The sequence below is a fragment of the Mytilus edulis genome, chromosome 4 (genome assembly GCF_963676685.1).
Source record: "Mytilus edulis chromosome 4, xbMytEdul2.2, whole genome shotgun sequence".
NCBI classification, from domain to species: domain Eukaryota; kingdom Metazoa; phylum Mollusca; class Bivalvia; order Mytilida; family Mytilidae; genus Mytilus; species Mytilus edulis.
Window position 1 is genome coordinate 19,791,729 of NC_092347.1, and position 288,358 is coordinate 20,080,086.

At 32.0% G+C, this 288,358-nt stretch overlaps 6 protein-coding genes and 1 long non-coding RNA gene across 28 annotated transcripts; 3 read left to right on the forward strand and 4 right to left on the reverse strand.

Annotated features, from left to right (window-relative positions):
- Nucleotides 1-5,129: 5,129 nt before the first annotated feature.
- Nucleotides 5,130-12,366, reverse strand: LOC139519168 (toll-like receptor 4). The gene is made up of 2 exons (XM_071311025.1): nt 12,242-12,366; nt 5,130-8,575 (listed from the first exon to the last, which is right to left on the reverse strand). Coding segments are annotated over exons 1-2 (2,592 nt in total). The 5' UTR covers nt 12,244-12,366; the 3' UTR covers nt 5,130-5,985.
- Nucleotides 12,367-15,217: 2,851 nt separating this feature from the next.
- On the reverse strand, nt 15,218-18,995 carry LOC139519157 (uncharacterized). Its single transcript, XM_071310993.1, has 2 exons — nt 15,504-18,995; nt 15,218-15,285 (listed from the first exon to the last, which is right to left on the reverse strand). Exon 1 carries the CDS (start codon nt 18,993-18,995, stop codon nt 15,837-15,839), a length of 3,159 nt encoding a protein of 1,052 aa, XP_071167094.1. The 3' UTR covers nt 15,218-15,285; nt 15,504-15,836.
- A 788-nt stretch (nt 18,996-19,783) lies between these two features.
- LOC139519158 (uncharacterized) lies at nt 19,784-22,527 on the reverse strand. The gene is made up of 2 exons (XM_071310994.1): nt 22,341-22,527; nt 19,784-22,122 (listed from the first exon to the last, which is right to left on the reverse strand). Exon 2 carries the CDS (start codon nt 21,809-21,811, stop codon nt 19,784-19,786), a length of 2,028 nt encoding a protein of 675 aa, XP_071167095.1. The 5' UTR covers nt 21,812-22,122; nt 22,341-22,527.
- A 7,577-nt stretch (nt 22,528-30,104) lies between these two features.
- On the reverse strand, nt 30,105-63,817 carry LOC139519167 (uncharacterized). The gene is made up of 2 exons (XM_071311024.1): nt 63,729-63,817; nt 30,105-34,459 (listed from the first exon to the last, which is right to left on the reverse strand). Exon 2 carries the CDS (start codon nt 34,188-34,190, stop codon nt 31,416-31,418), a length of 2,775 nt encoding a protein of 924 aa, XP_071167125.1. The 5' UTR covers nt 34,191-34,459; nt 63,729-63,817; the 3' UTR covers nt 30,105-31,415.
- Nucleotides 54,607-59,428, forward strand: LOC139519174 (uncharacterized). The gene is made up of 3 exons (XR_011663531.1): nt 54,607-54,691; nt 58,572-58,659; nt 59,292-59,428. It is a non-coding gene; the product is annotated as an uncharacterized lncRNA (long non-coding RNA).
- A 12,126-nt stretch (nt 63,818-75,943) lies between the features above and the next one.
- LOC139519165 (uncharacterized) lies at nt 75,944-189,149 on the forward strand. 20 transcript variants are annotated; one of them, XM_071311008.1, is made up of 19 exons: nt 75,944-76,041; nt 77,814-77,920; nt 82,924-83,036; nt 83,416-83,473; nt 88,089-88,191; nt 104,200-104,298; nt 110,778-110,980; nt 120,464-120,506; nt 129,408-129,618; nt 133,916-134,025; nt 134,519-134,643; nt 139,289-139,429; nt 172,481-172,642; nt 178,356-178,520; nt 179,859-179,956; nt 181,146-181,284; nt 182,073-182,887; nt 186,078-186,110; nt 187,605-189,149. In XM_071311008.1, the coding sequence occupies exons 7-19, from the start codon at nt 110,788-110,790 to the stop codon at nt 188,217-188,219; spliced, it is 2,850 nt and encodes a 949-aa protein (XP_071167109.1). In that variant the 5' UTR covers nt 75,944-76,041; nt 77,814-77,920; nt 82,924-83,036; nt 83,416-83,473; nt 88,089-88,191; nt 104,200-104,298; nt 110,778-110,787; the 3' UTR covers nt 188,220-189,149. The 20 variants fall into 20 exon arrangements, with proteins under 20 accessions (XP_071167109.1, XP_071167111.1, XP_071167122.1 ...); XM_071311010.1 differs by having other exon boundaries at nt 88,089-88,180; XM_071311021.1 differs by lacking the exon at nt 186,078-186,110.
- Nucleotides 189,150-208,955: 19,806 nt separating this feature from the next.
- LOC139519172 (nuclear receptor subfamily 2 group F member 1-A-like) lies at nt 208,956-238,199 on the forward strand. Of its 3 annotated transcripts, none has more exons than XM_071311034.1 (4): nt 208,956-209,147; nt 227,266-227,793; nt 228,542-228,592; nt 236,295-238,199. In XM_071311034.1, the coding sequence occupies exons 1-4, from the start codon at nt 209,021-209,023 to the stop codon at nt 236,567-236,569; spliced, it is 981 nt and encodes a 326-aa protein (XP_071167135.1). In that variant the 5' UTR covers nt 208,956-209,020; the 3' UTR covers nt 236,570-238,199. The 3 variants fall into 3 exon arrangements, with proteins under 3 accessions (XP_071167135.1, XP_071167134.1, XP_071167133.1); XM_071311033.1 differs by lacking the exon at nt 208,956-209,147 and adding an exon at nt 224,758-225,822; XM_071311032.1 differs by lacking the exon at nt 208,956-209,147 and adding an exon at nt 224,830-225,903.
- Nucleotides 238,200-288,358: the final 50,159 nt, after the last annotated feature.

A 288,358-nucleotide genomic window follows, 5' to 3' on the forward strand; every position in this document is an offset into this window, starting at 1 on the left:
AATAAATGGGATTTTTGTGAGTTTTTGCAATGTTTACATCAGGCTATGTTATCTGCCAAATACATGCTATGACGCAATGATATAAGGGATAAAAATCAAATAATTTCATTAAATCTTGATGACAAGAACTTCTTTTGGTGGTAAAATAACCATGTTTTAATGTTAATACCACAGAAACATCTTGCTGTGCATTTATAACAATTTGGGACATTTTTTTATGTGAAAGCATATTGTCAGGGTGGGAAAAGCTAAAAGTAGCACAAATTCAGGTCTAAGGCTCTAAATTTGCAATATGTGACTTTTTGCCCCCAAAAAGATTGAAATGTGACTACTATCACTTCATATGATCAGTTAAGTACAACAAATCAATTGTTTTCTGAATTTGGGGTTTCACCGCATTTCCCTTAAAGGTGTCAGACCACCAATTAAAAATCCCTATCTGTTCAACCAAATTTTGCAATTTTCACAGCTTTCTAAATATTTTACCTTAAGTTTAACTTCAAGGAAACCAGGTATATCCTGAATTGTACATGTATCACCTTCCTACATGCCAATTTTCAACCAATGTTTAAAGTCTTGTAACAAATTTCTGATTTTGAAAAGACAGGTACTACCAAAATAACTCCCGGTTTTCTGGAAATCTTAAATTAGTGTACTATGTAGCGCATTAATTCTGAATTTTTAATGCAAACTCATAGACAAGTGAATTTTGGCTCAAAATGGTCTAAATATATTTCCCTTTCACCAAAAGTTTCATTTCTGCAAATTTGTTTGTTAGTTTAAGTAAACAATGACATCAAAAGCACTATTTTGTGTCAAAGTAGGACTACTTTTACATACGTTCTAAATTGGAGGGAGTAATTGGTGGTCTGACACCTTAAGACATTTGACACAATCCGATGAAAATAAAAAATATAACATCAAAACTAAATACATAAATCTCAGTGTATATAAAGTGCGAATCCAGCTAGTTCATTTTCACTGTCATATGCGGTATGTCAAATTTTAGTAACTTATATTAGACATTTGTTCACACATACATGCATATGAGAACTTGAATTGAGCAAATATGATTAGTTATATCTATGAGTTATACAATCAGTTAACTTTATCTATGAGCACCCATGAGATCTTAAATTGAGCAAATATGATCAGTTATATGTTGAGTAAAATTTGAGCTAGATCTACTCAATTGAGTTAGATATATATCAATATTGAGACTAATCTAAATGGTTATTTGAGCACACATGAGCCTATTTATACTATTGAGAGCAATATTGGGATACTGCATGAGCAAACTTAGCAAATCTTTATTGAGACAAACCTATGAGCGCTGTATTTTAAAAAAATTTCTTGACAATTTGTTTTTGTTTATTTTTAAAAAAAAATATAGGGACAACAGAGTTGGTGTATGTGGGTTCGATTCCCACCCTAGGCATTCATTTATATTGGCTGGTGCAAAGCGGGCAGTTTAGCTTAGTGGCCCCACACTGACTCTGTTGTTCATATGTTACTTAAAAAAATTAGGCGGCATCGTTCAGGTCTTGCCATCTTTATTTTTCTATTCGAAAATCAGACACAACAAAACCATTGAATAATTGTGAAAATTATACCACAGATAACTATGGTAAAACTTTAATTGTTTTTGGCATAATTAAACTTGGCTGCCATCCAAGATCTAAAAAGTTTTTATATTGATGAATTATATATATCAGATTGGGATTCTTCTGGTTACAAAACATTTTGGATGGTACATGTAGGTAGGGGCCAAATCTTTATTCCTGAGGCTTAAAGCTTTCAGGTCTGAAAATTGCCCAAAATCATCACATTTTGACAAATTTGGAACGTAAAATGTACTTTTATGAAAAGAACTGATTTATTGAGTGTTAATGCTTTTGAAATAGACCCAAATTACGAACCAAATTGAGAACCTTTTGGAGTTTTATAGTTTAGGCTATTTTGGGCAATAAGTGAAACTTGTCCTTTAAATCAGTGGTTTCACAATAACCATTATATACTAAGTATCTGTTAGAAGATAGCTCTTTCACAGTATATTGTTAAACTTAAAGATAAATATATACCGACAATGACCAATATTAATGATGGAATGAGATTATACATGTATATATACTGTTATATTGTTACATGTACATACATAAATGAAAATTAAAACCAAACTGTTGTCATTATTCATAAAAAAAGAAAAGGGAGGTATGATTGGTATAAATCAGACACCAGCTCTAGACAAAATGATGAAAAAGAAATAAAGCTTATAACCATACAACATTTTTACAATCAGAAAAAAACTATACATAAATCAGTTAGAAATAGCCATGAAATGTCAAATGTTAAACAATATATACAAGAAAACTAATGGCCACATCAATGTACAATCGGGAAATCAAGATATACACCAAAAAATTACAAGGCCTGTTTTACAGGTTTCTTACAAAGGACCGACACATTCATATGGTAGTTGTGTTCTATATGTATAGTGCAAAATGTTCTCATTGCTATACCAGTGGTATCCAAAGTATTAAATCCAGAACAAAGTAAAAAAAACCTAACAGTTGAACAACTATCCAAATGTGATATTCAATTAACAAAAATACCATCATTAGCAAAGGGCTATCTACATATAATACATTGTAATATTTACAATGAACCATTTAATAATTAGAAAACAGAACCTACAATGTACATGTATAGCTGCTGATTTAAAAAAAAATATAATGGATAAATGATTGACTGTGTTACAATAAAACCAAGATACAAATGTAACTCAGTGAAGCTATTTATGAACATTTAAAGAGTTTGTGTTGACTGCAACAAAAATCTAGAATAAGGGATAGTAATCTTGCTGTGTTAACATCCATTTAATTAGCAATTGATCCAAAAGCTAAATGTTTCAGAAAAAAGACCTGGATACTACATGTACAAACATTGTTAATAAATGCCATTTGTAGAGCAGGATCTGCTTACCCATCCGGAGCACCTGAGATCACCTGTTTTGGTGGGGTTCATGTTGCTCAGTCTTTAGTTTTCTATGTTGTTTCTAGTGTACTTTTATTTGTATGCATGTCTTTTTCAGTTTTAGTCATGGAATTGTAAGTTTATTTTCCATTTATGAAAGTGCTGTTCATCTGGTATCTTTAGCCCCAGGGTTTCCCCTGGGTCAATTATTTTTTTCGCCACCTCTTTCGCCAAAACAATATATTTTTCCCCCCTTTATTTTTCAATTTGCCACAATATTACAATTTATCTGTTTTGATATGATTGTCTTGAACCTCTTTTTCATAGTTCAGTGAGTGACTATATAGCTACTCGAAGAATTGTTTGCTATGTTGATTCTCTATTATAAGTTATATGTTAGCGATTTTTGTATGTGTGCAACTATATGGTCATAATGCCAATCTAACAGTTCTCATTTGACCAAGTAATCATTGATAATTCACAAAGTTAAGTTTCCTAGTTCAAGTCAGTATCTCAGATATGATAGCAAATTATATTTAATATTTGTACTATATTGTATGGTGAACATATCTGTCTGATAGGTATAATATAAACACCTGTCATTTATCAATAATTCAACACAACTTGAGGTCCTCTGATGTTCAGTACTTCAGTACTTTGATTATACATTTTAGACACATGGTTTCATTTTAAACAGAGACATGTGACACCTTTGAGTTGCACAAAACTTTCATTCTTCTACATTTACACCTACCAGACTTACCACTGCCTTTCTTGGACTGACAATGCACCAAACTTTGCTCTCCACTTATTGATATCTTACGCACCATCTCTCTCACACTCATATCACTCATTGGGACTTCAGACACATTTTGAAGTTGCATTTGCAAGAAATTAGAACCTGGTTTCTACTCATGTATCCCTTTATTTGTCCAACTAAGTCTTTAGTTCCAATTTTATAGCCGCCATTTTCATTCATATTCATCAACTCGCCTGTTATGTTTTTTTCTCATCGACAGGGCCTATAGCAATGGACGGAATATGATTGATAACGTTATCACCTTGGGAGAAAACAGTTAATCTAGTTTTTAAGTTTTTTGTCAAGGCCTACGATTGTGTCGCTGGCCAGAAAGCGCCCTCTTTCGTACACGCTATATATAAGTATTTGAAATTTTAGACAAGGCCTCAATGGTATTGACAGCAGTAATAACATCACCAGAACGCACACTCTTACGAGGAAGTATACCTGATACTTAATCACCAACCGTGTTAGCATCACTTCTTTAAATTATCATTGTTCTGTCTCTAACTCAATTGTTTGTGCATTGTTGTCTGCTGAATCATGACCATTCAATTCACCTTCAGTTTCAGTGTTTGTGTATGTCTCTGACATTGTTTTGTCAGTTTCAATTTCAGTGTCGGTTATCTGTCTCGGTAAAAGGGTCTTGACTACCAGTTGTATTGGATACAGAACTTGCTTCAAATATTGCTTCTAAGTCTTCTTCTGTTTGAATGCCAGGTAAGAATACCGAAAAATGTTTATCGATTACATGTGTATTTTCAATGTAAGTAAATTTAAAAACTATTAAACTGGTCATTAACTGTATCAAAAAGGTATCACACTAACATGAATGGACAACAAAGGTATCACACTAACATGAATGGACAACAAAGGTATCACACTAACATGAATGGACAACAAAGGTACCACACTAACATGAATGGACAACAAAGGTACCACACTAACATGAATGGACAACAAAGGTACCACACTAACATGAATGGACAACAAAGGTACCACACTAACATGAATGGACAACAAAGGTACCACACTAACATGAATGGACAACAAAGGTATCACACTAACATGAATGGACAACAAAAGGTATCACACTAACATGAATGGACAACAAAGGTACCACACTAACATGAATGGACAACAAAGGTATCACACTAACATGAATGGACAACAAAGGTACCACACTAACATGAATGGACAACAAAGGTATCCCACTATGGACAACAAAGGTATCACACTAACATGAATGGACAACAAAGGTATCACACTAACATGAATGGATAACAAAGGTATCACACTAACATGAATGGGCAACAACAATAAATGATGAAAATATTATTGAGGTTAATGACATGTGTTTTTATAATAGAAACATATTTTTATTTTCAACTTTTGTACAAGTTAAAACCATTTTTTAGCAAAATTTTGTACATTTTAAGTCTACAAGGTTAAAATTGTTAGCACGAACAAATTGTCTACCCATAAATCAAGTTTTGTATAGAATGAATATTTCCAAGACTACCATTTGTCAAATGTGTTCATGCAAATCTGAGGAGTCCGTGGAACATTTCGTTCTCGGATGTTCTGAATATTTTCCTATACGAAGTAAGTATTTTGCCGATTTAAATGAGTACCTAAGTACTAACTTCTCCGACTTTTGCTTCACAGAGTTACCGTCCTACGAAAAAATAAACATACTGCTAGGTGAATGTTTTTATAAGGTTGATCCAAATGTTTGTAAACATGTTGACACTTTTAGTAGAAAGATGCTGAGTGAAATGTACACTTACAGATCTTCAATTTTAGAAGATTAAGCTAACTGTGATTTACGTGTGCAACTTAATTGATGTGATCTCTAAATGTTGAGATTTTATATTAATATATAATGTTGTTATGTTTTACATGAATGTTGACTTGTTTTAAAAGAGAATTAATTTTTAACTTTGATATTGTCCTATGTGTATTTTATTTATTTGTACATTATTCATTGTATATGCTCTTAGACGCATTTGTGGGTACCCTGCCTGCAAGTGCCCCCGTTGTAAAGGGGTAGTTTCTTAATAAATATATATATATATATACGACCTTCTATCCTATTTTTTTAACCACAGACTAGTAAACTGGAACTGCAAGTTCAATATTTATAATGTTCACTTTCAAATAGTCCATTTTTGATCAATTATAACTATTTTTCATAAACATTCATACTGACGTCACGACAAAACTTCTGTTAATTTGTTCCAGAAAACCTCGTTACCGTATTCATCATGCGGATACTCTATATATGACTGTGACTGTACTTGTTCTAACACCATAAGCGGTAAATCTTTAGACGACAACTCCTCAAGGAAAACAAGAAACAATATGTTTTCTTTATTTCTCGAGTAAATGCTTTCTATTCTGGCCATGTTATATTCAAACATACACCAATAAGACTTTAAAAAGTGTTGTGACATTATGATAACAACTTTACGACTGTCGTGAATCGCGGTCGTAATGTTTGCAGCTATATCGTTTCCAGGGAGGAAATCTCTTTTATGCAAACACAGGTTTAATCCAGATTCGTCTTCAAGCTTCTTTAGAAACTGCTCATGGACAAAGAATCTATCATTATCAGCATATGATATGAAGGCATCGTACGCATATATTCTTTCGTTTTCCGCAGATGTGTTTGAATGTTGACCATGATACTTGTTTTTCACCATGTAATACATATACCTCAATTTCCAGCGATATCTATAAATTATTCCCGATGAAATTATTGCAAGAAGCAACAACATGGCGACTGTTGTTCCAATAATTAAGGAAGTGAAAGATGAACATTCTTTTTTTAGTTTTTCATACATTCGGGAAGGGTTTTGAATGAAAATCTTTTCTCCGTTTGACAGTTTACATTGATATTTTCTTTGGTTATGTAACTTAATGGCTGTCTGGAACATCCATTTTACAAATCCTATAGTTTCACACGTGCATTTGAGAGGATTACCCGTTAAGTCCAATACTAATTTTATATTAGGATGAACCATCTTGTCAAGATGGTCCCGAATGTCTTTTGATAAAGACGATAGTCTGTTGTACGATAAATCCAGATGCCGTAGATGTATCATATGGCTAATTTTGAATGAAATCTCATCTAACATGTTTCCGGAAAGGGATATTTTTTTCAACAAGACTTGTGATTTGAAAAATGTGTACGGTAAGCTAGGTATTCTATTATATGCCAAGTTTATTTCCTCTAGCTTATTGAGATATTGTAATATTTCTCCATTATCGTCCTCAGGTAGGACGAAACCAAGTAAATTATTGGCTACATGCAGTATTTGTAGATTTGGTGTACTCATGAAGAATACTTTCGATACGTATGAACACAAGTTGTTTGATAAATTAAGAAATCGCAAATGATTCAAATGTAACACAGGTCCTTTCCAGGAATAGAAAATATTAGAACTACCGTCTATATATTCAACAGTGTTGTCTGAAAATAGTAAATTCGGTATTTCGTATCGAAGCAGACACTGGCGATAAATCAATGTTTTTAAGAGCCTAGGAATAGGAAAAAAATTCGTATGGTCAAGTGATTTGAAATCATGTTTTTGGAGTTTACCGTCATTGTTCAACTTACTAACCGTATAATTTGTTTGTTGTTTTTCCGAACGATGGAATGATGGAATGTCGAATGTAGATATTTCGTCCTCTTGTTGACGTTGATTGACTGCTGGTTCTTCATTTTGTTGTTCACATGTCTCCTCTTTATCAGGCATATGAGAATTAAATAGTAGTGAAAAGTTAGCAAAATAAGTTGGCATTAAGAAAATCTCTGATAAGTAATCCCCATACGAAAATACATTATCTGACATATACAATCTTCGGAGTGTATAAGGAAGCATTGGTATCAAGCCTTTTTCTACTTGTTGAATCCTGTTACTATCTACATGCAGCTCTGTTATATGTGTATGTCGTAAATAACGAACGTGAGATTTCTTTAGTTTTGTGTTCATTTCAAACGTTTTATGAATCTTATTTATCTTCAGAATTTTAATAGATGTATGTGGCAAATCGTACGTCACATTTACAAATCCACTGAACTTGAGGCACGTGTTAAACGATAGATCTAAAGCAAATAAGTTTCTCATATGGCTAAAAGTACCTTTGTAAACCAGGTTGATTTTACATGCAGATAATTTAAGATCATTTAATCCGGGTAAATATTTAAACGTGTCTGGAGTCAGCATTCTGATTTCACACTTCCCCGATTCCCCAGAAATGTCTAGAGATTTTAAACTGCCGAGTTCAGCTGGAAGTTGAATCGCATTAAAGAAGTCAATTCTGAGTGATGATAGATTAGACAAATAAGTAAAATTTAAATTCGTAAAGTTCAATGTGTTATTTTTCAGGTCGAGGTATCGAAGTTTTGGTAGGAATCGGAATGTTTCGGCTGATACCATGGAAATGTTGTTATTGTCTACTTTTATAATGTTAAGTTCAGAAGGACCTGAAAAGGTATGGCTTTCCAAACGGTTTAAGTGGTTGTGAGATAATGAAATGTTACGTAGAATTTTATTCATAGCGAAATGAAAGTCTGGAATTGTGGTAATCATATTGAAACTTAAATCTATACTCGTTACGTTTTTGGGAAAGACAGGAATATTACTGATTTCACGGTTAGAACAATCGACTTTATACAGTGATGATCCAGGAGGTAAAATGCAATAACATCTTGTATCAAATACACATCGACGAGATTCGCATACACGTGTTGAGATGAATACCAATATTACAGAGGCAAAGATGAGCATGATATACCTAGAAGAAAAGACAAAAGACAATTCAGTACGACAAAATCAGACTACATGACATAACAATTAAAATAACAAATATTTCGTGGTAAATTCATAAACCTTTAGTAAAGGCTTCTTTTAACAAAATTGAGTCCATTCAGTAGAACCCGATTAGAATAGAATGAAATACTTTTTTTAGTTATTTAGTTTAACTACAAGTTATAAACATACACCTAAAAGCAAATCAATATGCTTCAAAATTTCGTAATGATTTATTTTATATTACGAATAGCTTGCTTTCAAACTTTTTACATCTGAGCATAGTTTTGTGTGGACGTAGCGCGCGTCTGGCGTATAATTTTTTTTTGTTAATCTGTTACCTTTTGATGGCTATTATTCGTTTAACTGTTTCTCTCTCCTATATTTTCTCCCATTTATCTGTTTACTTATTGTAACCCTGTCGTGTAATGTTGTCATTTTAATGTTATAATTAACACTGCCATTAAAGCGGGAGGTTTGGTATGCCACAAAACCAGGTTCAACCAACCATTTTTTCATAAAATGCCCTGTACCAAGTCAGAAAAATGGCCATTGTTACATTATAGTTCGTTTCTGTGTGTTACATTTCGGTGTTGTGTCGTAGTTCTCTTATATTTGATACGTTTCCCTCAGTTCTAGTTCGTAACCCGGGTTTGTTTTTTCTCTATCGATTTATGAATTTTGAACAGCGTTATACTACTGTTGCATTTATTTACATTGAGATAGGTTTGATTATTATCTCTCTTTTTTATAGATATATTTGAAAAAAGATATGCAACGGAATTCAACATAAGATTTGAAATTTCAACCCGGTCTAAAGCTTACCAAACATCTAAACAGACATATTCAGTAGGGATATAAACATTCTCGTTTAGGAGAAAGAAAAAAAAACAACATGGCGGAGTGAGTAGGTCGGTATGCAAGAGCTCTCGCAATATTTCGACTGAATTTGTGGAGAAACATGAATTTCAAACGAATTTTGTTTTCGAAAGTGATATATACTGAACATTTAATATGCATCTTGATCTAAATGGGCCAAAAGAGAACAAGGAGCACTGGTGGCCAAACAGGTTTTACACCTCCAAACAAAACAAAATCAAAATCAAAATTAAATATGGCGTCGCCCTTTCAACAACAACAACAAAGTTTTTCTCAAGTACTGAACCAAGCTCATGACACTTTGCATACTAGCACACCTCATAATTTATCTAACAGAAGTGTGCCCATTCCACCACAATATCAGCATAATCCTATGAACCAGACGTATGTCTCCTGCATATCACAATTCACAACCTCCGTTTGCATCTCAACCATTTCCTGTCTCAACTGATAGTGCACGTACCCATGCAACCATGGAAATGCTATTTTCGTCAATTAATGTCATGAACCAAAGATTTGAAAGGTTTGATTTTGAATTTACTAACCGCTTCTCTCAACTTGACAAAAAATTAGATGAACGTTTCGGAGCAATAGATCAAAATTTAACAGGAATGAGACAAGAGATAAATGAAATTAAGGAGACACAGAAAATGCATGATGATATTTTAAAAACTGAAGAAAAACATCATCACGAAATTTCTGAAAGAATGCGACTGGTAGAAAACTATACACAAGACATAGAAACTGATTCAAACAATATCAGGGAAGATTTATTAAAACTTCAGAGTCACTCTATGAAGTATAACCTTATTTTTGGCGGAATTCCACAGACTCTTGATGATGATCACGAAGACACAGAAGCTGTGATTAAAAACTTTATTGAAAAAGAACTGGAAATCCCTAATGCAGATCTTATTCAATTTCAAAATGTACACAGACTAAGAAAACGTCGTGATGGAAAGCCACGCAATATTATCGCTAGATTTACTAATTACCGTGATCACGAACGTGTACGTAAATCTGTGCCTAATAAACTTAAATCAAAACCACAATTCTCAGTGAACCAACAGTATCCAACCGAAATTAGCAATCGCCGTAAAGCGTTGATCCCTAAACTTAAAGAACTCCAGCGCCGAGGTACCGTGATTTCAAGCTTCCTTAATTTACGACCAAATAATGGTAGACGGACAACCTTACGATCCATCCCGTGATGAGCCTCCTAACCCAATACACAACGGTAGAGGAAATTACAGTTAGGACTACACATCAGACAATCATGGACCTTTAAATTGGACACTTGACAACTTAAAATTTACCTATCTTAACGTTTGTGGTATTAATTCTAAATTGCTGAATCCAGATTTTGCTACATTAATAAAGAGTTATGACATTCTTATATTTACTGAAACTAAAACTGATGATCTAGATGACTTGAAATTACCACACGATTATACTTTTTATGCAAAACATAGAAAAAAATGTAAAAAGAAATCAGGTGGTATTGTTGTTATTTATAGAAAACACCTGTCGAAATTTTTAAATTTCATAAATTCTGAATCTGAATTTGTTCAGTGGGTAGAAATTTCAAAGAATATATCAAACCTGCGAGAAAACATTTTACTAGGTTGTATTTATATACCCCCCGAAAATACACGATATACTTCTGAAGAGTCGTTTTTGGAAATTGAAGATGAATTAATTAAATACTCAACTGATACAAAAAATATTGCAATAATTGGTGATTTTAACGCCAGAACTTCTACTGTTTCAGATTACATTATTCCTGACGAAAACTTATTAGAAATTTTAGATGTCAATGATTTTTATGATAATGATGATAATATTTTTTCATACCTTCATCTTAAGGTTCATGTGGACCCTATGGCTAAAATGGCCGCATTTTCACCTCAACATTTATTCTGTGTACAGACAAACATGTTTTAAGGCATAGCATGCCCTAGATAAATAGAATTCAAATGCATTGTATGATTTAGAAAATTCATTATTTAACTGGCTTTTGCTGTTCACTTTTTTTCGTCCCTGCAGAAGATGATAAAATTAACCAACAGTTGAGTTTACCTTGATATGGTCCACTCAGGTACACAGTTTAAATCACCAATTATTGTCAGGTATCTATTGTCCATCTAATATCCATGTCAATTAAAAACGCTCACTTCAATTATTACCTGTGGGGATGTTCTCAAACTTGTTTCCCAACTTAGTTATTTTGGCACCTTCTGGAGAAATGAAAAAAAGTGCACTGCTAAATCCTGATAAGTTTTTATTTTTCTTAAACATAAAACATGTTTGAAATTTATATATCTAGGGCATGCCATGCCTGAAATTTTTTACAGATGCGCAGGTTTGTCTGTACTCGGAGAAAATTTTGAGGTGAAAATACGGCCATTTTAGCCAAAGGGTCCACATGAACCTTAAAGATAAAAATATCCCTCTTGAGAGGTATAGTCAAGATCGTGGTAGAGTAAACAAATATGGTAATATGTTAATAGAACTTTGTAAAAGAAGTGGTATTTATATTTGTAATGGCAGATTATTTGCTGATAAAAACATTGGTTGTACAACTTGTAAAGATGCAAGTTTAGTAGATTATTTAATTATGTCTCCATGTATGTTTGATATAACATCAGATTTCGGTATTGTTGATTTCAATCCTATGTTTTCTGATGTTCACAATAGATTATATTTCTCATTTTCGTTTCCCTCGAGCAATTCATTAAACAATTCACATAATACAATAAACAGTAATACTTACATCAGGTGGGACAGTACAAAAACAGACGATTTCACTCAGGTGTTGACAAACGATACAGGTAGCTCATTACAACAGTTAAATGATATTTTGAATAGTATTGAAATTGACACAGCCACCAGTGAAAGTGTTAACGGTCTAGTAAATGACCTAGGTCGGTGTGTTCTCATTTCGCCTTAGCTGTGAATTCCAGGTAAAAAAGGTAAAAAATATACTAAGGCCAGATGGGAATTAAACTAAGGCGAAATGTGAATTAACCTCATTGGTTGATATCTTTGGCGGAAGTACATGTGATACATCCTCATTCTTTCAATATCCAAGCTGCGGGAAGGTCGTGCTCCACGTGTTGTCGGCAAAGTAACTATATTCTTTAACTTTTACTTTTACATTTGCCTTGGTTGCAATATAGCCTTGGTGGCTTTAAGATCTTGGTGGTCATTTATATATGCCTTGGTGGCAAAAGACCTAGGTGGTCATTTATATATGCCTTGGTGGCAATAGACCTAGGTGGTCATTTTTATATGCCTTGGTGGCAATAGACCTAGGTGGTCATTTTTATGATTTTTTACATTTGCTTTGATGGCAACAATGAATTAAAAATACTAGCCTTGGGGGCGTCAAGACCTTGGTGGTCATTTATATTTGCCTTGACGGCTTCTTGATAGAACTAGATGGTAATGTTTGACCTTGGTGGCAAAATGTTTTGGGATTTAGACCTTAGGTAGTTATTATCAACCCAGGTGGTCAGATATTTGTTATGCCGTGCGCCGGTTAAACGCAGGGCAAAGTGCTATCGCTATATAAAATATATGTGGAAGTGGGGGCTCTGGCCAGTTTGGAAAATTGTAGTTGAAAGGAGAATAATAAATTGTTTATAGGGTAAATAGTTTCTTTTGTTACTTTTGACTGTGATGTGAACTTTTCATTTATTTTTACATCGTACATACTGATAGAAATGCTATTTAACGACTTTGTTAGAAAAGAATAGAATTATTGAGAAAGTGGAATAATTTAGCATGTTTAGTGTGACATGTCACTTGATATTCATGTTTTTTATCGGAGTGATGTGTATTGAATTATAAGGTGTCTTCGTCGAGGTCCGCGTTCAGCGGTCTATTTGATTGTACATTGACTTGAATAGAATGTTTTTGTTTTCAGATGGTGTTACCTACAGCTTTGACAGGGTGACGAATGAAGGAGAAGTAATATGACATTGCACGATGATTCGTGTCAATGAGTTCGAACAACCTTTTTGAAAGGAAAGGATTTTTTCTAATCAGAATATGGTGAGAACAAATTGCAATTGAAGTAATGTTTTGATTTCTGAAAATAGGAAAATAATGAATGGGGAAAATATTGATACTACACTAAATTATGTATGTCTGTGTTGAGAAAGGCAGAAGATGCCAATATGGCACGGAACTAAAAAAAAAAAAAAAATCTGTGATGGAAGCAGCTTTATGTTCAAATGAACCTATTTAAAAGTAATGCTAATAATTTTTCCGTAATTTCATGATGCTTTCTATTGGATGTGTATTTAATTTCATTGATGTGTTGAAATATGTCACAAAAATCTTTTTGTCATGGGAGATTAAATAATGGCTGCAATATTTTTGTTTTGTTTTGTTTTATCTAAATTAATAAATAAATATAATGTTGAATGATTTTGTATACTAGTATAAATGTATACTTAAATTTTATGTATGGTTAAATTTTTTAATTTAAATTTCTTTGTCTACAGTTCGAGGGACACTGATTCCCTAGTGGTTTTCCACGTGGATTGTAGGCAAAGGGATTTTTCCTTTTCAAAGTGTGACTAATGCTGTCTTTAGTACAAATAAACAATTTGTTATTGGTTAATATATTTTCAGCAGACATGTGAAGAATCGAGTGGAAATACAATTGTCAATGTTCCTGATTATGAAGTAAAGAGTGTGTTTGATTCAACAACAGTAAAGAAAGAGACAAGCCAGCATAGTTTACACTTGGAGGTTAAGTCCCTTTGCTTACAAGCTTTCTATATGCTGAAGATGTTATTAGAATAATGACAATGTTCATTTTGATATGAGTTCATTGCCTTAACTCAACTTTTAAAAGTCCGTATGTGGTCAAATTTATGAGAATTTATTGAATTATGAACGATTTATAAAGAACTGTTTACATGCATCTTTAAATGTTTAGAAGTGTTTTAAAGTAATTTCAAAAGGAATAATATTTAATAAAAGTGTTGAATTTGTTTTGAGTATTGGGAATACTATTCCTTAAGGGAAAGCCTTGCTAGTGGTGTATTTTGAGATTGGCCTGCAAATATGCTGTATGGACTATAGAGTTTTCTGTGCCCATAACTTAACATGAACTGGATGCAAGATTATATCAATCACTGAGGATATGTGTATAACCTCATTGGTTGATATCTTTGGCGGAAGTACATGTGATACATCCTCATTCTTTCAATATCCAAGTGGTGGTTGGTTTAAGGGCTATGTTTGGTCAGGCAATACATATTGCCTGTTTGGGTTGGTGAGGTTCTTGATAAGTTCCCCCCTCTCCCACCCATAAGTACCAAAATGTGGATATGTTTTTTATATTTATATTTCAATATTGGTATTACATGTATGCATTTTGGGTTGATGAGCACGAGACAACATTAGAAAAACATCAGCATTACCATGGGATCATGTTGACAAAACAAACCTTCGCTTTATCGATTTTCAAGGGAAAGGTCAATTATGGCAAGTGTATTGGCATGTTTGTGTTTGCTTTTTCATTAGAATGGTAAAAATAGATTATATATCTCGGATGACAATAATGTTGATTATAATGCTTCATTTTATGAGCTCCAGAGTAGTTTTATAACTGAAAAACAACTGTGCACTATATCCAGTGAGATCTTCTGTATGCTGAGCCTGACTCAGCTAGTATAACCAAGGGACTGTATCGCAATATCGGCAAATTATAAAGAATGACAACTTGTGGGTGAAGATTGTAGATTATAATTCCACCAGAAATGATACAGGAGTTTTACAGAGCGTGTATTGTTTGGTAAACTGAAAGAAATAAAAATACAATATTTTACAATATGCACGAAAGAAATATATGAATGTTCAAAGCAACGTGAATATCAAGTCAAAAACGAAAGTAGAATTTGCAGTTCAATTCATAGAAATAACAATTACAGTTCGTATTTGTTGAATAAACGTGGAATTCAAGTTAACGGAATTAACGGTATATATATTTAACAGTTTATAATTGATTTGAAACGTACTTGACGGTGATTTGTCACAATATCCACAGGTGCAGTTTTGTCGTGGCATCCATTTGTAATAGACAGGTGAGGAAGAGATAGTAAGCAGTAGTGAAAATACGGACAAGTCTAGATTATTTCCGGAAAATACGGATGTCTAAAAATTCAATCCAAGAGACTATACAGTTAATATAATTGCGAATGTGATCCAGAATACTCCCCGTCTGAAATCTACCTGATATCACTATTCCATAAGATATAACACATATGAATGTCACTATATAAATCCAAAATATACCATAAGATATAACACATATGAATGTCACTATATAAATCCAAAAGATATACATATAGTTACACAGGGTTGTTCTCTATGAGAAGAATCATGTCCACGATAGGGCGTGTGTAGATTGCGGCTTTTCCATTAACGATTACTCGCACTTCTGCTTTTCGGACATGTTCGTCTGAACTTTTAAATGAGTTCACTATAATTCCAACGGGCCATTGGGTACGGCAAATGTTTTTGTCCTTTAGAAGAATGACGTCTCCTTCGATGAGATCACGGCGATCTTCGGTCCATTTTCGTCGTTGTTGTAGTAACGGCAGGTATTCCTTCCTCCAACGGGACCAGAAAACACTGGCAAGAGCCTGTACTCGTCTCCATTCGGCAAGACATAGATCTCGTTTATCGAATTCTCCAAGATGATCTGAGGTGAATATGTAGTCGGTTTTCTGTGTCAATAACATAGCCGGAGTTAATATCAACGGATTCTCTGGATCTGTTGATACCGGTACCAGAGGTCTAGAGTTCACTATTGCTGAAACTTCTGCCATTAGTGTGTTGAGCACGTCATGTGTTAGGCTTCTCCCGGCTGCGTTAAGAAGCATAGAATCAAGAATTCTCCTGGTGATACCAATCATTCTTTCACAGGCTCCACCCATGTGGGACGAATGCGGCGGATTGAAGATCCAAGTTGTACCAGAATTGTATAGAAAGTTCTTGAAGGGTTCATCTTCAACGTTGATTGAGTCAATCTTTAAATCGTCGATTGCGCCGATAAAGTTCGTTCCACGGTCAGATCGGAAAATCTTAACTTGGCCTCTTATAGCGGCGAATCTCCTGACAGCGTTTATGAAGGCTGAAGAACTCATTTCCTCGATTAATTCGATATGAATAGCTCTTGTCACTAAGCATGTGAATAAAATTGCCCAACGTTTTGAGTTGGCGTATCCACCACGTGTTTTACGTGAAACAATTGTCCAGGGTCCAAAGGTGTCTATTCCAACGTTAGTAAACGGAGGTGAAGGTTCAAGACGGTCCTCTGGCAAATCAGACATGATTTGATATTCGGTTTTTCCTCTGAGTTTGCGGCATGTCACACATTTGTGAATAATAGATGAGATCAAGCGTTTTGCTCCTACGATCCAATATCCTGCGGATCGAATCGCTCCATCTGTGAAATGGCGACCTTGATGTTTTATCTTGTTGTGGTAGTGTCGAACTAATAATGTCGCTATATGATGGCGTCCAGGGACGATCAATGGTTTCTTTTCACGGAGGTCTAAGTCAGATTTGGCAATACGGCCTCCTACTCGTAATAGTCCTTGTTCGTCCAAAAACGGATTGAGGTTAGCTATCGGGCTCCGCTTATTAATTTGTTCCTGACGTTTAATGCAATCTATTTCATCTCCATAAACTTCATATTGAGCGGATATTAAGATGAAATTTTCGGCGTTCAAAAAGCCTTCCGGAGAAGTCACTGGTGCTGCCTGTTTTGACCCGTGTAAACGGGAGAAACGTTCTAAAAAGGCTATCGCTCGCACAAGTGATGTCCAGTTGGAGAATCTGTTGAATCTATCAGTTCCTATACCTTTACGCTCAGGTGTGGCAAAGGTTTTTGCAACATTAACAATTGCACGTATTTCTCCATCTTCTTCTGGGTCTATTAGCTGATATATGTTCTCAGAATTCTTCTGTTCTGAGAAAAGAAGTTGTCTTGGTCCTAATAACCATTCACTGCTATGCATTTCGTGAGCAGGTACGGACCTAGTTCCCGAATCTGCGGGATTACGGCTAGTTGGTACATAATTCCATTGATTTGGAGAGCTAAATTTTCTTATTTTCTCTACTCGATTGGCGACATAGATGAAGAACCTTTTTGTCTCGTTACTGATGTAGCCTAGGACTACTTTACTGTCTGTGTAGAATTTTACGGTGTCTACGTGTAAATCTAAATTATCCATGATGGTCTGTGTTATCACGACTGCTAAAACTGCATCAGATAGTTCAAGGCGTGGGATAGTATGACCACTTGTTGGTGCCACTTTAGCTTTCCCAAGAATGAATCCTATATTTGGTTCACCACTACTGTCAGTCGTGCGTAGATATGCAACAGCTGCTATGGCTTTTTCTGATGCATCAGAGAAGACATGTAACTCCTTCGTGGCGGTTTTGCTGAGATATGGCACGTAGGTACGTGGAATGCGCAATGTTTCGATAGCAATTAGAGTATCTCTCCAAGATTTCCACTCATCTGCTGTCTCATCAGTGAGAGGTTGGTCCCAATCGACGGTTTCTGATACTATTTTCCTTAATAGGAGTTTCCCTTGTAAAATCACCGGAGCCAAAAATCCCAGAGGATCGTAGAGACTGTTTATCGTTGATAAAATTCCTCTCCGAGTGATCGGTTTGTTTTCTGATGATAACTGAAATAAGAAGTTATCAGTGTTTACGTCCCAGCTGAGACCAAGACTACGTTGTAGAGGTTTGGTGTCGCATTCTAAGTCTAGATCTTTAAGATTTGAAGCCAAATCACTGGCATGAAATGCAGACATAACTTCCGCACAATTAGAGGCAAACTTGTGAAGACGTAAGTTTCCATATTTTGCTAATGCTTGCTGTGTGTCCTTCATGAGCTTAACAGCTTCCTCTTTAGTAGGGCATGATGTAAGACCGTTGTCGACAAAGAAGTCTCTTGTGACAAAGCTAGTCACGTGACTGCCAAACTCTTGTTCTGATGCTTGAGCTGCTTTTCTGAGTCCAAGTGTAGCAACGGCAGGTGACGGACTATTTCCAAAAACATGAACTCTCATGCGGTATTCGACAAGGTTCTCTTGTAGGTCGTTGTCTATATGCCACAAAAATCTCAGATAATTTCGGTGGTCTTTCCTTACTACAAAGCAGTGAAACATGTGTTGAACGTCTGCAGTTACAGCTACCATTTCTTTCCTGAAACGCAGCAGTACTCCCAAGAGATCATTGGTCAAGTCTGGACCTGTAAGCAGGACGCTGTTAAGTGAAACTCCGTTACATTTGGCTGAAGAATCAAACACACCTCTTATCTGATCAGGTTTCTTCGGATGATAAACACCAAACAATGGCAAATACCAGCACTCCTCAAGTTCGTGCAATGGTGGAGCAAGCTCTGCATGATTGTTGTCTAGGATCTTACTCATAAATGTAAGAAAATGTTCCCGCTTAACTGGGTTTCTATTCAGACTGGTGTCTAACATATTCGCACGATGTAGAGCTTGTTGTCTGTTGCTTGGCAACGGCTGTCTTGGAACGGTAACGGTGCTACCCAACTTCCTTCAGAGTCTCTCACAAATTCGTTGTCCATCTGCTTCATGAACATTTTGTCTTCATATGACATTCCAGGCTTATCATCGTCCTTTGTTTTTTCAAAGAGTGGCGATTGTAAATCTTTCTTAACGGGGTCTGTGTAGTTTTCCCGAATGTCAAATTTGCTTGTACATGGTTGAAACGTTGAAGGTTGTCCTGTAGGTAAAATGTTGGTTATTTTGACATTTAACTCGAGAGGCACATGCTGCTGTTAATGCAGGTTTCTCCTATCACTACCCAACCAAGTTTCAATTGTTGTGCATATGGAGTTCTGGGTGGTCCTATGCGCTGATCGAGGACATGGTGTGCCTCTATAAGGTCTCTGCCAATTAAGAGAAGAATTTGGCAATTTTCATCTATTGGTGGAATGCTACCCCTAAGTTCTTTTAAATGAGGGTGATGCATTGTTACTTCAGGAGTAGGTATTTCGTCCCTATTATTGGGAATATGATCACATTCAATCAGTACAGGAAGATCAAACTTGTCATCACCATTGATTGATACCATGACGAAACCTCTTCCTCTTTTGCCGGAAGTGACTACTTTGCCGGAGCATGTTGATAAAGTATAGTTCTCCGGTTTATCTTTGACGTCGAAAAGATTAAAGAATTCGGGCGATGCTAGCGACCGGTTGCTTTGGTCATCAATGATGGCGTACATGCGAATAACTTTGTATTGGTTATCTTTGTGATAAACATTCACAGGCTTTTGACCCAAAGATGAACCCAGGATCGTTCTTTGTTTTGCTTATTTCCCTGATGTAGGCAGAGAATTCTGTGAAAGGTGGAAAGGCAACGTCATATTTGGCCTTGTATCTTGTAGCCCTTGTGGTCCACTTTTCTTGGAGTCCGTACGGTAATTTTTCAACAATAGGATTTATCCCGGACGAGGAGTCAAAATATGCTAGCAAACATCCCAGCTTGGGATTTTCCTTGTGATATTCTATTTCTGATAGAATGTCAGACAGTTCGTAGAGACGTGCGTTGTCCTTATTTGTTAAGGTAGGGAATTTTGCAAGTTTAATCTTGAGAGAGGCTTCCAACATTTCTGGAGCACCATACCGCTCGTCAAGCCTCTTCCATAATCTTTGTATACCTATGGTAGGATTATTAGCGTTCGACGCTCTTATGCTAATGGCGTGTTTAGCAGACTCTGGACCGAGCCACTTGATCAGTAAATCGATCTGTTCTGAGTCAGAGACTTGTAACTCATCAGTCACGTTCTTGAAGCTTGCTTTCCAAGTATGAAAGGACTCTGCCCGATCGTTAAAGCTTGTTAATCGGGAGAAAAGCAAGTCCTTGCGTAAAAGGAATCTAGTTATCTCTGATGTAAGGTTGATTTGTTGCTGGTGTGAAACAGGGATCTCTTCTATAAAGTCTTGTTTTGTGCGTAAGACAGGGATCACTTCTTTAACACCCTGTTTTTGATGTTCAGTAGGGCTCTCATCTGAAAGGCCTAGTTTTTGTATGCCGGTTACTAATCCCAGATCTGGGATAAAGGTAACTTCCGGTGACTTATTATTGGAAGGCAAGACAGCAGATATCTGTGACAGCATGTTGGGTGCCACGGATGGCACGAACGCTGGTGCGTCGTGACTCAGTTCGATCTTAACAGGAATTTGTCTTTTCCTTTGAGGTTCTGTTACTTCCTTTACAACAGTTGATTCAGGAAGTTTATTGACGAAATCTTGCACGCGCTGGAGCGGGTCTTCCGTTTCGTCAGGGAGATCGCTAACTGCTTGGCTGCCGTCGTCTTCCAGGATACGAGCCTCGGCTTCTGCGGCTGCAGCTTCTCTTTTTGCTTCGAGAATGTTCATAGCGGCCTTAAGTTCGGCTTTTTCTCGGACCGCACGTGCGGCTTCCTGTTCCATTTGAGTTTTCATGCGAACGGCCTCCTGTTCTTTTTTAGCTTTGATGTGCTCTTCCTCCTGTTCAATTCGAGCTTTTCTATGTGCGGCCTCTTGTTCCGCTTCGGCTTTTCTATAAGCGGCCTCTTGTTTTGCACGGATAGCTTCTTGTTCCATTTCGGCCTTGATTTCTGTTTGTCTATATAGGGTCTCTTCCTGTAAAACGGCCTCCTGCTTAAGGAGGGCAGCTTCTTGCTCGGCGAAGGCTATCTTTGATCTAGCGGACTCTGCCTTGGCACGCTTTCTCCTAGCTAGGCTCGACATGTCGGAGGCGTGTGAGCTCCCACTGTGCGAGCTTTTCTTGCCCTTAGATGTCCTCGTTTTTGTTGATTTAGCCTTTGTCAAGGTAAGGCGATGTTCGTGCAAAGCTTCAATTGCCAGGTCAACTTTAGACATTCGGATATCCGTTGATAATTTGCAGGTATCAATGTCTTGAAGGCTGTCTAATGTTTTTGTACTTTTGAGAAATTGCAAGTACTCGTCTGTGAGCCTGCGATAATTAGTACAGGCTTGTACAATTTTATCTTGTGCTGTTAACAATTGCTGGAGGTCGTTAGGAGCCTTGGTTGTTTCTAATAATCTAGATTCTAGGTTTGACCATAGGGCCTCTAAGTCGTTATAGAACTTGTCACGTTTTTCTATAAAGGCTCCCTGTCCCCTTTCGGTAAGTTCACGTACTCGCCTAGTCTCGGCGCTTTCACCTAAGTTTGTTGTTTCAGACGGATTTTCTTCTGGTTCTTCAGTGACATCTCCCTCGGGGGGCTGAACTTCTTCTTGTTGTTCCTTGTGACTGAGATCCATGATGTAAATCAACTATTTGTAGGCAGTGTTAGTTCAACGTTGTTGGTTTGCTGCCTAGGACGCACAAGCTATGTTGCGTAGTGTCAAGGTAACAGCTACGAACGATGCTCCGTTGTATTTCCTGTTCAGGAGATGTGTAGACAAGTTGTCGTCAATTTACTATGCTGAGCCTGACTCAGCTAGTATAACCAAGGGACTGTATCGCAATCTCGGCAAATTATAAAGAATGACAACTTGTGGGTGAAGATTGTAGATTATAATTCCACCAGAAATGATACAGGAGTTTTACAGAGCGTGTATTGTTTGGTAAACTGAAAGAAATAAAAATACAATATTTTACAATATGCACGAAAGAAATATATGAATGTTCAAAGCAACGTGAATATCAAGTCAAAAACGAAAGTAGAATTTGCAGTTCAATTCATAGAAATAACAATTACAGTTCGTATTTGTTGAATAAACGTGGAATTCAAGTTAACGGAATTAACGGTATATATATTAAACAGTTTATAATTGATTTGAAACGTACTTGACGGTGATTTGTCACAATATCCACAGGTGCAGTTTTGTCGTGGCATCCATTTGTAATAGACAGGTGAGGAAGAGATAGTAAGCAGTAGTGAAAATACGGACAAGTCTAGATTATTTCCGGAAAATACGGATGTCTAAAAATTCAATCCAAGAGACTATACAGTTAATATAATTGCGAATGTGATCCAGAATATTCTGCATTGCATTGTGCATGGTAGTCCACATTTTGGTTTCTGAAACGTTAAGATATTATCTTGTATTCGGTTCTTTCCTCTAGAGTGTTCTGTGCCCATAACTTAACATGAACTGGATGCAAGATTATATCAATCACTGAGGATATGTGTATTAGATAAAAATATTAAATAAACAAATTAAACCTCTGTGTTTTTATAGCAATTTTAACAACATTGAATTAGGGATTTTTTTCTCTTTAATTATTATTTTTAATAAAAGTGACAATTTTGTGACAATTTATATGATTTTAACAGGGAAAAATAATCCACAATAAAACATGAGTCCGTAGGAAAGTTGCTTCTTTTATGCTTAATTTAATATAAGTTTTAATTGTATAAATTTTATACAACCAGAAAGTTCTTAATAATCAGTCAATTATCCTTTACATTTTGCAACACAAAGAGTTTAAAAAAAAGAAAGAACAAAAGGTATTCCCACAAACTTGTTTACATATATTACAGAAACTTAAATAAAATAAATAAAATAATATATTTTTTTTAAATTGTGTTTAAACTTTTAACATTCAAATGTGTACATCAGTGCCTTGTTTTTACGGTGGCAGAATGCAGCCATGAAAGAAAAAAAAATTATGTTGTTCCCTCAAGATACTATGTCGTTCCCTCAAGATAGTTATCTCGTTCCCTCAACATAGCAATACAATTATATTGATTTATTCTTTATTTTCAACTTCGAAACGGTGGAGTAAAGACGTGGAGTTACTTCCAATTCACTTTTTAATCAAATGCGGAACAATGCAAGAACGAGAAATTAAGACCACCGACACGAAACACGGAAAATAAATAAGGGAAAATACTAAGCACGCACATCGAACCAAACACGAGAAAACGAGAAATAAAACACCAAATCACGAAAACACGTAAAATGAAAAGGCCGAAAACGTTGCACGAAAATAACCCTTTACCACCCTCTTAGAAAATAAAATTAGAAATGAGCCACAAAATGTTTTATCATCTCCTATTTCTGGATTGCTAATACATTAACCTAACTGTTTGTGTTGTACATGTGCATATGTATGTAATCAGTATCTTCCTTAGATTTAATTTTCAAATGTTAAAAGGGTGAAAAATAATTCCTTTTCTGTGTATCCATGGCAACATTCTGCATTTATTTACCAAAAAAAATTGCAAAAAGGGGGTAAACATGCATGTCACATATCCCCCCAAAATTTGGATCAAACTAGAATTTCAATGCTTTTGAGTGATACCTTTTTAGAAACTGTTTTCATAAATCTTCCTAATGATCAAATAAAAAATGGGTGTCTTTCGCCTAATTTTTTTTACTTTATATAGATTCGGGATTTCGGGATTTCGTGTTTTTAAGCACGGGATTTCTGGATCAGGACCCCTCCTATCCCCTCTCAGTTATTCTCTTTAAATACAGAATTATTATATCATTATTATTATGCAAATATTCTACTTTTGGGATGTGGCCACGTATACAGTTCCGTTTCGAAGGGGGAAATGAATCATATATCAATACAATTTTAAAATCTTGAGGGAACGAGATAAATATCTTGAGGGAACAACATAGTATCTTGAGGGAACGACATAGCATCTTGAGGGAACAACATAACATCTTGAGGGAACGACATAGTATCTTGAGGGAACGAGATAACTATCTTGATGGAACGACATAGTATCTTGAGGGAACGAGATAACTATATTGAGGGAACAACATAAAATCTTGAGGGAACGACATAGTATCTTGAGGGAACGACATAGCATCTTGAGGGAACGAGATAACTATCTTGAGGGAACGACATAGTATCTTGAGGGAACGAGATAACTATCTTGTGGGAACGACATAGCATCTTGAGGGAACGACATAGTATCTTGAGGGAACAACATAATTTTTTTTTCTTTCATGGCCGCATTCTGCCACCGTATGTTTTTCACAATATGAACTATACGGAAATAATTCTTATGTTATATGTATTAGACCAAGTGTTTTTTTCTCATGCTATTATTAAAAATATAACATGTACATTTTCTTTATAAGTATGCAAATTTAAAATTGGGTTTCTGAATTCAGTGCTGATTTAGATATGAAATACAAATGTATTTGTTATGATAGCATGCTATTTGTCTTCTCTTTATTCATTGAAATATGAAATATCCATATACAATGTGTCATATCTAATTAGACTTTATTTACAAAATATAACACATGAGTAAAGAAAAATCAGAAAAAGAAGAGCAGCTATAAAAAAGAATTATTTAAAAAGTGGGACACCAAACATAAATAAATTTTCATGGTAGAATTTAACATCAAAATAACAAATAATAACTAATTGCAATACAAACAAAACATAATATAATTACAATGTTTACAGAAGCTCCCATTTCGCCTTAGTTAATTCTTATGTACCTGAAAATGTGTACTAAGGCAAACTGGGAATCATTTTATATAATTATTTTGACAGCTAAGGCGAAATGAGAATAAGCCCCTAGGTCGTGTACTTTTAGACACGACTGAGACTGTATTTGGTAAATCAAAAAAGAAACTACACAACCCCGACCATGAAAACAAACCATGGTTCAACAAAGAATGTCGAAGCAAACGAGATGCATTTCATAAAAGCAAGAGTACATATAATAAAGTAAAATCAGATGCAAACAAAACCGTATTAAATCACACAGCTCGAGAATATAAAAAAATTCTACAAGTTAATTATCACAAATATAAAGACAAATGTTCAAATGAGCTGAGAACATTGTCAAAGCATGACACAAAAGGATTTTGGAAAACACAAAAAAAAATGTCTTACACTAAAAAAGAATCTCCTCCTATAGATATAAATACATTTTACGATTATTTTAAGGATTTAAACGCGGGTGAAGAAGAAGATATACATGCACCCGATCTTGACATTAATCAGATATCTAGTAACCCCATTTATGATGAAATATTGAATGGAAGTATTACTGAGCTGGAAGTCTTGGAAGCGATGAAAAATTTTAAAAATAACAAGGCTCCTGGTTCTGATAAAATACTTAATGAATTTTTGAAAAATTCACCACCTGTTTTTATGTCATTGTATTGTAAATTATTTAATATTGTATTAGATACTGGAATTATCCCAGACTCTTGGACAAATGGCATTATTAAACCTGTGTTCAAAAATAAAGGCAATCCTACAGATCCTGATAATTTTAGAGCTATTACACTTATCAGCTGTTTGGGAAAATTATTTACTTCCATTATTAATACTAGACTAACTTTTTTTGCAAATGAAATTTCGCTTATATCAGAAAATCAAGCTGGTTTTAGGAAAGGATATGCAACAACAGATAATATGTTTGTGTTACATGCACTTGTAGAATTATATTTTTCATTTGGAAAACAACTTTTTTGTACATTTATTGACTTTAGAAAAGCTTTTGACACTGTTTTAAGAACTGGATTATGGCAAAAACTACATCTTAGTGAAATCAAGGGGAAATGTTTCAAAGTTATCTTTAATATGTATCAAGGTATTAAATCTTGTGTTCAATATAATGGTGAACAATCAGAATTTTTTCCGTGCCTGATTGGTGTTAGGCAAGGGGAAAACTTGTCTCCTTTTTTATTTTCCATTTTCTTGATCGATTTGAAACAATATTTTAGAAATTTAGATGGTATTCCTTTAGAATTTTTAAAGGAAAAATTTGAAAACGAACTTCATATATTTTTTGAATTGTTCGTAATTCTGTATGCTGATGATACAGTAATCTTTTCAGAAACTAAAGAAGGCTTGCAAACTTCCTTAGATATTTTCCAGTTGTACTGTGAACATTAGAAACTGAAGGTGAATGTTAAGAAAACTAAAGTTATGGTATTTAGCAAGAGGAAAACTAAACAAAATCTGAAATTTTCACTGCAGAACGATTTACTTGAAATTGTTGATACATATTCGTATTTGGGTGTCATTTTCAAATACAATGGTACATTTTTTGATACCAAGAAGAAACTTGTAGATCAAGCCCAAAAGGCACTGTTTTATATTTACAAAATTATACGGAATGAATCTTTACCTATTGATCTACAATTTAAACTCTTTGATTCTATGATAGAACCTATCTTACTGTATGGTTCTGAAGTTTGGGGCTTTGAAAACCTGAAAATTATCGAAAAAACTCACTTGAAATTCTGCAAAAGGGCGCTGAAAGTTAGAAACACTACGCCTAATTTTATGGTGTACGGAGAATTAGGTAGATTTCCTCTTGAAATAAAGGTGAAAATTAGAATGATTATATAACACATGGAAAAAAGTATTGCAACACCTTGATTTTTTAAAACTTGAAAAATCAGCCTCTTTTTTTGGATGAAATATAATAAAATATGTGTATAATATTATTGAAACATAGTTTATGATAACATTGGCATTGAAACGAACAAAAAATGTTTGAAAAAAAAAATGATTTATATAACCACAATTTTAATACCAAAATGGAATGTTTTTTGTGCAAAAAAATGCATTTTACAACTTTTACTGTAGTCGAACTTTACAATGTCAGACATTTCAAAATTAATCCTTAGATGACTGTTCATATCATGGTTGATCGTTATACACCGAAGAATTAGTACTTTGTGCGCAGCCACCATTCAAACGGATAACCGCATCTATTCTAAACGTCTTCTGATTCCTGCCATAAATCGACTAACTTGTTGCTAAGGTAGCAGCAACCATTTCTGATGACGGGCATTGTTTATTTCATGATGTGTTTGGACTGGGGTGTCCTTTTGCGCACTTTCCGCCCAATAGTGTCCAAAATATGCTCGATATGGTTGAAATCCGGGCTACGATCGTGCCAAGGAAGATGAACCGAATTCCATTTGAACATTGGATCTTCCTCCACGATGCTAATTTCCAACTTTGGCGAGCTCTGCACTACATTGGATACGGAAAACTGTGTGTCTGTTCGTTAGCAAAGGTCTCCGAAATGGTCTTATCGCACGATAACCAGTAGCGATGAGTCGATCTCGAACAGTTCTTGTTAAAAGGCTCCTGTATGGCCACCACTCTCTTTTTAGGATTGTCTTGTATGCAATGGGTTTCCTTCTGACCAACCTTCATTATGCTTGATTTTCCTTAGCAAATGGTATAGGGGGTCTTCATTATCTCGGAATGTCTTTAACAGCATTTATTGCCTGATTTATTCTCAAAACGACCTATAGAGAAATGGTGATGACCAAAAATACGTGCAGTTTTTACAGCGACATCCCTGCTTCCCTTATGCTGATAATCTGCCATCTTGCTGCAGTTAAGAGTTGTCCAGGACCCATTATAAGATGTCAATCACATAACTTTAAAAATTTGGTTATTTAAAGGGTTGAAAACAATGAGGATAAAAACAACTGTTTTGCTGTTTACGGGTACAGTAGCTGCATGTGCAGATAAAAAATTATCGAGTCGATATTTTTTTATTAAACTCAGGTGATACTTAAATAATGTTTAACTAGTTCTATTTTACCAAATTATATCCCAAAAAAATGAAAAGTGTTTTTTTAATTTCAATTTCAATTTGGTGTTGCAATACTTTTTTCCATGTGTATATATTGGTGTAAAATTGTAAATAATGAATCAAAACTATGCAGTTTATTGTATAGACTGATGCTTGGTTTAAGGCCTAAATCTAAATACACCTTTAAATGGGTAAATTGTATAGAAGCAATATTAAACGATACTGGCATTGGATATATTTTTGCCAACCAAACAGGCTACTGTGATAAAATGTACTTAAAACAAATACTTTGTGATCAATTTGTACAACAGTGGTTTAGTAATATTGAAAATTCATCACGAGGACAATTTTACTCAATATTTAAAAAAGATTTTACTTTAGAAACATACCTGCTAAAACTTCCTGAATATTGCAGGCTTTGGATCACACACTTACGTGTTCAAATCTGCGTCTGCCTATAGAAACAGGCAGATGGCAAAATACCCCGAGGCACGATAGAATATGTACTTTGTGTAAGAGTAATATTGGTGATGAATTTCATTTGTTATTTAAGTGTACTTATTGTTGTATTAAGGGAAAAGTTTCTGCCAAGCTATTACACAGTGAACCCTAATTATAAAAAAATGGAAGGTCTTCTTTCAATATGTAATGTACAACTGTATAAACGTCTTTCTGTATTTATCAAAAACATTGCCAATATGTTCTGAAAATGTTAAAAAAAACCAACATGTTGTATGTTATTGTTATATCTTTATACTATGTCATTGATACCACATAATTACTTCGTCATGTTTATATAATGCTATTATGTATAACCTCATGTTACACATGTATCTGTGTCTGAGTGTTCAAATAAAATCTTAATCTTAAATCTTTAGGAAAAGGAAAAGAACTACGTAGATTCTAGTTTTCATTTAGAATGCTATACATTTGAGCACTAGGTACAGATGATAAATAAATTTTTAAATATGCTTAGATAAGCAGGTGTCTCGGCAGATGCAGAATTTCAAAAAAAATCATGAATATGATAGGATGAGAAAAGGGTGAGAGAGTATTTTTTTTCAAATCCAGTTAACATAAAATGTCGTTATAATAATTAATAAAACCAACAAAGTAATAAAATATAGGGATAGCGGTTTGCCCACTTTTAATGGGAGAGATCCGTTTGCGCCAAAAATGCGTCCTTTTGCGCCACAACTTTTTTTCTCTAATGCTACGTTTGCGCCACCTGTTTAAAAATTACATGGTATCATTTGCGCCAAAAATAAAATATACGATTGCGCCAATTTAAAGAAAAACATTTTTCTATTACAGTTTCCTGATTTGGAAGGCAATAGGCAATCTAAAAGTGGAAAATAAATTAAATGTAACAATGCCACTTTCAATATCATTTACTAAAACAAACTCTTCTTCTTTATTTGTGATCACTCGAACTCACATAAAATTTCTTGAAATTCTACTGAACTTTTTGATTGGGCAGGGTACAGTTATCTTCTCTCTCTGTACATACACTGTCTTATGGACTTCAAGTAATTTTTCTGTAGATGTTCCTCTTCATGATGGAATAGCTCCGAACATATGATCTTAGCTGGTCTTTCGGATATATTTTCTGTACCTTTTCTTTTGCATGCTGTTCGAAGTATTTGACGCTCTAACTTTTGTGGGTCTGTCTCATGTATATGTGCAAGATTTCCACTCAGACAAAAATGATACTAAATATGTATTAATCTTTAATATGTACGATCAATATATGTTCAGGTAAATTGGCGCAAATGAGTTCCGAAAACTGGCGCAATTGATACATTTGAAGAAAAAAAATTAGGCGCAAATGATACCCCTGAAAAACAGTAATTGGCGCAAAAGGAGTGTTGCCCTTTTAATTCTACCAATTATCTATTAATAAAGAAAACAAAAAAGACAAAAGGCTTAATGATCTTACAATTGTATAGTCTGTTCCAATTTAGGTATTTAGTTTGTTACTGTTTTCTATATATTAAGGTATCTTTTTGCGTGAACCCCTCAATGTTCATCTGTGTAGAAAAATAATAAATAAATCAAATATGTTTTCTCAATAATTTAGTATCAATTCTATCAATTCACATGTACAATGACAAAACAATGACATTCAGTTATAAAAGTGTCTTTATAATTCATTAATTTCTGAATGAAATAACTTTAAAAGCTTCCATTTGTTGTGTTACCCTATAAGTGCTCACTGGATAGTCAATGAATAGTGAAGATAACATTAAAACAAGAAAAGATTAATACAAAATTTATTTTAAGATTTTCAAGTGGGTTTTTTCTCCCGAATCACCCCTAAAACCCCATAAATCCGCTAATGATACATGTATTACTTGTTTAAAAATCTGGGAATGAAGTTCCACGTTTTGAAAAATTACTGGTTAGTTCGCTTTCTTTTTTTTTAAAGTTTTTTTTCCCGGTTCGTTTTAAAAAAAACCAAATATTGTATAGAAAACTTACTTAATAGATGACTTGAATATTGATGTGTTCATACTGCAATATATACAACTTACCCTGTTCGTCCTGCTTAATGAAATTTTTTGAAAGGGTACAAGGTGGGGAAAACCATTAACCTTATTATTTGTTATCTACTCACCATGTCGTATCTTGTTACCTAGCGACATAGATGTTTTTATCTTTTATTGAGATTATTAAATGTGATTCATCAAAATATTATAATTACATACACTTAAAGTCATATGAAACAAGTGACTTGTTACAAATAATGTTAATCCAATTCTTGGACCAATACATGAATATATCATAAACTTAGTCTTCTGTGCATGATTTTAACTTGAGGTTTCATATGACACAGATTTCGTTTTTGAACAAATTAACCTTGAATCTCATCCAAATTTTGAAAATGGTCCCTTTATGTGTTCATACATGACCTATTGCAATTAAGCCCCTTACACAAAATACTCTTCTATCCCCAGTGGTGCAAGTAAGACTGTCATTCTAGGTGATCACCTTTAAGATACATGTACAAATTAACTGATTTATCGTTTATACAATAATGTAATTGATTTTGTCTTAATATCCATGAAATACTTGTCACTGGACGTTAAACAAATTGACGATATAATCCAAAATCAATCCAAAAATAGTTTCCTGGCAACGATGTTTATCATTCTTAAACATGGGGTCGTACATTAATAAATAAACAGAAATACATCACAGAATTGATTTCTTTCGAGCTATTTAAAAAATCTTGAAATTATAATGAAAAAAATTCTTGTACCAGTATTGCTAGATATTAAAATTAAATTAAGTTATGTTGTCTATTTACGTTTTCTTTTGATAAAATAAACCAACATTTAACAATTGCAGTTAAGGATTCACAAAGAAACATTTCAGACTGCATTTAGTTTTCTGATGAAATCGGCAAACATTTTGATTTTTTCGCATGTTGTGACATCTTTGTCGCATGAAATGACTTCACATTCTTCATCAGGAACATTTTTGTTTTTAGTTTGTTCCAAGTCCTTTTCAAATATATTCAAACGTGGCAATAAAAATACCGGAAGATTACCCGCTAGAGCTGATTCTTCAAGCAGGTCATACAATTTCAATGCTAGTACAATTGAGTTGTAGAGAACTGACCTATGTGGATGTGGAAGCTGGTGCAGGATTCTTGGTTCGGAATCTACCGTGTGGAATAAACAATTTTTCAACATGTAACTAGATATTTCTTCACTGGCGATGAATGTGTCATACCGACTCGGATTATTTCCTTCAAACATATCAAACATTTCAATCGTCTGCTTTCTTTCATATTTCATTTTCGGACACACAAAGTTACTTTTCATAATTTTTGCTAAGGCATAACTTTGGCGTATCCACTTCGGAAAAGATCGCATAAGCTGAAGTTCCAACGGAGCACAAGATATTCTGAAGAAAATATCAGTATCGACCTCTTCAAACGCTTCGTCGTCGGCCTCTGGGTGCTGACATAACATCAAGAAATCTTCTTGTAAAACTCTTTCAGAAACAATGTTATTTACGGTTAAATTCGCCCCTATCGGACGCCAGTTCTGAACTCGGATTGCGGGTACAATATCTATACTGGCATGTATTCCTTTGTAATTTTCGCCGATGATGAAAAGTTTAAAATTGATGGTAGGAGTGTTTAACTTATTATGTATTGAAAACCCATCCACGAAAACTTCGTCATAAATCCATGTTGATGGATTTGTTAAAACAAGTTTGACTAAACCAAAGAAATCATCTCGCAATATTTTACAATTAAGAAACTTCTTATGATCAAAGTAATATTGAAAATCTTCATTTATTACATCGTTTTTATGTCTGACATTGTGAAATCCTTTGTTTAAATGTAAAATATTTGCTTGGTGAGACTGATCTGCTGTACAAATCTGAGAGAATTTATCGAGAATGAGAAGAAAATCAAATTCATCGGGGTCGTCAATCTTTGTTCCTTCGTATGTGCTGCCAGAACGGAAAAGTGAACATTTGAATCTTTTGTCAAGATTACCAACTTGGTTTGCAATTTGGCGAGTAAATGAAAGAATTAGTGATTCTATCCATTGTGCTTCATCCACAGATTGGGGTAAACCAACTCCTGGAATGTCTAGTACATGACTGTAGTACTCCTCTAGATCTTTCGGGAGATCAAAATGTTCTCTCAGATTTGTAATACATTGGTATTCGGTATAACCAATAGACCAGTTGAGATTTATCCAGGGAGACTTATAACCAAGTGCATTAGTTGAATATGGTCGTTCAAATGATCCTTTAGCCATGGATGTTTCCAGTAATGCTGATGTATCCCAACATCTCCAGAAAAGGGCGATGTCGTGTGGTGTTCGACCAGACCGATCGCGCTTATACACATCGGCTCCATTTCTTAACAGAACGTCCACCTCTCGAATTCTGTTTTCCCAGGCAGCGTAGTGCAGTGAAGTGCTTCCAAATTTATCGTTTTTGTTAACCCGGCATCCTTTATTTATAAGATACTGACATATCCTTGGATCACAGGCAGGAAAAGTTGCTACGATCGGGGTACGTCTGCACTGGTCAATCAAATTTATGTCTGCGCCACTTTCAACCAAAAGCTTCACTACGTGAAGTTTCCGCGCAAAGAAAAGGGCTGTTCTTCCAAAAATATCTCGAATGTTTACATCCGCTCCACGTTTGATCAAATATTTGAGAATTGGAATCTTTTCATTCTGCTGTAAAACTGACTGTGAGGTTAAATGGAGGAGTGTGTGTCCAAATTTCTCTTTTATATTGATGTTGTCAATAAACGTGATGAAATGTTTGACAAGTTTAACGTTAACAAGTCCTCGAATGATGTAGAAAGACACTGGTAAATGGCCATCATTGTTTTGTTGGTTCATGATCGTGGCCAATTGCTCTTTGGGGATAATAGGTAACTGCTCATCTAATAAATAGAACATAAATCGTTCGGATGTATCTATACCTGCTCGATAACGTAGAAAACAATGTATAAAATTCTCTTTATATTTGTTTTGTATTGTAACATTTATTCCTTTGATTTTAAGCAGCTCTGGTATAAACAGTTCACTATAGATCCCTCGACTGGCAACGTGCAAAATAGTTTCCCCTTCTTTTGTTTTTGTATTTATATCAAAGCCTTTCTTTACAGCAAGTTTTATAGTTTTAACTACGTGGTTGACAGCGTCGCCTTCAAACTCGGATGAAGCGTCAACTAGAAAGTGTAGTGGGGTGGCCCCTTCCTCGTCAGGTTCATTTACTGGTGGATTTAAACATTTCAACATTGCTACAACTTTGTCAATATTTGCTTCCAAGCAAGCGTAATGCAAAGGTGTTTTTTCATTAATGTCTTTGCAGTACATATTTGCCCCGGCCTTAAGGACCTCTTTGAAAACTGCGAAGGATGTTTCACTACATGCGGCAAGATGCAAAGCCGTGTCTCCGTCAGAATCTGGTAAGTTTGCATTTGCCTTGTATTGAATCAATGTCTTAACGCTATGAATGTCGTCATTGCTAATAGCAATTTGCAAAGGAGAGATAAAATCACTACATGGTCCTTCAATAGATACGGGATTAAATTGTAGAAGTTTTAGAACCGTTTTGGCCGATTTATACTGTACTGCAGCTAATAGAGGGTCTTTCCAAGGCATTACTTTGGTAAATAATTGGATTGTTCTGTCCAGCTAGTAATTAGATGAAGAGATGTTCCCACAATTATATAAAATACTTCTGAACATGGTAGTTAATATGTGTAATATACGATATGGTTTGTTCACAATCGATTTGCTTCTGAACATTGTCGTTAATGTGTAATTTACGATATGGTTTGTTCACAATCGATTTGCTTCTGAACATGGTAGTTAATACGTGTAATATACGATATGGTTGGTTCACAGTCGATACATATGCCGTATCTCATCTGAAAATATAAACATGATCACAAATATAATGTTATAATGTTATGTTCGTCTGTGATACCTATATCCTACATTTAGTTGTTTTCATCTACCTTTTGTTTGAACTTTAAATTTTGTCCTATTTCATATCGAAATAGAATAATGCAGAGTACAGTAATAAACTACCCCCATCCCTAAAAAAAGGGACAAAGGGATGGCAAAAAGCAAAAAGAACAGCATGAATGGTCCCAAAATGACTGGTGTAAAACAAATCAAACAAGAAAAAAAAGACTATCTACTATTTTACCCAGCAACATTCTGATATTTTCTATTTGAAGCCAGAGTTTGAAATAGAGTGGTTGTCAGTGTCTGCCGACTGTAATACCATAATGGTTACTGATGTTTTTTAGTTAAATCTAGCCGTTTGTTATCCATTTTGAATTGCTCTACGTTTTGTTCTTTAAAGCCCTTTTCACTTAATCATGCAGACGTATATATTTTGCACATTATTACCCGTCATTGTTAACATTCTTGTTCTTATTTTGCTCAACATTTGTTTGATAGTACTACAAATGTAATCATGTAATTTGACCCAAAATGTAGCAAAATCCATTGTATATGGCCCATATAAATTATAAATTTCAACAACAAAAGAAATTAAAAAAAAAGGTTCAATGACCAAAGTGCATTTGATTTCAGCAATTTACTTATTGTTTAATAATTCATTTATATATCATAATTTCTTGAAGTAATTTTCCAAAGTCGACATGTTTCTTTTCGTTTAGACAAATCCGATAATGATTTGTTTTACTATAATTCTTACTTGTAAGTAATATTCACTCTATTAAATCAATCATGTAAAAATGACTACCAAATATTCATATGGTCCGGAACATGTTCATTGTACACGGATGCCCCCCTCGCACTACAATTTTCTATATTCAGTGGACCGTGAAAATGGGGTAAAAACTTGGCATTAGAAAGAGAAAGATCATATCATGGTGAATATGTTTACTAAGGTTCAACTTTAGCAAAAATTACTTTTACAAAAAGCGGGACAGACGGACGAACAGACGTATATACATGTACATAAGAACGCATGCGCGACAAACGTGTTTACTTAAATGACAAGGTACGATAAGGCCCGTTTTTGGCCCCCTTATTTTCTCTATTTTCAAGTTCAGTTTTTGAAAGCTACTTTTTATGTTAAAATATTCCCTGATGCTTGAAGTTTGTTTGGATGAACTTCAAAACCACTAATTGGGTGAGGTGAGTGGGGTAAACTTATTGTTATTATTCAAATATTGCAATTATCATTCACTTTTCAGGTGTTTAGTACAACGAATTTTTAGTTTTTAAGTGACTGCGTCAACGTGACCCAGGACTTTTTTTTATTCCAATGTCATTAGCACTGTTTTTGCTGTCTAAATCACTGTAATTTTTTCTGGGTCACGTAGGTGCACCATATTAAATTCTAAGAAACAATGAACAAAAATATTATTTTAAATGGTGCACACGATGTTACTAATTCATTTATTATGACTATTATGTGTTGCATTCCAAAATTGACACATTTGACCTAGATACGACAACCGTTCATACTGGCTGTTCAAACTCATCCCTCTTAAAAAATCACAGTGCCAGTCGTTAGATTCTTTACAAACAAAAAGGGAAGAGCCTACACAAACGCTTTTACACTTATACTTATCGGACATAGAAATTACCTTAATTTTCCTATTCAGAATAGAAATAATTGATGCGGTCGGCGTTATGCATTTGTGCCGATATGCATTTCATTTGCGCCGATTTTTTCTTTCATTTGCGCCGAAAAAAATTTCATTTGCGCCGAATTTTTTATAGGTAAGTTACAGGTAAAAACGTATAAAAAGATGTGGTATAAGTGCCAATTAGACAACTCTCTATTCCAGTCATGTTATTTTTCATTCATCATTTACCAGGGGGAGGTGGAAGTAGGGTTTCGAGCAGGATAAATCAATATAAAAACTATATATTTTTATACTTTAAAATCAAGAACAAAAAAACAATAATAAAAGCACTCTGTTAATGCTTAAATAAAGAATTATGAATCTATTTACAACGTTCAAATCATAAATCTGTTCTTGTCGAATGTTTATAGGCAACACATCTAATATATATTCCTTTCTTGTTATTTTAGCCCTCACTATCGCTCGGGCAAAAATAATCACGAATATAATGCCTACCCATGTTAAAACTACAATAAAGTATAGCTTGCATCAATTATTTCTTATTTATCATAATTTATGTTTAGTAGTAAATACAGTAGTTTTGCATATGTGATAAATAGCCTGCTGTTTAATCTATATCGCGAAACTTTAAATTAAGATTTTTTTCCCCTCAAAATAGGTCCAGCTATAGAACGGTCATTCGGCAGTGACGTAATTTATTGAATGACGTCATTGTGTGGTATGTGACGTCAAGAACTTCAAGTTTTCATATTTTTTGGCACACAAAATGCAACTATAAAACATACAAAACACAAAAAAATACGGTTTCAAAAATACAATGCTAAACAAAATATTTTTAAAACAACAGCACGCAAATTGTAAGGTAACCCAGGTGCTTCGGATAAGTAATTGAAAAGTTCTTTTTAGAGGCTTTTGAAGCAAGACAAAAGTAGAACTGAAGGTAACCCAGTTCTATGGATCAGAAAACAGTTCATATAATATAATACTCTCCTGTTGAAATATATGATAAAGCGTATAAAACATGGCAAAATCCGTATCACATGCCGTATCACCCTCGACCAATCTCACCCTTCGGGCCTAAAGGCCCTTGGGCTGATATTGGTGTCTCGGGATGATACGACATATACGGATTTTGCTATGTATTATTCTCTATTTATACGGTAAGATTATTGATTGTTGATGTAGATTGCAATTGTTTACACCGCTGACATTTACTCTTGTTGGATAACATATGGATTGACATTTCCTAATTTATATACACAAATATATGTTGCTAATAAGCCGCTACCTTACGGATCCTTTTTTCTTCAAACTTCGCATGGGTTTGACGATATGAATTATTGTCGAGCCTGCAACGTTTGTTGCAGAAAGCTTGACATAGGGATAGTGATCCGGCGGCAGCGGCGACTACGGCGGAGTTAGCTAACTTCTTAAAAGCTTTATATTTTAGAAAGTGGAAGACCTGGATGCTTCATACTTTGTATATAGTTGCCTCATGTTACTAGTTTTTTTCCGTCATTCACATGTTCAATGTCCTTGACCTCATTTTCATGGTTTAGTGACTTCGTGAAAAAAAAAGTTAAGATTTTTTGTAATATTAAATTCTCTCTTATTATAAGTAATAGGATAACTACCTTTGGTATGTGCGTACCTTGCAAGGTCCTCATGCCAGTCAGACAGTTTTCACTTGACCTCAACCTCATTTCATAGATCAGTGAACAAGGTTAAGTTTTGGTGGTCAAGTCCATCAAAACTCAAAAACTTACCTTTGATCCTGGACCATGAAAATAGGGTCAAGGTCAGATGACACCTGCCAGCTAGACATGTACACCGTCCTATCATTCAATACACCAAATATAGTAGACCTATTGCATACAGAATAAGAAAAACAGACCAAAACACAAAAATTTAACTATAACCACTGAACAATGAAAATGAGGTAAAGGTCAGATGACACCTGCCAGTTGAACATGTACACCTTCCATACACCAAATATACTAGACCTATTGCCAATAGTATCTGAGATATGGTGTATGGAAATATTTAATGATGTATATGTCAGTCGCGCAAGTTTTATTTGACCTTGACCTCATTTTCACGGTTCATAGCTGAGTGTTAAATTAATTTTGTTTAGGTCTTTTTTTTCTTAAACTATAAGCAATAGGTCAACTATATGTGTTGTATGGAAGAATTGTTAGCTTTAAACACTGTGCGGGACAAATTTGCCATTCCGGTATCGGCAAATCTGACTTTGTCGGTTTACAAGATATAAAAAAAAATTTGCCCAGTGATAGATTATTGAAAAATTAAAAAAATGCCATATGTCCCAACTTGTCACTGTTGTCACTCTTGTCACTGCAGCTGATTAAAAGTACATTTCCCATGGGAAATTTGATAATTCCCATGGGAATATTAGAAATTCCCATGGGAACATTGGAAGTTCCCATGGGAAAAATTACTTTTCCCATGGGAAGTTTAGAGTTCCCATAGGAACTTTAAAGTTCCCATGGGAACATAAGTAAATTGTTTGTTCCCATGGGAAGTTCTAAATTTCCCAAGGGAAACTTTAAATTTCCCAAGGGAACTTTTCTTCCCAAGGGAACTCCTTTTCTTCCCATGGGAAAATACTTTTCCCATGGGAACAATATTTTTTCCCATGGGAACAATAATTTTTCCCATGGGAACAATAATTTTTCCCATGGGAACAATAATTTTTCCCTTGGGAACAATATGTTTTCCCATGGGAACAATAATTGTTCACATGGGAAGTGATATTACTAAAAAGAAAACATAAAAAAATCCTCTAATTGCATGAGTGAAGCAATTTCACAAAACGGACTAAGTTATTATGGGTACAAGTATTTCTTTGAATCTTAATTGTAGAAATATATAATTGTGTGTTCTACGATTTTTGTCTTGGCATGCTTAATTGAAAGTGAATCACTATGTGTCAAAAATTTAACTACTATAAATTCAGAAATTACTGCTGTTTTTATTATTGTGAAAATAGTGACAGGGTTATAATCACAATAATATACACTTGCATATTGAAATTTTTTATGAACTAAACAGGATTATTCTAAATTTTGCACACAAAAAAATGATGAAATTGAGAAAAATCGCACTTACAATTGCTAGCAATAATTTTTGAATTTTCAGTATATAGTTTTGCATATATAGCTTTCACACCATTGCACACAGTGTCTTATGTTTATCCATTTGAATCTTTTTGTGTTTTTTTCATGGAGACATTTAAATGTTGATAGGTCTTGCTCATTGTTGACGGCTGTTCAGTCACTGGCTGAAAATACCTTTATCTCTGGTTTTTAGTTGTCTCATTGGCAATCACATACCATATCCTTACTTAATTTCAACACTTCTTAATTTAAGTTATGTACATTTGAGAATATCATTTTCAAAAAGACAAAACATTACAATTGGTATAACAAATAAGGCACTTGTGTTTTAATATTTCATCTTTCACTGAGATAACACCATCAAGTAAAATGTGTGAAACAAAAACAGAAAATTAAACAAACAGCAATAAAATAACTTAAGCAAGTGTCAATAAACCTGCACAAATAACATGAATAATAATGGTATCTAAGGTCATAAGCAAGTGACAATAAACATACAGCAATAATATATCTAAGGTCATAAGCATAAACATGCAGCAATATTATACATTGTATATCTAAGGTCATAAGCAAAAGACAATCAACATACAGCAATAGTATATCTAACATGTCTAAGGTCATAAGCAAAAGACAATCAACATACAGCAATAGTATATCTAAGGTCATAAGCATAAACATGCAGCAATAATATATCTAAGGTCATAAGCAAGTGACAATCAACATACAGCAATAATGTATCTAAGGTCATAAGCATTTAAAAAAAAACATGCAGCAATAATATATCTAAGGTCATAAGCAAGTGACAATCAACATACAGCAATAATGTATCTAAGGTCAAAAGTATAAACATGCAGCAATAATATATCTAATTTCATAAGCATAAACATACAGCAATAATATATCTAAGGTCATAAGCATAAACATACAGCATTAATAATATATCTAAGGTCATAAGCAAGAGAAAATAAACAGGTCTTGTATAAGAATATTAACAGTATCCGGGACAAGTTTGCAATTCTGCTGAGTGCAAAAGTTGTCACCTTAATTTTTGGAGTTAAGTCAAAATGAAGTTGATAACTTGATTGGTATTGGTTCTCTGATATTTGTCCTAAAAATGTTTGGCTCTAGCACCACTGTTGAAAAAGTAATGCCCCTTTTTTCAACAATTTCCTCAGAGGAAAAAGAGTTTTCCTCAAGGGAAAAAGATTTCTTTTTCCCTTAGGGAATTTGCTGCCTAATTATTTCCTTTGAGGAAATTCTTTTTCTCTTGAGGAAATTTGCCGCTTCAAATTTTCCATTGAGGAAATTTCCTCTTAGGAAATCATTGTTCTTCAAATTTCCTCTAAGGAAATTTCTGAACATCAAATTTCCCTTCAGGAAATGTTTTTCCTCTATAAAAATTTCATAACAGTACAAACATTGACAAACAGTATAAATATATTTTCTCCTAGACTGAATTATTGATCATGTTGATACAAAAGATTATATAAATTAAACACTTTTCATGTCAAATTAACTTGTCTTCTGTTTCAGCTGCTGTGTATAATTATTCTACCCCCTACATAACAGTTCAGTGCATAAATAATTCCATTCACAAGACATCTTCCTTCAATTGGTTGAATAAATTTTGGCAACTTGTTCTTCAAACATCTTCTCTGTATATTTGATATGATGGAGAGCCATGTACATAATATTATGTACATGAATGGATAACGCATGTGTTTATTTCGACAACAAACATGACAAAGATACTATTTTTTATCTTAATTTCTCCATAATCCATCAGTGAATATGTAGGTTGTTACATTTTACACCATTGTGTCCTTGTGCATCTTTGATAGTACTCCATTTTGTTTATAGCAATTTTGTAGAATTTTTTCTATTTCTTTTTCCAGAAAACACACAATTGAGTTCATTTCACATTAATTAATCCAATTAGCACATTATGTAGAAAAGTATTAACAAATAAGTTTCCTCTTCAGTATAGACTTGCAGGACCTGACGATGATCATAAAAACCAAGATATCTGACCTATAAATACACAAAATAAAAATAAAAAGTTATAAACAATATAAATGGAGAAAAAAACAGCAATATTAATAGGCTTATTTTATCATGTTTTAATTAAAGTCATAAGAAACCTCAAATTAAAAAAAAATATGTATAATAATTATGTTTTTTATAACTAAATGGATAGTTTTCATTATGCAACTTAAGTACATATACTTTTTTCTGGCGAAAATTCTTTAATTTGTCCACATTTAGAAGAAGTTTACTTATTTTTAATTGATTGCTTCCAGGAAGCAATTCGCCGATACATATTTTCCATATACATAGTGACCCGAGCGTAACCCTCCTCGTAAAAATCTGGTGACCACAATATGCAAGGATCTGTCATTGAAATAAACAAATAGCTGATTATACATGTTAAACACGTGCTCAATACCCATGCTTTTTGTGATTTGTTTACTATAAGGTGGCAATCGGAAAAACTCAGCTTCAAAACACGGCATTTAATGAGCAGCATTATTTGTTAAATCATAACAAATAGAGAGAAAAAAAATTGACGATTTATATGATATACTTGTGAAAATAATGATAAAATCGTGCACAGAGGACTAAGTTTATGATGTATACATGCATTGGTTCAAAAGTTGGACAAACTTTATTTTTCATCACTCACTCGTTTCATATGACTTTAACATTTGAGAAACTTTCATTTGATATTCTTACTTGTCATGCTTTATATGAGTTCTCTTATTTCAGTGCTTTGTGTCCAACATTTAATATTCGTTGTTTAGTGCCTTGCAGTGATATTTAAAGTTTAGCCACTTGCAAAAGTTGTTATAGAATGTTCATATGCTGTGTTATTTGAACCACTGTCCTATATTATGGTCAGGTAAGAGGTTGAGTGCTCACAGACATGATATTTTTTTTATTAATTGTTATCATGGTTATTGTTTTTGAACATGTTGAACTAAATTGGATTGTTTAAATCTTTTCATGTTGGGATCTTTATTGGCTGACCTATAAAGGAAGTGTTGTCTCATTATTGAAGGCCAGCCCATCATTGGCCTTTAATTTCTTGCATCCACTTCTTTGAACTCTGGTGGATAAGTCACTCATTTACCATACCACATCTTCTTATTTTTATAAGAGTCATCATTCAAAGGCAATTACTTTTATCATGTTTATTACTGTAATTCAGAAATTATCCAGAGGTTTTTAGTAATGCGATTAATGTGACTGGGTGAGCATTGCAAAAATAAGAAATCATATTTTGATAACAGAAACATATATACATGATATATATCATGTATATATAATTGATGCAGATTTTTTTTGTAATCACAATAAGTTGTCCATTCCCTGAAAAATCACAATAATAAATGCAAGCAATAATTTCTGAATTTACAGTATATAGAAGTGGTCTTACCATTTAGGCCTTGTTGTATTCTGTTTATCTTCATGTTTTGTCGCTCATTTCTATTGAAACTGTTTATATTTTTCATTATTTTTCTATATTTCTTGTCCTATAAAACATAAAAAGGGTAAAAACTATTATTAAACATCAGTATTTTCTTTATATACAATAATATTTAATAACAAGAGGCTCTCAAAAGCCTGAATCGCTAACCTTAATTCTTTTGGTTAAATCTCTCATCAATGATTATTTTGGCTTTTCAATTTATTTAAATGTTTTTTGGATCGTCTTCAAAAGCCAAAAAAAATAATCATTTTCTCCTATGTTCTATTTTAGCCATAGGAGCTATGTTTCTTGACATACAAGGAAATAAAATATAAAATTTATACTAGATACTCTGAAACTCATTTAGCCTAAGTTTGCCTGAAATTGATACAGCAGTTTCAAAGGAGAAGATTTTTTAAAGTAAGTCAACATGATGAACAAATTGTGAAAAAAGTCTTTAAAGGGCAATAACTTCTTAAGGGGTCAATTGACAATTTTGGTCAAATTGACTTAATTGAAGATCTTACTTTGCTGAACATTATTGCTGTTTACAGTTTATTTCTATCTATAATTATATTCAAGATAATAAACAAAAACAGCAAAATTTCCTTAAAATTATCAATTCAGGGGCAGCAACCCAACAACAGGTTGTCTGATTCATCTGAAAATTTCAGGGCAGATAGATCTTGACCTGATAAACAATATTACCCACGTCAGATTTGCTCTAAATGCTTTGGTTTTTGAGTTATAAGCCAAAAACTGCATTTGACCCCTATGTTCTATTTTTAGCAATGGCGACCATGTTTGTTGATAGATCATAACTTCGGATACAATTTACAAACTAGATACCCTAAGGAACATTCAGTTAAAGTTTGGAAGTATTTGGCCAGGTAGTTTCAGAGGAGAAGATTTTTGTAAAAGATTACTAAGATTTACGAAAAATGGTTAAAAATTAACTATAAAGGGCAATAACTCTTAAAGGGGTCAACTGACCATTTCCGTCATGTTGACTTATTTGTAAATCTTACTTTGCTGAACATTATTGCTGTTTACAGTTTATCTCTATCTATAATAATATTCAAGATAATAACCAAAAACAGAAAAATTTCTTTAAAATTACCAATTCAGGGGCAGTAACCCAACAACAGGTTGTCTGATTCATCTGAAAATTTCAGGGCAGATAGATCTTGACCTGATAAACAATATTATCCCATGTCAGATTTGCTCTAAATGCTTTGGTTTTTGAGTTATAAGCCAAAAACTGCATTTGACCCCTATGTTCTATTTTTAGCAATGGCGACCATGTTTGTTGATAGATCACAACTTCGGGTACAATTTACAAACTAGATACCCTAAGGAACATTCAGTTAAAGTTTGGAAGTATTTGGCCAGGTAGTTTCAGAGGAGAAGATTTTTGTAAAAGATTACTAAGATTTACGAAAAATGGTTAAAAATTGACTATAAAGGGCAATAACTCCTAAAGGGGTCAACTGACCATTTCCGTCATGTTGACTTATTTGTAAATCTTACTTTGCTGAACATTATTCCTGTTTACAGTTCATCTCTATCTATAATAATATTCAAGATAATAACCAAAACAGCAAAATTTCCTTAAAATTACCAATTCAGGGGCAGCAACCCAACAACGGGTTGTCTGATTCATCTGAAAATTTCAGGGCAGATAGATCTTGACCTGATAAACAATATTATCCCATGTCAGATTTGCTCTAAATGCTTTGGTTTTTGAGTTATAAGCCAAAAACTGCATTTGACCCCTATGTTCTATTTTTAGCAATGGCGACCATGTTTGTTGATAGATCAAAACTTCGGATACAATTTATAAATTAGATACCCTAAGGAACATTCAGTTAAAGTTTGAAAGTATTTGGCCCAGTAGTTTCAGAGGAGAAGATTCTTGAAATAGTTTACGACGACAGACGACGGACGACGACGGACGCCAAGTGATGGCATAAGCTCACTTGTCCCTTCGGGACAGGTGAGCTAAAAATGGAATATTTGTGCTATTTCATTTCACAAACTTTTTGTCAGTCATGACTTTCAAAGACTTTCACCCTGGTCAATAGTTTAAAAAACAAACATTCCCATACTTCTTCTTGGTGTTCGTACTAATTTTTCATTGGACAACAAAAACATGATTCAACTATTCTTCTATGATTTGTTTTGCTTGACTACGTTAAACTCTGGAATATTGTTTACAGTATAATCTGTATGTGTCTCACTCGTCAAAATTTCAAATTAATATATAAATAACCAATAAGAATGCTATGCATGGCTCAGCTTGATACAAACGTATACTTTAAACCCTGAACAGTTGGAGTAAGTATGGACACAACATTCATATCAAACTTTTCTACATTGGTTAGAGGTATAGGGGGAGGTTGAGATCTCACAAACATGTTTAACCCCGCCGCATTTTGCGCCTGTCCCAAGTCAGGAGCCTCTGGCCTTTGTAAGTCTTGTTTTATTTTAATTTTAGTTTCTTGTGTACACTTTGGAAATGAGTATGGCGTTCATTATCACTGAACTAGTATATATTTGTTTAGGGGCCAGCTGAAGGACGCTTCCTGGTGCGGGAATTTCTCGCTACATTGAAGACCTGTTGGTGACCTTCTGCTGTTGTTTTTTATTTGGTCGGGTTGTTGTCTCTTTGACAAATTCCCCATTTCCATTCTCAATTTTATGGATACAACTCTGAATTGTAAATTTGGATTGTGATTCAATAGTTGATGCAGCATAGGTTTCTGACATTGAATGAATGTGGTCCAAGTACTTAAAAATTTTAAATTGACAATTAACCTCTAAAATGGTCCAATATTCAAAATCTTAATACATGGTTAGATGCAGCATATCAACATGATAAAAAAACCCAAATAATTCATTATTTGACGAAATCAAATAAAGTTCAATTTTGGACCCTTTAGATCTCAATGTGGACCCAGGGGCGGATGCAGGAATTTTCGAAAGGGGGGGTGCTAACCCAGGGCAAACAGGGCAAAGGGGGGGTGCAAAACATATGTCCCGATACAAATGCATTGATCGGCAAAAATAAAGGGGGGGTGCGCACCCCCCGGAACCCCCCCCCTGGATCCGCCACTGGGACCAATTTGTTAACGGGCCAAAATATCAAAAATCTAAATGAACATGATGAATGGTTAGATTCGGCATATCAAAGAACCCCATATATTCAATTTTTTTGAAATCAAACAAAGTAAAATATTGGACCCCAATTTGGACCAACTTGAAATTTGGGCCCATACTAAAAATCTAAGTAAATATTCAGATTCAGCATATTAACATGATGAAAGAACACCAAGAATTTAAATATTATTAAAATCAAAATAAGTTTAATTTTGGACCCTTTGAACCTTAAGATAGACCAATTTAAACAGGACCAAAAAACTAGGAATCTAAATACACAGTTAGATTTGGAATATATATATTCGTCGCTGTTATGCAAAAACCTCGTATCTCAATTTTTTGTGGAAATCTTTTTATTGATTATTTAGAATTAAATATGTATGTTCCACTGTATGCGAAAATATCTGATCTTCTAACCAATCATTAACCTGAATTCTGACATGTGACGAAAAAGTGTAGTCGGATTGGTGAGACATTTTGTTGTTCGAAAATATCGTATCTCAAAAGAAAAACACACGGCACGGCAGCTGGCATCATAACAGCTACAGTTTACTGAATCAATTTTAGATTCTCAAAGCTAATAAAGCTTAGAAATAATATGAAAAGCTTTTAAAATACAATATAGGTGCAGACATTTTTGCTCGTCTTGGTAATTTATTGGTTAGAAGATCAGATATTTTCGCATACAGTGGAACATACACATTTAATTCTAAATAATCGATAAAAAGATTTCAGTTTTTACTGCCTGGTGTAAAATAATCAAAACCTTAGATACGAGGTTTTTGTATAACAGCGACGAATTATGTTCCAGACCATATGAGTATTTGGACCGTACGCGTACTGTCCGGACCGTATACGTATACTCATATGGTCCGACCATACGCGTACGGTCGGACCGTATAAGTATACGCGTACGGTCCAGTACGATCTGACAATACATGTTATTTGATCATATGGGTTAAATTGAAACAATCTTTATTTTTAGTTTTACAAATTGTTATTGATAATTTGTTACAATTAGATAGATAAAATGAACAAACGAACAATTGAAATTAGGTATTTGTTTAATTGTATATATGAATCCTATTTTGGTACTCTCGCCCAAGGTGACACAATTCAAGTAACGTAATATTTTTAGCAATTTCATGTATGCAGTTCATGCATGTTCTTTTGCATTTTTTTTTGTGGTAAAGTTGCTAAATATTTTAAAACAATTGAACTCCCACTTTATGTTTACTTCCGATATCTTCAATTTCAGCGTTCATAATACAATTAATGTACTACTGATCGACATGCTTAATACAAGAGATTAGCATATTTAATTAACGTGAATTAAAAACAAGTTAGAATATAAAGTTTTAGTTTCAATTACAATTGAACTTTTTTAAATTAATTTGATAGTTAAGTTATGTTGATCTGCTATATGCATTTGTATCTAATAAACTTGACCAACTTTTTAATAATAGTCAGACCGTACCTTACGCGTACGGTCCGACCGTATGAGTATTTTGAAAAAGTACGCATACGGTCCAGACCGTACGCGTACGGTCCAAATACTCATACGGTCTGGAACATATATATCAAAGAACCCCAATAATTCAATTTTCTATAAAATCAAACAAAGTTTAATATTGGCCCCTTTTGGCCCCTAATTCATGTAATTTCTAAACTCTGGACAAAAACTCTGGTCACAAACCCTGTGTTTGAGTTTCATAGATTTCTGTTAACTTATACTAAAAGTAATTATGCGAAAACCAAGTGTCTTCGGACTACGATGACTACATGATAAAATTGAGAATGGGAATGGGGAATGTGTCAAAGACCCCCCTTTTTTGGACTATCAATGCATTTGAATGGGGACATGTAATTACCCCCCCCCCTTTTTGTCCTGGGTTAGGAAACCCCTTTTTAAAATGACTGGATCCGCCCCTGAAGGGTCTGTCATTAAGTTTGACAACTTCAGACATACTACTTTACCAAAAAAATTGACACATTTCATCCAATTTAATTTCATTCTTTACTTGCCATTTCATCCATAATATTTTAAAGAAAGAAATTTGGAAGGAGTATGATTTTAATTTGCAAGTTATACACTATCCAAACTAGAGACCTAATAGAGTAGATATATACTTGACTAAGGGAGCTACCATTTGATTTTTATGGGGGGGGGGGGGGGGGCTAGGATGAAAAATTTTATCCTGCATTTTTTTTTAGCTGTAATCTCTGTCCTGCCTTTTTATTTTTCACTCTGTTCGTTCCTGCCTTTCTTTTTTTAGTTTATCCTGACTTTTTTTACCTAAATTGTCGTCCTGACTTTTTTTTTTTGCTAGTGTCTCATCCTGCCTTTTTTTTCTCTCAAAACTCCTGTTCTGCCTATTTTTTTCAAATTTCATCCTAGCCCCCCATAAAAATCAAATGGTAGCTCCCTAATTTAAATCAAACTTGGGGTGACTGGGGACAAAGATTTAAGGGAATAGATGACAGTTTACCTACAATGATCTAGCTTCATGGCAATGGCATACATTACAGACTACATCATGTACATCATGGTCATTCTTAATTGTGTTTAAACTTTGGGAGTTCATTTTTTTAATGTTTAAAGCTAACAATTTCAACTACATACATTTATCAAGATTTGATTCTACATTTATATATAATTGTGTATGTCACATGTATGTACATGATGTATTTTAATGTAAAGCATCTAAAAACTCATTAGCCGTTTCATATTTATTTCAGTTCTTCAAAAGGCAAATTTATATGAGCCTATGCCTGAAAACAGAGATTTCTTATTAAGGAGAAAGCCCCGCCCCCCCCCCCTTTTTGGTGTGAAATATTTTGTTGATTATATAGGGAATCACTGAAGCATGACTGGAGCAAGCATCCCCCTCTGCCCCCCCCCCCCCCCAAAAAAAAAATTAAAAAAATGGAAATTTCTGGATCTGCCCATGTCAACCTTTCACTCAGGTCATTTTTGAAGAGTTGTCACACAAAATAAATTATATCAAATGTTCATATGTATATGTTTTAGCTCGTGTAGGTGTAAGGAGGCAACCATTTGATTTGTAGGGCGAAAAGGGTGAATAATCTTGCCTTGTAAAACTTGTGCTATAAATAAAAATTAATACATTTCCATTTAAAAATCCGTCAGCCCAATATCATCCAGTGAAATAGATTATTATCTGTTTTCGAAATTATATGGAAGTACTTAGTAGTTCAGACGCATTGCAAGGCATTTTTTCTAAGGAGACGTTTAGACTCATTTAATTGGGGGAATGGAACCAATAAATTGATAGGATCCGATATGATCTTCCCAGTACGGAGCACCTATTTTTTTTAGGTAATTATTATTAGTGTCGGTGATCTCACAAGTAAATCAGAGAAAATATTGCATGCAAATTGATAAGCAGAGAAGAGACAATTATCAACTTGTGTATTATTCATTTTCTCGCAGTTATTTACGGTAAATTAACTATATGTATATATATCCCAAAACAGGTGTTCGGTTCTAGTACTATACAATTTAGTAAAACTGCTATATTTTGGGGCCGAAAAGGGGTCTTACTGAACCTACTCCTTTATAAATCTTAAGTAGGAATGCGTGGGTTCCATTTCATGAGACCTACACGGATTTTTTTATAAAATAAATTTAAAAATTATAAATACAGTTTTCAATTCTTTCCCGGCATAGATAAAAAAAAAATATGAAAATAAATAATCTTTTGAAAATAATACGATATGGTTTAATTATTTCACTTCATTATAATGATAAATCCTTTAGATCTGAAATGTTTAATTAAAACGAATTTATCATTTTGATCTACCGATAAACTTTAAATTGAAGTGAAATGGTCAGTTAAGTAACCTGATTAGTTGCATGGCTGATTACCATCTTACAGGTGACCCAGTAATTTTCCATATGACACGTCTAGCGTGTACCCTCGGGGTGTGTATAACTTATTTTTTGGGGAACATCCTGTCCACGTGTAATACTTAGCATATATTGCAACATTTGACATTAAACAAATTTTCTTTGTAGCATCGGAGGCAATTTCATGTTCAACCACACAGAGAATTTCACAAAAAAAATATGATAAAATCATAAGAAAAAGAATAAGAAATACCTGAGACTACTATAAAATAGTAGTCTCAGGAAATACTAACAAATAAATTTGGAATTAATAAAACGGGGATTTGTGTATTCAAGAGCTTATTTTCAGTGGACAACAACAAATGGAAGTTTTTAACGACCTTGACTGGCTATAATATATATATTATCGTTCCAGTGGACATATTTCATACCAGATTACTTATTCTTTTTATATATATGACAATTATTGTTCAATCTGATATACGTACCTATAATGTACAGTATTTTGAACAGCTTCAAATATATGGGGTCCGTAGTAATACCGCAAAGGACCTCCTTAGTGCACTAAGGACCTGATGGAATGATACAACTGTTACAAAGGACATGGCATATAAAAATAGACTTGTAAAAATTCATAATTTTAAATTTTACAATTATACCTTTTTTAATTAGAAAGTTATCTAATGTGTATTCGACACGTGCCTCAAAAAATTGATTGTCACCTTTTTAGTGTAATAGGTAGAAATTCACGTTCGCTCAACCTTGACCCGTTCATAATCTGCTAGTATACTGTTTAAACATGTATATATGGTATTTCAAATTGTTCTCTATTTTTTTCCCATTTGTTTGTTTCTGGCGTATTTATTCTGTCTGTTATAATTTTTACTTCTAAAGTAATAAAGTATTTTCAACTCTTTTCAGTTTGGGAATTTTTAATCCTTTTAATTTTAAAAAGACAAATAATTGTGAACACTTCACGGAAAAGTGAGGATTTATATTTGGTTGCTTAACGTCCAGTTGCCAATACTTCATTCATTTTTCTGATGTCAGGGACCATGCCTCACAGCAAGGTTTTATAAGGATAGAACATAGGCAAATGCAAATAGATTCTATTGACTATATCTTTGCTGCTTTGGTCTCTGCATGTATAATGATTCATTATGTTTTATGGGATACTTAACTTCTGTTCTACAAATTTTATATTAAAATATATTCTGATTTTTCATTTTTAATGAGATTTTAGTTTCTGTTGGTTAGAGGCAGTACAAAAAAAATGTTTTAATCATAATTAAGGTGAACCCAGCCCCCCCCCCCCCCCCCCCCCCCCCCTGTCAACGTGACACCCAACCACACCGCTTGAAAATCTTAAAATATTTTTTAATGTTATCTTTACTATATATTGAATAGGGTGACACGTTGTCGCTACATAACCAGATAAAATGGATCTTGTTTATACAAAAAATATTTCAAGATTGTGGTTTCTCAAACATATGGGAGTCACAAAATTTTCTTAATAAAGAATGGTTAAAAACTGTCATAAAGCAGAGATTGCTAGATCAATATATTCAGAACTGGAATTCCCTCATTCAAAATTCGTCAAAAGGTATAAACTACAAAATTTTTAAGAAAAACTTGAAATTGAAGAATATTTTAATATTTTGGACTTCAAAGACGCTATTGTTTTTTGTCGATTTCAATCGACTAATACTAAGTTGCCGATTGAAACAGGAAGATGGCAAAACGTAATCAGAGAAAACCGCTTTTGCAGTCTATGTAACAATCGACAAATAGGTGACGAATATCATTTTATATTTGAATGCAAATTTTTCAATCAAAAACGAAGAGTTTTTAACTGCATATTTTACAAAACGGCAAAATACAGTTAAATTCTCTGAAGTTATGTCAAGTACAAGAAAACCAGTTCTGAAGAAGCTTTTTTTTTTTTTTTATAGAAAATATAAATGTAATGCATTTGCTTTATGAGAATAAAGATATATATAGTAACTTCTTTAAATATACACAAGTCATAATTACATTGGCTACTTGATAAGTAGAGGATCAAAGGATTTAATTAAGACAATCCAAGACTGCTACCTCTATCATTTTATTATACATATCTTTATTAGCCTCATTTAGGGTAATACAGCAATTGCAAAACGGGTAGATACGATCTGTAATCAAATAATTAAACTAATCAAAAGTTTATTTAGAGTAACCATATGCCGGATGAACAAAAGTTTGCCATTTATTGAAAAACATATGGTTTTATATAACAAGAAAACTTCTCTAGTATTCTAAACATTTATCACGTACCCCCTCCCCCAAACCTCCGCTTCAAGCTCTAGATTCGCGCCTGCACATTGTGAATTATATTTCTTACATCACGATGCTTATTACATTATAAAATAAAATGGTATTCATCTTCAATTGTTGAAATAAAGATGAATTGTTAAAAAAAAGCATTGACATCAGTTTTAGAGTTATTGTTCATAGGAGACAGTTATGATTTATAGTCTCTTTTTAAAACGTAATATAATTTTACCTCTTGGAGTTTTTCTATATTACTTCTGTTATCGGATTTTGAAGAACCCCACGGACACCACATACTCTCATGCATATGTCACTCATTCAAGGTATAATGATAATATATGTAAACTCTTGTGTTGTTAACAAGGAAACGAAATCTCAAAAGCATTTTTGTCTCAATTTGTATCTCAAAATAGGGTTCTTTAATTTAAAAAAAAAAGCTTGCATAGCAATTTCCTTAAAAACAAAATATAACAAAGGCAAAGTTTAAAAACACAAAATTATTTTATTTTTATTTTTCTTTCATAAACTTGAAATTTTACCACGCTAAACCGTTAGGTTTATTCAACAACAACCATTAATTAATCAATAAGTAACGATAAAAAGACAATTGTGTATTGGATTAGGTTGATTGAACATGATGATTAGTGAATTAAATTTTTTTGCAATCAAATCAAATAGACAGTTAAATAAACCTTAATAAATTTTGGTTATTATATATGGGTGCATACAGATCAAAATTAAAGATAAATTTTTATCTTTTTATTGTCAAATTATATATTAAATGTACATAACGGTGGCATTACAGAAAAGTCACTTTTTACCGATATTTTACTGTGTATTCGTAATTGGATTTGACATTCATTGTGTATTATAACATTGTGTGGTGGAGGATTACATATTCAACTCCTTTGGAGGTGTGCCTACATTGGCAGAATTTATATTGATACAGATACACGGATACAGTTGATTGAACATGATGATTATTGAATTTGCAATAAGCCGTTGGTCACGTGCCGAGTGGCACGCGTTGATTAAAAAGTCATTTAACTTCAAAATTACAATATCTATTGATACCTAACTTTACAGATATGAGGTATTTAATCATATCCTCCTATATATCCATATTCTCTGTGATCTGAAAACATCGTTTTAGTGTCCTTAATGCAAAAACTTTCTTCTTAGTCAGCGCCATTAAGAATTCCTTTGCGGTATTTCTACACACCGAAATATATGGCCTTATTGGTAAAGTACCGTGAAAATACCACAGTACTTAGTGTCACTAATAGTCAAATTATTGTGCCGTGAAAACTGGAAATGAAGTTTAGCGGGACATAGGAAATTACAAAAATATTAGAATTGTTTACCTACATAGTGTAAGCGGGATGCGGGAATCTAAAAAAAATAAATAGCCTCACCGGACACAATTACGAACGATTTTTGAACTGTGATTAATATTTTTTTTAAGTAGACTACTTTTCTTGAATTTTTTATACCATAGAATTTAAGATGTATGAAGGCTTTCCATTTTGCATCATATCCCACATAAATTTTTATGCACGTTGGGATACTTTAGTAAGATTTGCGTGACCTCGTTTTACGGGTCAAGAGAGCCACATATGGACGCAATTCCGAACAGCACTATATTGATATATCTTGCAGAAGAAATCAATGACAACAGTCTATATTGATAAAGCATACATTAATCTTTATCTCAAACACATTTTCATAGGAAAATAAAAAGCACAAGTTTGTTTTTTACTTCAATTACTTCAGCAGTGGTTGCAGACGAAATGTCGGTCATGTGTAAAGGAAAGATTTCTGATTTTTTTTTGTTTTTGTGTAAGTTCCTCCTTTAAAGGAGCACTAAATTCAAGTTTATCCATTTCGGTGGTGTACTTATCATTCATCTATGATTTTTTTTTATATTGGTCAACATTTCTTTCGGAGTTCTCTGGACTTTTCAATAAAATTAACATATTTTTTTTGGGCCATAAATAGGTTCACAAGAGTCTAAAAAACGTCAAGTATGGGGTTATTTGGGCATGATAAAAGGCATCACGCATATGAACAGAATCAGGAGATATTTTTCTTTCTATATATTAACAAAAGAAGGCAATATGCACTTACCTTTATGTTTTTTTTTATATAACTTCCAGGTCAGATTGCCGTTCTTATAATATTTTCAGAATGATTTTGTCATTGTCATCAACATTCACCAAGTGCACATAAATTGTATTAGCATGAAAACAAGGGATTTTTAATAGGGTTTTTATTTATAAAAACATTTATTGATAAATATAAACAAATATGATCTCAGAGGGCAAACATTGGAAATCGTTCGTAATTGTGTCCAGTCGTAATTGCGTCCTGTGGGGCTAGTAACTATAGAGCGAGATCCGTGAACAGAACCCCCAATGAGACCCCATTAGTTGTGGCTTATTTTTGGTCTTTTTAGCTAGTTTCCTTCCCCTACATTACTTGTAAGTTGATCGTTTTTGTAAAGCAGCACTCGAGGTCTAACAGTGTATTACCAAGAAATGCACAAAATATTGAAAAAGAAGGTTTAGAAAATTTAAATAATGGTATGCACACACACTCCCCTGTCAGCACAGACAATTATATTTTTGTAAACGCGCCAAACTCATTTCTTCCACAGTGAGACAAGCTTTACAATGTTGATGGTGGTGAAAATCTAGTCCAAATAATTATGACGTCTTGCAAGGCTATTTTATTTCTGGAACGCTTTCCTCTGACGAAGCCGAAATGTGAAACCAAATCAACAAGAAGTCTAACATTTATAATAGAACTTAATATAAAATCGAAATGTAAATGGGGAATGTGTAAGACATAATAGTGTCCTATGAAAAAGTGTCCACATGGACACTTTTTCATTGCAATTTGGTATTTAATAATGTCCATTGCCATGGAATGGTGTCCCTCAAAAGGACAAATTTTTACTGCTAACAATATGAAATAGTGTCCACTCACAGGACAAATTTTCATAGTAGTTGCTATTAAATTGTGTCCTCTAAGGGAAGTAATACAAAGGTCATTACAAAGTTTTATTATACTTAAATTTTAATTAAAATATTAAGGATTGATGAGAAATTGATCAATATACAAATGTAATTTGTATATTGATCAATATACAATTTAACTATTGTCAGTTTATTGTCTTAATTTTGTATGCCATAACCATTTAATGTAAATGTGTTTGTGCGAATAAAATATTGTCTATTGTCTATTGTCTATTGTAAACAAATAAATAATGGATGGAAGGAAGGAAGTGAATATAGAGAAATTTAAGTTCTAAGAAATTCCAAACAAATGGTTATGACAATGAAAGAATAACAATAAGAAGGGAGTGTAAAATCAAATATGAAGAATTTTGTAATATTTATTATGTCAGATAAGAAGGCAATAGAAAATAAATAATGTCCATTGCCATGAAATATTGTCTCCTAAGTGGACAGCATTTTACAGCAACAGTTATGAAATATGGTCCATCTGCTGAACAAATTTTCGTAGTGAATGTTATTTAATTGTGTCTTCAAAGGAAAATAAAATAGAACAGCATCTAACATGTATATATAATTATATTAAAAAATATAGATATGAAGATTAGGATGGTATGAGTGCCAATGAGACAATTTTTATGTCAAAGTAACAATTAATTCAAGTTCGTAATTAAAGTTACAATGCGTCCAGTAATAACAAGGCAATGGAATCATTTAATACTTTAATCGTATCAAAAAGTGCCCTGGCGGACACAATGTCCTGTGAAAAAAATGTCCACCTGGACAATATTATGGTAGTGAATAATGTCCATGTGCATGGACACTTTTTCATACCTAAGGACATATTTTCATAGGAAATTGTGTCCAGGACACATTTAAATAAGTAAATATTGTCAAAATGTGTCCGGTGGACATTTTTTCATGGAGGACATTATTAAATCCTACAAATGTATCAAAAAACCAAAGAGCAGATAGCAGCCAAAGGGCACCAATGGGTCTTCAATGCAACGAGAAAATCCCACAACCCGAGGAGGGTTTCCTAACCAAAGACAAATGGGGGGGGGGGGGGGGGGTCCAACTACATGTCCCCATTCAATACAATACAATACAATATGCTTTATTTGAAAAACACTCCGTCACATTGACATGTGAAACAAGAGGTAAATTACAAAATACAATCACATACAATTAAAAAAAAAAAAAAACAACTTAGAAATAAAATATATGGAAAATTACTTTATATTATAATATTTTAACATTAGGCAGCAACCATTTGATTTTCTGGGGGGGGCTATGGTTTTTTTTGGAAAAAAAAGTTTGTTTCCAGTTTTTGGAGAAAAAAATAATTTGTTTTTGATTCTGAGAAAAAAAAATTGTTTGTTTCACCCTCAGCTGCCACTATATGTAATGCTAAAATTGAAAGAAAAAAATTGTTTTCGACTTGTCGTGAAAAAAAATGATTGTTTTTCGCCACAGGCGAAAAAAAAAGTTTGCACAGAAAAAAAAACCATAGCCCCCCCAGAAAATCAAATGGTTGCTGCCTTATAATATTTTAGTTAACTTTGAAATGAATATAGACACATTTTTAAATCATAAGTTAATATTTGTCAATGACAGTTAGTCCTTTCATTTTTGCTTAATTCTGATATTTCACATAGTACTCTGGGATATGCTGATTTCTGATATTTTTTAACTAATAAAGAATTGCATTCAAATAAATAACGGGAATTCATTGCCAATTGCAGTTAAACACAGATTGCATGTCCTTTCTTCTTTTGGAATGACTTATACCATCTTCCCAGCTCTACTGGGATTTTACATAGCAGCATCTTAATTTTGAAATATATTTACGTTCGAATGGTGTTAATTTTAAAATTCAAATGCATTGATCGTCCAATAAAGAACAATGTAGAAAGGGGGGTTCCAACATGTCAAACCCTCAGACCCTCCTGGATCCCTGCCTGTGAGGCATGCTTTAGCTTGCCATTAAACAAAAATGTATACTAGTTGAGTGATAATCAATCTAATTAAAAACCGATCTCTCATCGCTCCTGTTTCTGATATGTCGCGTGGGAGATCTAACGAAACCCGCTTTGAGGTCACATGTGAGTGACCTCGTAGGTGTGTCTTTTTCGACCAATGAAATTGAGTCTTCCACGATCTTGGAAGTTTAACGTAAGGCAAAGGGATGTAACTCATTTTATTTACGACGAAATCGTCAGTCAAAATAATTCATAAACTTTTTTGATTGGCTTATTAATAGGTCGTCAACTCAATTGCATATCTTTATAAATTCATGACTTTCAGTTCACTCACATGTGACCCCAAAGCCGGTTTCGTTAGATCTCCCACGCGACATATCAGAAACAGGAGCGATGAGAGATCGGTTTTTAATTAGATTGAGTGATAATGGACGTCATATTAAACTCTTTGATATTAAAAAAGAAACTAAAATAAAAATCATAAAAAGGTCACAAAGGCCATAACTTCTGGCTCCTGACGTGGGAAAAGTGCAAAATGCAGTGGGGATGAAAGCCTTTACTGTAAATTCCTGAAATTACAATTATATAAATCATCTCACATCTTTGCGCATTTCTTGAAATTGGTCATATTAATAAATGCATGCAATACTTTCAGAAAATTTCAATAGGCTTTTTTTTAAAAGTCAATCTTGTGCATGATTTATCAATGATTATACTTGCACAATTAACACATGTTGTTCTCAAAACTAAGAGGTGTCTATGCTATTTATGACAATTTTCATGGTTCAGTGGTTATAGTTAAGTTTTTGTGTTTTGGTCTGTTTTTCTAATATTCTATATGCAATAGGTCTACTATATTTGTTGTATGAAATGATTGTAAGGTGTACATGTCTAGTGGGATGATGTCATCTGACCTTGACCTCATTTTCATGGTTCAGTGGTCAAAATTAAGTTTTTGAGTTTTGTCTTTATCTATTAAATACTATAAGCCATAGGTCAACTGTATTTGGTGTATAGAAATATTTTATGATCTATATGTCAGTGGCACAGGTTTTATTTGACCTTGATCTCATTTTCACGGTTCATTGATCAGTTTTTTTGTGATTTGGTCTATTTTTCTTAAACTATAAGTAATAGGTCAACTATAATTGTTGCATTGAAGCCTTGTTAGCTGTATATGTCTGCCTGGCATGGTTCATCTGACATTGACCTCATTCTCATGGTTCATTAGTCTTTATTTATTCATCTTGGTTAATGTTAAGTTTATGTGACAGTTGTGATAAAGCTTTATACTTAGGACTATCAACATATTATCAATGATTAGTAAAAGAAGGCGAGACATTTCAGCGTGTGCACTCTTCTTATTAAACACACATTAATATACATCATGTACATTAAACAGCAAAAAAAAGATATTGATGCAAGATGCCATTCAATAATAACTTTTACTCTTTTATGTATAGGACAAGAACTATAGAAGATACAGAGAAATTATAAACAGCAGAAATGATAGGCAATTTAAAATTTGCAGAAGCAAACTGAACCTAAATGGTAAGGCCACTTTTATTTATTTTTTAAAGTTGTTGAACTTGAAAGATGATAATCCTGATTACTATAAAAATTAAAAGATGTGGTATATTAAATATGAAAACTATCATGGCTTTAAGAAAGCAATTGTAGGCCTGTGACGACCTTCAATAATGAGAAAATCCATACCCTATAGTCGAAGTAGGCAGCTATAAAAGACCCAAAGATGAAAAATTGAAACAATCCAACATGTCCAAACTGTAAAACTAATTGCCTAGTTTATTACAAAATAAATTACAAAAAATAAATATAATCGGTATGAAACAACAACAACAACAACCACTAAATTTTAGTGTCAGACTAAACTTACAAAAACTACAGGCTCTGAACTTTGGACAGGCACAATAGGAATATAATAGCAACCTATGATGTAAATTTTCTGCAAACACAGACTGGACTAATGTAAATCAACTAATTTTTCGCGACTACTTTATTTTGCGTTTTATACTTTCTAGTCTACATCACAGCTAATTATTTTTCGCAAGGTTCAAGTTTACTTAATGAATTTTAATAAAGAAAGATACATATGAAAAACATTTAATGCTGTTTCTCTCTCCATTTATAACATTTTATTTGTTTATTTTGTGTATTTATAGGTGATCAGACATCTTGGTTTTCATGATCAATAGGTCATTACTGAAGAGGAAACTTAAAGTTGAAATTTATTTACAAAGTGCATAATTGGATTAATTTGAACTGGAATGTGTGCTTTCCTGCAAAAAAGAAACAGGAAATTTCATCATTATCACATGATAATGCCAATAAACAAAATGGAGTTCTATCATAGATACACAAAAACGCCATTGCATAAAAGCAACAACATATTATATATATTATTCGAAAGAAAGGAGAATGCAGAACAAATACTATTTTGTTGTTGAAAAAAGGAACACCAGTTTTATCCACTCATTTACATCGCTCCCTCATATCAAATATACGGAAGAAGATCATTGAAGAACAATTTGCAAAAATGTTTTCTCTTAGAATTGAAGGAAAATGTTAAGTGAATGGAATAATGTATTCACTGAATTCTTACGTAGTGGATTGAAAACTGTACACAAGCTGAAACAGAAGAAAATTTTAATTTAAAATAACACGAAAAGTGTATATTTTATTATTTAATCTGCAAATATATAAACAAATTCTTTAGAACACCACAAATGGTATGACATTCAAATTGGTTGCTTATTAATGTATTGCATTGAAACAATTACAAAGAAAACAGAATCATTTGCTACAATTTTTTTTATAAATCATAGTTAAATTTTATAAAAAGTATGAACAATACCTATATCTAAACAGTCAGACTTTATCAATTTTCAATGTCATTAAAATGTTGAGTCAAACATTTATGAAAGTTTTGAATATCATTTGCATCAACTATACAGTCTTGTAATAATTATATTCATACTGTTTGTATACATGGTATAGCGAAGAAATGTATAACAAGAACAAATAAGGGAAATTTGATGTTCAGAAATTTCTTTAGAGGAAATTTGAAGAACAATGATTTCATTAGAGGAAATTTGTTGTCTTGAAGGAAATCTTTTTCCCTTGAAAAAACAATTTCCCTTTGAGGAAAAAACAATTTCCCTTTAGGGAAATTTGATTTCCCTTGAGGAAAACAACTATTCCTCTAAGGAAATTGTTGAAAAAAAGGGGCATAACTTTTTCAACAGTGGTGCTAGAGCCAAACAATTTTAGGACAAATATCAGGGAACCAATACCAACCAAGTTATCAACTTCATTTTGACTTAACTCCAAAAATTAAGGTGAACAACTTTTGCACTCAGCGGAATTGCAAACTTGTCCCGGAGACAAATCTGCTTTTCTGAGATGTTTTACAAGGTTCCAAAAATGTGTTATGCCCTACAGCTTTCCATCCAGCTAAGGCAGAAGTATATTCTCTTTTATTCTCATATATCCAGTATTTGCAACAAATTGTAATTTTTCTGAAGAAAAAAATTCAAATGGAAAATAATGTTTGTATTGTAATATAGTATGTTCCCATGGGAAGAAAAATTGTTCCTATGTGAAAAAAAATTGTTCCCATGGGAAGAAGATTTGTTCCCATGGGAAGAAATATTGTTCCCATGGGAAGAAAAATTGTTCCCATGGGAAGAAAATTTGTTCCCATGGGAAGAATTAATTCCCATGGGAACTTTTTGTATTCATCTTTTCCCATGGGAACTTTAAAGTTCCTATGGGAACTCTAAACTTCCCATGGGAAAAGTAATTTTTCCCATGGGAACTTCCAATGTTCCCATGGGAAATTCTAATATTCCCATGGGAATTATCAAATTTCCCATGGGAAATGTACTTTTAATCAGCTGCAGTGACAAGAGTGACAACAGTGACAAGTTGGGACATATGGCATTTTTTTAATTTTTCAATAATCTATCACTGGGCAAATTTTTTTTTTGATATCTTGTAAACCGACAAAGTCAGATTTGCCGATACCGGAATGGCAAATTTGTCCCGCACAGTGTTTTTACATGTCTGCCTGGCATGGTTCATCTGACCTTGATCTCATTTTCATGGTTCACTGGTCAATGTTTAGTTTTCTTAGTTAATGTTATATATAATAAGTGTATGTGACAGTTGTAATAAAGCTCTATATTTAGGACTATCAACAAAATATTAATGATTAGTCAAGAAGGCGAGACATTTCAGCGCGCGCGTGTGCACTCTTGTTATACATAATTTAATGTATAATATATTATACAAGACAAATGATAATATAACACTGTTTAAAAAACATGCGCGACAAACATGTTACGATAAGGCTCGTGTTTGACCCCCTTATTTTCTCATTTTTTAAATTCTGTTTTTGACGTTCTGGCGTACTAAATTATAATCCTGGTACCTTTGATAACTATTTGAAAGCTACTTTTATATTAAAATATTCCCTGATGCTTGAAGTTTGTTTGGATGAACTTCAAAACCACTAATTTTAGCAACTGGGTGAGGTGAGAAGCCGGTAAACTTTCTGCTATTATTCAAATATTGTAATTATTATTCACTTTTCAGGTGTTTAGTACAACGAATTTTAGTTTTTAAGTGACTGCGCCAAAGTGACCCAGGACTTTTTTTTTTATTCCAATGTCATTAGCACTGTTTTTGCTGTCTAAATCAATGTATTTTTTTCTGGGTCACGTAAGTACACCCTATTAAATTTTATGAAACAATCGTATTTTTCCTTCTTTTGGCGTTTTTGATGCCCCTTTACCCACTCACCTCATCCATTTTCTGAAATTAATGGTTTTGAAGTTCATCCAAACAAACTTTAGACCTAAGGGAATATTTTACGTGATAAGTAGCTTTTGATTCTGTTGAACTTACTTAAAATAAAGCTAATACTTACAATGACCACTGCCCTTTCATCCATCTTGATATCTATATCATTAACGGGAAGCTTAATACAAACATTTATGATAAAAGAGATGATTTTTCATTTCCTATCGTTAATTATCCATTTTTAGATGGTGACGTTCCCTTGTCACCATCTTATGCTGTTTATATATCTCAACTTGTACGATTCGCTCGTGTATGTAACAACGTCTAGATTTTATGTATTACTGAAAAATCATTACACCAGGGTTTTCGATATCACAAACTAGTCAAAACATTTACTAAATTTTTTTATCAGTATAAGGAAATAATTCGTAAATATAATTCAACATGCAGACATCCTATACGTTCAGGTATTTCACATCCAATCTTTTATGGTAATATTCTTTACAAAGCACAAAAATGTCAGTATTCACCTCAAAAGCTTACAAAACCTTTAAACAGACTTATTAAGAAGGCATGACACGGGTTATGTTCTTCTCATATATTTTATGATAGTATGCTACTAAACCCCTAATGGGAGGGATTGTGCCTGATATTCATATGATGAAGACACAATATTTCAATCAGTTTAATTAAGTTCTGGAGCTGGCATGTCAGTTAACTGCTATAGTCTGTTGTTATTTATGTATTATTGTCATTTTTTTGTTTGTTACATCTTCTGACATCGGCCTCGGACTTCTCTTGAACTGAATTTTAATATGCGTATTGTTATGCATTTACTTTTCTACATTGGCTAGAGGTATAGGGGGAGGGTTGAGATCTCATAAACATGTTTAACCCCGCCGCAATTTTGCGCCTGTCCCAAGTCAGGAGCCTCTGGCCTTTGTGCGTCTTGTATGATTTTTAATTTTAGTTTCTTGTGTATAAATCGGAGTTTAGTATGACGTCCATTATCACTGTACTAGTATACATATTTTTTCAGGGCCAGCTGAAGGACGCCTACGGGTGCGGGAGTTTCTCGCTACATTGAAGACCCATTGGTGGCCTTCGGCTGTTGTCTGCTCTATGGTCGGGTTGTTGTCGCTTTGACACATTACCCATTTCCTTTCTCAATTTTATTCCAAGACAGAGTTTCAAAAATGGGAAAATAGGGGGGCCAAAAACGGGCCTTATCGTACCTTGTCATTTTTAATAGTAAATGTTCCTTTTCAAGTTAGCATTGTGACTGACTAAAGTTCCTTGCGTCTCGTGCATTTGCGTCATGTTCACATTAAACTTGTAGTTGATTAGTTGTTTGTGAGTTTTAGAATAAAGTGAGCCGGCCTGGATCCAAACTTATAATTTGGGATGTTATGTCTTAAACAATTATGATCCCCATTGGCAGTGAGGATATGCATTTTATAATGGTTTGACTTTAATTATTTTTTCAATGAGTCCCGCCCTCCTTATTTTTTGTTCTACCCATGACAATAAAACGACTTCTGCCAAAGCTCTTGTATAGTAGTTTATATTTAGCCTTATCATTCTTTCTTTTAAAAAATATGCATGTCGATTCGTAATTAAATAAGAAGAAAATTAAAAAAAAAAAATACTTTATTGTCGTTTTCCTAACATGGAAGCCAAACCGTAATTGATGATGTTCTGTTTATACGTATTCTCTATGTGAATATGTCTTACATGTAAATATTTTAAAAATAAAGGATTGAAATACCACTAAAATTAATGTAAATTGCACTCACCAAAATCTGTAACATTGATAAGATTAAGGCGTTTGATGGTGGGAATTTCCAATACGGAAGTTTATTATTCATTATAGTCATGTTATATTGAATTTGAATGAACTTTAATCTTAAAGTATGTGATCTATTTTAAGACTATTGAGATATGCAACATAAAAATAACACACGATAAATGTGGTGGGTTCGAAGTGTTTTCTTGTTTTTACCTTGAGCAGCCCAACATACTTGATTGATTGATTGATCGATTTTTAGTTGCTTAAAGTCCATGCAGTGGCAAATATTTCATGCATATTCAGGACGAGAACAAATTAACAATAAACACAATAGGTAGGTTCTGTAATAGAGGCGTCCGGATTAAGGTCGAAGAAATTTAGACTGCCATAGGAAATGAGAGTAAATTGGATAGGGACAGAAATTTAGCCTGGCTACACACAGGCACTTGTTTCTATCCATAGGAAGGTCGACTATCCATATAAATAGAAGAACACAGGCCCTTGTTTCTATCCATAGGAAGGTCGACTATCCATATAAATAGTAGACCTTCCTATGGATAGAAACAGGTGCCTATGTTGCTACAGCCTCACCTACGGACCCATCAGAGAGTTGTTGCAATTGTTCTCAACGTGCAAATGGTGTGGCACTCTCTTGACACGAGGCATAGGACTAAACGTCCCAATTCCGCACAGCAAAAAGGGCACCCCGCTTTGGTCAGGGTTTTATCGCGGTCGGAGGAAGACCAATGTTGCCTATACTCAGGGGCGGATGCAGGAATTTTCGAAAGGGGGGGGGGGTGCTAACCCAGGGCAAAGGGGGGGTGCAAAACATATGTCCCGATACAAATGCATTGATCGGCAAAAATAAAGGGGGGTGCGCACCCCCGGAACCCCCCCCCCCCCCCCCCCCCCTGGATCCGCCACTGATACTTCTATTCCCCAGTCACCAAACTTGAAAGTCAAAAGATATACTAAAACCAGAAGTTCATTTCTAGAATTATAATGGCTTTCTGATAAAACTAAGCCTTGAACACAGGTTTCTAGCTACTCATATACGAGAATCTATAGGTACACGAATAGAGAGCTAGTAGCCTACTTTCAAATCAACATTCCTTAAGTTTGAAAGTGTAAAAGTAGAATAAAGTAAATAAAAAATAAGGAAGTTCATAGATCTTACGATTCAAACGTTATCAAGATACTGAATGCCGTGAGTGCATTTTGATCTGTATTGCATGATATTTATCTGTAAGGGAAATACTAGACGAAACACTTTGTATCTAATAAATTATAATTTATTTGAACAGAAGTACTAGTACTTTAATCATCAAAGTTTTGCGCCAAAAACACCAACATATCGTGTATAAATACATATTAAGATAAAAAAAAAAACTGCATCAAAATATTATGCCGAATATTTAATAAATATATTTTTATCGTTTCGCAGAATTGAATATAATGTGACGGTGATTTTGGATTCCTTATTATGTCAGTCACAAATATATCTGATTGGTCCATTTATAATTTTAAATATTAATACATGAAGACAGTTTTGAGAAAATATGCTAAATAATGATCTTTATTTTTGTGAAATTTATAAAAAAAAAAGGTGGATGTATGTAGTAAGTGGAGTGACTGGGATGATACAAGGAAAATTTGACTGCCACTGGATAATGAGAGGGGCGTTGGCTAGAGACTTTTAATTCCTTGATAAGTAATTGAAAAACATTTTTAAAAGACTTGGTAAATGGTTTCATGCAATGCGTAAAGAACTACCGGTATAGTCGTTCCCTTAAAACAATATTGAAAAACTGCGTGTCCTTCGTCTTTTCGCCAAGCTTAATGTTTTGTACATTTTCAAGCATTCTTCGTGGGCTAGTGAACTAAGAAAAAAATGTCATGCAGACTAGATTGACACCGCCACATTCTGTATGTATACGGCCGCTAATATGGCCGCTGGACTAGCAAGACGTGTTAAAATTGGAGGTGAGCTTTCGCCAAATGTTATACGTTAAAACAATACTATGGACAATTGTCGACGATAAGAACTTTGAAATGAAACGTGCAGTCTACTAGTACTGGAAGAAAGTAAATATATCTTTGTTGTTGACTATTATCATAATCAAACATTTGTGTGCATAAATCAAATGAAATCAAATCAGCCCATACGTCATACATAAACATAAACAAACTCACCTGTATTTACTTACCATTGTGAACTAGCCGTAATTAACTGTCTACCTACTCTAAAGGACAAAACTGAGGATCTATACGGAAACTCTAGAATGAACCATGAAAAAGAAAAATAAAGCAGCAAAGAAGGCAGCCAAACGTAAATTAGAAGAGGTCGAGTCCACAATAACTTCAGACGAATCACAATCCGCAACTAAAGCAGTAAAACCACCCAAACCCAAAACGTCCACACCTGCTAATAAAAAAACTATGTATTCCATGCATCATCCACCTCCACCCGTACAACAACTGCCACAGCAAATGTCACAGCAAATGTTTCAGCAAATGCCACAGCAAATGCCACAAGGTGGTGGTAATAACAGCTATATTCCATGTTCACCACAAGGGGGCTTCCCCCCTCCTTCTTGTACAAGTACACCCGGAGCAGCATATACACAACCTATTGCAATGAATAGTAATATTGAATTTCTTCTTCAAGATATGTGTAACCGTTTGGACCGAATGGAATTGAAAATGAACAAATTAGAAACCATTGAAAAGTCAGTTTTAACTCTTGAAACAAAAATGTCAAATATGGAGGGTAACATGCTCGGTATGAAAACTTTTATGGATACGGTTAAACAAGAGGTTCAACAAGTCTCGGAAGATGTAGATGGTATAAAATTCGTTGTATCTGAAGTTGAGGATAGCTGCAAATTAATAAGGCAGGAAAATCATAAGCTTAAAAATGACATCGTTGACATACAGGCCAGATCCATGAGGGATAATTTGGTATTTGTGGGTATAAATGAATTTCAAAATGAGACTACAGACAAAACGGAAGCGACTCTTCGAGAATTTTTTGTGAATGATTTAAAGATGTCTCAAGAGGATGCGGATGTAATCAAATTTGACCGTGTTCACCGCACAGGCTCATTAAACAAAAAACCGCGACCTATAATTGCCAAATTTTCCGAGTATAAACAAAGAGAGAAAGTGAGGTTTATGGCTCCAAATTTAAAGGGTACACATTTCTATATAAATGTACAATACCCACCGGAAATTATTGCTGAAAGGAAAAAACTGTATCCTATTTTCAAGAAAAATAAAGAGGAGGGACACACTGTTAGAATGGTTTATAATAAACTCTATATAAACAATGTTTTGTACAAACCAAAAGGGATTGTTGAATCATAGGATTCAAAGGAGGTTAGGCATAAGCTTAATATTGTCTCATGGAATGTAAATAGATCATTAAAAAATAAGCTTGAAAATGCAGATTTTGTTCAAAATTTTGTAAAGAATGATATTGTTTTCTTATCTGAATGTTGGATTGATGAAAATACTGATATAAATAATGAAATTTTTGGTAATAAATCTTTAATCAATTGTTATCCAAGAAAAAAAGGTAAAGGTGGTGGAATGGTCCTCTTGTACAACAAATCATTGCAAAAGCATATAGAAATATTGAAAGTTTCTCATGATACTGTTATATGGGTAAAGGTGGACAAAACTTTATTTTTTGATAAAAGCAATGATGTTTATATATGTTTTGTATATGTACCCCATGAAAATAACATTTTTTATGACAAATATGATGTTGATATTTATGACTGTCTTACTGAAGACATCGCAAGTTACAGCAGTTTAGGCCCTGTTGCTGCTATTGGTGATTGGAACAGTCGAATAGGTATTAAACCAGATTTTATACAAAACGATGAACTTAACATCACGGTTAAAAATACCATTGATAATTTTATCAGCTATGATAGTGATGACGAAGAACAGGTTCGATTTTCTGAGGATAAAACAGTAAACAATTTCGGAAGGAAACTATTACGTCTTTGCCAATCTACTGGACTCCGGGTATGTAATGGTCGATCAATTAGTGACAAAATAGGAAAATTAACGTTTTATAACCATTTGGGATCTAGTGTTATTGATTATGCATTGATACATAAAAACTATTTATATCTTGTAAATGAATTTGCTGTTATGGACTTTAATATGTGGTCTGATCATGCACCGGTTCGTTTAACGCTTGAAATAGCCGATACTGGTATACAAACATTCAATTCAAGTGATGATAATATTTTTCACAGCACATACAGATGGGATCCGGACAAAATTACGGAAATGAAAACTAGTTTGATTAGTCATATGGACACAATGAGCAGTAACGTTGAGCAAATGGTGTGTACAGAACAAAGTATTGAGAATACTGTTATAAAACTTACTGAAACATTGAATACTGTCTTCAAACCATTTTGTGAAAAACGTTATTGTATTAAAAGGAATGCTACGAACATTAAAAGCAATAAAAACTCACTGCCAAATAAACCATGGTTCGACGATAGATGCAAAGAACTGTATTATATATATCATTGTAATATTAGGCGTTTCAATAGGAACAGAAATAATTTGAATCGCAAAATTCTGATCGAGTCAAAAAAGAACTACAAATCGTATGAAAATCGCGTTAAACGAAACTACTTGAGATATGAAGGAAACCAAATTGACTATTGGCGAAAACATAATCCGAAACAGTTTTTTGATGTATTCAAAAATGGAAAGAAGAACACTAATTGTAATTTAAAGTCGTCAGATTTTTATAATCATTTCAAAAACCTAACTGCTGAAACCAGTTCTAATATAACCGATGATGTTGAAGCTGATAACCAAGAATGTGTGTATAACGAACTTGATGCGTCTATTACTCAAGAAGAAGTATGTAAAATTTTGTTGAAGTTAAAATGTAACAAATCGCCAGGTGCTGACAATTTGTTAAATGAGTATTTTATACATTTTAAAGACATTCTCGTACCTTTAATTGTGCAATTGTTTAATGTAATTTTTGAAACTGGATATATGCCGAAACAGTGGTGTAAAGGAATACTTATTCCTGTGCATAAAAAAAATAATGTAAATGTTACTGATAATTATAGAGGTATAACACTAAGCAGTTGTTTCTGCAAACTTTTTACTACTATTATTAATGAAAGGCTTACATTGTGGGCTAACGAAAATGACATTTTAACTGATGCTCAGTTTGGGTTTCGACCCGGTCATGGCACAACTGATGCTATTTTTGCCTTACAATCAATTATTACTAAATATTTGGGATTGAAGAAAAAACTTTATTGTTGTTTTATAGACTATAAAAGTGCTTTTGACAACTTGAATAGAAATTTTTTATATTATAAGCTTGCAAAATGTGGTATAAGTGGTAAACTTTTTTCAATTATTAAATCTTTATATGATAATTCTATGAGCTGTGTAAAATTTAAAGGTGGATTTTCTGACATATTTTCTGTAGAAAAAGGAGTATTGCAAGGGGAACCATTATCACCTATACTATTTTCAATGTTTTTAAATGATTTTGAAAATGAGTTTATTAATAGCTTATGTCTACCAGTAGACATAAAAGAACTTTCATTGTTTTTATTGATGTATGCAGATGACACTGTTATATTTTCCGAAACTATTGATGGGTTGCAAAATATGTTGAATTCACTACATAATTATTGTAAAAAGTGGAAACTTATTGTAAACACAAGCAAAACTAAGGTGGTTGTTTTCAGAAACGGTGGTAAATTACGAAGCGATGAAAAATGGTTTTATAATGGCGAAATTATTGAAGTTGCTGATCATTATTTGTATCTGGGTGTTATGTTATATTACAATGCAAAGTTTAATCAAACTCAGTTAAATATTGCTGCCAAAGGCAGAAAATGTTTATCAATGTTGTATGGTAAAATAAAACATATGTGTTTAAATGTACAAACAAAATTGTATTTATTTGATGTCTATGTATCACCTGTTTTATTATATGGAAGTGAAATATGGGGTTTTCATAATGCATCTGATATAGAAAAACTTCATATAGAATTTTGTAAAAATATTTTGACTGTTAAAAAATCCACTGCTACCGCAATGGTTTATTCTGAGTTGGGAAGATTTCCTTTATTGATATCTCGGAAAGTAAAAATATTAAAATATTGGATTCGTCTATTACGGACGAGAAATTGTATTCTTAATGCTATATATAATGATATGTATGATGAGTGTGAATCAGGAAATAAGTCATCATGGGTTAATAATGTTAAATGTATGTTACTTAGCCTAGGTTTTGGACATGTGTGGTATGCACAGAATGTTGTATGCGAAGAAGCATTGATTATTTTATTCAAACAAAGGCTTATTGACCATTTTCTTCAAGAAAGAAATATGTTTTTCGATTCATCATCAAAATGTACTATCTATAAACACCTTGTGGATAATGTTCAATTGCAGTTTTATTTGACAAAAAATTTAAGTCCACAATGTATTAGATTTTTAACTAAGTATAGACTGTGTTCTCACAAATTGAATATTGAATATGGTAGATTCATTAAAAAAGCAAAAAATGAAAGATTATGTATCTTATGTAACCAGGGTGACATCGAGGATGAGTTTCATTTTATTTTAAAATGTCCAAAATATGAAAATATTAGAAAAATGTATATAAAAAGGTATTATTATACAAATGCATCTGTTTTTAAATTAGTTCAATTATTGTCAACAAAGAATGTTTCGGAATTATCTAATTTAGGAAAATATCTGAAATACGCCACAGATATAAAATTTTCATGACAATCTTCTGAATGATTTATACTATGTAGTCTTGCCTCCTATTGTATTTAAAATGTTCTGTTATGCTATACATGTACATATTTATGATATACCTATAAGCTGTATTGCTTTTGGTTTGAAATAAACTATACAACAGAATATGTATACCACACTCCACAGTAGACCAAATGACACAGAAATTAACAACTATAGGCCCCCGTACGTCCTCAAACAATGAACAAAGCTCATACTGCGTAGTCAGCTATAAAAAAAACAGGAAATTACAAATGTAATACAATTCAAACGAGAAAACTATCGGCCTTATTAATGTATAACAAAAAGATGAACTTAAAACAAACATGTCATACAGCAACTAACGACAACCACTGCATTACAGGCTCCTGATTTAGGACAGTCAATTACATACAGAATGTGACAGCGTTTAACATATTAACGGGATCCCAACCCTCCCCTAACCTGGGACAGTGGTATAACAGTACAACATAAGAACGAAAAAAATCAGTCGAAAAAGGCTTAACTCATCAGATGGATACAAAAAAAATACATCTAACAAAAAAAAAAACACAGAAGGGACGTGGCCGGGTACTTGTTCATCCCAACATAAAAAAGAGACTAAGTAGTAAGTACAGATCTGAGACTACTCGCAGTTGCTGACAGCTAGTTCAAAACCGGTACAACTGAAGAAAAAAATGCATCTAAGACTTAATTATCAATCAGTACACATCCAACAAGTTGCTGTATATCATATTTGTTTTTCGTTAATCGTTTTCAACATAATTCAGGTTTTTAGTTTTTTTCTCGTTTCAACTGTTTTACATTTGTCAGTTCGTGGTCTTTCATAGCTGACTATGCGGTATGGGTTTAACTCATTGTTGAATGCCGTACGGTGATATGTAGCTGTCATATTTTATGTCATTTAGTCTTTGTTAGAGAGTTTTCTCTTTGGCAATTATACCTCATCTTCTTATTTCATAGTATCTTTGTAAACATATTTACGTTGGACAGATTAATATTAAAACTTCTTCAATCATAGTTGACTTTGGAATGGATTTGACTATTTCGATTTCGTTTTGGTTATATAGGTCCTAACGTTACCTTTTATTTATATAGCCCTGGTTTTTAAATATTTTTGTTTGAGATTTCCAGTTGAAATTTGATCCAGAAAATCGCTTTGGATGCACGAAATTTACAAAGTGTTATTCCTATCACAGAGACGATACACATGCAATTGCTTATAGAATATTGGTCCCTGAGGACCTAGAACATATTTTCTTAAAAACCCCGTTAAAGAAAAAAATAATTATTAGGAAATGTAGGTTTTATATACCTATAAGGCACAGTTGATCTTAATAGAATTTTACTAGTTTTCTTAGGTCCCATTTGGTCCTATAGCTCTTAACGTTTCTGCATATTTATACATCCATGGCTATTATATGTTACATCAACGTGTATGTGTGCATAATAAAAGAGATGTGTGGAAGGATTACCAAAGTTATTCTGCAAAAAAACCCACCAAAACCCCTAAAAAAACAAACGAAAGCGACATGTATCTTTATTTAAAATCAAACAATTAAGACGGAGGCACACATTGATCTTCCATCCCAATACAGACTGGGTGTATAGCGTATACATATGCATCACCCATAATTTGGTCATTTACCCCATCAAGTATTTGTTATAATTATATATGTCTTAATGCAATTTCAGGTTAGCAGGGCAAAAATGTCACTTAATTATTATTAGGATGAAACGCTTCCGAGATATAATTCATTGAATTTTAATGTGAGTGAACTAATCAGTACATTTACTTGCACTATTTGAGAAAGAAATTTAGGGAGAGGTAATTAGGGCCCACTAAAATGTTGGTTATGCCCTATAGTAATCACTTTAACTGGCTGTCTGTCCTTCAGCACAGGTTTTGTATGATTATGATATTAAGTCAACAATTCAACTACTTTTTGTACAGTTGTTATATATCTGAAAAGGTCGGGTTTCCCTCAATTTTTTTTTTAAATCAAAATGGTAGTTACAACATATATCTTTAGTCCTTCTTCATCCTTACTTTATACGATTCTTGGGTTTTTAAGTGAGATTTCTTGAATACTGACACAGCTTATACTGGTGAATCGTAATGTTGCTGGTACATTATGACATGGTTTTGGACTGGACTTCAGATTTATTTGGACTGACCGATTCCACCATCATTCAAATGTCACATTGAAACGACCTGTATGACACATAAGAGAGCTTTAAACAATAAAAAAAATGTTATCATGGATGTATGTACTTCATGTTAAATAATTGAAATTTTGCAAGAATGTTTTTTAACATCTTCTCTAGCCAAGGGTTACGATCCACTTCCCTCCTCTCCACGTGGAGCGGATGGAAATGGGTCGTAACCCTTGGCTAGCGAAGATGGTTCTTTAATGGATCATTCCATATTATGTTTCTTTATCATGTGTTCAAAAATACTATTAAAACTCAGTTGATTTTTTTCTGCTAAAATCCATTGGTAAATTATTCATAACTATCCAGTATATGGGCAATTTAGATAAGTTTTAGTGTGTGATACAATATGAAGGACATGAAGTTTGGAGAGCCACTTGAAAATACTGTAAATAATGCTATAAGGCTTATTGCATGCATGAATATTGATGAAAACTGTTCCGAGGAGCTTTAGATTTTGCACTAGGTTGCGATTCATTATATATTTTACATGGGATAATAATCACTAATTTCCATATTATGGACCTTTTATTGAATAGCAATTATTTAAACACCCACTGCTTCTCTGATCCACCAACTTCAACCTTTAACTGCACTTATTCGGCACTTCTTGAATTTGATGTGTTTTAAATTTCATATATTTAGAAAAAAATGCCAACAAATCTCACAGTATGATAATAACAGTGATTTCTGGAAATATCAAAATTTGCACCGGAGGTAATAATAAAGAAAACAATTACTGCTTCCTTGTATTGCGAATTGTCTGTTCATCGCTTAGTAAAGTTTCGTGAAATAAACTTTTTTGTGTATGTATAACCTTTATTTGATAGTGTCATAGTCAGTGAAAGATTAAACTTTGTAACAATGTTGTGATGTTACACTACTATTTCAGGTAAGAGTCGAATCCAGCCTTTTTAAAAGGGGTTCTAACCCCAGGATAAAAGGGGGAGTTCCAACTTTATGTTCCAATTCAAATGCATTGATTTCCCAAAAAGGATCCGCAACTGAGGTTGGCGCTAAAAAACCGTTTAAATCCGCTGCATTTGTTTACACCTGTTTTAAGTCGAGAACATGTTGTTCAGTGGTTGTCGTTGTTGATGTGGGTCATGAGTGTTTCTCGTTTTTAAATAGATAAAACTGTTGGTTTTCTTGTTTGAATGTTTTTTCACTATAGAAGCATTCAAATCAATCAAATCAAACGCATTCAGTCCACTAAAAGCCAACAGACCAAAGTGAAACACTTCTTCGCCAAAAAGTAGTAAGAACAAAAACAGAACCACCAGCAGTAATGTATTCAACTTACCAACAAATGGGAACTTAAGAATACTAACATTTAATTGTAGAAGCATCAAAGACAAAACTTCTGAATTTGCAGCAACGGTAAATTATACTCAAACCGGATATCATCTGCGACACAGAATCTTGGCTGTAGGGTGTAAAACCAGGAAAAAAAACTTATTAAGGAACAAAAAACATACAAAACACAATTAACTATTATTTCAGCAAAATGTTTTGTTGAGCCTGAGGTCAAAGCGCAAAGCGAACATCGTGGCACTCTTCAAGAAAGGAGAGAAACACCAACCCTCAAATTACAGGCCTGTCTCATTGACATCTATATCATGTAAACTGTTAGAGCATATTATTCACAGCACAGTAATGGTTCACCTTGATCGACACCACATTCTATGCGACGAACAACATGGCTTCAGAAGTCGGCGATCCTGTAAGACCCAGTTAGTCGTAACGCTAAACCAGATTGCAAAAAACCTGGACCAGGGGCACCAAACAGACATCATTCTACTGGACTTCTCAAAAGCCTTTGACAAGGTACCACACCTACGCTTGCTATTGAAAATGTCACATTATGGGGTAAAAGGGACAAAGTTGAGCTGGATACAGGACTTCCTGAGCAGCAGAACCAAGTCTAGAAGGACATACATCTACTCCTTTGGGTGTTCTATCCGGGCTTTCACAAGGGACAGTCTTAGGTCCTCTCCTGTTCCTGACATATATCAACGACATGCCAGATTGTACATCCTCAGATGTAAGATTGTTCGCAGATGATAGCCTGGTCTACAGGAAAATTAGAAATCCTGATGATGCAGCAACTCTCCAGAGAGACCCCACTGCCCTGGGGGAATGGGAACACAAGTGGCAGATGTGTTTTCATCCAGAAAATAGCACCGTCATGAGGATCTCTAACAAGCGTCACACCCTACAAACAAATTACACCCTGCATGGACACCCACTAGAAGTTGTTGATAGTGGAAAATACCTTGAAGTTACCATTAGTCAAGATCTACAGTGGAATAAACACATAAATAACACCACCGGAAAAGCAACCAGGACCCTCCGTTTTCTACGCAGGAACCTTGCCCGTTGTAAGCCATCTGTCAATAACACAGCCTATTGTGCACTGATCAGACAATCGATCGAGTACGCTGCCACAGTATGACACCCCCATCAAACCACACTGATCATAGACCTCGAGCAGGTAGTACAGCGCAAAGCAGCACGTTTTGTATTTAACCAGTACACTGACACTTCTCCCAGGCTGTGTCACTGGACTTTTAGACCAACTCCAGTGGGATAGTCTACAACGAAGACGAATGAACCAGCGACTCGTCCTTTGTTACAAAATCCAGAACCAACTAGTGGAGATACAACCATCTATCTACTACATACCGGGGAACAGCAGAACGAGGGGTGGCCATAGACTTAGACAATGTCAAATCAGGGCAACAAAGGAACAACTCCTTTTTCCCACGCTCTATAAGAGACTGGAACTTACTGCCAGACACGGTAGCAGCTGCAGCAACATTTGAAGAGTTCAGGGCCAGATTACCCAGTGTGCCCTGGACCTAGATGCAGCCTAACTAGACACCAGCTTGCCAAATTGTACAGTGTAAATAGTTTTAAATATTTGGAATTTTTTTAATTTTATTCATTGGAGAAGCCTCCTGTTTTACCGAGCGGAGTTATTAAAACACTCAAATATGAAGTCAACTGCTAACGGAAGAAGAAGAAAGACAGTAAATTGTGATATTAATTCGTTCAAGGATTTGCATAGAAATCACTCTCAGGTTTTATATAAATATGATAAGAAAAAGTTGGTTAATTATTTAAAGTTTATTATTATAAGAGCTTTTAAAAAGAGAAAAGTGAACCGAGTACACCTATATCTGCATGGAGGACGTTAAAACGATGATGAAAATGTTGCACTCCCCTTTCCTTTCGAGCTCTCTACCACAAAGATCCATGTGGTTATGGCACAACTTTTCATCTAACAAAGAGTAAACGTTATCAATTGGAAAATAACTTTAAAGTTCACTACAGAATTTGAATAATTATTTTCCCCGTTATTTGCACTGAATATTATTTTTTTTATACATTGGATGCTATGGCGTTATAAAAACCAATGAAAAATAGCTAAACCCTTTCCTCCATTGAATTGGTTTTTTTTTTGCATACTTGATTCGCATAGGATTTTTCAATAAAATGCTGATAATATGCTTTAAAGTATTAATGCATTGCGAAAAAAAAAATTTCATCATAGAAATTTTAGTTGGATATTCCTATGATATTCCTGCAACGGCTGTTTTGCCTGGCAAAGGTAGCAATACACAGAAGTTTAGTTTTGCATTATGGCCATGGTAAATTTTTTAAAAATGAAAGTTTTTGTACAATAAAATTGATTTTTAGATAATTGAAGAATAATAAAAATTATGAGTGTCAATTTTAAGTTTTTTTCCTATTAAACTGTGTATTGCTACCAAAACAGTCGTTGGATGTCAGTTGGATGTCAAAGTCATCTCGGACTACATATATTTAAGTATTTAGTATTTAACATATAAATTACAAAAAAAATGACTGTTGTGAAAAATTATATAAATATAGATTGCATCACAATTAGTATCATCGTGTCATATGTTTTCTTATGTCATATGTTTTTTTTTGTATTATCCATATTTCATCAGTTTCCATTACACACGCGTATATTGTGACATGTTTAAATTTTTCGGTTTCTATATTTGGAACAACAACCACACTACAACTTGACAATTTTCAAACATTCAAAATTGCTTTACATGTTTAAAAGACGTTAGAACAAATTTAATAAAACTGACCTGTTTCAGCCATTTTTATTTAATGTCAAAAATATGCATCACTAGAATAGTTGTTGAGAAAAAGTCTGAAGGGTTACATGAAGTACAGCTATGCCATTTGTCTGTCAGACACAGGATCTTCAAGACATGCGACTGTAACATGATTTTTTGGTTGTTTTTATTACAAACCAGCAAGTTAAAATTAACTCAGGGTTCTTATATAGTTCAAACTCCATTCATTCAACATTCTATTGACAATTCTTTTTATACAACCTTCATACTTAAAGATGAAAATAGTCTTAGCTTTTTGCATTTTATCACAAATTTTGAAAACTGCATTTTAAATTAAAATAAAATAGGATCTTTTGTAGAAACCCTTTGCCAATCTGAAAAAAAAATCCAAATGTTAGAAATTCAGCACATGAAACATCAACCAATAACTATTTACTAGTTTGTTTAAGTACATACTGAAAAGGTTTAAATAATTTTTTGTTTGATTCAAGCAATTACCAGAACCTAGACTTTAAAAAATACTCATTTCCGCATTTAATAATCATTTCCTGTCAGTGTACAGATTAAGTTTTTACTTCATGCTGAAACATATGAAGCCGTTTCTTGACATATGGAAATTGCAAAATAATCGGAAATAGTAAAATATCGTAGTTAGCCTTGCCAAAAAAAACCTAGATACCTAATAACATTCGACAGAACATTCTTTTAAAATTTGATTACACACATGAATAAAAACTCAACAGTGGAAACCTTAATAAGTGAAAATTGTTATTAGTACGAAAACACATCACACGATAATACATTTTCTAAATTTACCAGTACCAAAATTAAATATCTGGACTTCACATATTGTCTTCAATGATTAAAAAGTCAACATACCATGTTATGAATTAAGCTTTTGATATGTAAGAATACATGTAGATTTTTTTTATCAAATATATTTGTAGGTGCAACTGAATTTCTGCCATCAGCACTAACATGACTAAGTTCCCTATTGATGTAAATCCTGCATTAATACTTGGTTAGAACCTACTGAGTTGGAAGCCAAACACAGGTAAACATTTAGCAAGCTTAGAGAGTCTCTATTAAAGTGTAATAAACAACTTTCCTAACTCTGGCCAATCTAACCCAAATATTCCAGTTGTTTTCTAACTAATGATGGATTTAAAAGGCAATCAGCCATTCAATTATGAAAAACTTTGGAGTTAGGTCATATCATCTTGTAGAGTCACTTGTCTATTGTAATTAATATAGGACGGAATATGGAACTTCTAATGTCGTTTAACTGTTTACACTACTGCTGCTCTTCCTGTGACCTTATTTCTATATTATTTTTTTATGTGAATAAGATTCAAGAGTTCAGTATTCATATAAATACTTTGGAGTTATCTCTCCTAAACTGGTTTTTGAAAAAATAATGTCATATGACAGCAAAAATGTTCATTAAAAAAAATATTAGGAATTTGCTGTAAATGTAAAGTTTTCAATCCAATGTTGGCTATATTAAAAATATGTACTGTCAGAATTACATCTACCAACTGATAATATTCTAAAATAACTGTTTAAAAATAAAAATATGTTTAATTTTAAATTTTATTGTAAATCATATGCAACCTACATTAACTTTTATTTTTTAGGGGTCTTTCATTTCTTTCTATAGTACTTTGGAACAATTGATTTTCTTACTTTATTGATCACTGAGTTTCATATGATCTACTCACAAAAGTTGCAAATTAGTTAATTACCATTTTTGCAAAACAAATTTTACCAGGCAAGAACACTTTTTCACTGAGGCCATTTGTTTAGGTTTATGTTAACTACTTACATATGATAACCCATAATCATTGTTTTTCTCTGTTATACAATGATGCACTATTAGCTTGGTTATATTTTGAGTGGAGTTGAGTTTTCGTTTGCAATTATACATTTGTTTTGTTTTACTGGAAATTTTCTTACACTGAAGCTCTTAATTTAGGCTCAGAATATATTTCACAATGCAGTCTGGTCTTACAATAGATACAGTAAAAAAAATATTAACCATTTTGATGTTTTTATATAATTGACCATCATCATTCTCTTTTCTCAGGAAGGCTTCAATCAAAGATTTGGTTTGTTTTATTTTTTAAGATATTTGTATGTTCAAGCAGGTTAAAAATGAAAACAATTAAATGAGCAGATTTAAAATTATTAAAAAGATGAACGAAGGTTTAGTTGTGAACTTATACAAATATACAGGACATAGTAACATAGCTATCTTATAACATGTATAATAACTTTATGTGTCTGACACATAACATGAAATTAATAAAGTAGTCTTTTTAAATATTTATTTAAATTTTCAATGTATTTACTTGAGACTAGTTAAAATTAAGATAAAATTGCAATACTTAGAATAATACCTAAGTGAATGTAAATACGCTGAGAAATTTCAATTACATCTTATATAGAATTACTAATAGGTTTTCCATAGAGATATTGCAGTTACTTTTGAAGTTATGTTAAACCAGCATACTTTTTTATGAACTTATATTACATATGCATGAAATAATATATGTTGTTTTTAAATATTGAGTTATCTGTGATCAGATCATTAATTTAACAATAGTAGCATATTTAAGAGAACTTATATCTCTCTGTACATTAATGTTCAGTAAATAACACATGCATTGATAATGTAGGAATTGGCTTAGACATATGTAGCCTTACATGTACTTTTATTAAATATAAGATATCATTTGTTATGGCTTTAAATAGAAATGGATGACAAATCTTCACCTATATATTTTGAAAATAATTCAATCAGTAATATTTCAGATGATAAAAGTGATAAATGCATTATTTATTGCTTAACTGTTATAGATCTACAAGTCCTGGGCTGTCAGTGAGGTAGTTGCAATTGTGTACAAATAATTACCAAAATCTGTGCAAGTCCATTTATTATAACTTTACATTAAACTTCATAATTTAATACTGAATACAATTTGAGTTTTGATTTTGATTTTTATATCTGAAAAGCATTCAACCTCCAATTTGGAGACTTCCACTTGCATATTAACAAGTAGAACAGAGTTTTAAGATATTAAAGTCTGTTACCTGAATTTATTATGCAGTGAAATGAAATGATATCTTGTAGCTAATATAAGGTACTTTAAGGATTAATATGAAGCAATGTTTTACTATAAGAAGATATTGTATTTGAGTTTCATATCTTGTGACAGTTATTGAACTCATAAAAATTCTACACATTTTGCATCCAAAAAAGAGGGACGACAGATACCAGAGGGACATTCAAACTCATGGATAAAAAATAACTGACAATGCCATGGCCAAAAAAAGAAATAAAAACCAGAAGGAAAAAAAAGTACACAAGACACAACATAGAAAACTAAAGAATAAGCAACACAAACCCCACCAAAAACTGGGGGTGATCTCAAGTGCACTGGAAGGGTAGGCAGATCCTGCTCCAAGGAAACATCTATTGTAAATATACATGGTACTCCATGAAATTCAACTAAAGACAGGTATGAATAAGTTTTTTTGTTTTGGGGTATATGTTAATATGACAGCAACCGAACAACATAAAAAATCAAAAGACTTCTAGAGTTGAACATACAGTCATTTGTTTGCACCTGTCGTAAGATGGGAATCAGGATATGTCGTTTGTTGATGTGATTTTTAAAAAGTGTTTCTTATTCTGGTTTTTGATATAGATTAGACCTTTGGTTTTCCCTTTGAATGGTTTTACACATGTCATTTTTGGGGGCCTGTTTATCCGTATTTTACTTTTAAATGGACTTATTTTTTTTTCCATTTTGCAGTTTTTGGTTATTATCTTGAATATTACAATAGATAGGATCAGACCTACAGCCTGGATATTTGGTAGAACACCACCCTAGGCAATGGTGACACCAGACAGTTTGTTCAACTATTCATCATTTCTGTCAGAGATGGCAGGGAATAATTCTGCTCTTCTTGTTGTCATGGGCAGCGTTTCCTGCCAACTCCAATACTTCAGCTGCTAAGTATTTATAAACAGCTGACCAAAATTGTCAATTGACCTCATTAAAAGTAATGGCCATTTATAAGTAAATTCTTTACAATTTTTTGTAAATATTTACTAAAATCTTTCCTCTGAAACACTGGGCCATTTTCATTATAGATAATTGTAAACAGCAAGAATGTTTAGTAAAAAAAAGATCTTCAAACAAGTCAAAATCACCGAAACAGAGAATTTTGTTATAAATCCTGTTCTTGTTTTTAATGTGTGTCCGTTGTTTAATATGCACATAGACCAAGGTGAGTCTCTAGTTTTGTTTTTGCCTTATATCTTAAAAATTATAATAACTTAAAGAAGCAAAAAGGATTTGCAAAACAATATCTTTAATTAAGACAAGATGGAGGAAATCATCCAGCGACTCCTGATTGGAATTATTGCCCTTTGATGACGATATTTACATGTTTTTTGCATTTTGCCATATCTGTTTAAAGTTGTAATAGTCCATTTGCCAATTACCGATTTGATTCTGGTATAACACATTTTTTAAACAAATTTCTGCCCCTTGTTAATCGTAGACTGGTTCTATACTGGACAAAATTGGCTATTGCCTATGCAAAGCATGATGAATAGAAAGTGATTTATCAGCGGTTTAACTAATTTTTTTATGAAAAATAATTTCTGATGTCAAAGGTATTTAGCTTAACAACAAATAAATGTATATTTGAAAACCTTAGGTTAAAGGTTACTCACATTATGCACAAGTAAATTTACTCTTTCTGCTAGCTCTCCATTGTAAATAAAAATTAATGTCCCTCATAAGGGAGACAACTACAAAAGGGATCTCTAATTATACAGGGTCAATTACGGGAAATGGCAAATGGGACACACTTAAATCCCCAAAATGATCATCATATCAAGTTCTTACAAGTCAAACTTTGCCGATTTAGTTAGTAGACTGTTACTCTTGTAGGAGTGATTGCCCTTTAATTAAGATTTGTTTAACCCTCTTTTGTGTTTTGAACAAAAACTAAAGAAGAAAAAGGGACGCTTTGAAGACCAAATGATCTGCAATACAAGATCAACTAAACAGAGATTTTTGTCATTAATTCATTAAATCTAAATTGTTGGAAAGTGTCCTTTGTTGAATATGCACACATAGACTAAAGTGAGTGACATGTAGGCTCTTTTGAGTCTCTAATTTAGACAAGGAAACCTTTTTGATTTTCAAATTCATCACAAAAAAGTGGCCTCAATATATCTTCTTCTTTGGCTCTATAAAATAGACTTTCAGATAAAATGAGATGAAAACCACTATTAAGGATCTCAATAATTCAAGTTCTGATAAACTAGACATTTTGTACATCAACTGCTTTTTAAGACAATGTTGGAGAGCCTTTAAAGTGTATAAAACTTAAAAATAGAATTTAGCTACATTGTATATTTCATATTTAAATGCATTTTTAAGATATATATTTCTTCCAAGGAACTTTGGTCATTCCATTCAATGAAAAAATATTCTAAAAAGATGTATATGGATGTGTTTTTACATCCTATGATGATAGCTATCAAACAAATATTTTGATCCAGGCATATAGCCTATGTCTTCTGAAGCAGCACAAAGTTTTGCCAAAAATTAGTTAAAGTTATGATGTTATAATGACATCATTACTGTTGCAATGCACCAGAACTTTGTGATTTTGTTATATGATTATAGTTTTTGTCCATCAAATGTTTTTGATTATTTTTAAATGTGAGATTTCAAAAAATTTAAGAGCCAATATTGACATTTTGTGAACCTACTCAGAGGCTCTTTTCTTGTAATGGAATTTATTATTTAAAACATGCAGAATAAGAGTTTTGTTCTATACCTTAAAGTATATAGTTTATTCATACAAATTGTACAAATTTCAAGTACAGTATATTTAACTGTATTTAAAATTAAAATAGTATAGAATGGTATTAATGTAATAAAGAAATATATATTGTTTACCCAATTATATATGTTTTGTTGCGTTACAAAGCTTATTTTTAATATGCTTATTTTTATTTTTTGGTTTAAGGTTACCCCTGAATAGTTGAAAGACAGCATTAACAGTGAAGTTTCGACAATAGAGAAGGGTTAATTTTAGATATAGACATTTTGATTGAATTACCAGATAGAATGAAAGAAAAGGTAAAATTATACACCTGAACGCTTGATATTGATCATAAGTCTTATAATAAATAGTCAACATAAATATCAGTTTTTAATCAAGTAGAGATTTTCTCCTTGGTCGTAAATGACCATTTTTAAATGGATACTGTAATCCTACGATCAGTAAAGTGGATAACATGATTTCTTGTAGGTGGTTATTGATAATATTACACCAATATTTATATCATATAGATTTCTGCTGAAGTCTATAATAAGGATAATAATATAAAGATTTAGTGAGATAGTTTATTATAGTGATAACATTAAGACTTGCTGGGTAGCTGAACTGATAATAATTGTATAGTTACAAATTAGTGAGACCAGGAATTATAGTTGATGTGTTTGTAATTGGTTACAGGTAAACTCTCACCTGCATGGATGTTGATTTCTATTAATCAGCTGTTTCTTCTCAACAGGTAAGGTAATTTGTTGGTATTAGAAAAGGGTTTAACTTTGTAATATTTAAATATGTCAATTTACTAAGTGTAAAAAAAAAAATGATAATAGAAAAATTGATGATAACACTTGTGTAAACCTCTTCAGTTGAGCATTAAGATATAAATGTTCAAGTTCTAATATTCCATTTTTCATCTGTATAGTGGATTTGGTTCAGTAGTATTGGTGAATAACTTTATTTCAATGTTGTTGACCTTTATGACTTTTTTAGTGTTTTATAAAATGAGGGACTAGTAGAATAAATCAATTGGTTTCAGATACAATATTGAAATTTATAAGTTTTATGATCTGCCAATGGTGTAAGCTGTTCTATAAATGTAAGTGTGCTGAGTTATAGTTTTGTTAAATCCATGGAAGAGAATCAATAGACCGTGTATAATAAATGCAAGTCTGGATTTGGAATATTTATTATGCCTATGCCCTCATGCTTTGTACTTTTCTGATATATCTAGCTAGCTAGCTAGCTGAATGATCTCTTAGGTAAAAAAAAACACTTTTCTAGTTTTTGTCTAAGCCTCGGTAAACCAAATCCTGGATCTACGCTTGAAATAAGCATTATATGTTACTCTTCGGTGTTTATGTGTTACCTGCAATGAAAAATGCAGAATGCAAGATAAATATAGAGGTTAGAATCCATCGTGGCAGCCATCAGACAGTGTAACTACTTATACAAAGCTTTATATTTCAGAGAAGAACTGGATGCCTCATACCTTGTATACATATACCTTATGTTATGAATTTTTTGTCTGTCATATGTCCATAGTCCCTGACCTTATTTTCATAGTTCAGTTTTTTTCTCAAGTGAAACACTCACTTATTATTGATTAATATGATAACTATATTTAGTATATGAGTTTCTTTCAAGGTCTACATGTCTGTCAGGTAGGGTTCACTTGACCCCAACCTCATTTCATGGATCAGTGATTAAGGTTAAAGTCAAGAGGGAAAGTCTGTATCTCAGATTACAACAAGCATAATGTTAACTATATTTGGTGTTTGGAACGATTGCAAAGTCACAGTACATATCCAACTGGCTGGTTATATCTGACCTTGACCTCCTTTCCATAGAACATTGTTAAGTATGTGATACATGTAGTATTTAACCTTCATACTACATTCTTTCAACATAAATTCAGTGATGAGCAAAACAGGCAAGCAGTTTCAGTGTTGATTCTTGTTATTAAAAAATAAATTACAAGAAATCTTTCAGATTGTTCTTGTAAATTAGAATTGTAAACCTATTTTCATTAAAGTACATTTCAGATCCAATACTTACACTATATATCAGCTGATTGAATTTTGTATTATGTAGGTTTCAAGTGACAGTCAGATAGGAATTTCTTCTATATTATTTTTTTGAAAATGTATTTTTGTAAAATTTATAGGAAAAAAATAAAAAAGGATGAATTCATAATTTTTGTTGTCATGCTGAGAGACACACTAAATAAATAAATGTCCAAAGATTACCAAACATTTAAGTATGAAAATAAGCCATTATCTGCCTCCTTAACCTTCTAAATTGGTAAAATTCTTTTAATCTCTCAAAATTACGATATTTTAAGACTAAAATAGCAATGTAGTTGACTGTTGTGTGTTAGTTTAAGATTGACATGTTTGTATGACCATTTTTACATTTGGTCAAATATGTCAAAATTTGATTCCAGTCAAATCCTTTTCTAAAATGATATTGAAACCCAACAAGTCTAATAAAATTTATCTTAAGGGCTCATTATATAAAAGCAGAATTCTCCCAGAATAAATTAGTGAATGACATTTACCATATTATTTCAAATAAATCAGTTCTAGAATAACACCTAATATGCAATCATATCTGATATGATGTTTTCCTTTTTTAGCTCACCTGGCCCAAAGGGCCAAGTGAGCTTTTCTCATCACTTTGCATCCGTCGTCGTCGTTGTCGTCTGTTAACTTTTACAAAAATCTTCTCCTCTGAAACTACTGGGTCAAATTTAACCAAAGTTGGCCACAATCTTCTAGTTTCAAAAATGTGTCCGGTGACCCGGCCAACCAACCAAGATGGCCGCCATGGCTAAAAAATAGAACAATAGGGGTAAAATGTAGATTTTGGCTTATATCTCGGAAACCAAAGCATTTAGAGCAAATCTGACAAGAGATTAAATTGTTTATCAAGTCAATATCTATCTGCCGTGAAATTTTCAGATGAATTTGAAAACTGGTTGTTGGGTTGCTGCCCCCCAATTTTTTTGGTAATTTTTAAAGAAATTTTGCAGTGTTTGGTTATTATCTTGAATATTATTATAGATAGAGATAAACTGTAAACAGCAATAATGTTCAGCAAAGTAAGATTCAATAATAAGTCAACGTGACCACAATGGTCAGTTGACCCCTTAAGGAGTTATTGCCCTTTATAGTCAATTTAACGTTTTTCATTAATTTGTGAAATTTTTGTGAATTTTTACATAACATTTTCCTCTGTATCTAAAGGGCCAAGTCTATATAGATAGACAAATTGTAAGAAGCAAGAATGTTCATCAAAGTAAGATCTACAAACTCATCACCACCATCATCAAAACACAATTTTGTCATGAATCCATCTGTATCCTTTGTTTAATATGCACATAGACCAAGGTGAGCGACACAGGCTCTAAAGAGCCTGTAGTTGATCATTGAATATCCTTTGCAAATTACTATTTGTCCACTAATGCAGAGAAACTTCTGTCGGAGGGACTCTTTCACTTTCGATGTTTGAAAATTTTACACCTATATATCATCTTTGTACCTAGCTGTGGAGCAGTAACTCTTAGGTCTTTATATTTTGAAGAGCTACAGTTCCACAGCTACTTTGTATCAGACATCTTGTAGTAAAATATCTTTCTGGGTATTAATTAAGCTGTGGCTTTATATCTAATTATAAATGACAAGATTTCAAAATGAGGCTCTTTAGACAGATTTTGTTCTCAGCCAACCTTCATTGACAATTTCTGTATGTTAGTCAAGATATGAGGCATCCTTAATTGTATCTGTTGCATCCTTTATCTCAACTTCAAACTTCATGGCAGCATTCATCACAGTCACCAATCTTTGAATTATTTAGGTATCATCCATATAGAGGAATATAAAGTGAAAAGAATATTTAGCTTAGCTTCTTTTCATTCTTTCTTAAAAGCTCCTGAAAGAAGACAGCCTCATATGTATATGAGCTAGTCAGTCTCATTAACAAAGGATCAAGACAGCCTGTTGAGGTTTCAAGTGAATTGTCCATACCTATAAACTCCTTTATCAAACATTTGATGTGATTTACACACAAAAACTATGTTGTTTAGGGCTTCACAATTGACCATATTTTAATGTCTAGAAAATACCTGAAGGATGTTATTTGATAGATATATATTAATTTGAATGGACCATGGAATTCTAACCACACATAAATAAAAAAAAAATTGAGGTACAAGTTTGTCAATTTATGAATAATACTTAAAATCAATCAGTTGAGGAATCATAACCTATTAAAAAGGTCATAGTACATTTGTATGCTGCAAATATGCATTGAGATTACTTTTATAATCATTTAAACGTAAGGATATATGTAACCCTACTAGGCCTTTGCTTAATCAGCTTTGAATTAGTACTTTAAAATGACTTAGTCCACAATTTCAATGAAAGTTAGAATTCATAAAATGTTAAAAGATTTATTGCTTTCAAAATACAGGATCTTTGAATTGATCTGATGGTTATATATCTTTTTTTTTTATCTAATTGAAATATATGAGATCCATGAAGGAGTATATATATACTAATGGATCAGTATTTTAAATGATATATGGTTTACTGCATTATAATTTTGACTAAAATCAAATGTTTGAAAAACGCTCATGAAAAGACAAGATTAAACCTATTGAAATTATATAGTTTTCACATAAAGACTGACTAAATGTTTTGATAGATCTATTTGTCCCTCAATACTTATGCATGTAGACAACATAGGGTAGGATCAAGTATTTTAGATATAGTCAATTGATTCACCATGTTATATCTTGTGAACTTGTTTTTAAAAATTGAGAATTTATATGAAGTAGTAAATAGATAATGCTAAAATCATTAATTATGTCATACATACTTGTGGATTAGTGTGTTTCCTTGGCTAGTTAGAAATGATGTCTAAATGTCTTGTCTAAGAAACACTACATAAAGATAAACTTTTGACCACTCTGTTGTTTTCTGCAGGGTAAATGTATTCTGTGGAGGGAATTCAAGTCAATTCAGTACAATTTGTAGCAGACACACATGTAGGGGGTCGAAAAAGGCTATGGTTGGCAGGGCAGTAGATTCTGACTATTGATGTTTTTTTTTTAAATATAACACCAAAAAAAAAAAAAACGTAAGCAAACATATATCATGTATATTATGTTAGCAAATACATGTCCTATTGATAAAAATGGTACAGAAATAAAGTTGATGAATAGTGAAGTTATGGAGCCTCTTGTAATACAAAAAATATTAATGGGGAACAACTCACAATTTAGTTCTGCCATATTTATATTTTTCTGATTTACTAATTACAAATTACAAGCACACTGTATTTTATTGTTTCAGGTTTGCTATGAAGAAGTAGAAGTTATTGGTGGAGTCCACTACAAGACCTATATATAAAGAACAATCTATTGAAGAGTCTCAGCTCAAGATCTGTAAGCTGAAGGTTTGCTGTTATATATCAATGTTTATTATGTCTCCCATTTTTATACAAACTTGCATGGGCTTTGCATTAGTAAACATTATTGGTGACATAAGCAAAAGTTTAACTCATTACAAAATTGCAAATAGTTTATATCTAATTTCTGCTCGAAGAATATTGTATTTATGACTGGCATGACCACAAATTCAAATTCACACTTGAAGAGACATATTTAAATTCTGAATATGTCCTAAGAAGCCTTTATTTGTATAAATACATGTATTGAATTGTTTTATACTAGTAATTTTTGGGGCCCTTTATAGCTTGTTGTTCGGTGTGAGCCAAGGCTCTGTGTTCAAGGCCATACATTGACCTATGATGGTTTACTTTTATATATTGTTATTTGGATGGAGAGTTGTCTCATTGGCACTCACACCACATCTTCCTATATCTATCTAACGTTCAGTAGTTGTTGTTTGTTGATGTGGTTAAGTGTTTCTCGGTTCTTGTTTTTTTTATATAGATTAGCCCTTTGGTTTTTTCGTTTGAAATTGGTTTTACACAAGTCATTTTTGGGGCCCTTTATAGCTTGCTGTTCAAAGTTAGCCAAGGCTCCATATTAAAGACCTTACTTTGACCTATAATGGTTTACTTTTACAAATGTGACCTGGATGGAGAATTGTCTCATTGGCACTCATACCCCAACTTCTTATATACTTGAAGACATTCACCTGGGGTTGAAATCATAAAACTTTGCTCAGTGCTCGAAGCACAAAAATTATGCTCGAAACACAAAATCCAGTATTTTGATTGGTTGATTCTTGAGTCTGAGTACAAAAATCATGCTCGAAAGTTTTATGACCGCAAGGCCAGGTCTACTGTATATTACGGTAGTTAGTCAAATCATTCTTGATCACTCAAAGTTTGGTCTGTTGGGTTGTCACACAAGTATTTGCATGATAGTTACATCAGTAATGTTGATATCTATTTCTTTATTTTTGTTGAAAGATTTACAAATATAATACTCCAGATTTATGTGATTTTGATCTTTAACAATTGAATCATTACAAGCAATTACTTGTATATCTTTATTTAGCTTTTAATGATCTCAATGCTAAATTTGTATTCAATGTTGGTTCCATGATTTCTATTATAAAAACTCTTGCTTTCTCTTTGGGGTTATTGGACAAACTAAACAGTAGGATGCCAGGGCAGATAAAAATGTTTTCCAAATCTAAACACACGTTTTCATAATGATTTTTTGGGAAAAGAATTTGGTCCAGTTTTCGTATTCCTTATATGTACTATCGGCTTGAAGTTTCTAAATTTGGAAGTTACAGTGTCCACCCTTGTCAAAGTATATTTGTTCCGAGTAATAGAAGTTCCACTAAACACTTTGTTATAAACTAAGCCATAATATCATTAAATATTCCTCACCATTTATTCTGTGAGAAACATTAATACTGTAATATTGGTTCCAGGGGAAATTATATTACAGAATATTTCTTCCACTTGGAACTTATGTTATAAAGAACTTCTATTTCATGACACCCGAGAACTTTTTTTGTGCTTTACAACTTAATCTTTTTCAAGCAAGTTCCTCTATTTCTGAGCACCCATGTCAATTTTTGAAGTGTCATTTTGACACTGATCTTCAAATTAAGCACTCAAGGTTAACTGTTCTGCTTTTGTTTAACTTAAGTGTGCATTATATTAAACTTTAAATTATGCACTGTTTTTTTTACTCTAAAATTTAAATACAGATCTAAATGTAATATATATTCAATAAGGGATTTCTGCAAACTCACACTTTAGTATTTTGTGATTTAAACATATCTTTTTAATTTTCAGTTAATGACAAACAAATTTGTTTTTATTTATGTAATTTTGGCTTATTTCAACCCTTGTAAAGTGTTTTAGAATCAGTTAGTTTTTAAAAACTTAACTGTAAAGAGGATTTGTATAAAAAATTATATCAAACCTCTCAAAGTCAAACTGTAATATATGGAAAATTGTGTCATGAATGTTTTTTCATCTGTTGAATGTTTCAAGAGTGCAGATCAAAATTGACTCTCTGGCAAAATTTCAAGGAAATATGGACCCCTTAAGTTAGTAAAAATCTGACAACTTTTAGTTTTTCTAATGATTAATCAATTTTCTTTCATTAATGTTTTCATTATATAAATGAATTGAATCCAAGTTTTATTTAATTTGATTGATTTTCCTAAATGCCACTTATGATTTCTAGGCCAATTTTCAAATAAAAAACTGCACATTTATTTGCTTGGTACAAATTTAAAGTTTTAATTCTGAATAAAAACTCTTTGACATGGTACAAGAGAATTTCTACATGATGTTAAACAAGGTATTCTTGCCACAATGGAATAAATAAATTTTATACCCATCCATTTCACTTGTCTAAGAAAACTGTACTTTTATGTGTCAAAAATAAGATTGATATTTGAATCAATGCTCTTAAAAATCACTTTAATACAAGCCTACCAAATTAGATTTTAGCTTTCTGTATATAATTATGGACATGTTATGATTGAACATGCCTCATACAGTGTGACAAGTTTTTAACAAGTTTAAAAGGCTGCAAAAAGTACATCGTTAATGTAGCCATTTATAGCAAGCACATTGAAAGCAGAAAGTTAAATTTGGCTACGAAAAATGGTCTTAACACTTTATAAGGATCTTGATCGTTTAAAGTAAACTTTATACAGCCTAACATTAAACAGTTTTAAATTTTAATTCCTCTTTAATGACATACTAAAATTAATTCTTTTTTCAATACAATATGGTCTGCATACCTAAGTCTGAAGGTGTTTTTTGAGGTCATTGGAGTTCAAGCAATGAATGATTTATGGTATTTTAATCAGTTCAGTGTTAAAATTAATGGTTGGTGTTTACATTTTGACAAATATAATACAACCTAGTGGTAATTAAAATTTTCAATGAATGAATGAAATATGAGTTAAATTTGACTTGTGAATTGTATAGAAATAAAGTCAGATTTCTGATTTATATAATTGGACTTAAAGTTATGGTTCATTTTAGTGAGTACAGTTGATTATATAAAAAATAAGCTGGAAATTGATAATATTCTTACCAAGTATTTATTAATATACGAATAGGGAGATTTGTTATGCTAGCCAATGAGACAACTATCCATCAGAGTTTAAAATCAAGTAGATGTAAGCAATAAAATGCTTTATTTAAAGTTAGTCCAACAGGATAAATTTCTTTAGTATACATACTGAGGTCGTCATTATTTAGTGCCAATATATCATCCAAATATCTACCCCTAAATTGGTAATTTTAAGGAAATTTTGCCATTTTGTTTATTATCTTGAATATTATTATAGATAGAAATAAACTGTGAACAGCAATAATGTTGAGCAAAGTAAGATCAACAAATAAGTCAACATGACCAAAATGGTCAGTTGACCCCTAATGGAGTAATTGCCCCTTATACTTATTATAACAAATAAACAAACAACAACCATATTTTGTAAATTTTTGTTATCTTTTAAAAAAATCTTCTCCTCTGAAACTACTAAGCCAAATTTATCCAAACTTGTCCACAATCATTATTAGGTTATCTAGTTTAGAAATGTGTCCGATGACCACGCCCGCAAACCAAGATGGTGGACATGGCTTAAAATAGTACATAGGGTAAAATGCAGTTTATGGCTCATATCTCTGAAAACAAAGCATTTAGAGCAAATCTGCTGTGGATAAAATTGTTTATAGGTTAAGATCTATCTGCCCTAAAATTTTCAGATCAATCCGGCAACTTGTTGTTGGGTTGCTGCCCCTGAATTGGTAATTCTAAGAAAATTTTGCAGATTTTAGTTATTATCTTGAATTTTAAAAATAGATATTGTAAACAGCAATAATGTACAGCAAAGTACGAGCTACAAATAAGTCAACTAGACAAAAGTGGTCAATTGACCCCTTAAGGAGTTATTGCCCTTTATAGTCATTTTTTTGCAATTTTCATAAATTTTGTAAATTTTTGTAAATTTTTACAAAATATTTTCCACTATCACATTCTGGGCCAATTTCATTCATAGATAGAGATAATTGTAAGCAGCAAGATTGTTTATTAAAGCAAGGTCTACAAACACATCACCAACACCAAAACACAATTTTTTTCATAAATCCATTTGTGTCCTTTGTTTAATATGCACATAAACAAAGGTGAGCGACACCAGCTCTTTAGAGCCTCTAGTTCCTTGCTCTAAATATCATTAAACTATGATTTTTTTTCTATGATCATTATGGGTCTCTCAAGTAACCTCCACGTATATGGTTTTTTTTGGAATTTTTTTCATTGTGGTGAACTTTAAAAGAGTTCTGTTTTAATATATTTGAGATTTTTTTCTTCAGAAGTCAGGTCAAGTTCCCAATTTTATAATAATCAACATTCTTAAATATTCAAGTCCTCCCAATACATACCTGTCATATCCTATGCACTAATTTTATCACCTACTTTAGTGATAACAAATCATTTGATTATTTAAAAGGAATCGGTAACAACTAACAAAATGTAAATACACAGGTTATTATTGGCTTTAAGTCAATACTTATGTTTACAAATTAAACACTTAATGCAACTTTAATCAATATAGGAAATGGGGCAATTATTTTCAAAAGTTCCGAACAGGTCAACATGGTCAAGGTAAGGGGGAATGGTTCCCATTAGACAAGCATCATATTTTTCATGTTGGTATGGGTTTTCCTCATGGTTGAAGGCTGTTTGGTTGCCAATAATTGCTCACATCCAGTTCATTTGAACTTTGATTGATAGTTGTCTCACTGGCAATCGTACCACATCTCCATATTTTGATAATGAAAACTGATGAGTTAAAATGACACTTTTTTTGTGGGGGTCGGGTTTTGGGGATAATAGCTTTGTTTAGGTATGTTTTAGAGGCTCTTTTCGTGGTATTGGTTTAAAACTCTGACATTTGAAGACTTATTGTTGAACTGAAGTTGTTGTATTTATCAGATAGTTTTGCTTTCCATGGCAGATCATGTTTTTTATTTTCAATTTAATATGGGCCTCGTAGGCAGAGTGGTCCAAGTAGTTACTTTTGTAATCACTAGCCAATCAACACTGATGTTGTGAATTCAAACTCTACTCGTGGTGGTGCAATCGCCTCCTATCTTAATTGACTAGGTTTGTCAGTTTTCCAATCGAAGATTGTTAGTTTTCTCAGGGGACCAGGCTTTCTCCACCATTAAATAGCACTAGAGCGATGCTTAAAAGTGGCGTTAAACTACACAAAAAACCCAAATTCAATCAAATCAAATTTAATGTGCATGAACTTTTGTTTGTTCTTTTAAGAAAGAATATGTAAATGGAAGATGACAAAAAGATGGACAATAAAGGATATTGTCTGGTATCTTCAATCCTTTCAAAAAATTATGACGAAATGTCGAGGGGCTTATTAATATACCAGTCTGTCTGTTCGTCCCACCAACTCTCCAGATAAGACTATATTGTTTGTCAAGCTTTCTCCTTTTACAGTTTTGAAGTACAGCTTTAATATTTTAAAGGATGTTCAATCACATTATGGAAGTGGCATACCCGTAGCCAGGGGGGTTCGGGGGGTTCGGACGAACTCCCCCTTGAAATCAAATAAGCACTGTTAAAGTCAACAGTTTGTTCAAATTGTGACTATTAAAGTCGAGTTCATGAGTCCAACGAACCCCTAGCTACGGGCCTGAGTGTGCAAGGTCACAGGATTTTGATTATTTTTTCTTCAAATATTTAAAAAATTACATGTATTTGGACTCGTTAAATTTTTTGGTACTACATGTACCTGCATAAAAAAATCATGATTTGTCCAGCTATTTCCTCCAACAGTTTTGGAACTTCAGCTTTAATGTAGGATGTTCATACACATAATTGAGGTTGCATAGCCAAAGAATTTTGAGTTTAGGTCTTTTTCTGCTCCACTGAGATGTGACAAAATTGCAAGCTACAAATGGACTTTTTTTTTTTTAAATTTGTGAAAATAAATGAGCTTTACAGACTTTCATTCTCAAATTTTCACTTCTTGAAGAGGATTCAAGTTTTTTTTTTGGCAAATGGGCCATTTTTGTTGAAAAGACACATAGTTTTTTCTTTTAAGGTCACTATTGTTTTTTTTTAATTTTTTATAGCAAGAGAGTGTCTAACCAATTGAATGTATGTCTATAATATTTGGCAAATTCAAAGTCTAATTGATACTTGAAGGATTTCTGCCTCTTTGATTTAAGTTATCCTTCGTTTTATCCAGGTTGATTAATAAGAAAGAACGATATTTGATTTGTCAAGGTATTGACTGAATGATATAATAAAGTTTTTGTCAGTAGATAAATTTATGGGTAGACTTGCTTTGGAAGCTAATGTATGACATTTGAATACACTTTATATAATAAAATCTTCAATTCAAGTGGGCATTAAAAGTTAATTCCATACCAAAGAAGAAGCATTTATTATTATGCAAGAGTTAATTGATATTCAGAGTTGTCCTTTTTGAAATTTAAGGGTAGACCTATGTCATTTACATGAAAAGATATTGTGGACCAACCTAAACAATCTATATTCTAATTTACATGTTTAACATAAGCACCAAGTCGCTTGTAAATATTGATTAAATATGTTTGTTAATATATTACAAACTTTTGAATGATTGAACAATGTTTCAAAGATATGCAAAGAATCATTTAAATTTTCTGATAAATTTTAATTTGAAAAGTAAATAAAAAAGGTCTTTCTTTACCTTTACATGTTGAGATGTGTGATGAGTAAACATAGGAGGACGTAGAATCAGGAAAGACCAATTTTAGAGACTTAAAATCAGATTAACTCATATTACTACTGTGAGTATAGAATTTTTCTATTGAATTTATGAGAATTAATATGAAAATTTATATTTATTTAACACTTCGTTTAAGTGTTTCCAAAATTAGTAAAATTCTTTTCCTATTTTGACTGCTGCCAAGGTCTGCCTGCCTTGGAGATTAACACATATATTGAGTCATTATTGATACTTGTTTATGTCAATAAATGTATACCTAACTCTTTTTTAGCTCACCTGGCCCAAAGGGCCAAGTGAGCTTTTCTCATCACTTTGCGTCCGTCGTCCCTCGTCCTTCGTCTGTAAACTTAAATCTTCTTCTCTGAAACTACTGGGCCAAATTTAACCAAACTTGGCCACAATCATCATTAGGGTATCTAGTTTAAAAATTGTGTCCGATGACCCGCCAAAATAATCAAGATGGCCGCCATGGCTAAAAATAGAACATAGGGGTAAAATGTATATTTTGGCTTATAACTCTGAAACCAAAGCATTTAGAGCAAATCTGACATGGGATAAAATTGTTTATTAGGTCAAAATTATTCTTCCCTGAAATTTTCAGATGAATCAGACAATGGGTTGTTGGGTTGCTGCCCCTGAATTGGTAATTTTAAGGAAATTTTGTCCGTTTTCAGTTATTATCTAAAAAATTATTATAGATAGAGATCAATTGTAAGCAGCAATTATGTTCAGCAAAGTAAGATCTACAAATAAGTCAACATGATCAAAATGGTCAGTTGACCCCTTAAGGTCAGTTCTTAACAGTCATTTTTTACCAATTTTTCATAAATATTTGTTATCTTTTACAAAAATCTACTCCTCTGAAACTACTGGACCAAATTTAACGAAACTTAGCCAAAATCATATTTAGGGTATCTAGTTTAAAAATTGTGTGCGGTGACTCGACCAACCAACCAAGATGGCCGCCATGGCTAAAAATAGAACATAGGGATAAAATGTAGATTTTGGCTTATAACTCTGAAACCAAAGCATTTAGGGCAAATCTGTCTGGGGTTAAATTGTTTATTAGGTCAAGATCTATCTGCCCTGACATTTTCAGATGAATCAGACAATGGGTTGTTGGGTTGGTGCCCCCCAATTGGTAATTTTTAAAGAAAGGAGTAGGGCCGGTAAGGACCGATTTTGGCCTCAAATTTCAGGTTCATCTGACGAAAGATTTTGACCACTTTTTAAACACTTAAGTGTCTATTTTATTTGAATTAATTAGTTTATGTTAAAGATTTTAACAGATTTAGTCATTAAAAACTATCCGATTCAAGCTCAAATATGAAAAATCTACTTAATATGCCGAAAAATGTCACTTTTCAGATGGTTTTTGGTAAAAATGAAAGTGGCCGCATCCGTGTTCATCCTCAACCTTTATATATGTTATGTATTATCATAAAATACTACTTACATTTCAATATTAAGGATGAACACGAATGCGACCACTTTCGTTTTACACGAAAACCGTCTTAAATTTAACTAAAATGCTAGAATTATGAGGATTTCAGTAATTTAGCATGACTTAATGGTGCAAGTACCGGATATATGTGCATTGTATTGTCAAAAACAGCCCATATTTATGTAGCAGAAGCATTCTACTGTCCAATGAATAACTAAAGGTTTACATTTTAACAATTTTGTAAAACTGCTACATTTTGGGGCCAAAAAGGGGTCTTACTGAACCTACTCCTTAAGCCGTTTTTGGTTATTATCTTGAATACTATTATAGATAGTGATAAATTGTAAACAGCAATAATGTTCAGCAAATTAAGATCTACAAATAAGTCAACATGACCAAAATGGTCAGTTGACCCCTTAAGGAGTTATTGCCCTTTATAGTCATTTTTTAACATTTTTCATTAATTTGGTAAATTTTGGTAAGTTTTTACAAAGTTTTTTCCTCTGTTACTAAAGGGCCAGGTTCATTTCAGATGGAGAAAATTGTAAGTAACAAAAATGATCAGTAAAGTATGATCTACAAACACATCACCATCACCAAAACACAATTTTCTGATGAATCCATCTGTTTCCTTTGTTTAATATGCACATTAACCAAGGTGAGTGACACAGGCTCTTAAGACCCTCATGGAAAATTGGTGGCTGAATATTGTCTGAATTATTTCTGAATTCTATCTGAATAATCGTCTGAATAGGTCTGAATGTTGTATTTGTGTCTATTTCTGAATATTGACTGGATTTCAGACTATTCAGCCAGTATTCAGAAACAGAAATATTCAGAAACTAAGAAATATTCAGAAAATTTATGGTTTAAATGATGCTGTATTAAGAAATATTCAGCCATTTTTTAAGACATATTCAGCAATATTCAGAAATCTTCAGCCAACATTCTTCCAATCTTCAGCCATACTAAGAAATATTCAGACATATTAAGAAATATTCAGACATATATTAAGAAATATTCAGACATTAAGAAATATTCATATATATATTCAGAAATATTCAACCATATTAAGAACTATTCAGACAAATTCATCCAATCTTCAGCCTTGTTAAGACATATTCAGCCATAATAAGATAGCATGAAATGGAATCAAAACCCCATTGTAACTGATTTGATCTTCCAATTAAGCCCAAGGTTTATCACTTTTTCTAAGAAACACAAAATATAGTGAGTGCTTTGATCATAGATTGATCTGAATATATTCAAATATTTAAATAAATAACATTCTTAACATCCTATCCATGAAAAAAATGGCCTGCATGGTTTGCATAAGAATAAAAACAGTAACTATGGTCAGCTTAAACCTCACTCACAAACTGATTAACTAATATAAAAATTATGTGTCAGATATAAACTTCTCTTCCTTTCTGTAATTTAAAACTTGCTGTCTCTGTACTTCAAACTTGAATTGCTGAATAAAGGTATTAAAATGGAGTCTGCATAAAATCTGTTTCATATCATTGCTGGCAGCTCATATTTAATCCCCTAAAAGTACAAAAATATCCACAAAGAATCAATTGTTCTTGAGGTTATGAAGCAATAAATTCAATAGAAACATTATTGCATTATGCATTTGTACTGTATCTTACATTGGAAGCCTAAACTCAAATTAAGACCCCCCCCTTTTTTATCCCTTGAAGATAAAATTGGTGACTTATAGTTTTCACTAAGTTTGTTCACCCAATTTAATTTCTACATTTAATGTAGAAAGTGGTAGTGCATTTTTTAAGTTATTGACTGCAGATTAACCTAGTTACTATTTGTTTTATGAATGTGACAACAAATTTTGAACAATATATATTCATTACATTAATTGTCTGCCAAAATTTTCTGATGTTTTCTCAGATTTAAATCCTAAATGTTTTATAATAGTGCCTCAACAAATTGCATTTTATAATAATTACAATTATCATATGTTCAATCAAAATACTTATCTGAAAACATTTGCGTTTGGATTCTCCATTTTGTTTATCCAGCGTAATCTTTGATGACGTATGCCAGTGCGTTTCAGTCAAGGTGTCAATCTCGCCCCATATCATATCGGCCCGAAATTGATTCGTCCCCGTAACGGTGTTTCAGTGAAACTTCTCAAAACATGCCGCCGGTCAGGTCACAAATTACGGCCGATTTGCAGGCTTTGCTGGTTAGTTGAAATTTAAAATTTCGAAGAGTAACTTCCCCTTAATACGGGTGTTTGAGAAATATTTAAAAATGTATTTGATCTTATTCAAATATACGTTTTCCTTTGTGAATTTTAGTTTTGTGAATAATTTCTATTGTAAAATACTGCTACAACTTGTATTTCATCTTATTTATTTTTTTTATTTTGCAGGAATAAAAAATAAAAAACACCATACACTAACGATTTTTCCCTAATAATTATGTGAAATTTGTAAACAATGTAACACTGGAAATTGCCGATAATCACTATTTGTAAAACATTGGGATAATGAAAATAAATTGACAAGCCGAACAGTACTCACAGTTTACTGTCTTTATGATACATAACAATGTTATTACTAATCAGTGATATTAAGATGACAAGGCCCGTTTTATGAGGTTGAATTATTATGATTTTAATTATTCAAATACAAAAATGACACTTGCGTAGTATCCGATTGAAAGGAATCATATGGCCAGTTTTGTAAGGTTAAATGACCATTTAATGTACGGGTCTCCTTGCTTAAGCCGGTATGGTGGGAGAACTGTATTTAGAGAAGTTTTAATGTATAAGAAACATGAATTCCTGGTGTTGCATTAAAAACATTTCCCCACTGAATGGTTATTTTATTGTCGGCTTTGCACCTTGCTGCAAAAGGTGTCAAAGCTAAAATTAAATAGCCTTTCAAAACGTCATAATTATTTGGACTAGGTACAAATAAATTGTACTGATAATAACTGTTAGAATTTAATATAAGTACCTTTTCTACCAAAATTAATGCCCATGCCCCAGTATATCCAATATCTTAATGATAATAAAGCAATACTGCTTTAATTTTCAAAAACACAATATTTTAAAGTGAACAAGTGTTTGTTCAGTTTTTCATCACTAAATGATCAAACTACTCATGAGTTTTTTATTATGTACACTTGGTTCTCCAAAGTATTTCATAGTTATATATCAATGGGTTTAAACTGATGACTGTAACTGCATTCACGGTCATCCCAAAATGTTAGATGAAAAATAGGGGGGATTATTATTACCCCGGGATCGGGTGTTTTTAAGCTCAGGATTTCGGGATTCACTCTTTCGGGATTAGGGAATTCTTTTTTGGGGATTTCGGGACGTCGTGATTATGGGATTTCGTTTTTTAAGTCCGGGATTTCGGGATTAGGACCCCTCCTATCCCACCTCAAAAATAAGGTCAGTAGCTATATTGCCTTGGGAAAACACTGTAAGATTCTTGCACTTTTATGTTGATGAGCCAGATGAAGGATTTCAAAATTTTTGTAATCAGGGAAATTAATTCTTGCTGTTATTTGTACATTTTCAAAATATTTTATTTTATGTAGTTTTGTTGGTGAAACTTATTCACATAACATTCAGACTTTTGAAGAATTATTTTTTATGTTTCCATTTATGTGTTAAAACTAAATAACTCAGTGTAATTCAGATCTATGACTTATTTCTAGTTTTCTGAATTTTGTCTAACTTCTGAATGATTTAGAAAACTTCAGACAATATTCATTTCTATGAGATTATAATTTACTTATTTCCAGTTTTCTGACTTTTGTCTGACATAACTTCTGAATGATTTTAAAAAATTCAGACAATATTCAGATCTATATATTAGAATTTACCTATTTCCAATTTTCTGAATTTTGTCTGACATAATATCTGAATGATTAAGAATAATTCAGACAATATTCAGATATTTAGGGGTGTATTTAATTAATTTTTGGTTTCTGAATTGATCTTACTGCTGTTTCTTAATAATTCAGACAAATAAGACAGTATTCAGAAGTTCTGAATATGTCTGAAACTTTTTCTGACTAAATAAGAAGTATTCAGACAAAATTCAGAACTATAAGACAATATTCAGACACCATCAATAAACAGGTCAGACAGGATTCAGACACCTGATTTGTTCTAAGACACATTTCAGCCAAAATTCAGAAAATTTCAGCCACATTCAGCTAATATTCAGAAATTATGGTTCATGAGGGGAGCCTCTAGTTTAAAGTTTTTGATGGACAATATTCCTCTCCCCAAGCGTAACTTTTGTACTTACATCCATGACTTTGGTAATGATCACAGTTTATTACATAACAGGGGCATATAATTAAGGAACACACAATTCTTTCAGTAGAAATATTAAAAGGAAAAATAACTCTTGTCATTGGCTGGCTATCGACCTTGGACCAAAACAAGTGACACTGATGTTGTTAGCAGTTGTAAGGAAAGTTGCATAACTCTGCATTGCTGTTTTTTAATAGGATTTGAAAAGGCCTTTGACAATTTGTACAGATTTCCATATTCAAAAACTCTACAGATGAAAAGGATTTAAAAAAAACCTACTTAGCAATATTTTGTCTGTCTTCATCTGCAATTCTCTCTTTCCATCAATTTTACTACTTGGCCTGAGGGATATAACGATTTTAATTGTGGGTTACTGGAATCGAATGTTACTGGGAACTAAAAGAATGAGAAAATATTTAGGGCATGGATTGTTTAACATTGACAAAAGTGAGAGATCAATTATTGTTCTTCCATGCATGAATAGCTGCTGACAAAAAATTCTGTAAAAGTTAACCCAAACTTTTCTATTGCAATTTTTACAATTATTAAAATCACACAAATTTCTGACCTTCAATTCCATATATGTTTAAATACAGTAGTTCTTTGCATAGTTTAGTATATTGAAATAAATATTGCCAGAGTTATACTCCTTTGTGATTTCGACTGATAAAGGATATTTGATTATCTTTATTAATTCTGGATTAAATTTGATTGAAAGAAATAAACCTTGACCATGTAAACACATCCCAAATTGACAATATCTTACTGTATATATACATGTTATTATAGAGGGAAAAAATTGATAAATAACATTATCCATTTATCAAGTTTCTGTCCTTCCCCAATGCATATTTATCAATTAAATGATGTTGAGAATCACTTCACTTTTGATTTAAAAGGATTATCTGACCTTGCATCACACTACTCGTCTGGTATTGGACTTGCTCCATAGATTGAAGTTGTTGGTTTAATCCTGGATTCATATCTAACCCATGACTATAAATTGGTAATTGCTGTTTCTATGAACAAGAGCAATATCTGACAGGTTCTTGGTTAGTAAAATGTTATGAGTAGTATGAGATGTTTTTCTGCAAACCGTTACCTTGTGGGCTAGCACATCCAAAATCTGATTGTTTGTCTATTTAGTACATACTGCAAGGTATATTTCTATCCTATTGACATGAAATGTTAAAATTTCAAATTTGGCAAGAACATGAGGATAATATTTTGGAAGATGACAAATTAGCGATATCAGAATAGATTTGTGGTAAAATTGAAATATGAAATGTTTCCTATCCTTAAATGCCTTGTATACTAAGCTCTCAGGAAGCATTAATTAGTAATTAAAAAAGAACAAATTATTATCAGGTAGTACATAAGTGTGTGACATTTAAAACACTTTTGGTGGTTATTTTCTAGGATTATTTTTTTGTTGTATTTTGATCCGTCAATAACATATACCCTTTATAAATTATCCTCTAGCTCTAGATCTGTTCTAATTTATTGCATATTATTATTGTCAGATTTTAATAAATTTAAACCATGCACCTCATACATAATTTACAATGACTTAAAAGATTAGATTGCTTTTTTCAAGTGGTATATTCAAGAAATATTTGATAGGCATAGTATTATATTGATCTCAAGTAAAATTACATATTGCAATGTAGGGGAAGTAACTCTAATCTAAAACATGTTCTTGTTTATACCAGACAGAGCATATTTAGTATACTTTTCAATATAGGATAAAAGAGAGGGTACAATTCAATCTTGCTTATCACATTTAAGTTTATTTAGATATGTAATCATTTTTACAAGTATTTACACAAGCCATAGATTTGTTCTCACATGGCTAGTATGTTAATTTTTGTTGTTGCTTTCTTTTACTTCTAATATACTCCAATTCATAACATTACATAAGAGGTCTTCTTTTCATATTCAATGAATATATATGTTAGTAAATTATTTATTATAGTGACATGTGTTTTTCACAAAATATTATATAATACAGTGAGATATAAAAACATTAATTAGAACACCCTACCCTTTGATCTTTATATTTATCAAGAGACACCTATAGCAGTCTTTTACAGGATAGATTAGTACCATTTCAACCATATACCAGTGTGTAACCATCAAAAACCTTGAAAAATATGAGAGATTGCCATTGATACCAAATTCTTCAGTAGACAGATGAACACTGAAGTATAATTTGAAAGAAAACTATTTTCCTTTATAATTTAGACATTGCCAATTTGCCATGGCATACAAAAGTTATATTTGATTGTAATAATTGATTCCCCATTTAAGTTTGATTGACAGAAATATAAACCTTGACAGTTTAAACTGGCCATAATAAGTCTGCTTTTCCATTTATACAAGTTGTTATAAAGAGATGTGTAATAGCCATGCTAGTTGCCTATCCAAGATTTTAGGCCAAGAGGAGCCCACAAAAAAATAGGAAGGAGGCAGATACAAAAATGGTACCAAACATTTGTCCATTAGGGGGCCTTGTACCCCTCACACCCTCCACAACCCTTAAAGAAAAGAACCCAAACTTTTCCATCTTTGCATTGATTTTAGAAAAATAGAGATTGTTGAACATAACCATTAGAAGGAACTTTTATTTAAATTTTTACTTTATATTTGTACTTGAACTTGTTTTTCTGGTGCCTACTGCTAGTTGTGCTTGACCTTTGAAACAGTGTTTTTTAATGTTGAAAACCACTAGTTGATCTTGATCGATCTTTTTTGGTTTCTCCTAATGAGTTCTTTTTGTGTTATTGATTTTTATCATGTAAAATATTGAACCTGTTTTTACAGTCAGCAGAAAAAGAAATGCCTCCTCACAGTGTTAACTATATTATATAAGCTTAGAAATTTTTCAATATCTGACCATTTCAGGCATATTTATCGAATTTAAAAATCAACCCACATTCTTTTAGAATTAAAAAATGCTTGACAACTTGATCTGGGATAGTTCTTCGATAGTTTATATGTTTACGTAATTAAATACTTGTACTGAAAATCAATCCCATTTTTTAAATGTTATAAAAAAGAAAGTTTTGTATGTTTTTGTTAGCTTATACAATGAACAAAAAATGTTAAATGGGTACAGTTGATAATGTAAACATTGTTGATATAATATTGATACTGATCTTAACATACAGTCAGTATGTCAAAAATGTATTATACCTATATGTTAAAAAATATACCTGGGAAATCTTTGCAATAGTAGATTTCACAAAAAAAAAACTTTTCTTTTATTGGTCTTTCTTAATTGGAATCATCTTTATACCTCAGTTGGTCACAGACTAAGAAAACTCAGCTCTGAGGTTTTAGAAACAGTGCAGGTGTAGTCCCCTTGAAGTTACAACAGCTAGACTTTGAATCACACTAACAGGGGGAGGGGGAATTTGCAATGGAAAAAATAGAATTTGTAATAAAATTGTAAGGTTTAATTGTAGACGAAAAAGATGAATATTAGTAGATGATATATTGAAAGTCCTCTATGGCCCATGGCTGTCCACTTGAGAAAATAGATAAGAGTTGTTACAAGAAGAGAGGTATGAATATATTGAAAGACTTCTTATTCTGTAACATATATACATATACCATTTCTGGGTTGTGTAACAATATGGTCCCAAAGAAATCAGCTGGATGTATTGATTGTAACAGTTGAAAAGAAGAAAACAGAATAAACAGAAATGTGTAAAATTATGTCAATGGTTTTTTGCTCTATAAGTTGTCAATATCATGACTTCAGTGTTTATTTTTTGGAATGTTGGATTCAAATATTTGTTTATTGCACAAACTTATTTCATGTCACTTTGATAAATTGATTTAACTATGTGTTTTAGTCTTATTTAAATACATTTGTTGACATAACATGGATTGTACAAAAAGATTTTAAGTCTGTGTTTCTCATAACTTTTCCTGGTTTAATCCCCAGACATTCTAAGTACTACTTGAGTTCTTTCGTCATGCAGTTATATTTATTCCTAAGTATTAAACATCTTATCAATTATTTATAAAAAACTCGATTTTTTCGACTATACTGTCAAATAATGGTAAAGGTTTTTTTTTTTCTCTTTTTAATTTTTGTTATTTTCTCATTCCAATTATCATTACTTTGTCCAGGTACATTGTCTAACTTGACCATGGAAATATTACTGTTTGCCTAAAACTACAGTACAGATTCATAATACTTTATATTATTTAATCTTTTCTAATAGCGCCATGGTCCAATCATTTGCTATAATACCCTGATGAGAACTCACACCCTGGTCCTTTGGTGATATATGTCCAAAGAGAACCCTGCTTCTGTGTTAATTATATCGTATTGTCCTTAATCAGTAATCAATCCATAATCTCCATTGGGGATTTTAAGCACAAGAGCATCTCATACATGTTTTATACATGTTTAAAGTATATACTTTGATTTGTAATGTGTATGTACTTTAATGCCATTTAATTCATTTTGAAGATCTTTTTTGAGTTATTTTAAAAAGTTCATAAAAAAGAGGATTTAGATTGTCAGGATAATCCTCCTCTTCTTCTTCTTTAGGTTTCTAACCTAAAAAAGAGGATTTAGATTGTCAGGATAATCCTCCTCATGGGAGATATCCCCCATAGATTTGTATATTTAACAGGTCTGTGAATCTTAAAGCAGAAAAACTTGTATCCAAAAGGTTGGCCAGCCAGTGTAAGATATCACATTGATTATCCCTTAACTGAAACCTGTTTGCAAATACTCTTTTTACATTATTGTGTTACCAATGTTCTATTTAGCACAGAATTCTGTAGGTCTTGGAAATATTCATACATTAAAACAATTCTTTAATGATCAAGATATGACACAGAGTGTTCTATTGTGGGTACATTTTTAGTGCTGGTCTAGAAAGTGTTTATGTTGAAGACCAAGGTTTGTTAGATATGAGAAGTGGGAAGTGTTATTATAACTTTCATTAATATTGGCCATTATATTGACATAAATACACACATTCTCTCCCTCACTTGAAATTTTTGTTTTAGCTGATTTGATAAATTAGGCATGAATACTCAATAAATATTGGGCACTTGATGTTAAAACTTTACTAAGTAGGTAATATAAGCCTGATAAACAGTTTGTATTTTGGAGCCAATCAAATCAAATATTTTCATTTCTTCTAATGGACAGTATATATGATTGTTGACGGAAATTTATTTAACTCGGCATTAGCAAAAAAATCTGAATAATATTTGATAAATTATAAAAAGAACTAATGGTAGAAGAGATTTGACTTCAATTGGATTAGTGCGGGTGGCTAAATACTACACGCAATTGTGGACAATTTTATTTAAACACCTGGATCTTTTAGATTTAACTTTAAATCTGATGGATAAATTGTTTATTAAAGTCATTTAATGAATGAAATGAAAGTTTGGATACTGAGAAAGTTTACTAAGGATGATGTATTCCGAATTTAACATTCCTAATGCTTCAATTGGAATTGCATTGTTAAAAGAAGAATCTATTTATTATGTGAAATAACCTTTAAAATCGAAGAGAACTTTCAGATTATGTGGTTTACAAGGGTTTTCTTTGTGTAGAAATTGTTGTGGATATCATTAGTGATTGTTTTAGATGTAATGTTTACGGAATATAAGTTTAATAGTTTTATTTCAAGTTGATTAGAATAATTTTTAATAAAAAACATTGAAAAATGTTGGAATTAAATTCAACTGTTGGGAAAGTAAAGATGGATGATTATAGCTATGATTATAAGATGAACTTAGATGGACAATGGAATACATTTCATACTAAAACACGCTCATTGTGGATGAATCCTCACATAATTTTACCACCAATGTAAGATTTTTATCTAGATTCATGATATTCAGAATTCAAATTATTTGTATTCCGTCGTGGAAAATATTAACAAAAAAAGTTTTGCAAAGGTCTTCGATGTGAATTTTAATTATCATCTTAAAATTTGATCACTACAAAAAAGAACATTTCTACTTAGAAGACATACATTGCTTTTAATTGTCATTTAATGTGTCGAAAGTCTTTTGCACATTTCTAAAAATGCCAATAATTTAACATATATGATATATACTAATACAAACAAGTCTAAATTGAAAACAATGTTCAAACCTATGATTGCGTTGGATAAAAACCGCAATGTTTATATGTGTGCATGCAAAACAAATGTCTTGGTAGAGGGGTCTAAACATTTTAAAATAGCTGTTAGCTTTTCCAAAAGAATAATATGTATACCAAAACAAGCTTGCTCAACTCCTGTGACTGCTGCTGTCAGTGTTACAAGTGTGATGTCGACAACAAGTCCATTTATCAGTAAAATACAGAGTAGAAACGAAATAAAAATTTAGATTGGGCTGATATCTCTTGATAAGGAAGAATCTTCTGTCCAAGTTTTGTAAAGTTCCATAAAGATTTGACAAAGTTATTAAAGGACTTTACCTAAATGTTTACTGCAAAACAATATTTAATTTCATTTATCAGTAAAACATGTAAAAATAACGAAATGAAACTAATGTTCCAAAATGTTGCTACTATTAATAGCTCCACAAGAAGAAGAAGCTTCTGTCCATGTTTTGTAAAAATCTCTAAATGTTTGACAAAATTTTTGATCTGTAAATAGAACAAGTTTAACTCACCCTGTGTGCCCAAACTGTGGACAGGGTACAGCATAAAATCGTAGACTCAACCATAGGTATTAGACCATGAGTTCCAAGTAGTGAAGTTAAAATCATCACTTGCCCTGAATGTGGACAGAGAATAGCACAAAATCAAAGACTCAACCAATTCATAATTGTTACTGTAATACTTGTGTAATTTTGATATCAGTTCTTTTCTTCATACTATGGGTAATCCAAACCAAAGCTGCAAGCATTAACTGCAAGCATACATAGTGTGTTGCATATATTTATAACAGTAGATATTCTCAGTTGCCATTATAAGACATTTCCAATGCACCATTTGTTTTGTTCTCTTGGATTATCGACCACCCTTTCAGTCTGAAATTATATTGAAAATGAGGTGTCAGATCCCCAATGCTAAACAGTAAATATTTGTTTTAAGTCTTGACAATACCTTTCCAGTATTAGATTGTGTATAGTGCCTTCCTTTACCGGTGAGACTTGTATATAGTTGAAGATGAGACATAGGTTTTAGTCTACCAAGACAGTTATTATGAAATTCCCAAATAGAGGCTTAGGGTTGCTGCTCACAAGGAAGCTATTAAATTTAGAGTACCAAGTGGTGAAGTTGAAATTGTCACTTCTTAAATTTTATTAACACCATCATAAGTTGATTGACCATAATGGAATATCTCTTTCACAGATGATAACAAAAATGTTCCAATATTTGTACCCACATCTCGTCCTCTTTACCCCATATGAAACCAGCCAAATCAGACTTACCAACAGGTTTTAACAACATGAGCAACAAAATGGGTGCCTCATGCGTAACCCTTACTGACCACCTGAGATCACACCAGGTTTTTTGTTGGGGTTTATGTTGCCCATTCTTTTGTTTTATATTTTGTGATTGTATGTGCGCTGTTCATTGTCTCTTGGTCTTTTTTTTTATTTTGCCATGGGTTTGTAAGTTTATTTTGCCATGGGTTTGTAAGTTTAATTTGCCATGGGTTTGTAAGTTTATTTTGCCATGGGTATGTAACTTTATTTTGCCATGGGTTTGTAAGTTTAATTTGCCATGGGTTTGTAAGTTTAATTTGCCATGGGTTTGTAAGTTTATTTTGCAATGGGTTTGTAAGTTTATTTTGCCATGGGTTTGTAAGTTTAATTTGCCATGGGTTTGTAAGTTTATTTTGCCATGGGTTTGTAAGTTTATTTCGCCATGGGTTTGTAAGTTTATTTTGCCATGGGTTTGTAACTTTATTTTGCCATGGGTTTGTAAGTTTATTTTGCCATGGGTTTGTAAGTTTAATTTGCCATGGGTTTGTAAGTTTATTTTGCCATGGGTTTGTAAGTTTATTTCGCCATGGGTTTGTAAGTTTATTTTGCCATGGGTTTGTAAGTTTAATTTGCCATGGGTTTGTAAGTTTATTTTGCCATGGGTTTGTAAGTTTATTTTGAACTTATGAATTTGAATTTGCCTTGGTATCTTTTGCTGCTCTATTTTCTACCTATTAATTTCATGAACAATGAAACAAATTATAATATGTAAGATTGTAGATCAGGATAGTGTCCTTTATTAAAATATTTGAAATGCTGAATGGTGTTTTTTAAACCAGGACGACTGACTTAAGTTTCTATCCACATATAAAAGTTGGACATACAAAACAGATAATTTAATATTTGTGATTCGATTTGAATAGAATGTGTACTAACATCCAATAATGGATTACTTTATTTGGCCTTTTCAACTTTTTTGGATTCCAGCGTCACTGATGAGTCTTTTGTAGACGAAACGCGCGTCTGTGTATATACAAATTTTAGTCCTGGTATCTATGATGAGTTTATTTACAACTCCCCACCCTGCATCAGATGGGAGTAGATTTTTAATGAGACTATCTCCTTACTAATTGGGTTGATTTCATTACTACTAGCTTTGTCATGAACTGACTGCAAATATTTGGGGTGGCAAACATTAATAGATATCAAAACGTTGTGTTATTTACAAAGACCTACAAATATTAAGCATGATGTGGTATTTTAATTAAATTTTGAGACTTAAGTACTGTGTGACACTTTTCTATAGCATGTTGCTAGTGTCAGAGAATTGAGTTGAAAGAATGTTTTGTCTTAAATTGAATTAAATTTGAAAGTCAAATTTCATAATGGCTTTATTGTTTTATTTAACTTGCTTTGTAAATATTTATTTAACTGTAAATTAACTTTACTCATGATTGCTTTAGTGTTGTAGGGGAAGTAACTCTAGACAGATATGGAGCAAATACAAAACCTAGACTGATTCCTATTATCTCCCTTATGTCATCTTTCTGTATTACAGATGGAAACCAGGCATTGAAAAAAAAAATATTAAGACAACCAATTCAAAGTATAGTTCATTTGTGGTTTGTTTTTTTGGGTTGCTGTCTGACACATGTAACATTACACATTTTTTTCTTTATTTGAAACGATCATGCTCACTGAAACAAAACAATATATGGCTTTATTTTTAGCCTGATAGAATTGAATGGCCATCAATTTATTCTAGCTTAACAATGACTAGATAGGGGAAAAAATGTCTGTTTGGTAGCTTACTTATCATTATTCTCTATGACATCACAATCAGCATAAATTTTTCTCAAAATTCCATGATTCAGTAAAGTATTAAAGAGTTTTTTTGGATACACAGAGTGCATGTGTCAACAATTCAAGTTTTTTTTCATATCGAGTTATTTGCACGGTATATGACTTGAATATTTAGTTTGTTGTTAGATTTTGTCAACTTAATGCTCTATTTTCAACCTTTCTGGGATGTAATTTGAAAAGCTTTGTTAATACAACTAGACAAAAATCATCCCTGTTTTCCATCTTGCACATACTCATCAACTTGAAACACTCTTCATCTTGAAATTATGGACTTCATGTTTGGGGCAGTAAAGGGTTTTCACCAAACCTACTACTATAATTTTGTTAGGATAATTTTCAAATGGCAAATAATCTTTATCTGCCAGTTTACTACCTGCTTTAGAGTCCCTCTCAGCTATTAGATATAGGAAGATGTGGTATGAGTGCCAGTGAGACAACTCTCCATCCAAATAACAATTTATAAAAGTAAACCATTATAGGTCAAGGTACGCCTTCAACACAGAGCGATTGACTGGACACTTATATTAATATAAGGCACTCACTGGTTCTTTTAGGACAATGAATAACAAGAAATTGTAACAAAAAATTAATAGTCAGTGATTTACCTCCTCAAACAAATTAGAACACAAACTTTCCTAGCATGGATACGGGGCCTATTCTTAATTATATTAGCACTGGTAGTCTAGCTTCTATGCACTAAACTATAAATTGAGATGTTTTCTATAATAAAGGTGTATGACTATTTTGTGTATTTCAGTCGTGAAGAAATGAATGATGTAATGGACGACAGTGACGATGAGGACAGTAATCTGATTAGCTGGGGTTGTGGTGAGTTTGGTCAGCATGGACATGGTATTCAGGAAGATATTCCTATTGATGATGGTCTCATAGACAACTTCATTAACAACAGTCAAGTCAAGATGGTAGCGTGTGGTGCAAGTCATGTGATTGTAGTAACTAGTAAGTATCACATGATCAAAATATCAAGTGATATATTAATGATGTGATGTGATTTTTAATAAGTGTAAAATATATGAAGGGACATTAAAATTATTGCAACAGTATGCTACATATTAAAAAAATAACGAGGAATTTGCCATACTTACACAGCAAAGTCTGACTCCCCATGCACATCATGAGAAAAGTTTTTTTTTTCATACATCTTAACATGAAAACAATTATTATCCAAAACTCGGGACTTGCTGATCAGCATCTGACTTATTATGTGAAAAAGTCAAATCTTTGAATAAAAAAAACTGCAAACCTCAAAACTGGAGCAATACAATACAGTTCAAAGAAAGGTAACAAGAAGTCTTGGAATATGAAAGGCTTTGATAATAACTGCATGGTTCTCTAATAAGACACTAATGTTTCCTAACAAGAATGTTTGTTTCAAAGAATCTGTTTCTGAGCTAAACATTCCATATGTGTAATGAGAAAAAGCCTTGCAAATGTATATGTACAAAGCCAAATTTTAATCACATAAATTTCCAGTAATGGTTAATGAGACTATATAATTTCATAAATTTAGTGTACTGAACCATATTATTTATAACTTCAAAATTTTTATAGGGGCTGCTTATTTTGTATGCTGTTTGTTAAAAAACAATTGAAATCTGCAATTTTTGAGCAAACATCATCTGTAGTTGTTTAGTCCTATTCTTATTGGAATTCTATGTTGATAGCAAATAGACAACTACCCTAGAAACTTTTCACATTTTTTAGATTCAGATGATTTATTGTATAACATGAATAATATATTTTTACCTCTATATTTGTTTTATATTTCTTTGTTGTTTAGTTGCTGTCTGAATGACATATAATTAATATATCTTACCATTTATTTTTTAATATTTTATCATTCTGTCAAGAAAAACTTGTCTATCAGTAAAAATTCTTGAGTTATCTCCCTTTTGCTGTATATTTTAAACAAACATTTGACCAGAACAAAATAGTTGGCAATGGCATATACTCCAATTGGGTTCTAGTTACTAATTAAGGTTAATGTTTCACCTATCACACAATTAAAAGTTTCAAAAATCACATTGAATTTTTTGTGAGCAAATTAAAGTTTTATTTTAGGAAATTCAAAACCTCCCATTTGATAAAGCCTAGTAAGTTTAAAATATAATTTTTACATAATTTATGTACCAAATTATTGTTGATCCAGTTAAAATTTAGACTTTTCTATATTGTAAAGGCATAAAAGAGCTATAGCTGTTTTATTATTTTCTGTGCTGTTTCCTATAATTTTGACTTTTTAATTTGTTTTACTCCTTTAAGAGATTTTCAGAATTTTGTAGACCATTCTTTAGATACTGTATTCTATCTTTCTGAAACACTCTGCTAAATTGCACTAAATTATGCCTGATTTGTTCTTACGATTGTACCTGAATGTTTGTGATTGATATTTGTGACAACTGACCAACATGGCTACTGTTAGGGGCGACATCAAAAGTTCAATGTAGGATGAAAAACTTAATTCATTTAGTTTTTTCACTGACCCCCCTAGCCCCCTCTTAACTTAATTTGGGAAAAATTGATTGATAAAGAAGGACATATATAAAATCAATGTCAATTAAACAAAACTTGCAGCAATTTTGACCCCCACCCCCAAACTATTTGAATTAAGTTTTTTAGCCTTTATTGATTTTTTTATGTCGTCCCTTACTATATATGCATTCCCGAAATTTACTCAAGAAAATTTATGAAAAAAAAGGATTTTCAACAATTATCAGTCCTTTTTGAAGATTTTGTTATACTGATATGTAAAAATTATGATTTTCAAAATATTAATTTAAAATCTCGTATGCATTTGGTAGGGGTTTAATTTTTTGAATAATGATCATCTTAGGAAAAATTTCATTCACTGTAAAGCTTTCTGTGCAGATATTATGCTGATATTTGATATATAATATTAAGCAACTTATTCTCATAGATAATTCAGGTTGTGTTTTTACTTTTTTTTTTGCTGATTTTGTGGCAGTTAATTATTTTGGGATTTTCTTACTTTCTTCAGGTATTAGAAAAAAATCATAGTTTGACATATCTACCTCTACTTGTATACTGTTAGTTCTTTACTGGTAATAGTAATGAAAATAAATTATTGGGAAGATGATATAAAAATAAGGATGTGTGGGATGATAGTATAACAGTCTCTGATATAAGATGGTTTACTGAAACTTTACAAGTAAAAGTTGAGGAACTTGTGTGAATTTTGTTCCGAATCTTTTAAATTATTTTTATGAAATAATGGTCCTCATAGTTCCAACACTTTATTCCAATTCATTAAGAATTCTTTCTTGTAAAAATACCAAACAAAAAGCATTCATTTGACTTAATAATACTGTGTATGATTATTAGCTGGATTGAGATATGTTGTTTTTCAAACTCCAAGAGAACCAAATTCAAGTTACTAAGCCAGATTATAATTAAAACTTTTGACACCCCTTCTATACTGCCATTACCACCATAAGACTTAAAATTCTTAAGGCGTTAAATATTGTCTTTTGTATCAGTATTTGTGCCACATTATCAATCTATTTCTTTAAATTCCTTTCACTTTAATAATGCTGCATGGTACAAATAATCATAAAATTGTCATGTAAGTGCTGGGGATCTTTTTTTTGGATTATTTCATCTTAATTTTGTAGCATTAGTGTCTTATTAGAAAGCTATTAAAATCTTTGTTATAAAAATTTGATGTCCTTCATGAATATTATTCCATGCTTGTGGGTAATACTATTTAGAAAGGTTTGTCGTCTTTTATTTGTTATCCCACAAAAACCACAGCAATCATTTTACAAGCTGATGGAATTAATTCTTTTGTAAAATCAGCCTGAATATGTACATTGTGTCTTTTGTCAGCAGTTGATTATTCATTTAACAATAACTTTCTTCCCCGAGGGTGATGTTGTGTATTGGAAGGAAATTAGATTACACGTTTCCTCTCGACAAAAGAGTTGTAACGGTGGTTGACAGATGGACAAAACAATGGATTCACTACTTTTTATGATTACTTGTATGGCGAAGCCTTTGACATTTCTATTCAATCGCGTTGATTTAAGGTCGTCATATTTTTTTCACAAAACGCTAAAATCATCGGAAAAATTACAATTGAGTTTGCTCTTCTCATAGCCTATAATGATTAAGGCCATGCAAGTACAAAGAATTCTTATCGGGAATGAAAATTAAAGGTCGACCGCTGCGATCAAAGCCATCAGAAAATATGTAATTTTTACATGACCCTTTTATGAAAACGGCAAGAATTATCTGTCATGTTTTTTTTGAAGATTAATTGCCAATATTGAAAAGTACTGCCATCCTTCGAGGATGTTGACGAGGGAAGCTGTAGAATTGGTATCACATAACACTTGAATGAACGAAAGTAGATTTATAGTCTTGCAGCCAATATCTAATGTCATATAGAAATTTTATATTATACGATTCTTCGCAATAATGTGCCATACTTGGTGATGAATTCTCGTTTGGTCCGTAATATAATGTGTGATGCAGTAGATAGCTATGATTAATTTTGTCTGATTATTGGCAGTTTTATGCCCTATGATCTATGGTCTTAGCATGGTGCCAGGGTTCATAACTGGCCATTTTCACAACTTAACAAATATTGGAATTGTTTGTCTCCATTTGGAAAATTTATCAACAATATTTTCTGTTCACGGCTGGATATACATTTATTCCCATTAAAGACGGCTCTGACATAACATATCAATTTTAAGGTCTTGGATCAGAAACATTTAACATACAATGTTACAAATTGTAACATTATTTTTCCTAATCACCAGGAAAAGACGAAGTATTTCCTTTTCTTGATGAAGAAAATCTCCTCTTAACAGATTCTTTTCCTGTTTGTGTTATATTATAGAAGTAGTTGACCTTTTATTTAATTTTCAAGTGTAAAAGTATTATTACTATAACTGAAAACCCTCTTAAAAATATGTTAGTAGCTTATGTTTTTTACGGATAATTTCAGTTACAAATGTTATAGAAAAATTATATGTGACAAATTTCTTTGATGTGGCTGTAATTATTTCTACCTTAGAGTTTTAACAGGGATATCTTTCCTCTAAAATCATTGTAATTCCTGGAAAATATTTTTTCTTAGAAGAAGGTGGTAAAGGGTTATTTTCGTGCAACATGTTTTGCCATTTTTATTTCATGTGCAGCCGTGAAAAAGGTTCGTTATTGACCGTGTTTCTTGAAGTTGGTAAAAAGATCAATGTGCAAGACATTTTTAATTGTTCGTTCGTCTTGAAATGGCAATTTTATTTCTCGTCCTTCCGTGCAGATACCCCCCCCCCCCCCTATGCCCCTCATAAAAAAGTGAATTCAGGTTTATTTTGAATAAAAGTAGGATATATCAGTTAAACCTTTAATATATGAAATCATTGCTTAGACAATAAACATACATACACTCTATTTTTTTATTTCAAAGAAATTGTTTGCCTGGGTTCTTAAGCTTGTTTCTTACTTATACCTATGTAAGCCTTTATATCACAGTTATCTTACAAAAAACTCAATTTAAGCATCCTAAAATAAAATTCTGCTTGATTTGATTATGGAACACTTAACTGGGTTCAGATACTGCATAATAGAATGTAAATTGAAGCCAAGTTTTTGGTAAGGTCCATATATTGTTCAATCTTTAGTTTTTTGTGTAGTGTTTTTGTTAAATTGTTTGGTAATCAGGTAATAAGTTATGCCCCCAATTCTCAAATGTTTTTTAACTCTTTTGGTATCCTTTATTTTGGCAATGATTGGTTTTCTTAACATCTTGTAGATATTTGACACTTTTGGATCTTTGGTTTTGTGTTTGGCATACAAGAAATAAACTTTTGAGATGTGCCATCAATCATGTTGAATAATCTTTTTTTTTTCTCAAGTTTGAAGGTGGTTTTTTTTTCATGCGGGTTTCTTTTGATTAGAGTTAGCAATGCAATACATTTTGTTACATCAGCACCTTTTTAGCTCACCTGGCTGAGCTTTTCCCATCACTTGGCGTCCGTCGTCGTCGTCGTCCTTTGTCGTTAACTTTTACAAAAATCTTCTCCTCTGAAACTACTGGGCCAAATTAAACCAAACTTGGCCACAATCATCATTGGGGTATCTAGTTTAAAAAATGTGTGGCGTGACCCGGCCAACCAACCAAGATGGCCACCATGGCTAAAAATAGAACATAGGGGTAAAATGCAGTTTTTTGGCTTATAACTCAAAAACAAAAAGCATTTAGAGCAAATCTGACAGGATTTGATTGTTTATCAGGTCAAGATCTATCTGCCCTGAAATTTTCAGATGAATCGGACAACCTGTTGTTGGGTTGCTGCCCCTGAAATAGTAATTTTGATGAAATTTTGCAGTTTTTGGTTATTATCTTGAATACTATTATAGATAAAGATAAACTGTAAATAGCAATAATGTTCAGCAAAGTTAGATCTACAAATAAGTCCAGATGACCAAAATTGTCAGAGAACTCCTTAAGGAGTTATTGTCTTTTATAGTCAATATTGAACAACTTTTCGCCATTTTTGTAACTTATACAAAAATCTTCTTTTCTAAAACTATGGGCCAAATTTAACCAAACTTGGCCACAATCATTACTAGGGTATCTATTTTTAAAAAGTGTCTAATGACCCTGCCTGCCAACCAAGATGGCCAACATCAGTAAATACAGTAACAGGTGAGCGACACAGGCTCTTGAGAGCCTCTAGTTTATCAAACCAAAGCATTTAGAGCAAATCTGACGGGGTAAAATTGTTTATCAGGTCAAGATCTATCTGCCCTGAAATTTTCAGATGAATCGGACAACCTGTTATTGGGTTGCTGCCGCTGAATTGGTAATTTTAAGGAAACTTTGCTGTTTTTGTTATTATCTTGAACATTATTATAGATAGAGATAAACTGTAAACAACAATAATGTTCAGCAAAGTAAGATTTACAAATAAGTCAACATGACCGAAATGGTCAGTTGACACCTTTAGGAGTTATCGCCCTTTATAGTCAATTTTTAACCATTTTTCGTAAATCTTAGTAATCTTTTACAAAAATCTTCCCCTCTGAAAACTACAGGGCCAAATTAATCCAAACTTGGCCACAATCATCTTTGGGGTATCTAGTTTACAAAATATGTCCGGTGACTCGGCCTACCGACCAAGATGGCCACAACGGCTAAAAATAGAACATAGGGTTAAAATGCAGTTTTTGGGTTATAACTCAAAAACCAAAGCATTTAGAGCAAATCTGACATGGTGTAAAATTGTTAATCAGGTCAAGATCTATTTGCCCTGAAATTTACAGACCAATCAGACAACCCTTTGTTGGGTTGCTGCCCCTGAATTGGTAATTTTAAGGACATTTTGCTATTTTTGGTTATTATCTTGAATATTATTATAAATAGAGATAAACTGTAAACAGCAATAATGTACAGTAAAGTTAGATCTACAAATAAGTCCAGATGACCAAAATGGTAAATTGACCCCCTAAGGAGTTATTGCCCTTTATATAGTCATTTTTTAACAATTTTCACAAAATTTGTAAAATTTTACTAACATTTTCCACTGTAACTACTTGGCCAAGTTCATTATAGATAGAGATAATTGTAAGCAGCAAGAATTTCAGTAAAGTAAGATCTACAAACACATCACCATCACCAAACCACAATTTTGTCTTGAATCCATCTGTGTCCTTTGTTTAATATTCACATAGACCAAGGTGAGTGACACAGGCTCTTTAGAGCCTCTAAGTTTATTATCTGTATACATTTATCAACCTGACAATGTTACTGAAGCTAACTCATAGAGATCCATAAGATCTACTGGTACATAGATTCTGAATTGGTATCTGATTTGAAGGACTTTTCTTTTAAGTTTCAATCTTAAGAAAGCCCAAGTTTTCAGCACATTTTCTGTGTCTCACTTTCACATCCTTTATCATGCTGTATCAGACTCTGGTATTACTCTATTGTTTCATACTAGGTGTAAACTGGTGCCCAGGTGGTGGGTACCAGTACCATTCTTGTTTTATCTGTAGGTCGTTCATCTTTCAAGACAGAACAATTTTGTTTTTAATAAAGTTAAAACTGTTGTCATCAAACTTATCGACAGTACGATCATTATTAATGAGACCACGGTTGTAAAAAGTAACAAAATGGACACACGAAAAGAGTGGTTTGAAGAGCACAGACGTCATTAAACTGTAGCAGAGGGATTAGGCGATTATATGATTAATTATGGTTAAAATGGATGAATATTGGTTTTAGTAAAAAAATAGTCAAAAAATATTTCAGATGAATGGGCACAATTTGTCGCAAGCTAATGTTGGTCATGTTTGATTCAGTGATAAGATTTTCTTTATGACATCTTATTTTTTGCACTCAGATATAAAAAATGATCTTACGACTAATGAGATACGATATGAAAGAAGCATGTCGCATTTTAATTTAAATTTTCTATTCCAGTCTGACAGAATATTTGCCATATCGGTGTATGATTTAATTTAAGATAGAACTAAGGGACTGCAGACTGACATCGGCTATTGAATAAGTTGATGTTTTATTAGGTGTGGATGAGGGGCTTCATTACAGTAGAGCAAAATGATTGTTGACGGGTTCGACCCAGAATTGAAAATAAATTGCTAGATATGATGCTAATAAAAAGCCGAATGAAATGATATTTTGAGAAGGGATTTGAATATTGACAAGCTTTTTGATGAGAAATGACAGTTTTCTAATATGGGTGAATCCTCAAGAGCATTCAAGCAAAATTGTTCATATTTTTCAAAATTGATGGAATTTTCGAATGCCAGGAAAATCCTTTCTTGTGTAAATATTATAAATTTCATGCCATACTCATTTCTCATCTAATTTTAACAATACATATCAAAATATTTGAACACTTTATTAAGTGGCAGACATTCGAATCTTGTGGAAGAATTGTAGTGGAAAATGAAAGGAAATGTTGAAAAGTGTGCCCTATGGTGATAATATGGTTTATAGACTGTTATATTCTCAAGTAGAAGGAGAAATGTAGTTCAAATAAGCTCTTAAAAGCCATTGAAAAATTCAAATCAAAATTTTGTTTACTAATTTAAAACTTAACATATATTCAATCTTAAAATTATTTTATTCAGATAACATTAATGTCTTAGAGTATTTCTTAATATGAAATTACAAATTTTTTTATAAAAAATCTGATTTGGAAAAAAATCAGATTGATTAAAATGCTTGCCTTTTCATTAAATATTTAAATCTGAAGTTTGCTCAGATTTGACATGATACAGAATTGTTAATGTTACCAGAAATATCTGTGTGCATATATGATATATCCCTTTCTGATGACCAGAGAACAGTCATAACTTATTAACACAATTAATAAATGGGATAAACAAAAGTGAACTGATTTTAAAGGTCGGAGGTTATTCTGCTGAGGTCAAGGATAGAATGATCCGAGACAGTCAAGATTGAAGTTCCCAGATTTAGGTCAAAATCTTGATTACAGAGAATTTACAGTGTACTTTTTTTTCATCAAACATTGTGTATATTAACACAATAACTAGAGGACACAGTTATATCACTTGTGTTTTAAATCAGAGGACTCAGGGGTCAAGGTTAAAACAAATGTGTAAGAATGTGATCCTGAAGACACGCTGAATCTCTTTATTTTTGAGTCGGGTAACTGTTTCAATGTTGCACTTTGTAAATACAGCTGTTTCACAAGCTACACATCTTTTGGAAAGATATATATTAATATTCAACATATTTTGTTTTGTTAACCTACTGGTTCCCAGATATGATCTCTTACGTTTCATCTTAATTCATAGAGAAATAACTTGGGAATGTTACTAGTATAAAAACAAATGGAAGTCAGGTGAATATTGAATTCAGAGGTTAAGGCCCAAAGTGAAAGTAGGGGTAGTAGTGACCGTAGTACAGAGTTTTAGTAAAAGTTTAACTTCTTAGAAGTTTGGGGCACACAGCCTAATGTTTGGACCTTTGAATAAAATATTAGTGCAAATGAACTTTCAGTTCTTGATATATTTTTTTAAAAAACTTCATGGTACATGTACAAGTTGCCCAGTTTTAGCCATAAAGGGAAATTGCATCATCTATATTTACAGAAGTGCACCTATGTGTATACCCAAGTCAACCCTTGAGTTGGAATAATTCGATATTGAAAAGGAAAATGATTTTAAATTTTAGTTTCTTGTGTATAATTCGGAGTTTAGTATGACGTCCATTATCACTGTACTATTATGCATATTTTAGGGGCCAGCTGAAGGACACCTACGGGTGCGGGAATTCTCGCTACATTGAAGACCCATTGGTTGCCTTCGGCTGTTGTTTGCTCTATGGTCGGGTGGTTGTCGCTTTGACATATTCACCATTTCCTTTCTCAATTTTATTTATAACTTTGTTGTTTCTTTTTTCAGATGATAACCAGATTCTTGGCTGGGGTAATGGAAACAGTGGACAGTAAGTTTGTAACTTAATGTAATAAATATGTAGGATTCAGATTTCAGTGAGAAGGACACATGGTTGTAAGGGGTACCCTCAAACTTACAGTTTGGGAAGCTCAATACATATATACATAGATATAAGAAGAAGTGGTATGAGTAAAAAAAATGGCCTGACCTTAAAACAAAATTAATTAAGGTTAACTTTGTCTTAGGATGGTGTCACCTTAGTTAAAAAGGTTTATAAATGAAGACATCATCTCTTTTTAACTAAGCTTTGAATATTGGTATTCAGGTTTATAAGAAAAAAGATGATAGAGGGATTTATACATTAATTTTCAATTCATGTTTGAAATAACTAAACCAAATGTTAAAAGGATTCCTATGCAATTCTGTGACACTTTTAAAAATCTCTATCAAAGTTTCAAATGTACAATTGCAGATTGAAAAATAAAAGAAAGGTCTAATTTTCATGATTTTTGCTTCAAAATAATTTAAAGTTCCATTGAACAATTTCTTTATGGACATGATGGCATATAACTCTTTTATTAAAACATATAATATGAGTTGTTTAAAAGAGTTATGACCCTTTTGAGTAGTTGTTTTTTAATGCATTCTATGTAAATTGTGTGTAATGAATTAATAAATGAATGAAATTTGAAGAAATAGGAATAGAGGTAGAATAAAAAATATTTTATTTTGACCACAAAAAGTTTGTTCACTTACATAGATTATTTTTAATGGTACTTATGTACTAGAAAGTCATCCTGTCCTTATGTTTATATGCAATCAATCAATCAAATCATGTGTTATTTTATAATATTTCACTTTATTTTGTTGAGCAATTATTTCACTTCATTTTCTTTATAAAACAACAGATAAGGAAAAACATGGCAAACAACAAAAAATGTAAAGTTTTAATAACTGATCTTGAGAATTTAATGTCATCAGGTTATTAATCAATGGAAAAAGTCATTTAATAAATGAAGAAAACAGCTTCCTTGCTGGTACTTTGACAGAAAAAACTCCATAAATTCTCAAGCAAGGCCTCTAACAGGATTAAACTCATTGCCATACGCAATATCAACATTTATCATAGGATGCCGGTGGGTGAATCAAAGGGAAGCATTATATTAATTTTTCACGCTGCTTTTTCATTATGAAATATGTACATTATCTAGATAGAGGTTTCCTGTTGTGTGATCATGTCCAAGTTAATATGGTGATGTGCTGTCACTAATTGATCATAGAGATGGGACAACAACTTGCTTATAACGAGTGATTGTTCATCTCGTGCCAAATAGGGCATTCTCGTATAATATTGGTAAAACATTAACAGAGATGAATTATTATATTTTATCGGCATATGAATTCCGTGGTGTTTCCCTGACTACCCTTTGTGATGGCTTTTCACCCTAGGTTCCACAGAAGTTAATCCTTTACTAACAATATTTGTACGGAACAATGACTTTGGCCTGACACCTGAAAATTGGATGAATGAGAAAAGATGAAAAAGTTGACAAGGTTTATATGTTAGTAATATCAGAAAATTGGAAAAATGATTGTTCTCAGAGGTTAGATCACTCCTGTGTTTAAGCCATCTTAATTTATCATTGATAGGTTTTTGTAAAACTTTTTCAAAAGAGAATGGAAATTGTTTTAACACAAAGCTCACAATATTTTCAAAATGATTTTTTATTTTTGGTAAATTATTTAGAAGACATCAAATTATTGTTTTATAAATATAGATAATTCTAAAGACAGAAAATTCTGGTTTCTCTCAAAATATTTCTAAAGTCAAGGTGTTTAGTGATAGTATTGTTACTTAGTTTTTTAAAACTTCACATATATATATATTCACTTTTCTTTTTTTTTTTTTATAGATAAGACTTGGTTTTCCCATTTGATTGGTTTTACACTAGGTCCTTTAATTTAGCTTGTTCAGTGTGAGCCAAGGCTCCATGTTGAAGACTGTACAGTACTTTTTTTAAATGGTTTACTTTTAGAAATTAACTCTTGGATGTAGAGATGTCTCATTTTCACTCATACCACATCTTATTATATCTAACTACTATAACATGTTATATAATATTTAAGGCTTGTATTATCTATGTATGTTTAAAACAATACCTTAAGTCTGAATTACAAGCATTCTATCATCAAAATAATTTTATTTTTTGTAATAAAAGGAAATCACTTAAAACTACTTCATTATAATAAGCACAAATTAGTTTTAACAGATATTTATCAAGATATAATCACTAGTCTGCAACTAAGTGTTCAGTTTCATTGTAAACATATCAAGTTTTTTGCAGAGGTATAACGCCTTAATTCATTTGCAGAGGTACATGCCTCTCATTTTTTTTATACATGGTTTTTATTTACAAATTGTGACTTTGATGGAAAGTTGTCTCATTGGAACTCATACCACATCTTCTTGTGTCTTTATACTTTACTTTTTGAAATAATTATTGTTTCTAGGAATCGTCCTAATGATCGAAGTAAAATATATCTTTTCCAGAAAAATCTTTCCCCCAGTTTCAAATTGATTTGGACCCTCTTGGGCAAATTCACTAGATATTAGTCCATGATATTAAAACCTCACTTATAATGTACTGAAACAACTTTAATTTTCATTCTATAAAATATGTTTTGATTTGATTTTCCCTGAAAACAACATCTGGTTAGATTGTTTGAAAGTTAAGCTTTGGTTTGACATTGGAAGATGGTATGATGTATGATATTTCATATCCATGATGTCATACTATAGCATGAGATGTCTGACAAGGTTAGGCCTGAGGGCGGTGTGTTGCATCAGTCCACGGTTCCATCTTTTGCCCATTAATCTCTCTCCTAAGATCTAATTTCCCGTATTTGACTTGCGTCTCAGCTGGGATCAAGTGTTATCGATATACAATTCTGTATCATCTGTACGTTTTGACCTCGCTATGGATTAATATTCTGTGGATATTGTCATAGTTTGAACCTTTAAGGAATATTTGTATTATGTTTTAAGATACAAAATATTGCAGTGAAAAACTAAACTGATAGCCTGTGGTAATAGACTTTCTTTAGATAGTCTGACATTTTGGTTTAATAATTACATTTGGTTTTATTGTCGTAATTACCTACATGAGTAAGCAAAATAAACTGATTCTGGATGTTGTCTTTATTTCTTCAAAAGTAATTTTTACTTGTAATAATCCAGTCTTTAATATTCTTACTTTGAAAGCCTTTTATTTAACAAAATATTGCTTTTATGATAATATGAAAGTCCTTTTGTTTCTAGTTAACTAATAGACAAAAGTAAAATATGTAACTATTTTGCTATATTTTGACAGCAATGTTTTGAAACATTTGGTGAAACAATTCAAAGTTCCAATCATTCTTAGAATAAAATTGACCTTTTTCAAGAACTCAAAAAACCCAGTATTTTATTCTTTTTGAAACGTTTCTTTTTTTACAAACTTTTATAGACTCTAAAATGGTATTGATTAATAATAATGAGATTTTTTTTAACTGAGAAGTGCAATTGTTTTGTCAGATGTTATATCCATACAGTTATGAGAAATAATCTTTCTTGACCTATAGGTTAATAGTATAAAATCGTCTTGTCAAAAACGAGATTGGATTTTTATGGGCGAGGTAATTACTAGGATAACAAGAAATTTATTTTTGCATAATACAGGGTAGTCTCCTACTAATAAGATTTGCCCCCAAAATTGTAATCAATAAAATTTGATTCATGTAGTAAAAATTGTTTTTATCTCTTTCTGATGAATTTTAACAATGGAATTATTTACTTGTCTTTACTTGTTTTATCATTCCGTAAATAGATATGATAATATGGGAATAATTATAAAAGAAGGTGACAGACAGCAACCTGGTAATACAGTAAAACAAATATCATCCTAAAACGCAGCCTTCAATATTTTACTCATTTTACTATTGTACATTACACTCTTATTGAAGTGTCTATCATCTTAAATGCTATACCAATACATAAAGTTTAGACCTAAACATTTGTGGATTGGTACTATGTTGACAGAATGTGTAACAGTCTGCTTATAGACTGTGCACTTATTTATGTAGAACATATATACTTAGAAAACTTCAAGTGTATATATATGGTCTCTGCTATCTTGGGATGATTGTTACATAAGTAACTTGGTTTAATGCAAGTGAATATGTTAGTGAATGTCAAATCGTATCATATGTTTATTCATTCTAAATTCTTTAAAATTCTTGTATTAGATCATTCACTCTTTAATTTCATGCTTATAAAATATCTATACTTTACTTGAAATTTGATCACAGTACATTGTTTTAGGTACTTTTTTTTTGTTTCCATATTATTGCAAAATGAACACATGATTTTTTATGTGAGACATTTTTGTGTGTCCACTTTTTTTATATATATTTTGGTGAAGTGAAAAATGCTGTATTATGCAGATTATTGTAAAATCTCAAAGTATTTAATGTGTTCCGTAGAATATTATATCAATATCATACTAAGTAATCTGATTAGAATGTGCTAATAGAGATGACTTTCTTATTTTAAGGTCTTGTAACTTTCAAAGAACAACTTATTTTTATATTAGTTCATAATCTTAATATGTGTTTGAATATAAACATTTCTGAATAAATGTCATAAGATATAAAGAAATAAGTTTTCACTTGACATATAATCCTACAATGTACATGGTACTACCCTATTAATGTCTACTCTATAGGCATCAGATGGTGCCATTTTACATGTAAGGGGAAAGATCAAGATCTCATCAATTGTACATATTTAAAGTAAATACAAAATATTAGCTATAAACATTTGTAACTGATATTTTAATGTCCTAGGTTATGTCCAGTGTTAGTATATTTTTTTGAAATTTTTTTTGAAAATTTGTTACTTTTAAAATAGCTGTTTGTCTTTTTGGTTTTTTTTTATGGCCCCGCAACAAAGTTGTCAGTGCCATATAGTTTTACCCTTGTACGTAATTCCGTAATTCCTTAATTCCATAATTCCATAATTCCGTAATTCCATCATTCCGTCACAAACCATTATACAGAGTATTTTTCTAAACACCTTCAGATATTGGGCTGATTTTTGAGTATGTGAGTTAACTATGATGAGTTACAGATCAAGTTTAAGTTTCGATTCCGCTCCGCTAATTTTTGTCAAAATTACGGACTTTGATAAATTGTTGAAAATCACAGTAATAATAATACGGATTTTTTGGGCTGATTTTTGGTATGTGAGTTACAGATAAAGTTTCAGTTTTGTTATGCTCCACTTATTTTTGCTGTAATTTCAGGCTTTGGACTTTGATCATTTTTTGAAAATCACAGTTATACAGACCTTTTTTCTAAATGCTTTCAGATATAGGGCTGATTTTTGGTATGTGAGCTAACCATGATGAGTTACAGATCAAGTTTAAGTTTCTTCTGCTCCGCTAATTTTTGTCAAAATTAAGGGTTTACAACTTTGAAAATTGTTGAAAATCATCACAGTTATATGGACATTTTTCTACACACCTCCAGATTTAGAGCTGATTTTTGATATGTGAGATAACCATCATGTTTTTGTCCACATGTGTTATTGAAATTGCTAATTTTTTAATTTTTGAGACGGGGCCATTCGTGTGGCTTTGACACATCTAGTTTTACTTTGTTATAAAACTTTCTTATTGTGTTTAATAAAAGCCTTATTTATTATTTCCTCACAGTTATATGGACATTTTTCTACACGCCTCCAGATTTAGAGCTGATTTTTGATATGTGAGACAACCATCTTGTTTGTGTTCACATGTGTTATTGAAATTGCTAATTTTTTTAATTTTTAAGACATGGCCATTTGTGTGGCTTTGACACATCTAGTTTTACTTTGTTATAAAACTTTCTTATTGTGTTTAATAAAAGCCTTATTTATTATTTCCTAATAATTTAGTTTGGGATTTAATGCGTCTTCTTATTGGCTGACGTTGTTTTGTTTATCAGCTCATAGACATAATTTTGTCATGTAACCATGACGTCGTCAACGTTTTGTTTTCATTTACTCCGGTTTAAAATGGAATTAAGAATTAAATCATAAGAAATGACTGTAATATTTTTACTGCCTATTCGAAATAACATAAAAATGTGGTGCACACTTTAAAATTTAAAACTTTATTCAGTGTGAACCACATTTTTTATGTTATTTCTTCATAGACAGAAAAAATATTACATTCATTCCTTAATTAAGTTTTTAAAATTCTAGGCTAAAAGTTCTGAAATATTGATATTTCACTTTAAAAATATTTAAGTAATTTCCTTTTGCTGCGATTATACTGCCATAAGGTCCAATGTGACAGCAAATATTTCATGTCCCAGACCTGTTCTGTATAGCAGACATTTTTTGTCAAAGTTCCAGCCATTTTGATCATATATTAATTGAACCCAAATCACTTCTGACACAAAGGGCTGAGGTGGAAACTACAATCCAATAAGAATTTGACTTATGACGGAGTTTCCTAATGTCCCACAGTGCAATTTTCTTCGGTTCTGCTACAAATCTGATCTATAAGGTTCCTAGAGACTTGCTTTAGATCATATTAATTGACTTAAGTTGAATTGAGTATTGTGTGAAGGTCTTTAGGTTGCCTCTTGGGCGTTTTGTAAGAATGCGGTAATTTTGATAATGGCCAATGTTCAATTCACAGTGGTGAAAATTACCGAGATTGAATTACTTCTACTCCTGTTTTGTCGCATTTCTCAATAATTAATACACTTTTCAATCTTCTGTAATGAACTTACTTGGATTTCATTTTAACATCCTCGGCGACATTTTCTCTCGAACCTGTTATCTAATTCCTTTAGAGTGAAATTTAACAAAGTTAAAGCACATTTTATTCAATTCATCTGGTAGCCTGAGAAATTTAAAGCTTATAAATTTAGACACTTTCACCCCAATGAACCTGCACAGATTAGATGGAATTAAATTAACACTTCTTAAGTTTTTTGTTTCTTTTTATGTTATTTTTCTTTTCTATATGTGCTTTTTATTTTCCTAATACAATGCACCAGTAAAATAGACTTTATTTTGCTCAGCATATTTAAAACTTACAGACAGTTTTTTGTTATAAAACCAGTCTCTCAGACCTATGCATCTATACTGTTTCAAGTTTGTATCAAGTAGCAAAGTAACATCAAGGAATTATAGTGCTCTCATACAAAAATTGGCTGAAAATAATAATTTTCATAACATTGCAAAATATGAAATAGATAAATCATTGAATGTATTGTTTATTTATAACACAGTGTATCATTTATTCCCAATGGTGAAAAGTTCAGACACTTTTTTGTCGGAGGTTATGTCCAATATATCAACTCCATTGACATAGGTTCAATACAGATACAGTTCTATCTAATTATTAAATTAATTCATTAACTTTGTTATAACCTTACCTCCTTAGGGATCTGTGATGGAGCGAAAATGAGGATAATTTTGATATTGTGATCCTCATGGAGATTTAATTCAAATGAACATATTCTGTCATATTGTGTTCAATCAAAATTATAACTCATAGAAAATATACCATTGTTATACAGAATCAATCGTAGTATATTCTGAATGTGCATCTTTATTATTTTTATGTACTAAGATGGTAAGGGGGACATTACAAATATATGTTTTCCCATCTGCCCAACCGTTCTATATCAAATGATGTTTCCATTTAATGTATGTTTTCCCATCTGCCCAACCGTTCCATATCAAATAAAAGTTTCCGTTTAATGTATGTTTTCCCATCTGCCCAACCATTCCATATCAAATGAAAGTTTCCTTTTAATGTATGTTTTCCCATCTGCCCAACCGTTCCATATCAAATGACGTTTCTGTTAAACGTAGGTACTGTTTTGGATTATTGGTAAGGTGGTTAACCAAGAAAATGTGGTTACATCAAATTAAGTCCACATGTTCATTATGATGTGAAGTCTTAAAGATATATTCCAAAGCAGAACCTGGTGTAATAAGGACACTTATCCCCGGCTTAGTATATATCTAGGATTTTGATTGGTTAACGCACGTCGTTACAAAACCCATAGCCCCTGGGTGTTGCTAACCCATATCCCCGGACGTTGCTAACCATTATCCCGGGGAACTTCACGCAAGTTTTCCTTAGTTCCATGATTGCTCCTAGTGAAATATTGAAATCTGTAGATATCCATGATGTTTGTAATTAAATATTTAATTCATTAACGATTTTGTCCTATTATGCCGATCATTTACACTCATTTCATTAAATGCATCACTTGACTGCCACATTTTCAAGGAATGGGACTACTGACCTAGCTATGCAAATTACCAACGTTGACGTCACACCATCTATGGAAAACAATATAAGGTTGACCTAATAGAAAAGTCCTAATTCTTTATGGTAAATCATCAGGTGTACATCAATGAATATGTCATAGGGTAAGGTAATGGACCATTTCCATCATGTTTTTTTCCTCCAGATTTCAATGTGGAAAGGGTGTATCTTGAGAAATAAAGCAGCGTCCATTTAAAATTAGATTTCTCTGACTTATATCTCATGTGTTCTTGACTTCAAATCAAGTTTTACACCTAGATTAGATATCATATACCAAGTCACAGTCTTAAACAATTTCTCTTGGTGTAAGATGCTTCTTTGAGCTAGAGTAAGGCAGCATCCCAGAAAAATTAAGTCACTCTAACCTAAGCCTTATGCTTCAGTGACTTAGATTAAGTTTGACATCATTATTCTTTTCTAAGATTTTCACAATTGGGTCCTTCTTTCAATGAAGTGTAACTAATATAATAACTGTTATTTTGTAGTGTTTATCAACCCAATCATTGGGATGACACATACATTGGAATCACATTTTACCATGTCCTACTCCCATTGTTAATGCTTTACTTTTTCAGACTTGGTAATGGCACAACAGAAACTAATTGGCATCCCAAACCTATCTATCTACTTGATAACCAGAAACCTAATCCACCAATAGCAGGAGTGGCATGCGGTGGCAGACATACCATGGTTTGGTTGACCAATGGCAATGTGTTCAGCTTCGGCAATAATTTCTATGCTCAACTTGGATATGACTTCAAAGAACAAAATTACAAAGAAAATCAGGTAATTTTTCTCAAGTGAAATTTGTAAGTTATAAAAGCTTTGACAGTATATATATTTATTTAAATTTGACAATCATGCATATGAAGAAAAAATATAGATTGAAATTTGTTGAGCAATTTTGTTTGTTTCGTATGAAAACATTTACAGTTTTAAGAAATAGTACTGAAAATGTAAAGGACAAAAGCATTGCTTTTTATGGTTAATTTGTGTAACCAACACAAAATTACATACCCTTATTTGTTTTCAAGTTGAAGCTACCACCATTAGGTAGAAAATATTCTGATGGCAGCTGTTTATATGAGAAAAAATCACATCGTCCTGACCAGGTGACAATCAGACATACTTAGTACCAACAAATGTGTGATTTGCACCTCTCTTAACTCACAGACTAGATTGCTTGCAGTTTTACATAGTAATATCACTCACAAAGTGGTTTTAAACCCTCTAATGTAAACCCAGAAATAAAACTGAAATTTTTAAACCATGTTTTTAGACCACATGCTTATATGTTTGTGTGATGCTTAATACATACTTGTGTGCAGAATTAGTGATATATGAGTTCTGATATGACTTCTACATCTTTAATAATTGATGCAAAGCATTATATTTTCAAATGGTAGAAGACCTGAATGCTTTATACCATGTAAACAGATGCCTGGTGTTATGAAGTTTCCATTTCTAATATGTCCATTGTACTTGACCTAATTAAGCCGAGGCTTATGACAGGTTAAATACTTTGTAAATTTATGTTATGAGTAAAGGATGACTTTATTTGGTTTATATGGGATCCATTGAAGGTCTACATGTTCATTAGATACTATATTATTCAGCAAAAGGTCAACTAAATTTGGTGAATGAAGTGATCGTAAGTTATACATATCACTATAATAGATGTCAGATTTACATATGACCTTGATTTCATATTCATGGTTCAATGGTCAATATTAAATTTTCATGGTTTGGTCTTTTTTCACTGACACTGCAAGCAATAAAAGTTTTTGGGATTTGGAATGATTATAAGGTATAAGGTATATATTGTCTCTCTTGGAGATTTCATGTGACTTTTGCTAGTTTTTCAAGGATCAATAGTTAATAATCAGTTTAGTGGTTGTGTCACAGACACTTTTTAAAAGTAAATTAGGTTTACTATATTTGGTGTATTGAATAATTTTAAGGTCTACTTGTTAGTCTGGCATTGTTGAAGGGAGAATCAGGTGACCTATAGTGGCTAATTTCGGTGTCATTTAGTCTCTTTGTGAAGAGTTGTCTCATGGCAATCTTACCACATCATATTTTTATATGATCTTGTTTGGCAGGTTTTATCTTACTTTGACCATATTTTCATGGTTCATTGGTCATTCTGATATTTTGGAAGTACAAAAATTATCAAATTTTCTGTTATGTTTTATATTTATGTAATACCACATTTCCACTAGGCCACGATCGCACTACGATTTGTGAAAAAAACACAAATTTTGATGATCGTAGTACGATTGTCAAGATGGTAGTCGTATCAGGGTCATGGTGAGGTCTTCAAGATCGTGATGAGTGTGGCCAACTTTTAACATTATCAAAACAATCGTCTTGGGGTCCTGGCGAAATCAGGTTGTAGTAGAAGCGTAGTGAGAGGGCACTAAGGTCGTAGTAAGATCGCAAAGGTTGCTGTACCATTGAAGTAAGATCCCAAAGGTTGCTGTACCATCGTAGTAAGTTTGCAAAGGTTGCTGTACCATCAAAGTAAGAATGCAAAGGTCGCTTTACCATTGTAGCGAGAGCGTAGCAATAGCGATATTCTATTCGGATAGACTGAGCTACGATCTCAAAATGACGTTATTACGACCTCACTACGACCATCATGTTTTCACCGTGACATAACTACGCTTCCACTACCACTATACCATGCTGTTAACGACCAAAGTAAGACTCTAGCACGCCCTTGTCGTCCTCATCACGCTCTTTTTAGGACCTGACTACGTTCATACATTGACCATCATTCTAAATTAACTGTTAACAAAAATTTTAATTTTTAAAATACTAAAGCTTCTCTCCCTGAGGAATAGATTACCTTAGCTGTATTTGGCAAAACTTTTAGGATTTTTTGGTCCTCAATGCTCTTTAACATCATACTTTATTTGGCCTTTTAACAGCTTTTGATTCAAGCGTCACTTATGAGTCTTTTGTAGACCAAACGCGCGTCTGGCGTAAATATGAAATTGCAATCCTGGCATCTATATATAAATAGTTTATTTTCATTGTCAATTTCACATAAAATATATTAAATCTCTCCAATTTTTGTTTGTCTGTATGTAATTAGGACTTCTTGTCTATTTTCTCTAACGGCCCAACCATGCTTTCTCGTTTTTATATAGATTAGACCGCATTGGTTTTCCAGTTAAAATGGTTTTACACTTGAAATTTTTGGGGCCCTATAAAGCTTGCTGTTCGGTGTGAGCAAAGGCTCCTTGTTGAAGGCTGTACCTTGGACTGTAATGGTTTACTTTTATAAATTGTTACTTGGATTGAGAGTTGTCTCATTGGTATTCATACCACATCTTCCTAAATCTATTGACACATCTGTGTCATCTCTGCTATTGTTCTCTAGAATATCGTCATTTGAGCTTTATGGACTAGCAATAGGTTGTAATAGGTTGGATTGGTTGGTCTGACATCTCTGCTTGATCAGGATTCGTTATACTATCCGAGCTCACTCTGCCTATACATCAACCCCTACCACCACGCCCACGTGTTCTAGTAGATTTTGGTGGCATGACTGTATTGTTTCAGAGAAATCTATGTATTAATCAGGAATAGAAGGAATGGAACTGTATTGATATGGAACACGATGTTGAAGTTATTGCTGAGAATGTAGTAAGAAAGCAGTATGAACGTGGTATAATCGTAAAGAACATGCTATAATCGCATTAGAAGTGTGGTAAGATGGTGTTGCAATCGGATAACTCGTGGTATGGTCGTAGTTAGAACGTGATGAGTGTAGAAAGATCTTGATAAGCGTAGTAAGTCACAGAATGAGCTCGGTGAGAACGTGGTATAACCATAGCAGGATCAGTGTAGAAGCGTAACGAGGACGTAGTAGCATCGTGAAAGCAACGACAATTTACATTTTCATGCCGCTCATACTGCAACCTCACCACGATCTGAATTAATTTAGATCGCGGTGAGCATGGTGCGATCGTGGTCTAGTGGGACTGGGGCTTAAAGGACTGTTTAAAAGTAACAGATAGAATCATTGTAGTTATTTATCAACTGTTTGTAAAGTAGCCTTAGGACCTCATCTAGTAGATTTGGAAAGACATCTTTTTAGATCCACCTAGGTTGATGGAATTACCATAGTCAAATATGAAGAGGTGTTCAAAAGGATAAGTCTTGTCATATATTTAATATTCCTGGAATCTGTATTTCATTATTTCAAAATCTGCCATAAAATCTGGAATTTTTAATTATGAGATTCACATAATGATACTAAAAAGCATCAGACCCATTATAGCTATAGAAAGATGTGGTATGAGTGCCAATGAGACAACTCTCAATCCAAGTCACAACTTATCAATAAAAGTAAACCATTATAGGTCAAGGTCCTTAACACAGAACCTTGACTCACACCGAACAGCAATTTCTCTAAAGGGCCCAAAAATTTACCAGTGTAAAACTATTCAAACAGGAAAACCAACAGTCTAATCTATATAAAAAACGAAAAACACTTATGAACCACATCAACAAACGACAACTACTGAACGTCAGATTCCTGGCTTAGGACAGGTGCAAATAATTGCAGCGGGATTAAACGTTTTATTGGTACCAAACCTTCTCCCTTATCTGAAATCACAACATAGAAAGACATACAAAAAGAGCTTTAATATTTTAAGTTTATAGTACATGTTGCTACCTTGGAAGTATTAAAGAATCACTTTACACTCAGATGATTAGAGGCCATGATCACAAAATATAGTTCATAGGAAAATTAAGCTAAAAATGCATGGCCTGGTTTTTTTGGTAGCATTATTATTATTGAGAGTTATTCATTATAATGTAGAGCATGTTTTAGTGATGATAAATTACTAACTCTTTAATTAGGATGCCAGTCATTCAAGTTGGTATAATGTTTCAATGGTGATTTATGAGATTGTGTTTAACTGAAAATTGTAGAAAGTTGTAAAAAATATGTGTAAAACGTGCATATTCAGTAACAGTGTTTAACAATTTTTCCTAGAGAAGTGCCACATGTGTGGATCTCTCTTACAATTATAACTATTTTTGTATGACATTTCACTATTTTCAGACTACTCCACATTTACTTAAGTTCCTGGTATATAGACCAGTTGTGCAGGTTTCCTGTGGGGAGAAACATTCTGTGTTCAGGTTTCAAGGCGGGTCAATAGCCTGCATTGGGTGAGTAATAGAAAAATGAACCAATAGTTCTGGTGAATGAGTGTTTGAGACGTTTTAAATCAAAATTGGAAAATGTAGGAAATGACAGCTGGAAACAGCATTCTTTACATTTTGTCTAGATGCTGATTTTACCAGAATCTTTGAAAGATCCTGAATCCATCAAAACATCAAATTTTACTACTATAATAGTCTATGCAGCTAGGTAGTGCTATTGGTAGATAACAAAATATGTTGTAGAACCTGGAAAAGTGTGGAAGATGGAAATCTGGATACTGTATGTATTGGGCAAGTCTGAATCCACAATCCTTAACATTTAAAGGTGCTATATTTCAATTAAATTTCTGTAATAAATGACCAATGACTTTAATCAAAAATATGGTATAAAATAAACAGAGAAATGTCCTGTCCTAAACAAAAAATATTTTTACATTTTCTACATGTTTTTTTTTATTCCGAGTTGATTTCATTTTTACCAAACGTTTTGTTTGATTAGGTGCAATACTCATGGTCAGATAGGTTCAGATAACAGAGAAGAAGCAGTGGTTCCAAGGTTCCTGGATATTAATCAACCAATCAGATTCATAGCTTCTGGTGCTAATCATAACTTGGCTGTAACAGGTAAGTCAATCGACCAATCAGATTCATAGCTTCTGATGCTAACCATAACTTAGCTAAAACAGGTATGTCAATCAACCAATCAGATTCATAGCTTCTGGTGCTAACCATAACTTAGCTATAACAGGTATGTCAATCAACCAATCACATCCATAGATTCTGGTGCTAACCATAACTTAATAGCTAAAACAGGTATGTCAATCAACCAATCAGATTCCTAGCTTTTGATGCTAATCATAACTTAGCCATAACAGATGTATCAATCAACCAATCACATCCATAGCTTCTGTTGCTTATTGTAACTAATTACTATATCAGGTATGCCATCCTTACCTTCTATTAGCTGGTTGGTTAATTGGTTGACAACAGTATTATATTTGAAGATTTGCAGACATCAATTGATGATTTATTCCTGGCAAATTGTGGTAAACTGGCAAAGCAATAGTAGAGATTGTATACTGAGTATTTGCAATCATTTATGAAGATGAATCTTTTATTTCTAAATATTTGCAAAAAAAAAACTTAATTAAAGTAAAAAAATGCAGTAGAATTTATATTAATTAATGGAAACCATTGACTGATATATTAAGGATCTTTCTGCAGCTCAGATTAATAGAAAAAAATTAAGATTTGAGAAGATATATGGACCCTAAGAGTTCAAATGAAAGATTAATTTGCACTTATAGTTCAAATAAAAGACAACTTTACCTCAGAGAACTTTACACTTTAAGTTCAAATAAAATATGTCCTGTGATTTATACATACTAAGTTAGACTTTTAAGTAGAGTTATAGTTCTTAGTATTATGTGACAACGTTTTCCCCTACAGTCATTCTAGATATAAGACATGACATTTTATTATTTTATACACACGATTACCATACTTAAAAAGTAAATCAAATAAAGGACTTTATAAACGCTTTTGGCATGTACTTTTTACATCATAAAAAATTAAAATGTGCAAGTGTGACAGAAAATGCACATTAAAATTAAGATGAAAAATCTCTCAGCCAAAGGTATTTTAGACTGGTTGTTTTTTCATGAACAAGTAATAAAATACATTTTTCTCAGTTGCTTTGCTATTTGTCAACAAAAATGTTACTTTTTTATGAGAAAAATGATAAACTTATTTAGAAGAATAAAGGTCAAAAGTTAGTAGTTTTTAATCCAAGGGTTACAGTTTTAAAGAGACATTACCTCCCCTGATAATGGCCTTACATGATAAAATGACAAGAAGTTGTGGAATTTACGAGTAACCTCTGAACCATTACACCTTATCTTTGTCCAGTTACCTAACAGGTGTCATTGAAGATGACAAAATAGGTGTCACCAAACATTATACACCTGTTTGACTTTTATTTGTCATTTGTCAAGCAAACATGGGTATACCATTTAGTCAACTTTTGTTTTATTACTAAAAATTAACAGCAGATTTACCTTAGTGAACATTTAGGTTTCACGCCTTCATTAATAATAAAATATATGTTTTAATTCTAATTTATAATAAAGGTACTGCGCTTGAATATACAATGTATCATCACATTTTGGCCTCGTAATAAATTAGGTGAACACTTTACGCAGATACGTTAACACTAGCAAGTCTTTCAAGTTATATGAAAAATGATGCTTTGAAGAGAACAAACATCTAAGGGTAGATGACCAAAAATTTGCATTTTAATACTTTGGTCATATTTTCTATATAGACTACGGGTTGTTTTTACCACATTTCTTTTTCAGTCAAAGGCTGTTACATTTGTAATACAATAGTCTAGGACTCTAGGGCTTCCATTTCCAACTATGATTCCCTTAATAGAAGGTTGGTTGCTACTTAAAAGGAAATTATAGTAACAAGGGTTCTACAGTATGGACTTTTCTCATTGTTGAAGGCTGTATGTTTGCCTATCATTGTTTATATACACTTGAACTTTGTTGGATATTTGTCTCATTGGCAATCATACCACATCTCCTAATTTCTTATAAGTAGAAGTTGCTTCTAATGGACGCAATTATTATTTGGTTGACCATTAATTTATGGCATATCTTTAAAAGACATGACAATAAACATATTCAACTTGATGTAGCCACAATACTGTCATCATTTCCTCAGTTATGACATCACTGAATGTAACTTATCACCAGAATATATATTGTCATGAGCAGTACTACTATTTGTTGTTGAGTATATACTTCTACTAACATACAATACCCCATGTTTGGAGGACAATATTGAATCTGCAATTCACCAGTCTCAAATGTCAGGAAGTTAAGCATACATCAGTTAGACGGGGAAAAATATATGATGAATCTGCAGGAAGAAATATATCGTAGAAACTCATAGATCACTTCAGAAGAATGTGAGAAAAACATATAAACATAACTGAACCACACATTTTCAGAAATCATATGATATTATGAAATAGGATAAAAATGCAGAGGAGTATTATTGTTTGTTATCGTGACCCGCATCGTGCCTCAGTTTTACAAAATCGTACGATGATGATATGCACATAGAAAATGTTTTGTAATAAATATTTAGCTGATTAAGGATGGCATAAATGCATCTTGTTGACACATTTGAAGAGTAAAATAAATCACATATTACGTAATCCCCTAGCAATAAAATAAATAATCTTATCTTATTTACACCCACTGCCCTCAATATTCACAGGTTGTACACAGCTGTACATATTTCTGCATGTTGAAGGTCAAAATTGGTGCTATATGTCATTCGGATAAGTTTAGCTGTCAGCGTTATGTAATCCATGTCAGAATTGTGTCGTGTTCATGTTAATTGGCACTTTATATATAAGTGAAAATCGGGTTTAGAATTATAAGGTTCAGAATAGAAATGCATAAAAAACTAAATCAGCACCTTTTAAGATGGGTATATAACCTTTGACGAGGGGCTGAATTACTAATCCTGATATAGTATTACCTCCCTTGGTAGGGGTAAGATAATAGTGGGGGACTATTTTATCTACTGAATTGGAGACCAAAGTATATGTTGGTAAATGATAAGGCTTGGAATTTGAAAAAAAAAACTACCATTGAGTTTAATATAAGTATAATAGTACTTAACTATAATGTTTGGTTTTCTATAGAAGGATTTTAGCCTAGTCTAGACATAATATATAAGGTTTACATGATTAATCTATTGGCAAATATTTGTCCAAACATTTCCTTTAAAATTGAAAATAAAATCCTGCTATCTTGGACATCATTGGTTGTAAAATCATAAAAAAATCTCCCAGTTAGGAAAACTTTGTAATTCTGTTTCTTGTTCTGTATCCTTACTGTTAATAAATAAATGTCTTTTTCAAATAATCAACAATTGATAACTATATCCTGGAGAAGAGTACTTATGTTTCTCAATTCTTCTTGTAATGTCTGTGACATATGATTAGCCTTATGAAATTGTCTATTATGTCCTGTTTGTAATACTTGTATATAAATAAAACTTATTCTTACATGATTCAAATTAACATGTATCTCTGAGTTATATGAGTAATCATCTTCTGGTAGACCACAAATTGACCTCAGTTTGTAGAATTTATTTTAAGTAATGTTTTAATCATGACAAGATTTTTTTAAGTTTTGACCACAGGACCAATATATTAACTCTTGGTTTGGTTTGCCACATTCTAGAAGTTTACACAATTTTTAAAGTTCTTTAACATTGTCATTTGTCATATGACTGTCTGTCCTATAATAAACTGATTTCCAAAGGATTATAATCAATGTATTATATTTCAGGAAGAAGTGGCTGATATACTTATAAGGGTGTCTTCCTCCTATTCCCACTTTTTAAAAATACTATTCCTTCTATTCCCACTTGCAAATAACAATGGATGTTTTGATAAATAATTTGTTTTTATAACAATCAGGGTTAATTAGAATTTCACCTAAGATTTACATTTTTTTTTTAAAGCATAACATATTTGGTACACTGTTTATGTATAACACCTTATTTATTTGTAAAAAAAAAAATCATCAAAGAAATACTTAAAATTTAAAAAAAAATATATGATAAATAGATTGGGGTCAGATTTATTTTTAATTTTTTTAATTTTTAACCTAAAAATAAAGAAAAAATATGATAAATAGATTGGGGTTAGATTTATTTTTAATTTTTTGAATTTGTAACCTAAAAATAAAGAAAAAATATGATAAATAGATGGTGGTTACTAGATTTATTTTTAATTTTTTAAATTTGTACTTAAAAATAAAGAAAAAATATGATAAATAGATTGGGGTTAGATTTATTTTTAATCTTAAGACATGGAATAAAAGTATACTCTAAAAATATAAATACTTGGAGCAATAATTAAAGATTTAGAATAATGGCATGGGTGAAAACTGTAAACTTTTCTTCAAAGCATGAGCAATCAGTAATTCTGCAAAAATATTTCCTCCTCACTATGATCACCTCCACCTTTAGCATTACCATTGTTACTACTCTCTACATCCTTGTCACAATTGTCATATCCTGTAAATAATGAACTTTTAAATCTTAACCCTGTTGCAAGAGGTCATTCCTGCTTCAGCCACCAAGACAAAATGTCTGCCATAAAATAACTTACAATGTTGAAATCAATCAATCATATTGTACTCAAACTAATATATTATATTAGTAATACATTTTATTGTAGGTGAAGGTCAAGTTTATCAGTGGGGATATGGAAAGTCATGTGGAGACAAGAACAAGCATCTCCTGTCCCCAACACTTGTGGAAAAACTAACAAATGTGGTCAGAGTGGCTGCTGGGGCTAGTCACAGTATGGCATTGACAGGTAAGTGTCCAATCTCTACCATGGGGCCTTCTGTAAAATGTGGTCAGAGTGGCTGCTGGAGCTAGTCATAGTATGGCATTAACAGGTAAGTGTCCAATCTCTACCAAGGGGAAACTTCAACATTAGGCAATATAACCTTACCATTACACTTCAACATTCACAGGTAGGCAATATAACCTTACCATTACACAACAGCATTTCAATTAGGCAAAACATCCTTACCATTTCACTTCAGCATTTACAGGTAAGCAATATAACCTTACCATTACACTTCAACATTCACAGGTAAACAATATGTCCTTACCATTACACAACAGTATTTACAGGTAGGCAATATAACCTTACCATTACACTTCAGCATTTACAGTTAGGCAAAACATCCTTACCATTTCACTTCAGCATTTACAGGTAAGCAATATAACCTTACCATTGCACTTCAACATTCACAGGTAAGCAATAGTTCTTACCATTACACAACAGCATTTACAGGTAGGCAATATAACCTTACCATTACACTTCAGCATTTACAGTTAGGCAAAACATCCTTACCATTTCACTTCAGCATTTACAGGTAAGCAATATAACCTTACCATTACACTTCAACATTCACAGGTAGGCAATATAACCTTACCATTACACAACAGCATTTACAGTTAGGCAATATGTCCTTACCATTACACTTCAACATTTACAGGTAGGCAATATATCCTTACCATTACACTTCAACATTCACAGGTAGGCAATATAACCTTACCATTACACAACAGCATTTACAGTTAGGCAATATGTCCTTACCATTACACTTCAACATTTACAGGTAGGCAATATATCCTTACCATTACACTTCAACATTCACAGGTAGGCAATATAACCTTACCATTACACTTCAACATTCACAGGTAGGCAATATAACCTTACCATTACACTTCAACATTCACAGGTAGGCAATATAACCTTACCATTACACTTCAACATTCACAGGTAGGCAATATAACCTTACCATTACACTTCAACATTCACAGGTATGCAATATAACCTTACCATTACACAACAGCATTTACAGTTAAGCAATATGTCCGTACCATTACACAACAGCATTTACAGTTAGGCAATATGTCCTTACCATTACACTTCAACATTTACAGGTCGGCAAGATATCCTTACCATTACACTTCAACATTCACAGGTAGGCAATATAACCTTACCATTACAGTTCAACATTCACAGGTAGGCAATATAACCTTACCATTACACTTCAACATTCACAGGTAGGCAATATAACCTTACCATTACACTTCAACATTCACAGGTAGGCAATATAACCTTACCATTACACTTCAACATTCACAGGTAGGCAGGCAATATAACCTTACCATTACACTTCAACATTCACAGGTAGGCAATATAACCTTACCATTACACTTCAACATTCACAGGTAGGCAGGCAATATAACCTTACCATTACACTTCAACATTCACAGGTAGGCAATATAACCTTACCATTACACAACAGCATTTACAGTTAGGCAAAACATCCTTACCATTACACTTCAGCATTTACAGGTAAGCAATATAACCTTACCATTACACTTCAACATTCACAGTTAGGCAATATAACCTTACCATTACACAACAGCATTTACAGTTAGGCAATATGTCCTTACCATTACACTTCAGCATTTACAGTTAGGCAATATGTCCTTACCATTACACTTCAGCATTTAAAGTTAAGCAATATAACCTTACCATTACACTTCAGCATTCACAGGTAGGCAATATAACCTTACCATTACACTTCAACATTCACAGGTAGGCAATATAACCTTACCATTACACTTCAGCATTCACAGGTAGTCAATATTACCTTACCATTACACAACAGCATTTACAGTTAGGCAAAATATCCTAACAATTACACTTCAGCATTAACAGATTGGCAAAACGTCCTTACCATTACACTTCAACATTAACAGGTAGGCAAACTATCATTAACATTACACTTCAACATTAACAGGTAGGCAAAATATCCTCATCATTTCACTTCAGATATCCTTGTTATTACACTTCAGCATTTACATGTAAGTGAAATATATGTACCACCAATCACTGAGGGTACCATTCAACCAGTATAATAACTTTGTCTATAAATTGTCAGTTCATAAAACTTTGGGTGGAGGAGATGATTAGTATTAATTTGATTGAATTTGAATATGGCTAAAGGTTTACAGTATAAGAGTAAGAGGTAAGTGATGCACTACTACTCTATGTGACATGGTCCCCATAGCTGCAATGTAGGGCCTATTATAGTAGCTCCTTTTGAGGTAAGTAGTATAACCCTACCTTGGGTCAAAAGTGGAGAAAATGGCTGATGGGGCTAATAACAGTATGTCATAAACAGCATTGTATTGCCATGAAAGGTTAGTTATACATCCTTATTAATTTTAGTTTCGCTATATTACTGAGTTTAGTATGACGTCCATTATCACTTAACAGTAGTATTCATTTTTGTTTAGGGGCCAGCTAAAGCACGCCTCCGAGTGATGGATTTTCTTGCTGCTTTGAAGACCCATTGATGGCTTTCGGCTGTTATCTGCTCTTTGGTTGGGTTGTTGTCTCTTTGACACATTCCCCATTTCCATTCTCAATTTTATCCTGATAATTTTTTTAAATGTGAACAGAACAAATATATTGACTGTTCAATTGTTAATGTATTATACAGTAGAATGGAATGAGTTGTTAGTATGAAGTCTAGATCTGTACTCTAATTTAACTATTACCCAAAATTAAGTAATTTGATGATTTTAAAATGAAAAAGATATTTCTTGATGTATTGGCCCATAAGTTGGTTTTATTTCACAGTTGATTGCTAAATTATAATGTGTTTTAGTTAATATTCCAATTCCCAACAAGGGAACATACTTCATGTTAATGCAATCTTAAAATAATCAGCGCCGTTATCATTTACTGATAGTCAATGTATAAAAAAATTATTTAAACATCTACAATCTCTAATTTCTGTTATAGGTAACCACTGTATATATGTTCTTAAAAAAATTTACATCATATCTTAATGCTCACACTTCAGAATTGTGGACTTTTCTTAGAATATGATTGTATATAGTAGATGTCAGACTGATATGATAATTGAATAAGGCATATAATAATTAGAGTTCCTCTGTGTCTTATTTTTATCCTAATTTATATGACAGCTCCATGTTTGACAGATGAAAGCCTTAATCATGTAATGATTGTTATGGTCAGTTATCCTCCAGCCATTTATCACTGACCAGCATGTTTATACACAATGACCATTAACGGTCATTATTCTATTTAATGACTGAGCATGTTGCTATTGACCAGTGGTCAATCAGAGAACAAATTCTGTTAAACATTGTAATTGTTGCATTCAGTGTTTTGTAAACATGTTGCATTTTTGTGAAGTGGGCTTTCTGAGAGGGGGTGTCATTATGGGAATTAGTTTTCATTTAGAGATAAAATACCCATACATTATACCCAACAAGCTCCTAGACTGTCGTTGACATGATTAGATTTAAATTGAAAGGCAGGGTTCTGAATGGGGAACATATAACCGTGAGAAAGGAGAAGGCTTGGAGAAGAATGGCAAAAATTATAAGTACTGAATTTTTACATATGACACAATCTGTGAGCAGGAGTATGGAGAAAAGGATTTGAATATAATAGTATACTATGGATACCCTAAAACAAAATGAAAGGGCTTCAAATTTCTGTAGGGATACATATAACATTTTGCTTAATTAACACAATGCAACTAACAAAGACTAACAGGAGAAAAAACTTTTGAAATTGTTTAAAAGTAGCTACAGTTTCCATAATTATTTTTTAAATAAATAAGGTGAAGAAAAAAGAAGTAGAATCCATACTTTTTAAAAGAAGGGACATGTTCACAAATCAAATTATCAGAATAAATGTGATTGTCATATAGATTTAGGTTCTCGTATGTAATATAGCTAGATTAATAACAAATCAGTAATCAGTTATATTGTATCTTTAACCCCATTATGTTTTATTTTTCTGTGTAAAACAATAAAAAAAAGATATTGCCATAAACTTTTTGATCAAACTTTTATATGGTTATATAATATGATAACCTTTCTCAATCTGGATTTCTGTCATCTGTATGTAGTAAATTCACAATGATAAAGAATGTTACTGCCTTGAACTCTCAACAGTACTTTAAAAGTTAACTGTCCGTCTTTTGTCTCTTTGATGGAGGTTGAACATTGCTGTAATTATGAAGCAATAAAGCACACCTGATAGTGTCACCACAGGTGTAACAACTTCTTGTTAGCAGGGTCACACGATCCGTAAAACTTCTTATTAAAAATATCATAAAAATACGCTTAATTAGGACCCTTCACTTCCTAAGCTGCTTAAAACCATCATAGCAAATTATTGGACAGTAAAATAAACACATTATTAGACATTTGACCTTAAAAGGTTGTTTAACAAATTGTTATTTATGAAAGAAATTGTGATCTTTTGTGTAAGTTTATGAGCAAGGGTCATCTTAAGTTACCCTCCAGCTTTTTTACCTGGTTGATCTCTCATTGTTGGATGTTATATTTGATATCTGCATTTCTGGCGTAACAAATAAAACATATGTTTTTCTATCGATGGTTATCGGCTAAAGTACATGACTAGTATCATTGTGTACAAGGCTTTTTCATGTTAATTGAATACATTATATTAATATTTGTTTTGTTGCTCCTTTGAACACGTGTCTCGGCCAGAGATTTATCCATAGATTTTGCATTTTTAACGGGATCAGAATCTTTTGTCAATAATTAAAGTGGAGATCTAACTGATTATGATTTATTTAATATTTTAGTATGAATTATTCCCCTTTAACTGTTGCTTTTAAAAGATCATATATAAATTCTTTGACTTGTTGTGCAGTTTTTGTATAACCATAAGTTTTACTCCTTTTATGTAATTTTTCAAGTTATTTTTGTTTTAAATATAGTGTTCAAAATTTTGCTTATGACAAACATGCATCAGCCGTTTTATCCATTCTCACCATATACAAGTTAAAGATATTCAAGTTCAACAATAATGTTCTCCAACTCCCCATATACTATATATAGCTAGTTTATACTGATTTCTGAACTTTAGTAATTCTGTTTAACTACCTCACCTTTTTCATTTAACAGACTTCTGAGCCCATCTTTGATTTTGCCAACTTACTACATACATGTTTACAACTTTAAATCCAATTTGTCATCTTCTTAAACACACTTCATACAACTGACCGATTTCTGAGCCCAACAGTGATCTTGCTGGACTCACCACTTTTAAGTTACATACTTCTGAACCCACCAGTTATTTCGCCCAAATCAACAGACTGCTTCCCATCAGTGATCTTGTCTAACCTACTATTTACATGTTACAGACTTGTAAGCCCACCAAGTCATCTTGCCCAAAAAAACACTTCACATGTAATAGACTTTTGATATATAATATAAAAAAGAAGATGTGATATGATTGCCAATGAGACAGCTATCCACAAAAGACCAAAATGACACAGACATTATCAACTATAGGTCACCGTTCGGCCTTCAACAATGAGCAAAGCCCATATCGCATAGTTAGCTATAAAGGCCCTGATAAGACAATTTTAAGCCTATCAGTGATCTTGCCTAAATTACTACAAAAATGTTGCAGACTTCAGCCTCCATCTAAAGATTAATTATGTATTTTAACTTAAGTTTCTAAATATTTCATGGATATATACTTTAAATATATTGTAAATTAATCAGAGTAGTAGTATTTTAGATAGAGAAGGTGACAAACTGCAGGAGGAGAACACATTTGATATCTGCAGAAGTGTGCTTCTAGTCATTTCCCCATTAGTGTAGTATAATGCTTAGTCTACACATTAGATTGTAGAACTTAGTATGCCCCTAGTGGCCCTCATATCATTTGATAAGATACTTGTTTTTTAAAGGCTTAATCGTAATAGCCTAAATTTTAATATTTTCAATTTTAAAAACTCTCATGTTCCATGTTATTTACTTTTTTATACTTTTATATTACATGTTAGACTATATCAGTTTTCAAATTAAGTCAACTTTCACAACAGTAGAACATGTATAGTATAATATTTGATTAATTATCTATGCGTCCAGACTGACTTATCTAAGCTGAAATCAACACTTCAGAGAGGGTTATGTAAAATGTGTTTTAAATGTCTTCTGAACTTGTTGCATAATGAAGTTGACATAAAACTCGTTTATTTTTCCCCACATTGAATAGTTCACAATGGGTTTCCCGAATGGCATACAATATCTCCACCCGCTCGTTAATCTTTGGGTTACACAAGTTACCTGTAATCAACACCTGACAGGTATTGAGCGTGAAGCATATGGTATTTTGATGCAGAATTAAGCTAGGTCACAATCTCTGATCTTTTTAAATGCATATAAAACTGCAGATAATGGAGGGAGTTATTGATAAACCTTACCCTTTTAACTTCCTATCCATATTGTAAACCTTTTGATGTACCAAAAGCTTTTAGCTCAAAATTTGATGAAATGTAATAAATAAAGGGAATCCCATTAAGGGTTGTGAATCTATCTTTTTATCTAGACTTTTTATGAAAGTTAATTAAATAAACAAGTTTATTAAAATTGACCTGTATTGAAAATAACATAAGAGGACAGTAACTTTATGGTCATGTTTTAACTGCTGTCTTCATTCTTAAGATATCATTGGGTCGTCATTCCATTATACTGAAAACCATTAAAGTACAGACAAATTAGGAGAAAAACTGATATAGATTTTATAAAGAAGGCTATAAATAAGTTACAAGTACAGATTTTTTTATAAAGTTCCATAGGTTATGCATTTTAATTTTAAAGATTCAAACATTAAGAATATAACTCCTGTAAATTAAGTTTTTAAAATTTTTAACATAAAATTGTAAAATTGTATTCCAGGGTAGTGAAAGATATTTTACTTTGGGCTGTCATTAGGGAAAATATTAACAGCACATAAATGATTACTTGACTAACAAGAAATTTAAAAAAATTAAATGTCTGCACAAATCTTACTGATTTCAGAAGTCAGAATACAAAAACTTTTACTCATAAGACGACCTACAAGATAGTATACATATTTACTACAATTCTAATATTATAAGTAGGGTTGTAATCAAAATGAGGACATCAATGGTTTAACGGGAAAGGGGTCTCAAAACTTACATAAATATGGTCTAATGTTTCCTTGTTAGAATTATTTTTATAGAACATATGTCATTTAGGGTCCTATCAGATGCTATGTGGTAATTGTTTTTGGCTCATTGTTAAAGGCTATATCAATAAGTAACTCATAGTTGCTTATTTCTTCATCATTTGGTCTCTGGTGGAGATTTATAACAATGGCAATACAATGTATATCATACCACATCTTATATTTACAATGTACAATGATATTGTTGTATTATTGTGGTTGTAAAGTGGACATATCCTATCGACAGGAGTCACTTGACATTATCCTCTTTTCACAGTTCTGTATTCATTGACAAATTCTTTGCAGCAATATGCAGATCGACTTGAAGACATTATTTAATCTTCAGCACAAAAAAATGATTTTTTTGGAGAAATAAAGTTACTTTATATGTTTTGGAGTTTAGTGACCTCCATTATCACTGAAAAAGTACACTTTTTTGTTAAGGATCCAGCTGAAGCTCACTTTTGGGTGCAGGATTTTTACACTGTTGGAGATCTATTGGTGGCCTTTGGTTGTTTTTAATCTTTGGTTGGGTTGTTGTCTCTTTGACACACTCCAATTTCCATTCTCTATTTTACCTAATATTAAGTTGATATTTTTTGAAGTGATGGTAAGGGTATCCAGATTTAACAGTGTATTATTTACTTAGAAATGTGTGTGCCTGGATAAAATAGAATCCTGAATATTAAAAACAGTATACCTAATACATGTCTCAAGGTCAGGTCATGTAGTCTGATACTGTGTCAATATTTAATGTGAGATATATAAAATTGTAACTTTTTTTTTTATATTTTGTCTATTTAATATTAAGTCTGAGTTTTTACCATATATCATTTTTTTACTGCAGTATAAAGTTTAAAGAGAGATTTATATACTTCACAAAAGCACATTCTTCATTTACGATTGCAGTCGAGATTAGAATTTTGTAATTTTTATTATTTAAAAAAAAGAGATTTATATGCAGTTTAGTGTTGAGACATGTAATTTTTCCAGCTCGTTTTACAACAAAAGAAAGATATTGTTCCCTTGGTTTGCAATTAAAAAGATTTACATCGGGGTAAATATTTAATTATATCAATTTTATCGTTAATTATAGAACGATTGTGCAGCCGATTTACACAACAATCAGTAACCTATATCATATGCAGGTAATTATAAGTGATCAAGGTCAATATGAAAAAACATGATCTGTTGCATAAAGTGATTGTTCTGCAGCCTAAATGATAACCTGGGATCCAAAAAAATGAATTTAGTTTGATTACCCTTTCCTAATTATGCAGAAAAAACAAGCTGCATTTAGCACTTAAACCATATCAAGTTACTATTGGGTACAAATAAAACTGCAGTTAACTTGTAATAATCTTCCACCATGCTGCACTGTAATGACATTTAAAATGCTGTGAGTGTAATCTGGGATGCACAAAGACTTGACCCTTACGACCTGCTGCACAATGCATGTTAGTGTTAAGTAAAGTCCATACGTAAGATCAATGAAGTTACGCAGCTCATCACTATTTATTATAATGTCAAGCTATTTTTTAAAAACCTTTTTACCTATTACAGGGAAGATAAAAGAGTATATGATTATCTATCTTGCCACCCTGTTGTGTTTTATGACACCGAGACACATTAATTGTCATAGTCCTCTATGCACCTGTATTACATAATGTCCAGGTCAGACACAAGGGGAAACTTCTCAATTTTTTTCTGTTTTTAGGTCAAGTATTTTTTTCTCTGTTGGTTTAAAGAGTATCTATGTTCTTGGGTTATAGTTTTTAAATACAAAATAGGATTTGAAGTATAAATTTTGATTGGGTTTTATAGTTGTGATATATTTGTAAAATGTTCTTTGCTTTATTTCTATAGTTCATATCAAAATGGACTTTGTGTCTAAATTTTCATGGAAAATCAAAGAGAGAGAGAGATCCTCTGCATAGTATACCCTCAAGTTAAGGAAGTACATGTAGAAAGTAGTATTAACTTGTATGAAATTTCTTATAGTAACTAACATCATGGCTATGTTTAATTTGCCAATTAGGTGCAAAGGAAATCTTCACTTTGTACTGAAGTTTATATTTTAGTGGTTTATATTTGGAAGCTAGAATGAGTATAATGTTCTTGTAAACAAATTCTAAAATACTATAAATCCAGAAATTTTGGAAGAATGAAATGAAGAGATACAAACTCAAAAACACATACAGACCAAGACATGTAATTGTGTGATGGGTAAAATCAGTGACAGATCCAGGGGGTTTCCGGGTGTTGGAATCCCTAACACCTTTTTTTTGAATGATCAATGCGTTTAAATTGGGAGTTTTAGTTGGAACCTCCCTTTTAGAAATGACTGGATCTGCCCTGATAAATGAACATGAAACTAGAACTGACAACTTAAATCTCAATAGCATCTATTGTATGTTGTCCAAGTTTCTGTCATTGATTAATCTTACATTGCAGCTCAACAATCACTGTATCAAATCCATGAACTAGTTTACTATTTTTCTGTACTATTTTGTACTTGTATTTTAATGCTAACAATTATTCACTCTATCTTGAAGCAAAAACCTGAAAGTACTTGTGGTTTCTTAAAGTTACAATTTGGTTTTCAAGTTGTATAAAAGTTATACTGACCCCAAACATTATATTGGGTCCTTGTACACCTGTATTTGTGCAGGTATTATGTCCTTTGACCTACTTACCATGGCAAAATACCAAACACATAATGCAGTATTATTATGTAAGGTCACAATCTGCTATCCAAATACTTGTTCAGGGTGAAATATGATTTTTTACACCTGAATGTGTAAACATCAGTGTCAAATTTGTTATAAATTATCCTGATTTTTGTCCACTTGAATGGTTGGCTTCTACAACAACTTGTATTGACTTAGTAATAGACTTACTTGATAAGATGTCATGACCTTGTCCTGAGATGGCCTTTTAGTTAAGGTATAAGTACAAGTATTAATTTGTAAACAGGGAAAATTACTTGTAGTGTAAGAATGTTTTAGGGATATGAATGATTGAATCTCCCCCTCTTGGTATATTGTTGTCTTGCTTGTTTTTATTTTAAAAATGTAAGATGTTTTAAAAATAAATTATTTTCTGTGATAATTTTCAGTGCTATGGCCACAGGATCAGAGTTTTATTATACTTGACAACTGAAGTAAAAAGGGGGTCTTGTATTTCTTGGTGTGATTTAAAAACTGCAGGAAGTTTCTTTTTAATCAGAGGTCAAATGTATTTAAATATAATTTGATAAACCAGATTCTTTATTTTTCTTTCATTTTTTTTCTTTCTAAGTTCCATTCTCTTCTGACACTTTTTCAATCTATCTATAAATTTCATTTTGATAATAGAATAAAGTTAAATAAAAACATCTGTTTTCAACATTAGATAACTGATACTTTATATTCAAAACACAAATCACCTTCCCCTAGTTTTCTTTGTAGTACTATAATCCAGACACAAATAATTTGATATGTTGGTGAATAAGATAAAAGTAAACTTTTCATTGACCCTTATATAAGTGAGGGCAGCACTCTATGTACAAGAGGTCATTAAACGGGGTTAGAATGGCATGTTAAGGGGCACCTGGCATAAAGTAGTTACTGACATATCAATTTGTACAGTAATCTGAACGGATATACTTTACCTACAGAAGCCAAACTTTCACTGATCCCTAACCACTTTTCACTGACCCTTGGACCGCTGGTAGAACCATAACAACTCTTCCATGACCCCTTCAATAATTATCCAGTTGAACCTTTCCAACCTTGGAACACTTTCAAGCACTAGGGCTAAGACCAGGATGACCCCTGGGTAATAACGTATTCCAATAAAGGGCGATATGAGTGACAAGCGATAGATCAGTGTTGTCATATTTCATAGATCTACTTGGCTTGTCATAATTGAGTTTCATCTGCACACTAGCAATCCTTAATTAGATTGTAGTGGCCAGGGAATCAGCCTTTCCAAGTATGGTTTTTGTCAGTGTCACTGCTGTGAAAACAATATCAATGGCGATTATTATCCTATGATCAGTTGTAGATTTCATATAATCTAATATCTTTCAAAATAAAAAGTACCTAACATAGAAAAATGTATCTAAAAGAATTATCAGTGATATATATTACTTTTAGTTTTATGTCCTGAAATACAGGCCTTCTTTCCATCAGCCCAAATTAGCAGAGTGTTATAATATAATTATATATGATTATTATAATATTTCTGACTATATTTGGTATTTTGTATTATTCATAATGATTAGCATAAACAGTAGTTGTTGTCAGACTTGAAATGAATTACACAAATTCTCCTTTTCACAATATTTCAAGGTTTAAAACTAGGATATAGAAATTTTGAACCCCTGTATCTTAATTTAAACATCTGGTGAAGACTTTAATACCATTACATATTCTGATACCACAAGACATCATCCAAGATACATCTGTGTTATCAATCATATTTTTATGGTACATGTATCTTATGTTATACCTGTAACATTTTATGTGAGGACAATGTATTCAGGTTGATTAAGGACAATTGACAGTGGAACCAACAGTTATAAGATTTTATGTATTGAATTGAAACTTGAGTTATCTCCCTTTGAGCACCTGTTTGCTAATAGTAAGTTATCATATGGACTTATGTATTGCTTACTTGTAAAAATGTTATAGTAGGCTGAGAGTGAAGATGATACATTGACATGAACATGCACCTTATGATATCAACTGAGGTTTACTAAAATATCTTGGATTTGATGTAGAAAGGGGGGTCTGAAAATTAGGAATTAAAGCACCCTTCCTCGTTAGCCAAATAAACTTCTCACGCTACGCGTTCGAAAGTTTATTTGTCTAACTCGGAATACTATGCTATAAATATAACTTATTTTGACACAGAATGGGCTTTAATTTTATCATTTTAAAGGGCAAGTGCTAGGTGCAGCACTGTCTGAATCCACATTTAAAATTTATATAATCCTTATACATGATATCCATATATGTACCAATTTAATTGGCACCATGTATATTAAAGTACATTGTGTACCACATTACAAATATATGCTATCCATATAGATTAGTGAGGCCCCTCATGGGGGGGTCCTAGTAATCACATAATCACCATTTTTTTGCCAATATAATCACATAATCATTAAATATTTGCTTATCTTTAGTAATCAAATAATCATAAACTAAAAATACAGTCCTAGGTAATCAAATAATCATGAAATATTTGGCTTAATAATCAAATAATCATTAAAAAAACGGCCAAGTAATCACATAATCAAAAACCCCATGAGGGCCCTCATTAGTATATGTTAATTCTTGTATCTGCACTGTTGAGATTGCTTGTCACTTGGTTATTTTCCAGCAACAAATATAACTGAGAACTAGCCCCAAGTCTGATAGCATTTCGAGTTCTGATTTGGGTCTTCGTTTGATATGAGGACTTATTGAATTGTTGTAATTGGATTTATACTTATTTCAAAAAATATTTCAAATATGTGAGATAATGTGTTTCCAAACATTCATCTTCCTAATTCAGTGCACTGGTTGTCTGTGTTTTCCAAAATCTAACATATTTAAGCAAAATTAAATTAACTTTCATTTATTTATTTAACTGGACGTAATCTTATTCTGTGGGTCATTTATGGTGTATCTCTTGGTCTATATTGAAAGTACTACTGATTGATCGGTATTAAATTGCATTTAGAGATTGTCTGCATCAGTCTACATCTAAAAATTAAAAACTTTTAATTTGTAGTTATTTTTTAACTTTCTATAAGTTTTGATATACATGTATATATAATTTGTCTGAATATCAGCCCAACAATGTTAGATCTGTAAATTTGAAGAAGCAAATTTTTTTGTTTTTCTCTGGCTAGGAATCAAACTCATGCTTCTGAGATATTGTGGCACCAAATCGCATTGCACTATGCCTAACACGCTAGACCACTCAACCTCCTATGCTTGAGGCTTCCACAGATTTACAGACTTAACATTGTTGGGCTGATATTTAGAGAGTTATATATACAGAAAGTATTTTCAGCCTTGTATCACCATCACAGGTTATCCAGTGTATAAAATCTGTCGTAGATTTGTCACTGGTTCAGATGTTCTTAATTATCTACATGTGTATTATATACATACGAATCCCGGCGAGGGAAGAACAAAAAATTTGCGAAAGCAAATTTACAGATCTAACATTGTTGGGTTGATGTTTAGACGAGTTATATATATGGTGATATATAGAACTCGTCTAAACATCAACCCTACATTTCATGAAACAAAGGAGAATTATATCTCTTAGGATATTTTTTTAACAATTTTACTTTTTATCCCATATGACATTAAAGTCTGATCTTTTTAAATTTAATGTATGTAATCTAAAGCCGACATGACAACATATCACAATAGGAGGAGAACCTGTTAAATCTCTTTCGCCCAGAATTATTTTCTATATCATTTTTTTGAAGATAAAACCATTTTATATAAAATGATGCTTTTACTCCTAATTGGCCTCCCTGGATAGCTTTTGTGTTTTATTGCTTATAATTTATCTAGCCCAGGGGTCATCTGGAGAGCATTACTAATTTAAACAATAGCAGATATTATTTTTTTAATATTTGACAAATTGACTATATGACCCACTTTCACAGGTGCATCTCTCAAACAAGTAATTGTTTAAAATGTGCATAGCTTTTTGTTTTTTCTGTGATAATAAATCCTTTTTTTTTAATTTTAAAATTTTAGGATAATTATTTCATAGTTAATCTAGTGTTCTGTCTGATTCAGTTATTTCTGTTATTTATTTTTTATGTTTTTTTTATACTGAAATAAGACATATTGCAGAAAATATTCATGCATATATATAAAAAAAAAAAAATATCTATATATATATATATGTCAAGTCTAAAATGTTACTGCAACTAAAATAAGAGGGGTTAATTATGATTATTTTGCTGTCTTAGTAGATGCATGATATTATCACCCATGCTCATAAGATATGAAATGCACACTGAATATAGAATATCAAAGGTAAATCCCTAAGTTTTTTTTAAAAGTATTAAAATCACAAATTTTTTTCCAAAATACCCAAATATTTTGAACATTATCAGCATAATCTTTTAAGTTCAAACATATTTATTGAAAAAAACTTAATCCAGCAGTTGTTTAAATAAAGCAACATTTACAATAGATCATATTATTCAAGTTCCATTCAAAAACAGTGCACTTGAACATTTTTTCTGTAGTTTAAAACTTCAGAATTATTTAATTGGTCTTTGAAAGTTATAAAAATTAAATTTAAATGGTATGATATAATTTGCAGAAGACAGTTATACAAAGAATTGGTGAAATATAAAAAGATTTTATGTTCAGTTCTTAGTAATATAACAAAGACTATGTGCTATGTATATTACCATTAAATTTTTTAAAAGTTCAGAAACACAGGGTAACACTAATAATTGTAGAATAATTCTTATTGTATTTAAAAAGAATCAATTTAAAAATCAAAAGAAAACTGAATTTGACATTTGAATTTAAATTTTCAATGTTATATTGGGTCTGTCTGCATGTATAGTAATTGCATTTCACTTTAAATTATCTCCATTCAATGCATGGCTGCAGTAATTTTATCTGTCAAAATAATTTATTTGTAATCTTCATTTCTCAAATTCTTTCATAAAAGTTTATGCATTCTTATCAGGCATAAAATGATGAAATTTCCCACACTGGACGATGTGTTGTACTGTCCATAATTCACCTGTTGCAAATTAATACTTAAGAATAGGGGGATGGTCATCAGAGTGGTCACTACAATGTACCCCCGCTGACCACAAGTTCACATTGCAAAAATTTGGTGGGAAAATTATACAAAGAATGGGATTAAAGTTCAGTAATTTGAGGTTAAATAGTCAACGATAAACATGCAATTGTCCAGTCGCAGTAACAACAGAAAAACAGGTGAAGTGTCCGTGAAGACATGTTAAATAACTTGTTAAGCTGAGACATCATTTGTCATGTCCGACTTATCAAAGCATAATAATTATATCTTGTTTAAAAAGGAAAAAATCATGAAATTGTCATTGAAATTATACAAATTATCACTATAATTTTCATTGATGCGGAACAACATGTATTATGCATATAAAAGATGTATTCTGTATCCTTCTTTATAATGTTTACATGTTTACATATTTTTGATATGAAGATTTAAAGTGAATAATTCATCATTTTATATATATTATTGTTATTTTATTTATACCTGCCTTTTCTGTGAACAAATCATTAAAAATAAAACATTTATTACCCTGAAGATATGTATTACAAAGATTCATTGAAAAGATTATTGAAAAAAGAACTGAGTCTTATGGTTTTCAAAAGGATATATCAAATTGGCCAAAAAATCACATCTTTTCAAAATTTCTCAAATTGCAGATTTGAATTATTTTGAAGCTATTTTTTTATGTTGTTTTTTTTGTGTTTGTTAATATAACCTTTTCATAGTTTAAATAGATATGAAATGAAAGCATTTTCATTACAATTGTAGAAATTACTTAGAATTTGGACTGTTGAGAAGTAATATAGAAAACAACCATCACCCAAATCCATGTTTGATCCATGTTTAATCCATGTTTAAACCATGTTTGATCCATGTTTAATCCATGTTTAATCCATGTTTGATCCATGTTTAATCCATGTTTGGGACAAAGTGTCACCTATGTAAAAAAAAAAACTGATATTTTCTAAAATGGAGAATTTCCAAAGTTTAAAATTTATAATTTATAAGGTTTTTTATATTTAAAAAAAAGTTGGTGAATAAGGGCAACAACTTAGCCTTAAAATGTACCTCAAGGAAAAAAAGAATTTTCTACTAATTACTCCACAGATATGGAAATACATCTTTTTGACAGATCTTGGAATCATTTTAATTTTTTTAAACATTGATTATTTCTAAGGACATTCATTTTTAAGTTTAAAGGATATTGAAAGTAGAACCTCCCTGAAAAAGGTATAATAATTAATGAAACTATATGGAACATTTGTCTGTCTATGACATATCCTCTTTTGAATTGATACCACTGGCTACCATAAACTATAGGATGCTGCAGTATGTCCTCAAGTCTCCCATGTATCTGCCCAAGGCTGTCATAAGATGAATATAATTATGTTAAATCCTGTTAATATAAAGGTGAGATCCTGTTCATAAAACCAAGTTTTCTGTAAAATTTGTTAGTATAAATGTACTGGAGTATCATTTCACCTTTATGATAAAATTGTTTACACAAGTGTTGATAGAGATAGATTTGTGTCTGACCATACACCTGCAGATTACATAATATCTCTGCACTTGATGTAACCCATAAAACATTAAAATGAACCCTGTCATTACTGCTCTGACATTTATATAGCCCTCCTGTACAGCGACAAACATGTCACCCTTAATGTAGGTAAATATATGGTTAAGTTCAGGTAGAATTTGAATTAAAGTGGTGCTCGGATATGAAATTAAGTCCATTTTATGCTAATTAGTTAAAGTTTTGGATCGGTGCAGTACCTTTACTGGGTGTCTGTGACCTTGGACCTAATCCTTGTTGCACAGGTGTTTGAGAATTCAAATTAAAATAAGAATAGAGTTTTTAATTAGACATTTATATTCAGACTATCATAGTTTAGTGTGACATACACAGACTTCATAGTGAAAGGTAACAAATATCGGGATTAAAATAATCCACCGTACTGTATAACACGGACAGGTTGAGTTGTATTTATCTTAAACGCATTAGACAAAGTTACATTAAATCTCATTCAATCTTTCCCAAGTGAAGCCATGTATTTAAGTAAAGCAAATTAAGAAAATGAATTTCAGATCTTATGCATAATGTGACATACACAGATTTTCTAACTTTTTAGGATTAAAATAATCTGTGGTGCAGTGTAAAAAAGGACACGTTGACATGTAAAATTTATCTATAATATTTGATGTGACTGTCATACAAGTGAGAGGTTTAGCTAGCTTTAAAACCAGGTTAAATCCACCATTTTCTACATAAGAAAATGCCTGTACCAAGTCAGGAATATGACAGTTGTTATCCATTCGTTTGATGTGTTTGAACTTTTGAATTTGCCATTTGATTTGGGACTTTCCTTTTTGAATCTTCCTTGGAGTTCAGTATTTTTGTGTTTTTACTTTATACATCATGTACATTAAAGAAGAAAACAATTCTTTCTTTCCAAGCATGAATTATTCAACAGCAACTAACAGAATTGTAAATTTTTTGTACAAAAAAATAAGCAGCTCAAGTCCCGAGATTTCTAACATATCAACAAAATTTATATAATATTATGCAGCAAAGATTAACACTTTTCAATTTATATCACTAGCAAATTCAAACCTTATTTGGATATAAAAGTTAATGTGAATATATTGAAAAGACCCCACTTGTAGACCAAAACTGAGATAAAATTGAAGTAGTAAATAAATTCTTTTAGCAGTGATATTTAATTAAAATATTTTTAATTTTTAAGCTCATCAGAAATAACTTGAGAATTGTTATATTCCATAAAATTGTATGTAAGGAGATGCATGTAAATCAGATGAAACCCAATGACACAATTAACCAAAAGATATCTGGATGATTCCATACACAACCTTCAACAATTTGTCAAGTTGTATTAAATCATTCCAAGTCTGAGAAGATAAAGTATCGAAGAAGGCTGCCATCATCACCAATATAGTTCTGCAAATATATTTTTGTCATCATTCTACAGGGAAAATTTTTTAATTTTTTAAATTAACCATGATTCTTGTCTAATAATGGTCAAAGAAAAAAAATTATTGGAGCATTTCAATTTAGAAAATTAAAAAAAAACATAATAAAAACCTTTTGAATCCAGGAATTTTTTTAGAGTGTACTTGGAAAGGTTTTAGGAACATAACAAAAATGAGGATAGATAAAAACCATTGGTTTATATCTTTTTCAATTCACACCTGTACATAGCAGTATACAAGGAGGAGATAACCCATGCTATTTCATACAAACTAGATCACCAATCTTGATCATGTTTATGTTTCTGTCTGGGATAGATATAAAGTGGGTGAAAAAAAAACATGTTGATAACTTTAGTATAAGCGAATGCTAACCTTTAACCTGAAACGTTAGACCTTAGGTCAAGAGGTTAACTGCTCAAATGATACAGTAAAGAAAGAAAGATGTTTTATTTTAGTGGTTGGAATTTGAACATTAATTGAGATTCTGTTATCACCATTGAGATAATGTTTACATTAAAAGGGAAGATTTACATGTTTTATAGTATCTGTGTTTATTTGTGTATGGTTACAAATTGTGATAAATCAGTCTTTGACAAGCTCAGAACACTATTAAAAGTTAATTACAGACAATCATTTTCAGTTGCATAATCAAAAATGTGATGATGAAAGCATGAAACCAGTGGCCTTCAGCACAAATATTTAATGTCACTAAATATGATCCAAATAAAACACCACCCATATTGAAAAAAATCTTAATAAAACTCGAATCTGAATCACAAAGAAATCAGTGTGAAAGATTTTATTCCTACAACATTTTTTGCTGCGAAAACATATAGCGGCTGATCATTCACAATGTTTTAGATCTTTTTTTACTGTGGACTCGTTATTTTTAATATGTGATTCCATTTTTTTGTGAAGTTTGTGAATAAAGGTGAAGTAAGAAGTTAAAAAAGTCCATTTACTTTAATACTCTGTATGCATACTTTGCCAAAACAAGGATTTGTATCACAAGCACTTGTTTCTATCCATTGGAAGACCCACTATCAATGTATATTTACGTAAATATACGTTGATTTAGTGTGGGTCTTTCAATGAATAGAAACAAGTGCCTGTGAATTGTATAGTATCTTATACTAGTTCTTGGTCAAAACAACAGGATCAAATATCCTCTAAAATTAGATTTTTCCATCACAGAAAATTGGTACCAATGAAAATGAATTTATCCGAAGTATTTTGATTTTATTCATTTTCAAAGTTTAATAAAATTACTTCTTTTATGAAATAGAATACAAAAAAGCCACAGTACTATATTTTAAGAGTTGAGGATAATTGAAGATTGTAAATACAAAGAAAAGGTTAAGGTTTGTGTCAAAGAGACCGCAACCCAACAACAAAAGTATTAGTTCATTAAAACTGTATTTTAAACCACCAAAAATCCACAGTACACAGTACTTGACAATGGCATCTGTTTAGAAAATACTGTTCATCTTAAAATTTGAATAGATAATTGTGAATATTTATGAAAACAAATAATTGCTGTTTGAATAAAATTTAGGAATATAGTTCAGATCAAAATAAATCAATTTATTAAAAAGCATGGGTTATATTTGTAATAATTTTCAACCATATGTTTACTATGTAACATGAAGACAGTTTAGGGCACCCTGGTTGACTGAATCACTAATCCTCAGCTAATTCCTCATGCTCTGACATTTTCACTAGAAATTGTTTTTTAAATATCACATATCATTTTTCTCTGATTAATGCCTATGTATCCCAAAAGGTCACATTTGTCACTTTGGCCCCTCGTGTGCCATTGTTTCCCAGACAATTGGTTTGTTTCAGAACAATTTATTAAAGGCTAGGCTTTGCCTCTTTGTAAATTAAAGATTCCCTGTAGAAAATTTACGGAAAGATTAAAAACTATCTGCAAATAGCAAACCGAGAATGGCTCTTTGATTTCTATGGCAATAAAGCAAATCTAGAGATCAGAGGATACGAAAAATGTCAGCAACGTATCAGTTATCCCATGAGGCATTGTAACATAAGTTCAGTTTTAGCACCTCCGGAGAAAAATTGAGGGAAGTGTATGATTTATAACATGATTATGATTTTATCAAGTCATATCTCTGTTTTGCCAAAAATGTTCATTTTATTTGCTATTTGAGAAAACGATAGCATTTTGTCTAACTCCAGATTAATGTAACGGATACCGTTCCTTATGGAGTATTTATGTTAACAGGAGGATGCTATCAGATTGCTGTGTAGAAAATTCATAACAAGTGTTGCCATTAGACTGACTGCAGCTCTGTCCTTTTAATCCACTTTTGCACCATTTTATTTTTTAAATAGAAATGAAATTGTTTTCTGTGTGAAGGTTTTAAATATCCATCCCAAAAGGAATTGAAACATGACTGTACGCCTAGAAAATAGACATAGAAGTCATTTAGTGGTCTCACACTGCCTTGAAAACATACAGAAGTCATTTAGTGGTCTCACACCGTACATTACATGGATACACCATTTTATATTTTAGTTCAATTATTTTTTATTAATACCTGGTAATATCTTTTTTGGTCAGATAATGAGCAATATGATGTACTTAATATCACAAGAAAAATTATGGATTATCTTTTCTTATGTTTTACAACATTTCAATTATTATTTTATACTAAAAAATTAAAGTGAAAGTTGAAAGGCAATTAGATGTATTATTAAGTCTCTGACACAGACTTGCATATAAGTCCCCTCTGATATTAACAAACATTGACATTAGTTGGAAATAATAGGAGAAAAGATAGATTATACTTTGACCATGGTCAGTCAGGTTTCATTGGTCCATACTAAGATAAATAGTCTGTCATCCTAGTTAATGTACTTAATGGTCAGTCACTTTAGACATGTAATGGTCACACTTCATAATTCATCTTATCAAATGTCTAGATCCTATTATGATAATTATAAAATACAGAAATTATTTATTCCTGTTAGTAAGTCCTTGCTGAGCATTGAGTTTAGTAAAGGCAATGTTTGTACTTTTATCAATTAGTCAATGGTATACATATATAGCTACAGGATGAACAAATTTTACTGTGTACTGCTAAGTGGGTATCTAGATTATAAGAACACCCATTTTGATATAAATATATTTATTTATGAATGCAGATTTGTCTGAAATTGCAATGATTAATCTCGAATTGTTGCCCATTCTTAAAAAATCACAATAATTGCAATAAATATAAACAATAATTCTGAATTTACAGTATTTCAATTATGTACCTCTATTTGTGACAATTTGTTCACGTATCATTGTCAATTTAAAAAAATTGCTGAGTCTAGACTGTCATACAAGTGAGAGGTTTAGAGCTATAAAACTAGGTTTAATCCACCATTTTTTACATTTGAAAATGCCTGTACCAAATCAGGAATATGACAGATGTTGTACCTTTCTTTGATGTGTTTTGTAATTTGTTTTTGCCATTTGATTAGGGACTTTCCGTTTTGAATTTTCCTTGGAGTTTAGTATTTTTGTGACTTTACTTTTTATGAAGTTGAACCAATTTTTGGAAGACCTTAGATGAATAAGCCCTTATGTTTTATACATAGATCTATGTGTACATGTATAAACCCTTATGTTTTATACATAGATCTATGTGTAGATGTATAAGCCCTTATGTTTTATACATAGATCTATGTGTAGATGTATAAGCCCTTATGTTTTATACATAGATCTATGTGTAGATGTATAAACCCTTATGTTTTATACATAGATCTATGGGTAGATGTATAAACCCTTATGTTTTATACATAGATCTATGGGTAGATGTATAAGCCCTTATGTTTTATACATAGATCTATGGGTAGATGTATAAGCCCTTATGTTTTATACATAGATCTATGGGTAGATGTATAAGTCCTTATGTTAGATCTATGGGTAGATGTATAAGTCCTTATGTTTTATACATAGATCTATGGGTAGATGTATAAGCTCTTATGTTTTATACATAGATCTATGGGTAGATGTATAAGCTCTTATGTTTTATACATAGATCTATGGGTAGATGTATAAGCCCTTATGTTTTATACATAGATCTATGGGTAGATGTATAAGCCCTTATGTTTTATACATAGATCTATGGGTAGATGTATAAGCCCTTATGTTTTATACATAGATCTATGGGTAGATGTATAAGCCCTTATGTTTTATACATAGATCTATGGGAAGATGTATAAGCCCTTATGTTTTATACATAGATCTATGGGAAGACCTTAGATGTATAAGCCCTTATGTTTTATACATAGATCTATGGGAAGACCTTAGATGTATAAGCCCATATGTTTTATTCATAGATCTATGGGTAGATGTATAAGCCCTTATGTTTTATACATAGATCTATGGGTAGATGTATAAGCCCTTATGTTTTATACATAAATCTATGGGTAGATGTATAAGCCCTTATGTTTTATACATAGATCTATGGGTAGATGTATAAGCCCTTATGTTTTATACATAGATCTATGGGTAGATGTATAAGCCCTTATGTTTTATACATAGATCTATGGGTAGATGTATAAGCCCTTATGTTTTATACATAGATCTATGGGTAGATGTATAAGCCCTTATGTTTTATACATAGATTTATGGGTAGATGTATAAGCCCTTATGTTTTATACATAGATCTATGGGTAGATGTATAAGCCCTTATGTTTTATACATAGATCTATGGGTAGATGTATAAGCACTTATGTTTTATACATAGATCTATGGGAAGACCTTAGATGTATAAGCCCTTATGTTTTGTACATAGATTTATGGGTAGATGTATAAGCCCTTATGTTTTATACATAGATCTATGGGTAGATGTATAAGCCCTTATGTTTTATACATAGATCTATGTGTAGATGTATAAGCCCTTATGTTTTATACATAGATCTATGGGTAGATGTATAAGCCCTTATGTTTTATACATAGATCTATGGGTAGATGTATAAGCACTTATGTTTAATACATAGATCTATGGGTAGATGTATAAGCCCTTATGTTTTATACATAGATCTATGGGTAGATGTATAAACACTTATGTTTTATACATAGATCTATGGGTAGATGTATAAGCCCTTATGTTTTATACATAGATCTATGGGTATATGTATAAGCCCTTATGTTTTATACATAGATCTATGGGTAGATGTATAAGCCCTTATGTTTTATACATAGATTTATGGGTAGATGTATAAGCCCTTATGTTTTATACATAGATCTATGGGTAGATGTATAAGCTCTTATGTTTTATACATAGATCTATGGGTAGATGTATAAGCTCTTATGTTTTATACATAGATCTATGGGTAGATGTATAAGCCCTTATGTTTTATACATAGATCTATGGGTAGATGTATAAGCCCTTATGTTTTATACATAGATCTATGGGTAGATGTATAAGCCCTTATGTTTTATACATAGATCTATGGGTAGATGTATAAGCCCTTATGTTTTATACATAGATCTATGGGAAGATGTATAAGCCCTTATGTTTTATACATAGATCTATGGGAAGACCTTAGATGTATAAGCCCTTATGTTTTATACATAGATCTATGGGAAGACCTTAGATGTATAAGCCCATATGTTTTATTCATAGATCTATGGGTAGATGTATAAGCCCTTATGTTTTATACATAGATCTATGGGTAGATGTATAAGCCCTTATGTTTTATACATAAATCTATGGGTAGATGTATAAGCCCTTATGTTTTATACATAGATCTATGGGTAGATGTATAAGCCCTTATGTTTTATACATAGATCTATGGGTAGATGTATAAGCCCTTATGTTTTATACATAGATCTATGGGTAGATGTATAAGCCCTTATGTTTTATACATAGATCTATGGGTAGATGTATAAGCCCTTATGTTTTATACATAGATTTATGGGTAGATGTATAAGCCCTTATGTTTTATACATAGATCTATGGGTAGATGTATAAGCCCTTATGTTTTATACATAGATCTATGGGTAGATGTATAAGCACTTATGTTTTATACATAGATCTATGGGAAGACCTTAGATGTATAAGCCCTTATGTTTTGTACATAGATTTATGGGTAGATGTATAAGCCCTTATGTTTTATACATAGATCTATGGGTAGATGTATAAGCCCTTATGTTTTATACATAGATCTATGTGTAGATGTATAAGCCCTTATGTTTTATACATAGATCTATGGGTAGATGTATAAGCCCTTATGTTTTATACATAGATCTATGGGTAGATGTATAAGCACTTATGTTTAATACATAGATCTATGGGTAGATGTATAAGCCCTTATGTTTTATACATAGATCTATGGGTAGATGTATAAACACTTATGTTTTATACATAGATCTATGGGTAGATGTATAAGCCCTTATGTTTTATACATAGATCTATGGGTATATGTATAAGCCCTTATGTTTTATACATAGATCTATGGGTAGATGTATAAGCCCTTATGTTTTATACATAGATTTATGGGTAGATGTATAAGCCCTTATGTTTTATACATAGATCTATGGGTAGATGTATAAGCCCTTATGTTTTATACATAGATCTATGTGTAGACGTATAAGCCCTTATGTTTTATACATAGATCTATGGGTAGATGTATAAGCCCTTATGTTTTATACATAGATCTATGGGTAGATGTATAAGCACTTATGTTTTATACATAGATCTATTGGTAGATGTATAAGCCCTTATGTTTTATACATAGATCTATGGGTAGATGTATAAGCACTTATGTTTTATACATAGATCTATGGGAAGACCTTAGATGTATAAGCCCTTATGTTTTATACATAGATTTATGGGTAGATGTATAAGCCCTTATGTTTTATACATAGATCTATGGGTAGATGTATAAGCCCTTATGTTTTATACATAGATCTATGTGTAGATGTATAAGCCCTTATGTTTTATACATAGATCTATGGGTAGATGTATAAGCCCTTATGTTTTATACATAGATCTATGGGTAGATGTATAAGCCCTTATGTTTTATACATAGATTTATGGGTAGATGTATAAGCCCTTATGTTTTATACATAGATCTATGGGTAGATGTATAAGCCCTTATGTTTTATACATAGATCTATGGGTAGATGTATAAGCACTTATGTTTTATACATAGATCTATGGGAAGACCTTAGATGTATAAGCCCTTATGTTTTATACATAGATCTATGGGAAGACCTTAGATGTATAAGCCCTTATGTTTTATACATAGATCTATGGGTAGATGTATAAGCCCTTATGTTTTATACATAGATCTATGGGTAGATGTATAAGCCCTTATGTTTTATACATAAATCTATGGGTAGATGTATAAGCCCTTATGTTTTATACATAGATCTATGGGTAGATGTATAAGCCCTTATGTTTTATACATAGATTTATGGGTAGATGTATAAGCCCTTATGTTTTATACATAGATCTATGTGTAGATGTATAAGCCCTCATGTTTTATACATAGAACTATGGGTAGATGTATAAGCCCTTATGTTTTATACATAGATCTATGGGTAGATGTATAAGCCCTTATGTTTTATACATAGATCTATGGGTAGATGTTAACATGTTTTATACCTAGATCTATGGGTAGATGTATAAGCCCTTATGTTTTATACATAGATTTATGGGTAGATGTATAAGCCCTTATGTTTTATACATAGAACTATGGGTAGATGTATAAGCCCTTATGTTTTATACATAGATCTATGGGTAGATGTATAAGCCCTTATGTTTTATACCTAGATCTATGGGTAGATGTTAACATGTTTTATACCTAGATCTATGGGTAGATGTTAACATGATTTGTATTGTATCGATCTCTTCAATCTACATTTACTGTCACCTAAAACAATTAGGTAATTCCTGTTTATATATGTGTAGAATTTAACTTAAGTCCAATTAAAATATACTCTATCTTTCTTTTATGTTGTGAATCCATCCATTTGCTCTATTAAGTATGCACAGATGTGAAAAATTTGAAGTTTTAACATTCAACTAAATGTTAAATTAACGCATATTGATAATGGTATTAAACAGCTGTAGAAATGCATCATACTTCATCAAATGATTTTTGTGCATTTGATCATATTTTAGAAACATTCTCTCAGTAGATGCATCTTTAATAATGTATAATTCTCAAGGTCAATTCCCACAGACCCAATGTATAAGTAATCATGTATGTATCTAAAAGTACCAGCGTGACTATGTTATGTAAGTCTGAATGGTCCTAATACATTGAAATGTTAGTCCTAGTGATCAATTAAATAGATACTATAGTCATATTGTTTGGTGTTTGGTGTTTATCACAAAACTAATTCATAGTATCAGCTATTGTCATTTGGATGTCTTTGTTTTGATGTAAACTTTAAAATATTTTAAATAAAAAGGCACACTAGAGGGGAATTGTTCTAAGTCATGTTTCTATTGTAAAATCTTTACGTTTGCCAGCTGAATCCAGAGAGATTTGAAAAAATTTATGTACTAGTGATAGCAGAACCTTTGCTTGTTGTTTCCCTTTTTGGTCATGAGTTGTTGAGGCTACCTGTAAAAATCAAATAAGTTTATGACAACTCTAGAAGTTATTTGCACAAAAATAGAAGATGACACCTAAGTTTGTAAAGCATATTGGTCTGTCAAGGATTTGGGATTTACTCTCATTGCATGAAGGAGTGAGTGTTCTCCAATTCCTCCATACACAAAATTTAACCTCTTGATTGTAATTAGGAACTGATATCTAGACTTAGTCTGCAGTGACACAATTAGGAACTGATATCTAGACTTAGTCTCAGTGACACAATTAGGAACTGATATCTAGACTTAGTCTCAGTGACACAATTAGGAACTGATATCTAGACTTAGTCTGCAGTGACACAATTGGGAACTGATATCTAGACTTAGTCTGCAGTGACACAATTAGGAATTGATATATAGACTTAGTCTGCAGTGACACAATTAGGAATTGATATATAGACTTAGTCTGCAGTGACACAATTAGGAACTGATATCTAGACTTAGTCTGCAGTGACACAATTAGGAACTGATATCTAGACTTAGTCTGCAGTGACACAATTAGGAACTGATATCTAGACTTAATCTGCAGTGACACAATTGGGAACTGATATCTAGACTTAGTCTGCAGTGACACAATTAGGAATTGATATATAGACTTAGTCTGCAGTGACACAATTAGGAACTGATATCTAGACTTACTCTGCATTGACACAATTAAGAATTGATACATAGACTTAGTCTGCAGTGACACAATTAGGAACTGATATCTAGACTTAGTCTGCAGTGACACAATTAGGAACAGATATCTAGACTTAGTCTGCAGTGACACAATTAGGAACTGATATCTAGACTTAATCTGCAGTGACACAATTGGGAACTGATATCTGGACTTAGTCTGCAGTGACACAATTAGAAACTGATATCTAGACTTAATCTGCAGTGACACAATTGGGAACTGATATCTAGACTTAGTCTGCAGTGACACAATTAGGAACTGATATCTAGACTAAGTCTGCAGTGACACAATTAGGAACTGATATCTAGACTTAATCTGCAGTGACACAATTGGGAACTGATATCTAGACTTAGTCTGCAGTGACACAATTGAGAACTGATATCTAGACTTAGTCTGCAGTGACACAATTAGGAACTGATATCTAGACTTAGTTTGCAGTGACACAATTAGGAATTGCAATCACAAGTTGTAGAATGACAAAAAAGAAAATACAAAAATGGAAAGCAGCATTCCATAAAACACCAAACAGAAGATTGAGTAAAGCAAAAGCACTCATTTCAAAAACTTTGAGTGAAATCCTAACATGTGTGTCAAGTATACAGTGATGTTTTGGATTGCATATTGATATCATAACATCAGCTAACTCCTTTCAAGATAGAACCAGTATAATAAATGAGTCTATGCAGATTACGTCCAGCTTTCAAAGATGAGTTACTCGAAATAAGTCCAGATTTCAAAATTGAGTCACTACAGTATATGTTAAGATGTCAAAAATGAATAACTGCAGAATAAGTCCAGATATCAAAAATAAATCTCTGCAATATAATATAAAAAAGAAGATGTGGTATGATTGCCAATGAGACAACTATCCACACAAAAGACCAAAATGACACAGACATTAACAACTATAGGTCACCGTATGGCCTTCAACAATGAGCAAAGCCCATACCACATAGTTGGCTATAAAAGGCCCCGATAAGACAATGTAAAACAATTCAAACGAGAAAACAAACGGCCTTATTTATGTAAATAAAATGAACGAAAAACAAATATGTAACACATAAACAAATGACAACCACTGAATTACAGGCTCCTGACTTGGGACAGGCACATACATAAATAATGCGGCGGGGTTAAACATGTTAGAGATATCAAAATAGAGTCGCTCCAGAATTAGTCCAGATTTCAAAAATGAGTTACTGCAGAATAAGTCCAGATATAAAAAAGTGAGTTAAAGAACTGTTGCTGAAAACCTGTCATTGTTTCGAAAAACAAAAGAAAAACAAAACTCCTTTCTTAATTTGTAACTAGCCATTTCTGAGTATAAGTCATACTCTCTGTAGAATATTTCTACAATGTGATTAAAAAACAATGAACAGCAGATTATTCATACATTTTGTTAATGGTAAATTCTATATTTTTTCTCATTGTTAATTTTAAGATTAAATACCTCCCCATTGTAGCCTCATTGAATTTAGTTTGATTGTGTATTCATATTGTTCCTTTTGTGTCCTCTCTGTTAACTGATCTATCACACATACAAACTTGACAACATTTTTAATAGGGAATAATTTACGGGATTCTTTTACCATATTTTTTGGTAAGTTTGTTTGAAATTTCTGTTGTATTTGTAGAGATTTTGAAATATTTTGTAAAAAATCATAATTTAAGTTTTTAGATTATTTCCATAAGTAAGACTATTGGAACCGTTCTGAAGCAAAATCCAAATGTATCACAGATTTACAGGAATTATAAAGCTTTGATGTCTTTTCTAATTTGACAGATAAACAAACCTTCGTAAGTCATTTGGTCTCATGTGGAGAGTTGTTTCATTGGCAATCATACCATATCTCTTTATGTTTATGTTTAAACTGATTAAATGAATTATACCAAAACAGAAAGTTTTAATTGAAATTATCATATAACATATCATGGAAGCAATTGTAATGATGCAACATTTCTGTAAAATGAGTTCTGATTGGATAGAATTTGAAGACAACAGGGCATCAATTCCATGACCGAAACCTCTGAATTCTGTATAAATTAAGGGTATATTTCAATAAGGCAATTTAAGTATAAATCATAGAAGATGTAACCACTGATGAGATAAATGTCCATTGATACTTGTATTAGGACAAAATCTGACAGACAAAGTATAAGGCAGCACAGTGGCAGATCCAGAGGGGGAGGTTCTGGTGGTTTGTACCCCCCTTTTTTACGATCAATGCATTTGAATGGGGACATAGAGTTGGAATCCCCTTTTATCCTGGGTTGGGAACCCCCTTTTAATAATGGCTTGATCAGCCCCTGCAAAGTCACATGTATCAGATTCTGTGTTTGAATGCTGACAAAACATTAAAAAAAGATCACAGTCACCTCCTCATACATATAAATCTTATTTTGTTTTACTTAGGGATCAGTAATATTAGATAATGGAATCATTTAAAGAAATCTTACTTTTTGAAGCAATATTTTATACTGATGCATTTTCACATGTTGAAATCAGCTAATATCAAATAGTATATAAAGACCATTTCCTGGGAATATTAAACATGTACTACCTTTTGGCTATGGTTACACATGTTATGACAGGATTTTTAATTGCTTCATCAATTATTTTCACCTTTTTCTTCCTTTAAGCTCCTGAACTTCATAACATAAATATTAGCTAAACGAGACATGTTTTAATCTGCAGAAAATAACTTTTTGACCTTTTATATGGTAAACTGTTACTCTACTTATAAGTCAAATTTTTCTGGAAGGGATGAAAAAGAAATTACAATTTATCAACCAACTTAGAAGTTAAAAAAAAACAGTTTTGTCAAATGTGTTACACAAATCATAGCTGTATATTAAAATGAGTTACCCCTGAACTGCAGTCCTACATTACAATGTAAGACAATTCAAATTTAGATCTTGGTTGTCACAATAAATTACAGAGATGTTGATTTACTTGATAAAAGATCAAAACTTTTAGTTTCCCAAATTGAGATCTTGCACATCTAACTCTTGACCGTATAATCATTTTCCAACGCACCTGAGTCCCAATGGATCATTTTAGTAACCTTTTTCATTACGTGGCATCCGTCATGTTTACTTCTACAAAAATCTTCTCCTGAAATTTGATATTACATTTTATCTAAACTTGACCACAATCATCATTGGGATATTTATTTTTACATATGTGTCTGCAGGTGACCCTGCCTGCCAATAAACATGGCCAACTTGGCTAAAAATAGAACATAGGGGTAAAATGCTAGTTTTTATGCCCCACCTACGATAGAAGAAGGGCATTATGTTTTCTGTCTGTGTGTCCCTTCGTTCGTCTGTCTGTCCCGCTTCAGGTTAAAGTTTTTGGTCAAGGTAGTTTTTGATGAAGCTGAAGTCCAATCAACTTGAACCTTAGTACACATGTTCCTCATGATATGATCTTTCTAATTTAAATACCAAATTTAGGTTTTGACCCCATCTTCACGGTCCACTGAACGTGAAAAAAGATAGTGCGAGCGGGGCATCTGTGTACTATGGACACATTCTTGTTTCTATTACCTTGACAACCACTATTAATAGAAAAAATTGACAGAGGCAGAATTGTTAATAATCTGAAGATCCATTTATATCAAAAACTGTAAAAGGAGAAGGTCTGGTGAGAGCAAAAATGATCCACAAGACAAGATTTGCATATAGCCATCTTGATTGTATTCATCAGAATGGTTATTTTATTGTGCTCAATGGTCAATGCACATCAAGTATATACAGTGTAATCATATCCTTTGGGTACAGACTTCCTAACATGCACATCAAGTATATACAGTGTAATCATATCCTTTGGGTACAGACTTCCTAACATGCACATCAAGTATATACAGTGTAATCATATCCTTTGGGTACAGACTTCCTAACATGCACATCAAGTATATACAGTGTAATCATATCCTTTGGGTACAGACTTCCTAACATGCACATCAAGTATATACAGTGTAATCATATCCTTTGGGTACAGACTTCCTAACATGCACATCAAGTATATACAGTGTAATCATATCCTTTGGGTACAGACTTCCTAACATGCACATCAAGTATATACAGTGTAATCATATCCTTTGGGTACAGACTTCCTAACATGCACATCAAGTATATACAGTGTAATCATATCCTTTGGGTACAGACTTCCTAACATGCACATCAAGTATATACAGTGTAATCATATCCTTTGGGTACAGACTTCCTAACATGCACATCAAGTATATACAGTGTAATCATATCCTTTGGGTACAGACTTCCTAACATGCACATCAAGTATATACAGTGTTGTGTAATCATATCCTTTGGGTACAGACTTCCTAACATGCACATCAAGTATATACAGTGTAATCATATCCTTTGGGTACAGACTTCCTAACATGCACATCAAGTATATACAGTGTAATCATATCCTTTGGGTACAGACTTCCTAACATGCACATCAAGTATATACAGTGTAATCATATCCTTTGGGTACAGACTTCCTAACATGCACATCAAGTATATACAGTGTAATCATATCCTTTGGGTACAGACTTCCTAACATGCACATCAAGTATATACAGTGTTGTGTAATCATATCCTTTGGGTACAGACTTCCTAACATGCACATCAAGTATATACAGTGTAATCATATCCTTTGGGTACAGACTTCCTAACATGCACATCAAGTATATACAGTGTAATCATATCCTTTGGGTACAGACTTCCTAACATGCACATCAAGTATATACAGTGTAATCATATCCTTTGGGTACAGACTTCCTAACATGCACATCAAGTATATACAGTGTAATCATATCCTTTGGGTACAGACTTCTTAACATGCACATCAAGTATATACAGTGTTGTGTAATCATATCCTTTGGGTACAGACTTCAGGTAAATTGTTCTTGATTCTTTTCATACTCAAAATCTTTAGTTTATTTAGAAGATGTCCTAACATCTCAATTCACTCAATTAAGATTAAGGCCTACCAAATGCAGATTTTGATTGAACAAGGTGCAAGGTGATAAATTGAGTGAGATGTTTTGCTTCAGGACTTTTGGGAACATCCATTTTCTAGGGATTATAGCAACATTTTTTTCATACCTTTAGTTTGTAGTCCTATGCAGCAAGGATGCCACAAATGTTTAATTTAATTCTGTTTTCTTTCCTTATATCATAAATTTTTATAAACCCTTGGATGATATTTCTTTCTTTGTTAAATGAATTAGGGTTCTATTGTTTCTATTTAACCAAAGGTTGTTAAAAAGACTTAAGATAAAATAAAAGAAGCAGTGGTTGTTTTCACCAAAAATCTTTATGCGAAAAGTACTTGTTAATCATGAAAATTTCGGTATTTATAGATTATCCGTCATCATCTCAATGAGATTGATTTTCTCAATTGAGCCGGGACAGCGAAAGTGAGAAAGGCAATCGAGTTGAGATGAAGAATGATAATCTTTTTATCGCTATTTTACCTATGACGACGTTGTCAATTTCATGTCAAAAACATGTCAATTTCGTTAGCAACGGCACGTGCATGCTTAGTTTCTAGCTTAGTTTTCAGCGATAATTTTCTATCTCAAACGAGTAGCATGATATGAAAATTATCACACAAAAAGATCAAAGGACAAATGCACAAAATAGCGATAAACATATTTATTTCAGAGAAAAGAGTGACAATACTGTATCTATTTTCAGCGTCTGGATCTGTTTATGTTTGGGGATCAGGAGCTGATGGTCAGTTGGGACTAGGAGATAAAGTCTTATTCATTACATCACCTAAAAGACTCAAAGATTCAAGTTTACACAGAAAAGTCACCTATATCTCATCTGGAGAATGCTACAGTGCTGCTATCACAGGTATGGTGTGTTTACAAAGGGGAGAGGGGAGGGGTACAGTGATAAATACATAAATGCTACAATACCTATGTCACATTTAGGCCATGTGTTAAAGGGGTGGGACTGTGACTTTAAAAGAGTAGTTGCAGTTTCAACCCAACTTTCCATTGTTACACATCAAAATATTTAAACGCCCACCAAACGCCTTCAGGCACGAAGCCAACCGTAAAAGGGCTGTATAGCCAGTCAAGGTCATTAAACACTTCCATCAACATCAACTCTGTTAGGCTCTTAAATTAGGAGATGTATATTATGATTGTCAATGGCACTACTAGAAACCAAAAGCAGACCAAATGATGGGTATGTAAACACATAGAGGTCAACACACAGCATTCAACAATGAGCAAAACCCATTATGTATAGTATTTAAACCTAGTAAAGGCTCTGCTATGACAAAATGTGAAATAAATGAGTGCTTGATGCTGAAAACAATAATGGAAAAATAAATACGGCAAACAAATAAAAACACTAGATTAAAGGCACCATAAATATATAATGTTGACAGTTGTTAAAAAAAAAAGAAAAAAGATTAAAGGCACCTAACTTTGGACAGAGACAAAGAATGTGGCAGAGTTAGACATATTTGTAAACACTCATCCAATGTTGTTATAAACTGTACAGCATGAGAGCAAACTATAAAAAACTTTTTAAAATTTTTAAGAATAGTGTGGCTTACGTCTGTATTATAACTTTAAAGCACATCCTAATATAAAAACTTGTAGCCACAATAATTAAACAGTATATGGAGTTATTAATAAGATGTCGAACTTTTCCTCAACCCAGGTTTCATTTCTTCTTAATATTTAATAAACGACTACTTTCTGTTCAACATGAACATCAAAAATATGGAAATTGCATTATAATGGTACCATTAGAATACAGAAACAAAATTAATCATTTGAAAAATATTAAAATGAATTTTTGTCTGATGTCTTGTTATTAATTATACAAAAGTTCTGTTAACTAACAATTAGGTTTATATTCCTGGCGTTATTTTTTACTTTGGAAATGTATAATTCTAACAATGATGTTTTTCGTCCAGATAATAAAATGTTCTGTTCTGTGGTTTCTAATAGCTAAACACAGAAAATTTGTTGATATTAATCAACCATTTCTTTCAAACAGAAGTAAAAAAGATTGCAGAGATATTAATTATATTATAATATCAGAACAATTACTGTAGAATTTCTTCAAAATTAGAAAGTTCCTTATCCATCTGATGAACGAAAAGATTTAATTAATGTTAAATCAAATTTTTGTGAATAATTTTCCTGTATTATTGTACAATACCATATCTAACAATGAGATCATCTTTTTTAGATTATTGATTCTGTAATATAAAAAACTATTAATCAGAGAAATAAAATATGGCATTTCTCTTCTAAATGCCTTCGTTATTTCTGTTAAAAGAATGTCTTTGGATATCTTATTGTGGGTTTTGTGGTCTTATAAAAATGTCTAAATCCATTTTCAGATGAAAGACCACAATTAGAAAATTTCATCAGCATAATGAGTTTGATTTTATTTCTGTTGGGAGGATAGTTTGGTTCCATTGTCATTATAAGGAGTTATTTAATTATTTCAATAGGATGTGTGTTAACGTTACGAAGACAATTTGCGGCAGTGCGGTCACAGCTGAGGTTTTTGTCAGCGGCTAAATGGCAAGATCATCCTCAACCATTAGACAACAATACAAAAGAATATCTTTGATGGATAACATTTAATTGGCTTTTCTAATATCGTGACTTTACCAAAACAAATTATTTTTTGCATACTAATGAGCCGTAGAAATTGTAATTTTTAGGAAAATGTTATATGTTTTCCCATATTAAAATCTGGACAACAAAAGATCAGCTCTAATTTGGGATGGAAATGTTTAATTATCCGACCTAATTGAGCATTTAATTATATCCTGGTAAAGAAAGACAATTAGGCAAAAGGGAAGCACTGTTATGAACAATTTTTATTTAAGAATGACCTCATCTGAGTCTTCATTGTTACAGTAAAACAATCTTTATGTAGAAAAATGTACATTTAAAGAGGAGTTATATTTTTATCAATAATATAATTTTTATTCTTTATTATTTTAAGACCATAATCAAATGATAACTATAGATAAATATTGTTTTAGTTATTAAGCAAGTGGTATTGGAGTGCACATAGATCTTTTAAAAAAATATATGAAAATATGATAAATTAACCCTCTAGATAGACTCAACTCTAATTATGTTATAGTACTGCCCAAATTCAACCTTTTCTACTTTAATGTACCATTTCAAATTGGCAAGCAGTTTAATATTTTTGAAATTGACATTTTCTAAATAATTATTATATTATTTCTGTCCTTTGTATATCTGATTTCTATTTGATAGATTTTTCTCCACCTTAAATGTAACACAGAACTATATTGGAATTGTGTGATCTCAATCATAAGAATTCATCCTAATTGTTAAAAGAATCAAATTCAAAAATTCACTATTGTATATAATGAAAAAATTACAGGCTCAAGTGTATGTTTAATCTTAAAATGAATAATGGGTCTTTTGAGAATTAAGAATAAACTATGTTTTCGAAGATATAAAAAACATTTTATTATTTCTAAAAGAACAGCCATAAATAGTCAACTAAAGAGCATTTATTGGCGACTATTATACTTTGTTTTCTGTTTTATAGTTACTGTATGAAAGTGATAAGTACCAATGGTCATACAAGTCAATTTCAAAGTTATGAAGTTCTTCATTATTAAAAGAATTATATTTTTCTCAAGTTTTATTGAGAAATTTCATAGCTTCCTAGCTCATCATCAAAGTAAAAATATTCTTTATGCTAATTGAAAAATCATGTTCATTTTGAAGCTTTTATCATTTGATATATTCACTTTAAATGCTGTAATAATAAGAGTTTTATAGATATTTTTATTGAAGAACTGTTATCAAGCAATTTATCAAGATCCTTTATTTGCACACCTCATTTGTTTTTAGTCAGATATACAATACTGGTGTATACAACCTTTCACTTAAGAGGTTTTGTATTTTATTGAGTCCGTATCGTGGTAGCAATTAAATGATGTTCCTAACTGCACCTTTAAAATCAATCCCCAAACATCACTGCATTTATATTTAATGATTTCAAAATGGCAAGCAGTTTTATATTTCATAAATTGACATTTTCTAAATAATTATTATCTTATTTCTGTCCTTTTTATATCTGATTTCTGTTTGATAGATTTTCGAGCTCAATCACCACAGATCTGTATAATTAATGATTAAATGTAGTAGAACTATAAAATCTTGTTTCATGGTTGGTAGTTTCTGAAATAGACATCTTTAATTAAAAGTTAGTTTGGTACTGAGCTCTTTCCCCTACATTCGCCATTACTAGTGGAATCCTAGTTAGTTTAGAAAATAAAATTTTATAGATTATTTTATGGGTCGTTTGGGATTTAAGATAAAAACTTTATTTACATCATTTAAAATGTGCTGTTATGCTACTTAAACAAGCATTATTCTTTTGCTTTTGGAAAAGGTTTTATTATTAATTTTTAATTTCCTCATTAACTAACTACCGGTATGTCATAAAATTATATGGCTGTGTAGAATTCATGCTCCATTGTATTGTACTTACATATTTTATTTCTTATTTATATTTAATCTGCATAACATCAGAAGGTAGAAAGCTACATTAAGTTTAGATCATTTAAAACCTTTGAATGTGTAAAGTTTTTTCCCTGAGGATATCATCAGTTCAATAGTCAGTGCTATTTAGTTTAGTTTAAACATATTTTATTAGCTCAAAATATATGCAAAAGGGATGAGACACAAGTTAATCAAACTAATATAGTCTTTTCCAATATAATGTGGATTCATTAATAATCACTAGATACCATTTTTTGTGGATTTCGTGGGTTTTGGTGAACCATGAACTTAAATGTTCAACGAATAACAAAGTAGTGGGAGCAATAAGGCCCTTATTAGGCCAACTATTAATGGAAATTTAAAAGTTATCATACATATTCTTAAATTTGTCCAAACTAGACCAAGGTATTAGATATTCAGAAAATAAAAAGAAATTTCACATTGATCGAGTTAACATGACAACAAGCCATGACAAAATTTGCATACTTTAAAAAATTTCTTGATTTCCTTTGTTTTTCATTAAATTCTAAGTATAATTTAGATTGGAAAAGTATGTGCGCAGCCAAGAAACAACTTTGTATTTGGCGAGATTATTTTAATAGTCATAATAAAGCTTCTCTTAAATTATTTTGTTGTTTCTTGGCTGCGCATGATGTTTCCACAATAGAAATAACGATGAAAAACTGCATAAATTCTAAAGTATTCATCATTTTAGAGAAAACATGTCAGTACATACTATGACGTGATTATGACTGTGCAAGTTTGAAATAGTTGACCTGCAATTTATTTTCTTGGCCAAAACCAGACCTTAATGGCCCTACTCCTTTTTCTTTAGACATTGTACACAGACATTGAATTGGTAAAACCATGATATCAAATATCCACGAAAATGCAAGTTTTCCTCAATACACGAAAATTATTCCCATGAAAAAAAAAATGAATCCTTAGTAACCATACCTGTTAAAGCTCAATTGATCTGGAGGGTTCTTTGATCTCTTGCCATTGTAACCACATCATTACTGCTCTAGAAGTTTTCAAAATATGCTTTCAGTCAGGGAATCTATTTCAAAATTTGTATCTGGGGATTGGATCAAGCAACAATCTGACTGCTGTTACTAAAACAGAATATTGGGGAGTTATAGTTTTTGGCTTTTATCTCAAAAACTCTATCAGCTAGAGAAAACCTGACAAATGGTTGAAATGATAACCAGGGCTGTATACATCCCAGGGAGTAGTCAGAAAAATCTGACAACCTAATCAGATGCCTTAGCTTGAATCAAATTTCACAGTTTTGTCTAATTTTGAAATTTATTTTTTATAAATAGTATTTTTTGTATAGTTAATCAACAAGAACCCTTATAGGATTATTGTTCAATTTTTAACCTTTTTTTGCATTGTATTGTGAAAAATACAGTAGAAACACTCTGAGAATGATTTTATGAATATAGTTATAATGATCAGCAAAATAAGAACTACTAATAAGGAAATTTGACTTAAATTGTCAATAGATCCCTATAGATAGAAGTTATCTCTATTGAAAAACAAGTTTTACTGATATTTTGGTGTTTTTTGTGGGGGAAATTTTGGTAGAAAGCAATTGTTTATAGTAATAAAATGTTAAACAAAATATGTCAAGACACAGGAATTCGTCAGGTGACCCTTATTCAAGTTTTTATACATCCTTGGTTTTCAAATTTTAGGCCTAAGCATCCATAATAGCTTATTCTTTAAATTTCATTTTACTTTCACTTTTTCAAAGATTATTTTTGTAAATTTACGTTTAATGATAAGATGTGGTATGATTGCCAATGAGACAACTCTCCACAAGAGACCAGATGACACGAAAATTAACAATTATGGGTCACCTGTCATACTTGTGTACCAAACATAAGAATATTTTATCTTTATGCTCATCATTACAGATTTCTTAAAATATATATAATAGAGAAAGAATTTTTTTCTCACTGAAACTAGTTCACAGCTAATGAATGTCCAACATGTCAAGTAACTTGTGATTAAAAAATGTTTTCTATCCACAGAAAATGGCAAGCTGTACATGTGGGGTAAAAATAGCCATTGTATATTACCTAACAGACCAACCTCTTTTAAGATCTGGACACCATTCTGTGTAAATACTGGTCTAAAGACTGTCACTACTATCAGCTGTGGCTCCTGGCATGCTGTAGCATTGACTGGGATACCAGGTAAATATTCTATTGTCATGACAACCAGTGTATTGCCATAGCTATGACAACCAGTGTATAGACACAGCTATTAGCAATTATGGACTCAATGTTCCTTTATTCATATTTAGGGAAAACCATTAGGAAATAGCAAGGAATAGAATCATAAAAAAGAAATAGCTTTATGTTTGATAGAATGTTTAAAACAATGACAGATTATTATAATTGTATACAAAATTATGTTTGATCATTATATCTGGTGCCACATATTGAGCAGGATCAATTCATACTTCTGGAACACTTGAAATTAGCCCTGGTATTTGGAGGGGTTCTTGATGGTTGCTCTAAATCTATGGTTTTGTAAGTTGTGTTGTATAATGTTGTTTGTCTTTTTTTTCCCCATGATGATGTTAGGACTTTTGTATCATGAGTCATTTCTTTTGTATTGGACATAGATGGTAATATGTAATGTAACAGATCTTCAATATTTTTTTAATATCGACATCTGATTCACACTGCCCTTGATTTTTTGCTTTCCAATTGCAAAACATTTGCACTTTGTCATATTTATACTAATGATGGATAGGGACATTGCCATTATTTGTTCTAGAGAATTTGGGTTTGATTTCAAAAAGAAGAAAATATGATAACTCTAGATGTCTACCTTATTTAACTTGGGTTAGTAGCTGCTGTGTTATTGGAAATTACACTTCATTGTGTTCACATTTGTCATTGTAGTGTTAGTATTAGTATAGTTTTAAAATCGTTTAGTCTCAAGGTTCAGTTAATCATAAATATTTGATACATATTATATATGATACCCAAGAATGGACCTATTGAAATAGAGCATTTGATAAAGAAGCTATTTTATTTTCATTCAACATCCTCAATGACAGAATTTCAGATTGTCATCATTGTGTGATGATGTATGTTTTGAATGGCTTGCCTGACAAATGTATGTAAGAAAGAACTTTTAGATATATGACTACATGAAGCAACCCACAAATAACACAACCTATAGATATTTTAATAGAAGACAACAGTCATTAACAATATACAGAGGAGAGATGAAAGATACCACATTTAAACTCATAGATTGAAAATAAACTGATAACGCTATGCCTGAAAAAAAAACCCAAAACAAACGAATAATATTACACAACACACAAAATAGAAACTAAAGACTAAGCAACACGAACCCCACCAAAAACTGGGGGTGATCTCAGGTGCTCCAGACAGGTAAGCAGATCCTGCTCCATAGGTGTCTTTATGTCAAGCTTTTATTCCTCCTGAGTGTAAAAAATATTAAACTATAAAATATATGCCATCACAAAATGAAAAATATTTTATCTTATACAGATCCTGTTCCCTATTACACTGACGGAAAATCAGATATAACGGAAGTTGAGATACAATTAGGCAAAATGGTAGATGTTAATGGAAGACACAGACACAAGGTTTATTTCAATTATTTTAAATATTTATTTTGCAATTCAGATAAAATAGAAAAATGTTCCTTTGAATGAACTTGGATTTTGAAACAAGAAAAAAACTCATCAATGCTTTTTGCATTTAAGAAACTTAATTGCAGATCTTTTGAACATTTGGGAAATTTTAACAAGTGGAAAAATGTTAGGCCAACCTGGGCTCCTGTTTGGATTTTGTCAAAGGAACTCTTGATAATTAAACAGAGAGCTGACCAAATCCAAAAACTTTGTTAACACTTGTATGTTTTCAGTTGTATTATATTAGGCTAAAATCCATAAGTGCATATAGCATTGTTTGCTATTTGTTGATAATTGCTATTTATAATAGTGGGTATTTTATCATATATAGGAATAGATTAACAGTTAGAAGTCCTTGCACAAACACTTGTATTTGTTGGCCATCTGAGTATTCATACATTTATATAATGCAAGGCCAACTGTTTAGAATTAGAGGATACAAGATGATGAAATGATATATGCAAACTTTAGAAGATATCAACACATCATGATCATTTAAGACATATATAATTCAAGTTATGCTAGCAAATAAAACTTTAATTGTTGATTTCAGCTTTACCATTTAAGTTCACTAGCTTTGTTGTAAGTAAGACCTCTAAAACAGAATTCAAGATTAGGTCCCTTGAATATGATTGATAGCTGATTTAACTGAAATATATATTGGAATTTGCCTTTTCAGCATCTAAAGGACTATGGGTAATCTTATTGTTTGTACACCAAAATGAAAATAACGTTACTACATTGAATGAATTTCCATTGTTTATAACTTTTTAAACCAATCGCAACGTTTTGGTGTACGCTTTTGAAAATATTAACCAGAATGCATTAGATTCTAAGACGGCAAATTGCTGTAAGAAGATTAGAATACATGTCCTGTGTCAATGTATCTCCAACAAGGATCTGTTTGCATTCTGTTCTGCTTTACACAGTATGCTTTGTTAATTTTTACATTAACCAATGAAAATACTGTTTTATAATTTTTTTAAGATGTGTTTCTTTTGATCAAACCCTATGATACATAACAGAAAAGAAGACAAAACAGAAGGAAGATGTTTTTGTGACAGTTTTATATATTAAATTTAAGATAGACTTGTAAATATTGTACTTCAGAACTCTCAGACTATAAATCTTGGTGTTGTAGGATAGTGACGATACTTCAGAAGAAAGTGAGGATGATTTTAAAGAAAGGTTACCAAATATTGCCCCCAGGGAAACAGCATTAGATGGTGAGGTTGTCCTATCTGTAACAGTCGAATATCCAGAAGAATTATTACACAAACGTATGTAGTCAATGTCTTGTGTGTGCATTATAGATCTTTTTGATTGATTTGTTATTAAATAGTGAGTCCTACCATTCATCTAACTGATAGTATGGTGTCACACTTTTCTGAGAAACTACTGAACAGAAAGACTTGATATTTGATCAGTAGCTAAATAGTAACAATTTGTATTGTGTTAGCACTTTTTGTATCTGTTAAGCACTATTCCCATTTTGAAACTTACATGAAAAATACTGAGATGTGGTATGATTGTTGAGACTTTTTAATATTTTATTAATTTTATTAAGTTAATATGTCATGATGTTTTTTAAGTCTGTGCGTCTGTTTGTTCTATAGGTTTTTTGTCTGTCCATTCATCTATCTGTCCCGCTTCATGTTAAAAAAAATTAGTAAATGTAGTTTTTGCTGAAGTTGAAGTCCAATCAACTTGAAACTTTGTACACATGTTCCCTATGATATTATCTTTCTAATTTTCAAATTAGAGTTATTACCTGAATTTCACAATCCACTTTACATGGAAAAATGATAGTGTGAGTGGGGCATCTTTATTCTTTGTACTCATTCTTGTTGACTTCAGGCATAATGATGGGAGACAAAGTTAAGAAATTTTGATATTATTCTTTATTTTGTCATATTGGCTACAGTTTAAGTTAGTATACATATATATATATAACTATAATGGGGTGTATACATATATATATATATAACTATAATGGGGTGTATACATATATATATATATATAACTATAATGGGGTGACTATTGAATTTAATTTCTTTATTGACCACAGGTTTAGTCAACAGTCCTTCCTTATCTAGTGAACAGAAATGGCAGCAAACTGTTCAGGAGAAACAAGAGACAGACAGATCAAGACTTGTTATACAGATGCCATCAGAGGCAAAACCTCATTTTATAGACGCTTCAACTTCTCCAATACCATTCAGTAGTTCAGAGTCGGAAAGTGATGGAGCGTTACATTCTAGTCGTATTCTTGCTAAATTAGACAATATAGACGATGATCGTGTAGATAAGCTTGCTAATACTCCGTCACAAAAGTCTGTGTCACGTTATCCGTTATTCTTTGATAGACAGAAAACAAATGCACTCAAAGAACAGCCATCGTCAGTCGTGCAGTTCAGTAAAACAAACGCTGAAAATTACACGCTACCTAGAGAAAATACAAACTTTAGTTGTAAACAAATTGATTTAACAGAATTAGAAGTTATTAAAACAATACATGACTTAAAATCGCAGGAGAAAATTGTTCGGGCAAATTTGATAAATGAAACTGGCCAAACTTTTATTGAGTCCCCTGTCAGCAAATTATGTTCAGACAATAAATTGAGAGACAAACTTTTTACCAGATCTTCAGAAAAGTCTTCACCTACTTTGGACAATGGTAGAATTATTGATAGTCCAATTCAAAAATCTGGTCGCCACAGTGATACAGCTATTTTGAATTTGGCAATGAGGGACAGATTGTCTGTTACCAAATCTCATCGCAGTGTAGAAAGTGCTTTAGCCGAATATTACTCATTGGATGATGGAAGATGGCCAGTTAAACAATCAAACAGTATTCCCAAGAAAGGGGATGCTGATTTTGGAGTAAGTTGTGGTTTAACATCTATCTTTTTAAAAAAGCAAAACTACCACTGCACAGTAAGGTGATGGGGACTTTTATTTTTTTTGCATGTATGGTTACGGGATTCATAAATAATGCCAGGAAATAGGTTAAATATCTTCAATTGACATATATATTCTGCATGAATATACATATAAATGTATTTATTTATATTCAAATTTTTTTTACTAATTGTATGGTATAAATTAGTTGGTTTTATTTCTTAAATTTTGTTTGTATTATTCCCTAGTATTTAACTGTTGCTACTGTGGTTCATTTGTTTAAGACGAAATAAAAAAATATATGATGTTAAATTCCCTGATTTTATTGTGAATTTAACCTTTTAAAGTTGAAATAACCTAGAATTATAAATATTGACTTGATTTGAAATCCTTTATAACTTTGTCCAGTAATTAGAGTCAGGGATAATGATTTTAAATGCTTTGTACTGTAAACATGATTTGATGTGTTTAGCCATTTAGTGATTAAAATTTGAAAAGAAGTGTTGAAATTCAAAACTGAGTTATATTGACTCGTTAATTTAATTCCAATCTTCTCTTGACAATTGGATTCAATTATTGGTCATTGAAACTTAATCACATGTATCACCAATCTGTTAATTAACTCGTCCTACACAATTATATTTGCAATTCTACACTTAAATTGAAGTTTTTGGTAGAAAATTGATTTTCAGAGCCCTGGTATTACCCTTGTGTCATTGAGTTGACATCAATGTTAAAACTTGTCACTTGCATCACACATTGTATTTTTAGTATTATTTCATGAGAGCATATTGTTTTACAAGGCAAATTGCCAAGAAAAAAAGAAAAAAAGCTACTTTTACATTTTAGTCTCCTATGAAATTCTATTAAATACTTTGACTGATTAATAAAAGGGATTATTTAAGCATAAATTAAATATTTGATGGTAATACAAATTGTTTTAAAGCTGTGTTATAAAAAAGAAGATGTGGTATGATGGCCAATGAGACAACTCTCCATTAGAGACCAAAATGACACAGAAATTAACAACTATAGGTCACTGTATGGCCTTCAACAATGAGCAAAGCCCATACCACATAGTCAGCTATAAAAGACCCGAAAGACAATGTAAAACAATTCATACAATTTTAATACTATTTCAATAAAGTTTCTAATAGCAGGATCCTTTGTTTATATTAAGTCATTCCATAGAATATATTTTCTCTGGAAATGTTTTGAAAACATACTGTTAAGATATTGATATAAATAAAGCCCAGCTTAATTGAATCTTAATATATTTTATAATTAGCAGTTTAGCTCTCTCAATTTGGTGTTTTCAGTTAAAATGAATCAATAAATGACAGTAGTCATGCCCGCTTTAGTTTTGACCTACTTTTTGCCTCTTGGGAGCTCTGAACTATTTTTGGCCTCTTGAGTATACTTATTTCCATTTGACAATTAAACTCGGTTAATGAACATGCATCCTTTACTGCTTAATACAATTTCATTTATTTAGAATAATTTTGTTCTTTGATAAACAAATTCATAATAATTTTAGATTTTTTATGATAAAAACAATACCCATATAATTGAAAAATGAATTTTACATGCCATCCTTAAATATTTCCTGATAGTTATCAAATATGGACAATACCTTTCTCAGATCAGTGAATACAAGCTGGATTTTTAGATACATGAATATTTAATAATTTATAAATTTTTATCTTTATAAAGATTAGTGAAACAATATTGTGATTTAACAATATCACATACAAACGTTATAGTAACTGAATTATAATACTCCGCCAAAAACTAATTTCTGTTTAGGATAACATTCAAAACATTTTTTCAGTTGGAAAAAATTATTGAATTATTGATACAAATATGTGTAAACATTAACAGTTGACTTGCCTCTAATTATAAAGATTTAACGTCATTTAAGCATGTTTTCGATTCCCCACCGATACCCGGACAATTACGGTTATTTACTCCATTGATCTTTTAAAGGTGTGATCTGTTTTTTACTGTTTGGCAATCAGTTGATAATGGCTTCCTATTCAATTCCTACTCATTTGTTTTGTATGATATACAAGATTAGCCGATAGGAAATTACCGCAAATTTTCTAATTTCCGTTTCTGTAAAGTTGTGATATCAGTTAAGTTAACGTTGTCAGATGAGACAGACTTACCTGGGTTAATCAGTGTGTCGCAGAAACTATGACCACACTGACTGACAGTAGAACTAAACCAATGGCAGAACTCGACAAGGCCATGCAATCCAATATACAATTATCAGTTTGTCTGCGACTACTTAACTTATTACATAATTTTAAGCACCAGGGCAGTAAAAGATTAGGCATTGTTATGAAATTTTTATGCTTATAGAAATTTGAGCTCTACAAAAGTGTACATGACTAAATTTATTTAGTTTTTACATTGTATCTCCATAACAAGTTGGAATATTCAAATTGACACCTGACTAACTTAAATGGACCTTAATGGTAGTTTATATATTGAAACCAAAAAGGGCATCGATACCTGCACATAAATCTAATGGAACCAGGAATTTTTAATCAGCTTATCAGTTTTGAATGACCCATGCATGCTTTATAATTATGGATAAAATGGAAACTTGATGCAATTTATACCAAACTTCAATATTTACAAGTCTCAAATTTGATTACAGTTTGAATTTTAATGATATGCCTTTGTTTAAATACATTTGGATTTTAGATCTGTATGATTCATGAATCAATGTTTTTGTTATACATTTGATTTTGTTAACTACATCAGATGTCACTGAGTTAAGATTACAAAAATTATTAGAAAAAATGAAATGAGATAAATCACATAAGCAGATCTAAAACAAAATTCTTACTTGGCTAGAATTCAGGTCCAGGGAGACATGTAGAGCAGGTTAAAGCTAAATCTTTGGCAAAATGTTGTAAATCAAGGGATTTTTTGGTTAGAGCTATTTTTTCAAAATATCTCATGTGAATATTACGTCAAGAAAATCCAATATACATTTTCTACATGTACTAGCTAGTTATTTCAAGATAATGCCATATGTTGATGTTGATATCTAGAATGTGTCTGTGTCCACCAAAAAAGTGTTTATTCCTTTGCACATTTATAAAGTGGCTAACTAAAGGTATGCATGCAGGTATATATTTTATTTATTCTGATTATACAGAAACGTATGCCCAGCTTTGTGTGGAGACAGAAGGTTTGTATGGATCTTCTTCTCAAACATTGCACCCTAACTCTTACTTCTTAAACTCACCAAGTATTTATTTATATTAATCATATAATAGAAATAACCGAAAAACTCAAATTTCTTATTAAATTTTAAAAGATTTGTAGTGTCCTGGATGAAAATTTAAGATCAAATTTCCTATTTTTTTCCTTTGCATTTCTTAGATTTAACAGTAGAGAAAGAAGGTTTTCTGTCTTTTGTTCTCTCTATCTTTTTCTTCAGCACTCAATAGCTGCCACATGATCTAACTCACTTCATTAATTTCTAATTTCTACCTTATTCTAAACACAATGTGTTATATAGGCCAAGCAAATTAGGCTTTAACATCTTCTTTTATACATGTTTATTTCTTGTATGATGCATTCTTTTCAATCCGGGGAGATTTAGCAAGTAGGCATATCTTCTGCAGTTTCAAGATGAAGAATATCATAGAATAGGTTATCAAGGGTATTCAAAAAGGCAGGAAAACAGGACTTTAAAGTAGAAGTAAAAGACGAACTTATTTTAGAAAATTTAATTTCTTTTTAAACATGGTATATCAAAGTTTAGAGTCAAATGTTTAAACTTTATTTTCTTGTACTGTTTGAAATCCATTTCATATAAATCCAATTAAACCTTTGTATCTCACTACAGATCACTACATAGTACATAACGTGAGGATTCCCAAATTGCACCTATTTTGACAGTTTTTTAACCTACGTTTATGTTTGCTCCAGACAAAAGTTTCCTTTATGGGTTTATTTTGTAGATGTACGTATTATTATTTACAATATAGTTTCACCAATTTTTTTTTTTAATTCATATCGAATCAAAGAAAAATTGGCCTGAACTCATCAGACCTCCAAACGATCAATGATTCTGTAATCTCAGGAGTACCCAAGTTGCATCCATGCTTAAATTTTCATCGTCATACGTCGAAGAACAGATCTTTTGTTTATTTTTTTCAAATATTTTGATCAATTGGATATAAGTCCATGCTTACTCTTCAATTTTTAAGAAATGGATGCTTGTAACATAGTTTATTTCCTGATTTAAAAAAGATTACGCTTTGATGACATCGCATGTTGACGTTTCTTAACATTTTACCTTTTTAGTAAACACTCCATCTGAAGATACATACTGTGAAAGTTTTGTGTATATCTAAATATATTTACCCATGTTGAAAGACATGCATAGTATCAAATCTTAAATGAACAAATTGTTTAGTCTCTTGGAAAACTTGTACAATTTCCGCTGCTTTTTTTGCTAAATAGATGCAATTTGGGTACTCTGTGCAATTTGGGTACCATGATGTTAGCTATTAAAACAAAGGATTGTTTTGGTATTATACATAGTAGAATGATATAAGAATAATGAGATGTGGTATGATTGCCAACTAGACAACTATCTACCAAACTTCAAATAAAATTTATGTGATCAACTGATGTTTCTTTGTCTAACTAAATTTCCTTTGTTTTTTTTCAGCTGAAAATATCCAGGTCCGACACAGTAATTGGACCAATCAAATCACCAACTAAGATGCCAACGACTAATCATATACAGAGATATTCAAATGTGCATAATCCAATAAACTCTCAAAAAACATCGGAATATAAGTCAAAAATAAGAATACCAGTTCCAAGACAAGTAAGCATTCCAGTTGGAAGGGAACAACAACAAAAAACAAACAATTTACGTGTGGAGGGAAAAACTAGAAAACAGCTAATGTATTCAAGTGCTACTTCATGGAGAAGTCGGGAACAGAATGGATTGCTGGATATGTCAAACTCTTGCCAATCAGGCTCCCCATTGTCTATAGATTCACAGAACAAACACAAAGGTGGTGAAATAAATGGTAAAATTCATAGAGAAAACACACAAAAACTGCTCAATGGACACATGAAAAGCCCTAGTATTTATCCCAAAGGTGTTTCACCTATGAAAAGAAGGTCTAAAACAACTTTGGGCACAGCATTTAATATGGAACATTTTCATACAGCAATGGATTTTGATAATGACTTGAAAATTGATTCTCAGACTTTGGTTCAAACATCAGAACAAAATGGCCAAGCGTTGACATCGGTATCACAAGTGATTTAGAGATCAGACCTGAGACCCAAGTCTCACTCAGGAAGTACTCGTACACATTCAGCTCCTTCACGTAACATCAATTTACAGCTAAGAAAACTGACCGAGCTTTCTAGTCTAAAACTACTGGGTCATTTCTAACAAAAAAATAACATGCTATATATTAATGCTTTGTGATGTTTAATTGGCATCAAATATATTTTATTGTCTTTGTAAGTGACTTTTTCAATGCATTGTTTTCATGTATTAATATCTACTATATAAGGGGTACCTGCTCCTATATCCAATTAAAAAGTTTTAATCATATAACTCGTGGAGATTGAGAGTGAATTATTTTAGGTCAAATTAACCAAAGAAGCTTCAGATCTGATTTTTTATGGACAATATATACTTATAAGGAAAGTTTGTTTTAAAAAAAAGACTTTTCAGTGAAATGTTAGGACCTTATTTTGGATGGTTTCATTGGAACACTCAATTTCATTCAGCATTTTAAGAAAGCAAATGAAATAGACTATTTTCAGAAAATTATCTGTTTAAAACCTGAAATTCTTTGGGCTGCCATATCATAACTTAATTAATTTGAGTACTATGTGCTAGGGCATTGGGTGAACAAATCATAATATTTTACAGCCTGTTTTGTCTGGTAATCATGGTTATAAAATACAATAATAAAAGTTATAAATATTTCTATTATGCCAATAAGATTTTCAAAAATGTAATTTTATGGTTTCTCAATATGTTTTGAGTATTGATTTTGTTTTAATATTTGTAGAAAAAAAAACGATTTGAACTTGCCAAAATTAGATTTATTGCTGTGTTATCTAAGATATGTTTTCAAAGAATAAAAGATATACAGCATAAAATATAAGAATATATACCATGGTTTATACTAATTCTGTGCCAAACATTAATGTATGCTGTGATTAAAATGCTCTTAATGAAGTTTTGTGTCTTAACTTTTGGATTTTTTACAGACAGCCAAATGAACAAATTAATCATCATAATTATTTGTAAAAACTACTACCCTGGTATATAAAATAATACATCAAAGAATATTTGCTATAGTAAATACACCAGTTTAAGTTAAGACCATGATCACTTTTTATGTATATATATATATTCAGTGGTAATGTTTTGTGAAAATCACTTGCTAAACACCATATCTTTATATAGTATTTCCAATAAGTCTACACCATATCTTTATATAGTGTTTCCAATAAGTCTACACAATATCTTTACATAGTATTTCCAATAAGTCTACACCATATCTTAACATAGTATTTCCAATAAGTCTACACAATATCTTTACATAGTATTTCCAATTAGTCTTCACCATATCTTTATAAAGTATTTCCTATAAGTCTACACATATATTTATAAAGTGTTTTCCACTAGGTCTACACCATATCTTTTTATATCGTATTTCCAATAGGTCTACACATATCTTTACATATTATTTTGAAATATTTCTAATAGGTCTACACCATATCTTTACATAGTATTTCTAATAGGTCTACACCATATCTTTACATAGTATTTCTAATAGGTCTACACCATATCTTTACAAAGTATTTCTAATAGGTCTACCCCATATCTTTACATAGTATTTTTAATAGGTCTACACCATAATTTTATATTGTATTTCCAACAGGTCTACACAATATCTTTACATACTAGTATTTCTAATAGGTCTACACCATATCTTTATAATGTATTTCTAATAGGTCTACAACATATCTTTATATGGTATTTTCAATAGGTCTACACCAAATCTTTATATAGTATTTTAAATAAGTTTAGGTCAGGCAGGCTAATGATAAGATTTGTAAAAGAAAAATTGTTCAGTAATATAAGATCTACAAGTAAGCCAACATGGCAAAATAGCCACCCTACTATATGAGTCATAGCCTTTGATTGTTTAGCCCTTTTTGCAGATTTTTAACCCGAATATTTAAAAACCTGTGAATATTAAAATAAGATCTGTCAATGCCCTTGAAAGATGAGTTTTGACCATTTGTGCAGAATCCCAAATGGAAAGAAACTGTATTGCAAAAGTTTCAGCAACATAATATTATATACAAATCAGTCAGTATGGTAGACATCGTCCATTTACCTCTTAGAGGAGTTATTAACCTTGCTGTATGATTTTTGGTTAGATCATATGTTTCCGTACGTCATATCTGAGACTACTAGTAGTCTCAGGTCATATTAGGTCCAAGGACACAGTTATCATCCTTTGGTTTTTCGTTGTCCCGAATATAGTCCCTAGTGTAAACAGTGTATAACATGCATGTTTTATTTGATACACTTTCCCAATTTATTTCTTGAAATTAGATGCATGAAATATTAAGTAGGGGGATGTAATTACATTTTTTTTTAAATTGGGTGCTGAATCTTTATGTTAAGTAGTGATTTGGTTTAGTTAAAAAAAGGTCAAATTTTATAACGTCTGAAGCTGTCAAACTGAATTTTACCCCCTCCCCCCCCCCCTTTTAACACATAATTGTCAATATTTTGAGTTAGAGCTGGTAGAAGTTTCTATAATTTTGATATTATTTGTCTCACTGGTAGTAGTACACTGCACTGTAAAAATCTTTTTGAGAACAAGCAGGTGCGATTTTTTTTTAATTTGAATTTATTGTGTAAAAGAAATGCACTACGAAATAACTGTGTTCTCGGGCCATATGAATTCGAATTATGCATGCTTTTTCAATGGCAATTGTGACGTCCCAATGCATCCTTACTAGCACGAAAACCCATGAGACAAGGATATATAATACAATATTTGATATATCTCTGGTTTCAGCAATAAAGAACATAAAGCTGGTCGACTATCAATGTTTAACTGCATTTTGCGGTTTTTGCACCATATGGTAACGGGAGGTCGTACGTGCGGTTTAATCGCAGTACGTGAAATCTTAAATGTCGACATTATAATTTGATTTTATCTGTGATCGAAATTAGAGACTTATCAGCACAGAAATCTAATAATAGAATGTCATACGAAAATTAAATTGTGCCCGAAATTGTAATATTGTTATGACTATATCCAGCAGTTTTTAATGTATTTCATTGAAATCCATCAACAAAGAACAGTTACGGTTAAAAACATTTTTTAGTATTTAGGAATCTACAAAAAAATCGAACTCCAAGACAAAAAAAAATTATGAAAGAAAATTTGTAATCCACAATTTTTTCATCTCGGATGAAATAAATATTTCTTAGTTTTTAATGTATCTGTGGCCTTTGTCTGGAACGATTTGTTTAATTTACCCTATTACTCCTTCTTCTCTAACACTGTTAACATAATCAGAGCGATTAAAAGAAAAAGAAATCATTTTCTATACTTGAGAATATGTGCCTGAAGTGTTTATGCAAGGTTCTGACAAAAGCATCGGAAAACAGTGATTTTAAAGCTTCCTAGTTATAGAACCCGAGGGTACTTCTATCTGACAGATAATTATATTAGGTTGTAGTATTGTTCTGATCATTTTAACAGAAAGTACAACCCGGTTATCATTTTTTCGAAGATAATTGTGAATCATAATACCTCGCTCAAGTTACAAAGACATTAACAGAAAAGAGTTTCATGGTCAGTTTCCAGTTTTTAACCGGATTTTTGTGACAAAAATGTCGGTTATTGATTTGGGGATGTACGGCGGCCGGCCGGCCGGGCGGTCGGGCGAGCGGCAACCAAATGTGTCCGTGCATTTACTCATGAACCGTTCAACCGAAGCTTTTCAAATTTTAATATGTTGTTACAGACAACAAAATGAAGGTCAAGGTTAATAATGACGATTTTGACTTTTACCGTTCTGGAGTTATGATTCTTGAAAGATTTAAAAATGGCATTTCCAGTCGTGTCCGTGCATTTACGCATGAACTGTTCAACCAAAGCTTCCCAAATTTTAATATGTTGTTACTGATGACAAAATGGAGGTCAAGTTCAATAATGACGATTTTGACTTTTACCGTTCAGGAGTTATGTTTCTTGAAAGAGTGAAAAATGACTTTTCCAGTCGTGTCCGTGAATTTACTCATGAACTGTTAAACCAAAGCTTTTCAAATTTTAATATGTTGTTACTGATGACAAAATGGAGGTCAAGTTCAATAATGTCGATTTTGACTTTTACCGTTCAGGAGTTATGGTTCTTGAAAGATCGAAAAATGGCGTTTCCATTCATGTTGTTGCATTTACTCATGAACCATTCAATCTAAGCTTTTCAAATTTTAATATGTTGATACTGATGACAAAATGGAGGTCAAATTTGATATTGATGATTTTCACTTTCACCGTTCATCAGTTAGGGTTCTTGTGATATTGGCAGGACACAAATAAATGTTAATAAATCCGGTTTGCTGTCGTTGTGACAGCCTATTGTTATCAGAGTAGACTACAGCAAAATCAATAAAATATTGAACCTCGAGGTAAATTCAAAACTGAAAACGGTAAGCAAATGGCAAAATCAAAAGCTCTAACACTCTCCTGTGACATTTAATTGACGAAACATTATCTTAATCAAATATCTGTTTTTATATAAATGATTAATTTTTAGTGACTCTTTGTAAAGCAACGGTAGATAAACTTATAAATATTGGCAAGGTATGCAAATATTAGCTAATAAAGTGGCCACAGGAGGCTTAACTTCATTAAGATATACTTTAACTATTTGTTTGACAAACATAATGTCTACTTTCCATTTTCTTGCTTCACTTCATCCATTATTTTTTTTTCAACTGCAGTTGAACATTTAACTGAATGCATTATCAGTTTCAAGTAATCATGCGGGAATCATAAAACCGCTATAGTAATCTAATACTGTCATCTAATTACGTAATCGAGTGGTCCCTACATTGGTGACGGTAACCACAATTGCGGCTTTCCTTGCATGTAGCGGTGGCAGTTGTTTCTCGTATTTGACCAAGACAATCGTTTTTATTTATTTTATATTATAATTTCATTAAAAGTTAGTTAGGGAAACGCGATGATTAATTTTGTGCACTAATTGCTATTCTCTATATGATACAAGCAACATCTGTTTGTCGTGAAATGAAGATGCAAAAAGATTATTTTAAATAATATTCAGTCCATATTTTAATATTTAATTCCAAATAAAATCCATTCAATCGAGGTTGCCGCAAAGGGAAGACGATGTGCATGTATTATGTCGTATTTAGGTTTTATCGTTGTTCAGAAGAGCAGTAAATTAATTCTGCAGTTTTTGAAATAGAACTAGTACGTTACGGTGCAATATTGACTTACTTAGTGCAGTTATCGATAGAAAGGTCGCGAGATACTGGTGTTATTATCACATTCAAAAAGTTGTACGTCTAATTGTCATTATTGCGGTTTTCACGGTAGATTCAGAATACGGCTTTTTTTAGTTGCTTGTTAAAAAAACTTCAAATGTTATAGGTTAAAGCTCTACTTATTCATGCGAGGTGGCATTATTTCCTCGCGGACATGAAGTGTTTTACAGACTTTACTAAGATCGACAGACCGATCCGCTGCGATACAAATTGATAGATAGAAAACAGCTATTGTTCCCGCTGATTCCCTTGTATATATTTGTACAGAACTAAATGACACTGCCATGCTAGATATACCGTTGTCTATTCGCCACGACATTCTGGAGTGTATAAATCTGTACAATTGCAGTACGTATAGTGTATTAAAAAGAAATTGATTGCTTTTGTAATTAAAATGTATATTAAACAAATGGTTTCAATTCCATTTAAATTTTCATATATTTTTTTAATTTGTTAATAAAATATTATCTAACAAAAATTTGAATCTTAAAAGTTCTGAAGGTATTTCGCTTATAAAATTCGTTAAAATATATTGTAGAAAGCCATCTAGAAAACGTGCATTCAAACGTTTTTATTTTGGCTAACGTCTTCAAGTGCGTAGCGCTAGGTGACACCAGTATCATGCGACGTTTCATATATTTGATTGCCATAGTCTCATTATGCAATTCAAAAGGCTATTGTAGTTCAGTTTCAGATTATACTGGCTCGTAAATATCCACCAACGATCTACTGAAAGTCGTACTTGTAAACTTGCTTATTCACAAGGTTAGAACGAGTATAGAGTAGAATTGACTATAAAACGTTGTCGACTGAATGACATGGTGGATGGTTGCTTTAGTCACTGATTTGACGAGTATAAGAGTAGAATCGGCTATTAAACGCTGTCGACTGAATGTAATGGCGGATGACATTGTTTATTAAGACTCTCAGACTTGATTACTTTACTGGTACTTTCTTTAATTGTACAGAATTTCAGTAAGCAAATATTCCAGTTATGTGATCATACCTGAAGTAGACTATTATAATAATTCCTGCGACCGAGAGATTAAAAAACGTTTGTCTATTTTTAAAGACCTTACCTTGATTACTTTTTTAGTAGATGTCTTTTTGTGTTGTTAGGTTACTGTCCGTATGCGTATGCCCCTCACATATTTGATTCATAATGTATTCAATAGGGATCACTTCATGAATATGATTTATGCAATTTTACTGTAATCGATGTTAATCACAAACAAATGATTTTGAATAAATCTACATAATAAGGCGTTTCATCAAGATATATGACTATAGTATTCAGAACTGTAAGACAACATCTATGATGTTATGTTTTAATTTATCGAAAAACTAAATTAGTGTAAGTATCGATAAAACAATTATATTCAACAGTTCAATTGATAATGCTTTTAATCACCAGAATGACTATAGTACATGGATAATGTCGCTCGTCATCACATCTAAAACAGTGAATGGAATGACTAGTCTGAGATTGTTTTCGCTCGCCATTATATCTATATTATAATCTAAACCAGCATCTCCAACTTTCTACAAATAAACGTCTAACGAAGGTTGGGCTCTTGAGTTTGCTTCTACTCCTGTACTGAGGGTAACATAATTACAAACATATCAATTTCTAATCGGTTTTTTTTATAACCTCTTTCGAAGATATGTATATCAACTAATTTTTTATTTAACACATAAGTCATGCTTACAAGCTTTACAAATGCTGGTTTTATTAACACTTACATATATCAAATGGACTGGGTTTAGCATGAAAATGTGTGTTACATGAAGAAGCATTGATATACAAGTGTACGGAACAACTTCCAATGATTTCTTCAAGTCATTTGTATACCGACTACATTTCTACATGTCCCAAGTGTATTATGTTTAAGTTGATATTTGTAATATTTATTTTAGAAATAAAAGAACATACTGATGTTCGGTGCTGTTGTTAGGAATGTGAGACTTGATCATATAGAGACATATTTAGAATACAAACGCCAAAAACAAAACATATATACAAAAAAATGTTTACCTTCATACTACATTTCTTTCTCTCATATTGATTGAATATTCTTGAATTTTTGTTCATGCAATGATTATATATGTTAGTTGACAGAAATCATAAATAAAACATATATGATAAAATGTTTTTCCATTAGTGATTATTTTCATGTAATATTTTTTTGAAAATAGCAGAAAAAGTATTTAGATAGCAGAAATTCACAGTTGGTATAAGTTGATTTTAAACATGATAATTTCAAAGTATAGCACCAACACTAAAACAACTGAACAGAATAACAAAAAAAAAGGTCTAAAACCGACTGCCAGAGAGTTTCGATACTAGTTTTAATTAAGGAACTATAGCAGACATTTACCTTTGTTTTGATTACATATATAACCATAATTAAGGAGGGTGTCATACACGTATTGATGTTTATAGCTAAAAATTCTTATTTCAAATTAGACCAACAACAAAAAAGACTACTGGAAAACTTTTAAATATTTAATACATTATATCTTATTTGAAGCCTATATTTGGATAACGTACAGTGGCAAAAATTTCATGCATGTTGAGGACGATGATAGTTTCCAAATAAAGATGTATATAAATCAGGAGAATCTCATTTCGTGTTGTTTCAATCTAATTAAAATATAGATCTGTAATTTCATTATTTCACGCAAGTTACGATTGGTACACATTGATATTTTGATTACTTAGTCTAATAGATTAGTGCTGTTCTAAAAGTCAACGGATTATGAATTTTCCAACAAACAGACTTTTAAATTTGGTCGATTTTATTTCTCTCTTTTCAAATGCGAATTTCTTGCTTTTAATTAATGATTATTTTGGTAACTGTGCTGCAAAGACCTTAAGCTTGATGGCAAAACAATGTTGCAACTCTTAACGTTTTCTGGGCGACACAGATCTTAAGTTTCATGGCAAAGAATCTGATACCACAGCAATGGCATTACTCATTTATAGTTTTGATGGGGAAAATGTCCCTGTGTACTTGTCATTTGAATTTCATTGGTATACAGTATTGTGTTTCGTACACTAATGCACGGCAAACACAATGTTTACACTTGTTTTTTTTTTATACATTTGTCCAATTTTCACTTTATTCACTTAGTTTCAAAGCAAAAATTAAAACGATAAATATGGTAAAATGTACTATGAATATCATGATTTGTAGCTTGTGGGGAATAATTCTAACTTGTTGAAGCCTGTACGTTTTGAATATTGAAAAAATGGGATTGTACAGTTTTTAAGGTTATTTTAATAATGTGTACAGGATAATTTTTGAATACAACTATATTTATACTAGTACCATATGTCCTCCCACGTTTTGCTTTGAGTGTTGCTGATAGAAAAAAATACAGATATGCGCATTGACCTAAGCAATTCCATTATCTTCCCAGTTTTGCTGATATCATCTCCAGAACAAGTTAACAACCACAGCTTGCTACCGGTCGCATGAGCTTACTCGATGCGGACAACCTAGAAGAACGCCCCGCCCCGTAAATTAGAGATCGTGTGAAAAGGACGACTTATTCACATGTACAATGAATGTAATTCCGGAAATATGGGACTGATCAATGAGATTCATAATTTCTACATACAATTTATGTTATGCCATTTCCTCCTTAATCAACATAAAAGAAAGGAAAAAAATCATTTATTTATGCGAAGTCTCGTATACCATACCGAACCATACAACGTCAGCAAATTTTCCCACAGACCGATTTTTTGGTTTTTAGTATCATGCTGTGGTGCACGTCCGTCTGTCCGTTCAGTACTCAATTTGTTTGACGCAATTAAATGCAACCACATATAACAGTTCACATGCCATGTGTTTTCATAGTAATTTACCGATTAAATGGCTAACGGAAACACTCTACTGACAAAAGATTGGATATTAATTGCAGTAAATTCAATTTATATTTAAAACCAACAATAAAGACATGGCATTATCTTGTTTTTGCTGTTTACATGCATTCATCATCTATGTTTACTGTAAAACATGCCTGCTGAGTATACCGAATGCAAACGCCATGATGCGATATTTCTTGGATTAACGATAAATACTGCCATTGTTGACGATCACTGGAGACCACTAGCATTGATGTATAAACAGACGGTCTGCAACCAATCTATGCATAATAGATAGTAATTATTTTAAATGGGCTTGATTATTATGGCATGAAATATCTATAAACACAAACCTTTTAAACGGCAATTTTTTAATAAAACTATTTATGAAAAGATAACTTTCAGAATTGTAAGGACCAGTGAAGCATAGGATTGCCTGTTATAGGAGATAATACTAAATCAAAAGGCATTTGTAGTGTTGTGTAAGTGTAATCAGCACTTAAAAAGTGAAAGGTAAAAAAGCTACAATCCATTAAATGGTATCTGGGTCGTCAAATGTTATAGTCGATACCGAAACAAAAGTAGTTCTTGGGATGAGAATAAATACGCCAATAATTTTAGGTGGCTTCACCATTCACGGATAAAGGCAACATACTTTATTGGTGTACTAATTTTACAATTAACTACTACTTCAGTTATAGGCACTATAAATGTCTGCTTGTTGTTACTGCACAACATTGAGATGTGGTATGATTGCAATTCAGACTACTATCCACCAGTGTTCAAATGAAGTGCATGTAAGTCATGACTAGGCGGCTCATTGCACAGCCTTCAACAACCTGTGAAAATTGCAGACGTATATAGCAGCACAATATAAGAACAAATTGTACAACACGGTTGACATAAGATAACTTGACTTTAAAAATCGGAACCAGACATCAAAGCAACATATAAAATAAATAAAAAATAACCGAAACAAGTATACTCTGTGTTAATTTTTGTCAAGCCTTCGACTTTGGTCGAAAAAGCGAGACATATAGTGATCCCACATTCTGTCGGCGGCGTCCACAAATATTCACTCTGAGGTTAAAGTTTTTGAAATCTTAATACGTTTCTTAAACTAACCTGGATTTCTACCAAACTTGGACAGAAGCTTGTTTATGATCCTAAGATAGTATCTACAAGTAAATTTTGTAAAAAAAAATCTGTTTTTTTTCTGTATTTTACTTATAAATGGACTTTTGTTTTCTGCCAAAAAATATAACATTTACTCTGTGGTTAAAGTTTTTAAAGTTTTAATAAGTTTCTTAATCTATCCTGGGTTTGCACAAACTTGGACAGAAGATAGTTTATGGTCAAAAGCTAGTATCTCAAAGGAACTTTTGTTCAAATTTTCTACCCGTGTTTTCGTATTTTACTTATAAAGGGGACTTTTTTCTTCTAGTTAACATTACATACTGCAGTCTGCAGTTAAAGTTTTTAAAACATTCATTAAATGCATAAACTATCCTGGATTTTTACTAAACTCAAACATACGCTTCTTACAATCAAATGATAGTAAATATGGATAGGAATATTTTATTAACTTTTTTCCTCATTTTTGTTGAGCCTGTAGCAGAAGTAGGCGAGACACTGGGTTCCGCATATGAATTTTTATTTATTTATTTCAATATTTCCCTTCACTTCTTGATACATAACAATGTATTCCGAATTCGAATTGGGGTTAGAAATTATATTTTTGAAGAGGGTTTAATCAGTTATTGATAATGTGCAATTGTAAAGCTTTGTCAGTGATATTCTCTTCAAAAACTGAACCCTCCCTATATATCCAACAAATTAGAAGTGTTGGTCTAATTCCGGATCCTGATTAGGCCCTGAGCATCCATCGCAACAAATTATCTGAATATAAAAAAATAAGGAGATGCGGTATGATTGCCCATGAGACCAATGTACACCAACGTTCAATTGAAGAGAATTGTAAGCAGTCATAGTTAACTGTACGACCTTAAACAATCAGAAAATAAAACATACATACTGTTTAGTTGGCTATAAAAGGCCCCGACGTGATTAGCTATAAAAATAATATTATAGTGTTATTATTAATACAAATAATTGTTCTGTGTGCCAAAAGAAAAAGTGATATTCGTAGTTCGTCCGAAATTGTGTAAAAAATGTGAAATATGATCTAAGGAAACCGAAATTAAAGTAATCGGGAATGAAAAGGATATTGTCAATTTAAGACTTAGTCATTTCTTTGAGCCATCAAATTAAATCATGGTTAAATGTTAAATGAAATACATTACAATCGCATTATGTGGTCAGTATAAAAGCAACTTTATTATTAGAGTAATGACACTGTGATCTTATACATCTCTTTGATATTATTAAGAAGATTTTAATAAATCGACTTTCTTAGTGAAAAGTGTGATTTACCATGTGATAAAACAGATGATCTGACACGCCCACTAGAGCTAATCAAGTCTTGACCACTGGTCTTTGAGATGGTCAGTGGTCAACATTGTCCAGACCTTAAAACCATAACAAAGACAATGCTAGTTATGTTTTGACTTTTTTGACCCCTGATTTTAATGAAACAGATGAGGAATTACTGCTGCGCGTGCAGCTATGGACCAGATGGATGAAACTGCATAGCTTTTGCAAATTAAACGAATTCAATCTTATTTTCTTGACAGAAGACGAAATTGATGACCGTGAAGTTCGAGTAAAACACAAAAGAGACACTACAAAAAGATATTCCGAACAGCCAATCGCTCTGCAGGATGCGTGGTGTCCGGAGACTGGACAACATTTGGCCAAAGACCTCTGATCCCAGAATTGTGGACCTCTGACCCCAGGTGGTCAGTGAATAAAAGATTATAGTAAAGAAGTAATTCACATCCTGGGCCACGCTGATCCCCGTGTCAAATAAAGTGCAGGACCCTCGTATAACTCCACTTCAAAAGAACACAAGGACAGTGTCTTTGTTTTGTAATGTATTTTATTCTTTGACCAGTGGTCACTTTATGGTCACACAACTGACTTTTTATTCAAATCCACGATTGTAAATAGAATAAGTGGAAAGTAAACATATTGGTCCATCAATGGCTGTTAGAATTGACAACTTGAGAAAGAATATTGTAATTATATTTAAATGTAAATAATGTTCTTCCTCAAGTGTTTTTTTTTTATGTCTAATCCAAAAGTATCTTATTTTAAATTCAATTAAATTGAAAAGTTTTTGAGATATTGTAATTTCAGCTTAAGCTTTTATAGTGTTACATGCTTACATTCACTCAGGAGTCCTACCAATATTTGAGTCCAATCAACGATTGTTTGATTTGAATATAATAAAAGTTGAGCATATGAATTGATGCAGATATTGGTTTCTCCTTGGTCCTAAATGTGAAAGTACATCCGTACTTACAATGCTTATGACATGGCCTGAAAACAAAATAGCTCTATAATTTGTATTTAGTGGCCTTTTAAATTTTGCAGCAAAACAGGATACTAAGTAGTGAAAAAGAAGCGACAGATACCAAGTTGAAGAAACATATATATGTCAAAAAGAAATTGACATGCCATGAGTATATATATGGACAAACATGGAAAGATGACGAAAAGTATAATAAAGTTAAAAAAAAAACACTAAATACTGAGCAACACGAACCCCATCAAAAAAACTGGGGCGTCTTGGGTGCTATAGAATGGGTGCTATAGAATAGAAAGTTGATCCTGTATCACTAATTGCAACAGTCATGTTGCCCGATTTGTAAACTGTTTCATGTTTTATAAATGAAACCTGAATAATCTCAATTTTCAAGTGGTGTCTAATTTAAGGCAACAACTCGGGTGATTCTTGCTCAATGCCATTCTTGTTTGCAATTGAAATTAATCATTTGTGTGAGTAAATTAAATACTCACTTAAATAAAGTCCTAAATGTTGATTCCTGGAATAATCTTCTACATGCTATGACAAAAAAAATGATTAGATTCGTTCTTTTAGAACTGTTGTTAGAATAGCTTAAGAGTTCATTTTCCTTTTTTTTTTTAATCTAAAATAAGTTGTATGAATAACTTGAACCACTTGTGACACTTGGTATAAATATAAGGAGTTGTGATATGGTTGCCAATGAGGCAGCTATCCACCAGAGTCCAAATGACGTGGATTTAAGCAGTCACTGTGCAGTCTTCAATAATAAGCAAACCCCACACCGTATTCATATCTCAATAATTCGAACTGTTTCTGTAAGATTTTTCAAAGGCATTCTATATCAATTTTAAAGACCATTTCGTTCAGTGATAATTATTCTGGGTTATTATCCACTGTTAGGACTTAGCAGTACTAATTTTCGAGAATATTGTTAGAGACTTATTTTCTACAGGGAATGAAAAACCCAGCAATCATCGCTCCGGTACGGTATCATAAATAGTATTTACATTTGTAATACAGTTGTTTGACAGTCGTTTTCTGTTCATAAAATATTGAAATCAATCGAAACCCTTAAGGATTGCTATTCATTTTTATCTATATTATATATGATCTTAGCATGCATCAAGCCTAGGCTCAACTTTTTTTTAAAATTTGGCTTTCAATATTTGTAACTGCTTCCTCTTTAATTAATTTAGCCAAGTGTTTTGATTCGAGCGTCACTGATTATTGTAATGTAGACGAAACGAGTCTTCCTTTGCACTCTATTTAAAGCAGAATTTTCTGAAAGGATCTATTTTCAATAACAAATAAAAATTTAAATTCGATATGTATAAACAGTCTACTTTGTCTATAAAACTTTTCAACCTGTAAACTAAACTGTTGAAAGTTAAACACAAAACGAAGAACTGCTATGAAAGAAAAGTCAGAGTGTCCGTGCTGGGACGAGCTGCAGTTCATTGCAATTTAGATCGGATAGATTTGGAGTATCAAGATTTTAGGACTTCAAGTTAAAATGAAATCGACATTCATGTTATTACTTCACACCTCGATGTCCGAAAAACTGTTTTATCAGAATGAAAATCTACGGGTAATGTAAAGATAAACAATTAAGTTGTCCAGTTTATCAAATTTCACCTTTTTTAGAACGGGACTGACCTTAGATGAATTGTCAACAAGAAAGGTCTGACCAGGTCACTTGCTTGGTCAAAATATTTTAAAGCAATTTGTCTTTGTGTAAAACACCAGTTTTATAAATACTATTGAAATAATTGGATAGTAAAAGAGAAATATATCTCTTTAAAATGCATGTGGTCATTTTATGGTCATCTGGACCGTGAATTGTCCGGAGCTTGGTGTCAAGCTAAGGCCATCGTCGGACAATGAAATATAATTTAGTATGAATTTGAATTGAAGTACATTGCTGGATGTAAAATAGGTGTCTTTGTATAAAAATTTATATGTGGGAAACTAGTTGACCCTAAGGTCGTGACATCGAGTGGCCAGCGAAAATAATGACCAGTACTGATGTCCAGCAGGGGTCAGGGAAAGGCTTAAGGATGCTTTTGATTGGGGATGATAATATTTTAATGAGTCACGGCAAAATTTTAATCTATTACAGATGTATTCATAAAAATCTGACAATCAATTATTTCTTAAAAACTTTTGAAAATCCTGAGAAAATTTAAAATCAAACAATGAAGTCTGTTTCAAAGTCAAATTTGATTATTATGTGGTTTTAATGATATAAAAGATGGGAAAAGATGATCATTTATTGCTGAGGAAATGTCTTTATCAAACTTTGACTACTCTATTATCTACTGCATTGTTAACAAAGATATTGAGTTAAAAAAAAAAACTTGTATTTTGTATTCCTCATCCTTGAATATAATTTTTTTTTATCATAAAATAAAAAAGAATACTAATTAATAAAGTAAAACATTTAAATTCAAAAGAAATATATATATATTTTGAGAAATATGATTTGATAAAAAAATTAATAAAGCTCAACGGAACAATCCATAATTCTATGTTACATAATTGTCTAATGGTCTTCAGGAGTTGGGTTTCATCAGGTAAAACATGTAAGTATATATATATACGTGACCTCTGCATGGTTTCATTAAAAGAAAAACTGTAAGGTTCTTTTATAGCCGCTGACTTGCGCAACATATACATAATAGCGAGTAGCAATTCGATTCCTCTTTTCATAATTTCCGAAAGTTTTATTTACATGTAGTACAAGCAGTGGTACTAAAGAGGACTGTATTTCGCTGTTCATTTCGGTAATGGTAATCGATTGTGTATTAAAATACCTTCATCATGTTAACACCGTTTTGACATTACTTTCATCCTTTTGATGTGTCATGTTAGTATTGTACTGGTCAGACAGAGGTGCTGTTAAGATTGTCCAAAGCTTGCAACTGACCACCAGTAGTCGCAGCGGCATTGTATAAAAATGTCCATCTTTGTAACTTACAGAATGTCTCAGCGTTCTCCATTTTCACTTGCAATTCTTCAGTTGTTTTATCTGCATGTGTGATCGGTATGGACACAAAACTTCGCCGAATTATTTGATAGAAATCTAAACATTCTCACGCATTTAAAGGATATTTTTCGATTCTCTTTAAAACTACACGATTACAATGTTAACGAATGATTTGAAATGTTTTCCGCGCCGATGTGGAAATGACTCAACTCATGACGGAATTGGTAAAATATAATTTTATGTTTTTCATAGAAATCCACATTTAAAAACATCATATATTTTAGTTTAGTTTTTTCATAAGAATTAACACATTAAAATTTAAATAAGAAAGTTACATTCGTGAACGAAGCAATTATAAATCAGGAAAAATAGTACTATATATATATAGATTGAATAAAATGGTAAATTTTGCTTCTATAATAACAGATTCCAGATTGTTTACCATCAGCAATTTGCCAAATGCAAAATTTACTAAATATTCAGAACAGATCTGAAGCACAAATGTTTTTCATTAATGAATTAACTCAAATTAGATTTAAAACTCATAGACAAATCAAGTTGTAATGAAATACACACGGTGCCGAAATTTAATTTTAACATTTTATTACTAAGAGTGTTATAAAACTACTTATTCCACGATTAAAATGATATATTTCTGTCAAAACGTGCAATTCTGTTGAAAAGTTATGTTTGTTTTATCCCATTTGACATTTATTGTACGTAATTTCCACATATGATGTATGTTTCAATGGGGTGAAAGGTCATCGGTCCTAATTAACCAAAAGGCTTTGTTGGTACTTTGAGTGATATTAATGTGAATATATATGATCGAATTACAATAAAACTGTTCATAAATTCATCGCATTTCTAAGATCGTTTGTCTGCCCTCTATATGATAACGGTAGTGGCCTCTCTCGACATCTCCGTCAAATTCGATATTATCAGAAATTTGATAACTGACCATCACTAATTCCTGCATGGAACATTTGGAATTATGACTATAAACAGGAGTACTGTCCCGGAAACCTGATTACTCTATCGAGAATTCTGTAATGCAAAAGGTTCAAAAGGAAATACAGTTATGTCAAATATGTCAATTTTTATCCATCATAACTACGAAGCGAGATTCTTCTCAATCAACTTCGACATAACGTACACGGAAGGCTAAATGAAATAAATTACACTTTGTGTTAAAACACTAATGAAAAGATGGACGGATTTGAATTCAATTATTTGATAAATTATTACTGGGTCTCTATGAGAAGAAATAGATTTGTTTCACAGCATGGTTCTGGTGAAAAGGGTACCTGTAATGTAATTATGGGTGAATTACTGTTAACAAGAGAAGGTTTTAACAACAGTCTAGTTTGTATAATGATGTTTACTTGTTAAATAGATCAGACATTCCCTTTTGGAATCAATTTTATACGCAGATGTAGCTGAAAGCATTTTATTACTTTATAATAATACAACCAAAGATATGTATTTTGTTTAAAGTCAATATAAAGTTTATTTAAAATCAATTTAAATGACGAATAAAGTTTATAAATTTGTACTTTTAATCTTTATTCTCTTCAGCACATTTGTACATATGGTTCAGTATCATGTCTTATGCATTAAATTAAAAAAAAAACATAAAAAATTGTACATGAATGCCGAAAGGAGACGGAATCCTGTTTTCAGGATGTCGGGAAGACTGTTATACATGTGGTGGGTAACTTAAAGGAAAACATTTTAAATGGCATGAAGAAAAGGGTTCTGCATATTAATTTACAATAGTCGAACAATGTTACACCTGTCCAGTTAAATTCTCTTTCGGCATCTACCCTTGGTGACTCCTGCATTGGATTGCTACACTATTTGTTCATATGCATTAGCCAAGAGTATGACTTAACTCATTAAAGCTTATACAAATGTTTCAAAATGGATTTATAAATATTCAATTTTATTTAAAGTGCAACCTGATAGAACATTTTTACATACATGTATACAGAGTCAATCAGCCAGTCTTCAAAGGCTTACGAAGCACTGTCAATTAATATCTATAACTAGTGCCATTCATGATCAAAACTAGGAAGTAATGATATATAAATGTACGTCAATTTTATTTATTTCAGGAATATGGTGTAAATTGCAGATCTTAGATGATATTCATCTTTTCATAATTTGAGCGATTTAAAACTTGACATATTGCATAGGCCGCAGTCTTGCTCATTGTTTAAGACTACATGTTGACCTTTACATTTTTTTGTTTGGTAGTGTTGCTTCTCCTTTTCAACGTTCATATTTTTATATTGACCATTTCAGTATTCTCAAGTATACGTATAATCATCAGGAATTGACCGTCCACTTCAACCTATCATGTAAACAAGATAGGAAATTTATGACCGATTAAGTTGACCACTATGTACACAAGGGGGTTGAACTATCGGCTGCCGCTTGATAATGGACTAACGAGATTTAACGAGATCTTCAATTAATACGCACAGGAATCAATCGACCGTTAATATTAATTTAATGGAAATACTGATAGAAAGCAATTCAGCTTGATAGAAGTGGACTTTGGCCATTGAATGGTCAAGGCGATATTGCCGGGGTAATAAATTAGCGATAAGTGACCATTGAGGCTGGTAACAAATGGACTTGGTGAAATATGGAAATGTCAATGGCGTGAATGTCGACGGATAATTATCATCTCTGCTTTATGTTAGGATTCCTCTGTCATGTAATTCAACTTTAATTATACAAATAAAAGTCAATAGGCTTCCCGAAATACGATTAGAGCTGCTAAGGATTTTATCATATTCAATGGTAGTCTTACAACAAGAGATCAAAAGCATTTTAAGGGTCCAAATAGTCAGTTTTGGTATCAAATGTTACAATATAGTTTTTAAAAAAGTCCACGTTTTTTTATATCTGAAATCGAAGTGAATGATGCTTAGCTTCATCAAAGTTTAGATCATCTTTTATTTATATCTTAAAATAAACTTACTTTTTAAAATATTTTGTATATATATCATACAGAAGCGATGACTTCCAAATAAGTATTACATTATGGAAAAATTGTAAGGATGTAAAATAATAGGGTATTAATTAACAATAAGATCCATTTATTAACTTTGATAGTTACAATAAATAATATATATGATTTTCCCCATCTGTATGATCAAAATTTAAAAAGTACTAAGAATACTATAAAATAATGAAACACAACAAATATATATTAAAACATCAACCAACACAGCTGTATATATATTTTTAGCGACGATGAGGTGAGGTGATAAGAATAAATGCAACAATGTACTTTAATAATTTATTCTCAATTTTTTTTTTAAAGAAAATATGAAATAACACATGTTTTTATCCTGTATATGAGTATGTTTCGCCTGTGTGTAATTTCGACACTATAAGGCAAATGTTGATATGCAATTATATTCAAAGTGAATGTAAATAGACTAAGGAGGTACACGATAACAGTCTACAGGAGATACATGTATGTAACTCCATCCAGATAAATCTTTTTGATTTATTAAAGAAAGTATATTTCTCAGCTTAAAGTCATCTCAGATATCCAGGGAATAACCGATCAACATTGAATTCACTCTCTATAGATTTAGTTCATTCAAATCGCTTTTCTGTAGTTACCTTCAACAGCTACCAAAATTTGAAAGCCGCAAATGTATAGATACTTAAGTACTTGAGGGACTATATGACCAAAAAGGAAAGAAGATAACAGTCACAAATGTATTAAATAAAATGACATTTTATCTTCCTGGATTATGTTTTATAGATACCGGACCATTTCGATGTACACAAGCTCGTTCAGTAAAGAGGTTATCATGACCGTAATATAACTAGTGCTACTATAACTGTATATTGGTTGAATCGGTCATTGTCACATAAACAAAACCATGTAGAATTGACTACGCAAAGGCATACATAGATTTCAAGGTATACATGTACCAGTATTATAATTTAATACACCAGACGATCGTCTACATATTAAGACTCATCAGTGACGCTTAGATAAAAAAAAAGTTATAACGCCAAACAACTACATAGTTAAAGAAGAGCATTTAGGACCCAAATTTCCAAAAAAGTTGTGCCAAATACAGCCAAGGTAATCTATTCCTGTGGTAAGAAAATCCTTAGTTTTTCGACAAATTCAAAGTTTTGTTACAGGAAATTTATAAAAATGACCATAAAGTTGATATGTCAACACCGAAGTGCTGACTACATACGTCAGTTTATCTTATGATCGAAGTCTGATAGCCAACATAAGATTCCCATGGTCATACTGACACCGTAACTGCTGTAATCAGGACAATCTTCAAACTCGATGCAAGAAGAACAAACTTTATAGCTCGAAATGTAATTTTTCCACCCTTAGGAACTGCGATAGGAAACATTTTTAACCGAACCCATTTTGCTGACTGGACGCAACAATTGTTTCCATCCCTTTGAACCGCCGATATATATATAAGGCTGGTCAAAGTACCATATTAGGAGGCGGTTCAATGGTCTTCGATAGGAAAAAATCACATATATATTAGAAAAAAGAAATGTTAAAACACAAACTGATAATAAAAATGTTGAACCTATTAGCTTTACACCGAAAAGAGAAATAATAATATAATAATTATTATTATAGTTCGAAAGATGCCACTAATATAACTATATTAACTGAGAAAGGTTATAGAAATATTCCCACAGTTCCGCAGTTAAACATATTCTATGGACTATCAAAGATATTCTCGCACATTCATCATACAAAATTATTTTTGATCATTTGCTCTAATCTAACTTCAAAAGTGAACAAAGTGTGTCTCTTAGAAATAATACAATTGCGTAAACTAATAATTTTAAAAATGATACTAAAATGTCATGGATGACAATTTTTAAACTCGTTTAGACCTCAACTATCTTTTCCCCCGGAAGCAACGCCATCTTTAGCGGAAACAGTAAAAGTGCGAAAATCCAAACAAATTTTCCAGTAGATTAAGCTCTGCTCGAAACAACAATGTAAATTTACGTTAATTCACATCATAAAGTTAGCATTTGTAGCTTTTTGTAATGTTATTGACTGACGTGTCGTGTTAACTCGTCAATACTTAATTGGAACTGATCGATAAAACGACAAACTCACTTTAAAATCATTTATATAGAAATAGTAACCACAAAGAAGTCTGCTCATTTATTATTAATTACCCACGATGAAGCTGAAAGAAACTGTCACGGTTTCAGAGTCTTCTTCCGAAAATGATTCCGAATGTGTTTCAGAAACAACAACAGATAATACCACCAGAAAGATGGTGTTGATGGTACCAATGCCAATTAGAGGTAAGTCCATGATGATGTTTTTACCGATCTCTGACTTTTGTATTGTGTACTTCCGGTTAATCAAACTTGTTTGAACTTGAATGTTGTACATATTTCCGAAATACATGCATGTTATCTGTTCAATCAAGCTTCTTTATTTAGTGTTGTATTATAGCCAAGCAATGCTAGTTGGTGGAATTGATTTTTGACGCATGCGTGAAAACAAAGGTTGTCTTTTACTAGTTTTAGACCAAAACAGCCATTTAAAGTTTCGACTTTAAACTTCTTTAAATTACCTTAATGACTTTTTAATACAGATGTGTATATATTTACCGAGAACATAGCTCGAGGTTAATGCAATACTATGTTTAGTGCAATAGCCTTGTTACAGCTGGAACAGTCATGTTCATTTGGGTGGTTTTTTTTCGAGTGAATAGATCGTGTTTTTTTCTCAAGTGTTACCAAGTTCGTTTCGTGTGAATATGAGTCTAAATGTAAACAAACTGACACCTCTATTTTGGTAAGACATTAAACCGAGCCTTGAAATTAATATAAAGAAAGTATTTCTAAGTATATGTAAGGTTAAGTTATTACTAACTACATATTGTTTGAAGTTTTATTACTTGAATAAATATCTTATTAAAGAATGTTTTACTTTTTGAAAAAAAGCCAATTCAATACGTAACAAGAGGCTGTCACAACGACAGCAAACCGGATTTATTAATATTTATTTGTGTCCTGGCAATATCACAAGAACCATTACTGATGAATGGGGAAAGTGAAAATCGTAAATATCAAATTTGACCTCCATTTTGTCATCAGTATCAACATCTTAAAATTTGAAAAGCTTAGATTGAATGGTTCATGAGTAAATGCAACAACGTGAATGGAAACGCCATTTCACAATCTTTCAAGAACCACAACTCCTGAACAGTAAAAGTCAAAATCGTCATTATTGAACTTGACCTCTAATTTGCCATCAGTAACAACATATAAAAATTTCAAAAGCTTTAGTTGAATGGTTCATGAGAAAATGCACGGACACGACTGGGAACACCTTTTTTCAATCTTTCAAGAACCATAACTCCTGAACGGTAAAAGTCAAAATCGTCATTATTGAACTTGACCTCTATTTTGTCATCAGTAACAACATATTAAAATTTGGGAAGCTTTGGTAAAACAGTTCATGCGTAAATGCACGGACACGACTGGAAACACCATTTTTCAATCTTTCAAGAACCATAACTCCTGAACGGTAAAAGTCAAAATCGTCATTATTGAACTTGACCTCCATTTTGTCATCAGTAACAACATATTAAAATTTGGGAAGCTTAGGTAGAACAGTTCATGCGTAAATGCACGGACACGACTGGAAACTCCATTTTTCAATCTTTCAAGAACCATAACTCCTGAACGGTAAAAGTCAAAATCGTCATTATTGAACTTGACCTCCATTTTGTCATCAGTAACAACATATTAAAATTTGGGAAGCTTAGGTAGAACAGTTCATGCGTAAATGCACGGACACGACTGGAAACTCCATTTTTCAATCTTTCAAGAACCATAACTCCTGAACGGTAAAAGTCAAAATCGCCATTATTGAACTTGACCTCCATTTTGTCATCAGTAACAACATATTAAAATTTGGGAAGCTTAGGTAGAACAGTTCATGCGTAAATGCACGGACACGACTGGAAACTCCATTTTTCAATCTTTCAAGAACCATAACTCCTGAACGGTAAAAGTCAAAATCGCCATTATTGAACTTGACCTTCATTTAGTTGTCAGTAACAACATATTAAAATTTTAAAAGCTTTGGTTGAACGGTTCATGAGTTAATGCACGGACAACATTTGATTACCGCCCGCCCGCCCGACCGCCGTACATCCCCAAATCAATAACCGACATTTTTGTCACAAAAATCCGGTTAAAAATCAAGGCAAATTTTGCATAGATTATCTATATCTTTATACACCACAGTGAATTTACAGAAATACTTGTATTTTGATGATTCATGTCATTTTGTGCGGAGGCCCATTTTGGACCTAAATCATTAAAGTACAAGTATTACTGTTTTTATCTTGATAATGCTGTTATATATCTATCTAGCAATGACAAAGAAGAACACTGTTCAAATGTTACTTATGTCAAGATGAATCCAATCTATTTCTTACAGTATCATACCACCATTATAGCTTGCTTAAGTCAATTATTTATTTATTCATATATCTAAAGAAAAAAGTCATAAATGATCATAAACATCATAGTAGCTTCGTATAGGTATAAGCCTCCAATACCAGATTAGAACAACGAAAAAAAACGAAGTTAACATACTGTAAACGGATATCCCTGATGGTTTTTTTTCTATATCCGATGGGACAACAGTCCATCTTCAACAATATCCACTTGTTTATACAAAATCTATATCTCAAAAATACAGAAACAAATCATTGTTGACATTTGGGGTATACACAGCGAGTTATTTGTAGAGATCGTGTGCTCGTCTTCAGTTTTCTGTATGTTTTGTTATTACATGTATAATTATAATTGTTTGTCTATCCAATCGGTTGGAAATGGTATTTTCTGTTTCATATGAATTTTGATTTTTGTTGTTCACTTTGTGCCTTCATTTTTCTTTTTTTCTTTTAACAATTGACAAGGATTTAATATTTCATTATACAATTTCGGAGCTATTTCTTTTATAAGTGATTTAATTTCGTATAAGCTCATATTAATTTGAGCTTAAAGCCTTTGTTACAATCAAACAAAATGCCATATTTCATTAGCATTTTTTAAAATTAAAAAATGGACTAGTTTTGAGGAGAAAAAACTCGGAAATTTGACCTCAAAAATGACCAAAAAAATACGGACGATTTCGAAGGCTGGATTGTGAATGAAATAGAAGACATGTACATGCGTAGTCTGTGTTCAAAACATGAATATCATTCAAAATAAGTTAGGCCGAGAGTTTAATAAAGTAGACATGACAAAAGCAAAAGTGTTAAAACTTGAAACGAGTATATTAAACTAATTGAAAGATGAAGACCTAATCTTTCAGTCAGTATAATTGAGGTCTGGAGCCGGCATGTCAGTAACTGCTAGTAGTCCTTTGTTAATTTATGTATCATTGTCATTTTGCTTAGAATCTTTTGTTATATATGCCATATATATATTCTGACATCGGAATCGGATTTATTTTAAACTGAGTTTTACTGTGTGTATTGATGTGTGTTTCTTTATTTTACATTGGCTATAGAGGTATTAGGGGAGGGTTGAGATATCCCAAAACATGTTACCCCCTCCGCATGTTTGCGGCTGTCCCAAGTTGGGAGTCTCTGGCCCGTTTGTTGATCTTGATTTTTTTTTTCAAATTTCGGTTCATTTGTATATGTTCGAGTTTATTATGACATCCATTTTATCTGAACTAGTACACATTATTATTTGGGGTCCAGCTGAGGCCCACCTCATGATGCGGGATATTCTCGCCTTCGGCTTTAATCTGATCTGTGGTCGGGTTATTGTCTATTTGACATATTCCCCATTTCCATTCTGACTTTTATTCACTAAGTACTAATTTAACTTGGTAAATAGTATGTTTCATAATGGTACCACATCAGCTCACAGTATGCTTCAGTTAAAAGCGTTGCTATCTGTTGTTTACATTATTACAAACAAAATCATTTTTAGCCTGTAATATTTCGTGGCAGAATTTCAATGTTTTAATTCATTCATATTAACGGTTCTATCAGGTACCGAAATTAAAAAGCACATATACTGCACTATTTAATATTACAATTTATAGCCTATAAACTCATAATGCACTGCCTTGAAATGCTTTGCAAGAAATCATATTAGATTTATTTTGCAAATTATTCAAATATTTGTTGTTTTTTTTAGCTGTTTGATAGAAACACTTTCAAGTATTAATCATTCAAAATTACCGCTTTAATCTTTTGATAAAATTAGTACCTCTTTGAAGATGTTTTCCCCTGTCCTTTCCATGATTTATAATATCAGAAAATTAAACATTAAAGGTATTAAAACAGAAGAACTTCTGCACACTTTTGGTTGCACGCAAAAAGTTTGGAATAATAGAAATGTTTGATATTAAAAGAAAACTATCAAATCAAAACCGATACATTAAAAAGATGAGAACGTGAAAACTGACAACTAAGATGGGTTCCACACGTAATAAATAACAGCTTTTATATCATTCTGTTATAACTCTCGCATGCAACATGGTATAATTACTAAACTAGTTTCCGGAACCACAGATGCGTCACCAAAGAGTAACATAAAGCAAGGCTTCATTTCTGTATAAGGTTACTTATAATTAACAAAATGTCATAATCGCCATAGAAAGCACGGAAACCAGAGAAAAGTCAATGTTGCCTTCTAGAACATAAATTACAAAGTTTTCAAAGACTTTGTTTATATTCCATTTCCCTTAACTGATGAAAAAGGTTGAAACATTGTTTTGGGGTCGATCTGTATTGTTCTTGGAGGTCTGTATTTCATTTTGATCTACTGTCAGTGTCAAAATGTTCAACAAACATAGAAAGTTATACCACGACAATATACTGATTGAGAATTGAGATTTGCACACATATAAAAGAAAATCATAGAAAGTTATACCACAACAATATACTGATTGAGAATTGAGATTTACACACATAAAGAAAATCATAGAAAGTTATACCACAACAATATACTGATTGAGAATTGAGATTTACACACATAAAGAAAATCCTAGAAAGTTATACCACAACAATATACTGATTGAGAATTGAGATTTACACTCATAGAGCAAATCCTAGAAAGTTATACCACAACAATATACTGATTGAGAATTGAGATTTACACACATTGAACAAATCCTAGAAAGTTATACCACAACAATATACTGATGGAGAATTGAGATTTACACACATAGAACAAATCCTAGAAAGTTATACCACAACTATATACTGATTGAGAATTGAGATTTACATACATAGAACAAATCCTAGGAAGTTAAACCACAACAATATACTGATTGAGAATTGAGATTTGCACACATAAAGAAAATCATAGAAAATCATACCACAACAATATACTGATTGAGAATTGAGATTTACACACATAGAACAAATCCTAGAAAGTTATACCACAACAATATACTGATTGAGAATTGAGATTTACATACATAGAACAAATCCTAGGAAGTTATACCACAACAATATACTGATTGAGAATTGAGATTCACACACATAAAGAAAATCATAGAAAGTTATATCACAATACTATACTGATTGAAAATTGAGATTTACACTTAGAGAGCAAATCCTAGAACATAATACCACAACATGATTGAGAATTGAGATTTACACACATAGAGCAAATTCTAGAAGATTATACCTCAACACCAAACTGATTGTGAATTATGATTTACACACATAGAGCAAAACTTAGAAAGTTAAACCACAACACCAAACTGATTGAGAATTGAGATTTACAGACACAGAGTAAAACCTAGAAATTTATACTACAACACTATATACTGATTGAGAATTGAGATTTACCCACATATAGTGTGACCTATTGTATACTTAGCCTTAAACACAGACTGAACAAATGTGAAGCAATTTACCCAAACTAAAATATGACAAATCATTAAAACTAAAAGCGTATATGACAGACATTGAAGGAAAGAATCTAGGTACTGACGATTTTTAATTACTAGTTATTATAGTGTTCTTTGTATTTATATATTTTTAACCTGTAATGTTTCAAATTAGTCCATTTTTGGTTATATCCTTTTGGCGTGGCTCAGTATTCAAACATCCCGGCTCAGCGTTATTGTGCTATTGTCATTTTTTATTTTTTATTTTTTGTGCTTTGCCTAAAGAGTCTACATGCCATTTTGACTAAGGTTATTCAATCGGGTATATTGAATGTTTATACCAATGACTATAATTGCCAGATTAATAATAAGAACAACACGATAACTGGCACGAATTGTTGACTCAACACAAGCAATCGAAACGGTATCGGTTAATGTTGATCAGTCTTTAGTTTTCTATGTAGTCATTACTTTTTTCTTGTACTAAGTCAGGAATATGACAGTTGTTATCCATTCGTATGATGTATTTAAGCTTTAGATGATGCCATTTGATTAGGGACTTTCCTTTTTTTGGACTTTTGGTTTTTAATCCAACTATATGAAATCCGTTAGAGTCTGGTCCAGGATTTGAAGAAAGGCGGCATAATTGTATGAGGAGAAATGGCGGCAAAATCATTCTATGTGCAAGCTTAATATGCACAATGTGTGCTTCAATATCATAATCATAGCTTGCAATTTCATATCTGTTCCCTTTCTGGCATTATTTCAAACCCTGAAACATGTTATATTGTAATAACATTTACATCTTCATCCATGGAACAAAATGTACACATTATGGCCAATAGTTAGTTGCGGGGTGAAAAGTTTCATCGAGAAAGGTCATGAATGGTCACGTGATTAGCATGTGGTTGGCATTATTCAAGAGATAAAAAACACATTAAAACCAATTAAGTTTGATTATTGGGATGCGTTTTATTAGATCACTGCTGTAAGCCACAAGACAATGTTTTTTATTCTATACCTCCACAAAGACTAAATCAGTTTTACGACTTGACAATGTATAAAGGTTTATGAAAATCAAAGCCAGCCCAAGTGAACTTTATGGCCATGGTATAGTCCCTCGGGTACTTCCCGTTGTAACAATTTAGCTAACAACATTGGATGGGTGGTATGTTCATAAAGGATAATAATTAAACTGTCAGGTAGTCGATGACTGTAAGTAATTGTGTTGCGTTGTTGTGCGTAATTTATCCCATGGTATTAGCGAGATGGGTTATTTCAAGGAAAGCAAGCTTTATGATCACTCGGAAGTCGGAACACATCTCTCAATAATGCTATGAGAAATAATATGCAAATACGGATATTGGATATAAATGAGTAAACCCCTAATGGATCATTAATACCGTGCCTTTTTGCTGTGAATTCCGTTTTTCCTGAAACTCTAGTCACAAAGGTGTAATATCAAAAACAGCAAAGTGTTTCTTGTCACCTTCTCGAGTGGAGAAAGAGATTAAAAAACTTCCGCTATTATGAATATAGGGATGCAATGATGAAATAAGTCATCATACCAGCCCATTCATTAAGACATTGTCATGATCTGTTTTCTATTTTATATAGCCCTGTAACACGAAAGTTACAAATTGACAAAAAGTCTATTTATGCATTTGCTCAAAATATCACGTTTATATCATAAACCATAAAGATGGAATTTTATATTACAAAGGAAGTGAGTGAAGATTATTTTATGGAGTAACCCATGATCGGATACACGCGTGCTGAGTTCAGATCAGCTAATGCCCAATTTATGATCAAATCAACTGGGTTGTGAGTGATGTTTTTACAACCACTTCCAAGATAATATTTTCTACAAAGAATTATATTTCATAAATTCTATTAAGGGCAAATATTCTTATGTTTATGCCCTCATATAAAAGTCGAAGGCTGACAAGTACAAATTTAAAACGTAACGTTTTTACTGCACATGTATTACAAAGAAATACGATACATAATTTTTCCATAATTTTAAAATGATTTCTTGATATTAGAACAATTTTAAGACATAATGTTCTAGCAAGAAAATGTAAGCAGTCAGCTATGGCAAATGAACCACATTGGCTTTTATTCCATGTTCTAAAGTTCTATTCATGCAGAGTTAAATTATAATAAAACATGTAAAACCGTAGTTATATAGGACTCGCGATAACATTTTACGCATGTCTGTGGAAAGGATTACACCAAGCAATATACAGAACAACAGAACAAAAGAACTTCTGGTAAAAGTTATCCCTTGAACAAGGAGATATGGCACGATCCAAAAAAAAAATTTATTTTTAGACCAATTATGGCGGATGAATTTTGAGAATTTGTTCCTTTGTCTTTTGCAACATAAAAAAAATAAATGAACACTAACTTTTTCTATTCAATTTAATTATTAACAAATTTTAAAACATTAAACAGGTGTTTTAATATATATAGATGCTTTTTTTCTTCGTCCATTTGCCTTAAAAAAAGAAAGCCAAGAAGAGTTTCCTGAAAGATTTCATAATGGTCAAAATATATAATTCACAAGATTCGCATATAATTTTTTTAATTTTTTATTTCTTGTCATAGATTTTCGAAAGTTATTAAGCACTACCCATTAATCTTTTGTTTGAGCTCATAATTTTTGTAATAAATTACATGCTAGATTCAAAAATTTAAAAAAAAGTGCAAAACCATCAGTGGTCGTATGAATCTTAAATTGTATTTAAATATAAAATTTCCTTTTTGTTAATTTTTGTACCGTGCATTCTGGCTACATGTATAAGTTCAGGCCTTTGTTTTCTTGTAATGGACGCATACTTTTTCTAAATTTGTTCGATAATATTCGCGTGTTTGGATTATCGTCTCAGACTGCAACGGACGTAATGTTTCTTTTAATAATAACAAAAAAAATCAACATGTCAAAATAAGTAAGAGCATTTACAACGTGACTTCACATATATAGCACAACCTAAACGGTTTATAAAGAAATATTATTTCAATTGAGGGAATTGTTTGAACAAAAATCTTAATTCATTTTATAATTGAAATGCAAAGAACTTAAATTTTTTTCTCCATCTGTAGATCATTTTATCTGTGTTCTTTTCTTTTTTCAGTGGATATCAATTGCGCTTATTTATACTTTGACAGAACACTTAGTCTACTTTGTTATCTGTATTGAAATTCATTAGGCATAACCAATGAGCGTTCTGTCATAATCAGTCGTTGCTGTATGAAACTACAACGAAGGAGTATACGGTCCTGTAGGATTTCTATATATTACTATACAAGATATACATATATTTCAGCCACTGCATATAATCATGTTTATTCTGCATTGCTGCATGTACTTCTTCTTTGTTTTGTTTTGTTTATTTGGTTTGTTTTATTGTTATGTTTTGTTCAGTTAGTAATGTATTGTAGATAGCAGTTTTAAGTTTTGGATAACATTTATAATTTTCTTTAGACCAGGAACTTTACTTTTGATGTTTTGTGTCGTTGGATTACTGTCTCATTTACGTTTTCCTGACAACTTTGAATTTATATTTCTAGCGTAGTGATTGTTGTGGTTAGTCTGAGTATGTTGGGAATCAAGTTTTTTTTATTTTATTAAATAGGTATAATCGAATATGCATTCTGACAAAATTACAGCGAAAATTTGCAATAAAAAAAAAATGTAACCTGTTTTTAATGAGATGAATGTTTTGTTGTTGTTTTATCTTTAATATTGAAGACCACTTTGATCTTTTTTGTTGTGGAATTTGAATGTGAGGACTGTGTGTTTGGGTCATGCTTACAAGTGAAACTACAGAAGAGTGTGATTGTTTTAGGCATTTTTTTGGTCATGATGAAAATGTTTTTAGCTTCCTTCCAGGTCCAAACTTTTGTGTTTCATATAATTATGATTTTCCTTCTCTCTATTTGCGCATCAATTCATTGTTAACGATTGAATATCTTGAAACATCCAGTATTCAAGAACCATTTATCGAGACAATATAACCCTAGTTTCCATGGTCGATGTTCTCCCTGACATCATTGACCATCAGCACTTTGGGGTCAGACGTTTCTTGATAGAGGATGGCCTTTTTATTTCCTTGGAAGATTCACCCTTGATCGGGTCGGATCAGCGTAAAGCTGAAGCAGTATCTAGCCTTTATTAGATTTATATTTAATATGGCACTATAAAACTACTACAGATCCGATGTCTTCTGATTGGTAATGGATTTGATACGACGGTTGGGGCGCATGAAGGATATATGTTTGAAACATTTTTATTCTGAACTGCTACTGAAATAATAATTAAGCAATTTTATACAGTAATCAGTTCGATATTTCTCAATTGAACCAATTTGGTTGAACTGATAAGATTATGCTTCTTTTGAATAAATTGTCAAAAGTTTCCCTTTGGAGTCTTCAGCTAAGATGATCTTGTCAACTAATTTTTATGACAATGTTTGTACAGTACGGTAATGTTCATTTCAAAATTCCATCAGAAATTCCGGATGTCATATAAATTTGCAATATTGCCTTGTTTTATGGATACGTCTTGTCTCCCATGAATATAAATAAGTGTTTGTTTGACCTCACAGGTTCTCTGATATCCTAAGATGACAAACCAAAAGAAACTGACAGTGATCAGTTCTATTCAAGATCTAGTCGAAAATGTAATTGTCTTCTTAAAAGTTACAATAGTTTAAACTAATGTATTCAAAATTGTGTAAGTGTCTCTGTTACTTATTAAAAAAATATCAGTGCAATTTGTTCCCATGATCAATGGCTTAGATCGTTTGACATCGCAGATTGGTGCATGTTAGCTTTAGAAATTTAACAACGAGTTTTGTTAAAAACTAACAAAGCGTATTATTTTTGTATTTTCTTAATTCGTCCGTTATGTGTTTTGGTAATATGGCACACACTCTTCAAAGACAAAAGCATTAGTTTCATGCGGTTGAGGAATTATTAAAATTGCGTGCACGTAATGCTGCACCGATGACATGGCATCTTTGCACGAATATCGATTTTCACGCGTGCTGCGAGCGATTGCATTATATTGTGAATTCATTTTGTTATTAAGGCAAGTGTTACAAACCGCGGGAGACTGAAAATGTTTGTTAAATCTAAAGACTTCGTTTCATTGGAGAAGAAGATTTGATATCCGGGAAATCATATAGATCAGTCAAACATCAACGACGAAGCAGCCATTTGTGGTTGTTGCAATTGTGTCTCGGATACATTTGCGGTTGTCGTTATTGTAATGTAATAATGCACGACAAGACAAACGAAAATCATTTGTGGTTTCACAACTAGAATGCCAACTGGTATGAGAAACAAACAAACTACTAATTTTTTTTAACAGAATATACATAGTTTTTAAAAGAATATTTATTCATGTCCGTATTAAGTTTCTAATAAAACAGTTAATAGGGAACAACGGTTTGATATCTAATCGACTTTCAGTTGGGTTATATCTTTGAGGTTTATGTCATCTATTCTTTATTCATGTTTATAAATTTTGATACTAGAGAGGAAGATGAGCACTGAAGTAATTTTATATACGAAGCTGTAATTTAGTAACAAAATGTTGTATGTACAGTAATTAATCTGGGCTAAAATTACTGAACTTCTCGTTTATATGAAATATATATACCAGACCGTTCTAGCATACCAATTTAAAAACGTAAAGTCAAATGTTTTAATTTTTGAAATTTATAAAAAAAAACATAAAAAAGATCGACCAATAAATGTTATGCTAATGGTAGGTTACTATGGTGCATAATAATTATATAGTAACCTACCGCTAAAAAATACTATTAGTATTAATGCAACTTGGCTTTTGGAAACTATTAACTTGGGATTTCAATGCTAAAAATAAATAAGAATAATTGATAATTTGATACTAAATTCTTGTACTCAACTAAATTACAGAATAATTTTGAAGACGAACGAATTTTGACATAATAAATAATTCAACATTGTAAATGAAATAGTGAAACAGTATTATACCGATTTAAGTCCTTAAAGTAACAACGGAGTGAAAAAAAATGAACTGAGCAAAGTATATTAGTTAAGCAGACGAATTGTGAATTAATTTGCATTCATGATAAATAAAGGAAAAACTGACTATGCATTACAATGATGGAAAAAATAACGTATACATGTCTACGGTGTTGAGAAAAAAGCTAGAAAAATATACTGTTATACAATAACTAAATAAAAAGTTATGTGAATATGTATTACTGTGCCAAATGTTTAAAATATTGGATTAAGATTTTTTTTTCGAAATTCGATTCAATGTTGTGTATTTTATTTTTGTACCCCTTATTCCTTACTTTATAGAACGCTCATATTTATTAATGCAATTCATAAAAGTTAAAGCACACGCCAATTTTGTTTTCAAAAATGCTATATTTATTTCATAACAATAAACCAAGACTCGATTTGTTTATTGAAGAAGTAAAGATTTCCACTGTTTCACTATGATTATTTAGAACTGTAACAGCCCAAAATCGCCTAAAATAAGATTTATGCTGGTTGGACACATTGTAAAACAGCTGAATACATTTGTCTGTTCATCTGCTATACGCAGTAAGATAATATAAGACAGAAGATTTACTGTAATTAATTACTTTAAAGATCAGCTGGAATTTCCGTTACGTCATTGAAACTTATAATAAAAAATTTGAGACAAGCAGATGTCTTTGTTTTAATTCGAGTTCAACATTTTTGACCGAAAAAGGAAACAATAAAAAGGAGAGGTCACGAAATGATATACCCGATAAGATTTAACAATAAAGTGTGAATAAATCTTTACAAAGTATGATGACGTTCTATACAAAAATACAGACAAAGTTTAGTTTTTGTTTAATCGTTTGACAATGATTCTTTGTTTTAAATTTAAACCTCGGAGATAAATGGTCTGTAAAAGCCATATGATATGTCATGGGACATAATTTTTAATTTTAAATTAGATAAAGACTATTGAAAATTTTACAAAGGTGTTTGCAAAAAGATGGAATTTAGAGATAAGTGTTGTAAGGTCTAACTTAGGGCTTCTACACCGAGCCAAATTACACCTAGCACAAATAAGAAGTTATTCTGATGTGAAATGTGAACCTCTTACTAGATGAAAAGGATTTGAAGTGTTGTAAATTTACTTGAGCTTAAATTTAACTTTCTCAAAATAGTTGAGCTTGAACTATATTCGGCGAATCTGTTATAAACTTAGGGCTGTGCATGCCATCTCAAATGTTTTATGTATATATGGTATTCCGACGTATACTTGTAGGTGTCATGCACTTTGACAATGATATAATACGGTTTTTTAAAAATAAATATTGAATTTGAACTAAATTGTTTTCGTCTTTATTTGTTACAGGTATTTTCAACTGTTTGTTAAATGTATTTCAACTGTAAATTTTATTACAGAACAGTCAGTTCCCGTACAATCATTTCTCTAAACGTGTAATTTCTATCAAAATATTGCCGGTAAGGCTGTATTGATGAATCTGGTTCAGCAACATTTTTATTGTTATAAGCTAAATAGTATCACTTTTAGTGAATTGAATGATCATATACAAATGTATAAGGAAAACTATATTTATAAATGAATGCCTGCTAAACACCTTCACAAGGAACGCCCCCTATTATAAGCTAAAGATACATGGGAGGGTATAAGGTACCTTATTAATATAAAATAACATTTACACCTTTCTACAATTATAGGACTTCTACTATTTGTCGTATAACTGAGCGGAATTAATCGTCGTCAAACCGTCCATTCCCTATTGCATCAATATAATTGTATAAACGGTATTGACTCTGTATTGATGTTCAGTTGATTAAGTAGTTCAAGTATCCCTGTATCTTTGATTTGTCTCAAACAAGTTATATACTTATTAATTATTTCATATACTTTACAGTAGAGGAGGGATATTTTTTTCTCCACACTCACCCTCCCTCGTCACTCTTAATTAATTATTGCGTTTTGATTGTTGACAGACTCAAGTTTATTTATTTTTAAAAATGCATGAACCATCCCTTCTAAAATTCAACTATACCTGTTTCTTTCTTTTCTATATAAAATGAAGACTAGTGTATACTTAGAATCATTGTTTTTTTTTAGTTTTTAGAATAGCAGCAATGAATAGAATGTTATCAAACCTGTATCTTGTATTTTATATACCATGGTGCTGGGGAAAATAATTTTGCCAATTATGACTTCACTGTATTTATAAAAATTGCTTCATTTTATATTTGGTGTACGTTCAAATTTAATAGATCATTTGTATTTCGTGATTATTTTGATATGCTTTTATTTGTTTGCCTGTGATGGTTTACTAACACACAGTTTTGTATGTTGTGCAGTAGTTTTGTCTCAATGTGAAAAACAATCTCTTTCTCTTATGAATGTTTAAATATGCTTTCAAATGTAATAGTTAGAAATTGACTTAACCATTAGGTTAATTTCAATGAATATGTAGCATATTACCTAAGATATTTTATCCATTAGGTCCAACCTAGGAGCTCTAAAATATTCTATTCCAATTAATACTAATAATAATTCGAAAGGCTTCATAGACGCCTTATTTTTTTATTCGAATATTTGTTTCTTATTAAGCTTCTATTTTTTTATATAGAATAATTACAAAAGTTAAATAAAAGTTACAAAAAGATAATTATTTTTATATACAGTTTTTATATCAAAATCTGTTTGTCAGGTCTAAATTGACTATTCAATTCAGAAGATAATCTCTGCATTTTAATATTTAAAAATTTTAACCTTAATTTTCAATTCTTCAAATTTTGTAATATGATTCTGTTTATAGAAAAGTAATCCAAAAAGTACATCAGTTAATATTCATGCCACAGATGTAAGACAAAGGTGTGATTGCGACTGCTAAAATAAGATTTTCTTGTGACAATTCGTATGTTGTCTGGTTTTTACGTGGGTATATAGATACTTTTTGTATTTCAACATAAAACACGCTGTGGAAATCTTTTATATTATCTCAGTCAGGCTTGCAAATGTTAAGCCCAGGGTCTGTATGTGCATAAATTCTATTCAAAACCAGTGACATTTGGTAATTTGATATAGTTTAAATGCAGACGAAACGAATACTTGGGGTATATCAACTGCATCGAATAGGTTCTTTGTAAAACACATTTTTTTATTAGAAAAGGTCAATACATATTAGTTTAAATTCATCAAATCTCCTCCTTGTATCGAGAAAATTTAACACAAATACACTTATTAATACTTTATGCATGCTATGTATTTATAAGGTATTGTATGATAATGTAAAAATATTCTTATCGTCTGCCCTAGGTCAAACAATGTCAAGAGTCGGGTCTTGATCTTAAGTGAATCGTTGCACATAAAGTAAATTTAGATAAATAGGTGATACGAATCGACATTGCACACTTTATAAAATAAATAGAAGTAAAAACTTATAATTCAATACATACTTCCTGTCGTTTCATTTAATCTTTACCTCAGAATAGTATTAAAATTATATTATGCAATTTGTGCAGCAGTTTGCAGTGCTGGCTAGGTTAATACACTGAGCGAGTCAGGTCATGACCTCATTTGAGGCAATGTTACGCAAACATATCAGACGCAGTCTCGATGAAATTCAAGTAAATAACCCGAACGGAAAGGTCATACATACAGGTTTATAAAATATTACAAATTCTTCTTATTTTATTTATTAACCTACTAGTTTGCTACAAACATAATTAAATAAATGTGACAGCGAACGACAAAACTAAATTAATTAAGATTTGTAACATTGGTTTTGTTTATAGAATATGTCATCTCATGTCTCGGTTCTAGCAGACGACACAAGTATGTGCAGTTGGTAGTATGTTGGATAATATTATTCAATAACAATCTGACTCGTCGTCTTTCTCGTGTCGATAATCATTTTCCCTCCTCCTAAACCTATACGGATTGGACCAAAAACATTGATGACCTAGGGCAGATTACGAGTCGCTGAAAGTGTGCGCAGGAATACGTGATTGATTATTGACAGTCGAGCTGTGTATAATAAATGAAGCGATCGACCAATAGGAAAAGCAGTTGAAGTGCATCGGTTATGCCCTCCGTGGTTGAGGGCTTTGACCAAACGACAGCAATGTGTCACTCACTAATATATTTCATGAACCTAAATGACACCACACTCCTTATATGGAACACAACCATTGAAAATCTTTAGTTTTAATGCTAGTGTCAGAGTTCAAACCATACGGAGTACTCCTCTAGGCCACCCACTCCATACAAGAGAAGAGATCGCGATTACTCCGCGTTCAAGTCACTAAGTGTTTCAATATCTGTACACTTTTAGACTCTGATTATATTTACGATCCGACACATGCCAAAAGGTTGCTTCCTGGACTATAGAACAAATAATGATAATATTTGGAGTACCAAGGAAATTCTTTAGAGGATAACACTACTTTATAATAAAGAAGTTGGAAATGACATACTCTTATAAAAGTTATAGTGTACCATTAGTAACATCTTGTGTGACATAACCTTTGACTTACATTGCACATTCTAATTTTAAACTATAAATGCAACGCAGTGTTTAGTAATGGCGTTGAACGGAACACCTCCACATGTTGTGACTGCTTGGCCAAGGGATCCAACTGAAGACATGGGTCCAACGACTCCAACGGCAGCTCAGACTCCAGTCCAATCGGTGCCTGCAGTTCCATCAGCAATTGTGGAATCATCAGCGTCAGTGACCCAGTCTGGACCTCCGGCACCCCAGACACAACAAACGACCCCGAATGGTTCTATGTCGCTCACAAACGGATCTACAAATGGTTCATCAACACCAGAAAATAAGCAACAGCAAATAGAATGTGTTGTTTGTGGTGACAAAAGTTCGGGAAAACATTATGGACAATTTACTTGTGAAGGATGCAAAAGTTTTTTCAAACGATCCGTTCGGAGAAATTTGAACTATACTTGTAGAGGAAGTCGGAACTGTCCTATTGACCAACACCATCGAAACCAGTGTCAGTATTGTCGTCTGAAAAAATGTCTGAAGTCCGGAATGAGGAGGGAAGGTAGGTGCCGTTCGACATCCGACCCAGTCTACTACTCAGTTATCCCTTACAACAACCAGCCTGGCGCAATTTATTCAAAAGGTTAAAATCATTGTTTTCTCATATTTTCACTTTTAGAATTTAAATTTTTATTTTATTTTACTTTTTTGCAAATTTAGTTAATTATCTTAAAAGAGGAACATATATTATTTAAAAAAAATAATATATTTTCCTTAAGATGAACTAAAAAAATATTTTTGAATATTTTTCTAAATTTTATTTTCTCTCTTTTAAATTTTTGAATTTGATCAGAAGGAAGTAACTAAATGATCTTTGCACATTTCCAGTGTCGGTGTCCTTGATATCGCAAAGTCCAGAGATAAACAAATTTTCCTTTATCTTCTTTTATTATAATAAATTTTCTGTCTGTATAAGGATAACTGTTTAAATGTTTTTGTTTGATGGTCAGAGTTTGTGTCCCTGTCATATTCATGTTCTTTATGTGTGAATAACTTTTACGTTATGAAAATCGGGCATTATTTACATTTTTATTGTCTAATGTAACATTTATTTCACATTTGCCTCATTTACCTCTAATTATCAATAACCAGTCTTCCGTCACACCACCTCTTTTTTAACACTTGCCATTAAAATACATCAATAATTTTTATCTAAAAAAATTACCATATAATGATTTATTAGATTTCATTTAAAAGTTTTGCACCAGTTTTGTCAAATGTTGTCATAGTTATGCAATAGCCAGACACGGTTTATTTACATTTGTATAAGTTTTATAATACATTTTATTTAAATATCGCTATTGACATTTTTTCGTCTGAGTGCGTGACGTTGTGACCTTTAATCGTTAATCTCGACCCAGACAAACCGAAAGCAGGTGTTTCCCAATACCTTTTTTTCACAAGTATTGACACATATCTTTCTACCAATATGCAACATTTGCTATGACATTCTTGAAAAAAACATATCTTTACAACATATTCTTTGTCTTATACATTAGAATTGATTACTTTTTATCTGAAAACACCTAACCTATAATTTAATACACACCAACCTTAGGTGACCTCAACCCTAACTTTTCAATGTGGTTATACTTTAACATGTTAATTTTGACAAGTTCTATATAGTACATGTGCATGTATATATCTGCAGTGTGTATTTGCCATGAGTCAGACCTATATTAACATTTCGAAGATCTTTTCAGGATCATTGATCGCTCATGTAACAGTTGCACATCTATGTACTTTATATTTAAATTATCGACATTTTGAGGGATTTAGATGTCACATATTTCACATACATATGTGTATCTACGTGTTTACACATCAAGACAAAATAAAAAAAACTGTACATATAAATAAAACAAATAAGGACTCTTATAAACTAAACAATCTAAGTAGTTATTTAAACCAAGTCAGACAATTAACCATATCCTATTTTTTTCAGCTGTCCAAAGAGGACGAATACCCCCAACCCAGCATCCTTTCCCAGGACAAATGGGATATGAGAATGGCTTTCCATTAAACGGACATACGTACCTTTCAAGCTTTATTTCTATGCTATTGAGAGCAGAACCCTATCCTACGTCTCGGTATGGTCAATGTATGCAACCCAACAATATAATGGGAATTGAGAATATTTGTGAACTTGCAGCCAGACTGCTTTTCAGTGCAGTAGAGTGGGCTCGCAATATTCCATTTTTTCCCGACTTGCAGATTACAGATCAAGTAGCTCTACTCCGTCTAAGTTGGAGCGAACTATTTGTATTAAATGCGGCACAGTGCTCTATGCCTTTGCACGTGGCACCGTTGTTAGCCGCAGCAGGACTTCATGCCAGTCCTATGGCTGCAGATAGAGTTGTAGCTTTCATGGACCACATAAGAATCTTTCAAGAGCAAGTGGAAAAATTAAAAGCCCTACACGTTGATTCAGCAGAGTACAGCTGTTTGAAAGCAATAGTCCTTTTTAGTTCAGGTAAGAATAACACTTTAACATTTTTTAACATTTATCTTTATTCATGTCTATTGTGTAATTTGATGGTCATAAACGTATGATTGTTTCAGTTCTTTTTTAATTTCATCATTCAAGGCTTGTTTTAAATAATAAAAGATAGAAAAGAAAAGATAAAATGATAAAGACATTTAGTATCATATTATACCAATATGAAATATAACATTTCTAGAGAGACAAGTTGAATGAATAAAAATATGGCACTTCATTAATTAACGTTAACCTGTAGACCACTAAAGTTAATGGTCTATGGTCAGTGAGGTGATTCAGACAATTTTTCGTCAAGTCTAAATACAGATTTCCTCTGCCCTGATATGTGACAAAACTAATTCGTTACATTAAAAAAGAAATCGTGTTTGACCTTTATAAATATTTAACAGATGGGATTTATATTGATAAAAAATACTAACATTCTAATATAAATATACTGATTTAAAGAACGCTATCTCAGACTAATTCCTGACTTGTATATTAATGTAGTGTAACGTTTATTCTGATAACAAATTTAGTTTTAATTAATGAGTAATTTCATTTAGTTATGTGAACTGATGTTTGTCTTTTTGCGGTTTTAAATATGGTGCTGTTATTTTCGATTTGAGGTTTTTGATTTCTTTGTTAGTAACTATTGTCTTTTGTGTGACTGTGTATGACGAAGTTATGCCACTATTGTAAATATATGCATTTTTATAGTAAATTTTTTATAAAATTTTAGATCGAAAACCTGAGTCAGTTCCGTCCCAAAGGCACTCTATGAATGGTTACAGTGAGTATTTTCATTGTTGTTACTATTGTAGTTTTTCTATAGAACTAGCTGTTCGAATACAAATAGTTGAACTATACATATTCCGTTATAAATAATAGAGTTTATTTGTTATAAGCTTTGTGTCATCGTTAACTACATCCATTATGTTATATCGTAGATTTGAGGTCTTATATTTAAATTATAAGAGCATCTCATTTAAAAACAAATATGAAGAATGGAACCTGTTTTAAAAGTAGATTTTAATTACCAGATATTGTTCAATAAAAAAAGTATAAAAAATAATCAAAGAATATTAAATTTTTCCTGATGAATTTTAATGGATCTACAACACGGCTCGGTTAAATAAAGGCAACAGTTTTATACCGCTGGTAAATAAATGTTTACATAAATGCTCATAGATATATTGTTTTACATGAAGGGATTTGAAACAGTTTGTCTTTGGAAAACTGTTCGTTAATTGGTATAGATATAGAAACAAATTTAAGCACTAATGTATTTACAAATTTATTGTTGTGAAAATATATATTTAACGATAGAATGGACAATGACATAGAATTTCAGGAAATCTTCAATAATTAGAAAGGACAAATGAAGATGTCATAGTAAATTATATACTTCTCTGCATAATGTATTATACTATTTATTGAACAGTCCCTGTAGATCTAATAAGAACATTTCAAATCTGCTAAATGCCATGGACATTTTTAATTTATTTGTGTCTAAAATGTTTTCTTAGTGACATTTTTAATAGAATATTGTTTCTATTTCATGAAGAAAGCATTCTACAAAATGAACTTTCTAAATAACTGTTTGTGTTGGGGACCCACAATATAAGTACTGCACAAAAAATTCCTTGTTTGATAATTAGAATTAAGATTCGTTAACAGTTGCACAAATGAGCAAAACTATAAATTGAAAAAGAAATATTTAATTGATAAAATCGAAATGAAAGTCTGATTGATATAAATGTTCCCACGGTTTTTAACCATGACAATCATAGCATGTTAACAGGAGCATGGTTTCCGATGTAGCTCGCGTTATCTTCACAATTTAGTGTTAGTTATCTGATAAAACAAAGCACATTTTTTATTGTCTGATAACAGATAAAAAAAAATTAACCAGTTTATATTTATTTTAATGTATGAAAAGAGTAAAATTACAAAAATACTGAACTCCGAGGAAAATTCAAAAAGAAATATATTGTTAAATAACGACACAGTACTCAATCTCTGATGAAAAGTTTTATATTCTAATTAAAAACTCAGTTTATAAACTTATCTAAAATACCAGGCTTAACGTTTTTAAGCAAATGACATAAAAGTCATATATTTATTAATTCATCAGATACTACATCCTCACTCCACTCTTTCTTTCTCTGATGAAATTAATAAAAATTTAAGGTCACAGTTCAAGTTACTGAACGGAAATGAGAAATCAAAGTCCCAAATTACTGTAAAATAAAATTATAACTATAAAATGAAGAACGATTTGAAAAAATATCTGTTTATGTCTTTTACTATTAAGTGGACAACAGATTTACAAGTAGAAAACAAAGTCATCTCATATTCCTCAGACAACCCCTTGATCATCGATGGTTTTGAATGACACATGAAGATTTTATTTAATTTGGATTTTCTCGGTACATTTCATGGCTGTCCATCAATTAGAATGACCATTAAATGGACTGGCAATGGGCTGTGACCAATAGATTCTGAATCAATCTTAATAAATTACAGGTTATAAATGTCAGTGTTCATTTCACTTTATTTCAAAAGATTCAATTTAGTTTCATATAGTATCTCAATTATTATCTACCAATTGTGTATTGTTTGAAATAATTCTACAAATATTTGATTTGAAAAGTAATTCTTCCGTTCAGTAAATGTTCTGTTTGATATCGATGGTGGTTTGGAATATCATATCAGGATAATAAAACACATAGGAAGTCTTTCAGTGTGTTTTGGAATATCATATCAGGATAATAAAACACATAGGAAGTCTTTCAGTTTCTGTTAATTTACTTTTGTCGACGGTCACCAAGAAATTTGAACCGGTCAAATTGAAACAATTCAGTGATGGGTTCTACTGTTATAGACGCTCGAAGTTTTCAACAAAACAAATTGATTCATTCAACATTTATTATAAACATAGTTTTGTCATCAGATACATGTAACTCTAGCATTTTAAAACCAAATGTACAAACGAATGTTAATAACAAAATGTACATACGAAATGTAGTACACATTGTATGTAAAAGTTGAATACTTAATATTGAGGAGTTTAAAATTACAAGAGCATATTATTATTATATATTATTTTATTCTGGTATCACCTAAGTTGGACAAAGGTATACAGAAAAACATATTAGTTTACATTACATTGCATATATGTACATTTGTTGAGGAAGCATTAAATATGAGTTTTTTACAACGGTATGATCAGTATAGTCAATTATAGATTGACAGTGTGTTTGAAACAAATTTTGAGTAAACAGAACTGAAATTAGTAGACATAATGAATTCTCAGGCGACGTTTTAGTTAGGCACTGATTTTTTAAGCAATGTGCAATGTTTATACTTTCATACACATAGTGCAAATTGCTCTGAGGCACATCTGACTGTTTGGCATAGGTCCAGATATGCAACTAAAATACATCTCTTCTTGACGATTACGTGAGCGATGTTATGTCAGAGTTGAACTGTTGACAAGGAAGAATGGTGCACTTAAGGTCAAGATGGCAGAGAACCTTCCTCCTTTAACTTCATAAGCAGCTACCATATGTTAAACTTATATAATTACCTAAACAAATTTCTTTTTAGTCTGTGTAATATTTCACACATGAAAAGACTTTCTATGAATGAAAACATTTGTTACTTGTGAATCCACCTTGAAGATCAAGGCAGACTTTGTATTTTGTAAATCTATGCCGCTCTTTGTTTGAAAGTAGGTATAAATAAATTGTTGACAAATTACTATAGTTTACTAAATATAAGTTGTTTAATGTAAAATAGTTTTCATCACCTTCTTTCTATGTCCAACTGTGAGCTGTCAGATAGATTTTCGGGTTAAATATTTGTATTACTAAACATATGTAATGTTTTTCTTGACGGGATAAATATTCAGCAGGGAGTGCTTGAAACTGCAGTAATTGCGCCAACATTAAATATCTTTTATAATGCAGACATCTGACTGCACATTTAGATATGTGTTTATGCAGTTTTTGAAGTGTTAAATAGGTCGACAATTTAAACATGGAGATAAGTTTTTGTGTGTGTAAAATAAGGTTCCAACGGGTTAAATGTTTATTTAATTCAAATATTATCAGTTCGTTTAAAACTTGATCTTAAAAATACAATTTTATAGAATTATTTTAAGCACATATCAAATAATATCATGTGCATACCTTTCAAAATAAAGATTTTAAATAAGAGACAATGCATATAGAAGGAAACATTCTAAAATGCAAAGTAATTTTGTAAAAATGTCTTATAATTTGAGTTGAATAGTTTCAATGAACAGGAAATATATCGTCTAAATGCAAAGATTAGAATATATTACAACGAACATTCTGTTTTAATTTTTGTGTATTTCTTGTACGTGTGTATTGAAGTTACATTGAGTCGAACAAAACGTAAAAAGCTTCATCATAGATACCGGGAGTGAAATTTTGAATTTAAGCATGACGCCAAACTATATTTAAAACAATAGGCCAAGAAGTTGGTCAAAGTGTAAAATGATCTTTAACCAGGAAGATGAAACGAAGAAGAAATGTTTAACGAAATTGGTCAAAATGTAAAATTATGTTATACCGCTGATCAGAATGAAATTAAAATATTGATACATTTTTTCAAAATGTAACAATCCTTAGAAGAAAACTAGACAGGACTTTTATGTATGTTAGAATATGAATTCCTATTAAGAATTTCTAAAAATCCTTATTATTCTTTTACAAAATTGTCAGCACACAACTAATCAAATGTCCCCAAATCTTGTCCTTTTCAGTCCTGATAGACCCGCAGAAGTTGAACCCTTTTCAATAATTCATTACAATGTATACAACATTTGTTAACGTACATTCAGCAAATCTTAGATCCATCTCGTAGATGTAATGTTTCAGATATATAAAAAAAAAGAGACACCCAAAACCTCCCCAATCACAAACAAACGTTCATTTTATCAGTAAGCATACACATGAACTGATCAATTATCTTTTAAACTTTTTGAAATATTCAACAATTATTTAATAAATAATTAAATAATTTTCCCCATAGCAAGAATTACTCCTTCAATTCTCTCCTGAGCAACCCTGTTCAAATTAGTTTTTTTATTCACAAGTGTACTGGCTCGGATAATCACAATAACACTAATATTTCATGGTTTTCAAGTTTTAATTAAAGATCATAGTTTTAACAGCAAAATGGCGAAGTTTTAAATATTATCTCGGGAAATTATCCTAAACGTCTGTGAAATGAGTTGTAAAGGCATAAAACCACAAAATGAACAAAGAAAACAAAATCATTAAATAAAGTATCATTTTGTTCCATGTAGAACTAATTCTAGTTGACACGACTACAATTGATAACTTTACACCAATACACATCCGAGTCTTTTTTAATAAAACAAAAATCAATATCCTTTCACGTCTCCCTGAATGAGATGCACTATACGATAGATGACAGGAATTTTATTATATTCTGATCATGAAATAGAAAATGTAAATATTGCTGACTTTTTAAAGGAAGAGCTATCATGTTTATTTTATAGAAGACTATGATTTTTGTCGATGCATCTATTTTTGTTAATATCAAATTTGTGACATGCTGCAAGTTAACTCGATATTCATGATGTAGAAAAAAAAATTAACAAAAATACCAAACTCTAAGGCAAATTCAAAAAGGGAGAAGTCCATACAATCTGACCAAATTAAATGTTAGACTATATCAACCAATAGAACGAACGAAAAACAACTGTCATATTCCTAAACATATTTAAATGTGATCTAGTCAGTAATTAAAAATACCAACTCAAACCATGATGTATACTTGACTGATCTGGTTTGAAACGAATGGAACGTGTGAAACACAACTGTCATATTCCTGAAATATTTAAATGTAGTCTTGTAAGTAATTAAAAGACTAACTCAAATGTGTTTGAAACGAAAATGCTGTTAGAGCTATACAGATCCAAGTCAATTTCAACTTACTGAAAATATCTTGACCCAGCTTTAAAATGCTTCATTATAACAAAATATTTATAATTCAAACTTTCTATAAAAGAAAAATAGATCAAATATATGTACATTTTAAATAGGAGTAGGTAATGAATAACATATTTACCGAACTCCAAAGGAAATAAATGTTAAAACGAAATAAAAAATCATGAAAAGTTCCGAATCTAGTGATATTAATAAAAAGAAAGTGAGTGTTGATAATACCACAGACAAAATGTTTTGTTTAAAAAAGATATTTTCGGAAATACTGAGCTTTAGTATATCTGCTATTGCAATTTTCCTATTATTTATATACTATTTGACCTATTACTTAGACTTTCCAGTATTTATACAATATTTATACATAATGTCAATAATTTAATATAGTTAGGTTCCCTTTCATCCCTTGATATGTTTTCTAGACATTAGCTAAAGCTCTTAAAGGTACATTAGCATGCAACACATGCTGCATACATAATAATAAAACGAAAATTAAAACGGACCTTTTTGTGCAACTTTAGCATAAAACGCTCATCCATCCTTACCTTAACCAGTGCTAAATGAATTGCATTGATTCAAACATAAAATTAATAGCGTCATTAAACAGTAATCATAGAAAAACTTGATCAAAGCTTGGTTCAAGTTTAATGTTAAAAGGTATTATAAGAAGGTCATGTTTGGTATTATTTTTCCGTCAGTTTTGATTGATCATTTGTTGCCTAAGCGATCGATCCCGACCCTAGCTTCCTCGAAAAAGAAATATTTTACAATTTAGTGACAATGTTTAGCGAGTGGTTATGATACGCAATGCCAGCTATTATCGGATTATCGGGGAACGGTTACAGAGTCAACGTTACAAATTGCATCACAATATAAAAGATAAGAACTCCACAAAGGGAGTTAATTACTTGATTTATCACTAACACTATTTACGGAAGTTGTTCATGTAACGGCAGGATTAACTAAACAATCAGGTGCGCGGATCGACAGGGCCATTATACATTGTGCAATCGGATCGTGTGTCAAAATTGCACTGTTCGTTTGTCGTTCAATTTTCTGAAAAAGTCGCTTAAATTTATTTATTGATAATTAAACTAATCAATTGTCAATTCCTTGTATTTGATTGCTTATGGAGCATTGATTGAAATACAAGACAAAGCGTAATGAAAAACGACAAAGTTGAAAAGGAATTAATTTTTCATGTTGACGGAAAATGCAGAGTCAAGATGTGCTTGTCGGTATAGCTGTTAAACTGAATTATAATCAAGTAAATGTTATGTATATTTGAAGGGAACACTACTTATTGAGTACACAGTCATGTAATTAACAGTAAAATTATTTTGTAAAACAGGTCATATCATTGATCATAAGAAATGCAGGACTTCCAGTCAGCTGTGATCACAAAACGAACCTTTAATCTTACTGTTTAGTCTTTAGTAGAAACAACGTTCTGACTTTCATCTGCTCCACAAGGAAGCAACATTAATGAAATTGCCCATGACTCGCCCCAAAGGCAGGCCACCACATGGGTATTAAATGGCGGCTGATCTTTTTCACAAAAGTTTCCACCTCGTTAATTCTGAAGTAATGTTATGCTTACAAAGATCAGATTTAAATTCAAAAGAATATTGTTCACAGATGCGTCCCGGGTCACGCCTTCTGCTTTTCAAAATGTGCACCCCGTGCCCAGACTGATAATTTTAACTTAAACTGATCACACATACAGGCTTGAATATTTAATAAAAAGGGTGTTTCGCCTATAAACATTAATTGCTAGTTAAATAAAAACTATCAATGCAGACAAATAGAAATGTCAGTCTATATTTATCATATATTACGAATTTAAAATCATATCTCATTTCACGATTGTATATAGTTAGGTATAAAATCTGTGATGTCTGCAGTGTGTCGTTATTATATATAATTAAATGAACCGTTTACAATATATGAACAATCAATCGTAAAAACTAGTTTCATAATATTCAAATCTATTCCATAATCTAAGCTATTAAGGAGAAATATATGACTCCATGTGTAATCATTTTACCTTTAAGGTCGACACTGCACAAAAGTACTTGTTTATTTTATACCGGATGTCATGGCAGAGCAAAACGTATTGAGAAAACACAATGTTTTTTTTGTGACAAATCTTTTTTATTGAAATATATATGCATTTAAAAAAAGACAATGATTAACAAAAAATAGCATATGCTTTTGAAAAAACACGAGCTATCACATTATAAAAATTGAAAAAAAAACCAATATAAAAAAAAAGAAAGAATAAGGTGATGCATATCATTTTGAAATCATATCGAATATATATTGTATTATAGCAGTTGTTAATTTTATCTCTCACGGTTTTGGAATAGTTTGGAATTTTAAGTTTAGTTCCAAGAATACCCAAGGGTTTGATATAAATATAATGCTTATAATTATAAATAAATAGCTTCACTTTTTGGAGTTTTGTATATTTATGACGTTGTTATTTTTCAGATACCTGCGGACTAACTGATATGAACCACGTTGACAGTATTCAAGAGAAATCACAGTGTGCCCTAGAGGAATATGTTCGGAGTCAGTATCCAAACCAACCAACAAGATTTGGTAAACTACTCCTCCGACTTCCGTCTCTAAGGACTGTCAGTTCACAAGTAATTGAGCAGTTATTTTTTGTTAGATTAGTTGGGAAGACACCAATAGAGACATTAATCAGAGACATGCTTCTAAGTGGAGGCTCATTCAACTGGCCATATATGCCACTACAATGACTATAAAAGATTAATATGTTGTTGATTGTGAACCATGGATGTACGATTTAATTGTCAAGGGTATATGTTGCCCACTACAATTTTTTATTTTACACATAATTGAATGACTATCAATTAAATCAGAATTGAGCATCCATATATATTTTGAATGTACATTATTGGAGCTAAGGCAAATGTCCGCAAATATTTCTCATGAAAATAACACAAAATCACTTTATCCTCCAAAAATATCGTATTTACATGGTTCAGAATAACAGCAAGTAAAAACTCAACCTAGTCTTTCTGTCAAACGAAATGTTGTTACAAATTTTGAGTTGTTGATTAATATAATCTTTTTTTTTAAGTTCAACATACTTTAGATTATTGTTGATTTTTTTTGGTTTTGTATAAGATAATACTGTTTTTTTTTACATTAATGCATAATGAAGAACTTTATTCCAAATACGCATATATAAGGCATATTGGTTGCTAACATGGACTTCAATGATGGCAACCTATGAGAAATGGGCAGCAAAAGTGCTTCCTAATAATTGCTTTTGTTTACTAGCAGTATCCATTTGCAGAAAGATAATTTGTTTTGCTATATCATTTATTTTGTTTGAATATCATTTTATATTTACCTTTTAGTGCTATCATAATAACATTATTTAACCGAGAACTACACACAAGTTCTAAAATCTGAGTGTTAACATTGCAGGACAGCTTACAAACAATGTAAACCGTTGCAAAATGCATATTCACTTTTACAAAGCATTGTAATCATTCATTTATACATTTAGGTTGTAAACCAGAGTCTAATTGGTTGAAATGCAGGTTAAATTTATCCATATCCAATATGGTTCCTTATAGTTAAAGTGTCCCTAGACAAATTGTTACTTAACATAGTTAAGCTATTTCTAGAAAAAAAATAAGGAAAAATAATCTATTCATAATTCAGAATATGAAGTGACTTATATTAATTAGTCCACTAGAAATTATTATTCTTCAACTAACAGTTCACTCTATATATACATCATGTGAAAGTTTTGTATAACTTGCGAAAGAATTTTTAGATCGCGGAAGTATTATGTTTAAATTTATCTGCATTTTAAACAAGCTAGAATCAAAAGACTGTTTGGATCGTAGTCAATTCCAGGTTAGTGTGTTGCGATGCAGTCACCCCAGTCATTTATAGTGTTGTAGATATTTTCTTTGCGGCAAAAATATGAGACGAGAAATTAAACAAGCCGTGTTTTGTATACATGTATGTCTTTGTGTTTTGTTTTGTTATATTTGGTTCAAAACCAGTTTTTATTTGTACATTTACTCAGTAAACAGTTTAAGAGGAGTATGTTAGTGTTTACTTAGTGAACATATTGTACACAGTCACTGTAGAGAGGAATTAAAAGTTGCTCTGACAAGGTAGTTTTAAACATGCATTCCAAGAACTTATATATAAAAAGAACAGCTCTAAGCTGTTGAAGTTGTGTTCACCAGATAAGATTAAACCAAAGTGGTTATCTCCCTTGTTTAGGCAATGACTATGTTACGTGTTTTGCTATGTGTGACATTATTGTCAAGTGTTGTGTAGGTGTCTCAGACACCACAATTTATCCATTGCTTAAAATTTAATTAAAGTGTTGTAAACATATATGTGTTCTATTATTTTTTCTGTTCTTGTATGGCTAGCTTTATATGTTTGATTAACTAAAAGTTATGATGTCGATTTTCGAAAAGAAAAATCAGAACTAACTCCTAATTACTGGGCTACATATGAATAATCAAGACTTTGCTTTACTAAGTAATTATTTCCATAATAGTGTAACTGAAGTTCATTAAAGCATCTCGACAAACTAAACCACAAAATTAGCATATTGGACAGGTGTACATGTATATGACCATGATGACAAAGTTTATGAATACAAATCGTCAAACATACTAGTGCTTAACGATACCCATGCATATGCAGTCTTTAACGCAATAATAATATAGATACCGTTATTACCATGTATACAAAAAAATCAACAAAGATACATACATATGAATGCTTATTGAAGGTTCACACACTGCAAAATGTATAAAAATGTGACCACTAACTCTTCAAAAAAGAAAAAAATATATAAGAAAAGCTAAATAAATAAACAACGAAACAGTTATCTTCAAATCCTGATTGGACCTCCAGAAGCTGAACATTTGACAGATTATGAAAACATGGCACAGATAACATTTAATTTCATGATTTGGTTTGAATTTTCGATCATTAAGATGCATCTCTTGAGAAACCAATAGAGATCCTTAGAGAAAAGATGTGGTCACTAAACCACAAACCACGACACAATGCATGCTAACACAATTCATTTGTAGCTGAGTAATTGTGATCGTGTTAAGAAAACACTTAAAAAGGAAGAGATGAAAAGTCAATAATACATTTATGTCGGAAACCGTTTCAAAGGAGACAAAAAATGACAATGTTTTAAATATTATTCATAATTAGAATATGCATGTCTTAATTAGCACAGATATTTCCGTGGAAGTATGGTGTTCACTCAGAATACTAATTGGGTTATTATCTATTTTTAGATATGTAAATTTATATTAATGAAACAAATTATTTTTGATTTGCGTAAAGTGTTTACATTTTCCATTCAGTATTGGCTAATAATCCATGAAAAATGGGTCTCCATTTGGTCAGAGATTAGTTTTTTTGAAGGACAGATGGGCAGTTTTTTTGTTCAATGGAAATCCATAGTTTATACAAAATGACGCTTAATTATTCAATTTTCTTTCAACTTCTTTATTTACAAGTTATAATTGGTTAGCTTAAGTTATAAAAATAACTTGATCTTTTGTGTTTTATCGGAGAAGAACAGAAGGAAAGGTTAAAGACTTTTGAAATTGTACATTATTAAAGTCTTAAGTGTATTCATATCTTGTCTTCAAGAACAATGAATTTCTGATAAAAGTCCTAAATAAGAAAAACTCATGTAAGACGAGAATTATTAAAACTTTGGCTTGCATTTAAGATAAAAAGGGAAATATTAAAAAGTTTAGAATCATTCATGTATCTTAAATACACTTCAAAAGCTACAAAGACAAACTATTAACATTATGAAACTATGTGCTACGGTAATATTTTGCATCACGATGGTAATGCTTAGAATATAACAAATTCGGCGTTAATAGTAAGAATGCAGATTTATGGTTTTAAAATTAAAGCATACTAATCTCCTTGAATGCCTATTAAATTAAATGTATAATCTGATAGGACCTCATCCCCTCTCCAAAACAAATGAAAAAGAGAAAAACACACAAAGCACTCTTATAAAAATTCAACTAATTGAAAAGTTAAACAGAACTGTGATGAGCCATAAACATCAAAAAGTACTATAACATGTTATTTGCATAAAGTAATTTATGAACATGTGACTTTTGGGGCAGCATGTGTATGTATAAATTCTTACATCTGTTTTGTAATATGTCTGATAATGTGAACACAGTATTTCTAATGAGATTAAAATATCGACATAAAACATATGGGCGGATATATTTTGCAAAATAATTCAATATTAAATTTTGCTGTTAAATCAAGTGTTATTTTTTCTACTTGCAACTATAATTGTAGGTCATGATATATTTTCTTTCTGTACAATCTCCTTTGTCAATTTTATATATATATTCTATGAATATCTTTCTTTGTCATCTATAATTATTTATTCTGCCACGACATGCAGAAATTATGTAACAGCAGATACAATAAAGGCCAAATGTTGTCAGGAACCTTTAAGATCTTTATTGTTTTTTAACTTGATGCCAAGTGACATTTGTGTAAGATCAGCTGTATAGCCTCTTAACTGAGCGAAGATGATTGGATTTTAATTTGTTTTGCTTTACGTATTTAATTAATGGATACATACATTGATCACAGAAATATCATGCAGTTTTTATTATAATATTATAAAACTAACATTTCCGACAGATTTTCAAGACAAAATATCAAATAATCAATTGAGAAGTTTTCATACTTTGGTAGATATATAATGAATAAATGTAATAAACAGAATACTTCTCAAATGAATTAAACATATGTAACACCCTATAAAAACAGACATCGAGACTAAACTAAAAAGGGGGAGAGTCGATCTAACAAAACATAGTTGTCCCTCTTGATGTTGTTAAATGCCCTGTCTGATTTACGGAATCTCAATAACTATTGTCTATTTTTGTCATTTCTAAACATTTTTGCATGTTCAGCAATTTGTTCGTTAGAGCAACTCAGTTGTAGACTCAGTTTAATACACACACATATATATATATATATATATATATACAGTCTAACATAGAATGGTACAAACATTTGTCTTAGAACACCCTCATTTCGTCATACTGTGTCATTGCTTAGTGTCTAACTTATGTATACTCGAAGCCGGTTTTTAATTAGGTTCCTGTCCTAGTAATGAACTGAACAATAAGATTCTCGCATCACTATCAGCAATTAAAATCTTGATTTATAGAGTAACTTTGAAACTCCAAATACTTGGGGTAGTGATAATCATATGTTGGTACTGAATATTTAATCGGATTTTCATTTGTATGGGCAATATGTTGTTGTGGATTTGAATGTATAGTTGTTGAAAAATACCCCTTTTTTGGTTGACACATCCTCATTGAACTTACAAAACGGCAGAAGTTTTGCAAGTGCAAAAGTTTTTAATCTTAATCATATATATGGACACCGACCCCTACAAGCTTCGCCAGTCTGAGATTTCTGGTCTTGAACACGTTTTAAATTCAGAATTTAGTTTCAGTTGCAACAAGGTATGCCGAATTAACTTTAATATTTTATATCAAACAAGGTGTTCCCAAAAATCATACATGTCTGTGCCGGCATAATTCACAAAAGTGCATGTTCCTTTCAGATTTGTATATTAAAAGAAACGAGAAGATATTGATCGCAACACTTGGTGATCATTCTTAATAAATATTTGTATGTCGATTTGAAGAGGTTGAATTTCAATGTCAGTGGTTGCATTTTTATCAGTATAAAGTTTTATCTTTTAAAATCCCAGTACTTGAATCACTTATCACACTATCTAAATATTCCCTTAATCTAGTTATATCATCTCATTTCTGCATTAATAAGGCCTTTCAAAGGGTAACCATGCAGTCAAAATGTCATTACTAACTTGAACTTTATGTAATAGTAAACATTCAACGAAGAAATAATTTTATGGTAAAACCTATAAAATTCTAATGCAATGCATGACGAGGGTTTAGTGGTTTGACTAGTTATGTCATACTAACATATGGTACATTCATCAGACAGGTCGATCTTCATTTACGGGGGCTACTACCAGGACAGATCAATTGGCTAAGGTTAACAAACTCCCAAAAGGTATTTGAGATAGGATCAAAGGGATTTTAATACACCTTTAGTAACGTTATTTAACAAAAGAAATAGTAAAGGAAGTATTCATAATGTTTGTACGATAGTCAATGCGTTTTAGGGAAACATTACAAATGTAAATTTGTCTATCAGACAATTTTCCCACGAGTACCTCTTCGTTTTCTTATATCATTTAGTCAACACATCATAAGACCTATGTGCACATCATGCGTAACCTTTGCATATATATTTAACCTGTGGGAAAATTAAAAAGAGCAAAGTTGTAAAGCTTGTTGAACCGCTTACAATATACATTTTTAACTTGTTACAAGAGGCTCAAGAGGGGTAAACAAGAACAGCAATTAGTTCGGAAATGATGATAATCAACATCCGTAATCAAAGTTAGCAGAACCGAAGCACAATTATTGTTTCCTGCCTTTCGTTCCTGGACGTAATTATACGGTAGTTCATTCATTTAAGTGTACCATGAACGATATATACACATACTCGAAATTAATTTTTAAAACATCTTTACTATATTGTCTTACACTGTAGACATTTGTGCTAACTTGTTTTGGTGTAATTCCATGTCAGAAATTAAATGTTTGGTGTATTCATAATTATTAGATTACTTTGATTAATTACTTCTATTAGGTTTCAAGAACACGACAACTGCTGTTTCCTGAAATACATACGTTGCCATTTAGATCTTCACAATTATCGAAAACTGAAGTTAAAGATGAAAGAAGATGTTACGAAATTACATGATGACTAAATATAATCGCCTTCACCCAATCGTTCACCATTTCATCGATGAAAACGTAACAAGTGCAACATGTGGAAAAGTTGTTTCATCCGTCTTTACTGGTTTCGTATGACTAGAGTTCATGTTTTGGAAGCCTTATATCTGTATATTCATATACCCACTAGTTAGCACCAGACATCACTGAAAACTGTAGTTTCCAAAATACAATTGTTTTTCAAACCAGGAGTTTCATCAGATAATTCGGAAAAAATAATACTCTTCGTTGTTGATGAAACGATTCTTCTTATTAATGCACACTATCTACATGCGGCACTGGAATTTCTATTACTGTATTGTATGTGTTTTTTCTTAGAGCGTTTACTCTTTTAAGGTCTATTTTAATCATTAAGCTTATAATTTGAATTTTTGAAATACTAAGGCTTTTCTACATCAGGAATAGATAACCTTAGCTGTATTTGGCAAAACCTTTTAAAAATAATTTGTCCTCAATGATACCATCTTGGCCTTTTTACATTTTTTTTTATTCTAGCGTCACTGATAAATCTTCTGTAGACGAAACACGCGTCTGGCGCAAATATAAAATTTCAATCCTGGTATCTATAATGAGTTTATTTATAACCACTGTGTCGAGGCCACTGTTAGTGAGGTTTGTATTCCACGAGGGTATGACTAGCCCAATAGTCAGCACTCATGTGTTGGCATGAATTATCATTGATTTGGTCATAATCATAAATTAACTGTTAACAAAACGTTTTTGAAATACTAAAGCTTTTCTACCTCAGGAGTAGATTACCTTAGCTGTATTTGGCAAAACATTGAGAAACTTTAGTTCGCAATGCTCTTCAACTTCGAACTTTATTTGACCTTTTAGACCTTTTGATTCGAGCGTCACTGATGAGTGAAGACGAAACGCGCGTCTGGCGCAAGTACACATTTTTGATCCTAGTATCTGTGAAGAGTTTATTTATAAAATGCTCAAATATTTAAGCTTTCTTGGGTGTCAAAATGTTCAGTTTGAAGGTTAAAAAAACTAAACGGCTTTAGGCACAATATATTGATAAAGTGTTATTTTTATTTTCTAGCATTAGGTCAATACCTGGTGGACTGTTAGTTGCCTGAGTGTATCATCATCTTGCACGTACATAATTTGTAACATACCTTTTGAGATTTCTCCGTTAATAAAAATCAAGAAATATTTGAGAATCCTGGTTCCTTTTCTTTCAGGTAAAGTTAACCTCAAATAGATTTGGCTATTCGTTTTAGGTTCATTTTGGTAATATGAGTATTTGAGTACTTGTATTCATACATCATGATCTTGGGTGTACATGTTTTTGTTAGGGCGTTATGGTGGACAATAAACCAAGACGCACTTAATTTATATAGTGTTATCTTCATTCTCTTTCAGAAAACAATGTTAATTTGTATGTTTTTCATTACTACACATATAAAAAGTTACATGCGACCACTCTGTTTTTCTACCTCAGGCATAGATTACCTTAACTGTATTTAGCATAACTTTTAGGAATTTTGGTTCTTAATGCTCTTCAACTTCGTAATTTATTTGGCCTTTTTAACTTTTTTTGATTCGAGCGTCACTGATGAGTCTTTGTAGATGAAACGCGCGTCTGGCGTATATACAAAATTTAGTCCTGGTATCTATGATGAGTTTATTTATGTTAAAGTTGATTTCTTCTATGTTCGAAAAAGCTCATCAAATATACCAGGTATAAAATGTGGCACGTCGTACGCCCCTTCGTCTACTTCAGATTTCCGAATTGTGGTCGAATAGAAAACAGATGGATATGCAGTTCTGAATAACGTTAAATGAGAAAAATCCGAATAGTTGTGTCAAAAATGACCACAGCACTGATTGTATGGGTGTAAAAAACCCAGGTGTTTCGTATAATTTAACATAAAATATACATATTTATAATATATCATGTCAACGCTAAATGATGACCATTTTGTTCGGTGATGGCTTTTAGAACGAAACGTCAACCCGATATTGCATCGACCAAGGAGTTGTACAACTCATCAGATATCATAGGCTTATAACGTAGTACGTACTCTAGACGCACTTTTCGTCTACGAAATATTCACCACTGGTGCAGTAAAAAATAGAATAGAAGGCAAATGGTAACATACTGAACTGATTTAACTATTTTAGTTTGTTAACATCAAATTTACAGAAAATGAACATATCAATAATATATCATATCAATGTAATGCTACATTATTTAATGATACTCTAGGATACTAAATGTTAACCAGCAGCGGCTTCGATTTTTAAAACTCATGAAAAATACCAAGCTCCTGACTAAGTTCACTAGACGCATGTTTAGTCTACATAATACTCATACGTGGTGCTCAAATATTAAAGTTGAGATGCTGATGAACAATAAAAAAACGATAATTCGAAAAGTTATGATAATTAACACTAATGTTATGTATGGAAAGATGTAAACAAAAATTAGTGTTCGAATAATGCAGCTGTTAATTAAAAAAAAAGATGAATATATCAATCATGTCAACGAAATGTCATGTCAACAGGAAAGTGAACGTCTTGGCTGTTCATACCCCCGAGAAACGAAACAAACACGGGTACTGACATTGAACCAGTGGTTATAAAAACTCATATAAGATATCAGACTTCAAGGCAATCTCATAAAGTATGTCTACTTAACTCAGTTATCTATGGGCATGTAACAAATATCATAACAAAACTACCGAACTCAAAGAAAATTTCAAAACGGAAAGTCCTTTATCAAATAGATTAATCAAAAACTACCTTTATATGTAGCTGCCTGCAGTAATGTTCATTATGATAGAGTTTGTGGATTTATGGGCCGTTTTTGTATTTCCTGTATCGATTCGTTAATAATTCTTTTGATAATTGCAATATGCAGAGTCGGGTGAGGTTGATGCACATGGTCTTTCAAGTATATTTTTTGTGTTTTGATGTATTATGCACATTTACTGCTGATACTTACATTCAAATAATACAGATTTTTGTGTAATTTGTTTACCTAAAGTCGATTGAACGTACACCATTTAAAATCAAACGAAACCATACAGTAGGTTCCTATTGCAGCTTCTCTTCGCAGAAGGAAAGTGTGTCCTTTTACAACACTACAATTGTCCATTCAAAATGTCGTAACACCAATCCTGTGCTCATTTCCTCCATCACGACATCACACAAATGAAAATCATATCTAATGAATTACTCATTAAGAGACACACGATGGGTGCAACAAGAGGAACAGCATTGACCCACCCTTCAGAAGCAAATATCTCAAGGTGTGTTTTGTTTGTGTTCCTCAGTCTAAGGTATACTATGCTGTGCCGTGTAAACTTGTTTGTCTGTCGTCGTCTGTGTTTTTGCAAACCATACCCTACATAAAAAAAATAATTTACCATATGTAAATGTTCATGGTTTATTCTTAGGCATACATAGAACATAACATTCGTCGTGTCTTCATGCAAGGTCAAATGCAAAATGTTAAAATAAAAAGGCGAAACCATAACCAAGGAAGCTACACTGACATTGAAAACGAAATATTCCTTGATATGTGCTGCACAGAAACTAATTTAACAAAAACACGTACCCTTTTCAAACAACTCGGTTGCAATATATACACATGGAAAAAAGTATTGCAACACCTTGAATTTTTAAAACTTGAAAAATCAGACTCTTTTTTTGGATGGAATATGATGAAATAATTGAGAAATAATATTGAAACATAATTAATGATAACATTAGCATTAAAGCGAATAAAAAAATGTTTGAAAAAAAATATTTTTATCTTACCACAACTTTGATAACAAAATGAAGTCTTTTTGTACAAAAAATGCATTTTACAACTTTTACTGTAGTCAAACTTTACAATCTCATACATTTCAAAATTAATCTTAAGATGATTGTTCACATCATGGTTGATTGTTTTACGCCAAATAATAAGTACTTTGTGCGCAGTCTCCATTCAAACGGATAAGCGCCTCTTAACATCTTCTGATTCCTGCCATAAGTCAACTAATTTGTTGCTTAGGTAACAGCAACCATTCCTGATGAAGGGCATTGTTTATTTCATGACGTGTTTGAACTGGGATGTCCTTTCGCGCACTTTACGCCCAATAGTGTCCCATATATGCTCGATTTGGTTCAAATCCGGGCTACGATCGAGCCAAGGAAGATAAACAGAACTCCATTGGAACAAAGGATCGTCCTCCACGATGCTAATTTCCAACTTTTGCGAGCTCTGCACTACATTGTAAACGGGCAACTGTGTGTCTGTTCGTAAGCAAAGGTCCCTGAAATAGTCTTATCGCACGATAACCAGTAGCGATAAGTCGATTTCGAACAGTTCTTGTTTAAAGGCTCCTGTATGGTCACCACTCTCTTTTAAGGATTGTATTGTTTGCAATGGGTTTCCTTTTGACCAACCTTCATTTTTCTTGATTTTCCCTAGCAGATGTTATAGGGGGTCTTCTTGATCTCGGAAGGTCCTTAACATCGTTTGTTGCCTGATTTTTATTCTCAAAACGACTTATAGTGGAATGGTGATGACCAACAATACGTGCAATTGTCACAGCGACATACCTGCTTCTCTCATGCTGATAACCTGCCATCTTGCTTCAGTTAAGAGTTGTAGATGACCAATTACTAGGTGTCCATCACATAACTTTATAAACTTGGTTATTCAAAGTGTTGAAAACAATGAGGATAAAAACCTCTTTTTTTTTATTGTTTACGGGTACCGTTGCTGCATGTGCAGATAATTAAATTAGATTGATTGTCATTGCTGTGTTTTGCCGATTGATTCCAGATTTTATACAGATCTGGCCGAATGCGACAAGTATTTACCGAAACCATTCCGGAAAAGTTCCGTTATTAATACGAAATTCGGCAATGATATACATTTCAAAGTCCCGACAATTACAGATAACAATACGACGGAGTCCAAACAAAGCCGTTTACAATGCGGTACAACAGACTGTGATAGGATTGCGTTCCGACTGTACATGATCATACTTATTTTGGCGACAGTTTTCTGTAGGGTATCTTCCGTCAGCATTGGTTCACTATATGGTCTCTGTCTGATCTCTGTCGGATCACATTCGGTAGAATCAACATGCCCGTAGCTACGTTTACGTCAAAACGCCCGGGCGTACACTTGAATTTTGAAAATAAAACAAATATTCGACATAGAATAAGACAAACTGGTCAAAAGCACATCAGCTCGTGCTTCTTTTATCAATGGATTGTAATTTTGAATAAAAAGGGCCTAAATTTACTCAAATAAATGTAGATCATTTAAAATATTTGTTCGAATCTTTTGTAAAAGTCTGACTCTACTATGAATTCTACATACTTTTCTTATATTTAAAGCAATTCACTATTTGCTCAGATTCGATATGCTGTTTGTATTTTTGTCGAGCCTGTGATTTATGTCCTAAAAGCGAGATAAAGCGGCGTCAATATTTAGGTTCTGAATGTGGATAAAGTCTTTAGAATGACTCTCCGTGAAATTTTACGAAAGTTGGACAGAAAATGTTTATGATCAAAAGAGTATTCAGAGCAATATAATAATGCAATTATATCTTTAATTTTCCCGCATTTTAAGGACAAAATGTATATCTTTCTGCAATAAGTGGTCTCAGTTTGGGCTTACATTTTGTTATTTCTCAATTACATTAACTACTTGTCGAACCTTCATCGAATTTTATGAAAATGCCTAAGAAGCTTTTTCTATGACTAATGTCTAAAGCTAAAATTTTGAAAGCATTTGTTTTCGTTCATTTTCTGTTCTTTTCTGATAGACAGATAGCCGGATTTTTCCTCACGCAATTAATTGTTTTACATGCTCAATTTATAAACCTTCATAGATTGTCGTAAAATATTCCAGATCAAGAAAAAAATATCAAAAGAACATCATTCGCCAAGGTTCAGGCGTACACGTAAAAATGACCCAGCTACGCCACTGATCAAGACTCTGTCCGGACATACTCGGTCGTTTTTTACAATGCAAAAGATACAAATCGAATTGGAATCGGATGGAAAACGGAATAATCGGGACAAAATTGGTTGGAAACGGCAGAATTTGGATGCTTCCTAAACATTATCTGATTGTTTTCGCGATTCAATAAATGTTTTTACAGATTTTAATTAAATTTTCAATTTCCAGCCAGATTCATAAGATCTTGATCAGACTTTTGACAAAATTTAATCGGGAATGGTCCAGTCCTGAATGTGTGACCCCAGCTTAAGACACACCATGTCAGTAAACAAATTCGTTATGGTAACGGCAACATTTTTTTTTATCTGTTTGTCCTTATAGAACTACTTGGAGAGTATTTTTGACAGGACACCAACCCTATAAATGAAATCAGTTAACTGAAAAATATAAATATTCGTAAGGTATCAGAAACTAATAATACTTTTCGCACCGCGAGGAAATTATCACGTTGTGATTGGTTTAACGCTGTCACGTGGTGACCCCTACTGATCTGTAAGGGCTTTGTAAATTTTATAGGGGGTTCAAGACGTCTCGTCTACTGTTAATGGTGACATCATCTATTAATGATGTTGTGTTTTATTGCTTATTTTTCTACAAACCGCAGCAAAAAAAGTATCGCGTGCGATAAATTCGTTATACGGTTCACTGCTGACCCCCTACGGACCATAGAGGGTGAATACAATCCATAGGAGATTCGGCTTCGGTCCATCCCCTATGGACTCTATGGATCTGTAGGGGTGAGTAGCGAACCATACAACTTATAATATCAATGCAGATGCGTGGACATCCGGGCTGGTGATACCCTTGGTGAGATAACAGCAGTGGCATCGACTCATCATAGATACCATTTGCTGTAGTATACCACTGTTCGAAATTCATAAATCGATTGAGAAAAAAACAAATCCGGCTTACAAACTAAAACTGAGGGAAACACATCAAAAATAAGAGGAGAGCTACGACACAACAGAAACAGTAGGTTTATAATTTTAAAATTCAAAGACTGTTGGTTTAATTTTTTTTTTATAAGAATGCATACATTGTTTACATAAGATTCATCAAGGGCACTCAAATCAGTGTTTTGAAAATTGAAAACTCAAACTGTGCCGTTTGTTTATAGATTTTAATTTGAAGTTGTCCATGTAAATTGAGAAATACCCAAACATGAATATATTATTAGTAGTATTGTTATAACAAATACTTGATACGAGAGATGCTTGTTTTGGCTAACTTAAAAAGAAATATGGTGACGGGACATCTTCCATATAATTGAACTGGACAATAAAAAAATTAGATAGTACAGTTTGTTTGTCTATCTTAAGTTCCGCATATAAATTCTACTTCATATGCATAGAAAGGTTGTAACATTGACTTTTTATTGCAATACAAATCCATAAACCTCGACAAAAAGGGTCTCAATCGAAAAGTTCGGTATTTGAATCCGGCTCTTTTCTCAATGTTGGAGTCAGTGTAGTTCTTGAAGTATATCAATTATTTTCATGTACAAATAAAATTGGTCGTACAAGTATTTTTTAATGAACAAATTTTGTCGATTTAACAATTGATCATGATGAATCGTAAAACAACTTATTATAGATACCGGAGTTTCAATTGTATGCACAAGACGCGCGTTTGTTTCGCTACTCATCAGTGAATCTTGATACAATTAAATCATAAATGCAACATAAAGTATATACTATGTTGTTCCAAATTTCTAAAAGTCTTTTCCAAAATACAACCAAGATAATCTATTTCTGAGGGTAGAACATCATTAGAAGTACCAACAATTTAAAGTTTTGTAATGTAAAGTAATGATGAGTGTGGAATAATCAAACGGTTGGTCATTGCGCTAAAATATAGTGGTGGTAATTGAAGATTTGTAGTGTATTTAAGAATTAAAAAAAAAACAACCTACGAATACATCACTGGTTCAGTCCATACATTGAATATGTTGGACTGCCATCTCTCTGCAACTGTAGAACAATTAAAATAACACTTTCTACATTGTCAATTCACGAGAATATCTTTATGAAGTGCCAACAATTCAAAGTTTTGTAATGTAAAGTAATGACGAGTGTGGAATAATCAAACGGTTGGTCATTGCGATAACATATAGTGGTGGTAATTGAAGATTTGTAGTATATTTAAGAATCGAAAAAATCAACATTCGAATACATCACTGGTTTAGTCCATAAAATGAATATTATGGACTTTCATCTCTCTGCAACTGTAAAACAATTAAAATAACACTTTATGAATTGTAAATTCACGAGAATATCTTTATGACCAAAAGGAAACTGAAAAAAGCCCAAACCATCTAAGGTCAGTAATGCCTGAAGGTGTGATCATATATACATGAACATATTAGATTCATAATAATTTTTCAAACTATAAACGAACAATTCCAGAATGATATCGTCAAAATCATGTCAGTACCGAAGCACTGATAACTGAGCAAAAATATCCACTAGGACTTAAACAAAACCAGTATATAAAAGTTAAAAATCAAAAGCGTGCATGAAAAATATTGTAAGAGAGAACGGGATTGTAGCCACGGCAATTGAACCATATACATAGTGATATGTGACATAGATGTATTATCATGGACAACCATATCATGATGACATCTGTAAAGGTTTCGATTAGACGCCTGTCTTTAAACCTAGGCCGTATACAGTTTCACTGTAAGCAGCAATAACATAAACGGTACCAATAAGTTTGCACTAGATGCGCCTGTCGACAATCAAGGTATTTGCAGTGGTGCTCGCGGTCAAAATATTTGAAAATCCAAGGCTTATTGAAAAAATTGATAGCGAAAAACTTTTTGTCAAGGAAATCATGATTAAAAACGTAATGCCTGAAGTAAGATTTCAACTGATCGATACATAAATATCGTTATATAGCTAAGTAAGTAAAGAGAGAATATTGTGTTTTCATCAATGAGACACGAAATCAGTAAATTCAAAACAAAATACACAAAAAGCAAATTAACAACATTTTTATTGATATTCTACTCAATGTCACAGAGAGGCCTTCGAATGAATTTGTTTGAATGTTACAACATACATCTACCGTAGAACGGAAAGCTCACAATTGGTATATTGAATTAAGTCTCTATTTTATAATACAGCTGATATCTGAGCCGGCTATCATTGTGAATGTCTAGATTTAAGTCTAGATAGGAAGAAGACCTCACTATATGTTGGATATCCGTTACTTCAAGTTCAGGATATAGATGTGATCCGTCATTTATTTGAAATATTCTATGAATGCACATCATTTCTATGGCGTATGTTTAAGTATAACGCTAGATTCTTTTCTCGAACAGACCATATGTGAGTTCAACTTACCTGTAAAGGAATAACGGAACAAAGAAAGTAAGGAACAACATGGCAAGGAGATGGTTTCATTTGGCTTTAACTCGAATGTTGAAAACACTCTGATTCAAATATAAATTTCTCTGACTGACATCACCAAAACGCTTGCTTTGTTTGTTATTACGTATTGGTTACGATTTGAAGATGTGATATTTAATAGAAAACAAGCATCCATATGAAAACTGTGCTCCAACTTTGGTCGGCTGGGTACTTATACAAAGATGGCAGACCATAAGCATGTTCTTGTCCCATGCGGATAACCCTGGCCGTACTGGTCACAACTTTTTTGAACTTTTGGTCGTCGGTAATCTTTAACTTTGTACTTGTTTTGGCTTTCGAACTTTTTTCATCTGAGAGTCGCTGGTTTGTCTTGTGTGGACGTGGTGCGGGTCTGGCGTATTAAATTTTTAACCTGGTACATTTTGTTGGCTATTATTCGTTTGTTTCTCTGTCCTATAGTTCTCCCATTTATTTGTATTGTAGTCCTGTCATGCAAAGACCCATCGAAACAACATCTGATAAACAAATTTAATAATACTTTTAGATATTTGGATGATATTTTGGCTCTCAATAATGACGACTTCAGTATGTATATTAATGAAATTTATCCTGTTGAACTTACTTTAAATAAAGCTAATACTAACAATGACCACTGCCCTTTTCTCGATCTTGATATCTATATCACTAATGGAAAGCTGAATACTAAAATTTATGATAAAAGGGATGATTTTTCATTTCCTATCGTTAATTATCCGTTTTTAGATGGTGACGTTCCCTTGTCACCATCTTACGGTGTTTATATATCTCAACTTGTACGATTCGCTCGTGTATGTAACAATGTTTTCGATTTTAACGAGAGAAATTTATGTATTACTGAAAAATTATTACACCAAGGTTTTCGATATCACAAACTAGTCAAAACATTTACTAAATTTTATCATCGGTATAAAGACATCATTCGTAAATATAGCTCAACATGCAGACTTCTAATACGTTCAGGTATTTCACATCCAATTTTTTATGGTAATATTCTTTATAAAGCACAAAGGTGTCAGTATTCACCTCAGAAACTTACAAAACCTTTGAATAGACTTATTAAGAAGGGATATAATTACGATACTGTTGTCAAGTCATTAAAGATTGCATATTTTGGCGTTAATATTGAATCACTGATAAGGTCTTTGCATCGGAACTAAACACATTTATTCTAAAAACAGTTGTTGGCATGACACGGGTTATGTTCTTCTCATATATGTTATGATGGTATGATACTAAACCCCTAACGGGAAGGATTGTGCCTGATGTTCATATGATGAAATCATAATCTTTCAGTCAGTTTAATTGAAGTCTGGAGCTGGCATGTCAGTTAACTGCAAGTAGTCTGTTGTTATTTATGTATTATTGTCTTTTTGTTTTTTTTCTTTGGTTACATCTTCTGACATCAGACTCGGATTTCTCTTGAACTGAATTTTAATGTGCGTATTGTTATGCGTTTACTTTACTACATTGGTTAGAGGTATAGGGGGAGGGTTGAGATCTCACAAACATGTTTAACCCCGCCGCATTTTTGCGCCTGTCCCAAGTCAGGAGCCTCTGGCCTTTGTTAGTCTTGTATTATTTTAATTTTAGTTTCTTGTGTACAATTTGGAAATTAGTAGGGCGTTCATTATCACTGGACTAGTATATATTTGTTTAGGGGCCAGCTGAAGGACGCCTCCGGGTGCGGGAATTTCTCGCTACATTGAAGACCTGTTGGTGACCCTCTGCTGTTGTTTTTTATTTGGTCGGGTTGTTGTCTCTTTGACACCTTCCCCATTTCCATTCTCAATTTTATGTTGTCATTTTTATGTTATAATTAACATTGCAATTAAAGCGGGAGGTTTGGCATGCCACAAAACCAGGTTCAACCCACCATTTTGTTTTTTCTTAAAATGCCCTGTACCAAGTCAGGAAAATAGCCATTGTTATATTATAGTTCGTTTCTGTGTGTATTACATTTTAATGTTGTGTTTCTGTTGTGTCGTAGTTCTCTTATATTTAATACGTTTTCCTCAGTTTTAGTTTGTTACCCGGATTTGTTTTTTATCTATTAATTTATGAATTTCGAACAACGGTATACTACTGTTCCCTTTATTCAATATAACTTTGAGAATGAAAATGGGGAATGCGTCAAAGAGACAACAACCCGACAAAAGAAAAGAACAACAGCCAAAGGCGACCAAAAATTTAATAATAAAAAGTTTAAAGATGTTAGAAATATCTTTTAACTATCAAACCTTTCCAATTGTAAATCGTCAATTCATATTCAGAAACATGCATGAAGCACCTTCATATATAGTAAAGGTTAATTATTTGATCAGATATTCCATGCATTGATTTCTTAATAAAATATTGCTTATAAGTAATGTATAAAACCAAGAGTCGCTAGTATCAAATTTTACGGACGCGAGAATGATTTAGTTGATCTATAAGGAATATATATATCTTGCCTTGAGGAGAACGACAGGCGCACATTTTTGTAGTGTCATGAAGACAGTTGTTTGTCTCTTTGTGTCGCCTTTCGTTTTTGTCAAAGACGCAAGAATTTCTTGTAAAAAAAAAGACCATCAACGCTCTGCGGTCACAACATAAAAAACTAAAGAATTGCAACATGAACCACATCTTAACCAGGGGGTAATCTCAAGTACTCCAGAAAGGTACTCAGACACAGCTCAACATGTGGCAACCGTCATGTTGCTCATGCACGTACAAACATGGTTATACATCTTATTCAGTAGACCCCATTTAAGCAGTAGGTCGCATTAAAGGAAAGGGGACATGATTGTGGTTTCAACAATTGAACACAGAAGTTGCCATATGTGAAACATACATCCCATAACGGTCAACCAGCTCGTAGCGTCAGTAGAAGTTTTGATGATTACATTTTACCTACTCTTTGTTTAATAGCTTCCTTGTAAGGAGCAACCCTCCAATATAAAAATAACGAAAACAAAATGGAAGCTCTGGAATAACGTATCAACTGGGAAAAAGATATACCTTATATGCATGCGCTGCCCGTATTTTGATACACATAAAATGGACAGTTAACAATTGGAAAGCTAAAAAGTGCTATTTGTACTTTGTTCATTATGTACAATGTATAACTATCCGTTTCCTTACTAGAATAAACTGAAGTGTCATACAATGTCTCTTTGAATTGTGTTTAGCTTTAACTTACAATACACTAAAAGCCCCGTTAGCTTTTATAAAGGGGTTAAAATTTACAAAATTTCAGTAGAACCACTTTCTTGTAAATGCATTACATAAGACACGACAGTTGTCATTATTTCCTAGTGTATTAATTTATGGTTTTATTTTTAAATCTGTCGAAAGTTTGATTATGTGACCAAAGTTAAGTTAATTTTTAACATACTTATTGAAATCTCAGATTTTTTTGTGGAATCTTTTTATTTATTATCTAGGTTGTAGGTATGACATTCAAGGAGTCAAACTAATCATTAGTCGTCATGTGCGCCTTAGAGACTGTACACAGGGGCTTCTTTTAACAGACCTCTGAAAAGAGCAGTACAAACTTTACACTAAATTCAAATTTATGGGAAGAAGCACGTGCCTTGATTTACAGTACCAAGAATGACTTTTCAAATTTCTAGTATAGACCTTCCGTGTTGAGAAGAGATAGGGAAAAGTCAGATCAGCCGTAATATTCTATACGACAACTATTTAGGTTATTGCATATTGCTGGTTAATGTTTACTATACAATAATTTACCTACTTTCCCCACCCCTCTTAGACATACTGTACAATACAATATGGGTATTCGTGTTTGAAATATTTAAGATAAAGGTTGGAAATCAACATCTCGTTACAGGTTATTTTTTACTCTATTTTATCTGTGTAATTCAATGACTTTATCTCGATATACTCCATTTTATTGAATGTTGTCACGTTCAGTTTTTTAGATCGGGTTTGGTCATTTAAAAGAATCTTACCTTTGTACATGTATTAGATTTTTATCATGGAAGTTTAGATTTCGGTGATTATTACATTGCACAATAGTCACAATACAATGAAACTGGGTAAAACTTCCAAATTTTTGCAAGATTTATATGAAGTAAAAATTATGTCAGACTATTAATTTCTAATTGTTCTGAATATTGCACACATTGGGCATGTGAACGAACTTTGATTGTGAAATCTGCCTTGTAGATAATATAATGAGATAGATCATGCAACCTTATTCGTTGTCATTTGTCATTCTCCAATTATTAACATGCATATGCACACAATCAAAGGGAAAGGTGTGATTTACGTCAACACGACAGCAACCTTACAATACAATAAACTCATCATAGATACCAGAATTTAATTTGTTTAAACTAAAAATGTATGAGATTTAGGGTATGATATAAACTGTCAGGCGGTGCACACTATAAATAATATCTATGTTATTTATGCAGGTCAAAGACGGATTCCATCATTAGGAATTTTTAATAAAAAGTGGTTTATAACTTTAAAATGATGATAGTTGTGCGATCTATATTAGGTACAAGAAGTTGACCTCCTATTCTGTCTATCTGTTAGATTGAAAAAATATTATAACGCTATTCAATCATTGCGTCTGGTATTTTGGGGGGATAACTGTGTATTCGGCTGAACATTTTTTTGTTTGTTTAAAATTCTGTTCAGTTTAATCTGGACACGTCTGACGATCATGCTCTCTAAGCTGTTTATGACGTATATTTTCGCTGAATGCAGATATTAGTGAAATGAAGGCACAATTTCATAGCAGTAGTTTGATAGAGGGTTGCTGCTCACAAGTAAGTTATTAAACCAAGAGTTCCAAATGGTGAAGTTGAAATCATCCCTTCGTAAATTTTACGGACGCCATCACGAGTTGGTTGACCGTTATGGAATAACCGTTTCACAAATGATATCGGATATGTTCCTTACGTCGTAACTACAATCCCCTTCCCTTTCATGAATGTGACCTACCGAATTAGACTATTTACCGGATTTGTTATCACATAAGCAACATGACGGGTGACACATGTGGAGCAGGATCTGCTTGCCATTCTGGAGCACCTGAGATCACCCCTAGTTTTTGGTGGGGTTTGTGTTGTTTATTCTTTAGTTTTCTATGTTGTGTCATGTGTACTATTGTTTGTCTGTTTGTCTTTTTCATTTTTAGCCATGGTGTTGTCAGTTTATTTTCGATTTATAAGTTTGACTGTCCCTTTGGTATCTTTCGTCCCCCTTTTAAGTACTTTGCTCTTGCTGTTGGTAATTTTTGAAATTTTTGAAATTCTGTAATGTTGCTTTCAGTGTGATCATTATAATTTGTGGATACAATTTTCGTTGATATATCTAAGTTCAGTATTTTTGTGATTTTACTTTTTTCTTAAGGTTCTGTACTAATTCAAATGTCGAGAGAAGAACAAATTTTTCTGTTGTCTTACATTTAGACATTGGTAACAACAAGAAAATAAAATGTCCAGGAAAGTTGATGAATTTCAAGTATTTGTTAATTATATTTATTTGCTGTTTGTTTGCATCTAAGTTTTATAATATATTAATTAACTACGCATAGGATAGATAACCTTAGCTATATTGACGAAATCGCTCGGGTTATACGTCATCGATGTTCTTTAGCATCACATTTTATTTGGCTATTTACTTTTGTTTTATGAGAGCGTCACTGATGAATCTTTTGTGGACGAACATCTCGTTTTGCTCACAAAATTATTAGCATGGTCTCTAAGTCTGAGTTTATTTGAAATGCAAGTGTACTCACAGTAACTATATCATTTAATTTTAAATTCTTAAATCATTAAACTGGATCAAACGACATCACCAGCATAGTATCTGCGAGGTACCTGCAGATATTTAACTCATAAAAAAGGCTACAGTAGTATACCACTGTTCAAAGATACCAGGCTAATAAGTTGTTAATCCAGACGCTTTTTTCGTCGACATTAGGCTTATCCCTAGCGCTCGATACGGGTATTCTGTTCTTGGTATTTAATGTTATAAAATTTTGGAAGTAATTTTAAAGTTGAGAAAAGTTTTGTTTTTGTGTTAAACTCTGACCTATTGTCCGGGTTTGATTATACATTTGGTCATTTTTGGTTTTATCAGCTATCAGTTTTAGTGATCAAATAATTTAGCCATGAGTAAAATTGAAGAGACATTACCAATCAAAATGCGCATCAGATGCAGTAAAAAAAGATAACAGTAATGTGACAATAATTTCAGCGTCAGTTAGATACCTATACTTATGAACTCTTAGATCTCGAGTCTATAACCAGCTAAGTACGAGGACCTGAATATTACTGACATTGCATTATTGAAATTTGCTATTATAAGATTTTGGAAGTCTTTCTTTATTCAGAAATGTTTCTCGCTCGTGAAAAGCTATGTTTCATTGTCCGGGTTTTTGGCTGTGACGGTGGTCGTTTTTAGTATTACTTTTTATCAGCTTTTCAACGTTTGAATTAGGTTGTACAGATTCAAAAAAAGCTTTGTCTCGAGCAACACTGAAGAGACATTGAATGTGTATATGTTTCACTACATTTGGGCTCGAGTTCAACAAACATATTAATTGACATCGAGCAAATTTGTTGCAGAAACCGGAGTACGGTTAATGATATTATCACCACTGTGTTCCTGATACACTATTTGTCAATCCAGGTTTCACAAGTTAAGTATTCAGTATTGGAATGTAACATCTCATCAAAACAAAACTGCTTATGATTTGAAACACCGAATCAAAAACGAAATTGAAGAAAATTTACAACCACAAAATTGGAAAGTTGTGCCCAATACGGTTATTGTTTTATAGAAATAAGTTGTATCAGATTGTGAAAGTGTAGTTTTAATTAAGGTATGCATCTCCCGTATGCATAACTTTTGCTATTTGTTTGTGTGTGGCTATACTTTTTACAATTTTATATTTTATACTATTGTATTAGATTAATGATGTTCAATTTTTTTTGATTCGAGCATCTCTGAAGCTGCAATAATTTTAGAAACGTTCTGGTGTTTTGATGTTATTTTGTTTCGCAGCTAACATTGTGTGTGTTTGGATTCCCTTACTTTCTGTGCACAGGGTGCTTGGTGGAGATTGTTCCATAAACACAGTCAGTACTAAGGTCAGTACCATACGTTCAAGTTCTAAAATATTGAAATATTTTTAAATGTTTGTTCGTCAGGTAATTCACTACCATACTGATATACACTTTAAATTTAGAAATATGTTTAAGTTATGATTAATTATGGTACTTTGACACTTATTCAATTATAGCTGGTATATAAAGTTAATCACTGTCAAGCTTTGGTCAGTAAGTTGTCATGATGACAAAGTACGACGGAAGCTTACCGAGGTGTGTCAGGTAAAACTTGTGGTTGACATCTAACAAGATCTTTATATCTTTATGTATTTCTTAGTTAAAACATCATTGCCTTTTCTGTAACCTCAACATTTGTTTACGTACATTTCTTTTATTTTTGTTTACGGCTGCTAACATACATCATAAACGTCGAATCGTCCTCGCATGTTTATTTGTATTTCTGCTTTATATAGCATTTGAAAATCATGAATCTTTGCTTCCAACTATTTTTCTTTTTAGCACAATAAAGGATTAACATTTGACAAAAATGAACTTTGTAACTCAAAATGAATATTGTAACACAAAATTAACTTTTGTGTTAATTTTTCACTTCTGTTTAACAAAACTCAATTTTTTCTACACAAAAATAAACACAAAATTGAATTTTGTCATGACAAAAATGAATTTTGTCATTACAAAATTCAATTTTGTGTCACAAAAGTAAGGTCTGTGTTACAAAATGAATTTTGTCATAACAAAAGTAACTTTTGTCCATTGAAAGATAATTTTGTATGACAAAATTTTAAATGTGTAGTATGCTACGCCCCGTACGTGAGGCTACACTAATGGCAAACGATGTGAACATTACGGCTATCAATTATGCAATTATTATAAGGAAAAAAAGTAAAAATCTGCCACAAGAAAGTTAACAGAAAGGACCTGAGATCACCCCTAGTTTTCACCCCTAGTTTTTGGTGGGGTTCGTGTTGTTTATTCTTTAGTTTTCTATGTTGTGTCGTGTGTACTATTGTTTTTCTGTTTGTCCTTTTCATTTTTAGCCATGGCGTTGTCAGTTTGTTTTAGATTTATGAGTTTGACTGTCCCTTTGGTATCTTTCGTCCCTCTTTTAACATTAAGAGCAATAGAAGATGCAAATCCAGGACGTGAAACCGAGGTCTGGCAGATTTTAAACTATAATACTAGTCTGACTATCATCCTTCAAATACATGCCTGCTTGATAGTCTGACTGTTAAGAAATTGCCTTATTGATAACCAGACTATCGATATGTTTACTGATTTATATAACAATAAGGAGATGCGGTATGATTGCTAGTCAGACATTTATCCGATAAAGTTCAAATGAAGTGTATGTACGCGGTTATATAAAACTATTTGAACTTCAATTATGATAAAAACCCATCCCATGAAGTCTGCTTAAAAAGGACCAAATGTTATTGACATGGTCGACAGGAAGTCCCCGATTATATCATAATTTTACGATACTACCACTGGGTTGAAGCCGTTTAATGTCGGCATTCAGTCCCCGATGATATCATACCTTTACAGTAGTAGAGCACTACTACTGGGCGGGTACCGTTCCTGGTCGGCAGTCAGTTCCCGATAATAGTATACGATATAAAACTTCAACTAGGAGGAGACCGTTGTGGGCCGACAGTCAGTTCCGGTAATATCATAAAAGTGTACTATTTAGAAATTGCTGTCATATAGAACTCATCATCGGGGACTGACTGTAGATCATGAACAGAAACTGCCAGTGATGTTATTGTAAAGGTATGATATTCATCGGGACTTGCCACGACCATATCCGGTACCCGTCCAATGGTAGTATTGTATGTAAAGGAAAATTATTCCCGGCGACTGACTGTCGACCATGAACGGGATCCACTTAGTGGTAGTATTAAAAAGGCATGCTATCATCGGGGACTTTCTGTTGATATTAAATCGTATCAACCCCGTGGTAGTATTATCAAGGCATGATATCATTGGGGACTTTCTGTTGACATTAAACGGTATCCACCCAGTGGTAGTATTATAAAAGCATGATATCATCGGGGACTTTCTGTCGACATTAAACGGTATCCACTCAGTGGTAGTATTATCAAGGCATGATATCATTGGGGACTTTCTGTTGACATTAAATGGTATCCACCCAGTGGTAGTGTTATAAAGGCATGATATCATCTGGGACTTTCTGTAGACATTAAAAGGTATCCACCCAGTGGTAGTATAATAAAGGTATAATATCATCGGGGACTTTCTGTTGACATTAAACAGTATCCTCTCAGATGAAGTGTTTTAAAGTATGATATAATCGGGGACCGACTGTCGTAATTAACGGGTATCCACCCAGTGGTATTGTTGCTAAAATACGAAATAATAGGGGACCGTCCGGTGGTAGTTTTGTAAATGTATGACATCATCGGGGACTAATTGTCGACAATGAACGGTACCTTCATCCAGATCGATTGTTGTCTTGAACAGTGCATCGTGCATGTTACATTCAGTTACCTCACTTAGTTTGTCTTTCAGTATTAAGGGATAATTAGGGGAGATATATCGGGAATATCCCATGTGCTGCATAGTGTTTTAATAATCTTTCAGTCAGGTGGGTACCGCTGCTAGTCTGCAAGTAGTTCCGTATGTATCATTTGCGGAAAAGTTTGTTTTTTCTTACCTGTCATAATTGACTGGTACAAAAAAAAGTAAAAACACAAAAATACTGAACTCCGAGGAAAATTCAAAAAGGAAAATCAAAAATCAAAAGGCAAAATCAAAAGTCCAAACACATCAAACGAATGGATAACAACTGTACAATTTATTGTTATTTATTAATTCATAAATTTGATAGTTGTCCCAATTCAATTGTTAATTGCTATGGGTATGATCTAGTAAAGCCTCATCATATTTTGTTGAATTGTCTGCCTAGGACCTGAACAGTATGTCATGTTCTGTAACCGAGATTTCTGCAGAGCATTTACTGTTTAAGGTCATCGTAAGTGTGCAACTAATAATGACTTCATATGAACCTTTTGTTCAATTTGAAGTTTTATCTGTGTAGAATATGAATATCAAACAAACATTTGTTCGTTTTTTTACAGCGGTATACTACTGTTGTCTTTATTTTACATAATTATTACTCTCAACATCAAATTGTTGGTATATAGATACCTGTTGATTTTTAAACTAACGTATCCGAATGAATTCTGTGATCTATAAAACAATGGAAGGAAAATATAACTGCCTATATACTGAATCAGTACACCTGTCACTGATACTGGTTTTACATTCTCGACATTAAGCATTTCAGAATTAAGAAATTTCGGAATATTAATGTTATTTACTTCAAATCGTCATAAAAAAATGACTTGAACGATAAAATGTATTTTGAACATGGTTTAATAACCGTTCTGGGAGTTTTACGATAAATGGCATCAAATATTGCTGCTGTAATGAACAACAATCATTTTCCATATTTATTTGCTGTGTGACCCAATATCAAATAAAAACCTTTTAAACATCAACTTTTTCTGAACCTTCAAACAATTAACTTGCCTTTTGTTGACATATATGATTTTTCACTTGCACTTTTGATTGAATAATAAATACAGAGTATGATATTTTCCAATAATTTGTCATTTTATGAAATTTTATTATATCGTATTAAACTGATAAGACTGGATATGAATGGAGAAATCGTTCACAATGTCACACCTTTGGTTGTCATGGTCGTCGACCAAACTAAAATTGATGTGATTGTATCATCAATTAAAATGTAGCTGTTCAACACTTATTGAAAACTTAAACAAAAAGATGTGAGATAATATGTGTTACTAAACCCGTAAATAAAAACATTTACACTTCAAAAATATCAGAAATTAGGTAAAGAAGAGGGGTGAAAGATACCAGAGGGACATTCAAACTCATAGATCGAAAATAAACTGACAACACCATTGCTAAAAAGGAAAAAAAATCAAACAGACAAATAATAGTATACAACACACATCATTGAAAAATTAAAACTAAGCAACACTTCCCAAAACAAACACTGTGACTGCACATGTTTCTTTAAAATGAATATAGTTGTATCTTACCAAATTTAAACAAATGACACAAAACGTGACTTTGATTATTTGAGAATACAAATTTAAAGAAACTGTGGTAAATCTAGAAGATGTTGCAATGATGATATCTGCCAAGAAGTACCAAATACGACGATGCTAAAGGACCGTCTAACTTGCTCTGAAGAATGATTGGATATCCTACATTTAAAGACTATTGAAATAAAGACGTAATTCCGAAAACAAAACATCTTGTTTCTTGCTTTGGTAAGCATATCATTTGAGTAATTTCTTTCATATATACAATTAAAAGATACAAATCACCAAATAAAGATCAGATCACAAACAATCAAAAACATGAAATTATCGGTAACACAATAAATCTGACCAGGTCATTGCACTTCAAAGTTTATTGCTTAGAAATAGGTATATTTGGCTGCAGTTATTTACATTAAACTGATTTGTTTTTATGATTGCATTGGATTTTATTTTTATTTATATAACATATAAATATTTCTACCTTAGGAAAAGAGAATAGATAACCTAAGCTGTATTTGGCAAAACTTTTAGCAATTTTTAGTTTTCTTTGCTCTTCAACTTCGAACTTTATTTGGCTTTTTAACATTTCTTTATTCGAGCTTCATTGATGAGTCTTTAATGGACGAAACGAGCGTCTGTCGCAAATATAAAATTTTAATCCTGGTATCTATGATGAGTTTATATGCATTGTCTTAGAAGTCATTTTCTTAAGATCAGATTATAACATTCTATTCTGATTTAAGGTTCACAGTTGGTTTTGTCGTTTTTTGTAACAAAAAAAAACCTAACAAAGATGGTACTTAAGCACATACTTGGTGTTATATGCAAAGGTGGATACGCTTGCTCTGGGCTTCTGATATCATACGAAATTTGAGGCGAAGTTGACACCCTAGCTGTTTAAAGTGTTATTGTGAATGTTGTTCCTTCTATTTTTGTCATCACGCTTGTATCGTGATTTTGGTTTTTCCATGGTAAGTCCTGTTGATTCCAATTTTAATTCGTCGTATAATTTTGATAGTTCGATATCTTCTGCATATAATAAATATATACATGGAAAAAGTATCGTACCATAATTGTTCTCACATACCAAGTTATAATAAGTTATGTAACCATTTATGGCCCGAAAGTATATGGTTGTTTTCATTTCATTTTTGGTATAACCAAATGTATAGATAAGTTGAAAAGGTGTAATACAAATAACGAACTTGGTAAATTATATTTCTATGACAAACAATGAGTGCTGCAAATGAATAATGTTTAACAATGGATACTCGCAAGTAGAAATGTTACCAAGCACAGTTTAGAATATATGTTAGTACTTACAATTATACATTACACATTACGAATACCGAGTGAGACACCCATTCACACGAATCATCGAAATTAACCTTCTTCTGATCTCATAGTTACAACGTTGATTTTGTTTTTATTGTAGACTTTGCACTAAACCCGCCAAATTATGTATGTATGTACCTATCCCAAGTCAGGAGCCTGTAATTCAGTGGTTGTCGTTTGTTTATATGTTACATATTTGTTTTTCGTTCATTTTATTTTTTTTTATATAAAAAGGCCGTTAGTTTTCTCGTTTGAATTGTTTTGCATTGTCATTTCGGGGCCTTTAATAGCTGACTATGCGGTATGGGCTTTTCCTCATTGTTGAAGGCCGTACGATGACTTATAGTTGTTAATTAATGTCTGTGTCATTTTGGTCTCTTGTGGACAGTTGTTTTTTTTTATGTTTGGCATGTCGGTTACAAATCTTTAGATAGTTTGGAACTAGCAGCACTCTATCTCTTTAAATATCGACCAATTATGTCTTAGAAATTTTAATTCATTTCTTAATATATGCGCCAGGAATGTGAAACCCCCACCTACAACAACAAAATCAACATTCTAACACTCTGATGAGAAAACGGTTATCGATGCCGACTGACGGTGGTTTTACTTGGTATTGACCTTTTTTTTTTTTATTGTTTCCACTGAAACATATTCTTGCATCCATAAAAGATGAAACTGTTCTGTTCCCAGTTTCTACTTATAAGCACCAATAGTTAAACATCTTCCATTTTACAATACAAGACATCCTCTTGTTGTCCAATAATTGTACTACTTAGATTCAATATTTTATTCAAGCATGTGATCAATAACAGAACTGCATAAATTATGTAAAGTCATAAATAATATTATATGTTATAATCGTTTGGTTTGTGAGAAAAATCAGGGTTGTCCGATACTTTTTCTAGGTTTTTATATGTACAAAGTTATGATGGAAAGACATTCTAACTCATGAATTACATAATCTTTTATGGTATTGGAATGATAACTTTGATATTTAATTTTTATAATAAAAAATGCAAACAAGAAATAAATTCATATTAATTCGATGCCATGCATTTTGCAACTCCCTCCAGCAGTGTTAACTTTATATGATTTTGGCTATTCTTTTTATATTTCTGACGGTCTTATAGCTTCTGACGTTTCAGTGTAGTTATACTTCTATAGCTTCAAAAAGTTTGGGTTTTGATTGTTTCTTGTAAAAGTAAATCCATGAAAGCGCTTTCGATGCACGAAATTTAATCTTATTAAGAAATTAATACGTGCATGTTAAATGCAACACTGCTAAAGGATATTACATATATTAAATGTCAGTGAGACATATGTCATTAGATAACGTATATACAAGAGAAGGACGAAAGATACCAGAGGGACAGTCAAACTCATAAATTCGAAAATAAACTGACAATGCCATGGCTAAAAATGAAAAAAAAGACAAACAGACAAACAATAGTACACATGACACAACATAGAAAACTAAAGAATAAGCAACTCGAAAATTACAAACTTGTTGTCTGGTTGATGGGTATTCCTGATTTAAAAAAAACCATCCACATTGATGGTTGATAATGATATGATTACTTGCGTTATTTGTCCTTGTACCATGTAATCGAATTTTGTAAAGGAAAAAAGGAAAATCACAAAAATTCTGAACTCCGAGGAAAATTCAAAATTAAAAGCTCAAACATATCAAACGATTGGACAACAACTTTCATATTTCTGCCTTAGTATAGGCATTTGCATATGTGTATATGGTGGATTAAACCTGGTTTCATAGCTAGTTAAACCTCTCACTTGTATGACAGTCGTATAAAATTTCATTACATTGATAATGGTGTGTTAACAAACCAAACAACCATAATAGGTAAAAATGTCAAAAATACGGGTACAGCAGTTAACGTTATTATCTTAAAAGATCAATCTCGTGATGTTTAGCAATGCTAGGGAAACGCTGTGAACAGTAAGCATGTTTGTCAAAATTCCTATGTATATGACCAGTGCAAAAGCATTCTAAGCATCAATTCCAATTAGGTATCTGTCTTCCTTCTAGCTTTTGTCAGATGTAATACATATTCATGAAATACAATCTGAGACGAACGACAGTTATGATGTAATATCGAACCTGAGTGACAGAATGGTACCCGTCATACTGGCACATGTTTCAGTATCAAAAATCGCATGTACTCTTAGTACAACATCACCATCATGATTGTTTAACAAAGTCTTGCAATGCAATAAAAGTATTATTACTTTACATCAATATTTTTAAATCGTAATCTATATAAGATAATGTTTTTTGACTAAAGACATGTAAAATATTGGTGAAGAAAGACAAGATCAAAAACAAAACAACAACAACACCAACACCAACAGCAGCAGCGTAAATAATAACAACAACAATAATTATAATGATAGAAAATAATAAAAACAATGGAGATACTAGATAATGTGATGTTAACAATTGAAAAGCTACGTTTACCATTTTTTTTAGTGGTACATGTTAAACATGAAATATCAGGAGATTTTCACTTGTCTTAACACTTTTAAAAAGTGCGTCAATAAACAGATTTTGTTATATAACATTTCAAAGAATTATTCTCTCATATTAGACTGAATACAAGGAAAAGCTCGGTAAATTGTTATTAATTGTGCTCAATTTATTGAAAACAGTTTATAAATATATACTTAATCTTGCATGATCTGAATGTCACCAGTTGTTGCAACAAAATGTACTTTTACGTGTGTCGAATTAATAAAATAACTTCATATAGAATTTTACTGGATTTTCTTTCATCACAAATACTGAAAACTAAATTTTATGGCCAACGATTTATAACTAATTAAGGAACTACGTGTTTATTATGGAAAGGGACATTAATGATATTTAAAACCTACTAAAGTAGCCTTTTGGGGAAGTTGATAGCTAGCTTTATTTTGTAATTCCTAATTGTATACATATACAACTTAAGATAGGTATGTCATTACAAATTATGTCAGTGGCAAAGTGAAATCATGTCAGTGACGACGAACTGATCACTTGGTGTTCTCAATTTTGTATACAAAACTTACCAATTTATAGATATAGGAAGATGTGGTATGAGTAAAATTGAGAATGGAAATGGGGATTGTGTCAAAGAGACAACAACCCGACCAAATAAAAAAACAACAGCAGAGGGTCACCAACAGGTCTTCAATGTAGCGAGAAATTCCCGCACTCGGAGGCGTCCTTCAGCTGGCCCCTAAACAAATATATACTAGTCCAGTGATAATGAACGCCATACTAATTTCCAAATTGTACACAAGAAACTAAAATTAAAATAATACAAGACTAACAAAGGCCAGAGGCTCCTGACTTGGGACAGGCGCAAAAATGCGGCGGGGTTAAACATGTTTGTGAGATCTCAACCCTCCCCCTATACCTCTAACCAATGTAGAAAAGTAAACGCATAACAATACGCACATTAAAATTCAGTTCAAGAGAAGTCCGAGTCTGATGGCAGAAGATGTAACCAAAGAAAATGAACAAAATGACAATAATACATAAATAACAACAGAGTACTAGCAGTTAACTGACATGCCAGCTCCAGACTTCAATTAAACTGACTGAAAGATTATGATTTCATCATATGAACATCAGGCACAATCCTTCCCGTTAGGGGTTTAGTATCATACCATCATAACATATATGAGAAGAACATAACCCGTGTCATGCCAACAACTGTTTTTAGAATAAATGTGTTTAGTTCCGATGCAAAGACCTTATCAGTGACTCAATATTAACGCCAAAATATGCAATCTTTAAAGACTTGACAACAGTATCGTAATTATATCCCTTCTTAATAAGTCTATTCAAAGGTTTGGTAAGTTTCTGAGGTGAATACTGACACCTTTGTGCTTTATAAAGAATATTTCCATAAAAAATTGGATGTGAAATACCCGAACGTATTAGAAGTCTGCATGTTAAGCTATATTTACGAATGATGTCTTTATACCGACGATAAAATTTGGTAAATATTTTGACTAGTTTGTGATATCGAAAACCCTAGTGTAATAATTTTTCAGTAATACATAAATTTCTCTCGTTAAAATCTAAAACATTGTTATATACACGAGCGAATCGTACAAGTTGAGACATATAAACACCGTAAGATGGTGACAAGGGAACGTCACCATCTAAAAACGGATAATTAACGATAGGAAATGAAAAATCATCCCTTTTATCATAAATTTTAGTATTCAGCTTTCCATTAGTGATATAGATATCAAGATCGAGAAAAGGGCAGTGGTCATTGTTAGTATTAGCTTTATTTAAAGTAAGTTCAACAGGATAAATTTCATTAATATACACACTGAAGTCGTCATTATTGAGAGCCAAAATATCATCCAAATATCTAAAAGTATTATTAAATTTGTTTATCAGATGTTGTTTCGATGGGTCTTTGCTTTTGCTTTGAGTGCATATATATTAAAGATTTCATAACTTGACAATATATAAACAAAATATTGCCCTTCATTAAAAAAGTACAAACTTCGTGAGTAGGGAGATTGACGATTTACGCTTTTGTGGAAATAAGTCTAATACATGTTAAAACTTTTTCATGCAAATTATTTTTCCAATAAAATTTTAATTTTGTAGCTGTCTTGGTCCATTTATCTCATTTTTTTAGTATTTTGTCTAGGATAAGTTCCAGTATTTTTTTTACAGTATTGAAATCCCTCCAAACGACTCGAAGTATCATTTTACATTTTCATGAAGCGTCTTTCAGGGATAAACATCATCAGGAACGCTCAAAACCAAGGATGTATAAGAACCGAAACAATTGAAAAGCTACGTAACAAAAAGGACCTACAAATAAAAGCCAAATTCATCTACGGTCAATTTTGCCTGATGGAGTTGCTTTATTCTTTTTATTGGTTTTTGATTTACTCTCTTTCTTAGGTAAGTGCTAATTAAGAAAAAAGTTTGCTGTATCCATTATCACTGCTCACTTATATTATATGAGAGAACTATATCAATTCATCTCTTGACTTACGGGAAAAAAATATATTCACTGAAAATGTTATACATATTCAGACAGCACATCAACTATCGTTCCATTTCGGCATCTCTTCTGTGTCCTTTCGCTTTTTTGTAGTTCTGCCTTCAGTCAAACTTAACTTGAATCCGCTTAAAAGGAATATACTTTACGTACAGCCTTGGCTATTTTTTCGAAAGTTATCAGCGGAACCAATCTCAAGCTGCGGTTCATTACCATTACTGCATACAAATCTCGTTTAGTTAATAAAAAAAAATGCCTTTTGACTAATGAAATACAAATCACCTACATTCATTTTTTTCACTTTTTTTTAAATCCATTTCCTGTATAAAAAAAATAGTACAGCTTTCAATAAAATATATATTATCATTGTTAATGGAAGCTTATTCTTTGTCCAGCTTAGGCTGAAGTGCAGCAATGCAGAATTACTTCCTTCAATGAAAAAATGACTTCTGGTTTTGTTGAATATACAAACGCAAATGTATCAATTGGTTATAATCATGTCTAGTGGGTTCAGATAGACTAGAGATTTACTTATAAGATATAAGAAGATGTGCTATGAGTGCCAATGAGGCAACTCTCAATCCAAGTCACAATTTTAAACCATTGGCTACCGTTGATTTTCTCTTTTTCATATTTGATAATTTCGGGGCAATAGTAGCTTACTGATAACTTGCTAATGTTCTTCGTCCGTCAGTCTTTATGGACTGTTGTCTCATGGACAAAATATACTATTCTCAATTTTATTGATATTCATATTAAGGCTTCAAACACTATACTATCTACAAACAGTGCATCCTTGTGTGTACGTGTACAACTTGCAACACGTGGGTTATGTGGCAGGTATACTATGACATAATTACATAATTGTGTATGATAAGATGTATTTTTCCAACTCTAAGCCATGTGAAAAAATCATTTGATCATCAGTAATGATATTTTTTAATGTGGGACATTATCTGCCATATATACTGATACTGTTTTCAAGGGCGTACAACTTTGAAATTAAAGATTTGTTTGTTTATTTTATCTATCTTATGATTACATATTTTACTGTTCTGGAATCTGAACTACAAGTGGGTACCAGTGCAACATAAAAATTAAAATGGATCGTAAAAACTATTAAAACTACTTATCAAACTGCCTTGAAATGTCAGTGAAAAGTGTGAAATTTTAAACTGTTACGTAACTTTGAAGAAAAGAGAACATGCAGGTAAAACTAGACAGATAATATAATAAGATAATTATTTTAATGATTTAAACAATAAAGTGATATTTGAAGACATGTATACTGACTGTCTGTCATCAGGGCAATACTACAAGATAGCTTAGGAACGGCAAGGAGGAGTTGCTTTACACGACACCTAGTGATAAACTACTTAAACTATTACGTAATTTCTAATCAGTTATAAATCTTACCTTTGAAGGTAGATAGAATTATTACAGTGGTGCAAAGATTATGTAATGTATACATGCCTATCTTTTCAAACTAAATAGACATTTAATATGTAGGAAAAATAGCATTTGCATTGCATGTTTGTTCATGGCAACCTTGAGGTGAAATACTTAGGTACAGGTAGATCAAAATGTCATAAGTGGAGATTTAAAATGATTCGGGGGAATATGCATGTAAATTGAAATAAAATTCAAATTTCGTCTTTTATTTGTGTACGTCGTATCACCCTTTGATAGTTTTTATACGGGATAACTTGACATTTTATACTCATGTTTATCACATAAATGGTTATTTGTTCTCAGGATTTGCTGTTAAAAGTAGCACAATGTACTCATATGTTACAATATGATCAGCAAATTATATTTCATTCATTTAGATGTAAAATATAAACGAAAAATTGTTCCTTTAAAGCGAATTGAAGGTGTGTAATCTTGTCTAAATAGAAAAGGCGTTCAGACAAATAGAATTCAGCATTTATTTTCACCTATTTTGTTTTTCAATGAACCAGAAACTTAAAAGTCCATAAAGCCAAATGAATACAGATATTTAAAAATATCAACTTTTTTACTTTTAAATCTTGTTTTTGTGTTTTATTTGTATTTATGTCTATTCCTCTGTTTTCCCATGTTTAATATTTTGTACAAGTATATAGTTAGTAAACATATAGCTTAAAATCTGCAGTACAACAAAACAACAAATCTACAGTACACCTAAACAACAAATCTGCAGTACACCTAAACAACAAATCACAACAAAGTAAACAAATGAAACAATAATATTAAAAACAAACTTTTTGCAATGTTCCGTTTTCTATATATCTTATTTTGTAGAAAAACATAGCAAATTTTATATGATTGTCAATGAGACAACAACAGACAGAAGTATTATTAGGTCTTGTATTTAAGAGATGTTAGGATGTTTTAAAAACATGCTTAGTACTAACAAAATCCCTCACTTACAAACAACTACAGCTGGACTATCAGTCCCCGAGGGACCTATCCATCTAGTACACCTGGCTCCGATTCTTGCAAGATAAAAATGATATATTTAAACAGTAAAAATAAAGTATGTAAATGATATAATTATTTTATTTTATCAAATTTAGGGAAAGGCAAAGTTTACCTTACACATTTAAGTTTGATCTGTAAAGGTCCTTTTGTTTAATTGATCCTTCTACTCTGTTACGTGTTATATTATTTTTCAAATTGTAAGTCTCAAACGAATCTGATGAAGGTGGTTGCAGAAACGCATGAAGTACATCCAAAAATTGGGAGCCCAAAATTTGAATCAATTAAATACCTTATAGTTGGAATGTTAGGTGATTTTCGTTGACTCTTGTTTATTGATATTATCTTCAAATTTAGTCCATTTTGATTTGCAATCTCCTTGACTGCACCTAGTTTATTCAAATTAGCTATAACATTTAGTTCTATATCATTCCAAACGTACTCGCTTATCAGTTTTAGTTTGTTGAAGTACACAGATTTGCTAGGTCATGTTCAGTAATGGCTTGCTTGTTAAAAAGATATTTAATTCAGCCTCTGATAGACTGATAGCTTTGTCAGGAGTCAAAAACATGTTTCATCCTAAGAGATGATCATTTATAAAAAAGATTTAAGGCTTTACGGATCAGTAACCACTCACTGCTAGTGAATATAAAACCTGACACCGTCCACTTGGGAGGTGAACTATAGGACAATAGATCCACGATCTTAGTGGTATACAGTATTGTAAGGTCGCGGCCCGAAACTCATCTTTGTGACCCGACAACAACTTGATGAAAATTTTTTTAGGATAGGAAAAGACGTGTTAAGGTCGTCGAACTTTGTGTAAAGTGTAAGAGAATCGCTTGACCCTTGTTAATATAATGGTTAAAGACCAACGATGTATGAAAGTAGGCATTTATGTAAACCATTTAATACAGTAATTATACGTCTGTTAATGCCACTCCATGCACGCTGATCTCACTAACAAGAGGCTAATAAGACTTAATAATGTGCTTCTTTACCGAAAAATAAACAAGGCGGGAAAATCAATTTGGACTGAATATATTAAGATATGTCTATATGGCATAGACTGAATATATAATGTATGTGTATCTGTATACTTGGCGTTTATATCAATAGAGGGAAATAATTTTATAAAATGAAATATGGGGAATTAAAATTAACTCTCATCAAACAAGTTCCTTTTCTATTTTATGAAAAACTCATTAAAGATACAACTCATACCAGGCTTATAATTTTGTACACCAGACGATTGTTTCGTCTGCAACAGACTCATAAGTGACATTATAATAAATAAGTATAAAAGGCCATATAAAGTACTAGTTTAAGAGCATTGGGGACCAAATGTTCCACAAGATTTTGCCAAATACTGCTAAGGTTATACTTTTGTCAAAGAGCACCAGATTTCAAATGGGATATCGTTTATGTTGGAATCAGGAAAAGCCAATGTATGACATATCAATGTTTTGATAAGTCGCATTGATTGCATTACTAATTAGTAGACAACTGTATAATTTATGTTATATTAAAGTTAAGGTAATTATATTGTGCATTGGTCGGTTTTCTTGAAAAAATAATTCAGAATAAAAAATGGCCCAAGACGTCTATTAAACATTATCCAATCATCAGCCAGATGCTGGTCGATTAATTAATGAAAGACTTCCTGGAAACTGACTGACATGTAATACTGAGAATAATATTTAGATTATTATCATTTTTTTAATAACCGCTAAGTGATGTTAGGTTTTGTTTTATGTTACGACACCATGACCACGAATGCGAAGAGACCAAGCTATCTCGAGGATGTGCTGTTGCACACGCATATCTGTTTAAATAGGGAACCCGTATGATATGGAAGTTAGTAAACATACTCAAAGCGTGTCTAGCCTTATGGACAACGTCCGAAATTTGAATCCGGTTAGTTATCATAAATTTGTATGACGTAATATTTCGACAGTAACATTATTCCCGGAATCGTAATACAAGTAGTTAATAGGAAACATTTTATTTTTAGATTATTTTATTATCTTTAATGACGTCAGCTTCCGTGATACCTGACCCGGTATCAAGTTAAGATAAATACATGTGCTTCTGTTATCGTTAAAGTAAATTTATTATTACATAAATTTCTACATGTCATTATAACCACATAATATAAGTAGGATTCCGCATGTTATCAATTGATATCCACCCAGTTTTTCGATTTCTTAATGCATTTTTAATTCTCGATTGCTTCCAGGTGACTCTTTATATTTAATGGCACTTAACATTAATAAAAGGTTTTTGTCCACTTCTCGATCTTTTATAACACTTCAAAATGCAATTTATAGAGAAAGAAATTTTTTAATCATATGTGGTTTGATTTCTTTTTTTGTCTTCAGAGTAAATTGCTTACTCTAGAGCATCATATGTGAATGATAAAAAAACCCGTTTTTTGGGAGTGTATTCAAAATGTTCTCTCATAATTTAAGCATATATTCATCTTTTTAAACTTGAAATAAACTCATCATAGAAACCAGGACTAAATTTAGTATATACGCCAGACGCGCGTTTCGTCTACAAAAGACTCATCAGTGACGCTCGAATCCAAACAAATTTAAAAGGCCAAAAAAAGAACGAAGTTGAAGAGCATTGAGGACCAAAATTCCTAAAAGTTTTGCCAAATACAGCTAAGGTAATATATGCCTGAGGTAGAAAAGCCTTAGTATTTCAAAAAATTCAAAAATTTTATAAACAGTAAATTTATAAACATAACCATATCAATGACAATTCATGTCAGCACAAAAAATGCTGACTACTGGGCTTGTGAAATAAATGGAAAGAATTATGCGTCCAACTATTTTCTTATAAAAATACAAATGCATTCAGCTTTTGATGGACGAAACTAAGCAAACTTTTGTTAAAACAACATCCCGAAACAAAAACAAAAACCCTGAAAACTGAGGTCATCAAAAAGATGTTATGTTTGATCAGTAAATTGGCAGCTCTATTGGAACTAACTGTGCTCTTCCGTTTGCCTACTTGTATCTCACTTTGAACGAGACATACTTCATACAGGAGGTGTTGCGAATAACGCATTGTTCTCTAACTTAACGTTTCGTTACTCAAATATTGTTCATTTAATGAATAAATCAAAATGTGTCGAGTTGGTTAAACACTAGTAAACTACTATTGCCTCTAAGTGATAGCAGTTATACCAATGTAACGATATAAAGTATAATAAAACGATGTTTCGGCTACATCAGAACTCAACAGGGAGGGTACTACATACAAATGTAGAGGTCTTATTTACAACAAATATAAAAGGCAGGAATTTCGATTTATAAATAGCAACATTCCAACCGGACCTGCATATGGAGTACAATACAACTTTCAAGATATGTATTCCCTATTAGAATTTCCCCAATAGAAGATTGTTGATCAGAAGTTGGCTCTAAAGTCGGGAGGGTTAAGGGTAAAAATTGCAAGGGGCTTTCAAAGCAAGTAAATCGTACAGAAACTGACAATGTCTTGCCCGATCATTAAAGACAACTAAAAGACTTCTGGATTTGGTTAATTTCTTATATAAAATGAAATATTATGTTAAATCTTCATATAAATTCCAAGTATTTCTTTCTTTATTTGAAACAAAGTTAGATTCTGCACAATTTTTGGAATAAAGACTAATATGACAAATATCCATATAAAACAACATACGAGTACACTGGAAAAAATTCAAAAATAGCACCCGACGAAGTTTCATGAAGCACCAGACACTGTAGAAATGATCAGAAAGATTACAAGAATATATCTGTGTTGGTCTTGATGGCATTAAAGATAGTACTATCAAGGAAATATGTCTGATTGGATCAAACAAATAAATTTAAATCTCAATTACATCATAACAATATTTTATACATTTAATTCTAGTCGCAAGTGCAACAAGCAATTGCACCCGTTTATTAATTAAAGCTCAGTCATCCTCTTTTACAAAATTTATTTATCATGCGCCATTACCTGCGAATAAATTGATGCAATTTATGACGAAATAAGTACAGCGATTATCATGTTGATCTGCGGTATTCATTTCATGTGTGCTTGAAAGGCCAATTACCAATGACCTTTTCCGCTACTCTGTAGTCTCTATAACGACCTTTGAATGCTCTAAAACAATTGGCGAGGCCTCCAAAGGAAATTAACATTGCAAATAGTATGTTGAATAAACACACGCCTTTTCCTGTTTGGGGTGCTCTACATGGACAAATGAGTTGCAAGATTTACACTTTGAAATAAGAAGTATATAAAACCGTAGACAGAAAGTTGTTGAATGAAACAATGGATACAAACAAGAATTGACACATAACTCAACACATGGACAATATAAAAACCGAAAGCAGAAAAAACCCCAGACAACGTCATTGTAATAAACGAAAAGACACTGAACAGTCTACAAAATATAACATACGAAACTAAAATCTGAGCTACCCGAACACCACCTAAAACAGGGGTCTATGACGTTTATATGGATAAACACACCCTGTTCAACATGTGGCATCCTTTTGATTGTTCATGGCAAGTTGAAAATGTCAAATTAGTCGCATAAGGTAATATTACACTCGAAGAAACATTGGCCGGAATATGGCTTCGGCAAAAGGAGCACACCCCTGGTCATCTTTGATACGTATATCCCATAATGGTCGATAGAGTTATAACGGCTTTCATAAAACATTTGAAAGGATGTCTTCAACTTAACTATTTTGTTCATAAGATTCCTGTTGTGCAACAATCCACTATCAAAGAAAGACCTGAAATAACGTACAAACTGGTAACTATGATTTCCATATATTCACATAATGCGTTGCTGAATATTGCTTCATATCAATGTGAAGTCCAAGTAAGGATAGCTGTAATCATTTCCTTAGTTTCAAACCGACTTAATTTCTAGATGTTAGTCAAGATATAAGCTCAAATTAACTGTATAGTAAAAACTAGAAAATATGCTGGTTTACTTTTGTACGGATTTGTATGTTTACTTCAGAGCTTTGAATCTCAATGTAATTTACCTTCAATGTTCAATGTTTGAAAATATTTTTTCTTGTATTCTATTTGTGTAGTGTTGTGTTCTCAGTGTAATTCACCGTGCGTTCTCATTTGTAATCGGTGTGATTCACTGTGTGTTCTCGGATGACATCGGCGTCATTCACGTGCGTTCTCGGGTGTAATCGGCGTCCATCACGTGCGTTCTCTGATGTAATCAGCGTGATTCGCCGAGGTCTCTCGGATGTTATCACCGTCATTAACCATGTGTTGTCGGTTATTATCAGTGTCATGTACCATGTGTTCTTGGGTGTGATCCCTGTAGTGTTAGGAAATCAGATTTACAAAATAATCTTGTAAATTTAATGAAATTTAGCACAGGCTTTTCAAGTATATACCAAAAAAGCATTTCAATAACTCATTGATAAGTATCCATTTTTCATGATTATACAGTTCATTTTTATGCAATTACTATCGTAAACCAGGTATTTTGTAGAAATTATATAACGTTAGTTAATGGATTCATAGCTTCCTTAACCCATACAGATGTGTCTTTTCAGCAACTTTACATGGTGGTATCATTGAAAACGTATTTCTAAAACGCAGTTTTCAGGAACAATAATAAGAAAATAAGGCATAAGGTAAATCACATTGTTTATATTTCCAGAGATACGGGTAAAAAAAATGATTAAGGCATTACAGTATATATTTAAACGTCTAGACACAATATTATTCACCTGGGATCACCCTTGGTTTATGGTGGGTTATTTTTTTGTTCAGATTTTGTTTTTTTATGAATCGTTTGTAGTTCTTCTTAAACATTGTCATTAAGTGCGAGGTTTTTCTAGCCCCAAAACAAGATTCAACCCACCATTTTTCTTTAAATTTCCTGTACCAAGTCAGGAATATGGCAGTTGTTATCGAATTGTTCGTGTCTATGTATGTTGCATTGTTGGTTTTTTTTGCACCTTAGTGTTTCTGTTTTTCGTTGTTTTCCTCTTATAGTTGACTTGTTTCCCTCGGATTTGGTTTGTGATCCTGATTTGTTTTCTCTCAATCGATATATGACTTTTGAAAATGAAAAGTAGTATACTACTGTTGCCTTTATTCGGCTGATGAGTTTTGATTTTCCCTTTGGTATGTTCTGCTTCTTTTTATATGCGCGTAAATTTAAAGAAATGAAAATCTAACCCTCATTTATATAAAAATAATATAGCAAAGGGAAATAATCCACAACCAAACTTAAGATTCGATTAAATCTATTGCATCTGACAAGAATACTACGGGTTCAGGAACTTTTTAACAAACAAAACTGTATTTTGTTTAAGCATTGTTTTTGTTTCTTGGTTTAGTATTCCTGTGTTGGGGAAACATTTGCGACTATTTTACATATACTGGTTTTGTTTTCACCTCTGAAAAAAGAAAGAGATAATGTAAAAATTCACATACAACTTTAGTCAACTATTAAGATGAACTAAACAAATATGATTTTCTGATATTCTCTATGTATACAAATGTGAAATATCAACATTATATCAGAATTTACTCTGTTTTGTCGCGTTATTTATCCATTTTGCAACCGCTCCATTTATATTTTAATAAACGTATTTTTAGTTTAAGATAGAAAAAATGATGCCAAAGGTCATGTAACACACGACTTAATAATAGCCTTGAAATTATAGACACCCTCCTCGATATGGTAAATATAGAAATTGTGAAATGGGTTGCAAAAGTTGTATTTTCAAGTAATACTAATAAAAGTATGCAATATAGTGATTGTTATGGTATGCACTTAATTATTCTTTTCAACTTGACATTTTTAATATCAGTTTGACATAACAGTGTCCTTTGTGGGTAACTAAAACTTAAAATTCCGACCTATCTAGTATGACAAATAATATCTTATGACCTCTGTATTAAAGCTTATTGATTTCTTTCTATTCGACTAAAACAAAAAAAGAATGTTAGATTGATCCATGATCCCTAGGTTTATCCCTGTGTCACTTAAATTCTTCCGTTGTTTTGTGCAGAGAGCAAACAAAATGCAGGGGTGTGTACGTAATACAGGACAATTAAAGATAAAGACAAATATTCTCGAGACCAAGAAAATCAAATATGTCAAAAAGCTACTTCACGACTTTTCCAGTTTTGAATGTGGATGAAGTATTCATGTATGTATATAGATAGAAGACATTCCTCGTTTTTAGGGGATTCGAAGATAATAAAAGATAAATAGTAAATTATTGTTTTTAAATTATGTGACTGATGCTAATATGTAAAACGAAAATAAAAAAGATATGAAAATAAATAATGAGAATAAAACAAAGCAATTTCCAAGTAAAAAAAAGCATTAGAATCTGAAGTGAAGATCTTAGAACCTATAGAGGTTAGTTTCATTTATGGATGTGAAATAAAAGCAAATATTAAACTAAACATGTATAAGTATACAGTGAAACTGCAGTTTTCATTAACATACAATACTTAAAATATTATTCCAAAGATGAACAAATATGTTAGAGACCTTCATGCTGTACTGATACACACATTTTTTTCCCACTTACAAATAATAAAAAAATGATAAAAATAACCGAGCATTCACACTTATAAAACAGATATATCAATAACTTAAATCCGTAGAAAAACTGTATTCGAATATATTTAAAATCACATGATGATAATTCTCAATTTCTTTCATTGAGACTCAATGAAACAAAGGCAAACTTGACAAAGGGATACTTGACTTTTCGGTTATACTTATATAAGGGCAGACCCCTGATTTAAGATCCTTGTTTTATTATTTATTCATCTCCATATACAACTGTAGTAAAGGTTCGAAATGAAGTTGTATACAGAAAAATAACAAAGTTATATTTTCTAACATTGATTTAATTACTAGTAGTTTCGATAACAGTCTTAATTTCACTACTACATTCTAAAGGTTTACTAGGCCGTCTAATGGCCTTTTTATCTAACAAAAAAAAACCATGCACAATAAAAAATTATAATAAAATTATGACAACAGACACTTTAAAGGCAGAAAAGCAATAGACCTGAAATATTATGCAGATATTATTATTATATTTTAAAAGAAATAACAATAGATCAACTAGACTGGAACAATTTTGTCATAACATTTTGCACCTCATAAACCCAAGGTTGCAATTATGAGATTAAATTTATTGAAATAAACAGTGAAGCAAATATTCGGACGTTTATCTTTAAATAATTTATATTTCTGTTAAATACGCTACATTAATTACACTAAAATCACAATATTTATCTCATAAATGATTTAGCCTTGGTTGTAAATTAATAAAACATTTAATATCATCTACAGATGAAAAATATCACACTTAACTGGTAAAAGATTAATTCACAAATTAAGTAAATTATTTGTCTATTTGGTGATTTAAGTAAACTGAACATCACCAAATGTCCTTCATTGCCATAACGTATCTAGGATATCCTCGCCTTCGTCTCCTTGATAGAGAACATTATTTGACATTTTATTGACTGACGGATTATCATCAGCAAATAAAGACATGATCATATTTCTCATTGAAACTGACACTATAAGCAATACCATAAAAAGTCAAGCCTATTTAATTAAATAAAATTAATTATACAATATAATAAATCTTACATAATGTTTCCTTTGTTTCAGCCCTCTGTAAATAGACTTCATTGGAGGAAATAATTCAAATAATTTGAATATAAACTTAGTATATTTTAGAATATGGGATATATATTTTTCACTAAGTAAATGTTTAATAGTAATCGATTTGAATTAAACAATAACAGGCGATTGATTAAAAAGAAATGAATTAATTTATTTTCATTATACATGTGTATATCTCTAAATCTCTATATATTTATACATTTCCAAATCACTTTATTGATTTTGACCACAAAAGGTGCTCCATTGGATATATTATATATTATACACCCATTAATTGACATTATGAGCAGTAAAACATAATCTTTCAAAAGTATATATATATAACTAAAGAAAGGAAATGTAAATGGAAGTAAAAATTAGGATACTAATGATATGAAGAAAATATTAAAACTTTCAACAAAAAAAACCCACTGTTTTATATTGATAATTACGCGCAAATAGAAGCTAGGTTATTATTTTCCCTTGATACGAATACAAAACAGGACAAGCGAAAGATATCAAAGGGATATTCAAGTCGAAAATAAACTGGCAACGCCATGGTTAAAAAAGATCAAGAAACTTGTAAATTAATTTTTGACCAGTTGCTACATAAAATTTGACGCATTCCCAAATTTTTGATTATTACAATGACAGAGAAAAACGACGAACAGTTTAAAAAGTTTTAGGACTGTATTGTGAAGTGCTTGTGAATTTTCTTTATTAGTTTTATTTTTGAACGACGATAGTGTCGTAACCCTGATACATAATTTAACATTGTAAACCTCTAAAAATCTGCAAAAAAATAAAATTAAAATAAATAAAAAATTAGAAATAAAAAAGTTAATCAATTAGAATGCTAACTAAATGCACAATCGTTTGAGAACTATACATTTCACTAATCTATATTTGATGTAATGGAATTATCCGGCAGACGTACATCAAACCCTAGAGAGTGTGTCTATGGAATCAATCTCGATGACTGCAGATGGTGGATTAACCGACTGTATTATCTTGTGACAGGTCCTGGAAAATTACTTCTAGCCTTTCCTACCCTCTATCATTTGTCACTGACACGAAACGGGTGGTAAAGTCTCGGATCCGACAAGACTTAATTTAGTACGTCCTTCAACAATCAAACACTTGCATGGTAAATATTATCGGTAAAGGGAATTTGTATCGCATTCAACGATAATATGATGAAGTTGTATTTGATTAACTTTGATACTGTATTTCATAAAGAAAGACTCATAGTTTAAGTTTTCCTTTGTGGTCAGTGGTTTCGCGCTTAGCATGTCGGAAAACCGACAAATGGCTGACTTTTAATTTGTGATTGAATTATAAAACTATAACAAAATTGTAAAAAAAGTATAAGAGACCGCAGCATCCATCAACATATCAATCATACTGGACATCAAACACCAACAACCAGCTAGTCAAAGAAATGAAAATAGAAGGAAAACAAACGGAACAAAATACTAGTAGTAGATCAAATACTATTACTAGACGGTTTAATCCATCAAGTTTTACATAGGATAATGCCTGTACCAAAACAGGAATAAGATACTTGTTATCCATTCGTTTAATGTGTTTGAGCTTTTGATTTTGCCATTTGATTACGGACTTTCCGTTTTTGGATTTTCCTCGGACTTTGGTACTTTTGTTGTTTTGTAACAAATATTCAAAAGTATTGAAATGGGACTCATTCTAGACAGCATAAGAATATGTTACTGTCAAACCGTTATTTACTTACTTCAAATTTATCTAAATAAAGTATACTAATATATACATGTTAGACGATATTTTATCAAGAAAATAGCTTACTATGACTGTGTGAGACTTCTTGTAATTTTAATGATTTAATTTATATCAATTATAACAGGACACAAATGTTTTACAATATATATTTTGGTTTATCAAGGCAATACAATTACATTATAGGTACCAATGTAACTGCACCAAATGCATATTTCGATTATGAAGTAATAATTTGGATTTTTAATTTATTAATTAAGCCATTACCGTCATTTTCTTAATTTTGGTACATATCATAAAAGTTAACCTGTCAGAGAAAAACTGATACTGTTGGTATGGCGTTTCCTTTTAAAATATATCAAAGTTAGGGTGAGACAAAATTAACCATCAACCACAGGCTAGAATTTTTCTAATAATTTTGACCGTCATTGTAAAACTGTCTTCACAAAAGGAAAAAGAAACAAGCTTACCTCAAGATAGAAGCATCTACAATTGAAAATGAAATGAAAAAGATAATATTTTACTTTAAGTTTCAGGAAAAAAATTTCATAGTCGGAATAATTTAAATGATAAATTTCGTCTAAATTTCCATTTTATAAAATTATTTAATTATTATATTCATAGTAAAATTGTAACTTCTGTAGACTACACTGACCTCGCGATAAAAGTCTTCCACATAATGTTCTGTTCTGTTCAAACCGTTATGGTTTTTATGCTACCAGCGTTTTGTAGGTATGGCTTTCAAATATTTTAGTATCGAGACAGTCTGAAAAGAGTTATTTCAAAGTTATTCCAAGGTTAGGTGGTTGTATACAAATCAACCAAATATACAACTTTTTTAGGGTATAGTGAGAATGCATGACATCAGAATACAAATTACAGTTTTATATTATACACGAGATAGGAGACAAGAACCTTTAAACTATTGTTTCCATTAGATCAAGTTTCCTAATGACCTTATATTGTTGTGCGTACCACGGTATAGTGCTACAAACACCTCAAGCCACGTAGAGTTCCTGACCGATTCCATCAGAGCTCATCCCCTTATAAATCCAATTTTATATCCTAATGCTTGATCAACACTCAATTTGTTTTCCGTTGGCATTCGGTAATTTGCGTGAAGCTCTGTGATTGATTGTGTATTCCGAAAACATGTTTAGGGGCAATAAGGTGCGCTACTTGTGCATACAGACATTGGGTAACCAATGACGGATCTGTGAAGAGGGCTAAGGGTTATTTTTCTAATTGGGAGAAGTTAGGAAGTCAGCACCAGCGGTAGATTTTATTGACACCAGCTTATTAATAAAGTTGCCACGATTAGGGATAGAGATAATACAGAATAAATGCAGCGAAATTGATGTAAAATTCAATTTGTTAGAAGGTGATGAGTTTTGTGTGGTTAATTGAAAAGCCACTTCTCTTTCCGTTACCGCACTTAATTAAATGACTTTTTTCGCATATTTTGTTGGCTTTCAAATTCTTTCCATCCAGTATGTCTAAATTAGACAATGAATTTGCAAGCAGAAGTACAGAAATACATATGTCAAACTTGTCGGAGAAGCATATATTTTATACACCTTTTTGACCATTTTGTAATTGTTCATTCATTGTCGTGAGAATAAGAAAGACCAGGACTGAATAATGATTAGCCATTTATTAAATAAACATTAACTGTACATGTATTTAGTATGAAATTTAATCACCATTTGAGAATAGTAATTTTTTCAACTGTGTTGGTTTTTGCTTGAAATATTTTGTTTTTTGCAGATTTTTCTTGAATTGTTGATTAAAGACGTTTTAAACCCATGCAATTTTGAACCTGAAAAATTTGCAAAGGCACGTGTTTATTGGTGAAGACAATAAGCATATCTCTGTATATTTTGGTAAGTTGAATCTTGTTTCTTTGTTATTATTATTCCTTTTCCTCTATGCACGAAAACCTGAACATTGATATTTCAATTATTTCGTGTTGATTTTTCTTTCCAATTTAGAACTATTAATGAATTGTTGTTTCCATAAATACTTGGGGGTTGGTAGTTCTGTCCGCCACTGCAAACCACGTTTCTAATGAACTTGGCTATCATGAAATAGTAATTATATGTTCTTGTATGTTTTCTTTTTTTTTCTTTTTTCTTTTTTTTTCAATTCTAGAAATAGTCGACAGGATAATGAGATGCACTACAACGATGAACCTGTCAACACATCAAAACATAAAAAGACAAATAAGAGGTCAACAAGTGTCTTTATAGTAACAAGCTGTAAATAAATCCAAAAAGATACTATTAGTTATCTTGGTGTAATCAGGGGTGTACAGAATTTTCAACAACGGTGTAAAATTCCGTACACCCAGGATTACACCAAGATAACGAATTAATTTTTTATGAACAATTTCTTTACTCATTTTGAAACCAGGATGTAAAATTGTAAAAATGGTAATGAAAAATTCCCAGCTTAATATGTTTTCAATGTCCATGTTGCTTCACATTGTCAAATACTTTTTTACTTTATTTTTGGAAAAATTCAGAAAATTTTTGTGTTCTTTTGAGTTTTTAAAAATTTTTAATTTTTTTTTTTAGTAGCATTTTCTTCTTATTTTTTTTCTTTATTTTGGCAAAATTTAATTTTTAAATTTTTTTGGCCAATTTTTTTTTTTTTTTAAATTTTGGCAAAATTGTATTTATCCCCGGGTGAACAAGGGTGGGGTGTTATTTACACCGGGGTAGTCAACCAATCAGATTGCAGTATTTTTGCTGCATAAGAAATAATGAAAAGTGCATAGATTTACTATAGACATCCAAAAAAGATTGATATACGAAAAAGATTTTCTTTAATGTATATATATGTTCCGGACCATATGAGTATTTGGACCATACGCGTATGGTCATGACCATATGCGTATACTCATATGGTCCGACCATACGCGTATGGTCCGACCGTACGCGTATGGTCGGACCATATGAGTATAATTCTCGTTTGGTTATTACGGGCCGGACCATATGAGTATTTAGACCATTTAGGTATTTTTTTCAAATAACATTATAAACGTTTCAATAATACAAAAACTTATAGAAAAAAACAATGATGGGTACATGACAGTTTGTCTATAACATAAATCAAAAATTACGTAAAAAAAAATAGTTAGTTTCATCGCTAGTTATATTCTTGCATGTAGGCTTGGAGCGACATTTACTACCACACGGTATCATGGCTTTTTTTTTGCATTTGCGAGTCTTGGTAGTGCATGATCCTTTTCATTTACACCTTTTGTTTGCGAGTGAAAGGCTAGCCTTTTTGCAGTTTTGCAGCTGCGTACATTGATACCGAGGTCTGGCCATTCTGATCTCTACGGTGTTTTTAAGAAGCTCTTACTAGATCTCAAATATCGCAAAATGACTCCAATACACCATATTCACAAGACATTTGAAATAAACTATGTTGCTTTCCAGTAACTTCTTGCACGGTAACAGTTCATTAAGAAATTTTTGGAATTTAATTATTTAAGTCGACATATTGCCATTCACCCGTAATAACAAATCGGCAATGGTCATCGGTAATGACCATCGGTTTAAAATGTGTTTATTACAGTTTTGACATGTAAGTAAATAAACTTTGTGAAACTTCTAATTTTATTTAGCTTATCTTTTTATCATAATATAATAATAAAATTACCTGATTGCGTCTTTTTAATGAACGGTCATGCCATATGAAGAGTTTAGAAGTATTGAAAGTAAGCTGTAACAGAATTTTAATTACCCCGACCATACGCGTACGGTCGGACCATACGCGTATGGTCGGACCATATGAGTATATACCCATATGGTCATGACCATACGCGTATGGTCCAAATACTCATATGGTCCGGAACATATACATTTGGTTAAATGTTTTAACTAATTTTGCAGTTAAGGATTGATGTTCCATATTTGATAAAGATTAAACAAGACATTTGCAGAAAAAAAAGAAAATATGCACCACAATTTAAAACCTGTACCAGATGACGAATAAAACCTGGTTACATACAATGTACGATAGGGTTGATAAACTACTTTGGTTTCCGGAGAAAGGTCTCTTTATGAAGAAACGAAAAGTTTCTGTTAGGATTTAGACATTTCGAAATTTTGTTTTTTAATTGGTCAACAGCAGGACTATTTTGTACCAAGGCTCAATGACGGCTATAAAGGTCTGAACATATCTCGATCACCTTGTATAAAATTGAGAAAGGAATTTCATACAATGGATGTGGACCAACCTTGATCCATATTTTTGACTTTGCTGTGTGTAGATAAATGTAATGTTTTGGTGACTTGAAGCTCCACATCTGATTACTGGTTAAAAAAATCTGGAGATAACCGTCACAATGGTTGTCAGTATAGGATTGTTTTTTTTTTATTTATCTGTAGAATTATAGAAATTAGAACTTTATATTATTTTGATGTGTCCAAAACGGTTTCCATGATTTACCCTCATCAAGAACGACAAAACCAAAAAAAAAAAAAGAAAGAAATCTATAGGATGTTCGTTTGATGTGTTTGTGTATATGATTTTGCCATATGAAAAGGGACTTTTCCTTTTGAATTCGGTATTTTTTGTGATTGAACTTTATATAGATGTGTCAAACACTACCAAAGAGGGACGAAAGATATAATACATTATATGAACAATATGGCATAAGGAAGACTAAAAAGATGACCAAATCAAAATAAGGTCAACATGTTTTCCTGAGAGAGCGTTCTTTTCTTAACAATTTATACATTTATCAAACCAAGTATAATTCAAAAATGTTACATATCCAAGAAATTTAATACAGAGACCATGTTAGACAATACTGGCGATACCCTCGGGGACCACCAGAAGCCGTGTCAACCCAGTGTTAGAAAACGAAACTTATCATTAATAGTACAAATTTGAGAATCCCCTTCAAACCTCTACTAATTCTTAGCTAACACTTGTGAATGTGTTATCAGTTTCTTCATATGGTTTTAAGTGAAAGAATGTCTTTCATAAAAAACAATAAAATATGAAACAAATGTTTCTACGACATCTGACACTGATATATTATTCACGCTTGACTGGCCGGAAGTGAGTTACAGAACTTGACGAGTAGCGTTTCATGACGTGTATTTAATTTTCTTCACACTCGAAATAAAATAAATGTTGGCATTTTACCTGTATTATAACATTTTAAGGCCTTTGAAGTCATGTTATTATGTTTAATCGTGTGTTCTGTTTTTTGATTTAATGATTTGAAGACAATTACAAGTACTTATTATTTACAAGAAAATGACAAGAAATATTATGATAATTGACGTTGTACAAAACGTGAATAGTACAAAATGACATGCACAAAGTTAAAATAGACAGTCAAGTTTGGCATGCATTTCGGAAATAGCTGCTATGATTTGATGTTGGAAGTATTTTCAATGGTAACAATCACTGTTAATTTTAACTGACGTTATACTTTATTTTTTTAATCCGGGTAAAGTTTAAGAAAAACAACATTACAGATAATAAAAAGATGACACAAATTATAAAAAGATAACAAAAAAAATTGAGAAAAACGAATTACAAATTACTTAAACATTATAACAATGAAATTGATGAACAACACGAACCTGTTAAATTAAATATCTAAAACATACAAATTAAATAGATGCTTGGTGTCAATGAGGCAGGAACCTTAAACCACAACAAACAACAAGATATATCTATTCAGCAACACAATGTCTTTAATAACAGACACATGTGTTTGTACAAAATATTTAGACTTTAATTTGCAGATATATAATTCA

Excerpts from the sequence above, each read along its gene's own strand:
- LOC139519157 (XM_071310993.1), bottom strand. The coding sequence starts at position 18,995 with ATGTTAGACACCAGTCTGAATAGAAACCCAGTTAAGCGGGAACATTTT.
- LOC139519167 (XM_071311024.1), bottom strand. The coding sequence starts at position 34,190 with ATGCCTTGGAAAGACCCTCTATTAGCTGCAGTACAGTATAAATCGGCC.
- LOC139519172 (XM_071311032.1), top strand. The coding sequence starts at position 225,342 with ATGGCGTTGAACGGAACACCTCCACATGTTGTGACTGCTTGGCCAAGG. Across the intron at positions 227,794-228,541 it reads AATAGTCCTTTTTAGTTCAG|ATCGAAAACCTGAGTCAGTT; the intron begins GTAAGAATAACA and ends ATAAAATTTTAG. Across the intron at positions 228,593-236,294 it reads GCACTCTATGAATGGTTACA|ATACCTGCGGACTAACTGAT; the intron begins GTGAGTATTTTC and ends GTTATTTTTCAG.
- LOC139519158 (XM_071310994.1), bottom strand. The coding sequence starts at position 21,811 with ATGGATCTCAGTCACAAGGAACAACAAGAAGAAGTTCAGCCCCCCGAG.
- LOC139519165 (XM_071311003.1), top strand. The coding sequence starts at position 106,438 with ATGTTGGAATTAAATTCAACTGTTGGGAAAGTAAAGATGGATGATTAT. Across the intron at positions 172,643-178,355 it reads CTACAGTGCTGCTATCACAG|AAAATGGCAAGCTGTACATG; the intron begins GTATGGTGTGTT and ends TTCTATCCACAG. Across the intron at positions 179,957-181,145 it reads ATGGAAGACACAGACACAAG|GATAGTGACGATACTTCAGA; the intron begins GTTTATTTCAAT and ends TTGGTGTTGTAG.